Here is a 288,358-nt window from a genome sequence, read left to right on the forward strand (position 1 = left end):
TAATTTAGTAGAGTTTATTCAATTAACTTCATTAGCCATGAATGAACAATGATTGCTAGATCAAAGTAGCCAAGCAATGTAACTGTCTTCTGTCCATTCCTGACAATCCCCATAACCACATTCCTACCAAAAAGGTAAATTTATGGCTTATAAATCTATGCATTCTGATTAGTACAGACTAATCAAATGCATAATGACTGACTGAAATCCATTTCATGATTTAACTAAGTCATAAGAAACAGATTTTGATAACTTTTGTAACAATTTATTTTCAGATATCAAAGACATATTTTAGAATGCATATTAAAATCTCTGACTTTTAAGAACACTTTGAATTTCCAAATTTTGACATACCCATTGAAAATGCACAAAATGCTTTGCAGGAATATTTTATGTTAGGAAGACCCTTTCCTGAGTTAAAATAAATGAATTTCATAGCTTTATCTAAATAACTTTCTATCTGGTAAATCATTATGTGAAAGATTTCTTTTCATTCTAGTTACATAGAATATGATGAAAATAATTTGTATTTTATTCCTTTACATTTTATGATATTGGCAACACTTTTTTTTTAGAAACTATACATGTTTAATTTTTTTTGACCAAATATATAAATGATAAATCTTATGGGTATGGAAAATCAAATACGTTGAGTATGTAGTATGCCAATATTCATGATATATATTAAAATGTAAAAACTGTATATGAACTATTTTTACTTTTAGTCCTCAGAGTAAAAATCATAAATGATATTTGAATAAACTGGAATTCATTTTGATTCCCTACATCTGATAATTGACAATTTCAGACTCCAGGAGCTAAATATATATTTTTAAAAAATATACTCACACTTTCATTTTGTTGTCATTCATAAATAATTTGACCTAATTTTAAAAAGATTAATTTATTCAAGAGAGAGAGAGCATGTGCACGTATGAGGCAGGGGAGGGACAGAGGGAAAAATTGTCAAGCAGACTCCCTGCTGAGTGTGGAGCCTTATCAGGGCCCAGTCCACCACCCTGAGATCATGAACTTAAACCAAGATTTGAATGCTCAACTGAAGTGCTCATATACCCCTAATTTGACCTAATTACTTCAATTTGAGAAAGACTATAAAGAAAGCAGTATGAAAATTAATAAATCTTTTTACTGTTTCATCAATTTTCTTAGAGGTAAAATAAGATCAATATATACCAAAATATAGCCCATAGCATTATTTCGCTAGCTATGTTAGTTTGAGAAATTTGAATTAGACATAGAATGACAATTTATTTATCAAGGGACTAGAAACTTTTAATACACAAATGTGTTTGACAGGACCTAGGAGAGACAGGGTGTGTGTGGGGTCATTGTGGGAATGGGGATGGGTGGAGACAAAGTATGAAATCAACATCCATCCAATGGGGGGATCTGTAGTACATATGCAAAGTAATTGGAAATTTATACAAGTAATTAAAAATTTATAAAACCAGTAATACTGTTTTGAACCCAGTATATGTGTTATAAATTTGTATATTTCCAGCGTGTATAACAATGACAAGCACACAGTAAAGTGTTCAATATATACATTATTAAATGTTTGACTGAAAAAAATAATAATGCAAAATATATTTGGACAAAAATCTTATTCCAAGCAAATGTTAGGAACAATGTAGAATCTTTCACTCAAAAGTAACAAAAATTAATGTTGAGAACTGCAGCTAGGGGTGCGTGGGTGGCTCAGTCAGTTAAGTATCTGCCTTCAGCCCAGTTCATGGTCTCAGGGTCCTGTGATCGAGCCCCACAGCCAGCTCCCTGCTCAGCAGAGTCTGTTCCCGCTCCCTCTCCCTCTTCCCCTAACCCCGCTTGGTGCTTTCTTTCTCTCTCAAATAAATAAATAAAATCTTTAGAAAAAAAAAAAGAAAGAAAGAAAACTGGAGCTAATATGAATGTGAATAATACGAGAGACGAGAGAACTCACTCTGTTCCTATATTCCTGGGCAGGCATGTAATATGTAGCAACCATTTTCTTTTTTGAAATAAAAAAAATAGATAGCTTCTGCAATAGAGTCTCAAAATCTATAGTTTAATATAAAAAACAATCTTGTTTCACCTTCACAGTTAAGATGCTGATGCATTTTTCCTGGAGGAGACATTCTGCAGAAAACTTTGTTGCTGGCAAAGTTTATACCATTTGAAATAAGCAAACAGTCCATAAACTCTCTACTAGCAGGCAGCAGTAAACAATCAATCTCTGAACCATTCACTGGACCAGGAAAACTTCCTGAGATACCAAATAATTTCTCTAGAGCTTGTGGTCTACACATGTGCCTAGCAGAAATTAATTTAAAATTCTTAGCCCTGAGAATATGTAATATCTTATTAGAGCTAATATGTGATATCTTATTAGAGCTCAGGAGAGTCATTTCAGCAACATTTAGCTTTGGATATAATGTAGCAGTGTATGGCTTCAAAGCCTTTTGAAAACAAGTCAATCGAATTTGCCTTTACTTTAGCAGTATTTTCAGCAGTATTTTACAAGTACCTGATTTTGAAATCTTGTTGAATTTAGTTCAACTTAGTCCAATTAATTCTCATTTTAATGATGCTAGATCTTGCTATTCAATGGAAAATAGTGAAAAATATCAAAATTTAAGAACTATAAGGAGATCTACATTTACAAGTAATATTTTTAAAATTTAAAGTTCAAATAATGTAATTCTGCCTTTTTGGATTTCTCAATTGACTCTTTAAGTGATACCTGTATCCTATTAAGATTCTGAACTATTTTATTTAAAAGCAAATATATTTGCTTGGAGAGATTCACACATACTGACGTTTGACCTTAGATATATTCACTTTTGCTTAGCTTCAGTTCAAATATTTTTCCTCATTTAAATGATGAATCCACATCCTGAAGGCAGTTATGAAATAGCACATTCTGGCCAGTAAATAGTAAGCAGAAGACTTTAGGTAACTATTCTCAAAACTTATTTATTAACTTACTTTTTGATATGTTTTATAATATATGGGGCCATAGCAAACCTATTTTATTCTTGCTTTGCATATATTTCAGTGAACTACAAGAAACAAACAGAAGAATCCAAATCATGTACTCAGCTCAGTGATATTCCACAAAGTGAATACATTCATGTAACCAGCACCCAGATAGAAACAAACAGTATCATCAGCATACCTTCTTCTAGCCACTACACTTCACAATGAGAATAAATATTACTCTGACTTCTAACAATATAGAATAGTTATACTTGTGTCAAAACATTATATAAGTAAATTATACTGAATGAACTCTTCTGTTCATCTTTGGCTTTTTTGCCTCAACATGAGGTATGCAGGATTCACCTGTGTTTTTTCGTATAGTTATAGATCAATCACTCTTTTTGCCATATAGCAGCCCATTGTATGAATAGACCACAGTTTATTTATCTATTATTCTGTTGATAGGCATTTGGGTTTTTATTGTTTCAGGAATTAGAAGAAAAATATCTCTGTGAACATTCCTCTACAGGAATATGTGTACAGATTTCTTTTGCGTATTTTCCTAAGATTGTGTATCTGCCTATTGTATATACGTACAGGATATGTATATAGTTTTACTAGCTATTGTCAAAGAGTTACCTAACATGTCAAGTTTATGAGGTTCCCATTGCTCTACCTTCTTACCAACTAGATATCGTCTATTTGTTCTACTTTTATGTCATTTATAGAACTCTTTGATGTGTTGTAGAGCATTGTTTTTTAAGTTACAGTTCTCAAAACAGAAAAAATAGTTTATTTGCTATTTTAACAAAGTGTATTTTTTATATAAAATGCTCAAATGGAAAAGGCATACTTACAGAAATCTATAGAAAGATTAAAAAAAGAAAAGAAAGATAAGAAAAAGAAATCTGAATGATGAACAAAATGTACTATTTACAAAAGGATAGTTAATGAATAAAAAAATAGTTATAAAATAAATATGTCATAAGATGGAAAAACAACATAAAGAATATAGTCAATAATATTGAAGTAATATTGTATTGTGATAGATGGTGACTGCAGTTATCACAGTGAGTACTAAATAATCTGTGTTATGGAGTCACAGTGTTGTACACCTGAAATTAATGTAACATTATACGTCAGCTAAATGTCAATAAAAAAAGAAATTATAAACGATAGTTTTAAAAATTAGGGTTAAGAACTGCATCAAAATAGCATTGAATTGCCTGTGTATACCAGGGCATCTCCTTCTTTGCATGTGCTTATTAACTTAAAAGATAATTACTTCTGTGTTCACTCTTTAGTAGATCCCTTCACACAATTCCTTCAAGGAGTGGCCTTCAACTATATTATACTCCACTTTGAGAGACAAAGGACAATGTTTAAACAGCTAATTTCACTGGATATCAGTGAAATATACCTGGAAATTAAAAGCCACAAGTAATGGGGTTGCAATAGAAAAAAGTAAGATATATGTAAAAGAAAGAATCAAAAGCAGCTGACATTTATGTTTTTCTTTAATGTATTGGCATGGATATAGAGTGGGAATAAAACTAAAGTCATTCTATACTGATAAAACAGAAAAATAGTATGGCTTGTTCAGAAATCATAAGTCAAACTGTGCCTAGACACTAAGATATATGCAAGTTGTGATGGATGGCAAGGCTGGAAGGCATAGTGGAATAGCTCATAGCATCACCAAGAATTGACATTTCATCCTGGAATTTTAATTGAATGGCTTAAATGTAATTATTTAGAGGCATCTAGTATTTTTTGGGAAGATAATTCTAGTATGTTGGGGAGAAAATATTTTTAAAAATTGTACTAGAGGCCCTCTTTTAGTTCCATAATATCTTTGTGTTAATATTTAGTTTTTCTCTTTGTTTTTATGGTAAAAGTCTCTTACTATATCAAAATTAATCACATAATATCCATACGTATTAAATTCTCCAGAGTTATTTCTTTATGCAGGAGATGGAATGACAAGGAAATTCTTGTGTTGTAGATAATTTCCTATTTAGTTTGATTTCCCTGGCATATTTACTCATGCAAGAAGTAAAATTCAGTTCTGTTGAAATACTGCCATCCCAGGAGGGAAAGCACTTCTACTATCTCTTCTTAGAAATAAAGGGAAAAAAAAGTTAGAGACTTGAAATCTCAAATAAGAATTAAAAGACATTATGTGTAAAATTACCTGCTTATATGAACAACAAATCAGATGAATTAAATTTTTATTTTCTGTATCCATTATGTTTATTCTGAATAGATCATTTCCTGCCTATACTAAGTATATGAACATAGCCATTAGAGGTACAGCTAATGAACTAAAGAAATAATTTATAGCAGGATTCCTGGGTAGCTCAGTGGTTGAGCATCTGCCCTCCGCTCAGGGCGTGATCCTGGGTAACAACCATACTCCTAAATAAGTGAAACAGATGTCCACCAAAGCACCTCTGCATTGATATATACAGTAAATTTATTTATAATTATTAAAGCTGCAGAAAATTCAAATATCCATTGACTGGTGACTCAGTGTACAAACTAGGGTGCAACCATCCAATGGGGATACTATTCAACAGTAGAAAGAACATACACTGCAAAATTTAACCATGTAGATGAATCTCAAAAACAGAAAATTTGAACAAAACAGGTAGAAAAGGCTAAAACTGTAATACTGTTTAATTAAATTTCTATAAAAGACAAGCCATAGAGAAAAATTTCCCATCCCTGGTTCCCAGGGCCTTGGTGTGGGGAGAGAAAACTACCTACAAAGAACATGAAGAAACTTTTTAAGGTTTCAGAAATATCCTACCTCTTGATTGCAGTTGTGGTTATGTTACTGCATTCATTTGTTTAAACTCACTGGTTTGTACATTTAAAAAGAGTGGATTTCTCTGGATTTTAATATCTCAATCTATCTATATTAAAAAAGAGAGAAAAAAGAGAAAAAAGGAAAGAAAAGAAACCCACACAAACAAAACACGGAAGATTATCAAAAATAAAAATTCTAGGAAATATTATCCTAGCTTTTATTTATTTTTTTAAGATTTTATTTATTTATTCATGAGAAAGAAAGAGAGACAGAGAGAGAGACAGAGAGACGCAGAGACACAGGCAGAGGGAGAAGCAGGCTCCTTGCAGGGAGCCCAACGTGGGACTGGATCGCTGGTCTCCAGGATCACGCCCTGGACTGAAGGCGGCGCTAAACTCCTGAGCCACCGCGGCTGCCCTTATCCTACCTTTTAAATACAAGGACAAAACACATTAACTATACAGCTGTAAATTATCTTTTAGAGTTAGACTACAAACTTCCATAAAATAAAGCCAAATTAAAAAAAAAAAGCTTCATTTCATACATTCAAATAAGAGTAGCTTTTCTATGTATCAGATTTGTTAGTTTAATGTCATTAGATAAATAACCTCCTGCATCCCAGATTAATGTATTTTAAAAGTGATTATTTTCCTCGTTGTAGTAAAGGCCATCATGATTTTAGTAAAGTTGAATTATTTCCAAGATAGAATGACCTCACCTGTTAGTTTCCATTGCACTTTGAAAAAAAAAAGTGTTATATGTAGATTCTTCAATTTCCACATGTCTGCTCAACATAAGCTATCCTTGATTAATTTCAGCTGTAACAAAAATTAAGTTCAAGAAAAAACTTTTCTAAGGTTGAAAACTGGCACAAAAATAATGTGCTCATCTTTGGTATTAGCTCCATATCCAAGGTTTTAGTACAAAATTGTTGTATTTATTCAGTAATATCTCTTCAACAGCTAATCTGTAACTGGCATACAGTATTAACTGCTCTAGATATTACATGAACAATGACAACCAGAACCTCTCGTGGGGCTTATGTCCCAGCGGGAGGAGACAGAAGGTAAATTTATTGTTTTGCAAACAAGGTAGTTCAAAACTACAATTTGAATATGTTGTAAACAAGCAAGATAGGTTGATGGAGAGGACCCAGGAAAAGTGGTTTTCGCATTGATAGCAATTCACTCTGAAGAGTTAGGGCCTGAACTAAAGAATGGTTAGGAGTGAGTTAAATGAAGAATTGGAAGAAAGGTCTTACACAGAGACAAGCAAATGAAAAGGCCTAAAGCTTAGAAAAACAAACAAACCAATGACCAACGCAGGAGCATTTTCAAACAAGCGCAATGAAGTTCTATTTCTTGAAATACCACTGTGACAAAGGGAATGGGTTGGGGCGAAATCATGTAGAACCTGTTAAGTGTGGTTAAAAGTCTGGATTTTATTCTAAATTCATTGAGAAACAAGTGAAGGAGTTCAATATGGTAGAAGTGTGATCTCAAGTTATGTTTTGAATATCTACTCTGGTGTGTGTGGATCATTTGTAAGGTCCAGGAGGAAATTGCAGCTATCATTTTAGAGGCCAATGTCTAGGTTTGTTCTTGTTGGGAAGCCCACTGCTTGCACAAAGTTCCTTGCAGTGGAGATAGGGGGAAGTCGTTGAATAGGGGTGGATCATAGTTAACTTTACTGCCAACTGAAGTGTTGGATATGTTCCTTAAGATTTTGTGGGAGAGGGGATCCCTGGGTGGCACAGCGGTTTGGCGCCTGCCTTTGGCCCAGGGCGCGATCCTGGAGACCCGGGATCGAGTCCCACATCGGGCTCCCTGCATGGAGCCTGCTTCTCCCTCTGCCTATGTCTCTGCCTCTCTCTCTCTCTGTGTGACTATCATAAATAAATAAAATCTTTAAAAAAAAATAAAAAATAAATAAAAAAAAAAAGATTTTGTGGGAGAGTAACAGACATAGCTTTTGAAATATGGGTCATTGATATTTGGTTGTTATTTAAAACCATGGTGCTAATGAAAAGAATGCTCTTAATGATAGCAGATTGTGACAATGAAATTTAAAAGCCTCTGAATTATATAAAACAAGACTTATTCTTTTCAGGAGGCTCAAATGGATAAAGATTGTTAACTCATATTAGTACCTGTTATTGAGGACTGGTCGGGTGTAGGGTGGGGGTCAGGGATATTTTATATGTATATGTATATATGCCTGGACCATAGAGTAGTAAATAGTTTTTCATAATGAAATTTTATTTTGGAGTATTAGGCTTTAAATATTAGCATAACATTTTAGATATTCAATGTTAAAAAGAAATATTTCCATATCTGTAATTATCTTTAGAGATTTCCTATAAATAAGATCCTTGCTGTTATGTGACATAACCATTGTACTCTAGTTGATAAATTCATTTCTGATAGGAGTACAGGTGAGCAATTCTGTTCCTGCTATGCATGTATACTGATTGAACCATTAAAACGTGGATGTTGGTTGGAAACGGGTATCTGTCAGAGTTAGAGTTTACATGTAAAAAGAAAAAGAGATCTAGAATATGTGGTACTGCAAGACTTGAAGGCGTTGTATGAACTCATGTTTAGCTAGAGCTGTGTGTAGATATGTTTACATAGATATATTTATATATGCCTATTAATATGTGCATGTGTATATCCTTGCTCTGAGAGCTCAAAGGGTTTAGAAACAAGGAAATACAAGTAGCAACAAGCATATCTAGTACCCAGATCTTAGGTTTCAATACCATTCTCTAGTAAAAGAAGCCAAGGCTTCTTGGAGAAATGGCTGATTATAAAACTGAGGCAGAAAACATTTGAGATGAATCTGGAACATCTTATTGTGCCAGAAAGTAAAGAACCTCCCCTTCAACCCTCAAACAAACAAACAACAAACAAAAAACTTATATCAAAGAGGATATGACAAAGGAAATCAGAGCCAAATGAAATATGTCAAAGTGAGACAAACATGAGCAACAAAATAAATAATGGCATTGGATTATAATGCAAAGTACAAAAGGGTATCCATGAATCCATGGTGATATAAACACCATGACTGAGTACATAAAAAAAAAAAAAAAAAAAAAAAAAGTTGGAGAAGTGGTAAATTTTCCATGCAAAAAGAAAACTCCACATAATTTATGCAGACACTGTGCTCTAAAGGAGGGAGAGCATAATTTCCTACTCCTTCAATGTGGGCTATGCATAGTATGTGGGTTATGCATAGTAACTGCCTCTAAGGAGTACAGATCAAAAGGGAGAAGAATTACTTTACACAGGAAAACCCTGACAAACACCACCTAATCCAGGTGATCAAAGTCAACATCAATAATGAAAAATTATGTTGATATGCTGGTATTGTTGTCATACAATACATATGATCTGATAAAAATGGCACTTTACCTCTGTGGTATTTCTCTTTAAACCTATAACCCCAGTAAACCATGTAAAAAACACCATAACAATTCTAATAGGTAGGCACTCTACAAAATACCTGACCTCAAGACTATCAAAGTCTTCTAAAACAAAGAAGTTCTTTTTTGTTGTTTTTTTTTTAAAGAAGTTTGAGATACCATCTTAACCAAGAAAAACCTGTGAAGACCAAATGACTGAGTGGAATTTGATGTCCTAGGTGTGATAGAGAAAGTCAAAAGGCTGTTAGGCTGAGCTAAGGAAATTTGAATAAAGTATGGACCATAGTTAATATCAATATTAATTAATTATAATAAATATACCATGCAGACAAGATTTTAAAAAGGGGAATTTAGACACAGAGTATATGAAAACTCTCTATACTATCTTCTCAAAGTAAATATAAAACATTTTTTTAAAAAATATGAAAAATATCAGCAGAATTTTTTTAAAAATGGAGTCTTATTTTTTCGGGATATCTACTCTACAGCATTAGTGAAAAAAAAAGTCCTCCTCAAGCACATCCTCTTAATCTCTGTGCATCAGACATTCAATTTTTTAGCTTAAATTTTGCCACCTTTAAGATTTTATTGATCTGCTATATTAATTTGCTGTTGTTTCCTAAGAATCCACTCCAAACCTACTGACTTAAAATAGTAACCATTCATGATTACTGTGGATCTACGTTCCAGCTGTGTGGTTCTTTTGGTTATACCTGTGCTCCCTCATACATCCAGTAATAGTCCACTGGATGGCTCTGCTCTGGGAGTCAGCCTGTATTGGCTACTTTGATTCTCTTCCCTGTTATCTTATTTTTCGGAAGGTTAGCCTAGTCTTGCTCAATGGTTGTATGGCCTGGTTCTTCCAGAGAAAGCAGAAGCATGCAAGGCCTAGTCTTAAACTGGTACATCACTTCTATCACATTGTATTGGCTAAAGTAATCACTAAGCTAGTACGTATTTGAGGAGTAGAAAAATAAACTCTACTTGTTAATAGAAGAAGCTGCAAAATCACATTGTAAAAGGACATGGATAGAAGTAAAGAAATAGTTGTGGCTGTCTCACAAATAATCTACTACATCCCTCATGAGAAACTCATCCCCTTAGAGTTTGAATTTCTGAAACCCTTTGTCACTGAACTTGTATGACATTTTCTGCTAGATTTAATATCAAGGGACAGGTACAAAACTTACGTTATGTTATGGGACAGGCTATTTCTTTGTAAATTAGTAGTTCAGTAAATGTTAAGTTTTAAAAGTGCAGGATTAGGGTGTATTTTTCTAAGTTCCTTGAAATACTAAAAATGTGAAACACTTTTTACCAATTGTAGAACCTCAGCATAAAGAAGCTTCCAAACGACCCATTCATTCCTACATAAAGACATAAAATCCCTATCTCTTTGAGGCCCTAGTTTATTATCTTCAGTATGGTAATAGTGGTTATTGTAATAAGTCCAAAATCTATTATCTAAATAGGGAAAGTTCTACACATAATTTTGAATTAAAAAATAAATAAAGATCAGACCAATAAACTATTTAGGTGTGTCTACAATGATCGACTATCTGAATGATTATTCAACTTCCCAATTCCATTTATTAGCATGCAACAACATGTGATGACATTAGACAGAAAATCAAGTCTCAAAACATAACTAGAAAGATTAGGAATTTCACCTTGAACTATTTCAGTCATTTGACTATCATCCATAACAACATACACATCAATTATTCATGTTTCACCTTACAAATCAATTAGTTTAGCAATTTAGAAGTCATGGCCATGTGAGAAACTAAACTCCCAAAACATAAGAAGAATGTATGTTTTTAAGGATTTTTAAAGATTTTGTTCTGATTTTTCTAAGATTAAGACACCTTTTATCAGATGATATTCCTTTAATGCTCAGATCAGTATTAGTTTGCTTGTTCTGCTCCAAGTGATGATTAATTGAATAGATTATTAAACATGAGCAAATTCCAACTGTGTTAACTGTAATTATTCTACATCCAGTGAAGGGGTTGTTGGTTAAATATCAGAAAGGTTTATGATAAAAATGAATGCTTAATCTTGTGTCATATCTGTACCGATATTACTTCCTGGTTATACTAACTTCTTTTGCTGACCAAGCAAGCTAAGAAGCTGTCATTCATATTAAGTTAAAATGAACTGTTAGAATCTAAGAAAATGGAATTGTCTAATGAATAACATCCTGAATATCTTTTCAAGTGTTAAAAGTAATTATAGTAGGAGAATTTTCTAGCACATGGCAGCTTCTTGCAAAGTTAGTAATGATTAAATTTGTTTTGTCATGTAGGAAGATAAAATTGACACCACTTTTAGTTAACGTGAAAAGGTAGAGATGCTCCTTAGCATTATTTTAAAACATATTCTATTTCTCATGATGACAAGGAGAAAATAAAAGGAACTTAAGAAAATTTTATTTAAATTTAAAAGATAAAGGAAAACTTCTGTTTCAGTTTTTTTTTTCCCCATGTAATTAGAAATTTTCTAGAACCATGTGTCTGAACTTCTAATGCACAGAACACTTACAATTTAAATTTTCATTTTTGCACTCAGTTTTCCTTTGGTTTATTTGTCATGATAAATATCTTGGAATAAATTGCATAGTGTTGGAGTCAATATTTGCCTTGCCCAAGGTGTTAGAAAGCTGGAGACTAGTAACAGCTAACACAGACTAGTCGTAATTTTCTCTTTTGATAAGTAGTATTGATTTGATGATCATGAAGTTTGATAAAGGCAGTTTTGTTTAGTAGGAAAAAATGAGTTTTGAGAGAAATTTGTATTTAAGCCCTTGTACACTGCTTACCTGGTTGGATGGCCCTGAGCTAGTTATTTACTCTCTGATCCTCAGTATAAACAGCAGTAAAATGTGGATATTAAAAACATTTTGTTACCTAATATATTTTGGTAGAATTGAGTGAGAGGTTTGCTGTGGAAACTAAAAGAGATGGTATATATTAAAGTGTCTTCCAGAGTCAAAAGCTTTATTTTTTAAAAAAGATTATTTATTTATTTATTCATAAGAGACACAGAGAGAGAGAGAGAGAGGCGGAGACATAGGCAGAAGAAAAGCAGGCTCCTGGACTCCGGGATCATGCCCTAAGACAAAGGCAGATGTTCAACTGCTGAGCCACCCAGGTGTCCCTAGAATCAAAAGCTTTAAATGAATATTAGTTTTCCATTCTATAGGATTGCTTGTTATAATTTTTGCATACCTCATATTTTCTCTTATTTTTACCCAATCCTAAAACTTCTGAACTGATATTGTAGATGTTACTAATATAATTACTTTTATTTCAAAGAAATGAAATTAGACCCCACCTTTTTAGTTGCCAACAGTTGACTGATCTCTGTAGATCCCGCTTATGAACTCTCTCCATTTAAATTATGTGCTTAAGGCTATATTCAGAACTTTGAAAATTATTTCAGTATTGCTGTTGATATTCTTACCCTTGCTGAAGTCTAAAGTATACTTCACCATAAATACTAGTGTCTAAATTATTTATGAAAGTACATTTTCTCTCTTCCATATAGTGAAACGACATGTAAGTCGAGTATTACTTTTTAATTTTTTTCTAGGTAATTTGGTGGAGACAGGTGACTTGGGTACCCTACTCTTCCACCATCTTGCCCCTCCTCCTCTTTTTAATTTTTTTCAAGTGAATTTGATTCATAATGAACTTAATTTATTTCAAAAATGTTGACTTAATTTCTTCCCTTCCTTCTTAAAATAATAAAAATAAAGTTGATGATTTAAAATAATAAATAATAAATAAAATTGATGCTTTTTAAATCCTAGAAAAAAACTATAGGCTTTGTAAAGTAATTTGGCCAAATTTCTGTAACTTCATAGAAACGGTGGCTTTTTTTGTGTGTGTGTTTATTTAACTTGCTTACTAAATATTTTCTCAAGGAAGAAAAAATTATAAGAAAATATTTGTTGTATGTTTTATATTGTCATATTTGTCAGTTATGACTGTTTAGAAATTTGAAGGTTTTGTTTTGTTTAAAGATGAACATTGTTCTTAAAGAACATGACTTCTCATAATATTACTGATACATAATGACCAGGGACAGACCAATAGACAATTCTCCCTCTCTCTCTCTCCCTCTCCCTTCCTCCACCTGCCCTGCCCAGTTCTGTTTTATATACATAACATTTCCAATTTTAACTAATAGACATTTCTAGTGTACTCATCAATGAGTTGATTTTTATAAATAAAAAATACCAGACTTTTAAGACTACTCTGATCCTATTATAAGAGAAGCTTTGACAAATAAAATGTATTTTTAGTTATTTTTTTTCTATTTGGAGAAATGTAAAGATCTAAGTGTTTTATTTGCATAAGTATAGTTCCCATTCCTTTATTTTATTTTTATACTTCCCATGAGATTGAAAGGTAATGTTGTTTTAACCTACATTAAGAGAGTAGTAGAAGGTGTGACAAAATCTATAACAAATAACACAGCATCAGGATTTATTAGACTATTTAAAAAAAAAAAAGGTCTCCAAGTTTACTTTTAATCATCCTTACTTTTGAAAAATTTTCTATAAGTTGATTTTGTTTTTTCAATTCCACAATCCCAGAACAATTGAGCAATGGACTGTGAAGTTGTAACTACATTTCTTCATTTTCTAATACACCAATACACACAAGTTAGACAAGGTTCTTAACATTCCTTCTCCAATAAAATCTAAGTTGAACTACGGTGTGCAATATGCTACTATTATAAGAGGTCCTGCTCTCTGGAAGGCAGACAAGCATGAAACTAGATTTTTTTCAGCTTTCATTTATTACTTACTAAGAACAAATGTCTAGAGAGATAAAAAAGTTTCCCTGATATTCAAATTTCTATGAATCTATCTACCAACAATTTAGTTTCTAAATTGAGAACTGAAGGTTTTAATTTTATGTAGTTTAATTTGTTCTAAATATATAACATTTAATTATATATAAACATACATGTATATATTTATCTACTTTGTGTTCTAATTAATGTATTGTGTTAATATTTAATGCGAGTTACACAAAGGATTCTGTAGTAGCTTAATTTGCAATACTTTTGTAAGTAATCAGATACAGAGGAATATAAAACAATGAATGATGTCATCAATGCTTTTTTTCTGTATAAATACAGTAAGAATGTGTAACTTGACCAAAAGGGGAATGGGCATTAGCTTCAGCTCCTGAGAGGTAACCACTAATCTCTTGGGGTTTCCTATCTGATAAAAGAATCCTTGTTTATGTGGAAGAGTTTGGCAAATTGTTCAATAATTCCTAAGTTCTCTTTTTCCACAAACCTCTGCAGTTAAGTTTGGGTCATATGATGAACTTCTGTCCTAGAGAATGTGGCATATTTGGTCTATTTCAGATAGTCTGTGCTAATAATGTGATTTATGGTGGGTGGCCTTTGGTCACATGGTATCAGCTCAACTTCTAGAGGGAATGGAGTCTGGGTTCAGCCACAAAAGGAGTCAACCATGTCTATGTGACCCAGTTCCAATAAAATGCCAGATACCAAGGCTCAAGTGAATTCTGATTACTCAGAATACTCTGTGTGTATATTACTACATGTCACTGATGGGAAAACAAGTGCTGTCTGCAAGTGCCACTGGGAAAGAACAACTTGGAAGCTCTATGGTCCTGATGTCTCCGGACTGCCCTTTGTGCATCTTTCCTCTCTGATACCAACTTATCCTTTTGTTGTAATCAGTCATAACTATGAGTATAATGGCCTTTCTGAATCTGTACTTCTAGTGAATAATTAATCCTGTCTATGGTCTTGGGAATTCCCAAACTTGCAGCTGGCAGGAGAAGTGAGAATGGTTTGGGGGACCTCCAGAATTTCACAAAGGCAATCAAAGTAGGCATTAAAAATGTTTAGACAATTGAATAGTCTCATTTACATTGAAATATTTATGTCATCCTTATTTCTTTAAAATATTCAAAATTTTATTTAGGTATATTTATTAAGGAACTACTCTGTTTTAGTTACTAAATATACAAAGCCTTCAGGATAATGATATGATCAACTGGAAATCCTCCAAATTTTCATGAAACAGTGTGTATTGAGATGACGTCTGTGATTCAGGGTTATATCTGTTTTGTCTACTGCTGTATCACTAACACCTAATGCAATACTTGGCACTAAATCCTCCTATAGTGTTTTAGTCTGTTCAGGATGCTGTAGAAAAAATACCACAGAATGGGTGGCTTAAACAACCAAGATGTATTTCTCATAGGTTTCAAGGCGAGGAACTCCAGATTCAGCAGATTCAGTGTTTGGTGACAGCAGATTCAGCATTTGGTAAGAGTCTGCTTCCTAGCTCACAGATGGCCGTCTTCCAATTGGTGTCTCTCACATGGCAGATGGGGCTAGAGAACTCTGGAGACTTTAAAAAAAAATTAAGTATACTAATTCCATTCATGAGGTCCTTGCCTTCATGACCTAATCACCTCCCGAAAGCTCCAACTCCTAATACCATCACATTAGGGGTTAGAATCTCAACATATAAATTTGGGGGATAGGAATATTCAGTCATACTCTACAGATAAAACTGGAACTGAACTATGATAAATTAATTTTTTGGATATACTAAGAATAATCTATGCTACATCCATCAAATTTGTCCAGATGACAGTTGTATGGGTACTAAGATCAACATGGAAATAGAGGTTGCAAAACAAGTTGTGAGATACTTGAACACCCACACATTAAGGGAGAATGGATATGGATAAGGTTATCCTAGGAAAGCACACAGATGAAAAGGAAGATAGATAAAGTGCTAGGAATAGACATTGCCCTCCACTGTTTGTTGCTCTGTTTCTTTGGCATCTGAAAATCAAACTAAAAAAAAAAAAAAAAAAAAAAAGCTGCTAGGTCATATTTACTTTCATATACTACAGAAGTTCAAAGTACTCTGTTGAAGTCTTCACTCCTAGTTCTTAGTCAGAAGTAACATCACAACATATCTCTGAAACCAGGAGATCACCTATTTGGGTGGGGGGAAGGGAGAGGAGTATGGGAAACATTCTTCAATAATTCCTTTCCCAATTCTCTATGTCTCATACCTGGATGAATTGTTTTAATGTCTCGGAAATAATTGGCTGTAACAATAGACAGAATAACCCAATTGGCCCTTTAGTTCAGAGTTTTAATATTTAAGGCATTTAACACTTTGATATTACAATCTAGGACACAAGGCTGTTTTAATACCAGAGTCAATTCTACACATTTTATAAATGTAATGTCTAATGGACTCAGTACACCGTCATGTGTTCACGTCAATTATCACTTCAGTCAGATAGATTAACTCAATACTTAGAAATTGTGTTGATCAAAAAAAAAAAAAGGAATTGTGTTGATCATAATCAATAAAATGAATGAAATGAAGAAGAGAATGAAGCCGTATATACCAAGTATACCAGGATAATATACTCTTAAACTATGATGAAATATTTGGAGGAAGTATCATTTATTGAAGTTACTAAGATAAAATTCACATGACATAAAATTAACCATTTAATATGGAACAATTAGCACATTTCCAGTGTCTTATTATGACCACCTCTATCTAGTTCTAAAATATATCCATCATTCCAAAACAAAGCCCCCTAGCCATTAAGCAGTTTGTCTCCTTCCCCACTCACCCCAGCCCATAAAAACCATCAATGTGTATTTTATCTCTATTGATTTGTCTTTTTTGGATGTTTCGTGTAAATGTAATCATACACTAGATGGCATTTTGTGCCTGGCTTTTATTACTTAGAATAATGTTTTTGAGGTTAACCCACATTGTAGCATGTATCACTACTTCATTTCTTTTTAAAGATATTTTATTTTACTTTATTTTTATTAGAGAGAGGGGGGGAGAGGGAGAAGGAAAGGACAGAGAGAATCTGATGTGGGGCTTGATCTCATGACAGTGAGATTATGACCTGAGCTGAAATCAAGAGTCCATCGCTTAACTGACTAAGACATTCAGATGCCCCTGTACTTCATTTCTTTTTAATGGTGAATAATATTTCATTGTAATTATATACCACATTTTGTCTTTCCATTCACTCATTGATAGATATTTGGATAGTTTCTACCTTTTGGCTATTTTGAATAGTATTGCTATGAGCATGCATGTACATGTATTTGCTTATGTATCTATTTTAAATTTTTTGGGGGGAGGTATGCCTATTTAGTGATGGAACTGTGGAGGTCATAAGGTAATTTCGTTTGACTGTTTGATGAACCATCAAACTATGTCCACAGTGGCTATGGTAGCCATGTTGTATTCCCATTAGCAATATATTTCTTGATTATAACCATCATACTGGTTTTGAATTGCTTTTGAATTGCATGTCCCAGATGACTAATGATGTAGAACATTTTTTTCATATGCTTGTTGGGTATTGGTACATCTTCTTTGGAAAAAGTCTATTTAGTTATTTACCTGTTTTTTAATTGATTTGTCTTTTTGTTATTAAGTTGTGAGAGTTATTTATATATTTTGGAAAATGGATCTCTATCAGAAAAATAATATATTTCAAATATATTACCTCACATGAAAAGTTAAACTATGTTATAGCAGAAGAAAGGTCTTAAAATAAGGAAAGTTATTAAAATTTGGGCTTGTATTTATGAAAAATAAATGGGTTGAGTTAGACTTATCGAATAGGTCTCATCCATCCTAAACATCCTATGATTTCACTAAACAAACATTTTATCTAGGAAACTGACTTTTATTTTTTTTATTTTTATTTTTTTGAAAACTAACTTTTATTGTATGCACATTGATTACTCCAATATAAGTATTTTGCTTTTGTTTTTATTTTCCTGTTGATTCAGCCTTTTTAATTATTCTCCTTTTAATTTGTCTTCTTGCCACTGCACAAGTAAAAGAGCTTCTTATTTTCTCTGAGAACTGACGAGAAAGCAGTAAGTTTATTTTCAGGATCATGGATATCGCAAATCTCACCTAACAAAAAACTCATCCAACACAACAACCACAGTAAAGAAATAAGAGCAAATACCTGTTTCTCACTTTTTAAATAAGTTTTGTTATTATAGTAATATTAATAATAGAAACCGATGGTTTTATTGATGTTTTAATTAGAATTATATATTACATAAAGTTGTCCCTAAGGCGAGCTTGGGAAAAAATTTATCAAATAAAGCTATATTATACTATGAAAAATAAACAACTATAAAAATCATTTCAAAAGACACCACTTTTATGACTATCAAAAGACTGAAATATACCATAATGTGTATAAACAAATAATTTCTATGTGTGTTGGTTTTTTTTTTTAATTTATTCATGACAGACGCACAGAGAGAGGCAGAGACACAGGCAGAGAAAGAAGCAGGCTCCCTGCAGGGAGCCCAATGTGGGACTAGATCCCAGGACTCTGGGATCACACCCTGAGCCCAAGGCAGATGCTCAACCGCTGAGTCACCCAGGCGTCCCTATGTGTTGGTTTCAATTCCAAATATAACTGTACTAGAATTTCCATTTCAAAGGCATAAAAGAAAGAGAATATACACCTTATAAGTCAGCACTGTGATATGTGCTTTTGTGTTGTTCAGTTCAAGTGAAAGCTGGAAAACGGGACTCGTCCCAGGACTTGCAGTTCAGACCATCTTTAAACATTTTTTTAATACTTATTTTATTATTATTAAGTTTAAAGAATGTCAGACTGCCACATGCAGTGCCTCATTTGGATGTGTATGGAGTCTCAGAAGCTTGAGTATCCTACATTCTCCTATAAATGGACCTCAAGAGGTTGTTTGAAGGTTCTAGCAAGGGAGCATAGGTACTCATGTACCCTTGACCAAAGAATTGTCTTCCTCTAACACAGAAATGTCGTCCCCTTCACCTGAGCATGCAGCTTTGGGAAGGATGCACATGGAGTGGTGTGGGGGAGGGGACACCAGCCTAGCGTGCCAGATCAGCCAATATAACCCTGCAGATCCATGGGGTGACAGATATTGCAGCCCAATTACTTTTACATCTTTTTTTTTTAAGTTTTATACACCTTGATTTCTAAGGAAATAGCAATAATGATAGCCTTGAATGCTATTAAAAGCAATAACTAAATTGTAGTAAAGAATTTATAATGATGCTTCCACAGTATTTTATGAAATTGAATACTAAAATATACTTTTTGAGTTTTGGTGTCAATCAAAATTCTAACCTACAGAAGTCATCTCTATTAACATGGGAATTTACTATATTTATCATTATTCTCTGAACTAACAGAGTGTTAATAATTAGAAATAAGCATCTCTCAGTCCTTGTTATTTTGAAATTATTTTTCAAAATGCAGATATTTTGAAAACTGTGTACCACTAAACTTTCTAATTACTAATCCTCCCCAAAGCTATTTTTATTATACTGTTTTACAGATATACAAAGAAAGGTGCTGCTTTTATTCTATCACTGGTTCTATTTTTAATTAGTAACTTGCACTAATTAGATATGACATGATTTATTTCTGTTGCTTGTACTTTCACCTGTTTATTCTCCTTTCAGTCTTTATCTGCAATCTAGCAGAAAAAGTCAACCTACTTTATCTACCCCTTTTGTTTAAGTTTTATTGATTAAGAGATAGAATATAAATTCACCGTAACTAGCACCTCTATATTTCTAGAAAGAAATTTGGCAATTAGTTCTAAAAGATAAAGATAAAACTCACTTCCAGATGAAATCTGTTGTCCGTTTCAGACAGCTTCCTCATTAATCAACATCTAGACCCTTTCTCTCTTAAGCTCCTGTTTTATCCCCAAGACCTGTGTCACTGAGCTATTAATGGAGAATGAAAAATTTTCTATGTGGATTGTTGTAAAAGTCTTATTACTGGTATGAGATTTAACTACCCCTCAGCCTTCCTTCTCTCCCCCTGACTTACATAAGCATCAACAAAAGGGGGAGGGAAGCATATTTACTTTTTCTCAATATTATCTTGCTATGCTTTAGAAGTACATATTTCACTCACCTAATGAGATGCTAAGTACAGTTATAACAAAACTAAATTATCAGTTTCTATGTATACAAGGAAAATGAAGCTTCTTTGTTTAATTGGTTCATTGTGATGGGGCCATGACCCTTTAGGAAGTCATACAGCCCAGTCATCCACCAAGCTCTTTGGAAACATCTAGCTGGAGACTAAGTATTTGTTCAGCATGTCCTAATCTTTACATCTTTATTTGAATCCCTGATCCAGACAAGTGCACCCAGGGAGACTAACCATGCAGATTCTGCCAAAGCTTCCCAACCAGATCACCCACCTGTATAAAAACATAGCCACTTTTGCAATGGCTCAACTGTACTGCTCCTCTGTGTTAAGTAAATTAAAAAAAAAAAAAAAAAAAAGAGCTTCCTTCAAAAAATGCTATAAACTGAGAAAGAAAAGAGGCTATCGTGGCCCACTTGCGATTTTTTTTAGTTCATCTGCTCTTTCATACATAATAAATTTACTGTAGTTAAGTACTAACTATCCCAAAGTTCTCTTTTCAATATTTCCTCTGTCTTTAGCAGGATGGGACTTTCTTCCAATCTTTCTTTCTTTACTTCCTTCCTTAGATGGATATCTTAGCCTTCTAGCTCCTGAAGACCTGGTCAATACCAAATGTGGAAGAACAAATGTCACAGGTTCTGTAATCATGATGATGTTATGAAGGATGGGCACTGTCAGAATTAGCAAGAGAAGAGTGTGTAGGTCCTATAGACTTTAATTCTCTCACTCTGAAGTTGCATCATAACCAAACCTTTCTTTTATCCCATCTGGCTTTTCTTTCTCCTAAAGCCTACAGGATCTATACACAGGAAAAGCTATGTCTTCACTTTGCCCCTGAACTCCAATGACCAGATCCATGTAGCAAAGAATAACAACTGCCTAAAAGGTAGTGGGACCAAAAGATAAAAAGTGGCGATGATGAGGGTGAATCGAGAGAACTTAGAAATGGAAGAAGTTTAGGAGACTTGTATTTTTATGATCTCATTGGTTTTGTAAAGCAAGTGCATTTGGGATTTCTCAAGGAACAATCCAGTTCAAACTCATATGGCAATTCCAAAATCCGTGGCATCTTGGGATGCCTGAGTGGCTCAGCAGTTGAGCACTTGCCTTCAGCCCAGGGCGTGATCCTGGAGACCCCGGGATCGAGTCCCACATCGGGCTCCCTGCATGGAGCCTGCTTCTCCTTCTGCCTGAGTCTCTGCCTCTCTGTGTCTCTTATGAATAAATAAATAAAATCTTAAAGAAAATAAAATCTGCAGGACCTCATGAAAGCCTCAGTAATGATCCCTCTTATAAGTCATCTCATTAAATGAATATCTTCAAACTTGCAACTTTGTTTAGCACTATCATTGTAGAAGTCACTCTAGGTAATATTTTACTGCAGGTCCTAAAGTTCTGGGTGCTTAACCTTATTTACCAATGGAAACATCAAGGGGACTTGTTGCCTGGAAAGATGTGCCACTTTTTGGAGCCCTTGGGTTTGAAATGCACCTTAATAACTTTGATACCTGACCAACACCAGAGACTTCCCTCCATCTGTGCCAAATCCACCAGGTTCTCTTTGCCATCAAATGGCGGAGATAATGCCTCAGACCCAGACCAGAGCTGCCATCCTGCCCCAGCATGAAGAGCCTGTTATTACTGCACACCACAGTTCTGATTCCTTGACCTATTTGTGGGGCTGGATAGCAAAGGCACAATCCCCCCTCCTTACCCTGTTCACCCCCATCCCACACCTCAATATCTACTATCCACTTTTCTTTCCTTTCCTTTTTTTTTTTTTTTTCCTGAGGTTAGGGAGGCACCATGGGTGAAGCCCTCTGCCCCTCAAGGCGTCGTCCAGGTAGTGGGTCGAATGTAGGGTTTCAAGTTCTTAACATAGGATATGTGGCTTCAGGAGTGTGGGGAGAGTAAGTTTGGATCTTGATGGAGGAGCAGGGGAAGGATTGGCTAGGATGCACTCAGTAAGCCTCAGGAGTGGTTCACAGAACAGTGGGATCTGATGGGAAGCAATGCCATTCCTCTGGAAGACCATCTACACTTCCAAACAAGCACATTTCACAGGATCTCATGCATTCCACTGGTCAGGGCCAGGGAATCCTGGGGGAAGAGATCCAGGTGCCCTGAGACCCAGAGGCCCTAATTTCTGACTTGTCCACAGAAGTCTGGCTCCAGCCACCTCAGAAGCAAACCCCAGTTTTTGTGGAGGCCTTGCTACCCCCTCCGGTGCTTAGTCAGTGGTTCCTCTTCCCTGGGGCCCAGCCAGGTAAGGTCCAGGAAGAGGGTCTGGTGGAAAGGCAGTGGAGAAGAAATAAATGCTATTTAAACCCAACAATTAGCATATCAGTATTTGTGGATTGAATGGATTAATGAATGTAGCATCTTTTACTCTTCCATTGAGATTTTCTTGGATTAATTCATAATTCGGACAACATATTTCAACCTTACCAAAGAGGTAGACAGTTTTTAGAAGTAATTAATACGAGATTTTAGCTCAACAATTTTGGAGGAATAGTGAGACAACTAATAATTACTCTATTTCTAAAAATCTAAATATTTATATTGATATGACTTTTATTTTGTTTTTGCAAAAAAATGATTGCTATCATTCTAGTCTTAGCCTTCAGGTGAAAAAAATGGTATCAATACTTCAGATTGTCCTAGATGATATGAGTTGATGAAAAAACGCTAACCTCCTTCTACTCAATATTTTTTCCCTTTCAAGTGTATGTTCATTGCATAGAAAAATAGTTAATTGAAATAAGAGTCCTTCTACAACTGAGAAAAATTTTAAATGGGGTATTTTGAAATTTCATATTTCAGACAGACTTGCATTATGATGAAAATCTGCTGTGTATCCTGTTTACAAGGTGCTTAGGACAGACTGCTACTCATGTGATTTACTTAACTTTAATGCATGTGAATCCAAACACTAACAGTGTAGTTTTAAAGAGTAAAACACAGTACAAACCTGATACTATATTGATCTTATTTTTCTATTTATACATGATTATTTAGAGTATCATCTGTTTATTTTCTTTCTCCAACTAAGTTATTAGAAAGTGCCAGCTTATTAGTCAAAGGTTATCATAACATTTGATAAAGTGACTGGGTAAGGCTTATGAAGGATATGAGGATCAAGCTAGTCCTTGAAGAGGAGGTTTAATTAGGTAAATTATTTAGAATTGCAGGCAGAGGACAACAGTATATGCCACTGTGCAATTTTGTTTGAAAATCAGTTAAGTTTTTTCCCCTGTATTTTTAATGAATTCATTCATTTGCACATTCATCATTCAACAAGCATTCATAGAGTGCATACTATGTTCTAGGCACCATGCTAAGCCTTTGGGATACAAAATAAAATAATGCAGGGTTATCTACAGTTGTCTCCAAACAATTCCACTGTGGCCATGACATATGTGTAACAGATTTAATATACACCTGCATTATGCATTAAATCCTCACAATCTATAGGAGCTCATCCATAAAGCAGGCTATTGTTGAGCAGATGCTGTAAACAAATGATGTAAAGCTAAGTGAGGAAGCACTGACAACTCTTGTGACTTACTGAGCCATTTAAAATGAGCAATGAGCCAAAGCAGGAGTCCTACAGAGAAAGAATCAATAATGAATACATTATCATGTATATTTCCCTAAGACAAGGATAAAAATCATGTGGCATTCACTTCTGTTACTAAATAATTTTAAGGAGCCTTCCCTCCCTTCCCCATGGACTCTAGCATACCTATTTCTGGTACAAAATAGAGAGATCTCAACTGCTGTTAACACCATAATTTTGTTAGACTTCAGCTGCCAAGACATTTTTCAAAATCCATTGGCTCATTTAAACCTTCAGAGGGAAAATGGCAATTGAGCATGAGTTTTACATTAAAGTAATACAGCACTGACTAAACGCAATGTGGCATTCCACCATTTTATCCACTGTGCTGTAGCCTGAAAACTTAAGAAAGGATAAATAAGTATATTTCTTGTCTTCTCCCCTACCTTACTTTTCAATCCCATTTCAAACACTAACTTTGTTTTTGTTATATTACTAAAAGACTATTTTCATATCCCTTTAAATTACATCATTAAAAATATTAAGATGAATCTTTAATCTACTACCTACCTAGGTTTCTTATTGCTCACTATTGTCTTTTTCTGGCATTTTAAAAAATAAGCTATGATTAGATAGGAAAATTACATATATGTTCAGTAAGTGGTGATGTCATAAAATTCAAGGTTTCTTATTGCTCACTATTGTCTTTTTCTGGCATTTAAAAAATAAGCTATGATTAGATAGGAAAGTTACATATATTCAGTAAGTGGTGATGTCATAAAATTCAACTAGATTCACCAGGGGAAAAAAAGTTAAAAGAGAAACAAAACAATAATGCAGGTTATCCAGGACATCTTTTTACTCATAAGGGTTGAAATGAAAAACAAAAGCTGCTGTTCCCTCAACTAGATGAAACCAATACATTTCATAGATTGAGAATCCTATCCAGGCAGGAGTACATCTGTATGAATGTATTTTAGACTAACAGGATGTTGATAATTGCTGAAGTTGGATTATGGGTACATTGGCCTTCATTGTGTTATCTCCTGCATTATGGTGTATGATTGAAATTTTCCGTAATACAAATTAAAACTTAAAAATGCATGCACAATCCATGGTCCTCCAAAGAACAAATGATTATCGCAAACAAATCTGGGGAAAAACAAAACGTGGTTTTCATCCTACATGCTCTGTAATGTAATTCATCCATATCATTTAGTTGCTCCTTGGAAAAAATATAATTTATTCTGTTGTTGAAGGAAATAATAGTTGCATTGGTTAGGTTCATGTGTCACTTTGACTAGATTGTAATCTCCACTCATCTGTCAAATGCTAATCTAGGTGTGCTGTAAAGATATTTTGTAGAAGTGATTAATATCTATAATCAATTGGCTTAGTAACAGATTATAATAGGTAATCTGGGTAGGTGAGAGAATTGTTTCAGTCATTTGAAAGGTCCTAACAACAGTGCTGAGACTTCCTTGTAAAAGAAAGTCTACCTGTGTTCCTTCAGCTAATGTCACAGAATTCCAGCTGTACTTTTCAATGGCCTGCCATACAGATTTTGGTTTCCTAGGTATTGCTTACAATTATGCAAGCAAACTGCATAATTTTTAAGATTGCAAAGATGAAAAAGAATTATAAAGCTTTAGAGATTTTTATAAAATTCTTAAATTTTTGTTCTCAGATCATACAGAGTAGGCAGCTTTATAGATGCAATTAGGCTGAAAGGTCTGCATATGGGGCCAAAATAAAGCATTTCAAATCATTCAAAGTACACATGGTTTTGTATATACAAACGACTTCCATGGTCTAAGTGTATGCTAAAATTTGAGAATCATGAGGTAGGAAAATGATTTAAAAAAAGTCTATCGATTGAGGTCTGCATTTTCAAACCATTTTCCCTTTAGGACACTTTTATGAAATTCCCAAAAATGAGTAGTTGATGCAGGGAATTATAAACTTGAACCACAAAGTTCAAACAATTCTTTTTTAGTATTGTCTCTGTTACCTTAATACATATTAATATAGTATGATTTTATGAGGAGTAAACATAGATGTATCTTATTGGAGAGGAGGAGAGATTTTTTTTATATTACCAACTGAAGATAGAAAGTATTTAGGACTTGATTTCAAAACATCTCCTGATTTAGCTGATGATAAGAAATGAAATAGGACCTCATTTTACTTTGGCACTTTAATTCCTGAAGATGGAACTCACCACAATGCACTCCTCACTGCCCAGCTTCAAAGAGAAACGTCCCACATCCATCCAGATCTCTCTTCAGCATTAATAGGCATTACAATAAAATTTAAAAGAATAAACTGCTCCCTTATCACATTTGGCAATGGACATCGCTAAAAGCTTGTATAAACCAACACATTCTCTATTAACTTGGCACTTTGTTATTGTAAATTCAAGAAATAAATGTCATTATTTCCTCTTGGCCACTGATTTTACTCAATCTAGGCAATTTTCCATTCTCTCTCTTGGGACTGACTTCTCAGCGTGCCTCCAGATTCTGGACAAGATGAGGATAAGTCGCATTACCTTTTACACCTCATTAGCTTTAACAAATATGTAGCTGGCACTTACACAAACCGTATCTTACCTGCTGTTTTGTTCCTCACTATATTGCTTTCCTGCTGTTTTTACAGGTGGCATTTAGGCATGCTATTCTGAGAGATAGCATCTCACAGACTTGTGGTTGCAAATCTGGGGACAAAAGTTAATTTGGAAAAAAATACAATTAAAATATTGGATGTTCATATAGCACAGAATGGAAATATATATTTAAGCCCACTGACAACTGCCGAAATCATTGGAAAGAAACCATTATTGTCTTCTTTTTGCAGATTATTGTTTTAGTTTTAAGCCTTTTAATGAGAAAAGTAGGCATGTTTTTTAATTCAAAGAAATTCTCTTTTTTTTTTCTTTATAAGAGTAGAATATGCTATCATCATTGTTAAAATAGACAACACTTTCATCACCTTCACGTATCATTAGATACAGTGTGGATCTGCCACTGCTTAGTGTTAACCTGCAATGGTTCCCAGTAGCTGAAAACAATTTCTAAGGTGTGTCCTTTTAGGGTGATAGTGGAAGTGTGAAACCAGGTATTTAATTTGGAAAAAAACAAAAAAGATGAAGCTAGAGGCAAAGTTAAATGTAGATCAACCCTTTCTAAAACAAACAAGTAATAAAATAAACTCTTTCTCTTTCCTTTGATTGATTAACTCAATCATTCATTAATAAAAAATAACTCATTAAGTTAGTAAATAATTATTCTTACCATGTGCCAGGCTCTGGGGACACAGTATCTTATAAGGCAAATAAGACCCTTTCCACTAAAACCCATTCCCAGAAACAGTGGGTTGAAGATGTGAGAGTGGGATTTGTGAAGTTAGGGCAAGATTCGGTTGTTACGAGTAGGAAATAGTAAAAACAAGTACCATAGATTTTATTATCCTGATCTTTCCAGTAGGACAGCCATCATTTTCACAGGTAGCTTCAGACTTGGGTTTAGGTCTCACTATGGCCAGCAGTCTGACACAGAAATAGACAAGAGACTGAATAGATTTCTTAAAATAGAGTCTGAATAAATGTCTCCAGTGAACTTCCCTTTTTAGTATATACCCTCCCTCACTTTTTCTTTCTTTTCTCTCCTAAACCCATTCCTCTTGATTCTCTGTCCATTAGCACATTAGGAGGATTCTCTGGGGAAAATGCTGCATGGCCAGTCTCATCTTACCCTTGACGGAGGAGGGTCTCTGGACAGAGATCATGGAACCAAATTTAACATTAATATTAACATTAACATTTAGTTGCTCTAGTGTGTGAAACCCTTTTTCCTATCCAGTATTATGAGAAATTTAGATTATATCCCATGCGTCTGCCTTCTCTCTCAGCTTTTTTTTTCTGTACAATATGCCAAATATGATACTACTTACTTGCCCTCAATCAGGGAAAAACACCCATAATTTCTTTATTTTAAATAATTATTTGACAATGAAATAAGAAACAAACAAAAGGAATGAGGAAAAAAATGCCACAAACTTATCCTTGTTAAATTGGCCTAAAAAAAATCAATGTGATGCAACATGAGAACAGTTGTAGTCAGCGGCCATATTAGAAATTCCAGGTATTTTATTTCCATTGTTTCTAGGCAAGTTACATTCTAATTTGAAATAGCAAAAAAATAAATAATATAATAATAATAATAATAATAAAATAAAGAAAAAACAAAACAAGTAAAAACAGTGCTGCCACTGCTAGTTAATGGATAACAATCTACTTCTTTGAAAATTATTTTATACGTTAGCTGAAAGGAGTCTTTTGTGTTTGAATGTGTAAAAACAAAGCCCCCGAAATTTTACTGCTGTCTCTCTGCTACTTCGGATTAGGCAGTCTCATATTCAGTGTCAAATTCACCTCTATCCCCTACCCCATTATCTCCAAAAGGTCAAGCACATATTCTCTTCCTTTCTGGAAGGAAGGAACATCACATTTTCAGTGCCTGAGTTACTTTTTCCAGAGAACAATAAATTATGGATTAGGTGAGATTTCGTAAATAAAGCCAAATATAAGCAGGTGATTAATCATTCATTTCTGGTTCACCTTGAGAGAACAGTACAATGATAACAAAACCAAAACATTGACTGTGTTTCCTGTTCATTATGTGCAAGTTTAGTGGATACATGCTCTGTACAGTTCATAAGGATTCTTGTACTGTTGGTTGAGACATTTGCTGTGGAAAGTCACCTAAAAAGGGAAAAATGACATCTTGAGAGTACCTACTGTGTATCAGCAGTTTTATATACTTATATGGGTTACTGTGCCAAATGTCAATTTTTTCCTTCCTTTTTTTTTTTTTTTTTTTTTTTAAATAAGGCTTATATGACTGGTTCTGACTCTGTCTGCATTACTTACTTGCCATGCAATCTTAGGCAGGTTTTTTGACCTCTAGTGCCATTTCTTCATCTCCCAAATGGGGATAATACAGGAAATTATTTCACAAGGTGGTTATGAGAACACATAACACATATACCATATCACTCAGGGTTCAACCAGAGAAGCACAACCAATGGGAGATATAAACATACATATGTATAAATGCATTTGTTACAGGAAATTGATCTTCCTGTTGTCTCTGTCTGCCAGAGCTCAGAGTCCGCAGGGCAGTCAGGAAAGGAAGATGGATGCAAGATGGGGAAGATGAAGGTCAGGCTGGACCCCACAAGCTTGAGCTGGAGCGTCAGTGGGACCCCAGTCTGGTCTTACTGCCTTTGACCTTAGTGATAAGAGAATCCTGCATATGCTAGGGCCCTTTGTCCCAGAGGTAAGCATACACATCTGGTCCAGGAGTGAGAGAAACTGATGGTTGATCCTGAGAACGGAGAGAGCTATATGCCCAGCTTGCCCTTCACACTAGTGAGGTGAATCAGTTGATCAACAATAATATGGATGCTGCTTCCCTTCCACTTTCCAGATCTCCAAGAATTCTCCTTGTGTCCTCCCCTAACCAGAAATATGTAAGAAAGGTAATTCTAGGAAATACAATATAGTTCATCTTAGCCAAGTTGACACCTTATAACAGCATATCACACAACATGTGCACAGACACAACATATACAAATATATTCAGGTGTTAGGGTTTTCTTTGACTAATCCATAGTGCCTGTTGTGTTTTTTTACTTTATTTTCACCAAAAAATTTATAAAGAATCAGCACAGATTTTATGAGTAAATGTTGATGGAGAAGAGGGCTTGTCAAAACAATAAGGTAGTCAGACTTGTTTAAAACAATTATCAATTGATACAAATCTATAATTTGTATTGGATTAGTTATTTTATATGAACTTCATAATTACCAAAAATTAAAAGTAGAAATCTTTGATCTTTATAAATCTGAGGCTGATTTTACCTGTCTTAACAATTAAGATAAAAGGTACTTAAGAGGGCCACCTGGGTGGTTCAGTTGGTTAAGCATCGATTCTTGATTTTGGCTACGATTATGATGTTAGGGTCCTGGGATTGAGCCTTTCTTTGGGCTCTGTGCTCAATGGGGAGTTTGCTTCTCTCTTACCTCTCCCTCAGCTCTACTCCTCTCCACACTCTCTCATTCTCCTTCTCTCAACTTAAAAAAAAAAAATTACATACCCAAGAAATTCTACTTTGAGCTCTCTTCCATAGAAAGTTCAAGAATGTAACCCTAACCTCTACGCTTTTGTCAAACTTCTTTCAGGAGGATGGATTTTATTTTGAAATATACATTCATTTTGCACATGGATTCTGTGCAGACCTACTTTATTCTTGCTGAGGAGAAGATTCCTTTGTTGTAGGGGACAGAGTAAACATCATTAACAATGAAGTGTATCTTCATTTGAACAAATAAAATTCAGGTACTCTGACAATGTGTCAAACCATTTAACCTTTCGTGATTGTTAGTTTTATTCTTTAACAAAAAGTATTAACTTTCGTTCTTTAATATAGTGATTGTTTAGTCAGTCTTCTAATTTACTCTTAAAATAATATCTGTACATTTTGGTGCATTGTGCCTTGAGATCTCCAGGGATTTGAGGAAATTTTGCAGTCACAACCCTGAATGTTTAGAGCAGAATCTCAATATGTTCTATATGATATCAACTGAGATACCTTTTTTTTTTTTTAAATAAAGCAGTCACATCCAATAGAATAAGGTTTATTATAAGGTCTGTTATAAAATCCAGAATCTGAATTTTTAACAAACCAGTGGTCATTCTTGTGTGGGTTTTTTAACACTATACTTTGAGAACATTATTTTAGGAAATAGTATGATATCAAGTCACTGCTGGTTACAGAATGAGAGTGTATGGATGTAGGAAGAGAAGGGAATTCCTAAAGGGAGTGTGAGGAATGTTTCTCTATCGTAGATTTGTGCCTAAGAACATTTGACATCTGCTTGCTTAGTGCATTTTGAGTTCCAGAATCAACTAGTAGTAGATCATATTGATTTCTGGACTTTACTCTGGAGTAAACTCTGGGAGCTTACTAAGAAAGATAGCATGGACAATACTTGTTCCTGAGCAGTATTTGCTTCTAGCAATTTGTAGAAAATATATTCTCACAAAGGCCAGAACTGTTGAACTATTGTTTAAGAAATGAGTAATCATTATATTTAGGTAGTAAGGGTCAAAACTAGAAGTTGAGTTACTCAGGGGCTTCAGTAATGTTTACTTCTTGAATGTAGCAACTTACAGTGTAATTAGCAATCTTTGTATGCCTATCCAAACTTTTTCTTAAGGCCTATTGTTTCCTTAACTGTGAAGTTTAGATATAACTGCCATGTCTCATATTTAATTGTTAATCACTATTATGATTTCAGAAGAATTATGGCAGGAAAATAAAAAGCAAAACCATTGAAAATACAAACTCCTTTATTTTAGTGATTGTAGGGGAAAAGAAAACCAAACCAAAAAAAGCATGCAAGCAAATTTACATCAGACTGTAACATTGCTTAAAAAATTCACTAGCTATGCTGTTTAAGGTGCTGATTTTTATGTAACATATTATGACTCAGGATAGAAATGACAATTTCCTCTGAATAAGAACCAATGAACACAGATGAGAAGTTTCACTCTTACATAATGTCAATTATGCCCTTTCTTGTGAAGGTTTGTCTTTTGGACCTGGTCACATGCTTAAATGATAAAATAAGGATTAAGAAGTCATACTATCAGCACACCTGAGTGGCTCAGTGGTTGAGTGTCTGCTTTCAGCTCAGGGCATGACCCTGGAGTCCTGGGATCAAGTCCCATACAGGGTTCCCTGCGTGGAGCCTGCTTCTCCCTCTGTCTGTGTCTCTGCCTCTCTCTGTCTCTTATGAATAAATAAATAAAATCTTTTTTAAAAAGTCATACTATTTATGATTTGAGGCAAATTTTTTAAAAAGTTTAATTTAGCTGATTTTTACTGTTTAATGCCCTTTTATTATTCTATTTTTTACATATCCAGTATTTTCAAATGCTCATTATTTTATGCAATTGCTAAGTGCTTTATCTGCATTACTTAATCTAATCTTCACGGCACCTCAGAAACATATAAGGAAGTAGCTTTATCTGTAGCCAAGGTATAAATAAGAAATGATAAAATTAATTGAAATAAAATTGTTAAGTACCATTTAAACTTTCAGAGTTTTAAAAGTTCTCATCTTGATTGCTTAAAAGCTCTGGATAATCACTTAGTCAAGGTAATGAATATCTTTGCTCTTTTTTTCTTAATTCTTTTTTGTTTTCCTCTAATCTCTAATGCATAAAGTTGAATTAATCCTACTCCTCAAATCATGGCTTATTATTAACACTGATCTGCCATGTTCTTTTTTTATCTGTGCATTTTTCTCTTTGTCTCCTATCTCTATTTTTCTTCTGTTTCTTTAGGTAATTATTCTAAAATATTATCTTTCAGTTTGTATGCATTCTTTTAAATAGTGTCTTATGTCCTATTCACAGGCATTTATTCTGGCAAGTGATATTATATCTCTCTTTTTTTTTCATTTTTTCCCACTTAGTATTAGGTTAAAAAATACTGTTCACCTATATTGTTACCCATAAATCTAATCCATTTCTTCTGTCCCTAATACTCTGTATTATTTGTCCAGAGCACATTACCTTTCTGTTCTTACATTGTAACAATGAGCTTTTATAAGTCCCCAATCCTACGAATAATTATTCATTAAATATTGCCGAATATATTTGCGTTTGGGACATTTACTCAAAAGTTACAGGACCTCTTACAAAATAGTACCAGATGGCTCCTTAAATGGTCTGTCTATACCTCCTAACTGTAATCCATGCTAGTTTAAATATGCCCACTTTTCCCCAATAAATATTTTTCAGCCTTTAAATTTTTACAATATAAGAAATAAAGTGATTTCTCACTTTTGTTTTGGTTTGTTTTTTGATTACTAAAACGGTAAGCACCCCTTCATATTCTTGTAAGACTTTCAGATATCTTCCTCAGTAAATATCTTGATCATATCTTTCACATGATTTTCAGGCATGTTTTCTTGTATATTCATGTTGGTTTGAAGTACTTCCATGTATGGTCTAGATATAAATCCTTTGTTGATTTTATATTTGACACATTGTTCTCACCCATGCTCATTTAGCTTTATTAAGAAGTTTAGAATTTTCTGTTTGTAACCAAAATGCTAAAAGGTATATATTTAACTTTTCCTTTTCTTACCTAACAGAGATTTAGAAACCATTTAGCCTTAAGTCTTTAGATTTATCTGAATCTGGGAAATTTTTGTTCTATTATTATTATTACATTATTTCCTCCTTTTTATTTTAAAGTTTATTTAAAAGAAACAGTAGATCTAGGGGCTTCTGAGTGATATGGTCTATTAAGCATCTGACTCTTGGTTTCTGCTCAGGTGGTGATCTCAGGGTCATGATATTGAGCCCTGCATTGGGTGCCATACACAGTGCAGAGTCTGCTTGAGTTTCTTTGTCTCCTTCTTCCTCTGACCCTTCCACTCGTGTTGTCTGTCTGTCTAAAGTAAATAAATGAATCTTAAAAAATAAAATAAAAGAAAGATAAAGAAACAATAGACCTATACGGAGCCATGAGGTGTGCCTTGAATTCTTTCAACTACAAAAAGTAGAGTTGACAATGGGCCCCAGGTGAGGCACTCTGAAATCTGTTGTTCGTTTGCTTCCAGCCAGTGACCAGCATGGTTGGATACAAAGCAGATTCATTCTTAGGAGACATGGGACTCTCCTAGTGGGATACTTTGACCTAAGAACTCCCTGGTGGCCTAACTCAGCTTTTTTTAGACTCCACTACATTCTACAACACTAGTCAATCTTTTATCCATCTCTTCTGCACAGAGTGTCAGACTTTTGTTGACTGATGGTTTTCTAGACCCCAGCATCCTCTCAATTTTCTTTCACTCGTGGTATACTAATAAAATCTTTGTATACTTAATCCTATCTTAACATGTGCTTCTTAGAAGACCTGGACTAACACATAGAATAAAGCACAATAACCATGTGATCACCTTGTTAGATGAAAACAACAACTAAAGATCTTCAAAATTCAACATACATTAGTGAGAAAATTCTCAGCAAGCAAGGAATTTGAAGAAACTACTGCAAACTGATAAAGAATGCCCATGAAGGGCACCTGGGTGGCTCAGTGGTTGAGTGTCTGTCTTTGGCTCAGGTCGTGATCCCAGGGTCCTGGGATGCAGTCCTGGATCAGGCTCCCCAGAGGGAGCCTGCTTCTCCCTCTGTCACTGCCTCTCTGTCTCTCTCTCTCTGTGTTTCATGAATAAATAAATAAAATCTTTTTTTTTAATAAATAAAATCTTAAACAAAAAAAGAGTAGCTATGCTATAAGTTAGCACCCAATTTTTGAAAAATACTGAACACTTCTTATTTGGGAATAAGGTAAGGGATATATTCTATTATTGCTATTTAATATTGTAATAGAGATATTCGTTTTTTGTAATAAGGAAAGAAAGAGATTAACATCAAAAAGAATAAGCAACTCTCTATTTGTAAACAGTGTGATTATTTGCATATGATATCTTTAAGAATGTCTAAAACCAATACTAGTACTAATAGGTGAATTTTGGAAGTCAAAGGATAGAAAGCTAATGTAGAGATGTATCAGTTGTTTTTTACATACCAGCATCAAGCCCTTGGAAAGTATCATTTCAAAATATTCACAATTTTATCAAAACCCTAAAATAATTAGGAACATGTTTGAAAAAAACATTTTCAGGATCTTTATACTAAAAATCACAGAATAAAAAAAAAATTAAAAAAAATAAAATAAAATAAAAATCACAGAATAGTATTGAGATAAGTTGTAAAAGGCCTAAGGAAGTAATCAGAAAATGTGTGTGGAAATGCAAACAAAATAGAATAGCCAGATAAGTTTTCCAAAAAAAAAGTTGGAATATTTATTTTATCTAATTTTAGGGTATAGTAATCGATACGGTATACTACTAGTCAAAGAATAAGCATATAGAGTAATTAAACAAAGTGAATATTCCAGAAATAGATGGAAACATATGTGGTCAGATGATTCTTGACAAAATTATTAAGGCAATTCTGCAGGGAAGAAAAATCTTTTCAACTTGAGATGTTAAAATAATGAGATATTTATTATAGGGAAAAAGATGTTATTGCCCATTGTAGGCAGAATAATGGTCTCCCAAAAATGTCCACATGCATCTTCCTGGAGCCTGTGATTTTATTACTCTACATGTCAAGAGAATTAGTATGTGTGATCAAGGTTAAGGACTTTGAAATGGAGAAATAGTTCTGAGTATCCATGTGGCTGAATCTCATCACATGAAGCCTCAAAAGTGAAGAAGTTTTCCTGCCTGAGGCAGAAAGAGATGTGACATGAAAGGGATTCCAGGTGCTGTTGCTGGCATTGAAATTGGAGGAGAAGGCCACAGGGCAAGTGCTGTGAACATCCTCTAGAAGTCCTCAGCTGACAGCAAGCAGGAAACAGCAGTTTCAGTTCTACCAGAAAATGAAATTTGCCAAAAACACAAGTGAAGAAACAGATTCCCACCCAGAACCTCCAGTAAGGAATATAGCCCTGCCAAAACCTTGGTTTCTCCCCTGTGAGAGATCCAGAACTTTAAGATGATATATTTACATCAAGTCACAAAACGTGTGGTATTGTATTATGACAGCAATAAAAATTAATGCAATCATACATAAAATTAATTTGAAATATATCAGAAAACAAAATATAAAACAAACAAACAAAAGAAACATTGAACCTCTTAGAGGAAGGCTTAGAGAAAAATTTTGACATATTTTGATAGAATAGGCAAAGATCTTATAGAATACAATAAAAGCATGAAAATTGAAAGAACCAGCATATCAAAATTCAAATTTATCCAGATTTGAAATATTTTATTTTCAGTATTCAACATTAAGAAATCAATAAATCTTTGATTGGTAGAAAATATTTAGTACAAACATCTGACAAAGGATGTAAAAGATAAATACTCAACAATAATAAGTCAAAAGCCAATTAAAATAGTAAGTTGTTTAGTCAAAAGACATACAAGATGGCCAGTAAGTAGAGGATAATATGTTCAACTTCATGTAGCTTTCATAAAATTAAAACTTAAAACCACAAAGAGATACTTCTGCATATCTATTAAAATGGATAAAACTAAAGAGAGTCACCATGGCAAGTGTTGATGAGATAGATGTAGCAGAGCTGGACTGTAATGCACTGCTGGTGAAAACGTAAAATATACAACCACTTTAGAAAACCCTTTGTCCATTTCTTAAAAATTTAAATATACACCTACCACAGGACCTAGCCATTCCTCATTCTAGGTATCTCCTCAAGAGAAATAAAAACATGTATCCACTTGTACAGAAGTATGTACACAAACTTTATTCATAATACACAAAAATATGAAAATCTAAACATCCATCAGTAGTTGAATGGAAAAATAAGATAACACATCCATTCAACTGAATACTTCTCAGCAATAAAAAAGGAAACAGCTATAAGACACACAATAACATTAATGAATCTCAAAATCCTTATGCTGACTGAATGAAATCACAAACACATACCAAAGGATTCCATTTATATCAAACAAAAACTAAAATATAGTGGCAGGAATAGGTCAATGTTTCCTGCTGCCAGAGGTGAGGAGGGTATTATGCACTATATCGGACTCTGAGGAGTCTTTCAAGGAAGATGGAAGGGTCTATACCTTCATGGTATATAACTGTAGGAACTCCTCAAATTGTGTATTTAACTAGGTACAGTTTATGGTTTCCTGAATAAAGTTGATACGGAAAAAATAAGAAAAAAATAAGAGATTGGAAAAGACAGTTGTAGGCAACAGAATTTTCTGTATGGGAAAAGCATGAACATTAGAATCCAGTAGAGTCTGGGTAAAAAAATCTTGCCACTAAAACTTGCTGGCTTTGAAATATTAAGGAGTTATTTAGCTCTCTGATTTTCAGCCTAATCATCTCTAATAACATGGGAAATAATTTAATAGTGTCATTTTAAAATTTAAATAAGAACACGTTAAAATACCTAATGAAGGGGGCACTTGGGTGGCTCAATCAGTTAAGTGCCCAACTTTTGGTTTTGGCTCAGATCATGAACTCATGGTCATGGGATCAAACTCAGCATCAGCTCTGTACTCAGCATGGAGTCTGCTTGGGGGTCTCCCCATCTTCCTCTGCCCCTCCCCCCTGCTCACACACCCCTCTCATTCTCTCTCACCTAAATAAATAAATAAATAAATAAATAAATAAAATCTTTAAAATACCTAATGAAGAATCATATACATCAGGTACTTACATTTTTGTAAAACTTGCTTTCTTTCCTAGTGATTGACGCAAATTGTAAATGATGTCAGATATCAAGTTGCTTAATAATTTATAGCGTTACATAATTTAAGTCATTTAAAAATTAAAAGAGCAAATAATGCACTTCCATTATGAACCTGTAAACCCCACTAACATTTTATCTATGTTTAAATGAACTTGCAAATCATTCCTCATTTTCTAGTACTCTTATTCCTAATTTTCTCATATTCAGCTGCCAACTGCCAGGATCTTATTTGTTTCTAACAGAATGAAATCACCTTTCACTGCCATGATCATTGTCAGCCTAGCATTACTTTCTCATATATTGGAGTCTGTTAAGAGTTAGAATTACAAGATCATTTAAATATAAGAATGGGTTAGTTACTGTTAATAATCTGTTAAGCAACCATTGCATTTCTATTGAGCTGCTGTATTCAATAAACATATCTGTGCTTTCAGAATATGATTGTCCTATGAACTCAATTTATTCTCTCTATGTATATTATTAGCGGACACCAGGAGATTTGTACTTTTATTCTGTGATTCAGATCTCCTAAGGGCATTTGTTAAATTATTGTTCAAGGTCCAATTTAAATAACTTCCCTTGAAACTTCCTCTGGTCTTTTCTACAAAAAAAGAAGAAAAGCACTGTAATTTAAGTAATAAGACTTTAAGGATATCTGATCCATTCCCTTTACTTAGGAAACAGCTTTAGAGAAGCAAAATTACTTGTCCAAAGGAAAACAACCTTATCATGTCAAAGCTAGGACTGGGATATAAGCTCATTATGCTCAGTACAATTCAGTACAATATTTATTCACTATACTATATTGACATTTTTACATCTTCTGAAATAATGGAGCTATTTGCTTTTCCATTTATTTTTCTACTTAGCATTTACATTATTTAGAGTATATTGCTGTTATGAATAAAAAACACTCCAAATAGCGACTTAATAAGAGACCTATTTATTTCACTAATATTTAAAATCAGAGGTGAGCCCTCTGGGGCTGGTCGGCTAATGGCCCTGATCTCTCTCATGTGTGGTTTTCATTTTGGAGTCCAATGACTCTTCAGCCATTGTCATAGCCCAACGAATTTTTAAAGAGTGACAACGAAGTGGGATGACGAAGTGGCAGGCAAGCAATTTTCTTTAGAGTGATCATGCATAAGTAGCATACACCACTTTGTCCCATATTCTTTTGGTTTCATGTTCACAGCTAGTTACGTGAGAAGGGGCACGTAAAATCAGCAGCTGGGTGATTGATAAAATCAAGAATTATATCATGACAAGAAAGAAGTGCAAAATGCAAAGTCACAACAGCACTGTCAAACACAGACTGCTTTGTATCAGTGTCTTCAGTCTTTTTTTCCTGGCAAACCTTGAAAGAATTTTGAAAACAAAAAGTGCTTTTCTCACATTACTAAGTTACATAGCAAGCCATATTCTAAATATACACAATTGAAGAGATTATAAATTTCAGTGTGTTACAAATATTGATATTTTGTGTAATTTTTGATATTCAGTATCATCCATTTAAAAATACATGAAAAACTATTCCTTTAACATTTTGTATCTTTTTTCTTTGTGAATCTATATTTCTACTGTACGTTTCACATAGAATTGTATTCTAGTATATTTGTATTTTCGAGCCTTTTACCAATCACCAAAGACTATATATAAAACTTGAATTTTTTTCTGTGCTAATGTGGTTTAAAGCTCATTTTCTTCTTAGAGTATCCTAATCATTACTATAAGTATATAACTGATAAAAAATATTATACATTGCTATAGTTATAAAAAAGTTTTAAAAAATATCTCGGAGTTTTTCTTTTCAAAAATTATCTGTGGATTAATATCATATATTGCTCAATTGACACAAAGTTCAGGATCAATACAGTTCCTATACTGGCATTTTTGTATGTATAAATCATTATGAACCGTTTTAACAAGAATGCACATAAGAATGGGAAGAATGTTATTAAAAGGCATTGTCACTCAGTTCTTTAGAATCTGGAAATCATATTATATATATATATATGTATGTATAAAATATTTGCCATTACTATCATTCACTTTCTGACACTAAGTCAGAATTTTGAATCATCTCTTTTATTTCTGCCCTTGATGAATTCTATATAGTAGGGCAATTCACAATTGTGATACTATCTTTTGAAAAATGAATGAGGAAATCTGCTTAAGGGGAGAAGAGAAAGAAAAAAACACTGGCTTGTTCTCATGGATGCTAAGTTCATGAAAGCATATATATGATTGTTTTGTTCCCTCAGAAAATCTTCATGTGACCCTAGGTTACATATACCCTAATTTGAAGATTATTACTTCGTAGTATATTATATTTACCATTTTATAATGATATGTTTTTAAAGCTTTGCACACACACACCCTTCTATCCACAAAAGACTTACCATTTGACATATATATATATATATATATGTATATATCCAACCAGGATTTCCCACTAGCAGGTAAGCCATTACAACAAGGAAATGGCTATTTATCTCTGTCTTAAGAAACTGAAAGGAGACAGCTGAGTAGAAAGTAATGAGCAAGAACATAAAGTTTTTAAGATCCCTGGCTTTTCTCGGGGTGTCAGTTTGAGTTACTCATTATCTCTCTTTCTTCTGGCAACCCAAACAATGTTAAAATGGGAATAGCCAAACACTGGGCCTGTAGCCTGCAATTCTAACAAAAACAGACTTTATACTCTGTATTTATTAAAGTCATTATATCCTTTGACAAAAGAAAAGAAAGAAAAGAAAAGAAAAGAGAAAAAGAAAGGAAAAAAAGAAAGAAAGAAAGAAAGAGAAAGAAAGAAAGAAAGAAAGAAAGAGAAAGAGAGAGAGAGAGAAAGCGAAGAAAGAAAGAAAGAAAGAAAGGAAAGAAGAAAGAAAGAAAGAAAGAAAAGAAAGAAAGAAAGAAAGAAAGAAAGAAAAAGAAAGAAAGAAAAGAAAAGAAAAAGATGTTCAGGAGTCATTTTGAACAGGATAATTCAAACTCTTCAAGAACTGCAAAATTTACACGAGCCAGGACACTGTTGGAGTATTCAGGGTCAAGAGCTATAAGTATGTCATCTCACTATCAAATAACCAGCCTCTGAGATTCCTTCATGGCCACACTTCAAGGCCAGAAGCTAACTCTTTGATAAATGTGCAAGTGAGATAAGAGGGAGCTGCTCAGTCAGACCAGCTATCTATCAAGGCCACTGGTATCTTATCTCTGCTTTACCTATTGGTTATCTTGTAACATGTGTACTTTTAATTAAAAGTAATACATCTTCTCTTGTTTACTGACAAATATGTCTGCCCACAGGGAATAGAGGGCAAGGGAATAAGTGAACTATGAGAGAAGAACCTAATTTCTTAACAGAAAGTCCTCTATAGGCCATAAAAGGATATAAAACTTTATTTGCTCCAAAATATTTTTAAATACTTGAGGAAAAAAAATACTTTGTGCCTTTGGTTAGTTAGTTTTTGTTTGTAAATTATTACTTGTTGAACAAATACTCATTGACCCAAGCCTTATTAGAAGTTCAGAAAATAACACTAAACAAACCAGACAAAATCCCTGTCCCATGGTGCTTACAATGTAGTGGGAAATTCTCAAAGTGAGTTTACAAAGACAGGAGAGAACTAAAGGAGTGAATCTATGGATTCATAGATACATATCTATTAAAAGTCAAATTTCTTTATTATGAAGTTGCTTAATGATAAGGAGAGGATGGTTTCACAAGGACAAAAAGGAAGACTGTTAAATTAAGGTTTTCCAGACAGCCCTATTTTTAACATTTTTACCACTTCTATAAACATGTTTAAGATCCTGTAATTTATTTGAAAGATAATGGATACATATATGTGTGTGAATATACACATATATATATGAATACACTCATATATACATTTATATATATACACACTGTTATATATATATCAGGATCTTTGGAAGCATTGTGGTACTGTAGAGTACTGCATAACTGTAGTTAATATTATTGTGTTCACTTTTTTTTTGTACTTTGTCACCATAGTATTTTGGAGAATTCATCCATATTTCCTTTTGTATCAGTAGCCTATTTTTTTAATAACTTGAATATATAACAAATCTATATTTTCCTTTCTTCGACTTAGTGGTCATTTTCATTGTTTCAAATTTGCATCTATTATGGATAAAGCACATACATTTTTGTATAAGTCATTATATGGGCATATGATTTCTTTTCTCTTTTAATGAGCAGAAAAATTTTTTACTATCAAGTCACATATATCCTGTGTTTATGTGTTTTTTTGTTTTATCCATTAATTCTTAGCTCTTCCAAAATCCAGAACATATCTTCCTATAGCTTCTTTTAGAAGTTTTATGTGTTTAGCTTTTCTTTCTTTTTTTTTTTTTTTAGATTTTAAAATTTATTTATTTGAGAGAAATCACAGAGGGAGAGGAAGAGACAGAAACAGACTCCCCACTAAGCAGGGAGTCCAATTCAGGTGGTGCTCCAGTCCCAGAATCCTGAGATCATGACCTGAGCCAAAGAATGTGCTTAACTGAGTCAACTAGGTGCCCCTATGTTTAGCTTTTACATTTATATGTACAATTCATCTCAAATTAATGTCTGCATAAACTGAGATAGAAATTGAGGTTTATTTAATCAATAGGTGTTCATTTTTTCCAGCATCATTGTTAAAAAACAACCACCTTATATTCCCATTGAATTGATTCAGTTCTTTTCATTATGAAACAACTGATTCTGTACATGTAAGTCTATTTCTAAATCCTCTTGCTCTACCTATGTTTCTGATTATTATTGTAGGTTTATAACTAAGTCTTGAAATTAAGTAGTATAAGTTCCTCATTATTTTTTCTTTTCTAATATTGTATTGGCTATTACAAATCTTTTCATTTTCATATAAATTTTAGATTCTGAGAAATTTCTATGAAAAATCTACTGAGATTGTGTTGGTTTATTGTAAGTTTATCAACTGATATAGAGGGAATTGGTATTTCAAAAGTATTGAAACATTATTAGCCATTACTTTTCAAATAATCTTCTGCAAAATCTCTTTCTCTTGACTTCTGGAGTGTCATATAATCGATACATGTGACCATTGGATTTGATCCTACAGATCTCAGTTGTTTTTTGCTTTTTTAAAAAATTTTTTAATTTATTTTTTATTGGTGTTCAATTTACCAACATACAGAATAACCCCCCTGCCCGTCACCCATTCATTCCCACCCCCCGCCCTCCTCCCCTTCTACCACCCCTAGTTCGTTTCCCAGAGTTAGCAGTCTTTACGTTCTGTCTCCCTTTCTGATATTTCCCACACATTTCTTCTCCCTTCCCTTATATTCCCTTTCACTATTATTTATATTCCCCAAATGAATGAGAACATATAATGTTTGTCCTTCTCCAACTGACTTACTTCACTCAGCATAATACCCTCCAGTTCCATCCACGTCGAAGCAAATGGTGGGTATTTGTCATTTCTAATAGCTGAATAATATTCCCTTGTATGCATAAACCACATCTTCTTTATCCGTTCATCTTTCGATGGACACCGAGGCTCCTTCCACAGCTTGGCTATTGTGGCCATTTCTGCTATAAACATCGGGGTGCAGGTGTCCCTGCGTTTCATTGCATTTGTATCTTTGGGGTAAAATCCCCAACAGTGCAACTGCTGGGTCGTAGGGCAGGTCTATTTTTAACTCTTTGAGGAACCTCCACACAGTTTTCCAGAGTGGCTGTACCAGTTCACATTCCCACCAACAGTGTAAGAGGGCTCCCTTTTCTCCGTATCCTCTCCAACATTTGTGGGTTCCTGCCTTGTTAATTTACCCCATTCTCACCGGTGTGAGGTGGTATCTCATTGAGGTTTTGATTTGTATTTCCCTGATGGCAAGTGATGCAGAGCATTTTCTCATGTGCATGTTGGCCATGTCTATGTCTTCCTCTGTGAGATTTCTCTTCATGTCTTTTGCCCATTTCATGATTGGATTGTTGGTTTCTTTGCTGTTGAGTTTAATAAGTTCTTTATAGATCTTGGAAACTACCCCTTTATCTGATACATCATTTGCAAATATCTTCTCCCATGCTGTAGGTTGTCTTTTAGTTTTGTTGACTGTATCCTTTGCTGTGCAAAAGCTTCTTATCTTGATGAAGTCCCAATAGTTCATTTTTGCTTTTGTTTCTTTTGCCTTCGTGGATGTATCTTGCAAGAAGTTACTATGGCCGAGTTCAAAAAGGGTGTTGCCTGTGTTCTTCTCTAGGATTTTGATGGAATCTTGTCTCACATTTAGATCTTTCATCCATTTTGAGTTTATCTTTGTGTATGGTGAAAGAGAGTGGTCTAGTTTCATTCTTCTGCATGTGGATGTCCAATTTTCCCAGCACCATTATTGAAGAGACTGTCTTTTCTTCCAATGGATAGTCTTTCCTCCTTTATCGAATATTAGTTGACCATAAAGTTGAGGGTCCACTTCTGGGTTCTCTCTTCTGTTCCATTGATCTATGTGTCTGTTTTTGTGCCAGTACCACACTGTCTTGATGACCACAGCTTTGTAGTACAACCTGAAATCTGGCATTGTGATGCCCCCAGCTATGGTTTTCTTTTTAAAATTCCCCTGACAAAAAAAATAAATAAATAAAATAAAATAAAATAAAATTCCCCTGGCTATTCGGGATCTTGTCTGATTCCACACAAATCTTAAAATAATTTGTTCTAACTCTCTGAAGAAAGTTCGTGGTATTTTGATAGGGATTACATTAAACGTGTATATTGCCCTGGGTAACATTGACATTTTCACAATATTAATTCTGCCAATCCATGAGCATGGAATATTTTTCCATCTCTTTGTGTCTTCCTCAATTTCTTTCAGAAGTGTTCTATACTTTTGAGGGTATAGATCCTTTACATCTTTGGTTAGATTTATTCCTGGGGTATCTTATGCTTTTGGGTGCAATTGTAAATGAGATTGACTCCTTAATTTCTCTTTCTTCAGTCTCATTGTTAGTGTATAGAAATGCCACTGATTTCTGGGCATTGATTTTGTATCCTGCCACGCTACCAAATTGCTGTATGAGTTCTAGCAATCTTGGGGTGGAGACTTTTGGGTTTTCTATGTAGAGTATCATGTCATCGGTGAAGAGGGAGAGTTTGACTTCTTCTTTGCCAATTTGAATGCCTTTAATATCTTTTCGTTGTCTGATTGCTGAGGCTAGGACTTCCAGTACTATGTTGAATAGCAGTGGTGAGAGTGGACATCCCTGTCTTGTTCCTGATCTTAGGGGAAAGGCTCCCAGTGCTTTCCCATTGAGAATGATATTTGCTGTGTGGGCTTTTCATAGATGGCTTTTAAGATGTTGAGGAATGTTCCCTCTATCCCTACACTCTGAAGAGTTTTGATCAGGAATGGATGCTGTATTTTGTCAAATGCTTTCTCTGCATCTAATGAGAAGATCATATGGTTCTTGGTTTTTCTCTTGCTGATATGATGAATCACATTGATTGTTTTACGGGTGTTGAACCAGCCTTGTGTCCCAGGGATAAATCCTACTTGGTCATGGTGAATAATTTTTTTAATGTACTCTTGGATCCTATTGGCCAGTATCTTGTTGAGAATTTTTGCATCCATGTTCATCAGGGATATTGGTCTGTAATTCTCCTTTTTGGTGGGGTCTTTGTATGGTTTTGGAATTAAGGTGATGCTGGCCTCATAGAACGAATTTGGAAGTACTCCATCTCTTTCTAGCTTTCCAAACAGTTTTAGGAGAATAGGTACGGTTTCTTCTTTAAACGTTGGATAGAATTCCCCTGGGAAGCCATCTGGCCCTGGACTCTTGTGTCTTGGGAGGTTTTTGATGACTGCTTCAATTTCCTCCCTGGTTATTGGCCTGTTCAGGTTTTCTATTTCTTCCTGTTCCAGTTTTGGTAGTTTGTGGCTTTCCAGGAATGCGTCCATTTCTTCTAGATTGCCTAATTTATTGGCGTATAGCTGTTCATAATATGTTTTTAAAATTGTTTGTATTTCATTGGTGTTGGTAGTGATCTCTCCTTTCTCATTCATGATTAATTTGAGTCTTCTCTCTCTTTTTTTTAATAAGGCTGGCTAATGGTTTATCTATCTTATTAATTCTTTCAAAGAACCAACTCCTGGTTCTGTTGATCTGTTCCACAGTTCTTCTGGTCTCGATTTCGTTGAGTTCTGCTTGAATCTTTATTAACTCTCGTCTTCTCCTGGGTGTAGGATCTATCTACTGTCTTTTCTCTAGCTTCTTTATGTGTAAGGTTAGCTTTTGTATTTGAGTTCTTTCCAGTTTTTGAATGGATGCTTGTTTTGCGATGTATTTCCCCCTTAGGACTGCTTTTGCTGCATCCCAAAGATTTTGAACGGTTGTATCTTCATTCTCATTAGTTTCCATGAATCTTTTTAATTCTTCCTTAATTTCCTGGTTGACCCTTTCATCTTTTAGCAGGATGGTCCTTAACCTCCAAGTGTTTGAGGTCCTTCCAAAGTTCTTGTTGTGATTTAGTTCTCTTTTCAAGGCATTATGGTCTGAGAATATGCAGGGGACGATCCCAATCTTTTGGTATCGGTTCAGACCCGATTTGTGACCCTTTATGTGGTCTATTCTGGAGAAAGTTCCATGTGCACTTGAGAAGAATGTGTATTCAGTTGAGTTTGGATGTAAAGTTCTGTAGATATCTGTGAAATCCATCTGGTCCAGTGTATCATTTAAAGCTCTCGTTTCTTGGAGATGTTGTGCTTAGAAGACCTGTCAAGTATCGAAAGAGCTAGATTGAAGTCACCAAGTATAAGTGTATTATTATCTAAGTATTTCTTCACTTTGGTTAATAATTGATTGATATATTTGGCAGCTCCCACATTCGGGGCATATATATTGAGGATTGTTAAGTCCTCTTGTTGGATAGATCCTTTAAGTATGAGATAGTGTCCCTCTTCATCTCTCACTACAGTCTTTGGGGTAAATTTTAGTTTATCTGATATAAGGATGGCTACCCCTGCTTTCTTTTGAGGACCATTTGAATGGTAAATGGTTCTCCAACCTTTTATTTTCAGGCTGTAGGTGTTCTTCTGTCTAAAATGAGTCTCTTGTAGACAGCAAATAGATGGGTCCTGCTTTTTATCCAGTCTGAAACCCTGTGCCTTTTGGTGGGGTCATTAAGCCTGTTTACGTTCAGAGTTACTATTGACAGATAGGAGTTTAGTGTCATCATGATATCTATTCAGTCCTTGTTTTTGTGGATTGTTCCACTGAACTTCTTCTTAAAGGGGAATTTTAAGAGTCCCCCTTAAAATTTCTTGCAGAGCTGGTTTGGAGGTCACATATTCTTTCAGTTGCTGCCTGTCTTGGAAGCTCTTTATCTCTCCTTCCATTTTGAATGAGAGCCTTGCTGGATAAAGTATTCTTGGTTGCATGTTCTTCTCATTTAGGACCCTGAATATATCCTGCCAGCCCTTTCTGGCCTGCCAGGTCTCTGTGGAGAGGTCTGCTGTTACCCTAATACTCCTCCCCATAAAAGTCAGGGATTTCTTGTCTTTTGCTGCTTTAAGGATCTTCTCTTTATCTTTGGAATTTGCAAGCTTCACTATTAAATGTCGAGGTGTTGAACTGTTTTTATTGATTTTAGGGGGGGATCTCTCTATTTCCTGGATCTGAATGCCTGTTTCCCTTCCCAGATTAGGAAAGTTTTCAGCTAGAATTTGTTCAAATACATATTCTGGCCCTCTGTCCCTTTCGGCGCCCTCGGGAACACCAATTAAACGTAGGTTTTTCTTCCTCAGGCTGTCGTTTATTTCCCTTATCTATCTTCATGGTCTTTTAATTGTTTGTCTCTTTTTTCCTCAGTTTCCCTCTTTGCCATCAACTTGTCTTCTATGTCACTCACTCGTTCTTCCACCTCATTAACCCTCGTCGTTAGGACTTCTAGTTTGGATTGCATCTCATTCAATTGATTTTTAATTTCTGCCTGATTAGCTCTAAATTCTGCAGTCATGAAGTCTCTTGAGTCCTTTATGCTTTTTTCTAGAGCCACCATTAGCTGTAGAATAGTGCTTCTGAATTGGCTTTCTGACATTGAATTGTAATCCAGATTTTGTAACTCTGTGGGAGAGAGGACTGTTTCTGGTTTCTTTCTTTGAGGTGAGGTTTTCCTTCTAGTCATTTTGCTCAGTGCAGAGTGGCCAAAAAGCAAGTTGTATTGGGAAAAGGAGAAAAAGAGAGGAGAGAAGAAGGAAGAAAGAGAAAGAGAAAAAAAAACGGAAGAAAAAAGAAAAAAAAGAAAAAGATAAAGAAAAAGAAAGAAAGGGAAAAAATGGTGGGGGAAGCAAACAAATCAAAAAGCAAAACAAAACAAAACAAAAAAACAAAAACAAAAACAAAAACCCACGGGGGAGTATCTTCTGATTCTGTGTACTTTAAGTCCCTTGGCTTCCCCTGGAACTGTCCGTCTAGCTGGTGTTCTGGGGGAGGGGCCTGTTGTGCTGATTTTCAGGTGTTAGCACCTGGGGGAGCTGCTGTGCCCCTGCCTGGTGCAGGGCTCAGTGGGGGTTGTTTACCCCGTGAGGCCGCAGGAGGAACAGCCCCAGTGGCGGGGCAGCTCTGGAAACCTGGATTCAGCTCCAGCAGGAACTCCGTCTGCAGGGCCTGGAGGCTCCGGGCGGGGCCGCTGATCTGCTCAGCTGGGGCAGGAGCGTCCTCGCTGTCCTGGGCCCTCCCGGCCTCTGCCTGTCCCGGGGAGGCCGGATCCTGGGCTGTGTCCCGGCGCCCTGTGCTCCGGATCCTGCGCTGTTGGATTCGCGCTCCCGGGCCGCGCAGCCTCCTCCGCGGAGCCGCCGCCTGAGCCCCCCGAGCTGCTCCTGGAACCGCGCAGCCCCTCCACACGGAGCCTCTTCCTCTGCCCGAGCCCCTCCGAGCTGCTCCCGCCCGCAGCCCCCTCCGCGGAGCCGCCCCCGAGCCCCCCGAGCTGCTCCGGGTCCCGCCGGGTCCCCCGTGCGCGCTGCAGCCCTTAGGGAGCTCGGCGCACTCTCCCGGGGCGCAGGTGTCTGTTAGTGTCCCCGGGAGCCCGAGGGCATCCCCGCCCTCCTGGGTCCTGCTCCAACTCCCCGCGAGCCCCTTTCCCCCGGGAAGGTCGGTGCAGCTCCTGCTCCTCCGGGACGGGGCTCTCCTGTCCTGGGGACACTCGCCCCGGCCTCAGCCCGGCTCCTCGCGGGGCCCCTCCCCCTGGAGGCCTTTGTTCCTTTATTCTTTTTTCCCCGTCTTCCTACCTTGATAGATGCGCGAAACTCTTCTCACTGTAGCATTCCAGCTGTTCTCTCTTTAAATCTCAGGCCGAATTCATAGATTTTCAGGATAATTTGAAGGTTTTCTAGGTAATTTGTGGGGACAGGTGATTTGGGGACCCTACTCTTCCGCCATCTCGCCCCTCCCCCCCCTTTTTTTTGCACGGTCCCACGTAGGAGGAGGCCTTAAAATGTGTCCAGTGCCTCAGTTGTTTTTTGAATTTTTTTTTTGCTCTTTCATTTGTTGTATTTCCTTTTAATATAGGAACCTTTAATTGACTTATCTTCAAGTTCATTAATTAAATTTTTATTCTACTTTCTTCAGGCCTCTGTTGAATAGATTATTTGTGATAGCACATTGTTTTTTACTTTGTAAAATTTCTACATAGTCTTCAAAATTATTTCTATTCTTCTGTAATTCTCCATAATTATATTCAGAGTTTCTACCTTTTCTTTAACATACTTCTTTAACATATTTATCATAGTTATTTTAAATGTTTGTTAATTTCAACATATGGACCTACCTTGAGTCTGTTTCTGTGCTACTTACCAATTTATTGCATCTCAGCTCCCAATCCACTCCTTATTGAGCTGCTTATAATGTGGGAGCTAGAATTTGTAAATGTTTCTCTTTTGCCTGCTGACATGATGGTTGGGCAGCATATTGAACATCTAGTGGTGCTCACCTGCAGTGTGTTTCACTGCACTACTGCAAGCAGCTTCCCAGTAAGTTCTGCAGACATTGCAGTCATCTTCTCATTAGCTTAGCACAGCCTGTGGGCAACTTCCTGGAGAGTTTCATTGATGCCTCACCTCTGTAGGCAATTTTCTGTGTGCCTGCTTGGCCTGCACTACCATAGTGGCTACAGACACACACCACTTCCCATGAAATCAGAACCAGGGATATGTGTAGAGGAAATTTCAAACATTTTCCTTCCTGGAGTATTCTGCTTCAGCCATATTGATAGAACATTCCATGTTCTTTATTTGCATTTTACTACTTAATTTCTGTTACTGGTAATAAATGTTTATTATAAACTTTCCCTATTCAGATGTACTGTGTGGTTTTTGTTTCTTGACAGGGCCCTAACTAATGTAGAATCGGTAGTCATAATGGTTTCAGGAGATAGATCCACAGAGATGGGATTTGCAGATTGGTTTTGTATCATTTGGCTTTAACACAGTGTTAATTCCTTCCTAATTAAAAGTGAGATGCTAATATTCTAGGACATTCAGTGGCATCATAATTAATCAAGCGGTGGTCAGTGTTTGATTGTGGTGAAGTGCCAATTAAAACAAGTGCCTTGGGAGTCCAGTGACTTGTCCTGTTATGGCTGTAGTGATGACTATAACAACTGTGGTGTGAGATGGATTCTGTGTACACTGCAGGACTTGAAAGCAAATGACAAGTTCAAGTTCCTGACCTTTAATTTCAAGTCACAGTTTGAAAAAATAAAGCACTTCCTTGAGAGACTACAAGGAAAGACTACTGTTGCTGAAAAATCAAAGACAAAATGTAAAGGCAGAAATCAAAGACCAAAAATATAATTATGTGGCATATTGAGTTACACTATTAGTGGCATTCAATCTTACCATTTTTCTATGTTAAAGTTATGATATAGATTGGGAAACACTAAAACTTGAAATGGAAACATCTGGAGGATGTAGATGAAATGGAGATGAAAATCTTCATCTCCTATGTCACTTTTAGTGTCATTTGTTGGTAGAAGTAGATTGCCCTCCTGTGTATGAGGAGATTGGGATTTCTTTTCTTGTAAATTCTATATCCTTTTTTTTAAATATTTTTTTATTTATTTATGATAGTCATAGTCACAGAGAGAGAGAGAGAGGCAGAGACACAGGCGGAGGGAGAAGCAGGCTCCATGCACCGGGAGCCCGATGTGGGATTCGATCCCGGGTCTCCAGGATCGCGCCCTGGGCCAAAGGCAGGCGCCAAAACCGCTGCGCCACCCAGGGATCCCTAAATTCTATATCCTTAAGAGAGAATGGATGCCAGTTCTATTCAAGACATATCACAACACTCTTTAGTACTGTTAGATCCATAACTAGTGTCAAATCTCAAAATGTTGCAGGAGGAAAGATATAACTATGACCCAGAAAGAAATAGGTTAAACACCAAAAGAATTTCAAGACTTTGCTATTATGTCTGCAGAAACCCAGAGAATATATTAAATGAATTCAGGAGGACACAAATACTATTTATATAAGTGAATTTCTTAGAGATCCTGAATTTAATGCATTACCTTATGCACTGGAGGTGACTCAGGTGGCTTATTATTTGGTTGGCTTAAACTGAACTCAGTGTGGCCTGTGTTTAAAAGCTTTAGATGCTAGAGCTTACCTGGTAAGATGTGAATGAGAGAATCCACAGACTTAGGCCTATAAGAATGTGGGAATCAAGATGTATGACGTCCATACCCTCTATATTCTGTAAGAACATAAGATACTCCCTCCACCAAAGCTTTAAAAATTCATACATGAGGGAAGCACTTATGTTCTTGAAAAGCCTTGTAATTGGCATATATGCACACACACACACAGAAATATAATTCTGGTACTATTGCCTGTGGATATGTAAATCAAGATATTTCAAGTATTCCACATTTTCCCCCAAATTATTCTTCCTATCATACTTATGCTAGTTAAAAAATGCCCTAATCTGACTCTTTAAATATATCTATATTTTGTACTTCAAATTTTGAATGGATCTAGACATTTGATTTGATTCTCTGCTGGGAGCAAGTCAATAAATTTTTTCCGTAATAAAAGAGCATCTTTAAATCCTTTTATAAACATGAAAAGATAAAACCAAAACACATTTGGGAAAGTCACAGGTTGTGAATGAAACCATGGTTGATTTTGTTGCCCAGTATCATAATAAGAAACTGTAACAATAACCCCTTGTTCAATTAAACAGATAGTCACTGAGTATCTGTGATATAGTCAGTAGTAAGATGTCTGATATTTAGTGTATACAAACAGTAAAATCTATAAATTCTCTCCTCAAGGACTGCATATTTAGAAAGACCTTCAGTTTATTTCCTGTAATTAAGAGTCTCTTACGGTTTGTCTCCCTCTCTGATTTCATCTTGTTTTATTTTTAAATCACTTCACTACGGTATTTATAAGCTTAAGACCCTAACTCTGTCTCCTTGTTTGGTGTTTCACATTTATCATATAACATTTAAAATGTTTAATTAATTTTGTATTTATTTTTTCTTCCCAGATGTTATGTAATAGTGGAGTCTACATTTCATAAATGTTTTCCCATGGTAGTAACACTCTGCATAGTGACTTGCTTTAGGCATATTTGGTACATTTTCTTCATTTATTGTATATATTTATTTGGCAATGAAATAAGTACACTAACTTTTGGGATTTAAAACTGTACAATATTCTAGTTATTGAAATTAAGGAGCTCAATATTAAATGTAAATTATTAATTTAATGATAATATTACTATTATATTTCACAGTAAGAAATGAAAAAGCAAATCCAAATTTTTTTTTTATAGCCTGTCATCATGCTTTCTCTTTTTGGAAGTATTCTTATTAGAGGCCTTTATTTCTATTTGCAATTTTTAAGTAAAATTAAAGAATATGTGAATATCAACAATCTCATGTATCAATGACAATTATATATTAGCTTTATAGAAAGAAGTTGAGTCATTCTTAAACAGCATTGTGTGGTATTTGAAATGTTCCAGTTTTCTGGAAGCACTCATCAAGGCCTAAGGTTTTCTCTAAAGTAATTCAGTGAAGTGACCAAATACCCCTCATTTTAATGGACTGTATCAGCCTCCTAGGAATTTTCATTGGAACATTAACTTGTTCTTTTATAGCCCAATTCTCAAATAGCAGTTCTTGTCCTCTTTCAAAAAGTCAGCAATTGTGAAAGCATTTTCTTATTAGAGTTTTTCCCAGTTTTGTGGAGACGTTATTTTTAAAGTCATATTCATTCTTTTTGAGTAATTTGTTCAGGTAGGACAAAAATAGCTTTAGAGTTATTGCTATACATAACACTCCTATTAATAGATATTTAATAGCTTCTCAGATAGTTGCTTTCCTTTAATTAAAAAAATTATAAATATTTATTGAAGATCTGATATATCTCACAGTGTTAGATGCTGGCATTGTGTAAATAGATTAAAATAAAAGTCCTGGATATTCAAAGAAATGAAAATAGGACACACTGTGAATAAAGGAGTATAGAATATTTGCAGTCAAATCACAATAAAATGAATGAAAATTAACTGCCTAAGAATTAGGTAAAACACCATAAAGAGTTTAAGAAAAGATATGCTATATATGTCTTTAAACATGAGTGAGAATCATGAATTGCATCAAGAAAAAAAGAACCATATTCTGGGCCAAGGTCAATGTGTAAAGTATCAAAGAAGATTCAGATAAAGACAAGGGAGAAACCCAGGGCACAATTCAATAATAGTGTCATGTGGGAGATGAGAAACCAAGACACACAATTGAAAAAGGTTTTGTTTTATTAAGAGAAGATATTGTAATGCTCTTGGCTCTAAACTACAGAAAATCCCCATTCACACTTGCTCTAAAAACAGGACATTTATCATGTTACATAAATTCAGGTTCATAAGTAAAAGTATGTCTTCAATCATCAGTGTGTCATCATCAGGCAGTTTGGGGCATCACTTCCAGATTCAGTAACATGCAGAGATAGAAAAATACAGAATATTTGTTTTATTACTTCAGGGAAGATGGACTGTGGAAATAATAAAAATAATTTTAAAATGTGTATTTAAAAGATAAAACATATAACTAGAAGTATGTATAAGTGAAATTAGAGAGTATTTTAAAGTGAAATTAGAAATTTCCCACTATGTGAATGAATAAATAAAAGAGAGCAAGAATGTATAAAATCCACATGTATAAAATCCCCTTATATAACTGTTTACATGAAAACACAGTCACTTCCAGAGACAGAAGAGGACTTCTCTGCTTGGTCTTTTTCTTAGCAATCGACAGTCCTTCTCAAGGATTTCTTAGCAGGTTTTCCCATATTTGGATCACATGCCATTGGCAAATCCATTAGTGAGAAAAGAATGGGGCCACCATGACTGACTGATATTAATCAGAGAAGATACCTAGAATCTCGATGACAGTCATCTTCTCTGGGGGCGGGTAGCACATGAATGAATAGCTAAGCAAAGTTGTGTTTTTGTTTTGCTTTGCTTTTATTTAAGGAAGATAAAGAGAGGATTGGATAAGTGACCAATTTGTTCCTTACCGAGAACAAAGGAAAATATAGATGTTTAATGAGGCTGATAGTATTTATTGAATCAGTGAGACTCAGGTTTGTAGTATCAAATGAGCATAAAATGTGTGGACACTAAGTTCCAGAGTGGTGTCCTGAGTCAAACTTATATGGTTTACAAAAGATTGAATGAAAATATGGAAAGTCTCTCTATGTTCTTTGACGTTATATTATGGGTTTGGATTTAATAAATGAGAAGCCAGAAGAGGTTATCTGTAAGAGAGGGTGATGATTTTTTCTTTTAAGAAGATAATGGTAAAAAAGATGATGGATTATCTAAAAACCCTATAGGTTAGAAGCAATAAAACCATATTTAAAGCAATGGAATATATCAGGAAAATGTTATGTAGGGCTAAGTTATGAAAGCAGTAATGATACTGGAGAAGTGTGGAGGTTTGCTACACATGTATCTGGGGTTAATATTTATAAGACCGATGAACAATGAAGCATTGGAAAAGGGAGAGAGAAGCTTTAAGAATGATAGTCACGTTATATTAGGAGAGGCTTACATAACAGCAATAGCAGTGCATACGGCAAGACACTCACAGAAAAGACACTTTGATACACTATTTTGAAGATATTCATGAGATATCATACAGGCCTTCTTCAGTATGTAAATGGCAATATGCATCTGAAGCACAAGAAACATGAAGTCAAGAGCTGTTACCAAAGCAGTCACATTTGAAGATACGGGCTAGGGGCCCAGAATTTTTTATTTAGTAGACTTGTATGAAATGAATAATTTGCATTTATGACAGGTTCAAAGTTGGTGCAGATTTTGCTCGTCCATGGACCACAACTTTCCGAATCACTGCTGTGGAGAATAGGGCACTGAACTGAGAAAAAAAACGTAGCAGTATAACTGTACACTGTAGCACTGTTGAGTGCTAATTTGAAATTGTGATCATGAGTTTAAAGTGTTATCAATCTACTCTAATATTGAATATTTTTCTAACAGCCCTTGGCTGTTAAGGTGTTTGCCCACTGAAAGCATGTACCTTTTGGGTGCAGTCAGGGTTAGGGTGCAGTGAAAAGATAGAGGGAAAGATCTCCATGGATAGGTGAAAATATTAAAATGATAAGACTTTAAAATCTTAACAAGATTTTTTAAATTATTCTGTATTAATATAATAGGTAAGCACATGATTTATTTCTCTTAACATTTGTAAATTATCCATCATTTTCAGGACATAAAGCCATAAGTCAAGGATCACAGAGCAGACCACAAGGAGAGGGAAATTCCTAAAAGGCAGGAGGTTTTTTTTGTTTGTTTGTTTTTAAGATTTTATTTATTTACGATAGACAGAGAGAGAGAGAGAGAGAGGCAGAAACACAGGCAGAGGGAGAAGCAGGCTCCATGCCAGGAGGCAGGTTTTTGCAACACTTCATACTGGACTTACATTACCATTTGAGTCACTCTTTTTTTTTTTTTTTTTTCAGGAATTGCTTTCTGAAATGCTTTCAAGCCTGTTAGGAAGTTACAGTTTTTTATTTATTTGTTTTACTAACACATCCCATTCTTTTTTTTTTTTTTTTTTGACACGTCCCATTCTTAAGGAATTTTGTAACATTTAAGGCTATTTTGTAATCATTTTATCTTAAATTCATCAAAATACAAATAATAAAGTGAATAAACTTAAATTAAAAATGTTTGTAGCAATATTTAAAGAAAAAATAAAATAATATTTTAGATTTCCTTAGCCAAAGGGTCTCCTAAAGCCAAACTACTTTGGCTGTCTGAAAGTTGAATAAATTGTTACAGAAATAACTATAGTGCATTTATATGCACTATTCTATTTTATCTATTAGCAGAATTTAAAATTTATTTTCAACAGAAACACTTCATTTTCTTCTTAAGGGAGAATTCACCAGAGCCCATTCTTAGAAACAAGGTAGATCATTTTCTAAGAAATTCATCTGTACGCAGTAAAACAGGATCACCAGGATAGGCAAGAATATGTTGAGTTCTGACACAACTGTTCCCCCTTCATCTATTCAGTGGGTTCCACATAAAATTATTGTATATTACCTAAAATAGGTTTAGACAATTTAATCAAAGCTTGAAGAAGAGTGCCTGAGAGACAAACTTCCTTGTTACTGAAGAGTGATAATCGTAGGGTTTATCTGGTTGCTATACTAATGTGTTGAATTAATATTTATTTTAACATAGGGACTTGTACATAGTATGCTCACGGTATTAGCTTCAATAACTAGGGTTTATCTGGTTGCAATACTAATGTGTTGAATTAATATTTATTTTAACATAGGGACTTGTACATAGTATGCTCACGGTATTAGCTTCAATAACAACTATTTATATATAGAAAACTTCTTGAATGAGGCTTTTTTCAACAAATTGTTTCATTCAAAAGGGAGATCTACTTCTAGGTAGTAGTTCTTGCACTCAAATTGTTATTGTTCTCTGGCTGGAACATATTAATTTAGTATGAATAATATACTTTATATAATTGCATATAAGTGACAAAGCCATTACCTACTTACATATAGAAGATTTGTATTGCTGTTTTTTTTTTAAACATTTTATTTATTTATTCATGAGATACACAGAGAAAGAGGCAGAGACAGGCAGAGGGAGAAGCAGGCTCCTTGAGGGAGCCCGATGCAGGACTCGATCGCGGGTGAAGGCAGATGCTGAACCACTGAGCCACTTAAGCACCCCTAAAATTTAGGTAGAGATTGTTCACAGGGTCAGACCACTGGAGTCATGCCTTTTCTATAGCAAATATGTTTAAAGGAAAGAATCACTACTGTCAATGAATGGGTGTTTGTTTCTATCAAGTAAAAAAATATTTTCTTATATTATTTTGATCTAAATGAGTATTGTTAATAAGTATCAGTCACAATGTCTTACTGAAAGTTGCCAAATGTATAAGCCTAATATTTAACTATGTTTTTTTCTCAATATAAGAACTAATTTTAGAATTAACATCATCCAAAACTAGAAAAACTTAATCGTAAACATTATGCCATATTGTCAATATATTAGGCAATTTCACTGGACATGAGAGATGACATGTGAAATTTATTTTTATTCAAAAAATTTGTATGCATAACAATATTATGTGTTATAACAGCATAAATCATAGCATGACATACTTTCTAAAATGTCCTTTTTTTTTGGCAGAGCATGTTGTAAGCGTATCTTTATGTTTTTTGTTTGTGTGTGTATGCAGACATTATTTTATATAGATACATGCATACACACATATATAGAGAGAGAATTAAAGTAGGACCTTTTTGGAATATATAAAGACATAAAATGAAATATATTTACATATACATACATATATATTTTAAGATGTTCCTCTTTTATGCTGATAAATTTCTAGTTATTAAGAACAATGGAAAAGTAAGTAAAACAACAGATCATGTTTTCCAGATTTTAAGTAATCTGTTATCAATTTAGGGGGAATCATTAGTTCTTTTAAGTTACATGAATTTCTCTACTAAAGTGACTCTGTAAAGGCCAAAGAACAAATAAATCAAGTACTGCCACCCTTGTGCTCTGGAAGTTTCAAATATTTTCTCTGCTTCTCAGAAAGTGATACATGTCAGTGGAAGAGCTTATTTCAATAGGTTGTCAAATGCTCACACAGATGAGTTATCAGGGACAGTGATAAATACTTTTTCAGAATTTTAGCTAGAGAATAAAAGTCTAAAATAATATAAATTTCAGTGAGGAAGAATTACTATGTTCTTCATTATTTTTGACCTAGGGGCTTTCACATTCATTGTTTCATGTAATCTTTAAAATATTATATGAGAAAAGTTACATTACTTCTATTTTGGAAAACATAACTCAAATGTTCTATATCTCAACCAAGATCACATATTAATCAATATTAAGATCAGTATTTTACTGCTTTTTTTGGATTTTAGTACAGTGTTCCTCTAAATCTATATCACAATACCTTCCCTTTTTATTTTATCTCTACTGTATGGCCTAAGGAAAGAGCTGTAAGCCCTGGGAATGCAGCACACATCTAAATGTCAGCACACAGAATATGAACAGGAAATTGGGAAGATCATAACATGGACAGTCAACCTAGAATACAGTAATCATGGATAACTCTACCAGATGTGTATAGATATTTTGGATGCCTGGAGACTTTTCAGAGTAGTCTGTGATCCTGATTAACTAGCTAATTAGTAAAGAACTAATTTTTGTGCAAATCAAACTATTTTTTTAAGTTCCGATATTTTTCCCCATTCTTGTCCATACTTGTTTAGTAGAGCTCTGGACTATCATAGTCCAAGCCTCAGAGTATTTCTGCAATGCTAGAGACATAGAGCCATGATTATCTGTTGAAGGAGTAATTCTTTAATCTATAAGAAAACATTTCAGTTAATTGTCACCTGAATTAATTTTTAGAAATACTTACCACAAATAGGTCATTTTATTTTATTTTACAGAAACTCACAATTAAGCATATGTTAAGTGATTTTTAAAATTTTGGTAGGAATAAATAGGCAAAGATATAGCTACTTTTCTTTTCAGTGAAACTGTTTCACTAAATGAATGAGAAAGATTTCATAACATAAAATGGAAAAAATATATCAATAATGGCATATCACCAAATGGAGATCCTATCACAATGCATATACATATCAAATCATCACATTGCACACTTTAAATATCTTACAATTTTGTCATTTATAGCTCAGTAAAGCTGGAAGCAATGACTATGCATTGTCTACCTAGCATCACAGTCACTGGCAGGCATATATAGGAAGAACTTTATAGCATTTATTTAGCAATTAACTCCTTTTAATAAAAAAATACAAGAAGGAGCTTCAAAACACGGTTTTAAGACTTATAAAATGTTATATTAAATGTTAAAAATATGTTTGAAATTGATTAGAATCAGAAAAAATGTTTAAAATTCCAGTGGAGAGATGTCCCTTTCTTCTAAAAAAAGAATAATATTGTAATGTTAAAGATATAAATTATTTATTGGATTAAACTTTGAAATTAGAAATATAAATAAATATGAGTAGGAAGCTGGAGATTTGAATTCATTGCATGTATAATTAAGCAAGTAAAAATAATAATTGAAAGTTATGCTTTACTCCTGCTTATTTTTATTTTACTTGATTTTTCATTTTTAATATTTGAAATGATCCAGTTCAACTCAAATTCTTATATTTTTCTTTTTATATGTAACTATATATAAAACTATTTATTCCTATAAAACAGGTTTCCAGGTGTCATTGAGTGTGTAGTGATCATGGGAAGGAGTCAGCTGGCTTATTTGAGTGGCTTACCGAGTAGCCACATTAGCAGGGAATAGTGTTTTATTTTTAATCAAAAGATAGCATGGTACAGGTATCATCAGAAGCATACTTGTAGAGGGATAAATCAAAGATAAAACTATGGAGAAATAATATGTCAAGACCAAAACCATAAAACCAGTTTTAGGTATGTGGACCAATTCAAAATTGAGGATTATGCAAATTACAAAAGGATAAAAAAATTTGTCTAAGCCATGTAAGGAATATAGCTTAAGTTCAAATTTAAAAAAATCTTTGGTTGTTGTTTCTCAAAAATTTTAAGTATTCATAACAGTCTTACTATGATAGTTTATGTATAGTCCTATCTGGTAGGATAAAATGATCTCTCATGGATCTTGCCATTTCTCTAATTCAGTCTGAGTAGTCACATAAACTCGAAACAATCTATTCAGTGTCAATGATCTGTAAAAAGGACATGTAAAGAAAAAAAAAAAAAGTACTTGAACCAGATGGACTGGTTAACAATAGAACATTTTACAAATTACCAAGAAAATAAAAACAAGAGGTGGGAAGCCACAGCCTTGACAAGATCATTTTCCTAATCTGATAGAAGCAGAGATAACTATGATGCTACATTTCTAGCAAACATAATCATTGTGTTCACTGTAAGAACCAATTGTTCTTAGTCATGTGGAACCAAAATTAATTTCTAAATTATGAACCAACAGATTGCAGTATGCTTCCCTATCATTTAGGAGTAGAAGGACCCAGGTAATTGAGTTTATTGTTGCAGTGTTTAGGAAAAATGCTTAAGGAATATTAATTTTTCATATTTTAATGGTATGGCAGGTTTCGATGACAATGATTTTTCAAGAGTAAAGAAAAAACTGGAAGGTGATGCCAGCAAAGTCAGTGGTGGCAAAAGACATTCCTTGGTTGCCCCTGCTACTCTAGAACAACAAAAATTTAGCATCCATTCATGGACAAAAGTGCCTTTGAGGAAATCATATAGTGGGCTCTATATACCAAGGGACCCAGGAGGAGTTACACTCATCCGTGCTTTAGGTAATAGGCAGATGGATCTGTCCTGGCTGTGGAACCTGCAGTAGCCTATGAAACAGCTCCAGTTCTTCTCAACTAAACTTGTAGATATGATAAAATTTGAGGTCTCCCAAATACATCTGGATGATGTATTAATTAGTAAGTTTCTACATAAAACAGCATGTCTGTAAGATTACTCCAAGATATTGCCTATTAGTTCTCTGAGTATCCTGTATGGATTTACCACATTTTTTCTTTAATTTTTATCTTGAGAGACATATTTCTATTTTGTCCATTATTAATAAAACTTCTATGACTATTTTTGTGCACTCATTACTCTTAGGTATTAAATGAAAGAAACAGTCACAAAAGAGTACACACTTTTACAGCTGCTTATTTTATTTTATTTTTTTTTAAGATTTTATTTATGAAAGACACAGAGAGAGAGAGAGGCAGAGACACAGGCAGGGAGAAACAGGCTCCATGCAGGGAGCCCGATGTGGGACTCGATCCCTGGTCTCCAGGATCACACCCTGGGCTGAAGATGGTGCTAAACCACTGAGCCATCCGGGCTACCCATTACAGTTGTTTAAAGTGAAAATCATTAAAGGTGCAAGGGTTTCTTTTTTTAAGATTTATTTATTTATTTGATTGATAGAGAGAGAGAGCATGAGAGGGGCAGAGATAGAAGGAGAGAGAATCCCAAGCAGATTCTGTGCTGAGCATGGAGCCTGATGTGGGACTTTATCACATAACATTGAGATCAGGACCTGAACTGAAACTGAATTGGATGCTTAACTGACTGCACCACCCAGGCGCCCCAACATGCAGCAATATTAACAGAGAGTTGTGACTCTTCTAAATATTTCTAGACTTACATATCTTTCTGGCCTGAAAAGATGTTAGTCTCCTAAGATAATAGCTATATAATTTCAAGCAATTTAGGCTTGGTGAATACAATTGAGGTTGCCTAAAAATCCTTGCTGCTGCCAAGACTCTTTAGGTTATTCTTTTTTTTTTTTTTTTCTTTAGGTTATTCTTACTGTATAATTGAATCTTGTTTTTTCTTATTCCACATCAATGACTTTATAACTCAAACGAGATGGATCTGTAATCCAAAATTCTTATATTTAAGTTGTACTCATCCAATTCTTCATTCTCCAAATGAAATCTGTAATAACATAGTTTTCTATACTACATAATTAAATTTCCAAATCATTTGTTCCCCAGATATGTTAATGACTATCCTTGTTTAAATCTAGGGGTCTATGAATTTGAGAAAACCTTGCAGTTCCTTCATATGAGTACCATTTCTTAGGGTCACATGACTTTTATAAATAGTAGTATCATTTCTGATAACTCATCTCTCCCATTGTTTCCACTGTTTTTTGTTTGTTTGTTTACTACCACTCCTTGCGTCTATTTCCTCACATATATATTTCATTTTTAATTAAAATATATTTTATAATCTACTTCTGATAAAATAATAAATAAATAATAATTTTTCTCAAAGAATATATTTAGGTTCCTTTTAATAAAAATACATATTTTAACATATTTAAATAATGTATTTCTTATAAATGATAACACTAACTCATTACCATGCTGAAAATGAAAATACATAGTGCTAGTGTCTGTATTTTAAATTTAATTACTTTTAATTTCTTTACAAGATGGTCTTTGAATTACTGGCCTATCTCCAAAAACCTATGGTACAGGGTGTTATAAAGATTAAAGGAAATCATGTCTGTTATGAGTTTAGAACAATGATTAGTACCAGTAAGGGCTTTGTAAAATTAGCTGCTTTTATTTAAGATGCTATTTCTGAGGTCTTGAAAGACTGATTAACTTCCGGATTTTTTTTTCTTTTCTTTTATGTTTCAAAACTATAAGCTGAACTTCCCAAAGTAACTCAGTTTTGTTTTGTTTTGTAATCCTATTTATTTACAGTTCAGAAACAGGTAAATTATACAAACAAAACAAAGAGTGGGGCACCTGGGTGCTCAGTACGTTCAGTCAAGCAGCTGCCTGGGGCTCAAGTCATGATCTCAGGGTCCTAGGATCAAGCCCCACTTGGGCTCCCTGCTCAATGGGGAGTCTGCGGCTTTCTCTCCCTCTGCCCCTCCCCCCAGCTCATGCATACTCTCTTTCATATAAATAAAATCTTAAAAAAAAAAACAACAAGAAAACAAAGGGATATGATTAACAAATTCAGAATAACCCTTTTAAAAGGGCACATTCCTTCCAAGGAAGCATATTTTAAGAGTCCCCTCCTCTATGATTGGCTACACTTCCACACGGGTTTGTTGTTATTGTTTGCACTAGGATACCCAGATAGAAAAAAGGAAATCTCATGTAGAAAGAGCCTCAAATGTTCAATTAAAAGCATTTAACTTCTGATCATTTATATGAGATGAAAAATCCCTGAGGATGCTGGAAACTGGTAATGGCTTCATGGATATAGTTACCTATTATACAAGTCACATAATGGATATAAAAAGGTTTTAAAATTAATAAATGTCTATGCTGCAAGGCCTAAATGAGACAAACTACAAATGAACTATGCAATATCTTTTTCCTTCTTAATAATTTCAAAATTAATATTGTAATTTAATTTTACCATTAATATGAGCACATTGTAACATGCTTCTGGATTTAAAAAGTTAAAGTTAAAATTGGAGAGAATAATTTCACCAAAAAAGTGGTTTTCCAGGAAGCAACAGCAATTAGGTATGTGTAGTGAACTCTTCAAATTTTCCTATTGAAAGTGAATAATATAGAATACTAAAAATGCAAAACACAGCAATGATTATTGTGTTATAATTATTGGCATGCCCAAGGCTTGATTCTCAGAACCAATTTCTTATCTATTCCCAGTGAGATCTCTCCTCTGGACTAGATAGAGGCTTGTATATTCTAATGTGTATTCTATAATTGTACCTGGGAAGTGGTCTAACTAATATTCAGTGGTTGCTGCTATTTCTCTGGCATGTGTAATTAATTCTCAAAGTATTTCTTCTGATTGTAGTACTGAATTTTAAATCAACATAAACTAGCCATATGAGAGGGGATATAAATACATTCTAATTTTTTAAAATATTTTATTTATTTATTCATGAGAGACACGGAGAGAGAGAGGAGAGACACAGGCAGAGGGAGAAGCAGGCTCCATGCAGGGAGCCCAACGTGGGACTCGATCCCGGGTCTCCAGGATCACACCCTGGGCTGAAGGCAGTGCTAAACCGCTGAGCCACCCAGGGGTCCCCGCATTCTAAATTTTGTGATGATACATATCATGTAATAATATATTAAGAAATTTTAGTGATCTTGCCTTGGGTATTAACAAAATAAATATGACACTGGAAACGTCCTAACTCATTAATCTTGGTCCATTACATTAAGAAAGTGTAACAATAGGTTACAGTTGTCCTTTTTTTTTTTTGACATAATCCCTTCAAGATGGAAGTATTTCTAAATTATCCAATTTTCTTTGTTTTTAAGATTTTTATTTATTTATTCATGAGAGACACAGAGAGAGGCAGAGACATAGGCAGAGGGAGAAGCAGGATCTGATGGGAAGCCTGATGTGGGACTTGATCCCCAGGATCCCAAGATCATGACCTGAGCTGAAGACAAATGCTCAACCACAGAGCCACCCAGGTGCCCAAATATCCAAATTTTCTTAAATGACATTTATTTATAAGACAGGAATATAATTCTAAAACAAGTGTTCACTGAGGTTTGTTTCTTCATAGAAATACACAGTATACCTTTTTCTTAAATTTAGCTCTCTTAATGTTTACAAGGTTTTCTAATTCTAGTATGCCAAAATCCAATGAACAAATCTCTGTTAGTTATATCCATGTAAGATCTAATATATACAATAATTTCTCTAGAAACTTCTGTCATTAAGGTCCAATATAGTGGAAATAAGATGAATTGAAAAGATGGAGAGATTCCCTCATCTACAGGAAACATCTTAAAAGTCTGTTTATGATGGCTAATTATGGTTAAGAATAGTAACTTAAATTTAACAGAATTTTCTTTTTCCAGTTTTCCTGGTTTTATACGTGTATCACATTTATTATATATATTATAGCTTTAGTGAGAAGTAATTGACATATAACATTGTTTAAAGTATGCAGCATGTTGATTTGATACACTTACATACTGAAATATGATTACCACTGTACTGTCAGCTAACACCTCCATTTCATTACATAATTACCACTTCTTTTTCTAAGGTGAGAACATTTAAGATTTACTCTCTTGGCAACTTTCAAGTATATAATACAGTCTTATTAACTATAATCACCGTGATGTACATTAGGTCCCCAGAACTTACTATCATGAACCTGGAAGTTTATACAATTTGACCAATATCTTCCCATTTCCCTAACCCCACAGCCCCTAGTAACCACCCTTTTATAATCTCTGTTTCTAGGAGTTTAGTGTTTTTAGGTCCCACATATAAGTGAAGTCACGCAGCATTTGTCTTTCTCTCTCTGATTTATTTTTCTTAGCATAATACCCTCAGTGCCCACACATGTTGTTGCAAATGGCAAGATTTCCTTCTTTTTCATGCCTAAATAATACTCTAGAGTGTGTGGGTATCTCACATCTTTTTTACCCATTCATTTGTTGATGGGCACTTAGGTTGTTTTCAACTCTTAGCTAAGGTGAATACTGTTGCCATGAACATGGGGATGCAGATACCTCTTGGATGTCCTGCTTTCATTTCCTTTGAATACATAAACAAAATAGGTTTGATGGAACATATGGTAGTTCTAATTCTAATTTTTTTTGGAATCTACATTGTGTTCCATAGAAGTTGCACCAATTTACATTTCTACCAATAGTGCACAAGGATTCCTCTTGCAAATCCTAGGTAGCTTCTGTTATATCATGTCTTCTTGATAATAGACAACCGAACAGGTATGAGGTGATATTTCACTGTGGATTTGATTTGCATTTCCCTGAAGATTACTGAAGAACCTTTTTATATGCCTGTTAGTCATTTGTATGTCTTATTTGGTAAAATGTAATTTCAGTTTCTCTGCCCATTTTTTTTTAAATTGGATTTTGTATTTTTTTGCTATTGATTATATTTTTGATATTAAAATATATCAAAATATATTTTCAAATATATTTTGGATGTTTACCACTTATCAGATATGTGATTTGTATATTTTATCCCATTCTGTAGTTGACTTTTCACTTACTTGATGAAATTTTTTGCTGTGCAAAAACTTTTTAGTTTGATGTAGTCCTATCCATTAATTTTATTTTTAGTTGCTCATGCCTTTTGTGTCATATCCAAAAAAAACCTGCCAAGACCAATGTCCAAGGAGCTAATTTCCTATGTTTCCTTCTGGGACTTTTAAAGTTTCAGGTCTTAAGTCTTTAATCCATTTTTTAAGTCTATAATCCGTTTTGATTTAATTTACCTAAGATAGGAATATATTGGCATATAATTATTCTTAGTCATCTCTTATGATCCTTTGTATTACATTTGCATATGTTGTTCTTACTCATCTGTTATTCTTTGTATCACTGTCTCTTCCTTCATGTCTGGTTTTATTCGAATCTTCTTCCTTTTTTTCTTAGTCTAGCTGAAGGTTTGTCAATTTTGTTCATCTTTACACAAAACAATCTTTTTCTGATATCTGTGTATTTATGCTCTGATCTTTGTTATTTCCTTCTGCTAAGTTTGGGTTAACTTTTTCTTTTTTCTGGTCCCTTGAGCTATAAAGTTAGATTGTTTATTTGAGATCGTTCTTCTCAATATAGGCATTTTTTAAAAAAAAGTGTTGTTTATTTATTTGAGAGAAAGAGAGTGCACATAGGGAGAGAGGCAGAGGGAGATGGAGAGAGTCTTAAGCAAGCTCTGCACTGAACATGAAACATGACACGGGGCTCAATCTCATGACCATGAGATAACGGCCTGGGCCAAAATCAAGAGTCAGACACTTAAAAAAAAAAAAAAAAAAAAAGAGTCAGACACTTAACCAAATGTGCCACCCAGACACTCTTCAATATAGGCATTTCTTCCTATAAACTTATCTCCTAGAACTGCTTTACTAGGATCCCATAAGTTTTGGTATGTTATATTTTCATGTTATATCTTTTGATTTCCCTTTGGTTTTCTTAGTGACCTATTTGCTCTTCAAGAGTATGTTGCTTGGGCAGACCGGGTGGCTCAGAGGTTTAGCACCGCCTTGCCCGGGGTGTGATCCTGGAAACCCAGGGTCCAGTCCCAGGTGGGGCTCCCTGCATAGAGCCTGCTTCTACCTCTGCCTGTGTCTCTGCTGCACTCACTCTCTCTCTCTCTCTTTCTCTCTGTGTTTCTCATTAATAAATCAATCAATCTTTAAAAAAAAAAAGTATGTTGCTTGATTTCGATACATTGAAAAAATTTTTTCCAGCCTTCCACTGTTTTGATTTCTAGTTTCCTATCAGTATTGCTAAAAAAGATACTTGTTACGATTTCAATCTTTGTAAATTTGCTAAGACTTGTTTTGTGACCTAACCCATAATCTATCCTGGAGTATGTTCTGAGTGCACTTGAGAAGAATGTATATTGTGCTGTTGTTTGATGAAATTTTCAGTATGTGTCTGTTAGGTTCATTTGGTCTAAAGTGTAGTTCATTTCCAATGTTTCCTTATTGATTTTCTGCTTGGATAATCTATCCATTGTTGAAAGTAGGGTATTGAAGTCCCACACTATTATTCTAATGTTGTCATCCCTTCATTATTGTATTCTTTAGCTCCACAAATTGTTTGGTTCTATGTTTTGATTTCTATCTCTTTGTTAAACTGTTTGTTTGTATATTATTTTCCTAATTATATTTCTGTGTTTCCTTGGAGCTCATTGGGTTTCCTTAAACCAGCTTTTTTGACTTCTTCATTGGATGAATTGCAGATCTTTTCTTTTCTTTTTTTTCTTTTTTTCTTTTTTTTTGAATTGCAGATCTTAATGTCTTTGGGTTCAGGTACTAGAAAATTATTGTTATCCTTTGGTGTCATGTTTCCTTGATTTTCCATATGCCTTAAAGTTTTGTGACAGTCACCACATGTGAATTAGCAGTCATTTATTCCAATGTTCACTTACTGCCTTCAGCATCAGCCCTGCTAAACATTCTGAGACTAGCTCAGGTGTTCTATAGGTACACCTGTTCCATGCTTCTTGTTTCTTCTAGTGGCAGACTTCTTAAGCTTGTATGATTTCTCTGAATCATGCAAAATATTATGCCAAGTGCTGAGAGCATCTTTTATTTTTTGAAATGTGGTACTAAAATCCAAGTTTGTGGTTTCTCCCTGGCTCTCAGATTTGGACCAGCTTTATGTAGGTTCACAATGGCCACATGTCAAAGCTCACTGTCACTGCTGTAGTCTGGTGCATATATACAGAGAGCCAGCCAGAGGATAGGGGTGTGTTTAGATGATGCACATGGAGTGCTGGGGGTATGTGTGAGCCAATGTGAGGGATCTTCAGGTGAAGCATACTCAGTGGCTTGTGCACAGGCTTCCTGATGGGAATCTACAAGGCTAGAAAGCATCCACATCCATTTAATGCCCTAAGAGTCTCATCTACTGCTCTGCCAGCCTCTACTGCTCTGATCCCCAGTTATATAGCTTATGATTCAATACTCTTGATGGAGTAAAAGGGAAATGAGTCTCTTTGGCAATATCCAGTACAGCTGAAGAGGTTGGGTACTCACTCACATATTCATCCTTTTCTCATGGTTAAATCATAGGCTGATGAAGATTTGTCATGGCCCTAAGCTATGTTGCTTTGGGAAAAGGATAATGCAGGTAAAATTAAATTGTTTTTCTTACTCACTCCAGTGCATTGAAACTCATCTATCTATCTATCTATCTATCTATCTATCTATCAATCTTTTTTGCCTTTATTTGCTACTATGGGGTTCTGGAACTACCTTTGGAAACCTGGACGTCCACCCCAAACATTTCCTTCTCCATAAGTAGTTATATAAGATAGTTGTCCAGAGGTTCCTGGACCACAGCTTATAATACTTATCAGATTAAGGACATGAGGATTTTAATAGAGATAATAAAGAAAAATCAAATATTTTAAATGTGTAAAGATAGTTGAAAAATATGTGCAAGTTTGTGGATTTTATAATGACCTCAAACATTTGCAAAGGCTACCTAAAACATGAATGCTATATTTTATAGTCTTAATTACCTAGAGTGAGTTTTGTGCATCTAGATTTGTAACTTCAGTAAATTAGAAATTATGTAAACTGAAGTAAACCCCAAAAATCATTTCTCTGGGCAAAACTACCCTCCAGGGCATCAAAGAAACAAAACAAAACAAAAAACCCTCCTCTTACATGTAGCAGCAAGCAGTAAGCACAAATTTTAAGATAGAAAGAGATCACATCCCTTGGATTTTAAAAAGGTTTTGTAGGGGAGCACTTTGACCTGAAATATTCCTTAATGGTCTGTGGGTGCCAGTTCTTAGAGTTCTGCTTCTAACTTTTTGCACTTTTTTTTTTTTGCCTTTTGTAAAGGTGCTTATAAATGAACAGATAATTATGCTTCCTAGTTGGCATGAACTCTGTGTAGTTTAACAATTTTTGAACAACATATGGCTTGTAACCTCCTCTCTTATAGTTACATACTGAGATTACATTTTTAAAAATATACTTTTATCCCTTGCAATTGATTCCTCTCCTTTTCTATTTTTATATCTAATATAGTAAATAAACAAAGATATGAAGGAAATAATTATTACTACCTTTCATTTTTTTTTGCAAAAGCACATGTTGTACCATAATAATGGTAATAATTATATAATCTTAATTATCCACCTAGCAGCAGCCTGAAAAGTAGGTATAAAAAGGGAGAAAGTCTAAAAGATAAATTAATGATATTATCAATATATTTCTATATGTTTCTGCATACATCTCATCTCCAGCCTTTATAATTTCATAATACTTCATCACAAGTTTGAGTTTCTTTAGTCTCCTGACAAAAAGTTGCCTCTTAGTAATTAAAACAAGGTAAAAATTTTAAAAAAGAAGAAAAAGCTTTTAAATGGAATTGCTTTAACATTCCTAAGGCTCCCTGGATTTCTGTTAGCATATCTTATTTTCTGTATTTGTAGTAAAAGCACATTTCTCCCTTTTTATACATTTCTAAATTTTCATTAATTCCTTATAAACAATTAAATCACAGAGTAAGCAAAGCCAATTGAATGGTGGCTGAACAGCCATCACTACTACACAGTATTAAAAATTGAAAATGAGCACAATTTTAGTTTTACCAGCTAATTTAGTTAGGTATCACCCTAAGGCATCAACACCATTTATCACTATCGCTGCAGCCTGGCATGAAGGCACAATCACCAGTAGCTTTTACAAAGCACATTAAGAACTGTTAAAATTCTCTTTGCTTGGGGAAGGAAAACATTTAATACTCTTTATGTATAAATCCTTTGTGATAACTCCAGTGCCATGATTAGCCTTAACATTTGGAAATTCTAATACAGAAATTGCTGCCATGTGTAATTACTTATGATTTTCAATTCCTAAAAATTATTTTAAAAAATATGGTGTTCAAAGACCATGTTTATACTGAAAAATAAGTATGTTCAAAATAGGCAGAAGGGAAACTGTATTGTCATCCTTACTAATAAAAAATTACTTTTTCAGAAGTGTTCTATAGTTTTGAGGGTATAGATACTTTACATCTTTGGTGAGGTTTATTCCTAGGTATCTTATGCTTTTGGGTGCAATTGTAAATGGGATTGACTCCTTAATTTCTCTTTCTTCAGTCTCATTGTTAGTGTATAGAAATGCCACTGACTTCTGGGCATTGATTTTGTATCCTGCCACGCTACCGAATTGCTGTATGAGTTCTAGCAATCTTGGGGTGGAGACTTTTGGGTTTTCTATGTAGAGTATCATGTCATCGGCGAAGAGGGAGAGTTTGACTTCTTCTTTGCCAATTTGAATGCCTTTAATGTCTTTTTGTTGTCTGATTGCTGAGGCTAGGACTTCCAGTACTATGTTGAATAGCAGTGGTGAGAGTGGACATCCCTGTCTTGTTCCTGATCTTAGGGGAAAGGCTCCCAGTGCTTCCCCATTGAGAATGATATTTGCTGTGGGCTTTTCATAGATGGCTTTTAAGATGTCGAGGAATGTTCCCTCTATCCCTACACTCTGAAGAGTTTTGATCAGGAATGGATGCTGTATTTTGTCAAATGCTTTCTCTGCATCCAATGAGAGGATCATATGGTTCTTGGTTCTTCTCTTGCTGATATGATGATCACATTGATTGTTTTACTAGTGTTGAACCAGGCTTGTGTCCCAGGGATAAATCCTACTTGGTCATGGTGAATAATTTTCTTAATGTATTGTTGGATCCTATTGGCCAGTATCTTGTTGAGAATTTTTGCATCCATGTTCATCAGGGATATTGGTCTGTAATTCTCCTTTTTGGTGGGGTCTTTGTCTGGCTTTGGAATTAAGGTGATGCTGGCTTCATAGAACAAATTTGGAAGTACTCCATCTCTTTCTATCTTTCCAAACAGCTTTAGGAGAATAGGTATGATTTCTTCTTTAAACATTTGATAAAATTCTCCTGGGAAGCCATCTGGCCCTGGACTCGTGTCTTGGGAGGTTTTTGATGAGTGCTTCAATTTCCTCCCTGGTTATTGGCCTGTTCAGGTTTTCTATTTCTTCCTGTTCCAGTTTTGGTAGTTTGTGGCTTTCCAAGAATGCGTCCATTTCTTCTAGATTGCCTAATTTATTGGTGTATAGCTGTTCATAATATGTTTTTAAAATCGTTTGTATTTCCTTGGTGTTGGTAGTGATCTCTCCTTTCTCATTCATGATTTTATTAATTTGAGTCTTCTCTCTCTTCTTTTTAATAAGGCTGGCTAATGGTTTATCTATCTTATTAATTCTTTCAAAGAACCAACTCCTGGTTCTGTTGATCTGTTCCACAGTTCTTCTGGTCTCGATTTCGTTGAGTTCTGCTCGCATCTTTATTAACTCCCTTCTTCTCTTGGGTGTAGGATCTATTTGCTGTTTTTTCTCTAGCTCCTTTATGTGTAAGGTTAGCTTTTGTATTTGAGTTCTTTCCAGTTTTTGAATGGATGCTTGTATTGCGATGTATTTCCCCCTTAGGACTGCTTTTGCTGCATCCCAAAGATTTTGAACGGTTGTATCTACATTCTCATTAGTTTCCATGAATCTTTTTAATTCTTCCTTAATTTCCTGGTTGACCCTTTTATCTTTTAGCAGGATGGTCCTTAACCTCCCTGTGTTTGAGGTCCTTCCAAACTTCTTGTGATTTAGTTCTAATTTCAAGGCATTATGGTCCGAGAATATGCAGGGGACAATCCCAATCTTTTGGTATCGGTTCAGACCCGATTTGTGACCCAATATGTGGTCTATTCTGGAGAAAGTTCCATGTGCGCTTGAGAAGAATGTGTATTCAGTTGAGTTTGGATGTAAAGTTCTGTAGATATCTGTGAAATCCATCTGGTCCAGTGTATCATTTAAAGCTCTTGTTTCTTTGGAGATGTTTTGCTTAGAAGACCTATCGAGTATAGAAAGAGCTAGATTGAAGTCACCAAGTATAAGTGTATTATTATCTAAGTATTTCTTCACTTTGGTTAATAATTGATTTATATATTTGGCAGCTCCCACATTCGGAGCATATATATTGAGGAAAGAAATTGAGGAAGACACAAAGAGATGGAAAAATATTCCATGCTCATGGATTGGCAGAATTAATATTGTGAAAATGTCAATGTTACCCAGGGCAATATACACGTTTAACGCAATCCCTATCAAAATACCATGGACTTTCTTCAGAGAGTTAGAACAAATTATTTTAAGATTTGTGTGGAATCAGAAAAGACCCCGAATAGCCAGGGGAATTTTAAAAAAGAAAACCATATCTGGGGGCATCACAATGCCAGATTTCAGGTTGTACTACAAAGCTGTGGTCATCAAGACAGTGTGGTACTGGCACAAAAACAGACACATAGATCAGTGGAACAGAATAGAGAATCCAGAAGTGGACCCTGAACTTTATGGGCAACTAATATTCGATAAAGGAGGAAAGACTATCCATTGGAAGAAAGACAGTCTCTTCAATAAATGGTGCTGGGAAAATTGAACATCCACATGCAGAAGAATGAAACTAGACCACTCTCTTTCACCATACACAAAGATAAACTCAAAATGGATGAAAGATCTAAATGTGAGACAAGATTCCATCAAAATCCTAGAGAAGAACACAGGCAACACCCTTTTTGAACTCGGCCATAGTAACTTCTTGCCAGATACATCCACGAAGGCAAAAGAAACAAAAGCAAAAATGAACTATTGGGACTTCATCAAGATAAGAAGCTTTTGCACAGCAAAGGATACAGTCAACAAAACTCAAAGACAACCTACAGAATGGGAGAAGATATTTGCAAATGACATATCAGATAAAGGGCTAGTTTCCAAGATCTATAAAGAACTTATTAAACTCAACACCAAAGAAACAAACAATCCAATCATGAAATGGGCAAAAGACATGAACAGAAATCTCACAGAGGAAGACATAGACATGGCCAACATGCATATGAGAAAATGCTCTGCATCACTTGCCATCAGGGAAATACAAATCAAAACTACAATGAGATACCACCTGACACCAGTGAGAATGGGGAAAATTAACAAGGCAGGAAACAACAAATGTTGGAGAGGATGCGGAGAAAAGGGAACCCTCTTACACTGTTGGTGGGAATGTGAACTGGTGCAGCCACTCTGGAAAACTGTGTGGAGGTTCCTCAAACAGTTAAAAATATACCTGCCCTACGACCCAGCAATTGCACTGTTGGGGATTTACCCCAAAGATACAAATGCAATGAAACGCCGGGACACCTGCACCCCGATGTTTCTAGCAGCAATGGCCACGATAGCCAAACTGTGGAAGGAGCCTCGGTGTCCAACGAAAGATGAATGGATAAGGAAGATGTGGTTTATGTATACAATGGAATATTACTCAGCTATTAGAAATGACAAATACCCACCATTCGCTTCAACGTGGATGGAACTGGAGGGTATTATGCTGAGTGAAGTAAGTCAGTCGGAGATGGACAAACATTATATGTTCTCATTCATTTGGGGAATATAAATAATAGTGAAAGGGAAAATAAGGGAAGGGAGAAGAAATGTGTGGGAAATATCAGAAAGGGAGACAGAACGTAAAGACTGCTAACTCTGGGAAATGAACTAGGGGTGGTAGAAGGGGAGGAGGGCGGGGGGTGGGAGTGAATGGGTGACGGGCACTGGGTGTTATTCTGTATGTTAGTAAATTGAACACCAATAAAAAAAATAAAAAAAAAATTACTTTTTCTTATTACTTATCTTTTAAAAATGTTTATTTCTTATAAAATCATGTGTTGAATGCAGATTTTTTTTCTTTTTTCCAATATTCTGTTTTTTAGAGCAGTTTTGGATTCATAACAAAATTGAGAGGAAGATGCAATGATTTCCCTTATGCCCCCCTTCCTCTACTGATGCATAGCCTTTCTATTATCAAATTTCCACATCAAATTGGTACATTTGTTACAACTGATCAACCTACATTGACATACCATTATTTATAAAAAGCTACAGTCTTCATAGGATTCACTTTAATGTTCTATTGCGTGGGTTTGGATAAATGTGCAATGACATTTATTCACCACTATAGTAGAATACAACATAGTTTCATGTTTCACTGCCCTAAAATCCTCAATGCTTCACAACAGTTCTTTTTTTTTTTTTTTTTTTTTTTTTTTTTTAGTGCTGAATAATATTTTATTTTCTGGATGTACCACAGTTTACCTGTCCATTCACCTATTGAAGGAAGACATACTGTAGCATTATGGTAAGCTTGAAGTTGTCCACGTTAGTAGTCTTTTTTCTTCTTCATTATTAACTTTGCTATTCCAGGTCTTTCGCCTCTTCATATAATCTTTAGAATCAATTTGTTGATATTTCCATAGTAACCTGCTGGGCTTTTGATTGAGAGTTCATTGAATCTATAAATCAAATTAAGAAGAACTGAATCTTTGACAATATTGAGTCTTCTTACCCATGGACAGGGAATACTGTTTTGTTTTGTTTTTTTTTTAATTTCTTTGATCTCTTTCATCAGAATTTTATAGTTTTCTCATATTGATCTTGCATATATTTTGTTAGATTTATGCTTACGTATTTCACTTTTGGAGTACTAATATAAGTGATATGTTTTTAATTTCAGATTACTTTTGATTACTGTTAGTATACAGGAAAACAGCTGGCTTCTGTATATTAATCTTGTATACTGAATCCTTGCTAACATCACTTATTATTAGTTCCAGAAGTTTTTTTTGTAGATTGTTTCAGATTTTCTACAATGAAGAGAAATCATGCCATCTGTGGACTAAGACAATTTTATTTCTTCCTTCCTGATCTATTTACCTATGTTTTTTTTCTCTCTCTCTTTTTTTTTTTTTTTAATTACATTGGCTAGGACTTCCAGTATGATGTTGAAAAGCAATAGTAAGAGGGGATATCCTTGCTTTGTTCCTTATCTTAGTGGGAAAGGCTAGAGTTTTTCATTGAGTAGATGTTATCTTTAGGTTTTTTTGTTTGTTTGTTTGTTTGTTTTGTAGATACTCTTTGTGGAAGCTCCTTTCTATTCCTAGTTTACTAGTTTATTGTCATGAATGGGTGTTGGATTTTAGCAAGTATTTCTTCTGCATCTATTGATATGATTATGTGGTTTATTTTTCTTTTTCAGCCTGTCGATGTGATGTTTATTACATTATTTGATTTTTGAATATTGATCTAATCTGGCATTCTTGGGATAAGTCCCACTTGTTCACGGTGTAAAAACTTTTTTTATACATTACTGGATTTGAACTGCTAATATTTTGAGGATTTTTGCATCTATGTTCATGAGAGATATTGGTCTGTAGTTTTTTGTTTGTTTTTAGTATTAATGCAATGTCTGGTTTTATTATTACAGTAATGCTGGCATACAGAATAAGTTAGGAAGTAACCCCTCTGCTTCTTTATTCTGAAAAAGATTGTAGAGAGTTGATAGACTTTCTTCTTTAAATGTTTATAGAATTGACCTTAAATCCATATGGGCCTGGCACTTTCTGTTTTGGAAGGTTATTATTTGTTGATTCATTTTTAAAATAGATATAGCACTATTCATACTGTTTATTCTTGTGTGAGTGGTAGATTGTGTTTTTCAAGGAATTGGTCTATTTCAACTAGATGATTAAATTTGTGGGCATAGAGTTTTACATAGTATTCCTTTATTATCTTATTAATGTCCACGGGATAGGTAGTGATGCCCTTGTTTTATCTGTGATATCAGTAATTTGTTTACTCTTTATTTCTCAATTATACTGGCTAGAGGCTTATAAATTTTATTTCTCTGTATTAAGAATAAACTTGATTTTGTGATATTCTTGTTGATTTCTTGTATACCATTTCATAGATTTCTGCTTTTATTTTATTAGTATTTTCTTTTCTTTTGGTTACTTTGGATTTCTCCGATCTTTTAAAAAAAAAATGTCCCAAGGTGGAAATTTAGGTGATTGATTTTAGATTTTATTAATATATTAATTCACTGCTATATATTTTCTTTTAAGAACTACTTTCTAGGGATCTCTGGGTGGCTCAGTGATTTGGCACCTTGCCTTCAGCCCAGGGCATGATCCTGGAGTCCCAGGATCAAGTCCCACGTCCTGGTCGCTGCATGGAACCTGTTTCTGTCTCTGCCTCTCTTTCTCTCTCTCTCTCTCTCTCCTGTCTCTCTCTGTGTCTCATGAATAAATAAATAAAATCTTAAAAAAAAAAAAAAAGAACTACTTTCTCACATCCCATAAATTTAAGGTTTGTTTTCATTTATGTTTAGTTCAAAATATTTTCCAGGTTTCCTCGAGATTTCTTCTTTGTTGCATATATTATCTAAAAGTGTGTTGTTCATGTCTAAGTATTAGGAATTTTCCAGTTATCTTTCTGTTATCAGTTTCCAGTTTAATTCTACTGTGGTCTAAGAATAGAAATGAATGTCTCTTCTTTTAAAATTTTTAAAATAAAAAAAACTAAAAATAAAATTTTTAAGGTGTGTTTTATGGCCCAGAACGTGGTCTATCTTGGTAAATGTTCCTTATGATCTTGAGAAGTATGTGTATTCTCCTTTTGTTAGATGACATAGTCCCTAGTTGTCCATTATTATATCCAGTTTTTCTTGCTGAATTCATATTTGTCTTTAATGATCTTCCTCTTGCTGAATCTGTCCATTGCTGATAGACAGGAATTGAAGTGTCCAACTGTAATAGTGGATTTATCTATTTCTCCTTGCAGTTCTATCAGTTTTTGCCTCGTGTGTGCTGACACCCTATTGTTAGGGAGATACATATTAAAGATCGTTGTGTTTTTCTGACGAATTGACACCTTTATTATTATATAATAATACTTTACCCCTGAAAACTTCCCTGTCTCTGAAGTCTGCTATATCTGAAATTAATATAGTTATTCCTGCTTTCTTTTGATTAGTGTTATGGTATGTCTTTACCCATCCATTTAATTTTTAGTCCATATATGTCTTTATATTTAAAGGGAGCTTCTTGTAGACTACATATAGTCAGGTCTTGTTTTTTTTTGATGACTCTGATAATCTGTTTTCTTTTTTTTTAGATTTTATTTATTTATTCATGAGAGACACAGAGAGAAAGTCAGAGACATAGGCAGAGGGAGAAGCAGGTTCCCCACTAATCAGGGAGCCCCATGCAGGACTCAATCCTCGGACCCCAGGATCACACCCTGGGCCTATGGCACACGCTCAACCACTGAGCCACCCAGGCGTCCCATAATCTCTGCTTTCTTGGTGCAATTAAATCATTATGTGTAGAGATTATTGATAAAGTTGGAGCACTACAGTGTTTGTTACTATTTTCTATTTGTTGACCTATTTGTTTCTATTTTTGTCTTCTACTCTTTTTCTACCTTTTGTAGTTTTGAGTATTTTACATAATTCCACTTTCTCTTCTTTCTAACCATCTCAGTTTTACTTCAAGGCATGTGGCAACAGTTTCCCTTATCTTTAATTTTCTGAAAAAAAACTTTATATATCCATTATTTTTGAAAAATAATTTTTCAGATACAGAATTGCAGGTTGCTGGGTTTTGTTTTGTTTTTCTCTCAACACTTTAAATATTTCACTTCACTTTCTTCCTATTTTTAGGTTTCAAAGTAGAAGTTGGATGTAAGTCTTATTTTGGTCCTCTATATGTAAGATTTTTTTCTGCCCTCTGGCTTCTTTAAATTTTTTTATCTTTGTTTTTTTGTAGGTTGAAAATGATGTACTTCAGTTGAGTTTTTTTGGCATGTATCCTACTTGGTGTTTTCTGAGTTTCCTGGATAAGTGTGTTTGTATCTGTCATGAAATGGAGGAAATTGTTAGTTATTATTATTTTAAATATTTCCTTCCTTCCTTCCTCGTATCCTTTTGCTATTTCTATTATGTGTATGTTACACTTTTGGTAGTTGTTTCACAGTCCTTGGATATTTTGCTCTATTTATTTTTTTCTGTGCTTTTCAGTTTTAGAGGTTTCTGTCCAGATATCATAAAACTCAGAGATTCTATCCTTAGCTGCATCATCTATTAATAAGCCCATTAAAGGCATTTTTCATTTCTGTTCTCTTCTGTTAGAAGAGTATTTTTTTTCCTCTAGCATTTCTCTTTGTTTTTTTTTTCTTAGAATTTCCATCTCTCTTTATATTGCCCATTTGTTCTTGAGCTGTCTACTTTACCCATTAAAGCCCTTATCAAATTGATCATAGTTGTTCTAAATTCCAGGCTGATAATTTCAACATTCCAGCCATACCTGAGTCTGATTCTATTGATTATCTCTTCCAACTTTGTGTTTTCCCTTTTGTATATCTTTATATATATGTATATATATTTATATTTATATATAATTATTATATATATTAGCTGGGCATAATATATTGGACAAAAGGAACTGCTCTAAGTAGAACTTTAGTAATGTGGTGGCAAGGTGTTGGGGAGAAGGGATATTTTATAGTAATAAATATGTTTCAGTCTTTTAGTGAGTCTGTGACTTTGGACTGTGACGTGCACGTGATTATGAGTTCTCTTCTACTTCCACATTAGGTTGGATGGTATGTCTAAGTGAGCAGAGTTTGAGTATTTCCTTCTCCCAGATCAGTTAAATTCTGATAAAACCGACAGGTTAGGCTCTGGTTCAGTAGTTCCTCCTCAAGGCTGGCCTTATTAAAAAGAACAGAATGCTCAGGTTTATTTCTAAATGGTTCCTTTTCTTTTTCTCCTACTAGAAGCACGAGGGGATATTTCTTCAATATTCACTGTAAGAACCTGGTAAAGATTCAGGAGGTAAAACTCACAAATTATGAGGTACCCAGATGACTGGGTCTCCCTGCAGCTTTTAACCCTTAGAATTGTCCACACTAGTCTCCAGCCATTCATCAATTATAGTCTCAAGTTTCCTTCCCCCAGCCTGGTTCCTGCGAAGCTTGCACTTTACATTGTGATTCTCTGGGTACACCTGTCTCTCTCCGATTTTTGGAACAGCAATTTTCCCTGTGATCCTGCTTCTCTAACAGATATAAGATTGTTGATTTTCCAGTTTCTTTAGCTTTTTGTTGGTAAAATGGAATGATGACTTTCAAACTTCTTACATGCTGGACCATAATCCAGAAGTTCTCATTTATATTAGCATTTCTTTATCATAGTACATTTCAAGTTAGCAATACAAAACTCAATCATAGTGAATTCATCACTGCAGATTTGGAAATAGAAGTAGTTCTTGAACTTTTATAAACAATTTACAATAATCATGGAACTGAATGATTAAAGGCAAGTTTGGAAGATAAAATTGTGTAATTCAGTTTTTTTATTTTTTCAATGAGGAAAATGAAGGACAAAGGGATTAAGAGATTTGCCTGAAGTCTGTAACAAAATTTTTGTCTAACTCTGACATAATGTTCCTAATTTGATGTTCACCCTATTACAAAATGCATACTTTGTTAAGTTTTTTAAATAAAATCTCTTTTTTTGTAAAATAAAATCTTGACTATTTTTAAAACACTTTGACATTACCAGAGTCAGGAGTTGATCTGCCTTATAAATATAGAAGATAGAAAAACCCAAAGGCAAATATTAAGTTTACATATAAGCATTACCCCATTGCAGCTTTTAGTCAACCACCTTGAACTTTTCTATTGGCATCCTTAATATCCCCATGGATGTCAGGTTATATGGTCAACTGGCAGGTCAGTTTGTAGTACTAATTACAAGAATGTTGCTAATGAAAGGTAGATACATCCAACTATCATAGCCTATATTTTATGCACTTGACTTATCTAACTTTATGGTTCTGATTCGATGTTCGTTCAACATATTTTGCCTTGCTTTAGTTTTATCTGCAGGAGGGGATAAGAAGATTGTATAGGCATCCAGTCTTCTAGCACAGCTATTTTTTTTTCATTGTGACTGAATAAATTATTACTTTTCTGTGTAAAGATTCTTTCAGGTACTAATTTTTGGGAATATTTCGTTGCGTTTCCAGAGTTGGGTCATGCCCTGCATAAGCACACTGCACATTCTTTATCATAGCACCTCCTGTATTTTGGTATTTGTTTATTTACTTGTCACCTCCATTAAACTGTTTCTTGAAGACAAGAAATATCTATTTGTTATTTTATTACCTGTGTATAGTATATGGTGGTATTACTGGTTCTGGTTCAAAACCTAGCATGTAATAATTTCTCAATAGATATTTAAATGATGAATGACTTACTGGCTGACTTCTATGTTCTAGAAATATAAAGTTTCCAGAAAACTAGTATGACATAGTCAATATCTCATTTAAATTTTTTAAGCATAGCAATTGTTACATAGTAGCAATTGTAGATAACCAATTCGTGATGCATATCTTAAAGTTGTAAAGAGGAAAAGTTATTATTGCACTTTAGTAGGTAAAAATAATATTAGCCAGTTCAATGTTTATTTTCAAAGAGTATGCATTACATTTTAAATACTTTAATGTAATAAGATTAATTCTGTGGGCCATGTACTTCAATAATGGAAAGCTTTTCCCAGAAAAATGGAAACTGGATGTACTTTTCTTTGTCAGATCCTTGGTTATCTTTGATACGCAGGTATATGACCACTTTTTTTTTCTTTTTACCATAAAGGTATAGTAATTCAAAATATCAAGCCAACAAATCCTTGCTTGTTGGTCCAAAGTGGCATTACATTCTTCTACTGACAACAACCCATGAATCTATACTACCCTTTACAGATAATTTTTTAACCATATCCTCTTACTTCACTATCTGTACTGCACAGTATAAGCTAAGCATCACAAAATATAAAAATGAACAGAAATGCACACTTTCATATACTACAAAATCCAGTTTGTGTGCCCTATTTCTCCTATTTATTTTGTCTTCTGCTTAGAGAATTTAGTTTATTTCTGGATGACAACTTTTTTTTCTGTTTTATTCGACTCTATCTCTGTCATCATAAAGGACCTTCTTTTCACTGAGTTTAAATTCCTCCATTATAGACATTTATGAACTTATGAATGTACAAGAACTGCTACTGCTTAGTGAGAACTATTCATGATAATACATAAATAATGACTACTAACAGCAGGAGAATAAGACGAAGAATATCTAATCAATGTATCAGGAACCTTGTCAGTATATATTCTGTGTCAATAACTAAACACCTAATGCCTGATTAGAAAATGAAGCAGATCACTTGGCATGGTTGACATTGTGATTATCATCATCAAAAAATTTGGCAGCTTTTTCTTGTTCTAAGCTAGTCCCTGAATACTATATTAATCCATAAAGCCTATCAGAGCCCTATTCAGTAAGAAATTGCTTCACTGTACTAATATTTGTCCTGTGGCCTGAATTCTGGTATGAATCTATACAATATACACTGGCTAGTGCTTCTGAGTTCATGCTGCTCTTCAGGAGCTCAGATGCAGAATATGATTATATGGGTCAGCTATTTGAGATTGATTTGTTGTTCATGATGTCCATGTGATCCAGTATCTTATTAACATTATTACTGAATGTTCAATAAACAAGACATTTACTGATGGATCCTAAAACTCATGATGCCTCAGAACACACACTTCACTAATTCTAATAATGAATCTAATGACTAAAATAGCAAAAATTTCTATTGCTAGCTTCTAAAATGGAATAATCTTGGCTTTCCTAAAGTTTCAGGGCCTAAATTACACTCTCTACCACTTCTGTGATAACTGTGTAGAATAATAAGAAACACTATGAAATGAAATATTTTACCCACAATAGAATCCTTTCTTCTACTAAATAACTCATTAGCTCATCATTGCTTTAGCAGCTTGTTTCTCTAGGAAAGCATGCTGCCTTTGTATGAAGAACATAGTCTGAGAAAACATGTAACTATTACATTATTATTTGATTGCAAGTTCTACAATAGGTTCTCACTCATTTTCTAAATACCTTGCTGCTCTATACCTAAAACATACATAAAAATTTAGATGTGTCTATTAATCCAGAGACCTAATAAAAACATCTGTGAGCTCATAAATTCTAAGGTTTGAACTTTGCCGGTTCTTTAGATATATTTGTGAGGAGGAAAAATATATCACACAAGCAATTTATTGCAATGTCTGCCAATTTAAAAATAGCTATCACTTATATTTAGTATATAATATTTTCTATCTCAAATAAGAGTAATATATGTCACTTATTTTATTATATGTATATTTCTTTTTTTATTTCTCCATTTTATTATTCAGGATAGCTAATATTCTACAGTTTCCACAATCACTCAATAGTCAATAGGAAATTATTCCTCCTAGGGGAAATATAGGGTTAAGTTCCTGAGAGACTGCTCACATTTTCATCAACCAGCTTTGTTTTATATGTGTTTCTGCTTAAAGACACCTTATTTAATATACCCTACAACAATATTGCATGGTCTTGAGCCAATGATTTGGAGGTCATTTGTATTATGTAGGTTCATTTGCCAATACCTTCATAAAACAAGCCAGTCTTTTCAAGAATTGAAAACATTCAGAAGTTTTGCCCCTGTGCACATGCATGTGAATGACTGAAAGTACTCGCAGTACTAATTTGGGAATTATAAATAATTTTTTGTGAGTTGGCAAATTCACATACATGGAATCCATGAATAATGAATTATTTCATTTTTCATAAATAATGAATTCTGGTTTGAATTTCACTGTGAATAATTTTACTGGTTTTAACTTTGATACCTATTTCTTAACTTCAGTTTGTCCTGGTCAACTTCTGAGAGTCCAAGACAAATGAATTCCCTTTCCTTCCCTTCCCTTTCCTCTTCAATGTTTACCCAACATGGTTCCCCTCTACGAAAATATCCCTTTCCAGTGTTTTCAGTTAGAGTTCAGTATGACAAACAGAAGAATTATTGTTGGCTCTCTCAGACTTTGGATTTCAGATTTTATGTTGGAACTTGAAAGCTGGAGTGCAGACAGAAAAGAAAAATAGACAAGGAAGGAAAGATGAATAAAAAAGAAAGCAAAGATAAACTGGGAATCATTTAAAGACTGGAACCCACAAAGGTTAACTGGAACCTATTTTAGTTATCATTTCTTCTGACTATGGTGAGATTGTTGTCCTACATGAGAAGCTACTATCCCTCTTCATGGAGGTAAACACACATCTGACCCAGGATTCATAGAAGCCGAAAGAGGAGCCAGGGGAATGTATATCAGCTGCACATATGTTGTTGCCTCATTCCCACTTCCTGGCTATACAAATTTAGCCAGCAGAAAGCAACATGTGTGAGCTCACAAGTGCCCAATGACCTTACTGTACCTTTTGCACATAAAGATTAATAGACTTGATGCTTCATTTCTTTCCTCCAAATCTTTGCAAAAATGTGTCTTATGGACTGCTTTTGTCAAAAAGCATACAGGTAAGGCTGTTCCAGGAAAAGTAGTTCAGCTTTGCTATATTAACATATTATAAAGTCCATACAGTCCACATTTTATCACTTAGTACCCATACATATCTCTTTAAACACACTAATTTCAAATAAAAAGAATAAATAAAGTGATACTTCTCCCTAATATGATACAACTTTTCCAATGACTTTAATCATAGGACTTAAGGGTATCAGGAGACCTCTCAGGGAATTACCTGTCTTCTAGACATATTATTCTGAGTCCTCACTGTGTACTAGCAACTCACTATTCCCTTGATTGTTAGAGGTCTTGGGTGGAAGCATTGCAGACAGGGACATTCCATGCCTAGGGTAAATGTCTACCTAGTGAGAACAAAATATTGCCTCTTTTCACCAGTTGATTTGGCTGCTAATCCCAGGGAATGGTGCCATAACAGGGGCTAAGTATTGGGTTCTGCTATGGGTATACTGGTATTGAGCAGTGGCTATAACCTGTTCTGCTCTGATGAGTGGAAATCCTATATTCTGTTTCCATTATAACTTCTACTATGCTGCCATGGTCACTTTTTAATGAATCAATTAGGCAATTACAGGATTGGCTGGGAGCAGGATGACTAACTTTCAGAGTAATGGTCACCTATTTTCCTCCATAAAACCTACAACTACTTGACATACCATATTTATTTGTCTATTGGTATTTATTGGCTCTTTCCCCACATTAGAACTGCATCGGAGGTACAGGGTTTATTCACTATTTTGTTCACTGACGTATTCCCAGGACATGAAAAAAATCTGAAATACTATATAAACTAAAAAGAAAAAATTATAAGATGAAGTAATACTTAAACTTTATAAAGACATTGGGGTGATCAAATCATTACCATCCTGTGATTAACATGTCTAATAGAAGACAAGACTAATTTTGTCTGAAGACAGTAAATTATAAAAAGAATCAACTGGAAATTCTGTTTCTTACCAATGCAATAACTGAAGTTAGGAAATCAATATATAGTATTAATTAAGTTGTAGAGACAAGAGGATTTATGGACTAAAAGATCATTAGAAAACACCCAAGCTAAATCATACAGATAAAAGCATGGCAAATGCAGAAGAGAACAGGATAGAATGAAATCAGCACAAAAACAATATCAAAGTGTTAATGACGGGATCCCTGGGTGGCGCAGTGGTTTAGCGCCTGCCTTTGGCCCGGGGCGCGATCCTGGAGACCCGGGATTGAATCCTGGAGCCTGCTTCTCCCTCTGCCTGTGTCTCTGCCTCTCTCTCTCTCTCTCTGTGTGTGTGACTATCATAAATAAATAAAAATTAAAAAAAAAAAACAAAGTGTTAATGACTAAGAATTTCCTTTTACTGACAAAAGCACATCAATATACATATTCAGAAAGCATTATGGAACCCAAGCAGGATAAATATATGGAAAAGCACATCTACACAAATTGTGAGAAAAGTGCTGAAAACCAAAGAAAGAGGAAAAAATAATCACAAGTAGCCAGATAAAAAAGACAACTTTGAAAGGAGCAACAATAATATGGACAGCAGATTTCTTAGCAGAAACTGTTGGGCCCCAAAGAGAAATAAAGCTGGATGCATACTGATGGATACTTTGTAAAGCTATGGTAACAGTCTGTAAAGATGCAGTAGTAGGTAAGCATACCGAAGGAACAGATAAGTTATACCCATACATATACAATTCCTTGATTTATGAGAAAGGTGTCATTACTGTGCACTTGGGGAGAATAATCTTTCCAATAAACGATAGAGTCAATTAGATGTCCATATGGAAACTTAAAAGAATAAAAAAAATTATAGATGAATTTTACATCAAAATGTGAAACATGAAGCTAATAAAGCTTTTAGAATAGATGTGGGAAAATGTCTTCATGAATTGGGATAGTAAAACATTTCTTTAAAAGATACAGGAAATGTAAAAAAATTGGTAATAGTACTATTATTAATAACTTTTGGGTTGTCAAATGATACTGCTATGAGTAAAAAGCAAGTCTCTGAGTTAGAGAAGTTAATTGCAATATATGTATCCCAAATAAATTATAATTTATTTCATAATTAAGTCTAGAGAAGCAATAGACCAAAAGAAAAAGGAAAAAGAGTAAGTACTTCACATACACTTATACACACAAGGATATATATACCTTTGTTTCTCTCTCTCTCATATATATATATTATATATATATATATAATATATATATATAATCTGTGTGTCTTTGTTAGGGAAGTGCAAGGTAAAATTATGATGAAATGCTGTTATTCACACAAAAAGTGGCTGCCGTGCTTTGAATGTTTGTCCCTCCATCCATCTACTCAATTTCACATAGTGAAATCCAAACCTTCGAAAGTGAGGGTATTGGTAGGTAAGGACTTTGAGAGTGGTTAGATCCTGAAGGTGGAACTCTTGTAAATGGGATTTATACTCTTACAGAAAAGATCCCAGGGAGCAACCTAGCCAGTTCTACTAAGTGAATGCATGAGAAGAGCGCTCTATGAATCAGGAAAATGGGTTCACCAGATCATGTTGGTGCCTTGATCTTACACAATTAAACATTCCAGTCTCTGGAACTGTAAGCAGTAAATTTTTGGGTTTTGTAACCTACTTAGTCTATGGTATTTTGTTCTAGCAGCCCAAATGAAATATGACAGTGGCTAAAATGAGAGAAACTAGGATTTAGAGAAACTGATTCTCTTCTACACTGATTTAGGAAAGTTAAATTGATATTTTAGTAAATAATTGCCAATATCAATCAAAGATGGATGAGCTCATATCTTATGACCTAGCAAATCAACTTGTAGGCATATACCTAATATATGTTCAGTGAAAGCCATACATATCATTATTGATAGTAGCATTATTCATTGTAACCCCAAAGTTAATATAACCAAAATATCTATCGATGCCAGGGTAGATAAATCATGGAAGATTCTTTCAGTGAAAACCATACAGTACTGAAAATGAACTTTGCATTCTGTACATCATAACAAAAATAGACCTCCCAAACATGATTATAAGTGTAAGAAACCAAACATAAGAGAGTGAATTCTCTATATTCCATAATTATAAATTTCAAAAATTTCCACAACTGATCTATGGTTATTGAGATTAGGATGGTAGTTACTTTTGATGAAGCACAGTGAGCAGTAGTAGGCACAAGGGAGGCTTCTGGTAATGTTCTATCCTACCAGGTCCTGGCATAATCACTGTTAATTTTGTAAAAAAATCTTTGATTAGTACATTTATTATCTTTGCATGTATTTTATGCATTAAATACATCAACATCTTTCTTTTTTTTTTTAACATTTAAGTCTTTTAAACTAAAAATGCCATCCTGTGCCATAAGAAACTCAGATATACAGTTTAGAGAGGTATTTTTAAATTATGTATTAACAAGCATTGTTGACAATAGACCATGAGAACAAGTTGAGAAAGCAAAGCCTATTTCAATGATTAGTGTAAAGTAGATTTTCTAAAGTTAATTATGCCTGGGAGTTTAAAATATTGGAAGAACAAAAGATGCTTTATTTTCTTAAAATTAAAAAGATTGTCAACTACTGTTACTTCTTAAATTAATACAATGCCTGGGAAAGTTCCTACACATGTACTGTAAGGGTGATAACTAATTAAAAATAAGAACCTTAATTCTCCTTCCTGGAAATAAGAGAAGAGATGACTCCCAGCTCCCTTTGCTTTCTCTCTTTTCTTACTTAAGAAAACCTGTAACTTCTTTTCCTGTTTCTTTGAAATGTATGTAAATTTTAAAAGCAAAATAAGACTTATTATGTCTGTGTTGCAACTCAAGAATGCCTTTCTCCAGGGTCTGGAAATCACCTCATTAAAATGTAATCATTAAGAAAGTACTCTTATTACCCAGTTTTCATAGGAGGATAGAAGCTTAGTAACTTCAATAAGCTACTGGTTCCAAATCTACCTACCTGCTGTCATAAAGATGTGAGAAGTTTATTTATTTTTATTTTTTATTTTTGGATAAAGGCAATTAGCAAACATAGATGATCACCCCAGTGAATTTAAGATTGACAAATGGTGTTGTCAAGTTCTCTTTACTTGAGGACTAGTTTTGTTTATCTTGAGAACATGTATGTAATGAGCTGTATCTGCTTGGCTATATAAAAGTGTAAAATTTGTTTCTGCCTTTGCAGTCTTTTAGCAGATTGTCTGTGATGCACATCACACTCTGGTTTAATTCTAATTCGATAACAAAAGTGGTTTCTTAATCTTATGCTTTTGTGGAGAAATTATCTGGGTTGGTAGAAGATTTTGTTTTTAATTATATCTCTCCAACAATGCACACATATGGTATAACTATATATGAGTATGATCTATATATGGATATGAACATATATCCATATATATTTGAGATAACTTCTATCTAAAAGAGTCTTTCAAACTTCAGCCTTTTTTAACAGCCTTTACATCATAGTCACTGTAATGTCATTTTTTAACTTTCTTCATTAAATATTGTTTTAAATTTTTTATTTTTATGAAATATATCATTTTAAAAAGGAATGCAAACAATTTTGAGTGCAATAGAGTTCCTTATGAGAAAAATATCCATAGTGTAATTTCATTTGTTAACTTTAATTATGGACTTTGTGGCGTCAGAAAAATTACCACATAACAAATGAATGAAAAGAGGTAGAATATATTTTAATGAATTTCGAAAATAATAAAAAGATTAGTTTAAGAATATTGGAGTTAACTTTGACACCTGAGAGGACAAAATGAGCCAAGGTTGTTTCAAGGGATGGTAATGACATGTGTTTTACTATAAATCTGTTCATGCCAGATTTCTGGTATGGCGATCCAGACATTCCTAAGCATCATTTCAACACATTCATCCCTGATTACTAAAGAAGTTGAGAATAAATAGGAGGAATCATTGTAAGTTCATTAAACCTTTTGTCAGTGTGGTATATACCACTAATATATATATATATATATATATATATATATATATATATATATATATATATTTTTTTTTTTGGCCATATAACATTGTAGAGAAGGTAGATATCCAAAATACTTGGTGAGTGGTACTAATGACCACAGTAATTACTAAATTTCATCTTTCTAAAGAAGAGATGAACCAATGATTATTGGATTTTTAATGGAGAGTACAAAATCCCTTGAATGAGCTTATAATAGAAGCAGTTTTAAAAAGCAGTCTTATTGGGCACCTGGGTAGCTCAGTTAGTTAAGCATCTGTCAGGTAGTGATCTCATTGGTTGTTGGATAAAAACCTGCCTCAGGATCCTCACTCAGTAGGGAATCTGCTTAAAACATTCTCTCCCTTTCCCCTCCCTCTGATCTCTCTCTCTCTCTCTCTCTCTCAAAATAAATAATCTTTAAAACTTAAAAAAAAATAAAAGCAGTCTTATTTTCACATTTTAAAGTGAAATCTAAATCTAATGTTAGTTTTAATCTCATTAAATTCAAAATATTAGCTTTTCCTCTTTCTGCACAACCTGACCTCCATGAACCCCAGCCAGTGCTCTCATTGCTACCTCAGTGTAATGTACCTCAGTGTAAGTGGATGCATGATCTATTTTTCATTCCCCTCTTACAACCTTCATTACCAGAACCCTCATCTAATGATTTTAGCTCCTCCAAGATCAAACTGAGTCAAGAGATTTCAGAATCAGCATAGAGATCTATTAATTTAGCTTTTAAAAAAAGTTTATATGTGACAGAGAGAAAGAGAGTGAGCATGAGTAGGGGGAGAGGCAGAGAAAGAGAAAGAGAGAGAAACAGACTTCCTATTGAGGAGGGACCCGGACTTGGAGCTCAATCCCATTGTGACCTGAGTTGAAGGCAGATGCTTAACTGACTGAGCCACCCTGGTGTCCCTGACTTAGCCTTTTTAAATTTGTATTTCTCTCTTGGCTAAGTCACATACATTTTTAAAATGCTAGCTCTTTTAAGAGTATATAGATTCTTTCAAGGTCAATTAATGGAGAGTCTTCTGACCTTTTTTTCTTTTTCTCTCTCTCTTTCTTTTTTATTTTTCCTCCCCTGGACTTTCTAACCACTTTCTAACATAGCTATTATATTCTCCAACTGACTTTTGTCATACTCCCTCAGCTTTGATACAGTAGTGATTTTCTTACCAATGCTAATACCACAAGATGGTTCTCTTGGGTAATATCTGATCATGAAAACTGAAACTCAGTTGCCTTTCATTGAATAAAGTGTGGAAACTCAACCCCTTGCCCACTACCTCAGAAAGCAACTGGTCCTCTTTATAATTTTATTGTCACTTAGAGATATTCAAGTCAGTATCTGCTGAAGGTGTCAATCTCTACGACTCTCCTCCAAACGTCAGAGGGTTCTTGTTAATTCTCTCAAGAATCTCTCAACTTCCTATTCCAATAGTTACATGGCCTAGACATCTGTCATGAATTCAAGTAGACTGTGAGATGTTTATTTTTCTTCTTATAACCATCAAAATTTGTATTACTGCTTCTTTAGACTCCCTTTCAATTGGCTTGAATTATGGGAGATAGTCTTTTTCTTTCCTCCATAATTTAGAGAGAGAAGAAAAACCACTAGAGTGGTTATGGGTTTTGGAATTCTTTTTAAAGAAACTCTTCCTCTACTAAATCACTAGTATTCTCTCATATAGGCTATTGAGGTTGATGATCACTGGAACCATTTAGCTACCTGTTAGTAAGTCCTTTGAGTATGTGGCTCTGTTTCTTAGAAAGTGGGAACATAAATCATTAATCATGTCTTGCTTTGAACCTTTAATTGAAATTCTTAGAGAATAGGAAAAGCCCCTTTTATACTCCATTCCATTTGAAAGACATATAACACAGTCAAGAAGTGTCAATTACACCAGGCACATCTATCTTCTCGAAGAAGACTAGGTCATGAAAATGTGCTATCTTGCATCAGGAAGTCGTATATAGGAGAAAGTGGACCTTGATGCTACTGTGTCACTTACTTTTGTGATTGTGTGTGTGTGTGATTGTTAGATAATCTCTTAAAGGGCTGGTAACTTAGGCATCAAAACTCTATTCATTAATAACACATAAGTTTTTTGCCTCTCAAACAATATTGACCAGTTTTCAAGAACCCTTATTCTAAACAGTGCTAGAAGTAAAATGAAAATATTTGTAACTCCTCACTTCACATTAAGCTGCTGAGTTTAAGAAGAGTTAGATAAGTTCTTATTAAAAAAATTACTCATTTTCTTTGCCCCTTATAGTAGTATTGATGAAGAACATAACTCTGATGTGGCCTGTCCATCATGAAATGATTGTCATTTCAATTTTTTATGTGTCTATTCTCAGAGGATTGTCATGATCTCACAAAAATGAGCATTAGCGGTGTTATAAATCCAAATGGAAATTGGTTTCAGTTTTATATAGAAGATGATAATCAGATTATAAATTCTGACCTCAACCTTAACCATGTGATAACTCAGTCCCTTTGACCTTGGTTCCCTTTGTGCTATTTCAACTAAGAATTCAGACTGCATATGTCTTCATGATTAAAAAACTGAAGAATGCTATAGCAATGAGAGATTTGTATATGTGAGATAAAAAATTTATTTTATCATATTATGTTTTTAAAAGTAGCTTTTTTTTCTCATGGGGTGATCATACATTTTATATATTTTTGTAATCATAGTGTGGTTAATACTGCTCCTAACTCACTGACTGAAGTTTCCAAATGTTTTATACGCAGTAGCCAAAAATCGAAGTTTAGCCCAGTCTATGAAAATATTTCTATTTTTCCTGTTACCTTAAAAAATGTCTTTTTAGGGCAGTCCGGGTGACTCAGCAGTTTAGCGCCGGCCTTCAGCCGAGGGCCTGATCCTGGAGACCTGAGATCAAGTCCGATGTCGGGTTCCCTACATGCAGCCTGCTTCTCCCTCTGCCTGTGTATCTGCCTCTCTCTCTCTCTCTGTGTCTCTCATGAATAAATACATAAAATCTTAAAAAAATGTCTTTCTAAAAAATTATTTTTCCCCCTTTGCTACTAATATATAGTTGATGTATCAGTGACTTCTGTTGACTGAGGAGTAAGGATCAGTGGCCTGTAATTAGTAGATTAATAGTGGAAAGGAGAGAATTGCTTGGATTTAATTTGAATTTAATCTAATTTTTTTATGTATATAAGTATATAGGTTACGTTTCTAATTTCTATAATAGTAAAATCTCATACAACTATCCAAATGATTGATATGGATGAAATATAATAGAAAATCAGATACAGCAGCTTCACCTTTTTAAAGGAATTCTTTACTTTTCCCCACATTTTCGTTTTTTTAATAGCATGCACTTAAGCACCTATTAGCATTTCTATTATCCACACTTGTTTCAGTACATTCGTATTACATCGACTTTGCTAAATTTCATTTCACACTAAGCTTGAGTTTTTCATATAGAAATTTAGTTCACAACTATCATATTTCAGTTTGGTTACAGTAAACCCTAAATGTTAAAAAGAATTGCTGAGTTTTTATTTTATGGTTCCATGCTCCCAATTTGTGCTCTTAGAACTTCTGAGCTGCTTAGATTTCACAGGTCGTTAGCATCATCATGAAAGCTCCTGCCACTGGCTATATCAAAGAGACATTTAATTAGTCAGAGATATTGAGGCTTTAAAACTTTGTCGTGCACATGTCTATGACTACTTGGAATAATTTTTTTATAGGAAGCACCTCTTCTGTAGAGGAATAGAACAAATATGGACGCAAAATTCATTGTTCAAATGGAGAAAATGCCATAGAAAAGAATTCATTATTGTTTTTATAGAAATCCAGTATTATATGTCACAATGAGTTTTTTTTTAATATTGTGAAGTTTATACTTGCTAGTTGGAAGATTATCAATTTTAACAATTCATCCTTTGTACCTTTTGAAATAATCTCATCATTTCCGTGTGTACTAGATTCATTTTAGAGTATTTTCTCAATCTGCACTTTCCTAACTTTCAACAAAACTCTGCTCTATGAATTGCACTCTGGCAATTAAGTTTGTGCTATGAGATTTGCCCCCTGTCACAGTCGATTTGCCCAGATATCTGGTTGAAGTCAGGCCAATCCTAAACTTCTTATCTTGAATTTGGAATTGGTTCAGAGAAATTTCAGTTAGTCTCTGTGATGCCCTTAAACTGGTAAGTGTAACAAAACTTGGTTGAGATGACTTATTTGGCCCGCGGGCATGCTAATCTTATCTATGTACCCAGGGAAAAGAGTGAAGCACGTATGTTGTAACATACAGGCCAAAGAGACCATGTAGCTCAGAATTAAAGAGAGCCATCTCATTTTCTCATTTAAGAGCTCCTCATTCCTGTCACTAGTGAGATATAACTCTGCTTCCTGTATTGGCTTTCACATGGATAACCCAAAATGCTGACAATAAATTTTTTCCTCTCCACCCACTCTTTCTTTAATTGGAGTAAGTTTCTAATGTTTTCATTCAAAGGAGCTTTGACTACACCCTCATGGCTCAGTATAGAATGGTCAGTTTATTAATCAGGGTCTCTTATATGAGAACAATACTTGTAATGACAAGGACAGAGTTTACTTAGAAATAGACAATATTAGAGCTGAAAGGGACTCAGAGATCAACTAATGAAACTATCTTTTTTTCATCCCTCACACACAAGCAAGAAATTAAATCACAGAGGTACTAAATTAACTTTTTTTCTTTCTTCGTGCAATTATTTTTATCTCACCTTGGCTATAGACTAGTATTTAATAATTTTCATAGAATAAGATAAAATATTTATCTTCTTTGAGAACTAATAGAAATAACCTTTTTCATCTTGATTACATAGCTAATTTACAGTTTGATTTTACATGTTATTTACCTCTTTTGAATAACCATGGCCTTGATTATAAAATAAAAATATTAGTACCATTTCACAAATGGGGCGGGGCTGTGGTGAAGACAATGTGAATTGCTTATCAAAAGATAATATATAGTATGGTTACACAGTTATGACCAATGGAGTGATGGAAGGCAGGCAGAATTGAAAATTAATTAATCTTACAGCAATCCAAGAAAGGAAAGCAAAGGACAATAAAACTCTTTGGACCTCAGTTAGATCAGATCAAAATTGACAAATAAATGTGAATATACTACATGTACCAGGAGGACAATATCAGTCTAGCAAAATCTGTAGAGATTTAAATATATAAAAATATGTATTTATATATATATATATATATATATATATATATATATATATATAAATTTAATTTTCCCACATGCTACCTTGAATCTCTGAAACCTGACACTTGTTGAATTCATCAGAGGTCATGGCAAAATTTGCTGTTTTTCTTAAATGAGAATGAAGAAATATAATGAAGGTTAGAACCACATGAAATAAAAAGCAAAACAGAATTTAAATGAAGGAAAGAAAAAGAGCTGCTATTGATATTTCTCTTTTGTCCCCCATAAGGGAAAAGGAAGAGATATAAAAGAGAATAAGATGACCCACACCCGACATTCCTCATATGCCATTTCAAATCTTTAGTATGTTACTGCATACTCCAGCCGGTTTGATGTTTACTTTGACTAGATTCACATAGGTGCGATCTGATATAGTTCTTGTTTACTGCCTTTGAGCCTCTCTGAGATCTTAGCATGGAATGTGTAAGGAACCATTTCTTCCTCAGGCATGAGCAATCCAGCCAGGGTGTTAATGCTACCTATGAAAAGACTACTCTTGACAAAGGCAGGATAAGAGTAAAAGATTTCTTTTTGTTCCCATGATAACTAGTTCTGATAACCACCGCATTAGGCTGTTAAACAAGATCCCAGGGGATTGAGCCCTGGTGGTAGATAGAAATGGCCACTTTAATAATGTACTCTATTATTGGCTTTTCCTCCCTTCCTCCTTTCTGTATTGCTGCCTTTATGCCTCACTTGAGCATATGGGATAACTTCCAAATAAAGTATTTTCAATAAGCTGTAGTTTCAGGCTCAACTTTCAGGGAAACCTAGACTGAGAAAGTTAGTACCTAAGAATAGGCCTAGGAAGCAGACAGTCCCATTGTAATTGTGGGACTGAATCATTTGTCCATTAGAGGAAAACTATGACCCCGTTGCTACCTGTAATAAAGATAAAGACAGTCCCTAGTAAACACTATCACAGTTACAGAGACTCTCATCTAGTGGGTTGAGGTAATATACATAGAAACTGAAGTATAGGTTATGAAGGTAGTTATAACACTTGAACAGTGAGAAGAAATACTAATTATAAGAATTGGTTAATTAGAAGGCTTTGTTAACTGCTTAATAAGTTTTGGAAAAGAAAAGAAGTTTGGATCAGCCAACTATCAACCCAAGGCATGCTGTGAAACTCATGGGGCCTTTATGAATGCATTTAAGAGACCAGCAGGGATAATCAGGGCAAGAGTCTAATTGTAAAAGCAGGAAGATGTGAAAAGTGCTGGAATTACAGCTTTGGCAGGTCACTTATATTAGACTTAGGATTCTTATATTTAAAAAATGGGACATTACAGACTGGAATGAGACAGAGAGGTTGGTGGACATCTACATTTTCACCACCTACCACTAAGAAAGAGAGCATATTGTGGGATGCCTAGAGCTGGAAGGAAACATATCCCACATTTGAGAATACTACTCTGATCCATTTTAGAGGCCTCCACAGGCTGCAAATATTGATTGGAACTATTATGAGAAATTTGGGGAAAAAAAAAAACAAACAAACAGGTTATGGTACAAGTGTCTTGACAACTCAGCCATAAGATCCAGCAAAGCTGAAACAGCTAAAGTAAAAGTGGCAAATAAGTATATAGTGTGGAGTCTCTGGTAGCCCAGGAGGAAATTCTCAGCAAAATTTCCTAAGGTTTTGGAGTAGGACCATCATGCTGCCAAAAAAACTTTTTTCTACTTATTTATTTATTTATTTTTACTTTTTTCTATTTTTAAAAAAATAGCTCCTGACATGTTGTTGAGTGAACATAGAACTGTTCATCAGGTATAATCAGGTCTATTTAGTCATAAGGTCCAACAGGCACAACAGCTAACCATTCCATAGTAGAAGTGAATGTTAAAGTACAGGCAAGAACACGATCACAAGGCACATATATATTACCTAAAATTATAGCACTTTCATGGCACCGTCTTCTATGGTACACTGTCTTTCATGAATATCAGATCCACGTGTAATATAAGGGATCTTTCACAAGAGAAACCATAAAATACCCTAAATACAGGCTCAGACACATTTATTTTGCTCTAAAAAATTCACTTCTGAGTTCTAGATCATGGAAAAAATATCAAATATGAAAAATCATCTCAGTGTTATTTGAAATCATGGGACATTTAAATTTTGACATATGTATGCTATAAGGCGATTTAATCAATTTAAAATTTCATGATTAAAAATGTATTTAAGAATATATATATAATTAGGGCAGCCCGGGTGGCTCAGCGGTTTAGTGCTGCCTTCAGCACAGGGCCTGATCCTGGAGACCTGGGATCAAGTCCCATGTCAGTCTCCTTGTATGGAGTCCGCTTTTCCCTCTGCCTGTGTCTCTGCCTCTCTCTCTCTCTTTTTTCTCTGCGTGTGTCTCTCATGAATAAATAAATAAAATGTTTAAAAAAGAATATGTATAATTAAAGAATCATAAAATTAAAAACAAATTAAAAATAACCTATGCTAAGAAAATTCGGAAACTCATGTTCTAAAATATTGATTGTGATTGTGCAAGAGAGATATACCTGAGTTGTATTTTTCATATTTCTAGTTTTTGTTTTATGCAAATTGTTTGGACATCATATTTATGATAAAAAACAAGTGCTCAAAAAATACAGTTAATAATATCTGTCACTAGAAAGGGAGAAATAGGCATAATCAGTCCAATCTTTTTAAATTACTATTTGTTTAAGCCCTATCTGACTGTTAGTAGGAACAGATCCATAATATTAAGCCCTAGTCCATGAGTGGCCAGCCTTTCTTTTCTGGAATAACTATAAAAAGCTGTTAAATTTATTCCTTTAAGAATTTATTTTTATAAAGAATTCTGCTGAATTGCCATCTGAGTTTATAAGAGAAGCCCTGAACTGCTTGCATAACAATTAATCTGGTTTGTATGATAATTCTGAGAGGCAAAAGTAGTAGGCCATCAGTATTGAAGTTGCAAAAGAAACTATAACATTAATATGAGCACAAAACAAGAGATTTAAGAAATACAAAACAAGTTCATAACTTAAAACAATTAAGCACTAAAGCACCATCAAAGAGAAAGAAAGACTGGGATTCTGGGCACCATAAATGAATTAAGGAAATAATACAACAAATTAATTAAGTATATGGCTCTTGTATAAAATGACCTGGGTTCAGCTCTGACACTTCATGTGTTTAAATAGGAAAGTTCCTATTTAAACACTAACTGTTCTGAGCCTTGGTCTTTTTATTTGCAAAATTATGGTTAAGTGTAGTACTTGGCTCAAGAAACTATTTTCAACTATTTTCAAGATTAAACAAAAGAAAAAATTTGTGCCACTGCCTGGTATAGTTAATGATCAATAAATTTTAGCTGCTTTTAAAGATTTGTTTGGGTAGTATATCCAACTAAGATAAATCCTGCTACCTGAAGGCCTCTCTTCAGGCCTGAGTATGAATTACCCTTGATGGTTGGAGGTACAAGGCTCAAGACTATATTACTTCCCTCTTAGGTCAGAATCTCAGAAATTTTGATTGAGTACTAATTCTCAGAAAACAAAGTTTAATCTGTACGCACACGTCTTTCATATGTCCTTATAATGAATTAAACTGTATGTTGGGAAACATTCTTACAAAAATAGCTAATACAATTCTATAAATAAAGAATGAGTATAAAGCAAAGGTAAGGTTTCAATTATGTTGTTAAATTTCAGTTTCAGTAATAAGGTCTTAGAAAAAAAAGAGTGGGTATTCAATGTTTGATAAATTAATGGGTAGGTGAATAAATGAATGAATGAGTGAATGATTAAATGAATTAAGTAAGTGATCGGGGGGGGGAAAACAGTGCAGTGTGAATGCATCCTAAGTTTTATTCAACTGAGCAAAGAGTAGTGATTAATCTGTTGTTACAAATATATGGTTTATGAGCTCTTATTAAAAGATAAAGTACTAACCATGGCAATAGCCATAATACTTATGAATTCGTCTCAGAAAAATCCATTTCTCAGTGCAAAATACAACAAATGTATATAGACTCTGTGCTACTACAAGAAGTCTACAGAACTTCAAAAGCTTCCTGCCCCAAAAGCAACAAAAGGTTTCCTCACACAAAGCAAATATGTCCAGCTTGATAATAAGGTCATGAGCCTAACCCACTGAGCCACAAAATCTGAAGAAGAAATTCCTTAACAGTATCAGTATCCTTTTGAGTCAATGGCTGATATAACAAGATATGATGTAAAATGTCACATTGTTGAGATCATCTACTTAGTCACCTCTCAAATATTAGTTGACTTGTGGTCACACTGGATTAACCCAGATGAGAAGAAAGTGTGTTTTCCCCTTTTCTTTAAAGAATATTATAGCATTGATAATAAAATGGATAATCCTGTAGCAGTTTTTAACAAGAAATTCTCATATGGAATTTCTTGCAGCCACTTTTCAAAGGCAACTGTACATTTCCTACTCTTTTTTCTACTGGGAAAGGAAAAGTGTGATGCTACAAATATTTTCTTCTATCAGATTTACATGCTTCCTCTGAAATAAAATTTTAATAGGATGTTACACTTAGTATATTTTCTAACCACTGTCTGAGACAAGTGTTATAAGTATCTGACTAATTTGCATATTGCCAATTTAAAGACTAAGACAGTCTCTTCTGGGTCAAAAAATGTTGTTTTTTTTTTTTTTCTTTGTCCTTTTGTTACTCGCACAGCCTCAGGCCCTTATGTCCCTGGCAAAACCAGACATTTCTCCCTATGGCCCAGATTTATCTGATTCAGCATTAGGGTAAACTCAGACTAAGACTTTTGTCCTTGGCAAAGAGGAATAGGGACTAGATATGTTCTTCTACCTAAGGTAAGACACTTGACAAAATATACAAGACAATGGACATCACACGATAAGTGTAAGTGGTCTCTGAGAATTATGGAACAAAATATATAAGCCCAACTATTTGTTACAGCTTCCTACCTGGAGGGAGTTTGCAGGATGTAGTACAAGAATGAGGAAACTTGAAAGGGCCTGACAAATACTCTGAGTTGAAGAGACAGAGCTGAGGATCTGGGAAGACTAAACTAGAGTTCTTAGAGTATCAGAAAGGAGAGAGCTACATGGAGAGAGAATTCCAGAGATCTGCAGTGAGGCTGTTGAGTCTTCATATGGGTCTAGACTAGTACATCTATTTAAGGAAAACTACTTGAGGCCAGAGAAAGAATTATCTGAAAGGATTAGAACTGGCAGGAAAGGGATTTTTACACCAAACTTGAAATAATTATGATCTAACTAATGAGAGTAGAAAATCCCACAATTCACAAGACACACAGCATAACTTAGTAGTGAGACAAAACTCACCCTAGATCAAATGTTCAAATGTTATCCTGATCCTATATAACAAAGCTTAAAAGCAAGAACCAAACAATCCAACTGTTTGAAAATGAATACTTCCCAAAATAAAATTGACGAATATGCATAGTAATAAAAACTATCTAGCATGCAAAAGTACAATTTGCAATGTTTGTCATCAAATTAAAAAAAAAAAAACTATCAGCTTCCATAGGAACAGGAAACATAATGAGGAGAAAAATCAGTCAACCAAAACTGATTCAAATAACACAAATGATAGAATTAATTAACTAGGACATTAAAACAGCTCTAAGTATTGTACATTGCAAAAAGGGGAAACAATAAAGTAGAGACATGGAAAATATTTAAAATTATGTAGATCAAATTCTTGGAAACTGTAGTATCTGAGATGATAAATACCATAGATGGCATTAACAGCAGATTAGACAATACGGAAGAAAGGAATAGTAAAAATGAACATATGAAAATGGAAATTGGAAAAAAAAAAAAAGAAAATGGAAATTGGGAGTGGAAATAGGAGGCAGATGAAGAGAGGATTGTGTCTCAAAATTGAGAGGATATATTTTAAGGGTTGATGGAGTAACTTCTACTAAAACTTAAATAATATGTGGAAAAAGAGGTGGCTAATGGCTCTGGCTCCAAAGATTGCCAAAGACCATGTGTTAAGAAGATTCTAGAGTGAATGGGCACTGAGGAAGTACATCAGTTGTAGAGCTTGTTCATAGTTTTCCCAAGGATATTAAATATATATAAATTACTTATACATACAGATCTATAGACAGATTAGGAGCTTGTGGAACACTGGATCTTGGAAGGATTTTGATTTTGTTTTTCTTTTAAATTGCAGGTGTTTCTATAATATGTTTATATTCCTAATGAGTACAATCTAGGAAAGAGGGAGATACTGGTGATGCAAAAGGGAAAGGGTGAAGAACTATAAGAGCTAAATCTAAAAAGTCACAATGGAGTAAGATTCCAACTGTGGGTTATAGGTTTGACTTTTGATTGACTAGGGAACAAAGAATATGGGTAGTGATGCAGGTAGTTTGTAAATGTCAGCAACTCATGAACCTATACATTTAAAGGGTCTAGGTGACAAAATGAGAAGCACAATAGTTTATTTTTTTTTTATTTTTTTTTTATTTTCTTTTTTTATTGGTGTTCAATTTACTAACATACAGAATAACACCCAGTGCCCGTCACCCATTCACTCCCACCCCCCGCCCTCCTCCCCTTCTACCACCCCTAGTTCGTTTCCCAGAGTTTATATATATTTTAGTGTTATATACAATAATGACTCCGAAAACAATGAACAATACTCTACCCCTTCTTTCATGAAAAGTAGCATCTATTTATTTGCTCACTTTTCGTTTTACATTACATTTACCATATCTGTTCTAGTATATATTAGGTTGGTGCAACTATTGCTTTGTTGATTTTTACCAAGTTTCACAGTGATTATTTCTGTTATTAGGGAACGTCCATTAAAAAAATAAATAAATACCTATTTGAAAGTTTATGAACACATCCACATTATACATAGTTAATATCTCCAACAAGAGAAAAAAAAGCCTTAATGTTTCTACTTTGGGGCATAATTTAAAAGAGGGAGCAGAAAAAAAAGAATGGGACTGAGGCTAATAAATACTATGAGTAAACTGTTGCATTTATTTTGTGGAGGATGCATAGAATGTGTCTTTAGCTAGTAAATTGTTCTTAAGAGATAAAGGTGTTTTTTTATTTTAAAAAAGTAATAATCATCAAATTTCTGAAAATCCCCTATATACCCCATACTTACTTAAAATATGTTATTTATCAAATACTTTTGTGTGAAGTGTTTTTTCCCTTTCTTCCGAGTTTCTCTTGTAAAAAATAACAGTGGATTTCTGCTAATAAATTGAACAGAGCTTCATTATTTTATATACCTTTTGAACTGTGTGACTCAATATTTTAATACTTGATACTTTTAATATGTAATTGTTGCAGTAAAGATGAATATTAATGTTAGTAGAGTCATATACTTACAGTGTCTGGGAATATGTGGTTATAGTTTTATGGAAGAAATTCTTTATCACTGTCTGCCAGCTCATAATAACTTAGTGTGAAAATTTAAAAATGTATAGAAATAATGAAGAGCCAAAAAACGCCCCTGCAAAATAGCAGAATTGAATTTGGGAATTGATAAATAAATTATTTTATATATGTATATATATAATATATATATATATATATATGAAACACTATACTTCAGGAAGAATGAAATAAATACTGATGCAACACCCCCCCCTGCCAAATTAATGATTCTCACAAGCAAAATGCTAAGCAAGCAACCAATAACATAGAAAAAAGCATACATATCATTCCAGGTGTGTCAGGTTCAAAAACAAGCAAAAATTTTAAAGCTTATATAACTAGTAATTGAGGAATAGAATTTCCTTACTTCAGTTATGATCACACACACACACACACACACACACACACACACACCTCTCACATACGCATACACACATTCATGCACGTATACATTCATGTATATACGACATATTACATTGGCCTGAGAGATAACTTTGATACTTGGAGAATATTTTTATTTCATTTAGCAGTGTTTATTTATTTATTTTTTTTTTAGCAGTGTTTAATGATTAAACCATAATGATTAAAATATAAATCTTTAAAATAATTTCTACTTTCAAATAAAGAAATTTAATGTCTTCAGACATAAAAAGTCAGATAACTACATTGACCTTGATTTTCCAATATCTTCAACCTCAGAAATATATTCAAAATAATAAAACATTATTATAGCCTGTTTTATGCAAGTCTTAATGTTCACTATTTTATATCCAGGGAAAAAAGTTACAAAGGATTTATATTCTTTTTCTGTAAAAGCTCTAAGAATTATGTACTAAGTGATGAGAAATAAATTTACAAGGAATTAAAATGAGTAACAGATTTGTTTTATTGAAATATAGTTGTTTAGATTGTTGATATTGTTTGATGTGCAGCGTATTTCCCAAATACTGGGAGTGTGCACACTTGTGTATATAGGGTTTGATTTATGTGGGGATATGTGAGGGTATGGTAAATAGAACCCAGTGTGATAGTTAATATGATAACTTTATAGTTTTTGTAAAGTTTGACATAAGCTTTTTATTAAAACTAACAGACTGTATAAATATCTTGAAAATAATTTTAAACTATCATCGAGAATATACATCTTAGGGGTGCCTGGGTAGTTCAGTCAGTTAAGCATCTGCCTTCGGCTCAGATCATGATCCTGGGGTCTTTGGATGATTGAGTCCCAAGTCAGGCTCCTTGCTCAGCATGGAGTCAGCTTTTCCCTCTCCTTCTGTCCCTCGTCTCCCTCCACATTCGTGCATGCTCTCTCTTTCTCTCTCTCTCTCTCTTTTTCAAATAAGTAAATAAAATCTTTTTTAAAAGAAGAATACATATCTTACAACTAATTTTGATATCTGATTCTAAAGTGTTAGAATTATCTGATAGAATAATATATTTGTACATAGAAAGAAAAACAATTTTGAAAGAATTGATAACTATAAAATGATTCTTTTTCTTTTAAATATTTTAATAACATGTAACCTAGCTATAGAAAATCTATAGGTATTTTTGCATGAATTTTCACAAAGTGAACAGTCTTGTGAAACCAGTTCTTAAATAAAGATAAAGAACAGAATAAATAAAAACAGAACCTCAGAAGCTTCCCTCATGATCCGTCCTTCTCTATTCATCTAAGAAGGCGCACCTGATTTCTAATAAGATAGAAACAACTTTGTGAACTTGTTGGCAAGTTGTTATAAAATGGAATCTTATCTTTCAAGGCTAGCTTTATTTGTGTCTTATTATGTTTGTGAGAGTCATCGAAGGTTTTATGTGTAGGAAGAATTGATTCAATCTTGTTAATAGTTTTTGTTGAAATGTATCACAATTACTATATGACAAATTGTCAATTCGATGATTCATAAATATCTTGATGTTGGGTAATATGGTTATTGCCTTTTTATCTGTTAGGAACACGTACATTTCTTTTGGTGGACATTAGTATACATTTCCATTGGATATATAACTAGGATTGTAGTATATTTAGCAATAATGTAAACTGGCAAGAGAGTCTTCTGAAAGTTTGTTCCATTTTACAATTGAAAAGTGTATTAAGTTCCAGATGCTTCATATCCTTACTAGAACTTGGTATTGTTTTATTCACTTTATCCATTTCATGGATCTGTAGCAGTATAATATTTTGATTTTAACTGGAATTTCCCTGCCAGGCACCTCTTAGACATTTGGATAGCCATTTTTTTGGTGAAGTGCTGCCAAAGTTTTGCTTTTTAAAAAAATTCTCTGGAGAGTTTGTGCGATCTCATTGTCATTTTTTAAAGTTTTTTGTTGTTGTTGTTAGTTTTCTCCCTCTCTTAAATATTTGGAGAATATGCTTTTTGAAGCCAATTAGTCCTGCTTTGTAGGATGTTAATAGTAACTAACTTTAGTTAAGATATATAAAAGTATTCAGGTTTTCCATTTGACTTTGTATTAGTGTTCTCTATTTTATAATATAAATGAAACAGGGACACCTGGGTGGCTCAGCGGTTTAAGTGTCTGCCTTCACCCAGGGCCTGATCCTGGAGACCTGGGATGGAGTCCCACATTGGACTCCCTCTATGGAGCCTGCTTCTCCCTCTGCCTGTGCCTCTGCCTCTCTCTGTGTGTCCCCTAAGAATAAATAAATAAAATCTTAAAAAAAGAAATTATCCCAATATTGCTTTATTATTGCCATGTATTTAAATGAAAAAAGAGACCACAGTCAAAATATATTTTTATTTTCACATTGTTCTTCATTTCTGTCTGGATTCTCATTCTTTTATTTATGATCTTTTTTTCTTTTATCTGTAGTTCTATTGGCAGCTGTATCTCTAGTTTTTATCTGATTTTGATTTTAATTTCATTCGCAGTTTTAAAAATTTTTGTATTAGAATTATAGCTATTATTCTTTCATTTATTAGCAGCCAGCATGTTTGTTACTTGATTTTTCATTATTTCTTTTAAGAAATCCGTCTTATAGCTCTTCCTTGGAAGATAATATGCCTTTTCTTCTCTGTTTGCTTTTAAGATTTTTCTCTGTGACTTTATATCTATCATTATTTTTGGAAATTTCTCAGACTTTTTTTTCTTTTGAAATTTGCTGTTTTATACAAATATGATGTAATTTAAATATAGTGAATTGCAAAAGCTTTATATTCACATTTGGATCAGTTTTATAAACTTTTTAAACTATGATATTTCAGTCAAAGTATAGAATATTTTTATCAATTCAAGCAGCTTCCTTATGTTCCTTTCCAGTTCAATCATCCATCCAAAAAGCAACTACTATTCTTTCTGTGCTTATTTCTGCAACCACAGAATAGTTTTACCTGGATGTGAATACTAGCGACATATATATATCTGTCAATATGTTAACTTTTTGTCTGACTTTTTTTTTTCATTTATCATGTTACTGAGATACTTGCATTATTGCTGTGTCAGTAGCCCATTCATTTTATTGAACTGTGCTGTTCAACTACATGAATATAACATTTGATTTTTATTAATTTGATTAGTATTTGGGTTTGCTTTTGGTGATTTGCTAATATGAATAAGTCTATACATAAATTTTAGAGATATGATTTCATTTCTCTCAGTTAAAGTTTACTGACTTTTGGTCTTAAGAATAGTTGGATGTTTAGGTATGTAGTAAATGAAAGTAGTTATTCCATTCTCATATAGACAAAACTATGGTTAAGGAGAATAAATCAGTGGTTACTAGGGTTATGGATGGAGAGAGGGTGCTGTTCCTCCCATAGAGTGAATAGCACAAGGGAGTTTGGGGAGTGATGGAATGAGCAATTGTTCATTTATCACAATTAGTTATATCCTAATTGTGAAAGTGGTAGAATGAATCTATTTATATATTAAAATTCATAAAACTATACACTAAAATTGCCAATTTTAGAGTACGTTATTTTAAAGAGTAAAATAAAAAATGAAAAATTTAGGGATAGAAATATGAATGTTTCTTTATTTTTGCTTGAGTAAATATAACTCCATAAATCTGTAAGAACGTAAATGTGAAAGAAAAAGAAGAGTGGAGGGGACAGATAGAAGCTGAACTTCTTTGTAAATATCTTGCTTTGTAGATTTTATGTTGTAACATGTGAACATTTTACATAAAATAAAGTAAATAAAATCAAAATGGAAAACAAAATTCCCAAGAGTAAACTAGAAAGAAAAAAAATTGAAGTTAACTATACTATTTTTTTATTGCTGCCGTAATAAATTACCACTAATTTAGTGGCTTAAAACAACACAAATTTATTATCTTACAGTTCTGCAGGTTAGAAATCCAGTATGTATGTCAATGGACTAAAAACTAAGTTGCCTAAGAATCTATTTTCTTGTTCACTGAGCTTTATGGCAAAATTTAGTTCCTTCTGGTTGTAAGTTTGAGATCTGTTTTCTTGCAAACTGTAAACTGAGATTTGTTCATATATTCTAGGGGCTGCTGCATGTCCTGGCTCATGCTCCCCTTCCTCTATCTTCAGAGAGGACAGTAGTGGATCTCATTCTTGTCGTGTGTTATTTCTCTGTCTTCTTTCTCAGAGATCAGACACAACTGAAAATATTGTTCCTCTCTTAAGGAGCCATGTGGGCCATCTGAATGATCCAGAACACTCTCTATACCCTTAACCACATCTGCAATATCTCTTGTGTAATGGAAGGTAACTTGGTCACAGGTTTTACAGAACAGAGCACAGACATCTTTGGGGTCCATTATTCTGTATGCCTATTAACTTTTAACATAACTTGACACACACACACACACACACACACACAAAGTATTACAGGTGATTTTATATTAGTGTTGATGATATCCAACATTATCAGCATAACAAAAACCCTGAATTTAAATGAAATAACTGAAATATAGATTTGTTTTGGAAACATAAGTATGAGCCCATAATGTATTTTCTCTTTCTGTCTAATCATTCCTGATTCTATTCAAAGAATAGGCCTAGAAACATGGACTAAAGCCTTTACTATGAGTACTTGTAACATCAGATATAATCTATAACTAGAAGGAAACAGGGATCTTTGAGAGGTGAAAGACATGAGCCAAAGACAGGATACTTGAACATCAATAAAAATAATAACTTCAGTGTTTGAAGTGTATCAAATATGTCAGAATTCATTAATTTTTCCTCTTTGTAAAATGCTAGGGAAGATGGAAAATGGTGATGTTTTCAGTCTTGTGAAAAGCTGAAGGCTAAAGAAAACTAGACTGGAATTGAGGACTCTTAAGGCAGCAAGAATTTGAGAGCTTACCATCTTATTATTCTGAAAAGTAGTAAACAACAAAGATACTCTTTTTTTTTTTAACCCAGTTCCTGCATGAACAGCATCTCATGAAAACCAAATAATTGATGAAGGGAAGTTTAAGTTTCTTTAAAGAGATGTTTCAACTAAAAGTGAAGGATAAATGATTCTGAATATCATTATTTTTCCAACATCTAGTAGAATAATGAATCTAGGCAATGTTTATCAGTCCATCAATATATAAAAAGGAAGATATGTAGATGTTATGTGCCACCTTGTGGAAATGCATGACTCTACTAATGAAATACTCTTGTTTAAATGGACCCTGAGAAATATCAAGATGCTAGTTGATTCCCAGATGGCCAATAAACAGATGAAAAATTTCTCAATCTTAAGAGCCATGGATACATTTTAAATAATTCCTAATGAGATAGCGGTAGAGACACTCAAGGCTGGGTCAAAGTAAAAAGTCCGATAATCTAGTAATATCTTCTTTAGGCAAGAATGAGAATTAATAAGAATTCTCAATAAACTAGTATTGTGAATAAAAATTGTATAACTACTTTGAAAAATATCTGGAGATAGCTGTTAAAGTTGAAGATGCAGATAGTCTATGACCTAGCACTTTTGCTCCTGGGATTACATCCAACATATGGAAATGTTGGGAACAAAAGATATACTGATTTATTTTCTTAGCGGAAATATTTATAATAGCCAAATCTTGGAAACAACAAAAGGTCTGTCAATATTAGACTAATAGAGAAATAGGTAAATTACAATTTTTTTAGTGGTATACTATTTAGAAAAGAGACTAAATTAAAACTGCACATCAAAATGCATAAATCACATAAGCCTGGTTTTGGGTGAAATAAATCAGATGCCAAACAATATATATTGTGCAATGCCATGAAGATACATTTAAAATTAAAATACAGGGAGTGCACATCCACAGCATTAGAAGTCAGGAAGGTGGTTACCTTTGGGGAGGAGAAGAGCTGTCACTAAGATGCTCTGAGGCATCTTCTAGGGATGAGAGAATGTCTTTCTTGATCAGAATAGATCTGCTCATAGATGTGTTTAATTTGTAAAAAGTAACCAATCTATTCTCTTCTGTCTTGTATGTTTTCCTGAATTAATTTTATACTATAATAACAAAATTTATTTCGAAAAGTACTTCAAATCAGCCCAAGTCTTAATGGAATCCTTAGAGTTTTCAAGACAGTTTCTCGGGGATGTAGAGTCAAATATAAAATAAGTAATAAGGCTTTGATTCAGTGTTTATTTCTTATTTTGACTCTGATTCAAATAAGAATTGTTTCATTGAAAGTTAAGAAATTTTCAATTTTGTATGCGTGATACAATGATAATTGTCCTATGGTATACATTGATAAATGATTTCTTATGCTTTAGACATTTACTTATATTGACATACAAATGAATAATCTGATATCATGCATGGAGCTTGCTTCAAAAAAATCCACTGTGTATGGGTAGTACAGATGAGGGGAAAGCTATGTTTATAGGTGAAGCAAGCTTGGCTATGAGCTGATAATTGTTGAATCTGTGGGATCATAATAGTAATAATGGCATGTTTTAAAATATAATTGAGTACAGCTATAATTTTAATTAAAAGCTTTTTTAAAAACTTGTAAAATGTTAAGACATAATTGAAAATATTAAATAAAATTCATAAAAATAGCCTTTAAAATCTGAATATAGTAGCCATAAATAATATAATTTCTTTATTTAAAATAGACCAGTTGGGACCCCTGAGTGACTCAGCGGTTGAGTATCTGCCTTTGGCTCAGGTCATGATCCCGGAGTCCCAGGATCGAGTCCCGCATCAGGCTCCCTGCATGGAGCCTGCTTCTCCCTCTGCCTCTGACTTTGCCTCTCTCCCTGTGTCTCTCATGAATAAATAAATAAATAAAATCTTAAAAAAATAAAAATAAAATAGACCACTTTAAGCTATTGACTTTTTTTCGAATGTACCTGTATTTTTTCCAGAAGACAGAGACTTCCAAATAATTTATTTTTAGATGTTATGCACTATTTCTAACTTTAGATGTTCAAAAATATTGAAGATTTTAGAACACTAACAACATCCTGTAGCTTTAGGACACATTAGTTACTTGAAGCAGGCTTTTTAGTTTATGTTAACTCCTAATACATATGTACCTCCCTGCATGTCCTTATATATTAGCTAAGAAATACCAGCATTCTAATGAGTAAAACCTTTATGAGGCTTTTAATTTAATGTTACTGAAAGCTCAGTAGTTCCACTGGTCATGCATTGAAGTAAAATAGAAAGATATCACTAACCTTTCAATGACAGCTTCATGGAAGGGTGTGAAGACAGCTGTAGGTTATTTTCCTACATAAAAGAGCCTCCTCATTTAATATGAATTCATAAAGGAATATCAGCAAAATTTCAATGAAATATTTAGTGTCAAACTTTTTAGAGTAACATATTTTACCAGTGTTTTATAACTTTTCATTGTATTTTGCCACCAAAGTTCTTGAAGCTCTCTTCAACTTTTTGTAAAGTAACCTACAGTCATTTATGTTAAGATTAACACACTTATAATCATTCTATTAAATTATTTTACAAGTGAAGCAAAGCTATAAAACGTGCTCCAAAAGACAGAAGATTGTCAGAAGACAGTAATGTGACATTTAACAACCACATTTTCTAGTCATCAACTTCTTATTTGATAGACTCTGTAGCATAGTTTTAAATTTCCCATCAGTTCAAATACCACTTAAAAGTTGGAGGGGAAAAAAAATACACAGTTCCAAAGAAGTGTTTTCTCTTTTTCACTGTGAATAATTCTCTGAAAGATATAAGTCAATAGTAGCACCATTTTAAGTTAAATTTGGATATGTATATGAATTATCCAAGCATTTGTTTTCTAGTCAATTAACTTGAGATCCAATATACTTTCTTTTGTTATTTTTTTTCTGGAAAATTACTTGGTTTTGTCTTATCTAAAGTTAGAGTAAACATATATGTTGATTATATGGATAGATCCTCTTGATAATGAAGTAAAATTGCCTATTTTATTATAAACATTCAAACAGTAGTTATGCTATATTGCTATTACAGTGAGACTCAAATACATGATAATTTTAAAACCATGTAAATTCAATTATCTTATATTTATGTTTGAAAGAGATCAGAAAAGTTAGCAGTACATCCCTGCTTGTTGTTATTTGTAAACCCAGTACACTAGGATTTTTCTGCTGATCCCAACAGGAATAAAGGAGTTGAAGATCATACAGAGAGATGCCAAAAGTATTAAGTACCAGGCGTGAAATTTGTTGACGTTAAATTTGTTATTAATGGTTACATTCCACTCATAAAGACACAGTCATATATGACTGCAAGGGAGGCTAAGAAACGTAGCCCGGCTGGGTAGCACTGTGGGCAGCTATATATCTCTTAGTGTGATAAAGAGTACAGAGTTTTGTTTTTGTTTTGTTTTTTGAGAGCTCCATTAAATTTAATAACTAGAAACAAAGGTTCAGTCTGTATGGTTAAGTGAAATGGTGAAGTAGGAGAAAGTAGAAAAAGAAACAGTCACCTATGGTTGCCTGATAGACTGGGGAGATCTGGGGCCCTGAGGACTTGACCTGGCCCATCTAAAGAAAATTGCAGGTGGCTCTTGGTCTCCTCAGAAGAAAGAATTCACGGAAGACGAGACAGAGAGGATGAGTGGTACAAGCAGAAAAGTTTATTTAAGCCAAAGTACACTCTTAGAGGAAGAGCAGGCAGGCTGGAGGGAGAAACAGCCCCAAATTTCTTGTGTCTACAAGTTTTTATTTTTTGAGTGATTAGGGGAGGAGTATTCATTAGGGCATGCCCTTTCTAGGAATCCAGGTGCCACCCCTTTCCTTTTATTATTTGGATTAATGGGAACAGTTATGATGACTTTAGGGGTAGACATCTTGCCAAACCGTAATGTAAATGATATTATAATGATGGAAAGATCAGGGGAGGACACAGAATGACATTGGTTGTTAGCCCTTGGCCCCAGAGATTTCCCAACTGCACCAGTTTGCCTCACTCCCCTTTGATACCTAATAGATGTCTTTCTCTTCCATCCATGATCATTACTGTCTACTTTAACACTATGAGAATATCTTTTTACATACATAGGAGTTTTAGTTTAGTTCCTGGCACTAATAAATGAATGGTGTTGAGTAAGTCACTTTTTTGGATCCTACTTCTTGTATATCTAAAATAAGTTGTTTGAGTTACCCATTACTTCTCAAACTTTAGTAACCAAAAGGACAAAAAAAGGTGTGTGTGTGTGTGTGTGTGTGTGTATGTGAATGAATCTGGGAACCTGGAAATTTTAATGGACTTAGTTAAGTGGGTAGGAGAATCTGAGAATGCGTATTTTACAATCTCCCTAAATGCTTCCAATGCATGTAAACTGTGAGTGATACTTGGAAAAACTGTAAATTTAATGTTCTCGAAAATCCCATTGCTCCAAATTTTGAATGCAAATATCAATGAAACTGAAAAATGTGATATATGAAACCCATAAAAGATGGACTTTGGAAATCATGAAGAATGTAAAGAACAAGCATATTGGAGTTAGGCAAATACTATGCCAATACCTGAAAATGGGAGAAAGATGGTTTCCAGAAGCAACTAATGACTATAAAGGATAAATTGTTAAATTTGTCCATAGTAAAATTATAAACTTCCCCTTATTAAAAAACAGCAAAAATAAGGCATAGATATCCAGCATATATAACACACATATAATCAGAAAGGACTAATGTTCTAGATTGATAGATCATTAGATAGATAGGTGACCAAAATTTTAAAAAGGAAAAAGATGTATATTCAAATTGAAAAATGAATAAAAAATTACATACCGCCTCCTTGAAAGGAAATATTTTACAAGCAGTAGTTATTAAATAATTTCTCATTACTGGAAGCCACTTTGCCTGGCACTAGCATGCTAGTGTCCTTTCACTCTATGATTTCCGAATGGCCAATTAATCTATGAAAAGGACTCAACACTATAAAAAAATTAATGAAATACAGTATACATATCACATATCCACCAGATTGGCAAAGATTTAAAGTCTGACAACACCTAATGTTGACAAAGATAGAAACCAATACAATGCTTTACACAAAACTGTTAGTCTAATATTTGATAAAGTTTGAGATTATCTAGGAAAGGTGGAGTTTTGCATTACATATGACTTAGTGATACACCCTACAGAAATACTTGCACATTTACACAGAATGGCAAGTACAAATGCTTATAATGATAATGTACTAAATAGTTAAAAATTGGTAGCTTTGCAAAATTTTATAAAATACCCTATATCTTCCAAAAACCTTAAATACATCAGCTGTCCTTATAATTTTGGCTGGCACAGTACTAAAAAATAAAAGAATAATTGAGAGTTAAAAAATTAATTTTCTATTATGACTTGAATGATTTGAAATCATGAAAACATTGATTAAAAAGAAGAAAAGTGAAATATAAAATACCACATTTAGATGAAAAATCTATTACATAGTCCTACCATGGTCTTCTGTGTACATACCTAATATGAAAAAAATCCTAAATTTTGGCGGACTACAAGTGTAATGTATGCCAATAATTACTATAATTTCAAATAAGACCTGACTAATAAAATTTCAAACTAATAAAATTTTCAGACAAGGAAAAATTTCCAGATCAGGGAAGATAATAGTCCTGGTTTTCTCTCCGTTGATAAATTCATAGTTGGAATAAGAGCTTCAGTTAAAAGAACATAATTAATGTTGGATTGACCTGGAGATTGAGGACTCTGGAAATATCTGAAAGTAAAGAGAATTTAGCTAAGGTTAGATACTCCAATGTCTTCAGATGCTAGAGAAGTAAATCTATGTTCTTTAGATAGACCAGATAAGTGAGATAAATACATGAAATGACTAAACTTAAATGTTCTTGGGCACCTGGGTGGCTCAGTGGTTGAGCGTCTGCCTTTGGCTCAGGTCTTGATTCTGGGATCCTGGAATGGAGTCCTGTATCCAGCTCCCCACAGGGAGCCTGCTTCTCCCTCTGCCTGTGTCTCTGCCTCTTTCTCTGTGTCTCTCATGAGTAAATAAATAAATAAAACCTTAATGTTTTATCTCAAGAAAGAATTTTCTTTTTCTAAGAGAGATTGACAGTAAGAATATGCCACCTAAAAAAGCAGAGTGTTTTTTTCACCGCTAGAAATGTTCAAATAAGGATGAGGTGATTAACTCTGATGCAGGTTTCAGCACTAGTCAAAGGTTTGATTGAATTTTACATGAATTGTCTTTGCCTATGAAGCTATATCATTTGATCTTCCAAGAAACAAAGCTTTATTTTATTTTTTTTAATTTATTTTTTATTGGTGTTCAATTTACTAACATACAGAATAACCCCCAGTGCCTGTCACCCATTCACTCCCACCCCCCGCCCTCCTCCCCTTCTACCACCCCTAGTTCGTTTCCCAGAGTTAGCAGTCTTTACGTTCTGTCTCCCTTTCTGATATTTCCCACACATTTCTTCTCCCTTCCCTTATATTCCCTTTCACTATTATTTATATTTCCCAAATGAATGAGAACATATAATGTTTGTCCTTCTCCGACTGACTTACTTCACTCAGCATAATACCCTCCAGTTCCATCCACGTTGAAGCAAATGGTGGGTATTTGTCATTTCTAATAGCTGAGTAATATTCCATTGTATACATAAACCACATCTTCTTTATCCATTCATCTTTCGTTGGACACCGAGGCTCCTTCCACAGTTTGGCTATCGTGGACATTGCTGCTATAAACATCGGGGTGCAGGTGTCCTGGCGTTTCATTGCATTTGTATCTTTGGGGTAAATCCCCAACAGTGCAATTGCTGGGTCGTAGGGCAGGTCTATTTTTAACTGTTTGAGGAACCTCCACACAGTTTTCCAGAGTGGCTGCACCAGTTCACATTCCCACCAACAGTGTAAGAGGGTTCCCTTTTCTCCGCATCCTCTCCAACATTTGTTGTTTCCTGCCTGAAACAAAGCTTTATAAAACTCACCTTTTTAGGTATAATATTAACTTTTATAAAAAGTATATGATTATTATATTCAAAAGGAATGGCATTTTTAAAAAGAAAAATAATTTTATTTCCAAATATTAATTAGCATTATAGTTCCCATAGTAGACAGATGAACAATTGATGTTGTTAAGCTCTTAAATTGGTTCCAAGCTTCCAGATAAAATGTCTACACATGGGGCAGCCCCATTGGCCCAGGGGTTTAGCGCCACCTTCAGCCCAGAGTGTGATCCTGGAGACCCGGATAGAGTCCCATGTCCGGCTCCCTGCAAGGAGCCTGCTTCTCCCTCTGTCTGTGTCTCTGCCTCTCTATGTGTCTGTCATGAATAAATAAATAAAATCTTAGAAAAATCTCTACACATGTATATTCATTTCTTGTCTACACTATGGATATAAGAACATAATTTATTCTGCATGTGTTTAAGTGGAAAGTACAAAAGTATTCATCTAAATTTTGATTTTTAGAACTCAGATGCTATTTTGCCAGTGGTTAAGCCAGTTGCTAATGCTTTATCTCAAGTGACTCAAATTGTACGCTAGTGATAATTGTGCCTAAGTGCTCTTAATTTGATTTAAGTGTAATCTTTAGATGCTTTCCTTGTATACCAAATATAATTTTAGTTTAATGTTATTGAATTGAAATTTAGGATCATGGCCCTAAGGATGTTGTTGTGGTCATTTCATTTCTATATTTTGAAGTACTGATTTTAATTTATGTATAAAGTTGGTTGTTGTTTTTTTTCCGTAATGGAGATGTGGACTTTATGTCATTCATAAATAGAAACAATTGTGTGAGAGAAAAATAGCACAGTACATAATCACATAGACTTTTTTGACCCTCAACTCACGTTTCCTATTTAATCTAAAAAGTCATAATATTTTTTAATATAAAATAATTCAGTGGGCAGGTACAAGTTGCCAGGCATGCATCTAAGAAGTTTACATTCATTACTTCAGCTAAACCTTCAAAAAAAAAACATGAAAAGAATATATACATTTTTGTATTTTAGGACTTTATTTCATCAAGCTTTGTTTGGATTACAGATCCAGGTTTGTTTGTTTATTTATTCTGGTGATGAAAGCCAATGTCAAGTTTCAAATTTCTGGTTGAGTTGGACAATATTATATAATGTGAGGACACCATAAAAGCTTCTCAATTAATGGCCTATATGGAAGGGTGGATGTAGTAGGATATAAAGAGTGCATTTACCATTGTTGAAGTGCTCAAGCCTGATGCATGCTATGGGGCTATACTCCCTTGGAGGGCCACATGATTGTGGAAGAAACACTTAGGCACATTGCAGCTTTATAAAGGGGGGAGTCTCTTGTTGTTACTGTAGTGTCTTGGATATTCTAGGTACACATATGTAAACATGCTATAAAGAGATTGCCCTTCATTATAGGGCAGTTTCATACCCTAAAGAGAAGGTGAATAAATTCAGGACTGCAGAGGTGAGTAGAGGGCAAGAAAGCAGGAAAATTTAGAGATTTAAGGGCCTGAATAATGTCCAAGAATGCAACTGCAAGTAAATTAATTTACACATTTGTCAAAATAAGAGTGAAAGGTCAGCCTACAGTCCCAGTTTTTCTGTAAAACAGAAAGTTGGATGAATTCTAAGAAAACATTCTAACTTAAGGAAGTTTCCTTTCAGAGTTGTTTTTAGTAAATCCTGAGGCCTATTAAGTAGAGATTTACAGTTACTCTCTGAAGGGGAATTTGTACTGCCACACATTAACAGCAGGTGGAGAGTAAAACATGGTCAGAGTCTTAACTTCTTGCCTTTATGGTATTGAAACTCTGTTAAAGCCATTTTAAATTTGCTTCATTTAATCCTCCTGTTAATTTAAAAGAACATAAAACCCAATAGTTTTATTGTCATACTTTATTTTGCCCTCTGGGGACCTCCATTTTAATTCAGCTCATGATAGTTTTAGGCAGGCAAACCTGGCCTCGTCCTGCTGCACCTCAATGATCCTACCAATCAATGTGTCACTAGCTAACATAGTGATACCTTACCTTACGTTACATGTGCTCTCTTTTCTTTAAATGCATAATGAATGCCCTAAAAAAAAAATGCCTTTTCAAGATGAATTACAAAATGCAGTTTGTCAGAGTTTTTCTCTTTTAGGCATATTGTGAATGATCTATGCCTGCTACTAGTGGGAAGGGTTGGATTTTGGGAGAGGATTGGTAGAGGAAAGGACAAGTCATACAGTTCTTAATTGATTCTCCATGTTCCAAGCAGGAGGTAGCTATAGGAGATTCACAGTTAACTTCCAAAGAGACTTTTCTTGCTAATAAATGAGTGGCTTCTACGGAATCCTGGCCATTTGTAAGCAGTATCCTGAGTGCTTTTAGTCATCCCCTAAGGATGTGATACTCTTTGGAATTCATTCTTTATTGAAGGATTCTGATCACTGAGAATCAATCTGATACAATTGGTTATTTCCTTTTCTAAAAATGTTCCTTAAAAGTTAAATTGTAAAAGTACTTGTACTCATACAATAAAGGTACTATTATTCCATTTTACAAAATAGGAAATTAGCATGGGAATTTTCGGCTCTCAGAGATTTTCCTAGCAACATGCAATCTAGCCTACCAATAAACTCAAGACTACACTATTACCTGCTCCAACAGTGACCTTACAGAGGAGGCTACCCCTGAGTCAAACTGTTTGTAGCTGCCTTTTACTCATAGGATGTAATTTCTAATCTTCTGAAATTCTGTCTGCAATACTTTTCACAGACAGCATTATACCTAATGATAAAATATAATGAAATGTTTTAATATAGTTTACCACAGATAAAGCTCCTTAATTATGCTGATTCATTTCTGTGCTTGGATCATCCTACAATTTACACATAGATAAATGGACTCATCTGCAGAAGTAATCAGGTCATAAACGTATTTAAACAAAAACATAATTAATTCCAAATGAATAACAGTTAATACATGGTAACACTGTTTTTTTTTTTCTTTTACATTGTTTGTCTTTTTAAAATATTTAAAACATTTCACCCTTATTAGCTTATTTTGAATTTTTCATTTCTAGGTAACATGCTACGGATCTTTAAAGAAATGTACTTTTTTGGGACATCTGGGTGACTCAGTCAGTTGAGCATCAGACTCTTGATTTTAGCTCAGGTCATAATCTCAGGATCTTGAGATCCAGCCCTGCCACAGGCTCAGTACTCAGCTGAGAGTCTGCTTGAGATTCTCTCCCTCTGTCCCTCCACCTGTTTTGTACATACATACTTTCTCTTTCTCAAAAATAAATAAATAAACCTTTAAAGAAATGTACTGCTGGGGCAGCCTGGGTGGCTCAGTGGTTTAGCACCTGCCTTCAGCCCAGGGTGTGATCCTGGGGACCTGGGATCAAGTCCCGTGTCGGGCTCCCTGCATGGAGCCTGCTTCTCCCTCTGCCTGTGTCTCTGCCTCTCTCTCTCTCTCTCTCTCTCTCTCTCTCTCTCTGTTTCTCATGAATAAATAAATAAAATCTTAAAAAAAAAGAAGTGTACTTCTGGAAATTTAAAGTTAGGGGCTATATTCAACATATAGAATATAATCAGTACTCAAAATGAATGTATGTCCAGTAATAGGCTATGATATGGCTAAATGTGCAATAAGTGAAAGCTTAAATCTGAAAGATTACATGCAACATTATACACATTTTATAAATTAAAAGAACAATTATATACTTTTTAGGAGATAAATTGATATAAAAACAGGTTAAGACATTAGGTTCAGGGTGTTGGTTGCTTCAAGGGCAAAAAGATGAGGGTACAAGATGGGGTTAGACTACACAAAGAGATTTTTGTTACCTTAGAGTCTGTTTTTATTGGGTTACTGTGTTCTTATATTACGATCCATACAAATTGATTATATATAAATTTATACTTATGTAAAATAAATAAAAAGTTTTATATAGACCAAGGACTATTGTGCATGAGGTGAAAAATATGATTAACTTAATTATTTGTACCTGACAGCCTAACAGAAAATAAACATATAAATATAGATATGTGATTAATTTCTAGCTCAGCCACTTGCTAGCTGGGTCTTCATGGTGAGTTACTTAATACTTCTGTTGCTAATTTATTTCATAAATATTTGTGTTGAGTAATAATAGTTATGTCTCCAGGTGAGGATAAAATGATGCAATTATCCTACTTCCTGGTTAGAGTGTAAAGGTTATTTTCCTTTTAAAGAATTTAACTCACTCAAGTCTGAACTAAAATTATGTAAGAAATATATGTGCCTAAATTTCAGAAGTGTTAGAAATTCTCCCATATTATTTTTATCTACTGTATTTCTATGCATTGTTTGTATAGTGGATTTTCTGCATAAATACATATTATAAAGGTAGAATATAAAAGTAATTTATCACATAAAATAATACATGAAAAATTCTAATTCACTATTAGTCTGAGACTGTACAAAGAAGTTAAAAGAAATCACTTGCATTCTTTTTTTGGGGAAACTTAGTCCTCTTAAATATCTTTTTTGCTATCCTCATAACTAATTAGCTCAATTACAGAATTCCAGATATGCCTAGTTTTCCTGGGAAGATTTCCATATTCTAGAAATATCATTTTTATTTAATATTTTTTGAAGATTTCTAAAGGGAAGCCATTGACCTTGGTACTTGAATTTCCTTGTAACAAAGATTCAACATAGTCCCTGACCTTAGGGGTGTACTATATAGCTTTGGAGAGGAAATTTATATGTCAAATATATAATATCTAATATCCAAGTATAATAGAACTTATTGATCATCTGGTTCAAGCCTTTTTCTACTCTGTTTTACAGAGTATCACATGTAATGCTTTAAAATCTATTAAATAGTTACATTATTTTCATTCTCATGCTATAAATAATGTAGCTAAGGCTATAAACTCTCTAGGAGTTTAAATCATTTGCCAAGGTCAAAAATTTTGACAGCAGCTGGGATTTGAACCCAGCTGCTAACTCCAATCCTTTGATCTTGACCACTGTGCTGTTTATTTATTTCTGTTTTTCCAGTGCCTCACAGTGTAATGTGATACATGAAAGTAATAAATGAGTACTTCTGATAGAGCTCTAAAATTCCACTGGATGGAGGTGACACTCCTATTGACCATTTAAGATATGACTGTACTGAGAAGGTTGGATTTGAAGCAAAAGTAGGATATGAATATACCTTGCCAGAGTAGTAATAATGTGATACAATTACTCATAAGAAAGTAGTGAAGAGTAACCAGCTACCCATTCGTTTACATTTTTATTTATTCATTTAAAAAAGCATTAGTGGATACTTATCATATACAAAGCACTATATGGTGCTAAAGCTACAAAAAAATTAATATAAAACCAGTGGTCCAAATAAGTTAATATGTAGTAGAAAAAGCTGTATGAAGCATAAATTATACACCTTACAATTGGCAGAAGTTATCCAACCTCTAACAGACATGATGGCTCATAAAATAAAGATTGGATGTGAGAAAAACATTATCAGTAAGACATTACCAATATTTCACCAGGACTTACTTTTCTTCTCCTTCCTGGGTACAGGAATGACAATTTTTCCAGTACCCTTGTAGTTAGATGGGGTCAGAAGATTAATTGTATCTTATAGGATTATAATCAGAAGTGATGCATAAGAATCTACACCAAAGCATAGCACGGTAGGTGTAAGCTCTCAATGTTCCTTCTCTCCCTGCTATGGTTATAGACACTCACATTGAGATTGTAGAGCCCATTACACCAAAGGAGGCTTGAGAACAGTCGGAGAGCAGCCAACCAAGTGGGTTACCCAAACACATCATGATTGTTGCATGAGGATAAATTTACTGTATTAAATCACTGGATTTGTCTTTGATGGTTGTTTTAGACTGCAGCATAGTTTATTAAACCAGATTAACATAAATTATTACCTTTGTCTTGAAAAATTATTCCGGAGTAGAAGTAGAGTGTTGTGAAAAGACCGTAGGACTGAGCACAAGAAGTTAAGTTTCCTAGTCTTCACTTCGCAGTAATGATTCACATGTCTGTGGATACATCTTTTTGACTCAAGTACTCATCTCTAAAATTAGAAAATTTTATTAAATATTTAAGGTCTTTCAGTTATAAGAGTTCATGACTATATAAGATATAATCTTTGAAAATTATACAATGGTAGCTCTATGAGAAATGCTTTTGAGAGAATGGACATGACCTTTTCTCTTCAAGATAGTAAAGGACATAAAAGAGAATGGTCTGACTTTGATAGCTATGTGCTTTGACAAAGAGAGATAGGTTAAAGTCTTCTTGTGTGTTCCTACTCCTTAGCTCAAATGCAATATTAATGTTTGGTTGAAGTATAAATATTTTTTCTTAAACCTGTCGAGACTGTTTTCCCCTTAAGATAAATTAAATATACTAAATTACTTGCTATTTGAGGTATTTAGTAATAGTTTACATTCACTTACTAAATGTATGCATAATAGCTTATCATGATCTTCCAGTCAAGCCTTCTTACAACATTCTTTATAATTCACTTCATAATTTATTAAGATGAATAGCTACATTCATTAAATTTTCTTACATTATGAATAGAATTTTATGGATGATACTATATAATGAGTCACCAAAATATTTTACATATTTTAATTCACAGAGTTCTGTTCAATAACAACTATTATCTATTTCATAAGTGTGATGAATACAGTTACTGTCAATTAAAATATTTATCCTTAAATGAATTAGCCAAGCTCATTTCCCTCCTAGGAAAAGAAAAGACGTTTTTACTAGTTAAGGAAAAGACACAATAGTCTGTCTTCTCTTTCCTTTGCTTCAAAAGATATGAGGGTAATGACCACAGAGGCATAGACTTGGTTGACATGAAGGACTAAAGAAAGTGGACACAGAGAAAGGAAAGTGTTCCAAACTAGGATCATTCCAGCTGCTGGCAACAATCAGTGCAAAGCCCTCATCCCCATTTACTTTCCTTCTGCATGAAATGTCTCCAGATCACATCTGTAAAGAAATAAATACACTGCAAAGCTTATTAGAAGCTTTCTTTATTGTTTGATGTAACAGAAAGTATTGTTAGCCATTTCCATATGTAGCCTTGAAGCAATTTAGCTCCTTTTCAAAGACACCAAGGTTAGCCAGGAATTTTGCTGTCAAATCTATAAATGAGTCCCCTGATGTTTGTAATATTTTTCAAAGGCTTATAATAGGAAAGGAAATATTTTGTTTATTACTTAGAAATGTCAGCAAATATTATTTCCAAATCACATTTTAAAAAATTTTACCTTTGACTATAAATGGCAAATAGTAAGAGCAACATTGCTATGTTCTCAGTATGAAATTGTTAAAGTTCATAAAAAAGAAATGCTACAGGTGATGAGAAATTCTCCATCTCTGTCTCTCTTCATTGAAACAGGCATCTGTCTTCATTCCTGTGAAGCTGAGTCATTGCACATAGTGATGGTGGTGGTGGTGATAGTGGTGGTGGTGGTGTGTGTGTGTGTGTGTGTGTGTGTGTGTGTTGGAATTGGACTTACACAAATGTAGCTAAATTATTTTTCTATGTTGCTTTCAGACAAGGAAAGGAACTGATACTCCACTCATTTTACATTTCCAGAGGTATAAGCCTTAGAAAAGACAGCAGCCATAACATTTGTCACCGTCCATTCTCACAAAACTGAGTGGCAAACCCTTCATAAAACTAGCTTAATAACAACAGATTAATACATGTCATATCAGTCTAACCAATAAATGTAGGTTTAGGTTGCAAACAAATTTAAGCCAAAGTGCCTTTGCTCCTCTTTTGATTTAGAAAGCTTGCTTAAGAGAAGCCCCATAAGTAGTATTTGAATAACTGAATGCTGTTGCTCTAAATGATATGAATTTGTCAGTACAATAGATTGAGAGACTTACTTAAAACAATACATTTTAAAAATAAATAAAGGCCTAAAGTGAAAGCCAAAGGTTTGAATGTATTCAGCAAGTTTAAGGATTATTGTTAAGCATCTACATGACTAGCTATTTTTGTAGACCTTACCATAGTTGCTAGGGAAGTTGTAAGGAAAGCTAATGAAGTCACGACAGTTGATGCTTTATGAGATGTTATGTTTATGTTATGAGATGTTAGCTGTTTTATTTTGTTAACATTTTCCTAGTTTTATTTTGTTAACATTTTCCTAGTAATATTTAGGTTCAGTTTCTGTATTTGAGGTATATGAAAATAATAAATATTATATCATCATGATGGATTTAAAAATGTTAAAATAGGGATTCTTGGGTGGCTCAGCGGTTGAGTTTCAGCCTTCAGCCCAAGGTGTGATCTGGAGTCCCGGGATCAAGTCCCATGTCGGGCCTCTGCATGGAGCCTGTTTCTCCCTCTGCCTGTGTCTCTGCCTCTCTCTCTCTCTCTCTCTCTCTCTGTGTGTCTCTCATGAATAAACAAATTAAATGTTTAAAAAATTGTTAAAATATTATTGTTACCCCATCTTATTAAAATTTAATTTAGATTTAGAAAGACCAAATCTAAACAACAAAATTATTAATGCCTTTATTGTTACTGTTTATCAAGCTGGCAACATTTTCATTATAACCAAATTGTGTGTTTTGAATTGCTATATACCTTCAAGAAAATTGACAGAGATGTTGGTTCCTAAATATTTTATAAATGATTTATTCATATTCTAATTTCCTTATCTGCAAACTGGTGGTCACTTATATATTTGATTGAGATGAACATCTGTTGCAAGCAGAGAATTAATGAGGATTGAGGAAAAAGTATGTAGGTGATGATTCAGTATCTTGGGGTTCGTATAAATTCGAGGTAAAATTGGGCAGTGTACTACATGCATGAAATAAAGGAAGGTCAAAGTCTTCACATTATTGTAGTCTCCAGGCCAGATAAGTTAAATTGTCTTTTTCATTTAACACAAATTAGCATATTTTAAAGAGAAAAACATGTTGCTTTGCCTTATTTTCTTGCCTTTCCTTATTAAATGTATTAAATTTTTAATCAAGATTGGCCAAAAGGTATTGCCACAGGGATTGATTGCTTGTCCCCACAGCATGGTGGTAGGAATGATGTGTTTGGTCCCTCTAGCTGAAAGGATACCTCAAGTTATACCTGACACTGAAGGACACAAAGAGAAGGCTCCCGAAGCTCAAGAGAGGGTGGTGCACCAAGTACTTGAAAGTACTGCTCAGAAAAGATTGCCAGCAGGTAGTAAAAGGTAGAAAAGCAAGGGATTTTAAAAGTTTGTTTTGAAAATATTTTTTTAATCTTTTATTTTTCCCCTATAGCACTTAGTACAGATCTCCTGTACTAGAGAACATTAATTGATAAAATTTGGTCTACAGTTTGAAGCAGCTATTGAGCCAGTGCTATAGCTCATTTCTATAGTCCTATTGAAATAAGTTGCAAATTTAGAGAAAGAGTAGGCGATACATTTGTTCAGAATACTGTTACATAATTTGACCTTTAATATGACTTCATTTTCAGAAATATGCCAATTTGAGGAATTAAAGTTATGTATGTTATGGATTTTCCCCTTTTTTAAGCAAAAGTCATTCTAGTTTAGACCAAGGATTAATTATATTTCTCAATATATATATCTCAATCTCTCTCTCTCTCTATATACACACACACACACACACACACATATATATATATATATACACATATTATATACATATTTGGATGGATGGCCAAGAACTTTCTATTGATATAGATATATGAGATATATATGAGATATATATTTCTATGATATAATATATGATATATTTATGTATATTTATCAATATGTGTATATATATATATTTATTTGATGATGGCCAAGAACTTTCCACATGATTAAAGAACCCTCCTAAAAGACATCTATCACTGCTTTATCCAAAAGACATGCATGTTTAGCTGGGTCCTTGGCTTAGGGTCTTACTAGACTGATTGAAGTATCTGTAGCTGGAGCTAAGTTTCTTATATGCTGCTCAGAGTCTTCTCTCAAGATCACTGATTTTTGGGAGAATATATCTTCTTTCCCAGCCTTTAATTAAAGCTTTACTCTTTTCTGATAATTAAGCCTACCCTTACCAGCATGCAAATCAGCAGATCTGAGTTCCTCTCTGTTGTATAAATAGAACACATGCTCTAATATTTCATTCAGTCTGTTTCACAACATCCTTACTCCAAAACTTTACTTACACTTGCCTAGAAGATGGAGTCAAGAAACAAAAATGTCCAGATCTTTATTTTCTTTGTTTTTCCTCTTAAATTGTACATTCTGTGATTCTTTCATTACTCCATAGACTCTTTGATTACTGTTTTTTTTTTTTTTTTTTTTGTTTTTTTTTTACCTATTCAACACTCTTCTATTTTATTTTATTATAATAGTAAGCAAATCAGAAAATGTGTTATTTGCCACGGTTAATCTGCAAAGCAATGGTAGTTTAAATGAGATAAAAATTTATTTATTTTTTCCTCCTACAGAGAAGCGAAGTCTAGAGATTGGTTATTCCACACTGAGATGTGGCTCTCTACACCTTAAGGACCCAGACTTCTTTTACTTTTTTCCTTTGTTATTCCTAGACCTCACTTGGTTATCTGCAAGTCATAAAAATAAACATAGATTCCAAGAGAGTTCCTATACAACTGCATAGCAAGTCCTCCACACTCCTTTGAGAATGAACACTGCATGAATGAATGAACAGAAAGATAAAAAAAGTAATAGTTTTCTTGAAGTATTTAACTAAAATTAGCATTAGATGTCATTGGAACTGGCAGGTATCTGATTTGAAAAATAAATTAGCCTTAATATATTAATAAATATATTTAAAGTATGAAACTATTGATTTGCAGACTAAAAAAGAAAATACTAGTCTTTTTTGTTCAATTTGTAGTTCTCATTCTAAGATAATGATTATTCTCTGAATTTGCATTCTCTTTCAAGACTCTGATGAATATATCAGTATCAGATAAAGATATTCTCATTAAAAGTAGATGAGAGGATATAAATTATTCATGCCATATTTTAGCTATTGTCTTTTGTGGCCCTAATTTATACTTAAACACCATTATTTATGATACCAATGATATATATGTAAGTAAAATAGTTAAAGCTAGTGTACATTGATTTCTAAATTGTTCTTGTATTTTTTAGTTTGGATTTTACATTAGTATCTTTTTTTTAAAAGATTTATTTATTTATTTATTCATGATAGATCTAGAGAAAGAAAGAGAGAGGCAGAGACACAGAAGGAGGGAGAAGGAGGCTCCATGCCGGGAGCCCGACGTGGGATCGATCCTGGGACTCCAGGACCGCGCCCTGGGCCAAAGGCCGACGCCAAACCGCTGAGCCACCCAGGGATCCCCTACATTAGCATCTTATGTTTTATAAACCAAAGACTAATCATCTTGATTATTGAATGGTTTTAGTTTAATATAATCATTTTAAGAAAATTAAGAAAAAATACTGTCAGCTCAGATATCTTTTATATCAATTTAAATTATGTATATCTGTACAGTTCATAATGATCTTTTGATTTTTTCAAGATAATATATTAAACCTCCTACAGTTTCCTTTTTTTTTTCTTTTTTTTTAAACTCCTACAGTTTCATCTGGAATTGCATAATAGTAACAAAATGAAAAAAAAATCAGGCCTGAATATTTTGCATTTCAAGCTATAATACATTTTGGAAAATATCTGTACAAAAGGTTTTAAAAATCCTAAATTTTTTCTAGAAATCATGTAACTTCTGTAAGGTACCAATAAACATGGCAGTAGAGATTTGTTTGTTACTCCCATGTAACACTGTTCATTCAGTGTTTTGCTGCACCATGTATACCTTGATAATCTATGCCTGGAATGTTTATATTTATACCTCTTCCTTTCTCATCTGAGAATCAAAAATAAAACAATTGGGGAAAAACAACAAGAGAGAAAAAGACAAGAGACATACTGTTTGATGAAATAATTATTTTTTCCATGAAAAGGTAGGAGTATACATAATATGCCTATTTTCTAGATCCTTTATATAAAAACTTTCCTAGCCTTATAAAGAATTTGCATGATTTGAAACATTTCTTTATTCCAACTGAAGAACTCAACTCATTAAAAATGAGACTTTCCTTTACTTTACTAATAAATGTATTTTCTTTTATTACTCCTCCCCAGTATACCTATAAGGGTACACAAGAACTCAGCAATTACAAGTATAATGCATCACTAGTCTATGGGTACAATTTGAGAGAAATTTTGATAAGTTGAAATGTGAAAAAAGATACTAAAACTAAATTCATTGTGTATGTTAAATTTTTAAAAAGATAGATTCTTCTAAATTTTCAAAATTATCTGATACGAAAAGATAGAGATAACTTTTGTTTTAGAACATACTCAGGCATGTTTCATAAAATAAAACATTGTCTCAAATTTACAGAAAACTAAAATAAATTGTAAGAAACTAAGTCTCAAGAAGATATCAATTTTTAAATAGAAAATTTTTGGATACAGGCAAGCATGTTAAAGTGCTAAAAAGTAATTGAAATTACCATAGCTACATACTAAGAATGACATGAGAAACTTGTGTTTATGTCAAATAAAGCCCTCATGGGGCTTATTTTCTGCAATCTGCTTCGTATTCTTTGGCTGCCAAAATTTTATTTCAACAGCCAATTGGTTCTAATTGAAAGATGTCCTTAGCATTCCATTCTAGTCTATGGGTTAATTTAGTTTGTGATAAATCTATACAGAGCTGTTCTATTCATGATCCTTTATATTCAGAACTTTGATTTCTGATTTGACTTAGAATCTGAAATGGGAAAGGCTTCCACACAAATTCAGCTGTAGGAACAGCTCAGTCAAGTACTAGCACTTGCGCTTGTCATCAAAATGCCAGTTATTTGAACCAATACACAGCAAGCAGAGACAGGAAAAATATTCATATGAGAAGCAAGTCTGATGAATGTCAATTTACAAAATACGTCAATAAAATATCTGTAATAGACCTTTATACAAAATCCTCAATAGATTAATATATTCTATAGTTCACACAAACATGAATTTTTAAGCATTCAGAGATCCCTTTGACAACAAAACTAATCAAGCCTTTTGAAGGTTTATATTCTCTTCTTTGATTTTAAAACTCTTTCTTGCCATTTTCATTTTCAGCATGTACTCTTTTATAAGATTACCTTTCTGAATGTTTCTTAGAATATTCACTTCCTCTTTTTCATTTCCATCTCTTGCCATGTACCACATTTCTGCACACCTTTCTTCCTGTATTTGCTTATATGCACCACAGTGCAAAGCACACAAAAGTTTAACAAATAATTATAAAGAAAATGAATGTCCTTTTAGCACTATAAAATTTTGGTCAGAAGCTATTTTTTGTTGTTGTTGCAAGACACCTCTAATACCTTTAATAACTTTTATTTTCCAGCCAAACATATTCTCATCTCTCTGTCTCATAGAGATTTCATAATCAATGAAAATTTCAGATTGGTTTAGTAATAAAGAATATTTTTGTAGTTCCATCCCCACTGAAGAATTCATTGGAACTCTGTCATCCATTTGAAGCCCCACTATCCCTCATCCCCAGATATTTCAGGGATTTACCAGGAACTGTCTAACCGGTATTGTGAGCAGTTTCTCTTAATTACCATTGACTCAGCAGTTTCCTTTTCTGCCTAGCTGTGGGTGTTTGGTAGTCACAGGAGGTACCTCACACTAGTGACTGACCAAACAAAGGCAACATCATCTCCCTTTGCCTTCCAAGCCATTGGTATTGTCTGTCACTTTTGGTATCAATTTATGCCAGATTTCAGCTAAAACCCCTTAAATCAAAAGGCACTCACTGAAACTGCCATTACTACCAAAGTGTACTAGCTGAAACTGCAGGCATCAGGTGTGCCAAATTATCATAGTTTGTGGCCGCTGCTTTTAGGACCAATGTGGACATTAACACCACTAGCTGTCTCTAGCTTTTATTGATTCAAAGTAAATTGTAGTGTGCTCTACCAGGCAACACTTCATCCTGTTTGATGAAGAAAGAGCAATCCTTAAATTTCACCTATGTTTTATAGTCTTGTAGCAATTAGGATTCATATTTGGAATTACTGAGGGAGGACTAACTGGATGATTAAGCAGAAAAGGAACTTAAAAGGATATGGAGGCAACTCAGAGATTTTTTTGAGAGGCTTGGAGAAGAAGGCTCAAGATACGATTCCAAAAAAAATTCCAAAGCAGCATTAAAACTTGATCTTTGAAAAAATACTGCATCTGGTGCTTAATAGAACTAGATGCTAGAGGTTTCCATTGCTTCCACTTATATAAAAGCAGCCAAACTTTGCAGCTACTAGGGCTACAGAGAGAGAACAAGAGATAGATATTTCCATCTCCATCCCATGTCAGCATGTTAGTCTGATGTTATGTGTCTGATTAACTGAACTGAGGTCATGTGCCTCTGCCTTAGGTGCAAAGGAAGCTGAATTCACAGCGTTTCTTTTAGCTTCTAGGTGTGAAAGTGTTTATTGTTCCCACCAAGACTCACCGACATGGACTTTCCCAAACCTAAACAGCATTCCATAGCTATATGGTCAAAGAAATAATAAATAATATATACAAATATACATGAAACATCTTCTCTTTTCATCTCCCTGTGTTTCAGTGCTTCATAAGACCATATGTGAAAAGAGGTATTTCTACCAAGACTTGAGCAAGGCGACTGTTCATAGGAGGAGAGGATAATCTGAGTTATAGGTTCAATATTCTGCTCAAAATTACTCATTCCAGAATGGTAAGTCATTCTTTTTAGACCCAGCCCAGTGCCCCATACTTTAATTATAGTGAGTTCTTTCTCCATGTACTATAGATTTTTTAATCCAGTTTTCTGGTATATTCCTGGCTCACTAGGAATATATATATATATATATATATATATATATATATATATATATGGCTAATAGGACGAGTGAACCTGAGTTCATGTGTGCTCTGATATGATATCATAGTTTGATGATTAATTATTCTTCATCCTTGAAATGTGCATTACTTTGGTTGCATGGTAATTTATTGATTTATAATTTTGTGGAGCTTTTTTCATTATTTATATTCTGTCACTCCTTCCAGGAAGGAGAAGAACACATGTATGTGGTGTGTGTGTGTGTGTGTTTGTGTGTGTATGTGTGTGTGTGTAGAAAACTGTCACAGACAATTTTAATTTTACCTTATCTTAAGCAGGTACTGAAATGCAAGAAATCTCAACTGTTCTCACTCCCAACCCCTCCCCCCATGAAGTATCTTTGAAGATATAGAGATAATACTCACAAATTTAGTTATTAACAACCAACTCATCAGTTATATTCTATGAAATTTAGGAGTTGCTGTGGTGAAACAACTTGACATTCCAGAGTACTTATCTTCTTAATACTGAAAATGAGAAAGCATGAGATGGGAATCTGCAACTTAGGATAAATAAAAGTATAGTCACTACATTTAATCTTACTGAGCACCTTTCCCCAACCAGACTCTTCAGTTAACAAGGATCTTCACTTAGCTCACTTAGTTGCAAACATCCCTTGTCTATCTTAGTCTTACGCTACAAAGAACAATTTTTTAAACACGATTTTAAAAGAGTTCATGATACCATGTCCTCTTTTTCTTTGACATTTCTTGCATATCCCAAATTTTAATCAAAGTGCATTTTTTTTCTCTCAAAATGGGACCTATTTCAACAACTGCTAAGCTTTTGCTTATCATCACAGGTTAGGGGTAGAATAGCAAGATCAAGTGTATAGTAAAATAAAAATAGGGAAGACTTAAATCTAAAATAGTCCCTCTTACATGTGAGAAGATGCTTATTGAAGGAGTTAGAATCCCAAAGTAAAATTATAGAAAACACAAGCATGAAGAAATTTTTCAGAGTGTCACTTAAGAATGCAGGTCAGCAGAACTTCTCTACATTCTTCTAAGAACTAGCTTACTGCTCCTGAGGAGTGCATTTATACTTACTGATCCATCCATTAGGAAGTCCCAGTACAATGAAGTGTGTCCTATGAGAGGTTAGAAATCTTATGCCTTAAGGCATAAGAGGGATCCCTGGATGGCTCAGAGGTTTAGCACCTGCCTTCAGCCCAGGGCGTGATCCTGGGGTCCAGGTATCAAGTCCCACATCAGGTTTCCTGCATGGAGCCTGCTTCTCCCTCTGCCTGTGTCTCTGCCTCTATGTGTGTGTCTCTCATGAATAAATAAATAAACTCTTAAAAAAATAATTCCAGCTTCTGTATGTACATCTCCTTCAAGGAACATCCAGATGAATAGTCAACTTTTTTCTTCAGATGCCTAGATTATCCGGGATATCTACAGGTCTGAATTTCATGGAGTACTTAAAGCAAGTATATGAATGGAAGTTCATAAGCCATAAGCCTAAATATTTAAAAGTCATAAACCAAACTAATAAAATGTCAATATATTTTATCTCCTACTTTGAAAAAAATGTAATTCCATAAAGATCTATAAATCCAAATTATAATTTGAAACTCTTGGACTGTGGGCACTTCCACAGCAGACATTAGGGACAGCCTATATTTCTGATTTTTCCCACTCCTGACTCTATCCTGCTCTCACTATAGATGTGTCTGTCCACTCAGGCAAGTCCCTGTTTCATCAGGGAATGCTGGATTCCCAGATACCTGGAGCATGAAAGTGGAGACTTCCAAATTTGAAGCCCAGAACAGGGACTTCTCTTCCTGAGTATAAGGACCACATTATTGAACATGAGAGTACTCTCAGCTAGACATGATGAAGATACAACTTAAGTGAAGGAAGATCACTATTTGGTGATCTGAAGATCATGAGAACATAATATCTATGAAGCTAGAACAGAAAGAAAAAGAGGTAAAGTGAGATTAAAACATATCATTCTGTGATAACATGACTGCTAAATGAGAGATTGTAACAGAAGCACCAAACAGCATATTGATATTACAGAAAAAAAGCATTAGAGAAATTATACTAGAAATTTGAAGAAAGAAAAAAAAGAAGAAAGAAAATATGAGACAAATGGGACACTAAGAAATATTTAAGAATATTAAATATATATAAATATGAAGAAATATGTAAAGTTATCCAAATAATCAGTATTTTACCTTTTCTGAAGCATTGGATAATGGCACTGAGATCATCATTTCTTTCAACAAGGTTTTATTTTAATTATATGTAATTATATCTACTTCACAAATCTTCATTTATGATATAAGCCAGTAATGTTAGAGATACAATTGCAGCACATACTTTAGAAAAAGGTCAGGATGATGCCTTCAGCAATATTTTTACATTCTATATCTAAAGTATATCAGCATTGTCTTTTTGAGACAACCTAGACACTGAACTTAGATTTAAAAAAAAAAAAGTTTGATAGTCATATAAGAATAGAAATACCCAGCATATAGAAAAAACCTCTTAGAAACTATTCATTTCCTCTTAGAATATCCCACCCGTCAATTCTTTTCTTTTTTTTTTTTCTTTTTTTTTTTTCTTTTACTTAATGGAGACAACTATCTACGGCCATTTTAATATGTACTCAGAGTATAAAAATATTTCAAATTTGCTAAACCAAACATAATTTAGTTGGCAACATTAAAGCAGAAATTTTTGTTTTCTCAAAAGCATATTTTTTGCTTTTCTATGCCGTTTGTATTTATGCCATTGTTTTTACTTCATAGGCACTTCTTTTTGAGAATTAAAAATGTTAGGGATCCCTGGGTGGCGCAGCGGTTTGGCGCCTGCCTTTGACCCAGGGCGCGATCCTGGAGACCCAGGATGGAATCCCACGTCAGGCTCCCGGTGCATGGAGCCTGCTTCTCCCTCTGCCTATGTCTCTGCCTCTCTCTCTCTCACTGTGTGCCTATCATAAATAAATAAAATTTAAAAAAAAAAAAGAGAATTAAAAATGTTGTAGGTATATCAACAAACCAATAAGCAAAATTCCCTAGTTGAGTCACAAAGAGCAAATAATTGTATGTTATCATCATGAATAGAAAACAACACCGAGAAAGAATTACAAATGTCTAAAAGCAGGAAAGATATTTTTTTATATTCGAGCACTTGATAGTGAAGTCCTAGAAATAGAAAATAGAAATAAAATACATATCTAGATGTAGATTTAATAATATATAGATTATATATAGAAGGATAAACTATAATAAAGGAGGTCAATAATTGAAATGATAAGGTACAATTTTTATTTTATGTAAAATAAATATTAAATTATTCTTTTTAATGTCAACTTTCTTTGAATCTAGGAATTTTCAAAGTCACCTAGTTTATTATATTTTTCCAACTTATTAGAGTAGCAAATATTCATATAACCACCATCCTTTAATCTCTGATGCTATTTTCACATTTTCAAAATATAAGTTTCAATAAAGTGAAAGTAATTTTGTGTTTTAAAAAAACTGAAAAAATTGATATCTCAGAGAAAAGTGAATACCTAATGTGAAAGAAACCAAAAACAGTATCAATGATGTTGCATTAGTATTTGTATACAGAGTATGTGTTTTTGAGTGACATTCTTGGACAGGAGAGAACTTTTATGATCAACAACAAATAAGAGGAACGGCTGAGTGGCTCGCAATTTAGTGCCTGCCTTCGGCCCAGGGCATCATCCTGGAGTCCCAGGATGGAGTCCTATGTTGTGCTCCATGCATGCAGCCTGCTTCTCCCTCTGCCTGTGTCTCTGCCTCTCTCTCTCCTGTGTCTCTCATAAATAAATAAATAAATAAATAATCTTAAAAAAATAAGAAAAAATTAAAATGTTAAATTTCTTTTAAAATATAAGTTATGTAAATACAATTCTCTTACTTGTTGGGAGAAGAAAATTATTTTGGCAGATCCTAAAACTAGTCTTTCTGAATATATAATCCCTTCCTTTTCTAACTCTACATGCATTGTACTGTCACTTTACAGTCATTTTCCTAGACAAGATATTAGTTTAACATTACTCTGCCACAGCTGCATATTCTGGAAGCTTCGTAGAGCCATTAAAACAGTATCCCAGGGTTCCTGAGTTATATATTTGACAGTATATGAGCTAGATGGTAGTCAAAATCTATATAAATATATAAAGTTATATATATTTTATATATAAAATATATAAAAAGTTGTTCACTGTTTAATTATAAGAACCCATTCTCAGTAGGACATTGTGTTTCTTTATATGTGTGTGTGTGTGTGTGTGTGTGTGTGTGTGTGCTGGATGGGTGTCACCATTATTCAGCATGTTTAAAGAACATAATAGATCTTTATTACAAATTTGCATTTAATTTTTTACACATCCATTACATTTGAAAAAGTACCAATGTTGCAAAAGCAATAAATATTTTATTTCCTGAATTTTAGAGTCTTCAGATATTTAATAAAGATCATATTTTGAACTTTTCTTTTCAGTATCTTACTCATTTTCCACCATAAAATGCAAATAACATCAACCTGTATCCTGTCAATAGCCATGAGTATTAATCAGCTTTAATCAACTGAATTATAAGCAATAAGGAATGACAACTAATAATTCCTACTATTACAAAATTCCACACATTTCCAGCGCCAGCTAGGGATATCAAGATATCCAAAAGGAACCTTGTCCCACTCTCACAGTGAAAAATTACTTTTTAAAAATCCTTTTGATTGCTGAAGTTGCAGCGCAATCTACTGACCAAAAATGTAGAGTAATGGTACTGGAAGACAGAAAGATGTGAGAAGTGCTTCTTTTTGGATAGACTCAACTAGCTAGCAGTAAGAAAAGTTCAACTAGAAAAATTGACAAATGGTCCAAGACCAAGTATGAGTTAGGAGGATATTATCAAATATTGAGGAGTCTCATAAGCTGTGGGAGTCCATATCATCTTGGAGAGAACTCACAGGGAAGATTTAAAAGAACCTTAAGAAATAAGTATTGTGATGCAGATCTAAGCAAGAGGAATAGAAATCTTCTAGAAGGCACAAGTTCTACTCAATCTTATCTTTACTTTCAAACAAGAGCCTTAAACTTTGGACAAAAGGACAAGATCCCTGTTCTCCTTAAAGCATTTGTAAAAATTTATTGTGTTTGAGTAAAGGGAAAGGGAGAGAAAAAATAAATAAAACTTACTCCTGGGGAATTATAAGATAGTATGTCTGGCCCCAAATTATAGTTGGGGAAGGGGGAGGAAAAAACCAAAAGGCCAGACTCCTAAGACCCAGAGACATGTATATACCTAAGATTGAGGATTAATCAAAGCAATAGAAAGGATCCTCCACTCCACCACTGATTGCCAAGATAACATGTTTTGAATAACAAGTAACAGTGGAAAACTGCTGGGAGAGGGAGAGGGGAAGAACAAGAACCATCAAAGAGACTATTTTTGAGGCACTATACAAAAATCAGAAGCAAACACTCTTTGCTCTGAGAAACCAAATCTCACCCTAAAACAAAAGATATCTGTAAACAATGGCAACAACAAATTTAAACTCAGACCAATCCCTAAGTAGATTGACTTAAACATTTCCCTCAGCAGTTTAGCGGGACCTTTGGCCCAGGGTGTGATCCTGGAGAGGCAGGATCGAGTCCCACATTGGGCTCCCTGCATGGAGCCTCTTTCTCCCTCTGCCTGTGTCTCTGTCCCGCCCCCCCGCCTGCCGCCGGTCTCTCAGAAATAAATAAATAAAATATTTTTAAAAATTGTTTTTAAAAAGTGAATCACTCAATCAGAATGTGGTTCAATCCTTAACCCAAGAGCAGACCTTTGAATAAGACATTCAATAAAACCTCAAAGAAAGCAAAGCTAAGTTCCTTCATAAAGACTATCAAAATAGTCTAGCTTTACCCTCTTAAATATGTTATAGAAAATGACTTAGGTATACAACTTTCCTTCAAATTATAGCTTAGATATGGAGACAAATAAGTGCAAAGAAAGTCAGGCATCGTATAAGAGTAAATGGATGGTTTGCATTTTACTGTCCATATGGAACTGTCCATATTAAACATGAGTGAAGCATAAAGAAAACAAGGTAGAGCAAATATATCATCACAAAAAAAGAGAAAAAAAAAGGAAACAAAGGAAAGAAAAGAAGAAAAAAAAGACCCAAAAAGACAAACTACATGATCAAATAAATTGATAGCTAATAAAAAACAGACACAGTTGCAGCCATCTCAAGTAGCTAATTGCATTCCAGAAGATGAAAACATATCAGTCCCATGTTCAGTCATCCCAAGTTGTCTACTATAGGGAGAAGTGTCCTCAAAGGGAGTTCAACATGTTTTAGATTGCTCTTCCTGGTATATTACAATTAAATTGTATTATTATGAAGTCATAGTTCATTTAGCTCATTATAATGAATAATAACATTGTGCCTGTACAAGTTAATGCAATAACAGAAAGAGTAGTTGTTTTAAACTGTCTAGATTATATTTATTTAAAAATCTGCAAGGCAACATCTAGACACTTTTTTTGGTAATTTTTTTTGATCAATGATTATCTCTGAGATAATCAGTGAAACAATCATTATGTCAATTTGTTTTAAACAATAAAGTCAATGATTAAATTATTCTAGCAAAAGGCAAACAAATGCCCTAATCCTTTTGCCAAATACAGCTTTAACATAGATTGCTGAAACTAAACATTATTTTAGCAAAAATTACACGGTAGAAAAGAAAATGCTTATATTTTATACAACAGATTTTTCACTGATAATTAGGATTTGTTTGGGATGGCTTCACAAAATAACTGTTATTAACCATTTAATAAATTATTAAACTCCTGAAGCTACCTTCCTTTGCTCATTAATTCCATCAACAGATTGCTTTATGGGTCTATATAATGTGAAACATATTATTCTAATTAAATGATATTTTGTGTTTTAGGATCTTGACAGAAATTACCAGTTACATTAATCTGTTTACGCATCAATAGAAAAATTTATATCTTATGTTTACAAAGTATATAAAATCATATCCCATTTTATTTAATGGATCTATAAACTGGGTGAATATTACCCAAAACAAGACCATCAAATTTGTACCACACATTAGACATTCTAAAATAACCCACAAAATAATAAAAATATATAATATATATTGACAGAAATAATGTAACAATATGAATTTTCACATAAACCATAACTCAGTGGAATTCAATAAATTTCTACTAGTATTCTCTAAGGAATTTGACAAATAGATTTAAAATTAACTTTGAAAATAGATACATAAATTCATAATGAAATTTTAAAATAACAGCAATGACTATGTTTGATAGAGAAAAATTTAATTTACCAAATATTTAGGTATAGTTCAAAACCATGGCCATAAAAAAACTTAGAAAATAAACCAAAGTTTCATATAGGAATATGATAAAAAATTAATGTGATACCACATAAAAGATTGATCCTGTGACATTAATGGAAAAGCTGGCATATATATTATGTATCTAATATATATACATATATAAAATTACAGTTGGATACCTATTCAATGCAGTGTACAAAGGTGAATTCCATGTGGTTAAAGATCTAAAAATTTATAATAGGGTTGAAATTAATAGAAGAAAAAATAGAATATCTTTTCAATAATGATATTTAAAGGGGGATTTTTTATATTTAAAAACACAAAGATCTAGTTCTATAACTAGAACTTGTACAAATTAAACAAAAAACTACAGAAAATTCTTTATAGAAAAATAGAGGACTCAGATGAATGAATTTCTATAAGAAGATATACTTAAACCTCTAGTGATAAAAGGTATTAATTAAAACCTTGAGATACCATTTTATATCTATCATATTTGCACATTTTGCATTTTGCATTTCTGTAATGCAATCATTTTTTTTCCTGTGGCATTGTGAGAGAATTCTCTACACTTCCTAGGAACTGATTCCTAGGAAGTGTAGAGAAGGAAAGTACATAAATTAACACTTCTGTATACTATCACATACCATGTTTCTGAAATATTTCCTTTCTTCTCTCACATTTAGTTGTGGATAGAGGAATATATATATATATATATATATATATATATATATATTTAATTTATATATTTATTTATTGTGGATAGAGGAATAAATATATATATATATATATATATATATATATATATATATATATATATAATTTGTAGATGAGGCCTTTAGGAGGTGGTTAATAAACTGTCAAAGGAGCCACAGTGTTCTTGACAGATGAATGGATAAAGAAGATGTGGTCTATATACACAATGGAATATTACTCAGCCATCAGAAAGGACAAATACCCACCATTTGCTTTGACAAGGATTGAACTGGAGATTATTATGCTAAGTGAAGTAAGTCAATTGGAGAAGGACAATCATATGGTTTCACTCATGCATGGAATGTAAGAAATAGTGAAAGGTATTATAAGGGAAAGGAGGGGAACTGACTGGGAAAAATTAGAGAGGGAGACAAACCATGAGAGACTCCTAACTCTGGGAAACAAAGGGTTGCTGAAGCGGATGTGGGTGGGGAGATGGGGTAACTGGGTGATGGGCGCTAAGGAGGGCACTTGATGGGTGAGCATTGGGTGTTATACTAAATGTTGACAAATCAAAATTAAATAGAAACAAATGTAAAAAAAAAAAAGAGGTGGTTAAATTAAAATGAAAACCTCAAGGTGGATCTTAATCCAGTTTTAGTGGTGTCCTGGTAAAAGGATATTTGGATATACAGGAAAGAGACACCAAGAATGTCCAAGCAAAGAAAAAACATGTGAGGGCATAGTGAGAAGGCAGCTACCTGTATGCCAAAGAGAGAGGCCTCAGAAGAAACCAAACCTGCTGACACTTTGACATTGGACTTTTAGCCTCCAGAACTCTAAGAAAATAAATTTCTATGGTTTAAAACATCCAGTCTGTGGTTATTTTGTTTTTATAGTCCTATAAAACTAACATACTTGCCCGAAATCAGTTTATCAAAGAGCATTTCATAAAAAGAAAATTCACCAAGCAACTCATTAAAAAACAACCACATCACTGAAACATTTTGCCAAAAATCTCTATTTCCAATTATTATTTCTCAAATGGATAAATTTGGCAACAGTTCCTTAAGACAGTTTCAGAAACCAAGGCTTCAAATTATTAAGTATTTTAACTAAAGTCATAGAACTAATTAATAAGATTTCCAAATTTGAGACTAAGCTTTTAAATTCTGAATCCCAAGCACTTTACAACCATTATAACACCTTCATGGTGAATGCCATAAAATGGTACCAAGCTTTCTAAAACTTCAGAGAGAGCAGTGCCTTTTCTGGGGTTATTATGGTAGATTTACTGAAAAACAAGCTATATCTTGAAATATGCAGACGAATGTGACTTACACAAAAAAGGCAGTAACTTTACATTTTGTTAAGATAAAAATAGAGGAAAAGCATCATGAACTTTGGGAAATTGCAGTCCAACCATTTTATGTGAAATGTATCCCAGAAATGAGCTTCTGGGATAATTACCGAGGAGAGATTAGAACCTGATTGTGATAGGTGTTTCTTACATGTCTAAAATTTGCAACAAATTTATTAGGCAGTGGGAAGTCAATGAAGTTGGTGTTACTTAGGATTATTTTAGTTATAAAACAATGTACAAATTCTGCTTGGGTTGGGTGAAGGAAGAAGAGAAACTGGGCACAAGATCCAGTAAGAAGATCAAAACTGGGTACATTATGATGCTATTCACCAAAATATAGAAGTGAGAATAAGCTGATCTTTTAGGGAAAGGTAAAGTGACTCCTATGTCACATACACCTTTTACATCAAATTGTTAACCTCGGGGATAAGATTATCTGTTTGTAACACTTGGAAAACTGAGTCCACTAAATGAGAAATCAAACTATATTATTCTGGTTGTGTCAAATAGTCCATTTTCCAAGAGCCTATTTATTTATTTGTTTGTTTGTTTGTTTATTTATTTATTTATCTTATTCCAAAAAAAAAAAATGTGAGAAAGATGTTGAGAGTAAGACAAAGAGATGAAGGCAGAGAAAGACACATTTAAGCGGGAGGGATTACTATTTCTCATAATTGATTTTGGTTTTTACTACACTGTCATACTTAAACCACTCATATAAGTTTTGAAGATTAATTAAACCTGTTATCAGTGAAAGCACTAAGTTTTTTGTTCTGTTTGTTTATTTTTTACCTAATAGCAAGTTTAACATCAGGTGTAAGTATATAGTTTAACCAAGTAAGAAGTTCATGTCAGCAACATAGAAACTTTCCCAGATCACTAACAAACATTTATTTCTAGTTTCAACCTAAGAATATTAAGCACCAGTAACCAAAATATATATTCCCATAAGGAAAAAGTCGGTAAGGCAGTATTTATGGAATTTATAATGATACGAAAGCATCTTAGGAATAACTTAACACTTGCATTTTGATATGTAAAACAATATAAATCATACTGTCACAAATCAAATAATTTTATTACTTTCTTTTTTGCATAATATCTTTTTCTGATATCTGTTAGAATAGCATTGCTTTGCAGATTTTTTTTCCTGATCTCTTAGTCTAAAATAATATTCCTCCTTCCTAACTATCCCTTACTCTCATTTTTCTTCTCAATACCATCTTTATGTGGCGTTATATATATTTCCCCCCCCGTTGTTGTTTGAGGTCAGTTCCCCCTGCTAGAAGAAGGTAAGCTCCTTGTGAAGTGGAATTTTCTCAGGAAACTAGAGATAGAGTTTAGGAGGTATTTTCCCCCATGTTTTCTCTGATCTTTCTCATGATCTGTGTAGCACCATTTAGCACCTAGAAGGGCCTCGCCACTTAATTTCTGAATGAATGAATGAATGAATGAATGAATGAAGCAGCTTTTGCCAAACAGTTCTGGATACTAGAGTGCCAAACACTTGTTAACATATCAAACAGGGGGTGGCCCGGGTGGCTCAATAGTTTAGTGCTGCCTTGGGCCTGGGGTATGATCCTGGAGTCCCGGGACCGAGTCCCACATCAGGCTCCCTGCGTGGAGGCCTGCTTCTCCTTCTGCCTTTGTCTCTGCTTATCTCTCTCTTTCTCTGTCTCTCATGAATAAATAAATAAAATCTTTAAAATATATATATCAAACAGTTTTGAATGAGGTCCTTTTACCTTTACCTTCCAATTTATGAATTTATGTGATTCCTGCCACATTTTGTTAGTCATCCATTCTTATGATTCCCGTTTTAATCTTCTTCTTTAAGTTGTGTATTCTTTCTATCACTAATATCCACTAACTTTTTTTTCTTATTGCAACATGTCAATGTCTCTTCAGTCTTACCTTTGTCATGCTAGGTAAAATCCTGTTTACTCCATACCTATATTACAAAACTAACCTCCTAATAAACGTTGCACAGAAATAATTATACCATTCCTCTATCCTTCTTAATATATAATGGTTGCCAAGCTTTCTGTTCTCATACAAGAAACTAGCACTGAATTGTTTTTTTCTGTGCCATTCCCCCAGCTACTCCCAACTACCCTTTATTGTCACTTTAACTATTAACCTTGGTGTATTTCTCCTTTACAGATTTAGATTCTTTTTACTGTGCATAACCTTTTTTTCCCCTCTTTCATCTGTCGTTCTTCCAGTATTCAATTCATAATGTACTTCCACTTATGTTTTCCCTATTCACTCCATTTTCCAATGTTCTCTCTTGAAGCACAGTATTTTATATCTGATAATATCTTGCTACTGTAGGTGACAGTAAAACATACACTTATTGATTTATGAGTACTCTATCCTCCCTCTGAACTGTTACCCTTATTCCTTAGAAATACAAATGCATGCAGAGAAATTTATTCTAAAGTCTGCTGTTTTAAAAGTTAGTAATTTGATTTTCCCACATTGCTCTGAAGATAGGACTTGACTTTTATTGAAACATGCAGATTTCTGAGAGTTGACAATGAAATATTCGTCCTGAAATATAATTTTCTGACATGGTGCAAATGTGGTGTTAGACTGGTCATACCCTTTACTGTGTGAGAGGAGAGGTTAAAAATGAGCAAAATAGAGAATATGAGTAAGGAAGAGACTCATCAAATAGAGAAACGGGTATGTCTATATATTGTAAATACTTGAGTTCTAAGCACTTTAAAAGATAACTACAAAAAAGAATAGAATAAACTCAAAGTTTATGTGATTAATGTTTCTCTCCGAATGCTTATCTGGCTGGAACAGATACTCAGTTTATATCTGCATAAGGTCATTGCTGTCAAGTTGTACTCAAACTTGTTCAACACCAGATGTTATTAGGTTACCTCTAAAGCATTCTGTAATAATTGCATTTCTGTATAATATAAAATTCTAGTGAGTAATGTTTGCTTAAACAGACTAAACAAATTGATTAAAAAGGGACATAAAATTGGAATAAAGATGGTAAACAGGCAAAGTAAAATTTAGAGGGGGAAGTAGAATCTCTGCCTGATATTGGTTGTTGTTTTTAATGTGAGATATATAAATCTAGGTCATAATTATCAACTTAAAATCAGTTTATTTCTTGGGGACACTGAATGAATATAATTGAAATCATGAAATGAATAATAAAAGTGAGCATGGAATGCAATGCTGCCATGCCATATAACAAAACAGAGTTTTCATCACAATAATAGGTATTACATATCATTTTAAAAGTTAGAATTTAGTATTCTAAAAGTGGAAATGGAAAAGTTCGAAAAAGGAAGATGACTAAAATTTTAAATTATGTGATGGATCCTATAGTATTACTTATACTTTATTTTTTAAAAATATTTTATTTGAGAGAGCGAAAATGAGAGAGCATGAGGAGAGGGGGAGGGTCAGAGGGAGAGAAAGAAGCAGCCTTCCAGATGAGCAGGGAGCCACATGCAGGCTTGATCCCAGGATACTGAGGTCATGACCTGAGTTGAAGGCAGGCGCTTAACCAATGGAGCCACCCAGGTGCCCCTTATATTTTCTTTAAAAAAGATTAGACAACCATGATAGCTAAAACCAGTGAAATACCAGAACAAATTAAAGTTATGTAGTATTTAAAAAAAAAAAAAAAGACCAAGGGTGCTACATAGTGATGTTTTCTTTGCATCTATTCAGGTATATAGGCATGAATGTTTAACATTTTCCAAAGAAATTGACTTAACTGTTAAAACTATACTTTTTCTTCCCTTTGAGATGGGTTTTCACTTTTTAATTTCAAAAATAACTGAGTTATTCAGAAAAAAGTGTGGCTTTTGACATTTGTTGACTGAAATGAGGAGTGATTGCTTTTTTGTTTTTTGGGTGTTTTTTTTTTTTTTCTTCTTGTCCTTGTAGAACAACTACAACATCTGGTTAGTTTCTGATATACTCTGAGTATAGATAACAGATTGTACTGTTTTGACCTTTTCAATATTCTGCACTTTAATTGGCTGCCCATTCTCTCTCTTCCCTACAGGTTAGCGGGACAGCAAGCAAGGGGAAAATGCAGTGAGCAGCCAATGGAATCACAGAACACTGAAAAGGTCAAAGCTGTATAGTAGAATCCTGTAATTGACAGAACGTATGAGACATTAAAATTCTACCACATTTTTCTTATGACAAAGACTATAATGAAACAGAAAATGGCACTGCATAAATCTATTCATATGACAATCATTGTTCTGAGAATTGAGAACATAATTTAACACATTCCAATTATGGTTTTAAAAATTGCATTATTTTGGTATCCCACAGATTTTGTAGTGGAGTTAAATTACACATAGTCAGCAGAACTGTTTATCTAACAGTGGATATTCAATCCAACACAGAATGACATATCAATCTTAAATTTAAATAGGTCTATATTTATCAGAATCCAAAGAGACATCATTAGCATAAAGAATACTTTTCTCTCATGCAGAAGTCACTAAACTTACTTGAAGAACTTAAAACTTTTTTTAAAGAGACATGAAAGTAATAAGAGAGTTTTCCCCATTTTCACAGAAGCTATCTTCATTTATAATAAAAACCAGACTCCGAATCCCCTAAGATAAAGCTGTAGAACCTGAAGCTGGAAATATATTCCATATCTGGTTCATAGATTATAATCAGGGAAGACAGTTTTAGTCAGAGCATTGACCTAGAAGCCACATTTTAAGTGTGTCTCTTAGAATTTTTATTCCCTTGACCACACACATCTAGTGGAGATCAACTGGAAAAAAGAGAGAGATAGTGAAACAACACTCCAGAATTTCATCAAATGATATTGTGATGAATATATACATAATTCTGAAGAAATAAATGCAGAGATTGCAATGAATTGTTATGGAACGTGAGATTTGATACCCTGAGCATGCTTATCACACAGTCAGTAATAACTAATATATAGATGCATAAGGATGAGGTTAGTGTGTTTATAATTTACTTTCAACTGCTATTTTATTTGTTAGCAACGTTGGTTGGAAGAGAGTATAAAAGAGAAATGAAAAACTACATATGGACATTTTATGAGAATGTCTTCTTATTTGAACCTATAGATTTATAAATAAGTCTAGAAATTGTTTCCCTTTTTTCTGGAAAATAGTATAGTTTCTTCCAAGCTTTCAGTCCCTCAAGAATTATATCAGACATTTGGTTTACTTACATTGTGGAAATAATATAAATAATAAGGAATAATTTTCTTTGTGGAAAATGAATGTATGAGTTTAGGAAGCTTAGGTGTCAACTAATTACTTAACGTTAAATTCTAGGCATTAAATATGTTTAGTTTTAGACATATCAAATCAGACTTATTTTCTAATAGTACTAATTGAATATTTCTGGGTTTTATTATTTTGTCAGTCACGAAGTTGCATCACCATGAGGTCTTGCATTTTATTTCTCCATAATTGAAATTCACTTGGCTTTTAAAATACTATTACCAATGATTTGGAGTTCTGGGAAAGGTAGTTAATTTCTCTTTGTTTTAGGATTACCAATCATTGTTTTAGGATTGCATCCATTTCCCGTTGTATTCACATACTTTAAGGTACCACTACAGCAGTGGCAGTCACAAATTGTTCTGCCTTCAAGGAAGTAGAATCTTATCTAGTATCATCCTCTGCCCTCCTGTGCTTCCTTGCAGCACATCTTGTTCAAATAATATTTTGAGTTAAGTTTATCAACTTTTGTGACAGATATCAGTGAACACCTGTCATGGCCCCTCTTCATAGAGTCTAAATAACTTGCTTATTTCTTATCTTAATCCTGTGCTTTTTGGATACAACCTCATTCTTTTAGTTGCTTTGACTAAATGTGTGCTGGGAAAGTCGAGGTCAATTTTTGGAGAATCTTCTTTAATACAATGACAGTCCCTATAAATCTTTTCTGCTGCTTATTAATCCCAGCATTTTCTTCAAACCCATGACCAAGGCACAATGTTTTTATGAACTACCTAATAGGTTTATGGCTTTTCTGGTCCAAATCCTGGGCATTAATATACAGATAAGTTCTTAGTTCTCTTAAAAAAGATAAGACTTATATTAGGGTTTTCTCTTTCCTGAATTCCAATTTATTACCTCAACCAAGTTCTTGTGTGACTGTTTACTCTCTTCTATGTCATTGTTCAGCATAAAAACTTCTTGTTTCCATTCTCCAGAACTTGCTTTTTTTTTTTTTTTTTTTTTTTTTTTTTTTTCCCGCGGCTGGCGCCGCCCTCCGTCCCTCCCCTCCCCCTCCCCCCTTGGGGCGCCGACGCCCAGAACTTGCTTTTGATTTAAAAAGCCAGACATCAAAATTACTGATTTTGGATGGCTTTTGGAAGCCTGGTTTTACAGCTTAAGAGCATTTTGATGTTCAGATTGTCTCCCATATTTGATAGTTATCTTTCAAAACTGAAATGATTCCCCTAATTTATTCAACAGCCACATTAAATATGATATATGCAAAATGGGAGGAATTAATAATGGAAAGATTAAAAGTGACTTAAAAGACTTACCATCAAATTAATACGAGTTTGATCTTGTTAGATTCTGATTCAAATAAAGCAACTACAGAAAAATTATTGAGACAATTCAGCAAATGTCAAAACACCCTAACAAAGACTAAAAACAAGCATTTAGTGAACTAAGGCAATCCACTTATAAAATGACTGTCTGCCTGGTCAAATTTCAACATTCTTGCAACAATGGCCAGTATACAAAAATAACGTTAATAGAAATAAAAGTGAAATGGAAAATGTGATTAATAATGAAAAGATAAAACTATTAACAGAGGCAGAGCCATAGATAACCGAGATGTTGGAATTAGTAGATAATGTCTATACAGAAACTGTAATGAATTTGCTAAAGATTTTCTGGAATTGTATATAACAGATTTTTCTGGAATTGTATATAACAGATAAAGATATGGTAAATTTCTGGAAATGTAAAAACTCTAAGAAAACGAAATTCTAGAAATAAAAATGCAATTTCTGAAATAAAGCATTCATTACACAGCACTTATAACCAAAGGACAATGCAGAAGGAAGGATAAGTGAACTTTAAAAAGACAAGTGAGGGGCTCCTGGGTGGCTCAGTCTGTCTTTGGCTCAGGTCATGATTCCTGGATACTGGGATCAAGTCCAGCTTTGGGCTCCCATGCTCAGAGAGGAGTCTGCTTAATTTTCTCCCTCACCCTCCCCTGTTTGTGCTCTCTCTCTCTCTCTTAAATAAATAAAAAAAACCTTTAAAAATAAATAATAGACAATAGAAATGATGTAAACTAAAATATCAAGAAAAAATCAGAATAAGAATAGAGGTTCATAACCTCAGTGAGAAATAGGGCAATATCGAGCATTGTAACTGTATAATTCAGCACCATACAGAAAGAATGGAAAGAATATGGAAAGATGTTTAAAGTACATGTTAAAGATGTTGGAACATTTGTCAATTTTGGCTAAAATACCAACTCATGGATTCAGGAAGATTAGTAATCCTCAATCATGCTAAATATTAAGGAAGCAAAATTTAGACATCTTAGAGGCAAACTAAGAAAACCAACAAAATGTTAAGTGTTAAGTAGCCATGAATAAAGAGATATTATAGGGGAAAAACAATAAAAATGCTGGCTAATTTTTCATTAAATAAACTTAGAGGCAATGAAGGATACAAAAATGTCTGGCTAGGATATTTGATAACTCATAAAACTGTTCTTCAAAATAAGGCAAAAATTGAAACATTTTTAAACACTAGCTTAGAGAATTATTCTTCAGCAGACACAGCCATAGAGATGCTAAAAGAAACGCATCAGGCTATAGAGCAATAATGTCAAGAGGAAATATGGCTTTAAAACCTCAAAACACTGGAATTTGATAAGTATGTATATTTATATGCATCTGTGTGTGCGTGTGTCTTACAAAAGTAAAATAAAAGGGAAGGAGGAATCGATCAGAAAAGATGTGAAAAAAGAAAACAGGCTAAAGACCTAAACCTTACATATCGATAATTGTGTTAAATATAATCAATTAAGCTGTTTCATTATAAGGAAGTGTTTGGCAAACTAGATAAAAAAGTAAACTTCACTCTATGGTATTTATATGGGAGACACTTTAAAAACATTACTGAGTAAATTTGGTATATAGCATTTTATTAGTTTCAGGTATCCAACATATAAACTTGATTTGTGTATACACTACAAAGCAATCTCTACTATCCATCACCAATTTGTGTCTTTACCCATTTCATGCATGACTTCTTTTATAAGTGGAAATTTGTAGCTCGTGACCCTCTTAGCTCTTTCACCACTTTTCAGCCCTCTTCTTTTTGGATCACCCTCAGCCTGCTTTCTCTCCCTCTGATACTAGTTTTATTTTGTTTGTTCATCTGTTTTGTTTTTGTAGATCACACATATAAGTGAAACTATATTGTCTTTCTGTATCTGACTTATTTTACTTAGCATAATACCCTCAAATTCCATTCATGTTGTGATGAATTACTTTTTTTATGGCTGAGTAGTGTTCCATTTTGTGTGTGTATGTGTATATACACATTTTCTTTACCTATTCATCCATCAGTGGACACCTCGGTCATTTTTATATTTTAACTATTATAAATAATGCTACAGTGAATATAGAGGTGCATACATCTCTTCAAGAGAGTGTTTTGCTTTTTTTCATATAATACTTAGAAATGGAAAAATGGAATAGCTGGATTACATAGTAGTTTTCTTTCTCTCTTTCTCTCTCTTTTATTTTTTTGAGGAAACACCATAGTATTTTTTTCTTCTTCCTTTTTAAGGCTTTATTTATTTATTTGAGAGATTGCAGAGTGAGAAAGAGAATGAGAGATAGAGCAAGCATGAGCAGGGGTGAGGGGTTGAGGGAGAGGGAGAAGCAGACTCCCCACTGAGCAGGGAGCCTGATGCAGGGCTCAATCCCAGGACTCTAAGATCATGACTTGAGCTGAAAGCAAATGCTTAACCAACTAAGCTGCCCAGGTGCTTGCCATACTGTTTTCTATAGTGGCCACACCAATTAATATTCCCACCCATAACATAGTGCATAGGATTTCCCTGTTCTTCACATCCTACCCAACACCTATCATTTCTTGTCTTTTTGAGAATAGCTGTTCTAATCTACAGTTAGTGCAATCCTTATCAAATTCCCAGTGGTATTTTTCACAGAACCAAAACAAATAATTTTATAACTTATATGGAACCACAAAATGCACTGAATAGTCAAAGCAGTCATGAGAAAGAATAAAGTTGGAGGTATCATGCTCTGACTTTAAACTATACTACAAAGCTATAGTTTAAAAATTTAGTAATCAAAACAATATGTTATTGGCATAAAAATACATATAGATCAATGAAACAGAATAAAGAGCCCAGAAATAAATTCACACATGCAGAGTCAATTAATTTATGACAGAGGAGCCAAGAATATAGTGAGGAAAGGACAGACTGTTCAATAAAGAGTGATGGGAAAATTGAACAGCCACATGCAAAAGAATGAATTGGACTGTCTTACACCATACATAAGAGTTAACTCAAAAGGGATTAAAGACTTGAATATAAGACCTGAAATCATAAAACTTCTAGAAGAAAACATAGGTGGGAAGCTCCTTGACGTGTATGTTGGTATCAAAATTCTGGATCTGATTCCAAAAGCAAAGAAAACAAACAAACAAAAATAAACAAATGGCACTATATCAAACTAGAAAGCTTCTGCATAGCATAAGAAACTGTCACCAAACTGAAAAGGCAACCTACCGAGTGGGAGAAAATTTTTATAAATCATATATCCAATAAGGGGTTAATATCCAAAATATATAAAGAGAAAATAGCAAAAAAAAAAAAAAAAAAAAGAAGAAGCAACTCTGATGAAAACAGTGGGCAGAGAATCTGCATAGACATTTCTCCAAAGAAAATGACATACAGATGGCAACAGGCACCTTAAAAGATGTTCAATATCACTAATTACCAGGGAAATGCAAATCAAATAAGAATGAGATAGCACCTCAAGCCTGTTAAAATGATTATCAAAAAGACAGAAAACAAATGTTGGAGAGGATATGGAAAAGCAGTTTAATTATGAAGGCCTGAGTTGAAAATAAAAGGATACGAGTATAAAAACAAAAGAAATGTAACTGGATTATTTCAGATAAAACTGACTTGAAACAAGGTATATAGCTAAAATTTTAGAGCAGAGTTGGGGGCCATAGTACAGTAACAAAGGAGACTTCGAAACTTAACAAACTCAGAGCTGGGTATCTCCTTGATGAAAGCCAGTGGGATCCTAGACAAGCTTACATTAACCAGAATTTACACCCCATAATCATTATGACACATAAGTTTCCCTGTGTCCAGAACCATCTATGACAGCAAAAGAAGAGGAGTTAGAAACTTGAATTGGTTCAAGTAACCTGAAAGAAACTAAATTATTATTAAGAAGGCTGTAACTTAATGTAAAAGGTTAATGTTAACCTCACATCAATGGAAATAAGATCTTATAAATAAGTGGAAATCACTAATAGAAAAACAAGGTTTCATTTCCTCTGAATTCTAGAATGTAATTTTTATATAGACCAAATATGCATACTTTTTTAAATAACATTTTTATGTTAAACACATTTTGATTTTCAGAAAATTGCAAAGATAGTTACAAAGAGTTCCCAAATATCATGTACCCAGTTTCCCTTATTATTAAGATCTATTTTAGAGAGAGGGGAGCAGGCTCCCTGTGGGGAGCCTCTGCTTGTGTCTCTACCTCTCTCTGTGTGTCTCTCATGAATAAATAAATAAAATCTTTAAAGAAAAGTGTTTGCCTTCTGCTCAGGTAGTGATCTCAGTCCTGGGATCCAGATGGCAACAGGCTCCCTGCTCAGTGGGGGAGTCTTCTTATCCTTCTCCCTCTGCCTTTGCTCTTGCTTTCCCCACCCCTCACTCAAGTCCCACCATGCTTGTGCTCCACCCAGCCCCCCACCCCCCGCCAGTGCTCTCTGTCTCTCTCTTTCATCCTGGCAACTCACTTTTCTTTCATATTCACATACGATCTTTTTTCTTTTATCCTAAAGATTTTATTTATTTATTTGAGAGATAGATACATAGGCTTTTAAGCTATAAAAACTGATTGGAAGTAAATCTTATGGAAGGATTAAATCAAGGCCTTCTTACCAATTATCAAAAACTTGAATAGACTAATGTATTTCAGAGGAAAGGTCCAACTCATTTTGTGGCACCTTTTAGTTATATAAAATCTTTAAAGTAAAGAGAGTAAGTGTGTATCATCAAAACCTGATATGCTGAACTAAAATTACATTAAGAAAGAGAACACGAGAGAGAAAGAGAGAATATAACACATCAATGGCACATCACCCAGAAACTGTGGATTTCACCTGATAGTGTGATTGAACACTACAAAAGCAGATTGTGGTAGTTGTGGGGCTGTTCAGAAATAATCTTGATACATGATAAGATTGCATATCCATGTTTCCCTTTGAAAGAAAATGTGGCCATCTGACTAGATTTGATCTATATAATACGTGTGGAACTGATGAATAATACTTCCAGGTAGAAGCTTAAAGAGCCAGTATACAATGCACATTTTCCCTTTCTCTGCTTTGGTGATTCTGAATCATGTATTGAGATTGAACATCTGTCATCTTGGGTCTCTGAGTGACAATGATCTGAGGTTTACAGAAATTTTAAGTAAAATACCCTAGGCCACACAATCTGTTACAATACAGAGATGGGAATGAAACATTTGCCTGTCATCATAGTAAAAGTGTATGTTCCTAACCACAGTATTGCAACAGAAAAATCGACAGCAAAGGAAAAGCAATTCACAGAAGAATAAATACAATTGGTCCAAAAGATATGAAAATATTCACTTCAGAAAAAAACAAGTAGGAAAAATAACATATTGTCTTAATATACGTACACACACAATCACACAAAAAGTGTAATATCAGAGATTAAGGCAATGAAATAGGAACGGTCATGCATTGAGCATGGTATTATGTTAGTATGTCCTTTATGGAGAGTAATTTGACAATATTTACTAAATGCCTTGATAATATACATTCCTTCAGATCTAGCAATGACAGTTCAAGGAAAGTATCATAAACAGATAATTTTACTAGCACACAAATCTTAATATGTATGGATATATAAAGTGCTTTGTCACTTCCAATAATATTTTATAGGCCAATAAAAGTTATATGATCATGTCTAAATTCCACACACAGAATGCAATGTTATCAAATATGTGGAAGAAGGATAATTAGAATGATCCCTAATGTTGGGTTTACCATATATTATATATTCAATATATATTTCTCCTTGTGAGAAGTATTCTGACCTAATCCCAGACAGTATCAGACTAAAGTCTTACTCAGTCATGGCATTGAACTTAAAGGTAAGGATACACTTTTGTTCCAGGTTCCAGTTCTGCACGTAAGGAATTTAGAAGTCATTGCTCTGTCCTAACAAAAGGTACAAAGCTGAACAAACTGAAAACTCTACAACTCTTTTGAGGAGGACACAAGGCAAACTGCTGCTCTCAAGATTAGAGCAACAGAGGAGTGAATTCAAGGAGTCATGGCTCACTGGAGCAGATACTCAGAGCTGAAGCCACTGCAGGAACCAGTGTCCACATAGAAAAACCTGAACTATGATTGACAAATAGATGGAGACTCAATGTGGACAAGCCTGAGAATTAAAAACTCTAGGGATACCCAGTCATAGGAGGAGGTCTCATAATATTAGAGATTTGCCTCCAGAAACCCCAGGAACTCAGCCAACTTTCCACAGCAGGTATCTTAAAAAATCCCCTGGTGCTTTCAGTGGGAGGAGGGGTAAGGTAGCAATTTTGAAGTATACCAGAGCATTTTGTTCTTCTTAACAAGGTGTGAACTCAGGAGAAATTAGTCAACTTAGAGCCGAAATTGCTGGGGGTGGAGGGGCTATTTAATTGACATGGCCATATTTAACTTAAAGAGGTAAGAGAAATACAATCCTATAATGTTCCCCAACTCCCCCCAAAAGAACTAAAATATCAGTGGATAGTTGACTTGTAAAGTCAGTTACACCATTATTTTGGGGCTGATAAGCCTATATATTTTATCTTTTATGCTCTGTGCAGGCCACTATTTAGCTCTTATCTTACTCTTTTGCTAATTATGATTAGTATCCCCAATTAGGTTGTAAACTTATTAAGTCATAGCCTATAGGGTTTTTTGTTTGTTTGTTCTTGTGGGTGTTTTGTTTTTCCTCTGGTATGAATCAGAATGCAAGTCTTGATTCTAAGTATGTGCTCAAGAAATGCTATTTAAATGATTACCTGCCTGATTCCTTTCCCCAGCCATTGTATGTATATACCATGTTACTGAGTTGGAACATATAATCACTATAATTACCTGCCTTCCAAAATATCACTGTGCAAATCAATTTAATTGTATTAAATATTTTGCAGTGAATGAAAAAAATATATAGCATGAATTACCATCTTTCAGTTTCCAAGAATAGTTTTCTCATTGCTTGCTGCCTAATTGCTTCACCAATATGACTTATTATATAACTGTTGAAAAATATCAGGCAGGTTTTTATAAATATGTGGAAATTTATAACCTGAATCATAGTCCATATTTTCATGGCCTCTTTTCTTCTCCCAATGACTTAGTTCAATGGGAAGTATAAGGGGATCTGGTCTGCATCCTCAAGATGTAGCACCATGAATTATCCTTTTATTATAGAGTATGCATAAACATCCTTTCTTTTGTTTTATCTGAAGTAATTTCAGTAGGAAATGGAGTTTGGGGGACATGAAAATGAGTTGCTGTCTGAGTGTATGCAACAGAAACGAAGAGAAGGGAAGCAAAAATATTGCAATTGCAAAAATAACTGAAAATGAAGAATGCCCACATACATGGTATCAGAGGTGATTAGGTGAAGTGTCAGCTCCTTCATCTCACTCCCTTCTAACCCTCCCCAATATTAGAATGAGAGCCCAAACTACTTTTACCTGAATTCTAAAGAATGAGACACCCCCCCCCCCCGCCTTATCTGGTTTAACATCCATCCTGAAAAGCCTGAATTTTAGAATAAGTTGTTTGGAAGTAGGGATAGCATATACGTATTTGTAGATGCAAAAACCATAGTGCTACTGTGACTTTAAATATTATGCCTTCGCCATTTTTCCATTTGATCATGTAAGCTGACCATATTTCCTCAGCTAATTAATTGAGAGGACGGGATATTGAATATTGGAATTATCATTTAATTGTATTGACTTTAAGGTCCTTGCAGGAAGATTACGTGTTTTAAATTTCCCTTGTATCTACATAATGCTGAGTACATAAACATCGCTCAGTACATGCTTATTGACTATGTAAATGAAATATTTATATTTAACATTCTGGAGATAGTAGGATAACCCCAATTGAAATATTTTAGGTCCTAAAATAGGCCCGGCCCTTGGGGACAGGGCCTATTTTATGGTTCCAGGGAGAACTGCCATTCCCATCTTTGCATCAAGTCCTCTTTGTATAGTGAATTACATGAATTTCATCTGGTGTCCCTTCCCCCACATAATTTAATTGCTCAAAGATGAGGCTTGATAAAAAGGAATATATCCTAAATTTTATGATAAAATAGAAAATGAAGATCTTATTTTACAATAACTCTAGAATTAGTCCTCAGTAAAATCTGATATTCCCTTGACTTCTTCTTCTTCTTTTTTTTTTTTTTTTTTTAGAAATCTGGGGTAAATTTTGGTAATTTCAGTCATTCCTTGGTTTGAGAAATTGGGAACACAGATTTAAATCACACTGATTGTAAAGGATGGTTATTTCTCTTTCTGTATATAGGAAAACTCTTTAAGTAAGTCAGTCCCTTGTATAATAATGAGGTGGAACAGATCACTTTAAGTTCTGAATGAATATCTGTTACAGTTAAGAAAATAGTTACCTTATAAGCATGTTTAAATTATCTTACTTCTAAAGAGAAGTTAATTTTCAGTGAAAACCAATACAATTCCAAAAAGGTGTTTTTTAACAGTAAACTACATGCATTGTTTTTAAAAACTTTTCAAAGCAAGTACTGATTTTTTCAAATGTCTGTGTTAAAGGAATAACTAACACTGAAATGTTGTCCTCTATTGCCAAATATATGTCTATTTGCTATTTATGAGGATATTTGATTTATTTAAATAAAATTCTTTGGGATAAAGATGGATAGTTTAGAAAGTATGACAAGGTGACAGACTAGGCTTATTTGTGTTTTTTTTTTTTTCCTATAAAGAATCTTAGACTTTTAAAATTCAAAATATATTTCTAGTATATTTATGTAATTTAAAAAATGAGCATATACACTAAATTGGATTTTCCCAAGTAGTTATTTTATTGTATTTACTTATTATTTATTTTTTAAAAAGATTTTTATTTATTTATTCGTGAGAGACACACAGAGAGAGAGAGAGAGAAAGAGAGACAGACAGAGAGGCAAAGACACCGGCAGGGGGAGAAGCAGGCTCCATGCAGGGACCCCGAGGTGGGACTCGATTCCAGGTGTCCAGGATCAGGCCCTGGGCGGAAGGCGGCGCTAAACCACTGAGCCACCCAGGCTGCCCCAAGTAGTTATTTTAAAGATTGCTCCTGTCAATTCTTTTTTTTTTTTTTTTTGCTCCTGTCAATTCTTAAGGATAAAAACCAGCATATATATGAGAATCTTAGATTCTATTAAAGAACAATAAATCATGCTTTCTTGTGGTGTCATAAATTTTTCCCTAAATGCTGAATTACTTCAAATGTGATATATATGCTTGTATTTCATTTTTACATAATTTAGTAACATTACTTTATCCTATTATTATTATTATTATTAATTATTGACTTGTTTCAGGTCCCAGAAAGATGAGTCTAACAAGATTTAAAGAAAATTTGATTCTGAGATGAGTTTTAAAAGCCTGCTACTTTGACTTTCTGAAAGCTTGTCAAAGATTTACCATTTTGTCTATGCCCTTTTCCATGTACTAAACAGTAATCCTTTCAAGTGGTTGCTGCATCAGGAGAGATAAACCTGATTAACAACCACATGGGGTTTTATTACAGTTTCTCTTCGTTGTGTTGTGTTTTGTTTTGTAAAGCTCCAAGCTCTTCTCCATGATTGCCCACTACTCCATGAATGCTCTACTCCTCAAGCTATTTCATTGTGTTTGTTTGTTTTATTGTTGCTAACATAGGATTGCTATTTTATTTTATTTTATTTTATTTTATTTTATTTTATTTTATTTTAGTTATCTTATTTTATTTTATTTATTTATTCATGAGAGACACACAGAGAGAGAGGTAGAGACACAGGCAGAGGGAGAAGCAGGCTCCCCCTGGGGAGCCCAATGTGGAACTGATCCTGGAACTCCCCGGTCATGCCCTGAGCGAAAGGCAGACGCTCAACAGCTGAGCCACCCAGGCTTCCCGGATTGCTATTTTCTTTTAGTCACTATTTTGGCTTAAAGATTCTATCTCACATTTACTTCCCTATTTCCTATTTGCTAATTATTTTAGAAATCTGAATAATCTCATTATCTTTTCTTTAGTTATATGATGCCATGTCTTAACAAAAATTTACAAAATTACCATTGGAAATATATACCTATTAGCCATCATCTACATGGTGTGACTTTCCATGTTCCAGAGATAGTCTCATTATTCTCCTAAATGTGTAGAATTTGAGAGATGACTGTATGACTTTTGATATGAGATAGAGCAAGACAATTTCATTTCCAGTGCATTGATAGTAAAGAGACTCCAAAAAGGGAAATTGGTGGTGAAGAGTAGCTCTGGTTGGAAACTTTTGCCATTTTCCATGGATACTGGGAATGGGATGTGCATAATAGGCTCTATCAGGCCAGTAGCAGCTTAGGTTCCAACAAACCACTGTCTCCTTCCCACCTACCCTCTCTCTCTTTCATGCTGCCTGGCATTTCCTTCATTGTAATCATCTTTCAGTGTGAGCTATTGCTTTCTGAAATCCCTAATTAAAATGTAATTGTTCTTTCCATAAGTATGCATCAGCTATCCATGTGGTAGGGCCTACTATAATAACTCTGTGTATGGAGAGCTCACAAAAGGACAAATAGTAGACAAAAATTAATTGGAAAAGAGAAAAAAACAAATACAAAATATAATTGGGAGATAAGTAAATCCACCTACAAGAAGTTTAATATTTATAAGGATTAAAACGCACAGATGCTATATGTAACTTGACAATTTTTACAAATACACTCATGTGTACACTGAGGTATGACTCTACGAAGTTATGAACTGTTTCTGTCTTTCCAGGTTCTCGTGCTTCCTCCTTGTCAACCCTGGTCACTCACCAGAGGAAACCACTGTTCTGATTTCAAACATAAACGATTAGTTTGCCTGTAGTTGCAGAAATTCCTGAGAATGTAAGAATAGACTCATAAATGCATACTCTTTTGAGACTGGCATCTAGCAAAATATTTTTGAAGTTTATCTATATTTTTTTTAAATCTATTTTTTTTTAATTTTTATTTATTTATGATAGTCACAGAGAGAGAGAGAGAGAGGCGCAGAGACATAGGCAGAGGGAGAAGCAGGCCCCATGCACCAGAAGCCCGACATGGGATTCGATCCCGGGTCTCCAGGATCGCGCCCCGGGCCAAAGGCAGGCGCCAAACCACTGCGCCACCCAGGGATCCCTATCCATATTTTTGAAGGTATTTTTAGTTCATTCTTTTCTACTGGCATTGTATAATATTTATTTTTCATTTTTATAGTATCTACCTCTTGACTAGAGATGCTTGATTTGTTTTCAGCTTTGGCTATTATGAATATTAGCCTTAATAAGCCTTTGTATTCGAATACATTTGTTGACATACATTTAAATTAACCTGGGTTAATTAGGAACAGAGTTACTGAGTTACAGCCGAGGTGAATATGAAACTTTATTAGATATTGCCAGGATAGCCGTCATGGTTTTTGTACCAATTTGTACTCCCATTGGTTATTCCACATACCTGCCTACATCTGGTGATGGTGGTCTTTAATTGTCCATTCTGGTAGACCTGTAATGGTATCTTATTGTAATTTTAACTTGCATTTTCTTGACGACTAATGATATTGAATGATTTTTAAGATGCTCATTGAATGTCCATCTTTCTTTTTTTTTTCATCTTTCTATTATCCTTTGTAAAGTGTTTCTTAAGCTCATTTAACTGTTTTTATTGAATATTTTGTCATTTTTAGTATTGAGTTGTAGGAGTTTTATATATATTCTGTACACATGGCTTCTTTTTGTCAAATATATGTGCTGTGAATATTTTCTCTATATAGCTTATTTATTCATCTTCTTAAAAGTTCTTTTGATGAGAGAAGTGTCTGTAGTTGTTGAAATACAATTTAGCATTTTTCTTTTATAGATTGCTTTCTGTTTTCCTTTTTAAAGAAATGTTGCAAGCTCCAATTATGATGATATTTTGTTTCTTTCTACAAGCTTTAAAATTTTTGCTTAAAATGTAAAATAAAATAAAATTTTTGCTTTAGTATTTATATTTGTGAACCATCTGAAATTTTTTTTTATATATGTTTGAAGGTAACTGCAATTTATCCTTTTCCATGCAGAATTGTTATAGCACCATTTGTGGGATAAAACTTCCTTACACCATTGATTTTCAATGCCTTCCTTAAAATCACTTGACAGTATGAGTCTATTTCTGGTCTTTCTTTTCTGTTCCGTAGGTCCATTTGCCTATGCTTATTACCAAGCCTGTTAATTTCCATAGCTTATTCTAAACTGAAATTAGTTGGTATAATACTTCCAATATTATCCTTCTTCAAGATTGTTTTGCAGAGGGGTGCCTGGGTGGCTCAGTTCATTAAGCATCTGCCTTTGGGTCAGGTTACGATCCCAGAGTCTGAGATCAAGAGTTCTGCATTGGGCTCCCTGATCATCAGGGAGTTTGCTTCTCCCTCTACCCCTCCCCACAGCTCCAAATCTCTCTCTCTCTCTCTTTCTTTCACATGCTTTCTCTATCTCAAGTAAATAAATAAAATCTTTTTTAAAAAAGATTAATTTGCAGATAAAGACTTCACATATTCCATTTCTTGTGTTAGTTTTGCAATATTGGGGGGAAATTTTCCATTTTATCCACAATGCCCTGTTTTGAAATAAATGTGTTTGTTATAATCACTTGTTATGTTTGTAATAATTGGAAGTGACATCCTCTCTTTCATTTTCTTTATTGGTAATTTTTTTTCTCTCTTATCTTAATAACTATTAATGGTTCTTTAATTGCTTTAATCTTATCTAACAGACTTTCTATTTTCTTCTGTTTGTTCATTTTCTTTTTTGTAAAAAGATTTTATTTATTTATTCATGAAAGACCCAGAGAGAGAAAGGCAGAGACGTAGGCAGAGGGAGAAGCAGGCTCCAGGCAGGGAGCTGGATGTGGGACTCGATCCTGAGATCCCGGCGTTAAACCCCTGAGACCCCCAAGGATCCCTGAATTATTGTCTTTCATTCCTTTCTTTTTCCACTTTTTTCACATTGCATAATTTCATTTGCTGTATTTTTTAATCCATAGATTTTTTAATCTTCAATATCCAATTTACTGTTAAGCTTATGTAATGAAATTTTAGATATTTTATTTTTTTAGTTCTAGAATTTTAATTTAATCCCTTTAATAGTTTCTGTTTCTTTTGTGAGGTTGCCCATTTATTCACACATGATTTTAACCTTTATTGCTTTAGTGCTAATTCCAATACATGACCTGCCTCTAGGTTTTGTTCCATTGATGGCTTTTTGTCTCATTTTTCTGTTTTTTCACATGCTTTATAAATTCGTATTTGAAATATCCTGATCTTTTGGATGACTACCTTTTTGAGATTCTAGATTTTATTTCTCTACCGATTGTAGATTTTTATTCTTGCAGGCATATTTATGATTGGATCAGATTGCTCTGTCATGGTTTATTTGGGAACTAGTTGGGACAGATCCAGAATAGCCCTTTCAGGAGGGCTAGGGTAGTTCTGATTCAAGACATGGTCCGCAGCAGACAATTTCTTCCAGGTCATGCCAAGTCTTAACCCTGCTGATATATAGCTTATAATTTGGCCAGAGACACAAGAGTACTACATGCAGATTTTTAAGCTGTTTTTCTGTATAATTCTCTCCTCTTCTGTATTCTGAACCTCAAATTTCAGCCTGTGCAGGAGCCCTGAACTTGATTTCTTTTTTCCTCTACCCAGTGAGATTATTTTATGGAATACATAGTTCAGTTTCTTGGAGAAATATTTCTCAAACTAGTATTGGTGGAATGCTGGGGATGCTTAGAAGGATTCTTTTAAGTTTGAAACTTCTTTGATGTTTGCACTTAAATTTGGAAATTTTGAATTAAATATTACATAAAGTTAATAAAACTCAAGCAGTTTTGAGGTACTCCTGAAGTTCTAGGGTGGTTATGAAATGAAGCCAAAATTGCAAAATTGCATATTTTTTTTCTCATTATGTCTGATCAGCATAGGAAAGGAAGGAAATAAAAGTGGTTTGGCATGATTTTTATGTTAGCAGTACAGAGTTCTCAAAACATTACAGAAGTCAGAGAAGATAAAATGCTCAATTAAAAAGCTGGCACTTCCCAAAAGATTCATAAAATCAGATAGGCTTAAGGATCATATTTCTTTTACACAAAGGTAATAGGTACATCTCAAGCACCTCCAAAGAGAGTATTTCAATCCCAAAATTTGATCAAAGTATTGAGTTCATACATTCATCTAACATCAGACTCTCTACTTGAAAATGTCTTAAAATTGTGATATTTGTAAAACTCCACTTTAATTATTTATATATCTCAACTTCTACAAAGCTAACTACCATCTCCACTCTCTCTGAAACCATGCCAAACATATATTTTCTGTAAGTGGAACACTTTAGGGTACAAGAGTGTAAATTAGGATTGTCTCAGAAAAACAGAAGTGTGTTCACTCCATGTTTGTAATGGTACCATAATCCACTCAACTATTAATGGTAGAACTATGTTTTTTTTTTTTAATGGTAGAAACTGTTAATACATCTTTATTCTATGTTTTCTTTCTTCACCTTCACATCTAATCTATAAAAATTTGTTGATTGTATTATCTACAAAATATTCCTAATATATGTCAATGTATTTTAATTTCTACTACCACCATCTTGACGGAGAAGATAAAAATTTCTCATGTTGACCACTCCAAAGCTTTTCTACTTCTACTCTTTGTCTCCTCAATTACACACTCCACAGACCAACAAAAGTGCCATTAAATGTACATTTAATCATGATAAATGTGCCATTAAATGTACATTTAATCATGATAATATCTCCATTAAAATCCCTTTAACATCTATTCAATGCAATTTTTTTTATTAAAGACTTTAAATTTTTAGAGGAGTTTTAGGTTCACAGCAAAACGGAGAGGAGAGTACAGAGATTTCCCATACACACTCTGCCGTTGTGCATATATAGCCTCCCCTGCATCAACATCCTGCACTAGTATGTATAGTTGTTACAATTGATGAACCCACATTGACACATCATAGTTACCCAAAGTTTATAGTTTAAATTAGTGATTACATTTGGTAGTGTACTTTCTGTGGATTTGGACAAATGTATAATGACACGAAGCCTTTGTTATAACCATAACATATAACATAGAGTGTATTTTCACTGCCTTAAAAATCCTCTGTGCTTATCCCTCCACCTTTCCTCCATCTTCACCCAAGCTCCTGATAACACTAATCTTTTTACTGTCTCCATAGTTTTCCCTTTTCCAGAATGTCATATAGTTGGAATCATACATTATGTAGACTTTTCTGAATGGCTTCTTTCACTTAGTAAAACATATTTAAGATTCATGTCTTTTCATGGCTAGATAGCTAGTTTCTTTTTAGCACTAAATATTTCCTTCCCTAATGTACCACAAATTATTTATCCATTCAACTAATGAACATCTTGGTTATTTCCAAGTTTTCATGATTTTGAATGAAGCCTCTATAGTTGAGTGTGTGGAGGTTTTTGTGTGGACATAAGTTTTCATTTTCATTGGTTAAATACTAAGGAGTATGATATCTGGATCTTATGTTAAGAGTATGTTTTCTAAGAAACCTCCAAAATGTCTTCCAAAGTGGCTGCACTGTTTTACATTGCCACCAGCAATGAATAAATGTTCCTGTTGCTCCACATCTTTGTCAGCACTTATGTAAGTATTCTGGGTTTCTCCATCTTTTAATTTTATTACAAATACTATAATTGCAAATACCTAATTTTACTTTGTAACTTTTTCCCTCACTAGAATAACAAACCAGTGATAATGGCATCCAAATCTATTGTATTTCCATGATATTCTGATACCACGCAATTTCAAGTAAATAGTGGGACCTTAAATATTATTGAATGCTGAGTAAAATCACTTGTTATAAAGTACATTGATTTATTTCCATTCACCTCTCATGAAATAGACGGAATTTATTTTGGGGAGAAATCTTAAAGGTCATTTAGTTAAATAGCTGACTTCACTGAGATTCCCATTGACAGATATTTATACAGATTTAGTTTGAATGCTTCACCCTGAGAAGATCAGCAGTGACATTTTCCTGAACATCTATACAGCCTGAAGAAAAGCAGAAAAAAAAAATCTCTCTAAGAATAAACACTTTTTTCAAAGCTAAATAATAAGGTCCAAAGGAAATCTAGAGTTTGTTCTTTTCAGTGGATTGCCTGTATTTTCTGCATTGCTAGTGTCTTTCAAATGTCCTGGGCATAAGAAAATCGCATGGGTAATTCAAAATGCTAATAAGTGAAGCAGTTTCAATCTTTACCAAGGACAATGGCAGCTTACTGACACACTTAGTTCCTACTTATTTTCTAGTAATATTTGTTGAATATTATATATATATATATATATATATATATATATATATATATATATAATATAGTGTGTGTGTGTGTGCATGTGCACGTAACCATGCATGTTTACTTTGTTTTGTTCTGCCAGGACAGAAGTTCTATTTCAAGTTATAGAAAATCTTATCTCTCCAACTTGGACCATGCTACTGTGAATCCTAACTTCAGTTTCCTAATGTTTGACTTCCTTTTTCATCTCTTTTGCAGATTTCCCTTAGCTCTGCAGTATACCGGTTTGTGGCTACTTTGCTTGGTGTGTTTACTGTTGGAAATTGATACCATTTACTTATAGTTTTCTGTTAATGTATTACTGACAGTATCATATAGCATTGACTTTTTCCTTAAACAATTGTATGTGTCAATAACAATACTCTAAAACCAATGAAACTTTTATTTTAATAAGTGTGAGGATAAGCTTTCCTAACATACCTCCTAAGATATTTGCTGTATGAAGAATATGCTATCATAATATGCAAAACTAGAAAAGAATACTCTGAGGCCTTTTTCTATTAATTTTACTAGAAATAGGTGATAATCTTCTTAGATTCTATAAGTCTTCATTCTTCAGTTATTAATTACTCTTGACACTCAAATCTCTAAGTATTAGAAAATGATGAATTTGTATGTTTCCATTTTTAAGTCATTCTCTAATATTAGAAATTCTTCTAAAATATTTCTTAGAAGGTCTGATTATAAATTTATTCAAATATAATACTGAAATGTTATTTTAGATTAGGATGTCCTTATACATAGTCCTCACTCTACCATGAATGGAAGTTTAATTTTCCATGAAAGTTGGTAATTAGTGGGTATTTGGATCAGATCCTAAAAAATAAATGTTTAGAGCTACCATTAAATTGCTTCAGGTGCTTTAAATAAAGATCCTCACAAATTAGTAATGTTTATCTGTTGTGATCACTATGCTAAACTAATACCACAACATCAATCAATTTAGTAAATATTAAAAATCAAATTTGAGAATTCTTTCAACTGAGCAGAGGAAAAATGACTAATTGAATGATCATGATACAGGAAAATTTAAATTTGAATATATATGAACATGTGTGTTTGTGTTTCTTTGCATGTGTGTGTTGTGAAGGGAAAGAATGGATATCAGAAGATGAAAACAGTTCATGGTATCACTGATATTTTGTTCTGTTTTATGTTGTGCATTTTTAGATTTTGAAGTGAGACAGAAATATTGCACGTCATGATGAGTACTGGGTGTTTTATGTAAATGATGAATCACTAAACTCTCCACTGAAACTAATGTTGCCATGTGTGTTAACTAACTGGAATTAAAATAAGAACATGCAACTAAAGAAGAAAAAAAAAGAGAAATATTACGCCTCTGCTAAAGTAAAAGATTCATCTTTTACATTTTCTTTCATTTTGGGGCGTATGTAATTAGGGCTGTGTATATTACATCAAAACTGAAACCAAACAAAAACCTCTACTTCCACAAACTTCTGCAGTTCTATTACCTAGAAAAAATATTTTCTAAACAGTTTCAATGTATCTGAGCTAAGTATTTTATACTATGGTGGTTTTTTGGAATATTTATAGAATAAGTATATTTAATTACAACATAATATATGTTGACTTTTAGAGTAATAGCAAGAGGGATTTTAAATAAACCATGTTTAAAATTAAAATTTTTCTATAAAAGTATGTCCAAATATATGGCTTGTATTTTAATTTTTCTCAATAAATATAACAGAACATTATCACAGAACTATCAACAAAGATGACATTTGTAAGGTATTTTAATTGAAAAATAAAATCTGTCCTTGGAAAGCAATATAAATATGTTCCAGGCTCTTTTATCCCAGCTTTTGTATTTGTTTTGTGGAAGGTATTACTATAAGGATCTTATCAATTAACTGAATATGTGAGAGAGGTGGGGCAAGATGGCAGAGGAGTAGGGTCCCCAAGCCACCTGTTCCCATCAACTTACCTAGGTAACTTTCAAATAATCCTGAAAACCTACAAATTCAACCTGAGATTTAAAGAGAGAATACCTGGAACACTACAGAGAGAAGAGATTGTGCTTCTAACAAGTGCAACTCGATTCTAGCCACTCTGCACTGAGCAAAATGACTAGAAAGAAGAACTCACCACAAAAGAAAGAATCAGAAACAGTACTCTTTGTCCCACAGAGAGAATTACAGAATTTGGATTACAATTCAATGTCAGAAAGCCAATTCAGAAGCACAATTATAAAGCTACTGGTGTCTCTGGAAAAAAAGCATAAAGGATTCAAGAGAATTCATGACTACAGAATTTAGATCTAAATAGGCTGAAATTAAAAATCATTAAATGAGATGCAATCCAAACTTGAAGTCCTAACGACGAGGGCTAATGAGGTAGAAGAAAGAGTGAGTGACATAGAAGACAAGTTGATGGCAAAGAAGGAAGCTGAGGAAAAAAAGAGAAAAACAATTAAAAGGCGAAGAGGAAAGGTTAAGGGAAATAAATGACAGCCTTAGAAGGAAAAATCTACGTTTAATTGGAGTTCCAGAGGGCGCCGAGAAGGGCACAGGGCCAGAAAGCATATTTAAACAAATCATAGCTGAGAACTTCCCTAACTTGGGGAAGGAAGCAGGCATTCAGATCCAGGAGATAGAGAGAGCAACCCCTTAAATCAATAAAAATGGTTCAACACCCTGACATTTAATAGTGAAACTTGCAAATTCCAAAGATAAAGAGAAAATCCTGAAAGCAGCAAGAGACAAGGTATTTCTAACTTATATGGGGAGAAATATTAGATTAACAGAAGCCCTCTCCACAGAGACCTGGCAGGCCAGAAAGGGCTGGCAGGATATATTCAGGGTCCTAAATGAGAAGAACATGCAGCCAAGAATACTCTATCCAGCAAGGCTCTCATTCAAAATAGAAGGAGAGATAAAGAGCTTCCAAGATGGCAGAAACTGAAAGAATATGTGACCACCAAACCAGCTCTGCAAAAAATATTAGGGGAGACCCTGTAAAAGAAAGAGGAAGCCCAAAGAAATAATACACAAAAACAGTGACTGAATACGTATTATGAAGACACTAAATTAGTATCTTTCAATAGTAACTCTGAACTTGAATGGGCTTAATGATCCCATCAGAAGAAGCAAGGTTTCAGACTGGATAAAAAAGCAAGATCAATCTATTTGCTGTCTACAAGAAACTCATTTTATTTATTTATTTTTTAATTTTTATTTATTTATTTATTTTTTTAAGAAACTCATTTTAGACCTAAAAACACCTACAGCCTGAAAGGTTGTAGAACCTTTTACCATTCAAATGGATCTCAAAAGAAAGCTGGGGTAGCAATCCTCATATCAGATAAATTAAAGTTTATCTCAAAGACTGTAGTAAGAGAGCAAGAGGGACACTATATCATACTTAAAGGATCTATCCAACAAGAAGACCTAACAATAATGAATATTTATGCCCCTAATGTGGGAGCTGCCAAGTATATCAATCAATTAATAACCAAAGTAAAGACATAGTTAGATAATAATACAATAATACTGGGAGATTTCAACACAGTCCTTCCTGCAAATGACAAATATTCTAAGCACATCTCCAAAGAGACAAGAGCTTTAAATGATACACTGGACCAGATGGATTTCACAGATATTTACAGAACTTTGCATCTGAACACAACTGAATACACATTCTTCTCAAGTGCACATGGAACTTTCTCCAGAGCAGAGCACATACTGGGTCATAAATAAGGTCTTAACTGATACCAAAAGACTGAGATTGTCCCCTGCATATTTTCAGACCATAATGCTTTGAAATTTGAACTCAATCACAAGAAGAAATTTGGAAGAAACTCAAGCACGTGGAGGTTAAAGAGCATTCTGCTAAAAGATGAAAGGGTCAACCAGAATATTAGGGAAGAATTAAAATGATTCATGGACACTAATGAGAATGAAGATACAACGGTTCAAAATCATTGGGACACAGCAAAAGCAGTCCTAAGAGGGAAATACATCACAATACAAACATTCCTCAAAAAATTGGAAAAAACTCAAATAGACATGCTAAACTTGCACCTAAAGGAACTGAAGAAAGAACAGCAAATAAAACCTACACCAAAAAGAAGAGAGTTAATAAAGATTCGAGCAGAACTCAATGAAATAGAGACCAGAAGAACTGTAGAACAGATAAAACCAGTAGTTGGTTCTTTGAAAGAATTAATAAGATAGATAAACCATTAGCCAGCCTTATTAAAAACAAAAGAGAAAAGACTCTAATTAATAAAATCATGAATGAAAAAGGAGAGATCACAACAAATACCAAGGAAATACAAACGATTTTGAGAACATATAATGAGCAGCTATGTGCCAATTAATTAGGCAATCTGGAAGAAATGGACGCATTTCTGGAAAACCATAAACTACCAAAAATGGAATAGGAAGAAATAGAAAACCTGGACAGGCTGATAACCAGGGAGGAAATTGAAGCCGTCATCAAAAACTTCCCAAGACACAAAGTCTAGGGCCACATGGCTCCCCAGGGGAATTCTATCAAACCTTTAAGGAAGAAACAATACCTATTCTGCTAAAGCTGTTCTGAGAGATAGAAAGGGATGGAACACTTCCAAACCCGTTGTATGAGGCCAGCATCACCTTAATTCCAAAACCAAAGACCCCAACAAGAGGAAGAATTGTAGACCAAAATCCCTGATGAACATGAACACAGATGCAAAAATTCTCACCAAAATACTAACCAATAGGATCCAACAGTACATTAAGAAGATTATTCACCTTGACCAAGAGTGATTTATCCCTGAGGTGCAAGAGTGGATCAACGCTCATAAAGCAATCAACATGATAGATCATATCAACAAGAGAAAAAACAAGAACCATAGGGTCCTCTCAATAGATGTGGAGAAAGCATTTGACAAAATACAGCATCCATTCCTGATCAAAACTCTTCAGAGTGTAGGGATAGAGGGAACATTCCTCAGCATTTTAAAGGCCATTTATGAAAAGCCCACAGCAAATATCATTCTCAATGGGGAATCACAGGGAGTCTTTCCCCTAAGATCAGGAACACAATAGGTATGTCCACTCTCACCACTGTTATTCAACATAGTACTAGAAGTCTTAGCCTCAGCAAACAGACAACAACAACAACAACAAAATAAAAGGCATGCAAATTAGGCAAAGAAAAAGTCAAACTCTCCCTCTTCACAGATGACATGATACTGTACATAGAAAACCCAAAAAACTCCACCCCAAGATTCCTAGAACTCATACAACAATTCGGCAATGTGGCAGGATACAAAATCAATGCCCAGAAGTCAGTGGCATTTCTATACACAAACAATGAGACTGAAGAAAGAGAAATTAAGGAGTCAATCCCATTGACAATTGTACCCAAAAGCATAAGATACCTAGGAATAAACTTAACCAAAAAAGTAAAGGGTATATATCCTAAAAACTACTGAACACTTCTTTTTTTTTTTTTTAAAGATTTTATTTATTTATTCATGAGAGTCACAGAGAGAGAGAGAGAGAGGCAGAGACACAGGCAGAGGGAGAAGCAGGCTCCATGCAGGGAGCCCGATGTGGGATTCCATCCCGGGTCTCCAGGATCGCGCCCTGGGCCAAAGGCAGGCGCCAAACCTCTGCGCCACCCAGGGATCCCCTACTGAACACTTCTGAAAGAAATTGAGGAAGACACAAAGAGATGGAAAAATATTCCATGCTCATGGATTGGAAGAATTAATATTGTGAAAATGTCAATGCTACCCAGGGCAATTTACACGCTCAATGCAATCCTTATCAAAATACCATAGACTTTCTTCAGAGAGTTGGAACAAATAATTTTAAGATTTGTGTGGAAGCAGAAAAGACCCCGAATAGCCAGGGGAATACTGAAAAAGAAAACCAGAGCCGGGGGCATCACAATGCTGGATTTCAAGTTGTACTACAAAGCAGTGATCCTCAAGACAGTGTGGTACTGGCACAAAAACAGACACATAGATCAATGGAACAGAACAGAGAATCCAGAAATGGGCCCTCAACTCTATGGTCAACTAATATTTGACAAAGCAGGAAAGACTATCCACTGGAAAAAGGGCAGTCTCTTCAATAAATGGTGCTGCGAAAATTGGACAGCCACGTGCAGAAGAATGAAATTAGACTGTTCTCGTACACCACACACAAAGATACACTCAAAATGGATGAAAGATCTAAATGTGAGGCAAGAATCCATCAAAATCTTAGAGGAGAACACAGGGAACACCCTTTTTGAACTTGGCCACAGCAACTTCTTGCAAGACACATCCATGAAGGCAAGGGAAACAAAAGCAAAAATGAACTATTGGGACTGGATCAAGATCAAAAGCTTCTGCACAACAAAAGAAACAGTCAACAAAACTAAAAGACAACCTACAGAATGGGAGAAGAGATTTGCAAATGACGTATCAGATAAAGGGCTAGTATCCAAGATCTAGAAAGAACTTATTAAACTCAACAGCAAAGAAACAAACAAACCAATCATGAAATGGGAAAAGACATGAACAGAAATTTCACCAAAAAAGGCATAGACATGGTCAACAAGCACATGAGAAAATGCTCTGCAACACTTGCCATCAGATAAATACAAATCCAAACCCCAATGAGATACCACCTCGCCCCAGTGAGAATGATGAAAATTTATAAGACAGAAAACAACAAATGTTGGAGAGGATGCAGAGAAAAGGGAACCCTCTTACACTGTTGGTGGGAATGTGAACTGGTGCAGCCACTCTGGAAAACTGTGTGGAGGTTCCTCAAAGGTTTAAAAATAGATCTGCCCTACGACCCAGCAATTGCACTGCTGGGGATTTACCCCAAAGATGCAGATGCAATGAAACGCCGGGACACCTGCAGCCCAATGTTTATAGCAGCAATGTCCACAATAAGAAACTATGGAAGGAGCCTCGGTGTCCATCGGAAGACGAATGGACAAAGAAGACGTGGTCTATGTATACAATGAAATATTAGTCATCCATCAGAAAGGATAAATACCCACCATTTGCTTCGAGGTGGATGGAACTGGAGGGTATTATGCTGAGTGAAGTAAGTCAATCAATCAGTGAAGAACACACATTATATGGTCTCATTCATTTGGGGAATATAAAAAATAGTGAAAGGGAATAAAGGGGAAAGGAGAGAAAATGAGTGGGAAATATCAGAGAGGGTGACGGAATGTGAAAGACTCCTAACTCTGGGAAACGAAGAAGGGGTAGTGGAAGGGGAAGTGGGTGGGGGGATGGGGTGACTGGGTGATGGGCCCTGAGGGGACCACTGGACAGGATGAGGACCTGGTGTTTTGGTATATGTTGGCAAATCAAACTCCAATAAAAAATATACAAAAAAAAATAACTGAATGTTAATCAGTTTAGATAAACTGAATGTTTATCAGTATGTTAATACTGATAAATCAGTTCCCTGTTTCCCATAATTGATGATGATCTGTGGTTATACTAAAAAGTTTAAATGAGATGTTTCTGATGTCTGTCATATTAAGAACATAGAAAATTGCTGTGGATAATTCTCCTAGAGGTTTTGTTGGTTAAATGCTACTGCTTAAAAATAAAAACATCTCTAATAGCAAGGACTGCATTTTTGTTTTGATGTGTTTTTTTCCAAGGGTTGAGGTACTTCAGTGCTCAGAAGCAAATACGATTTGCCAAGTTTTGCCTTCTTTGAGATACCACTTTTTTTTTAAATAGGAAAAAAATGAAGGAAGAGTAAAATAAATGCTTATTTGTCTATTCATTGATTTCTTTCAAATTGCCACATAGGCAATGAGTAGGAGTTCTTTGGAGTTTATATACTTCCCAATGCTCTAGTACTAGAATTTTCTCATGCCTTTCATAATAGTGGTTGAGCACGGTTGTGAAAGAAAAGCTGAGTCACTGTTTTAAGTGATACCTCACTTCTACAGAAAGTGCTAAAGATACCAGCTTTGTCATATGGAAGTTTGCCTGGCTTTAGTATTTGACATACAGTATACCTGATTCATACTAGTCTCATTGGTTTTGTTAAGGAAGCAGGCAGCATTCAATAGCATGTAACTTAACACTTTAAAACATGGTGATTTGGGGGGCACCTTGGTGGCTCAGTCAGTGAAGCATCTGACTCTTAATTTCAGCTCTGATCATGGATTTGGGGTTTTGAGATTGAGCCCCACAATGGGCTCCACACTCAGTGGGAAGTCTGCTTGAGATTCTCTCCCTCTCCATCTGCTCTTCCTCCAACTTGTGCACTCTGTCTCTAAAATAAATAAATAAATCCTTCTAAAAAACTTGGTAATTTGAGACTTTAACAGGTAAAGAAACTCTAGAAATAGAATTTTTAAAAATTAGATGCATGTTTCTTAGCCCACCTGTTACTATTTGTAAGTCAAAGCCACACAAAAGAGAAAAAACATCTCTTGAAAAAATGGAGATAACATTTCTAATATCTGTCTGAATACTGTTTCTTGAATTATAATGAAGTTATGACATATAAAGTGGAGGAGTAGACATTAGTGTTTACAATAATGTGTAGTTTAAAATGCATCTCATGATGTATTAGAAAAAGTGAAAGGCTTAAAATGAACTAAATCTTTTATTTCAAGACAATAATAAAATAACACTAAGTTCATTTCATTTTTTTCAGTAAGTTCATTTCAAAGAAAGTAGAAATAAATAATAAAGGTAGTCCCAAAATTAAAGAATACTGAAAAAGTTATAAAAGAGAAAAAAATTGACAAAAATCAAAAGTTACTTCTTTGAAAAGATTAGTAAGATATTAGTAAAAATTATCAGGAAGTTATGAATAAAAATTTACCAATATTAGAAATGGAAAAGGAGATATTAATATACTTCCCTCAGATATCAAAAAAAGAAAAAGATATTTTCATAAACAGTTTCAGGGAATAGAAAAGAGAGAACACTCAGCAGTATAATTTCAATTTTAATACCTAGCAACCTCAGTATGAGAATGGAAGGTTACAGAGCAAAACAACAACAAAACAAATTTGAAACTATTACATAGGTAAATGTGGTAATCTGTTGATTGTTAACCTCTAATGACCCTCTCATTATCCATGCTCTTGTGGCGTTCCATTTCTTCAGTCTGGCCAAACCTATAAAGTGATTTTGCCAATGAAATGTGGTAAAGTGATGCAGTGCAAGTTTTCGAAGTGAGTTTAACAAAGGTCCTGTGTTTTGCATTATTGGGAACTTTAGGCAACATGTGAGAAATATATTTATCCCTCTGGAGACTACATGAACTGGCTACAGGGACAGAATTTCTTTAACTACATGCAGCTACTAGGCATACTGTTCCATTATTCCAGGTAACGTCATCCTCAACCTACATGAGGAAGCAACACTAAGATAAAACCCACCCAGCTGTGTTCAGTCCAGACTTCAGAATCATAAGCAAACAAAATGGTTTTTGTTTAAAACTCTGAAGTGATTTGTCATGCAACGTGGATAAGTAAAGTAACAGAATATCTTATATCTGATTAGTTCTAATCTTAGATATACAACAAAAATGGATCTGTGGTTCATGAAAATACATGTGTTGGGATATTTCTGGCACCATTATTTATGTTAGACAAAAGGTAGAAAACACACATGAATCAGCAATAGGAAGGATAAAAATTTTGATGTGGTTGGAACACTATACTGCAATGTAAAATGAACAGCTACCTTCAACTATTTGAAATGAATTTCACAAATATAGTGCTCTGCAACTGAAGTCAGACACAAGAGTTCTGAATGATTCCATTTATATAACGGAAAAATGCGAACAAATCTAAGCTATACGGTTAGAACCCAGAGCAATGATGATCCTGGGCAAGAGAGTAGTGTTCTGTAGACAGAAGTAAGACAGGGTGTTCTGAGGTATTGGTACTATTTTCATTCTTGTTCTTATTCTGAGTGATAAGAGGAGGGTGTTTCAGTTGAGAAAATTTGTTGAGCTTTAGACTTACGTGCATTTTACTTCAGCGAAAAGTTGAAAAAACTACTAAGATGTGAAGTGACAAGTGTAACAAAGACATTCTTCAAAAGTGAGAATACTGACTCTATCAAATATAATGACTTATTATACAGCTCTAATAATTAGGAAAAGTGTATTGTTAGTGAAGCAAAGACAAACAAGCAAACAGGAGAGAAATCAGTAAGTAGATCATACATGTACATTGATTTATGACCAACATCATATTATATTACTGTGGGACAAGGCATGGCCACCTCAATATGGTGCTGTTTCCATTAGCTATCTATTGGAAAAAATCTTTTTAAAAAATTATTTAAAGATTTTATTTATTTATTCATGAGACACAGAGAGAAAGAGGCAGAGACACAGGAAGACGGAGAAGCAGGCTCCATGCAAGGAGCCCAATGTGGGACTCAATCCCAGGTCTCCAGGATCACGCCCTGACCCGAAGGCAGATACTCAACCACTGAGCCACCCAGGGGTCCCTTTTATTTATTTTCTTATTTTTTTTTAAAAAAATTATTTATTTATTCATGGGGGACACAGAAAAACAGAGGCAGAGACATAGGCAGAGGGAACCTGACTCTTTATAACCTTATATTACATCATTTTAAAATTGATTAAAGATCAAAATGTGAAAGTCTAGATAACAAAATATACTGAGAACATCTTTTTGATTTGGGGACCAGGGGTATTTTAAATAAGACACAAAATGGAATAAACAAAAAAAAATGCTATTTAACAAATTGAACTGCATTGAAATTAAGAACATCTGTTTATCAAAAGAAGGCATTAAGGAAAGAAAAGGAAAGTCACAAAACGGGAGAAGATATTTGCAGTATATATTGCAGTATATATAATTGATAAATGGATTATATCTAGGATGTAATAAAAACAAATAAACTTCTATAAATCCATCAAAAAATAAAGTGAAGCATATATGTGAAGAGACATGCTATTCAACTTGTAAGGTGGTTGGTGAAAGAGGGCTTTATCTCATCAGCTGTCAGAGAATACAACATACATTGCTATATACCTGCTAGAATAACTAAGATTAAAAAGACTGATAACACTTAAAATTAGTCAGGATATTAAGCAATGAAAACTCTTAGATCCTGCTGTTACTTTGGAAAACAGTTTGGTAGTAGCTAAAGAACTTAAACATGTATATCCCAAGATTCAGTTATGCCATATTAAGTTAAATAACTGGAATTTAAATACAAACTTGAAAAAAATTACTGCTTCCAAAAAAAAAGAAATGTATTCATATGTGCATTGAAAAACTTGTAGAATGTTCATTATAGCATTTATTATCACCTCAAATTAGAAACAACTCAAATTTCCATCACCAGGATAAATAAATCTATTTTTATTTATATTATTTACATTAAATATATGTATTTGTGTATAATAATATACCATAATAAAAATTAATAGCTATAACTATGAGCTATAACATGATGACTATTTCAAAAATCATATTGAAAGAAAGAAAATGCAGAAAATTCAAAGGTACACATAGTGCAAGAGTCAATTTATTTAAAGTTCAAAAATAGGTATGACCTATAGATAGTGTTTAGAAATCAAAACATGAAAAAAAGAAATCAGATCATTGGTTTTTCTCTGGAGAGAATGGTAGGTGTACTGGAATGCAAAAGGAGTGCTTCTCAATAGCTTTGAATCTTCATAACATAAAATAATCCATTAAACTGAATTTATACTTCACCTCTATCTATCATCTATGTATATGTTACTTATTCAGAAGGTTAAGAAAAATATGTATTAGAATCAACATTTTGAATTTTGTTACAAAACAAGTCTTTTATCAGGATATAATTTAATAAAATATGTCAGGAGTATGTCCCTCTAGATACAATAAAAATAACATGTTTTCACAGTAACCAAGAGAGAAACCTAACTGATACCTGCATTAAACAAAACAATTTTAAAAGGAATAAAATAGGTGAAGAAGATCAAGAGTACACTTATCCTGATGAGCACTGAGTAATGATGTATAGGCTTGTTGAATCACTACATTGCACACTTGAAATTAAAGTAACATTCTATGTTAACTATACTGGAATTAAAATTAAAAAATAATAAAAAATAAAAAATAAAACAAATAGCCCCTATTTTAAACAAGTGAGCTAGTATAAGATCAAAAAAGCAGATGTGCAATTGTTCAATGCTGTATAATTCCACTTATGTTGCAGTTTTCATACATTGTTAATTTTTTTAAAAGAACTTCTTATGACAAATATAATAACTATGGGAGGTACTCACTACACATCCTAAGCATAAGAATTACCATGTCTTATGTAAAATCTTTTTTAAAGACACTGAATTGGGAATTCTAAGATAATTGTTTCTCTATTACAGCAGCGTATTGGTTATGTATTTAATACAGATATATTCATGATGCTTTGGAATAAATAGAATTGCAAGGATTTACACATTAAGTATTAAGATTATAAAACAGTTAAAATGAAAATAAAAATGCTACATCTGAGTAAAAAGACTATGAAAAAACCTCTACAGCACATCAGTATTGTCATTGGTATTTCAGTCTTTCTTTTTCACTGGTGTATTTCAGTCTCCAGTATCTACAGTGGCTGTACCGGGTTATGGTGAAGTATTACGTTAATTAAATTAATGGTTCTGGTGATAGAGATAGAGGCATGCACAAAGTGGGGCAACAACTATGGCATCTGCATTCTCCTCTTTGAGCTGCAACACTACATACACATTGATCAATAATCAGAGGGAATCTTGTCCTTTCAGCTTCTACTTTCCACAAAATGAACAAGTGCATGCAAGAAAGAGGAATGGATTAGGTTCAAAATCACTACAATTCAGCTCTGTATTCTGTGTGTTTTACCTATGTTTGTTTTCTCTCCATCCCTCCTCCTCTCTCCTCCTCTCTCTCCTTGCTTGGCTTTAGTAATACACTTTTAGAAAAAATTATTAATCACAACATGCATGTGGGTGGGCACATACCTGTGGCATAATAGGCACTGTTTTATATTTTACCTTTTCTATGTTATTTGCTGAGGAAACATTCATAAATGTGGAAAAAAAACAGTTAAAACTAAAAATGGAAAACAAGCTAATTTGAATGGGAGTGGAAAGAGAATTAAAAAAATAAGTTACAAATAAGGTGGGTCATTTGGAAAGTTCATGTGTTTATTTTTATAAAGAAAAGGAAATTAAGCATGTATTTTACTTAGATTTTTAAGAGAAAAAATTTTAAGAGGTCTGACTATTTATTCAAGTTTTAAGGATCTTGGGATCATCTGTTAATGAATTATAGAGGCTTCATTCATTTTGCAGTCAGCCAGAGAGCCATTTAGTTTTATGGTTTTCTCCCTCAAAAGCTCACAGGGCATCTTATAATTCAATTATATTATAAGTACCCCTAAGAATTTTAATTACATAAGGCAGATGACTTTAATTCTTGAATTTGTATGAGATATACTTGAATAAATATGCATTGAAGTTTTGAATCCTACTTTCCCTTTGAACAAACAAAAAAAAAAAAACATATAAATGACACTGTCTTAGTTATAAGGAAAATAAACTGTTTTATTCTCCCTCCAGGTTATCTGAAGGAACTTTCTCTAAACTGGCCCCACCAAAGAAAATCTGGCCATCCCATTAGACACAGTATCACCTATAAAATGCTAAGAAAGGAAAGAGACTGAGAAGTCCTCAAGAAATTTTCCATGACGTCTGTAACTTTTCCCTTCCTTATCCCGTCCATAAGGAAGACTATATGCACTGACTGGCTCTGCAAAATCCAAGAAAGAATATTAGCAAAATAAATAGGTGACAAAAAGTCTAATGTTACTAGATGTTATTAGGAGAATTCTGTTCTCCTGTATTCTGTTCCTTTTTATACAAAAACTGAATCCCCCATGCAGGTTGAATTCAAACCAAACCAATAAATAAATAAATAAGCAAATACAAGTTTAAATTCCTTTTTTTTTGTTCGCTTGATAGAGCACTAGTCTTAACTGATGCTATAGAGTAAAGCCTAAATAAATTTAAGAAAAACTCTGTCCTATACATATATATTTCAAGGTCTCAAAATAAAAATTACGGTGTTAAGAGTTCTGAGAAGTACTGCAATGAACAAATCTATTTAGCTCTTTAACACATTCTCTCTCAAAACTATTGGCCAGAGCTCTATTCTCCAAGTACTTGCTATCTGCTTGTACCAATATTTTCCAGAATATACCTTGAGAAACTCTTCTTTGATATAATATGATAAATATGTTTGGGAAAATTTTATGCTGTGCTATTTTTTTTAATGTAACTACTGTTCTAGATGAAATTGTAAAGACTATAGTTTTAATAATCTCTAAATATATGCTTCATAACTTTAGCTTTTGGCCTATAGTTTTCTTGTACCAGAGAACACATTTACTATGAAATATTTATCAACAACTGAATTTAATAACTTTACATCTCTTCTTTCAACCAGATATTTGTAGTTATTTGTCAAGTGCATTTTAGGAATGTTGTAAATTAGTTCCTTTGCTGGCTTTAGTTGACTTAGTTATTCAGTACATATAGTTGGCCACTGTGACAGGCATGGAAATGAAATAATACTAAATATAATAAAAATTTGTAATGAACAGTAATTTAGTACTTTCTATTTAGTTCATATGTGTTATCCCAATTCATCTTGAATAGTGCCTTATAAGATGGAACTATTGTTCACATTTTCTAATATTAAAAAAATAATAAAACTATTACAATGACTGAGGAATTTGCTCAATATCACATCACTATTAAAATGCCTTCGTAAGATTTGACCCTTGGCAGTCTGGTTCCAGATTCTGTGCTCTGTGTCATGTAACTAATTGTACTCTGCAATAGAATGAGTAATACAGAGATGAACGAGATAGGATTTCCTTTGGAAGTTTAAAGTCTATTAAAAGAGCCATGCCTAAAAACAGATATGGGAAAACAAGAGGACATGACAATAAAAGGGAAATGGGAGAAATATAAAGAAATGAACATATATGAGTCAGAGGAAAAGGTGAGAAGCTCAGTGTTAGATTTGTCTACCAACAGTGTCAGGGGTCATCTGGTTGAAGATAATAAAGAGAGAATTGGTAATCCTCACATGAGTTCCAGAAAGAAGTTAGCATGAAAATATAACTACGAAATTGTTAGAGGACGGGCTTGGGTGGCTCAGTCGGTTAAACATCCAACTCATGATTTCAATTCATATCTTGATACCATACCATGGGTAGTGGGATTGAGTTGCATTGGGTCCTGCGCTCACCACAGTCTGCTCAATAGGATTCTCTCTCTCCAGCTATTCTCCTCTGACTTGTGTGCAAGCTCTCTCTCTCTCTCTCTCTGTCCCTCTCTAATAAATAAACAAACCTTTAAAATAAAGAATGAAGCTGTCAGGAATATAATTGAAATCAAAGGAATCAAGTAAGCAAGAAGATAATGTGGACCAGGATAAATCCTGGTTAATATTAGCAATTAACCCGTGATATTAAGTAGTGGATATATTATTTTTTGTTAATGTTCTCAACGAACAGGAAACATTAATCCATTCAAACTGCTCTTTTAATAATATGGCTAAATTATATGGGGAGCAATATAAATAATAAAATAAGTATATATTTTAAAATTCTATATTGAATCCTGCATGCATTTTTATTTAATTCCATTCACTTTGACAAATGTAACTTGTAAAAAAAAAGTAGTAGAATTTCTTATCAATGTAGGACTATTTATAATTTGGTCCTCTTTGTTAAGAATCAGCTTAGACACAATGCAGTTGCCATCGTTGCGTGGTCAGGGAGTAACTACAAGAGTGAGGACAATTACATTATCAGGACTCAAAACACTAATACAATTTCTGTATAAAAGTTTTTATTGAGGCACAGGGTAGTTTCGCAAGCATTGTTGATGAAAGTCACATTTTACCTTACAATGCAATATTAATTCAAACATTAAAAAAATTTCTTATTAACTTCACAAAAATAAAATTTAAAAAATTATCAAGCATTTGAAGATAAAAATATGCTTTGAAAGTTATTTTACCATCATCAAGTTTTGAGTTAAACTTTTTCTCTACTCTTACTAGCAACTCCATATACAAACTGTTTTTTTTATGTCTGGGTGTGATTATGTGTTGTGCGGCAGGCTATGCACATGTAACACCAATCTGGAAACTTTGTGAAATCATAGCCTCCTTGATCTACAGTTTTATTTTATGTCTTTCAGTAAGTGATCTTTCCATTTCCTGAAATATAATATTGCCTATTCAATTCCAGTTCTTCAGATTTTCTCTAAATTGTGTAATTCCTACACTGAAAAAATGTTAATGTACACATTTATGGAAAGCTATGTCTGTTATTAATTGGGCAAAAACAATACTTCTGGTGTGTTTTTTAAAAATTGTTTCAGGGGTAACTCTACCCTCTTCCACAGACCCAATTGAATTATTACATGATGAATTGCCCTACCTTTCATGGGTATTGTTTTGTTTCCAATACTTAGAGAGTATTGCTCAATTGTTGAATTTTAAAATAACATTTTAGTTTTTCTTTTTTCTGTATTGCTGACTTTAAGGATCTATTTTGCACTGCCCCTATCTTATTGGCCATTGTGTTACTACCTGCAGCATCTATTTATAGAATGCTATGCTTTGTTCAGATTTGAACCTTTTTCCAACTTAACCAAATACAAATAAGATCCAGTGGACTTTACTAAATAGTAGTGATACAAAAAGAATGTTCTAAAGCAAGTTATTTAATAGTAGTTCTTTGGACAACTATGTGAAAAGATAAGTGTGGGGTGTGTGACTCTAAATTCATGTAGTGGGTAAGGATATAGAATTCTTTTTAGGTAGTGTCTCAGACAGCTGTGAGCTTCTGTGACCATAAAGAAATTTAAAAAAAAATACTTTGATGGGGAAAAAAAAAAGAGAGAACTACAATAGCAATATGGGTTCAGTCTATTTTACCATTTCCTCTAACACATTGAAAATTAGTATTTGGAAAAGAAAACAAGCAGCAGATAGATAACAAAAGGTAAATTGTCACTGGAGGTATTTTCAATGACTATATATCTTCTTAACACTTCTAGAGCGGAAAAAGGAAAATAGGATTACTCCACATGGAAGTAGAGTATTAGTAGAAGATATATACTCAGTTGTTTGTGATTACCAAATTGCTAATGTCTATAAACAATGTTTCCCAGTAAATTAGGTTTTGGCAGGTATACCAACTCTTTTAGTTTGTAGGAAACCAGAGAGAAAATACTAAATGACTCAGGTTAAAAACTTCTATTTTAGAATCAAACAATCTTTTAGGGAGCTAGCCAGTTAGCTTGTTCAACTATGTAATTGTATTAGTGAAAAAACGGAGGCCCAGGGAGATAAATGGATAGATCAGTGCTATATGACAATAGCAAGTTTCAAAACTCTGAGATCAGGAAAGGTTTTGGTATGCCATGCTTTTGCCTGTTTGTTTTTCTGGGGGCCTGGGCCTCCATAACACAACAAATATGTTTTTAAGACAGATAAACTGAAGAGTAGATTCCACTGGATTGGAGAATTCATCATTCCACTAAAGTGATGGAAAAGAAAGATTTCCTTTTCCCCAGCATGTGGTAGATGGATTGGAGAGGATAGGGAGGAAAGGAAGAGCTCTTTTAGCATCAGACTGGATACATTCTCCACTGAAGACTTAAAACACACAGGGAATTTGCTGCAGTGGATTCTGCACAAAATTTGGTCAAGAAGAACCCTGCTGGACCCTAATTTTTTTTTAAATCTTTTAGACATCAGCATGACTTCTGCTTCATAGAATCTGTAGATATTGAGCAGCTTTTTGAAAGGATGTGTTTTTTTTTTAATTTTTTTAAAGATCATGATATTATAAACCTGTGCAGGACTGTATTTCTCAAAAGGTGGGTCTCTTACTGTGCAAAGAAAGACATCTTGCTGTGTGAGCCTCCTTAAAGCAGCATTTCAATTTTGAAGCAATCTGTGTGCTGTGTTATTGTAGGATTTCCTTATTTCTCACAAATTACCTAATTTAAACCAGTCAGTAACTCAGAATAATTCACTTGGCATAGAAGAATAAAATATAAATATATATTTTTATGCATGGTAGAAAGTAGTCATGTTTATTTTCAATGAGATTACAGATAATATCTTGTGTGAATGATTGCTAAAGTCTGAGAAACCTACAGTGACAGACCTTTATTTATTTTTGGAATAAAACTTGTCAAGCTTTAACAGTCTTCTATGAACTGAATTAATTTTTTATACCGTAGTACCATTTTTTGCCAAAGCATTTGCTTGACATTACAAAGACTTGTTTATTTACAGAAATGGTTTTGTATGGGAAAATGAGATTATCCTATCTTTTATGAGAATATGTGAGGTTTCTGCATTTTTTAAACAATATCCACCATAGCTTGGGAATTTGATATGATTATAGCTAAAACTCTTTTAATAATCAACAAATGCACTTTAGCAGTAGAAATGACTCCTCATTTCATTGCATAGACATGGAATAAGAACATAATCTGCAACTTGGAATTTAAGGACAAAAGTAATAGTACTTGCTTTAGGCAAGTACTGTTGAATACTGAAGGAACTGATGGTCATTCTTCCTAAGAGGAATGAAATCACATGTATACATTGATTAATACTAAAATAAAAATATTCCTGTGATTTTTTTAATAACCCACTAGACTAGAGATAAAGCAATAAATTATACAATTTATCTTTTTAGTTATTTGTATTTATACAGTGTAATTTGTTTTCTTAAGGTTTTTTTTTTTTTTTTTTTGTGAGAGTAAGTGAGCAAGCAAGAGAGAGTATGAGAGAATATGAGCGGGGGCTGGGGGGATGAGGTAGAGGGAGAAGCCAACTGCCCACTGAGCAGGAAGCTCAGGGGCTCCATCCGAGGACACTGAGATCATGACCTGAGCCAAATACAAACTGACTGATCCACCCAGGGATCAAATTACAGTGTAATTTGTTTTAGACCTTTCAAAGCAAACAACTCTATAGAATTGTGGTCAGTGGAGGGCCCTAATCAAAGTTCCATTTCTGTTTAAATGCATTGTTTAGAGAACTCAAAGACCAATTCCAGTCCATTTCTTTTGCCAAGAGTCTGTTTATTTTCCAGTCTCTTCCTCAAGATTCTCAGAGGTACCTGGATTCTTAAGGAGGAGATGGGTAGGAAATAGATGTCCATATGTTCTAGAAGACTTGTTCACCAGATAATTGTCAATGACTATAATTAGGCCTGTCCACAAAGGAAAGGATTCCATACAGTGGACAGTGCTTTAAAAATTTTAAAATGTTGACTCAACAGCTTAAGCTGACCTGGGTCTCCTGATTGTATGTAGAGAGAATGACCCATCTGGTGAGTTTCTGCTCATTGGTACATATGATGGTGGTTGTCCACAGAATGGTGCTGCTTTTCTCTGGGCCCTGCACATTGACAGTTTATAGTTTACACTGGGGAAATTGAGGAGAATCACATGCCTTAGGGAATATTAAGTAATAAGTCAGCTTGATTCTATAAGTATAGTGTGCTGGCCCCCAAGCCTATTTATTTATTTTAAAAATGTAAATTTAAAAATTATACAAAAAGATAATGTAAAAGGCGAACCATTCCTACTCCACCATAGAAACAGTTCCACTATGATAACTCTTAAGACCCAAATCACAGTACATGGACCATAGTAGTACAAAGATTATTGGTATTTGTGAAAAGAAATTTAAACTAATTAACTGTGATCCCTCTTTACTAGCTTTAAAATTTTTTTTTGTTCTACTTGAATAGGTTCTAATTTTATACAAACTTTATTTGCTTAGTTAATTACTTTTGCTTCTAAAGTTATTTCTCTAAAGAAATTACTAGCAGTTTAGAAAGCATGCTGTTCAGAATTGTTTTGACATATGTGGGTAGAAAAAAAACGATGCTGAAATATCAAACAAATGCCTTTGGTTTGGAACATTCATCCTTAAACATCTGTTAATACAATTGGTATTGCAACAGAATGCAAGCAAATTTCTCACTTTTGAACCACACAAGGTCTGAAACATATAAGATTTACAAGTTATATGATCCTTGCTTTCAATTCCAAAGAATGTTTTGCCTAGGCTCACCAATAACCCACTTGAAACAAAAAGACCTCACTTCTCAAAACCGCATACCGGATTTATAATTTCAAAAGCTTGCTATTTGTCTTATACTTTAATTCAGCATTACAGTCTTGCATTCTGACCACCTCAAATGACAGCTTTGAAAAATCATAAGTACTGTTATTCCTTACACATTCCTAAAGAAACATTATCTCAGTGGAGCTCTTGGGAAAAGAACTATAATATATGTACTGACTTCTAATATAAGTTGTATTTTTGTCTTCCTTTAGTTGCAAACTAAATGTTCTCTTTTGCTTTATATTTCTTCACTTCTTACACACGGTTTTGGAGATGCACTTTCCTTTTGCTGAAAAAATATACAGAGCAAATTTCCATCCAAGTTGTTTTTTTTTCTTGTTTTTGTTTTTGTTTTGTTTTGTTTTTTAATCTTCTCTGAAGCTATACCAAAACTAGGACCGTGAGCTTTGGATTCGTCCATGACCCCAGCATTCTCAGCAGGTATGTCCAGGTCCTGTGGTGCGGTGAAACTAGTAGGCAGGATGGGAATGACAATACCTCTCCTGTTGTAGTCACAGGGCAGCTGCCAGGAATGCCATATTTAAGTGAGTTGAGTTAGCCTCTGACAGACCCTAAAGTGCTACCAGTTCAGAAAGTTTCTTGAAGCGTTTTATTGTATAATTTCATTATATTTCCAAAAGCAGAAAGCATATACTATGATTTAAGTAGTGATAATAGATGTCCTTGATTTTCATTAAAAGACTATCATAACATATTAATAGAGCATTATACCCATAAGAGCACTTCTGTCAAATTCCCAGCTAATATACATGTCTAGAAAATTTAAAGAGAGTTTGCTTTATTAGTAATGTCACAAGGCTGCCAATGATAATTAAATAAAAAAATGTTCAATAATCTACCATACTATTTATAATTTCAACATTTAGATATAATCAATGTTTCAGTTTTTTAATTGTGAATTTAATTAAGCAGTTCTTTTAAAGTAATCAATAAACACTAAAGTCATTCAAATAACAAAAAATAAATGTCATTCAAATTGCATGAAATTCAGTATCATCTATCATATTCAATATTATATACTTGTAATTTCTGAGACATTCTACATTGTTTTGCTTTTAGACTTTATACTATATTAGTGCATGAACACATAGCTTCACAGTGACATGTCTAATAACAATTTAGAATGCATAGTTAGAATTTGTCACAGTACTGCTATCTCATATTTTGTGTTTATTTGTTTATATATTTGCTCTTTTGAAAGTAAAGTCAATGAAAGCAGGTATGCGGTTATTCATTGTTGCATTCAGTGTAATTTCCAAGCTTGGAAGTGTATCTGAAATGTAATGTAACCAACAGATGTTCAATAAAAATCTTAATAAATATAATATTCATCATACTGCTATGCTATGCTATGTTATGAGACACTTAGGTAATTTATATACAGGAATTTGGCTGCTTCTAAATTGTTTTATAAATATTGTTTTCATAGTATATATTGAATTATACAGAATATAAATATTTAAAGTTTCTTATATATTGACATTTTTCAGTAAAATTAAGCATTTTTGTATCTAACAAAATATACTTTTATTATCAGAAATCTCTAAACATTACGTTAAGTTCATCCATTTAATCTTTGTAATTTTACTAATTTTAGGAGTCCTTCCTTAAATTGCTCAATTTTAAGTTTCTCTTAATTTCTGAACAAAAAAATGTATTGTTTCATTTAGTGTTATTCATGTATAGAGTATGCATAGGTGTGTGTGTGTGTGTGTGTGTGTGTGTATATATATATATTTGGGTAATTTGCTTCCTATATTTGATGGATTTATATTAAATATCTGTCTTAACTTGTTTATTATTGTGCATAAATTATCATACTGACCATTTTAACATGACATTTTTTCATTCAATTTACTTAGTTAATCTGTGGATATATAATATTCTTTAAAAAATACCAATATTTATAATTTATGTAGGAATAAAAGTATAAACAAAATAAAGGTATAAATGAACTTTGCCTGCAGAAACAAATAAATTTGAATTGCAATATTGAGTTGTATTATTTGTAAATGTGATAAAGTTCATGCTCAGTGTTATAGAATATTATTTTCATTGCTTTTACTAAGACTATTCAAAAATCCACGCTGTTCTGGTCCTCTATTTATACTTTTACCTCCCGCATAGCCACTATATAACTTTCTGGTTTTCTCAAAAACATTAGATTGGAAAGATGGTTACTTGTCTTATCAGAAGAATTTCGTTCACAAGAACATACAGCAACAATAGTATGTGTGGAAAGCACATAATTTCCTAAAAGTTAATTATGAGAAATTAAAAATATATTGGGATTTTTATTTTTGCTAATTGACTAGAAATACAAATATTTGGGATGCCTTGATGGCTCAGTCATTTAAGCGTCTGCCTTTGGCTCAGGTCATGGTCTCAGGATCCTGGGATCTAGTGCTGTGTTGGGATCTCTGCTCAGGAGGGAGTCTGCTCATCTCTCCCCCTCTGCCTCCCCACCCCCACCCTGCTGGTGATCTCTCTCTCTCTTTCTCTCTCAAATAAATAAGTGTATCTATCCATTAGTTGTGTAATCAGTTACTTTTTTTGTAGAAATTTAATTTCAAGTTTATATTAGTACAAAGCTGTAACAATCCCATTATTTTTAAGATCCAGTAACTGCCTATCTACAAAACAAATCTTGATTTATGCATTACATTCTATATCATCTCTTCAATTCGTTGATTTTCCAGTCCTTATTAGTTGAGTGCCCAATAACCAAATATATTATTTGATGTTTCTCACCCCAGTGTGGTGACCCATTGAAATGATAGAAATAATTCTTCATCAAATTATCAATAATCAAAGTACATAAATGATTTTATACATTACAATATTCCATTAAAATTACTAATTCTCATTTCCACTTTTGGTCTCCTTGTTCATTTTAGAAGAGGAGGATAACATCAAGTTCCTTCATTCATTGAAAATATGTAGGAAATACTTGTTTCATATATTCCAAATGAGTGTGTTACCTGTTATATATCATAGGGAAAAATATTTTAATGCCTTGAACTATTGATATAGGCAATCTGACTGATCATGTATCATTAAAGCGCAAAAAGAGTTGTCTTAATGTGGCTCAAGGACATTTTGTGGACTCAATGATGTTATCAGCTAACTATTTTAATTGCCGCTTGGGCACCTGGCTTATAAAATGTCTTGTTTTATTCAACCCAGTCGTAAAGGAGAGAACTATAGGCTTGACATAGCCTTTTATAACCCCATAAAGCCTTAGGATTTGGGGAGAAATATTTGGTTGCCATTTTATATCATGTTTACATATAGAGTGCTGGAGCTGAAGAGTGTAATTGGAGTAGGGAAGATAAAATTTGGCATAGAATAAGGTCTGATATATAGAAAGACTGAAATATAGGGTTGTGGGGGAGGAGAACTGGAGAGTTATGGTTGATTGCATTTAAGCAGGGGCAGGATAGGCAAGAATCACAGGAACCCCAGAGATTAAAGATTTTCCTTGATGGGCCAGGGAGATGCGGTAGGAGGATGGGGAAGGAGTTATGATTTCAGTGCTTATGAAAAGGAACATCACCAACACATTTAAGATGGAGAACGAAATGTGGAAAACATCTGGATATTGATGATGTAAAGAAGCTGAAATAACTAATGCTGAAAGCTCATTACTTCTGAGATTATTTTATATCAAATGACAGATTTCTTTCTTATTTAAATCACTTTTAATTGCATTTTCTGCAGACTCAATGGAATGTGCAGACTCAAAGCAATGAATTGCAAGAAGTTTAGGTCTTACCTTTGTAAAGTAATAGGCACTTTTAGGAAGAACATCAAAGTGATTAAGTCTGTCTTAATTATTCTTTGAAAGAGATAAGGCTCTTTTACAGGAAAAAGAAGTATGGAGTATTTCAGCATTTTTATGTGTATATAGGCACACAAAAATATCATGTACTCAGAAAGATAAAACTTAAAATATTGAGCAGCCAATAAAAAATTATCAGGCCGTGCAAAAAAGCAGTAATATATAACCCGTAATAATGAAAAAAATCAAACAAAATTGACCCACAGATATAATAGATTATTGAATTAATAAGAAAGGTTATTAAAACATGTATTATAAGTGTAGCCCATATATTAAAGAAAATGGAGGAAAGAATGGATATGTGGGGTAGAGACATAAAAGATATAAAAACTATCTGAACTGAACTAGAGACAGAAACTGTAATGACTGAAACGAAAAATACACTGGATGCAGATTAACATATTAGACATTGCAGAATGAAAGATTAGTTAACTTGGAGACAAAGTAATAGTTGTACAAAATAAAACACACAGGAAAATAAAACAAGAAAAAAATGAAGTATTAGTGAACTGGGGGATAAAGTCAGATGCCACTGGAATCCTGAAGGAAAAATGAAAGGGGGAGGTGGATAGATAAAAAGTTGAAGAGATAGGAGGTTTTTTGTTTTTTTGTTTTCCTATCTGATGAACATTGTGAATGCACATGCTCAAGACGCTAAACACATCCAAGTACAAGGAGCATAAAGAAAACTACACCAAAGCACATCACAATAAGATTGCTCAACAACAGCAAAAAGTAGGAAATTGTAAATGCATCCAGAGGAAATGGCATGTTATATACAGAAAAACAAAGATAATAATGAGAGCAGATCACACATTAGAAACAATACAAGCAAAAACATAGCGGAAAATAATTTTGAAGTAATAATAAGGAAAAAAAACCTGTCTGCCTAGAAGTCTTTATCCAGAAAAAATATATTTCAAAAATGAAAGTGAAATAAAGACCTTTTTCAGACACATAGAGCTAAAAGAATATATCAGCCCAGCAGAACTGCACTACAATGAAAGCTAAAATAAGTTCTTCAAGTAGGAGGAACATGGTACAAGATGGAAATCTGGTTCAAAACAAAGGAATAATGAACACCAGAAACAGTAACTCTATGGATAAATGCAATGTCTTTTTAAGTTATCATTTAAACCTCTTTAAATGATAACTGTCTAAAGCAGAAATGATGAAACTGTACCAGGGGGATTATGCAGACATAAAATGTGTGACAACAATAGCACACAGGCTAGAAACTAAGAAATCCAAAATACACCATTTAATACTCTTTCTTGAAATTATATATTATTTCTTGATAAATTGTGATAAATGAAAACTACACACTATCAATCCTAAATTAAACCTGTAAATACCAAAACAGATTTAAAATCAATGTATTGGTTTCACTTGCTGCATAAACAAATTACCACAAACCTAGCATCTTTAAATAATATGTACCTATAATCTCACTCTATTATCAATCTTCCTTGGGTTAAGAGTCCAGGCATGTTTTTGTTGGGTCCTCTACACAAGGTTCCACAAGGTTGCATTCAGGGTGTTATCCAGGACTGTGTTCTCATCTAAGGCCCAAGGTCTTCTTGATCATGTGGTGGTTATAATTACCACCATTGCAACTACAGAACTCATGGCAGGGTAGCTTTTTGAAAGCTAGTAGGAGAGCTTTTCTCTGACCTCTAGACCAACTTTTAGAAGAGTCCATTCAATTAGGTCAGGCCTATCCAGGATTTCCCTTTGATTAACTCAAAGTCTTCTGTTTAGCAGAACTTTAACTACAAATGTAGAGTTCTTTCACATGTTCCTTATAATGTATTGTAATCATAGGAGTAATATATTCACAAGTCTGGTGTATACTAAAGGGGTGGGAAGAGAGGCAGTGTCATATAAAGGCAGAGTTTATTGGATGTCATCTAAGATTTATGCCTATCACAGATAATAAGGCAATAAAAGAAATAAAATAGAAGCATAAAAATAATTAATATAAAAGAATGCAAAAGTATGATGAGAAAAAAGGGACAAATGAAAAACAAGACAGTAAATTTAAAGCCAATCATACAGGTAATAACGTAAGTGTAAATTATCTAATAATGTAAATTAAAAGCAGTGATTATCGGATTGTATATAAAAGCAAGACCCAACTATATGCTACCTATAATAAAAAACACTTTAAATACAAAAATACAAATAAAATAGGGATAAAAACAAAGAAAAATATACCATGCTGATGCTAATGGCAAGTGAGTAGGAATGGTTATATTATATCAGGCAAAATAATTTTCGTAGTAAAGAATACCATCTCAGATAGAATAAATTTTAATCATAAATATGTCATCACGATAACAGAAAAATACTAAACAGTTTTGCATATCATAGCACATTTACAATATCCTAATATATAGATATATATTTTATAAACTTGTAAAGAGAAATAGACAAATTATATCTGAGCCAGGGATTTCAACACATCTCTCAATAATGATAGAAGGAATTGACAGAAAATTAGTAAAGTTTTTTTTTTTTAAGATTTTATTTATATATTCATGAGAGACCCAGAGAGAGAGGCAGAGACATAGGTAGAGGCAGAAGCAGGCTCCTCACAGGGAGCCTGATGTGGGACTCGACCCTAGGATCCCAGGATCATGCCCTGAGCCAAAGGCAGATGCTCAACCGCTGAGCCACCCAGACATCTCCAAATTAATGAAGTTATAGAAGACTTGAATAAAACTAATACTTTGGCTTAACTGACATTTATACAGCAGTACCCAATAACAACAGAATATATATTCTCCACAAAGCACATAGAACATTTTTCTATAGGTAACAATTTAAGAAAATTCAAGTCATTCACACATAGTGTAACCTGACTGCAATGGAGTTAAATTGGAAATCAAAAATACAAAAATATCTGGAAAATGCAAGAATATTTGAAAAGTAGAAACACTCCAAATATTAAATTAAAAGAAAAAATGGAAAAAAAGAAAAAAACTGAAAACATCTAAAAACAAAATATTTTAAAAATTGTGGACTCCAGCTAAAGGCATACTTAATTTTAAATATATAAGACCAAACATATAATAGAAAGAAATATTTCAAATAAATGACTTGAACTTTGGGGCCTTCTTTAAGAGACTAATTAAGGGGCAGGTTTTCCAGTTTACCATGTAGTTGCTTCTTACAAGTAAAATGCTAACGAAATCGAAAAGTGAACAAATCTTAGATTCTTAAGAGAAATTATGTCGCAGGGAAGGCCCTTCTCCCCTAGGCTTGAGAAACAGATGAGTGGATACATAGAATCACAACATTCTGGAGCAGGAACATCTGCAGGAGTTAGTGACCAGTGGGAAACCTGAACTGTAATCAACAAATTGCTGGAGGCTTTGTGCAGACAACTCTTGACAATTAAACAACTCCAAGGGGACCCAATAATAGAGGGGCCCCATGCTTTGTGTATTTTACCTCCCAAGAACACAGCTGGTTTCCCACAATAAAGACTGGCATACCTCACAGATATTGCTCTGAAGTTCAGCTCAAGACCACTAGAAAGAAGTAAATAATACAAAAAAGCAAGTCAAATGAGGTTTTTGGTTCCCCAATGTATATAAAATGTATGTTTATGCTGTACTATAGTCTATTAAGCATGCAATAGCTTTGTAACTAAAAAAGCACATCTTAATTTAAAAATGTTTTATTGTTAATAATGTCATTTGAGCTTTTAGCAAATTGTAATCACTAATTGCAAATAACCATAACAAATATAATAATAAAGAAAAAGCTTGATATGTTGTGAGAATTACCAAATTGTGACACAACGACACAAAGTAAGTAAGTAAGTAAGTAAGTAAATGCTGCTGGAAAAAAATGTCACTGATAGGCTTTCTTGACACAGGATTACCATTAATCTTCAATTTGGAAAAAAATGCAGGGTCTGTGAAGCACAATAAAGTGTAGTGTAGTAACACAAGTTATAACTATGTTGGGGAAAAATAGCTTCCTGTTTACATTAGATGGAAGGGAACAGGAATCATTCTGAAATAAGCCAGAGCACCCTGCTCTTATTAACAATAAATTCCCTAAGGGGTAACTAGTTGGCCAGATACTAATCTCCTAGAGTTTTATCAGAGCCAAATTCATCTAGAAGAAGGGAAACATCTAAGTCCAATCCACTCTAGCAATTCAGTTTCACCTAAGCAGAAGTGGAGGTGGAGTGGTGTGGAGAGACTGAGAAACGCTTGTAAAGCTCATAGTCCAGAGACATAGTCTAACTAAAAGACTGAAACCTAATTATAGGATTATGACATACTACTCTTCCCCCTACACCTTTCATCACATTACTAAAGTCCTATTTGTACCAGTTTCTTTTAACCAGTACCTCATGTCGTGCTATCATTTAAAAAAAATTACAAGGTATACTAACAGGCAAAACAAACAAACAAAAATGAAAAGTTTAAGGAGACAGCATAAGAATCAAAACTAGACATGGCAGGGATGCTGGAATTATCAGACAAGGATTTTAAAACAACTATGATTAATATGTTGAGAGCTCTAATAAAGTAGATGAGAATGAAAAAATTGCCAACCCAGAATTATGCACTCCGTGAAATTATGCTTCAAAAGTGAAAAGATGGCAAGACTTTCTCAGATTAAAATTTGAAGGAATTTGTTGCTAGTGGACTTGCTTTGCAAGAAACGTTAAAAGAAGTTATTTAGAGAGAAGGAACTTAATATAGATTAGATTTGAATTGACATAAAGAAAGGAAGAGCACTGAAGAAAGAATAAGTGAAAATAAAATAAAAATTAAGTGACCTAACTGGTGAGAGTTTGGTCAAAATAATAATAACAGTATATTTTATTATTTATACTTATATATTTATGCATATGGATGATTATATATAAATGAAATGAATATCAGAAAAAAAGAGGTATGAAGAAAGAATTGGAGTTATTTGGTTATTTTAAGGCACTCACACTCCATGAAGTGGTATAGTGTTATCTGAAACATGACTTGGATTCATTGTAAATGCATATGGTAAACTAGAGCAACTACTAAAACAAGTAAAAAAATGTATAACTGATATATGCTAAGAGGAAAGAGGAAATAGAATCTTATAAACTGCTTAGTTAAAAACCACAAAAAGCAGAAAAGTGATGTGAGACAAAAATAGGAACAAAGAATGTGAGCAACAAATAGAAGGCAGTAGCTAGATATTACTCCAAATATACAAAAATCAATTTGAATATCATTGATCTAAATACACCAAGACACCAAGTAAAAAGCAAAGACTGTCAGAATGAATCAAAAAACAACACCCAACTCTATCTTGTCTATTCAAAACCCACTTGAAGTATAAAAATACATATAGATTTAAAGTAAATGAATGTAGAAAGATATAGAAACATATACCATGTTAACACTAATCAAAAGAGCAACTATATGGATTTTATTTTTTAAGATTTTATTTTTAAGTAATTTCTACATCTAATGTGGGACTTAAAATGCTGAGATCAGGGATCCCTGGGTGGCGCAGCGGTTTGGCGCCTGCCTTTGGCCAGGGGCGCGATCCTGGAGACCCGGGATCGAGTCCCACGTCGGGCTCCCGGTGCATGGAGCCTGCTTCTCCCTCTGCCTGTGTCTCTGCCTCTCTCTCTCACTGTGTGCCTATCATAAAAATAAATAATAAAAAAAAATTTTAAAAAAAATGCTGAGATCAATTGTCACAAGCAGATGAATTTTAAACAGAACAAATTTCAAAGCAGAGAAAGTTATCAGATATAGAGAGGTGTATTATATAAAAGAATGAATACTTAAGTTCACAGAAACATACACCAAGATAGACCACATTCTGGCACATACAATGTCTGCTTTCAGATCCAGTGCAACTAAACTAACAATAGGAAATAGATTATTCAAAAAATCCCCACTACATGGAGATTAGATGACAAACTCCTAAATAACAAAGGGTAAATGAAGAAATCTCAAGAGAAATTGAAAACTACATTGAATTACTGAAAATGAAAGCACACCTTGCCAAAATGTGTGGAATACAGTGAAACTAGTGCTTAGATGGAAATTTATAGCATTGTATGCAGATATTAAAGAAAAAAGATTAAAAAATTAATTATCTAATATTTTACCTTAGGAAATTAGAAACAGAAGAGTGAATTAAATTCAAATAAAAGAAATAATAAGAGAGCAGAAACCAATAAAATTGAAAACTGAAAATCAGTAGAGAAAATCAACAAAACCAGAAGTTGGCTATTTGAAAAAAATTAAAATTGGTAAGCTACTATGTAGGCTAAGAAAAAAGAATACAAATAACTAATAACAGAAATGAAAGAGAGGACATCATTATAGAGCCCATGAATGTGAAAAGCATAATAAAAGAATACTATCCACAACTCTATTCACAGTATTTGATAACCGAGATGAATTGGACCAATTCCCTGAAATACACATTCTATCAGACTCACACAAGAAGACATAGATGATCTAAATAGTCTCTCTCTATGTAATAAATTGAATTAATAATGAATGCCCTTCCAAATCAGAAAGGACCAGACCCAGAGGGAGTCACTGGTGAATTCTACCAAATATTTAAGGAAGAATTTATATGTTCTCTGCAATCTTTTTCAAAGGGTATAAAGAGAAGGAATACTCCCTAACTCAATGTATGAGGCCAGCATTAGTCTAATACCAAAATCAGACAAAATATTATAAGAAAACTATAGACATATATCTCTTGAGAACAGATGAAAAAATCCTTAACCACAATGAATCCAATAATTAATGAAAAAATCATACACCATGACTAAGGAGAATTCATTCCAGATATATGAAGCTGATTCAGCATTTGAAAATTAATTAATGTAGTCCATCACATCAATGGACTAAATAAAAAGGAAAAATCATATGATCATATCAATAAATGCAGAAAAAGTAGTTTATAAAATCCAATATCCATTTATCTTAAAAACCCTCGGTAAGCTAGAAATAGAATGGAACTTTCTCAATTTGATAAAGATTATCTACAAAAAACTATAGCTAACATACATAATGGTGGGAAACTCACAACTTTCCTACCAAGCACGTACAAGGCACGGATGTCCTCTCTTAACACTTTTTATGCAAAATACTTGCTAATGCAATAAGGCAAGACAAGGAAATAAAACGGGTTGGGAAGGAAGCAATAAAAATATCTTTGTTTGCAGAAGACATGATAGCCTATCTCAAAAATCTGAAATAATAAATGTAAGAAAACCTCATGGAACTAATAAGCAAGGTCACAGGATAGAAGGTTGATAAACAAAAAATTAACTTGCTTTTTAATATATTAGCAATGTGCAAGTATAATTTGAAATAAAAACACAATTCCATTTATATGAGCATCCCCAAAAGAGAAATACTGCATAAATTTGAAAAATATATACCTGACATATCTGAGAAGAATTACAAAGCTCAGTCAAAAAATCAAGGAAGGGGATCCCTGGGTGGCTCAGTGGTTTGGCGCCTGCCTTTGGCCCAGGGTGCGATCCTGGAGTCCCGGGATCAAGTCCCATGTCAGGCTCCCGGCATGGAGCCTGCTTCTCCCTCCTCCTGTGTCTTTGTGCCTCTCTCTCTCTCTCTGTGTGATATGTCTATCATAAATAAATAAATAAATCTTTAAAAAAAAATCAAGGAAGAACTAAGTAAATGGAGACATACATAATCCATGTTCATTGATAGGAAGAACCAATATTTTTAAGATGTAAGTTCTTTCCAAATTGATGTATAGATTCAATGCAATCCCAATTAGAATCCCAGGAAATTGCTATGTAGATATTGACAAATTGATACTAAAGTTTATGGGGAGAGGTAAAGACAGAATATCCAATACAATATTGAAGGAGAAGAACAAAGTGGGTGACTGACACTATCCAACTGCGGGATTTGTTATAAAGCTACACTAATAAAAAATGGTGTGGTGTTGGTGAAAAAATAGGCAGCTCAATGGAACAGGATAGAGAGCTCACAAATTAACTTCTACAAATATAGTCTACTGATCTTTGAACAAGTTGCAAAGGCAAGATAATGAAGCAGATAGTCTTTTCCACAAATGATGATGGAAAAACTGAACATAAATATGTTTTTTAAAAAAGAATCTAAACAAAGCCCTCACACACTTCACAAAAATTAAGTCAAAATGGATCATGGACCTACAGTGCCTGTCTGGCTTGGTCAGTGGAACACGTAACTCTTGATCACGGGGTTGTGGGCCTCAGCCTCATGTTGGATGTAGAGATTACTTAAAAATAAAATCTTAAAAATATGGGTCACAGACAAATGTAGAACACAAAAATATGAAACTCATAGAAATTATGTAGAAAACTTAGATGACGTTGGGTTAGATAATGAATTTTTATATAGGACTCCAAAGGCACAACACATGAAAGAAAGAATTGATAAGCCGGACTTGAATAAAATTAAAATTTCTGTTCTGCCAATGAGAATATCAAGAGAATAAAGGCAACCTACAAACTGAAAGAAAATATTTGCAAAAGATCTATCTGATACAGAATTGTTAGTCAAGATATACAAAGAACTCTTGAAATTCAACAACAGGAAAACAAACAGCCTGGTTATAAAATGGACCAAAGCCCTTAAGAGACACCTCACCAAAGAAGATATACAGGTGACAGATAAACACATAAAAAGATGTTCCACATCATAAATCTTCAGGGAAGTACAAATTTGAACAACAGTGAGGTACCACTACATACCCATTAGAATGGCCAAAATAGAAAACTCACAACGTTAAATGCTGCCAACAATATTGAGCAACAGAGTTCTCATTCATGGCTCAGGAGAATGCAGAATGGCATAGCTAATTTTGAAGTTGGTGGCCTCTTACAAAATGAAACATACTCTTACCATATAATTGAACAGTTGTGCTTCTTTGTATTTACTCAAGAGAGTTGAAAATTTATGTCCACATGGAAAGCTGCACACAAGTGTTTATAGCACCTTTATTCATAACTGCAAAAACTTGGAAGCAACTAAGAAGTTCTACAATAGGTGAATGGATTATTACATTGTGGTTCATCCAAACAATAGAATATTATTCAGCAATAAAAACAATTATCAAACCATGCAAAGACAGAGGAAACTTAAGTGCATATTATTTAGTGAAAAAGGGCAATCTTGGAAAGGCAGCATATTGTATGACTATATGACATTCTGGAAAAGTAAAAATATGGAGACAGTAAGAAGATCAGTGGTTGCCAAGTGTTGGGGGGAAAAGGGATTAATAGCAAAATAGAGGACTTTTAGGACAATGAAACTACTCTGTATGATACCATATAGTGGATACATGTTATACATTTGTCCAAATCCATAGAATGTACAACACCAAGAGTAAATTCTTATACAAACTATGGACTTTGATTGATTATGATGTGTCAATTGTGAATTCACCAGTTGTAACAGATGTACAGGTGTGGTGGAGGCTGCTAATACTTGGGAAGGCTATGAATCTATATATGGGAAATCTCTGTACTATTCTCTCAATTTTGTTTTGAACTCAAAGTTGCTTTGTGTGTACTATTTTTTAAAAAGCTAAATCTAAAAAATTATAATGAAAGTTGAAAAAATAAAAATAGCATAAATCCATGAAAAGAGAAAATAAGGAAAATTAGTGAAGATAATAGTTGTATCTTTGAGAAGATTATTACAAACATCTATACACACTTATCAGGAAAAAGAAAGAACACAACCAGTATCAGAAATGAAAACAGTGGACTCAATATCAAAGTTAGAAAAAAACACACAACAAAACATAAAGAAGAAGAGACATGTACAATCATAGTTCCAAATTATAGAAATTATTTTAATAGGTAAAACATGCATAAAGTAAGTAGCTATATAGAATGTTCAGAACAATTAGTAAGAAAAAGATGATTTCAACATTAAAAACAAATTCCTTTTTTAAAAAAGGTTTTATTTAAATTCCAAATAGTTAGCATACAGTGTAATATTAGTTTCAAATGTACAATATAGTGATTCAACACTTCTATACAACACCTGGTGCTCATCGCAAGTGCCCTAATTGATATTTTTAGAACACATCACCCAACGACAGCAAAATGTACATTTTTATGGCAAACGTGGGATTTTCAGCAAAAATAACCATAAGATAGGCCATAAAATTAGACTCATTAAATATCAAAAAACTGCAATATTACAGAGTATGTATTTACTGACAAAATAGAGGAAAATTAGTAATTATTAACAATAAGTAAGATATTCATGTATTTGAAAATTAAACCACACACATCTAAATATTCCCTAGATTAAGACAGATATCACAAGGTATGGTATTTTCAACTAAATGATAATGATGATATAATATATTACATTTTGTGGGAGGTAGTGAAAACAATTTTCAGGGGAAATTTTTTGATGTGTTTCTATTCAAAATAAATAAGAATTAAATTAGTGTCCTAAATTTCTGATTTAAAAAGCAAAATAGAGTATAAAAGACAAACAGAATGAGTTAAGTTATAAATGAATTTGTATTATAAGTATGTGTTAATAATATCCAAGTGGAAACAACCCAAACATCCATCAACTAAGGGATGGGAAGATACATTTTTCTAGATTTACATGATGGGATCCTACTCAGTTTCAAAGAAACCTACCAAAATATGCAAGAACAATACGAATTTCAAAAATCTTAAGTTCAGAAGAGAAATTAGGCACATATTAGTATGCAATATATGATTTCATTTACATTAAATTTTAAAAGAAATCTTAAAACTGATTTCTGGTGATTGGAAATCATAACACTGATTTCCTTAGGGGAATTGGGAGCTAAGTGAAGTGAACATGAAGGAGTTCTCTGGAGTGATGGAAATGTTCTTCATCTTAATTAGGTTGCTGATGATATGTGTAGGTATTTATTAAATCTCAGTGAATTATAGAGATAAAATATGTGTATGCCACTGTCTCTATATTTCACGTACATAAACATATATAGGTTACTTTCATTAATAATATAAATGAGTGGGGGTGACTTACCTCTTACAGAGATTTTTGTATGCTTGGCATGGCAACATGAGTATTGCCCTTCTTTTCAAACTGTTCTATAAAACATGGTGTCAGCAAAGTAGAACAAATCTTTACTCAGGAAGCAACTTTTAACTAGCTATTATATGGATAAGAACAGACCTTTTCTTTCTTAATAATGTGTCTGTAAAGAGTAGAGAATATATATATACAATATTTGAAACTGAAATATAAGACATTAGAGTTATATATAATTATGTTTCAAGTAACTCCTTTACAGTGTAGCAAGTGTCACTTCTCAGGAGTCTTTTTTTTTAAAATGTATTTCTAGAAATTTTCTGTTGCTTATTTCTAAAGCAATACCAAAGTTTATTTGGACTAATGCACCAGCAGACATAATATCACCCTATATATTTTTTGAATGAAGCTTTTCCTGTGTGTCAATGCTGTTGTATCCTTTTATTTGCTTGGTCTGAATAATTTCCATATATATTCATAGATTAACTGAAAGAAAACAAGAAGAAACAACAGTACCTCCAGAAGAAATTCTGTGTTTTCTGTAAGTTCTCCATCAAACACATTTATTATTTACAAATCCAGCTTTCAATACATATGGAGTATATAAATATACTGTGTGTGCCGTTGGTATAATTAGCACATATGTATTATGTATCTATATAATGTGTATATGGATAGTTAGCATAAGTAGCAACTAAAATATCTCCTTAAACAATACATTTAAAACACAATCTTTTTAAAGGAAAAAACATGAAGGAATGGTGTTTTGTCATGTTTTGAAAATGAGAGATCTGTAAAGAATGGAGTTTGGAACTTAATATTAGGAAATCAGGCTCTCTTGGCAAGGTAGTTATTTCCTCATTATGAGTCTACTTGGTACAGTTGCAATATACAAATCATAATTAAAAGGGCATAAGTTTTACACATAAAAAACAGTATTGAGGATGTAACAGAATGTTTAAAATCAGTTAGTTAATTCATCCTAAATTTTACCTAGAGAAGGTATTTGTCACCAAGAATTTTATTTACCAATGTGTTTTATATTAAATGATAAATAATAGGGATAAATCAGTACTGTGATACATAATATCAAAATTGTTTCAAATTTTCCCTTAAACTTATGGTGCTGCAGATGGCAACATGGAGTACACTGAAAATTGCTGCTTGTGATTCTTTAACTTTAAAATGGAATAAATTGGTGTGTTTATAACATCCTTTTAAGTCATCCAGACATCTTTTGATAAAATTGGATATACCAAGTAGGGAATTTGTATTTCTCTTAAAAGAAGTATTTTAGTAATGATCCTGCCATTTTGACTAGGTTTATAAGAAATAAAGGAAATATTTTATAATTGCCCAGGAGTTTCAATACATTTGTTTTGGAGCTAAATTACCCAATTTGACAGGATACCAATAAAGCTTACCACATATTTAGTGTTTCAAATTCACTCCATGTAATGTAAATATAGCTAAAGTGTATAAAGTATAAAATGTGCTGCTACTACTGACTAACCACAATTCACTTTGCATAGGTGATCTAAATGTGACTAGAATGTGGGTTATAGGATTAAACATTAGGTTCACCAATGTTATCTCCCTGGATTCCAGTATTTTTTATCATCTGTAACTTAGCAACATCCTGTATTTCTCTGTATCAGTTACTATAATTGTTCCTTAAATATTTTGAGGGGTATTATTTATACAATGCCTATACACCATTTAAAATATTAAACTCCCTAAATATAAGGATTGCATATACCTTGTTGCCAGTGTATTTCCAACATCTGACAGAGTTCCCAGCACTGAATAAGCATCAATATAAAGTATCAAATGATGGGTTGTTAACTTAATTAGCTGATTTCTATTTATGGAACTCTATCCTATTAGATTGGGAGAGATGGGTTAGCATGGCTAACTTAGCCTTCTCTGCCGCTGCCATCACAGAGAGGACATGGAGGCAGTTAAAAAAGATGGGGTGTAGGAAAATCACAAACTCACCTCCTCCCACAGACACACCAAATCTGTAGGTACATATGGAACAGCTACCTCTGCCCACAGATGGCATCTCCCCGCCTACATTCCCTGAAAGCACATTAGAAGCCTCTAGATGTGTGGCAAACATGAAGCATACCCCTCAGGCTGAAGCTCCAGGACAAATACATGGGCCTTTTGCACAGGAAGACTGGAGTACATTTCAGTCTGCTACCTATGCAGTGCCTTGTGGGTGGTATCCTGACAAGGACTGTCTGGTTGTTTCAGTTCCTTGGGGCCCAGAAATGCAAGCCCTGTCCCTTGCAACAAAAGTCAGGTGAAAAGGGGCATCCCCTGTGTAGACTGTGTGTGCCCACCAGCTTTAGTGAAGAAGAGGAAGAAGAGCTTTAGCAAGGCAGTGGGAGAATGGTGTGGCTGCACGCACTTGCCGGGCACTAGCAAGGTAGAGGCGGGTAGAGGAGGGGGTGCAGAGAGGGCACCTGCTAGTACCTCATGGAAGAGAGAGTCCCAACAGGCCCCTGCCCTTCTAGGAGATGCTTTAATACCAGCAAACTAATCTCTTTCATGTAGAGTGTAGGTGCATTTCAAACTACTGCTAAACTAAAGCTCGTCAGCACTACCTAGGAAGGAATTGAGCCCCAATTTTTGCACCTGTTACATAGAGGACATCTGCCGATTGGCTGGTCTGGAGGCAAGTAGTGAGTATGACTACAGTTCCACAGGAATATATATGTATATAAACATATTTCCATACTTTGAAAGCTGGTAAGGTTTTTTTTTAACTGTTTTTTTCCCCAAAACAGAAACAAAACTAAACAAAAAATTAGGAAGGGTCTGGCTTCCAATTAGCCTGAAACTAGGCTAGGATTCCTCCCTGACACTGACAGGTCTTGGCACACCCTCAACAACTGGGATCTATCAAGAATAAATTGACCTGCTTAAGCAATCACAAAGGTTCAAGGCACGTTGGTTGATTTGTGGATGTTGAACCATCCTTGCTCATGGACCTGGGGAATTAATATTGTTAAATATGTCCATAGTACCCAAAGCAATACAGAATCAAAGCAATCTCTCTCAAATTCCAATGGCATTTTTCACTGAAATATAAAAAACAATCCTACTGCTCACTTTTTTCATTGGATTGGTTTTTTTCTCTTGATTTTAGTAAGTTCCATATATATTTTGAATATTAGCCCCTTGTTAGATATACAGTTTACAAATATTTTCTTTCATTTGGCACAATGCCTTTTCATTTTGTTGATGGTTTCCTTTGTTGTGCGGAAGCATTTGTTTGAGATACTCTCAGTTGTATATTTTTGCTTTTGTTGCCTCTGCTTTTAGAGTCCCATCCAAAAAAAAAAAAAAAATTGCCAAGAGCAAAGTCAAGGAACTACTGCCTATCTTTTTTTCTAGAAGTTTTATGGTTTCAGGTCTTATGCTCAAGTCGTTAATCCATTTTGAGTTACCTTTTTTGTATGATTTAGGACATACACAGAATGAGGCAGCCCGGGTGGCTCAGCAGTTTAGCGTCTGCCTTCAGCCCAGGGCATGATCCTGAAGACCTGGGATCGAGTCCCACATCAGGTTCCCTGCATGGAGCCTGCTTCTCCCTCTGCCTCTCTCTCTCCCTCTGTCCCTCATGAATAAATAAATAAAATCTTAAAGAATATATTTATAAAAAAAGACATACACAAAATGTTCTAGTATTTTTGTGTACGATTTTAGACAACACATATGTTCTAGCTTCTTTCTTTTTTTTTTTGTTTTTTTTTTTTGTTTTTTTTTTTTTAGCTTCTTTCTTTTGCAAAGCAAAGTGATGTTAGAGATGAGCAGATATTACTCCATTTCTTGTGCTAGCTCTTGAGGTCCCTACTCCTTATATAAGATAATCTAATACAACCCTTACCATATAAGTTGCCTAAATCCCTTGCACTATTCTCTGTTCTCATTTTCCTCTTACTGTATGCAGCTGTCTCTAGAAACTATGGTTTACAGTGAAACAAAGTCCTTCATTCCACTTTGACCTCCTGGTTCTGGTTCTGAAGACCAATGGTCTTCTAATAACTATCTGAAGATGAGTTGGATCACTTCAGTCTCTCATTCTATTGGCCACATTTGTTTAGATTATCTTATAGTTAGCTGCCTCCCACAGACATTAACAACTGGGTTTTCAAAAGTATCCTGTATGTAGGTCTGAAAACTTTCACGTTCTGGCTGTCACACTCAGTCTTGCCCCTCACACTCAGTCTTGCCTACTTTCTACTCTCAACTCATCATTTTGAATCCCGCTTTTATTTAGATTGCATACATTTTATATATTAAAAAAAGATACATGTTTTAGTCTTCTTTCAAATGCTCATATTCATATACCGCATGATACATTTATCTTACCTCAACAGTTTCATTTTAGTAATTGAGGTACTTTTTATTTTTCCTGTCAATTCCAAAAATATTTAGGTGTCCATGTGGAATGTTATCTATGTCTTATGTCTCTTAGCTTTGAGTCTGGACATGACAATAGTCACTGAATCCTGCAGTGTTTTGCTCTGTGTTATTGAGGATTTCTTCAAATGTTACATATTTGTTTTTATTTTCTCTTCATTCTTCCATTATATGGGAGAAAGCGGCTACCATTGTAGTTATGAATCTCCAATGTTTAGTTCAGTCAGTCCACTAAATTTAAAGATTCAGAAACTATAGCCAAAATGTACTGCCATAGTTACATTAACTATGATTCATAATTGTCCAAATTAACTTCAAATTGCATTAATCTAAACATATATAAAAATGATTACTGTTTCTAGAATAAAATGAATTATTCATAATGGAGCTTTTCATGACAAGCTTTTTTGCCATCAGTGTATTTTAATAATCTATTGATATTTATCTTTTATTAATAATTTAATACTATATATCTATTAAAATCCAAAAGAAAACAAATGAAAAATCCATGAATTATTTTTTTTTAATTCAGCAGATCTAGCAGCTACTTTCTTTTATAGTCTATGTTTATTAAAAATCTGATTTTTCTTATTGTTGTTAAAGTAGTTGTGCGTCCCAAAATTCTAACAAACTTGCTTATGAAGAGCCTCTGCACCTGGGTTTAAATTGTCAAGGAAATAAGTTATGTTAAGGGAAGACTGGTTTAAGATCATTGGCCAGGCTATAGCCAGGTAGTTTAGATGATCAAAATTACTCCTATATAAGCATGTACACACACACACATACATATGTTTGTTTATATATTTACCTGTTCATGTACATTTGAGATGTTTTTAGTTTCTGGATATTGAGGATAAAGAACATTTTGGTTGGAATTACTGGGTTGTATATGTAAATTTATAAGAAACTGACAAATTGTTTTCCAAAGGCTTGTAATTATTGTCATCCCCACCAAGAATATGTAAGAATTCCAGTTACTCTTCCATCTTTGTCATCATTTGATAGTATCAGTCATTTTAACATTTTTTAAAAAGTCATAGTATGTTTGTAGTAGTATCAAATTGTGATTTTAACCTGCATTCCCTTCATGACTGATGATGCTGAGTATCTTTTTATATGCTTGATAGGTAGTTTATATCATTGAGTTAATTATTCTCTACAATCTTTGGTCAATGTCAAGTCTATATTTTTATATTATCTGATATTACGCTTCATTTATAATCTACATTCCCTTTTTCCTCCTATAAATAAAATGTCTATATGTAAATACACAATTTTTGTGTATCCAAAGTGCATCTCTTTCCTTTCATTTATTTATTCCATTCCTTTACCTTCTTGGGCTTGTTATAGTCTCCAGAACAGTATTAAAGGAAGTTGTTAGTGGATATCTTTGTCTTTTTCTCAATATCACAGGGAAAGCATGTACTCTTTCACCATTAAGGATGGTATTAACTGTAGTTTTTGTTTATTTTTATTTTTTTCAAAATGCTCTTTATCATATTGAAGATGTTTTTCTCTCTTCCTCCTGTTCTTTTGCTTTTTAAATAATGAGTAGGTACTGCATTTTATTTAATATGTTTCTTCTGAAGGAATTAAGATGACTACAATGATTTTATCCTCTATGAATCTGCAAAACAGATGAACATAGGGGAAGTGAAGGAAAAATAAAATAAGGTAAAAACAGAGAGTGAGGCAAACTATAAGAGACTCTTAACTATAGGATACAAACTGAAGGTTGCTGGAGGGCAGATGAGTGTGGGAATGGGGTCACTAGCTGATGGGCATTAAGGAGGGCATTTGATGTAATGCACACTGGGTGTTTTATGCAACTGATGAATCACTAAATTCTACCCCTGAAATTAATAATACACTATGTATTAACTAAATTGAATTTAAATAAAAAGTTAAAAATAAAATAAAAGTTCAATAAACAAATTTTTCGGATGTTAATGTTACTGCTTTCCCAACAAAGACATAATATAATAGTATAATTGTTCATATCAAACTAGATAGAATGTAATGACAATTCAGTGTAACAAAAACTTACCAAAAAATAGATCTTAAAAATAATCAAAGAGAAAGAAGAAATTATATATGGAGAAAGAAAAAATTGTGTGTGAGGAATTCACACATAGGACATGTAAAGAGAACAGAATGGAATAATGGCTCCAAAATACTTAGAGAAAATTATTGATGTGGAGAACAAAGGCAAAAGATTCAGAAAAAAAATTAAATTTCCTTACAAGTTACAGCCCATTGACAAGTCCTTGAGACAGGCAGCGTGATCTTCCTCTAGGAGCTCAATTCAATATTAATACTTTTCTAAGGGCAAAAGGCAACCTTAGTTTTATACTAGCTTGGCCTCCAGGATCATGTAAGTCTCCTTTAACATATAAAAATTCCTTTGGGGCAGCCCGGGTGGCTCAGAGGTTTGGCGCCGCCTTCAGCCCAGGGTCTGTTCCTGGAGACCTGGGATCGAGTCCCACGTTGGGCCCCCTGCATGGAGCCTGCTTCTACCCCTGCCTGTGTCTCTGTCTCTGTCTCTCTCTGTGTGTCTCTCATGAGTAATAATAAATTTTTAAAAATTAAAAATTCCTTCGGAAAATTCCTTTATTTTTACTGTCCCAAGATATATGTTAATAACAATCATCCTCCAAGCACATGGCCCATTGATATACATCTGAAGCATCTCATGACTAAGGTTTTATTGGACAGTAGTGAATGACCTTTTCTTAAAAACTCCTTTCAAGGTCCTGGAAATCTTGTTTCCAAATTCCTTAAAGACTTACACTCTCCCTAGTCTTTTCCCAATTTGAAAGTATATAATGGGCCACTCCTCACACCCACAGTGCAATTCTTTCTGTCCACAGATCCTGTCCTCATGTTTAATAAAGCCACCTTTTTTGCACTGAAGAAGTCTCAAGAATTCTTTCTTGACTGCTCACTCCTGAACCCCAACGTTTTCACATCAAAAAAAAATCAGTGCAAATTTATCCTTTATAGACAAGAAAGTATTATTTATAGTCAAGAGTAAAATGCAAACTAATAACTAAAAAAAAAAAAAATTCCACAGCTTGTTCTCAGGGAAGAGGAAAATGCAAAGTGATACCTAAAATAATCCAAGTTGCAAGATAAATGGTAAGAAAAAACTGTAAACATGGATTAATGTTAACAACTGTAAAACACTATCAAAATTATGTCTAACTTTGAAGTAAAAGAGCCAACAAGATGAACCTAACACAGGATAAGAATAAGCATAGTTCACAGGACCATTTATGATTATTACATTTTTCAGTAGGTGGGAAATGATAGTAATTATCCTTGAAACTAGTTGAATATGCATTTTAAAATTTCAACAACACAATTGATAGAAATAGGGTATAGAATTTTCAAGTTAGTATAGGAAAAAGTGGAAGAATAAATCAATCAATTCAAAATATACAGAAAAGGAGAAAAAAGTAAAAGCATAGAAAAAGTTTAGAAAAAATCTTACAAAGAAAATAAAATAAAAAGTATAAATTAAATGACATTAATAAATCTACGTTTGCATTAATTATTTTGATGATTAAAAATACAAGGAATTTATTAAAATTAGCCATATTTTAAGAGAGGGACCATAAAAATGACATCTACAGACAGCAAAATAAAGTTATAGAAAATACCAGTCAAATATATCAAAGCAATTCATCCTATTTAGGGTGAAAATGAAGAAATGAAAAGAACAAGAAAAAACAAATAGACAAAAATAGGGTTTCTACGAGAGGGTAAAGAATAGATTTAACACATTCAATATATATTCTATTTGCTGTGTGATGCTTTTAACTCTTGCCTAGATAGTATTACATAGAATATATCCACAGAATCTTACTTATTTTTTCCCCTAAAAATAATAGATATCTAGATTTTCCTATATGTAATTTCTACCCCCATGAAAATGAGCATATCCATGTTCCTTCATACACCAATGAGAGAGATTCTCTAGTGGCAAATGCCCAGTAATGGATTTCTGGAACATTAATGTATGATCCCTAACTTCACTAAGTTCTGCAACATTTTTCCTTTTAGAATATAGACAATTTACAATTCTGCAATGAACCAATGAGGTTTCCCAGATCTCTGACCTTGGTTATTATCTTCTATATTTTCCCAACCAAGTAATCTGAAATGCTGCCTCATTAGTGTATTAGTCTTAATTTCCATTAGTGTGAATTTATTACTTTAGTTTGATATAATCTGAATTTTCTAGTTTAACTTCTCAGCATATTCATATACTTTGCTTAATCACCTGTTGTTTTTCTTGTCTCCTTAGTTGTTTTGCAAAACTTCCTCCTAAATTCCTGTTGCTCATCCCTTGTCAGTTGTAGAGGTTGTAAAATCAGTCTAGGCTGACACCCCATCTGTTAACTTTATTTATGTGCTTCATTGAAGAGAAATCTATGAAAATTAATATTTATATTGTATATATTAATTTGAAAATTTTAGAATATTTTATCCACTCTGAAGTTACAAATTTATCATCATAATAAAGAGAAAAAGTAGATTTCCTTTCACTCCATCCCTCAGTCAGCATCCATAGTTTTGTTTTGTTTTTTTTGTTTTTTTTTTTGTTTTTTTTTTAATTTTTTTTAGCATCCATAGCTTTGTAAAGGCAACATTTTCCCACCTTTAATTGCTGCAGGTATTGTTTTCATACAAATAACTCAACAAATCCCATAATCAAGTGCCACCCCAAAGCTCAGAAGGCCTTGCACTATGCTGTGATTTTACTGTTTAATCCCAGGAAAAATATTAACTTGGATAAATTGGGCTGCTGCTAAAGGACTGTCCAATGGAAATGTATCTTTTGTGGCTAAGTGGAGTTTATCTGTAAAAGTAGTGTACACATAAATCAATATGTTGTACACCTGGAACTAATATAATATTGTATTTATTACACTAAAACAAAGAATATGGTCCACCTTGTGATAGTGTAATGTAGCTCACACTTAGTTTTGTTTTGACAATTCCTTACACAGTAGTGTAGTCACCATTTGTCACCATACAACATTATGGCAATATTATTTACTATATTCCCTATGCTTTACTTTTGTTTTTCTGGCTTGTTACATGACTGGGAGTTTTTACCTCTTAATCCCTTTTATCTATTTTGCCCATTCCCTTATCTGCCTTTACTCTGGCAAGCACAAGTTTGGTCCTTGTAATTAAGAGTCCAGTCTTTATTTGTTCATTTGTTTGTTTTTTAGATTCCACATATAGTTGAAATTATATAGTATTTGCCTTTCAGTTTCTGACTAATTTCACTTACCATGATATCTTCTACATCCATCTGTGTTGTCACAAATGGCAATATCTCATTCTTTTTTTAATGGCTGAGTAGTATTCCACATTTTCTTTATCTATTCATATATTGATAGGCTCTTAGGTTGCCTCCATAGCTTGGCTATCGCAAACAATGCTGCAACAAACATAGGGGTGCATATATCCTTTTCAAATTAGTGTTTGTTTTCTTTGTGGAGGCATAGAAACGGGAATAGAAAAAGGGAATAGAAAACTAGCCTGTTTTTTTCATCTGCTTCTTTTCATGTCTTTCATTAGAATAATTTTGTTGTTCTAACTGCATTTAGACTTTTAATTGACTTTACAAACATGCATAATTTTCTTCACAACACATTTGGAGATGGGAAGCTTATCCATAACTTTCTAACTTAAGATGAGCAGTAGTTTGAGCAACTGAATCTTGATCTTCATCTTTAGATTATTTTGTTGTTTAGGCACAAACATATAAATACGTACATGTACAAATATTAAGTTAGCCAAGAGAAAGTGAAACAATAAAGCCATCAAAAGAAACGAGTAGTGTAGCAGCTATGGTGAACAGCTGAGGGCAAAGAGACATAGATTTGACTCTTGGTGAAATCATAAAGATTTTTCTTCTACAGCTTACAGAAATATAGCAAAAAAATTAAAAGGAGTCTTGCTAAACATAGCTTGTAAATCTAGTACTATTAGTAGCCCCATTTATGAATATTCAGAATGGGAACAAAACAAAACAAAACAAAAAAACCCTGAAGTTTTAACTTTTAACTTAGTATAAGATTCAGGCATAGGGGGTGGGGAGTGGAGTTGGAGAGGTGTTTGTATCTCTAAATGTGACTCTCTGTTCTTATCCTTTCAATTCTATCCTTGTAATCAGTAAATCGCTGCACTTGGTGATAATGCATGCATATGGAAAAGGACTAATTTATTTTCATGAAGACTATTAATAGGTTGCAAGAGAGAAAAAGTAATTAACTATAACTTCCAGCTTTATAATAACCATAAACTTATTAAACCTCTCCACAGTAATATTTAGAGAATACTGATGCAGTATGTCTTTGAAGATCAAGTTGTGCTGGACTTGCATGCAAATATTTAAGAAGTTAATTAAAATATAAATTATTTTTGAACTCTGATTCTGGTTATATTGTAAGAGTACATTCTAATTATTAATGAAGCATCCAAATTTTCTTCTTTTTTCCTAATTAGAATTTCTGGTTATGTTTGTTTGGGGCCATCAAAATTCAGTGCTAGTACTAGACACATTGGTATGAATTACTAAGTCGAGAAAAAGTTGTTTTAGTACCTTCCTCTTTTTTCCAATAATAAAACTAACAAATTTAACCTTTATTCTGAGTGTTCTATTTTTATGTTCTAAATAAAATCTGGTATTTTTAAAATCAGATAAAGGTGCTTCCATGTTTTTATGCATTTTCAGGATATTAAAAATTAGATGGACCTGAAGCCTACAACAAGAGGATACAAGAGAATAATTAGTGATTCTAGTTATTTCATTTCATTACCTTACTGGTCATTATATTAAATCTTTGTATGTTAGTATCTGTATCAATACTGGAATTAAATTAGGCATTTTACAGATCATCCTGAGATATCAGTACAAATAATGCACAGATAAGGTAAAATATTTTGCTTCTTTGATGTATATAACACTTCAAGTATGATGATAGGATGCAAGATACTTTTCTTCATATTGCTAGTCCAGATTTGAGAAGTAATATGTACTAACAAATATTTGTAGAGGTCAATAATTAGCATCTAACAAATATTTGTAGAGGTCAATAATTAGCATCTAAAGTATTTATATTTTTATTTATGTAGTGATTTCATTACTAATGCTTATTTTCATCATAGTTAAATATTAGCAAATTAATTAGCCATGTAACAGTATTTGTATTTATGTCTAAATATAGGCAAGTAATGTAACAGCAAATTCATATCTTTTGTAAACATTTTTCAATGCAGTTATTTGTTGTATATTTATACAAAATGAAATATTATCAAAAGAAAATAAAAATTAATAGAACGGGTTATATGTTAGTAGTCTTAAGCTAGAACAATATCTTTTACTGCTTAGCTTGTTGTAAACTTTTAGTAAACATCCAGAATTGAATTAACACTTGGGAACAAAAGTTATCACTAAAAGAGGCCAGAAGATAACTACTGAGTAAGAAATGCCTGAATTCTCCAACATTAGTGACTGTCGGTGTCAGTTTGATCAACCAACATCATTTAAGAACTCTCCATGAGCCATTATTATGCTTAATTTTGAAGATTTAAAAATAAATGAAATGTTCACTGCCCTTGAGACATCTTTCCTAGCCACGAAAGAAGGAATGAGGGAAGATAGGAAGAGCTTCATCATTTCTAATATGGTGTAAATTGCTAGATTTTTCTTTTTTGTAAGGACAAAATTCACATTATTGTCAAGCTCATAATAGTTAGCCAACCATTTTATTTCACACATGAGAAAATTGATCCTCAGAAGCAAAATATCTTTTTTTAAGTTCATATAGCTTGCTATTTGTAGGTCCAGAATGAAATGCTTGTGTTTTCTATAGATTCCTAAGAATCTCAAGCAAATGTATAGTTATAGATGCTAGGAAAAGATACCTAGATATGGAAAGATAACTTGTCCCTTTCTCAGCTGCTTTGACTTTTGAGTCTGCCATTAGTGTCCTAATGTGCTCTACTTCAGCCCTTTCATCTTTTGTTAGTTAAATATACTATGACTAGATTCAACTCTGTTGTAAACAACCATAATTTCTTCCTTCTCTCTTTAAAAAAGATTTATTTATTTATTTATTTATTTATTTATTTATTTATTTATGGAGTGTGTGAGCAGGGGGAGGGGCAGAGGGAGAAAATCCCTCCTCACAGAGCTTGGAGCCTGACATAGGAGTCCATCTCAGGACCCTGAGATCCCCACCTGAGCTGAATCCAAGGGTTGGACTGAGCCACCCAAGCACGCCTTCCTTTATCTTTTATTGGGATGGATTTTTTTAAAGCAGTGCTTCTCAAACTTTAATGAGCATATAAATTACTTGGGGTATTAGTAAAATTAGGATTCAAATTTAGTAGGTCCAGAAAGTGACTTGAATTTTTTTTTTATTTTGATAAATTCTTAAATTATATTGATGCTGGTCATCTGAACATTATTGTTTACTGAGTAACAAGGCTTTGAAAAAGCAGAATGATAGTTATTGCTCTACCCTAAAGGCTGACTGGTCTTTTCACTCCTTGCAGACATTTTAGATTTTGAAAAATCCACCTGGAGGGAGGCTGACTCCGTAGATAATAAAGGCTTATGCATACTTCAATAAAGAGCCTTATGTGTATATAGCACAAACTGAGAACAAAATCAGCCGTTGGACTTCCATGATTCTCTGCTCAGTGACTGTTAGGTTTTTGGCATCTAAGATTACATAGCCAAAATATATATATTTTTTTTTTTTTCCAAGCATCATTTCTGTGTTCTGGATTGATTTTACATGAATAAACCCTAGGATTATGCCTTTGACTAGTTATGCAGCAACCCCTAGGATTTATTCAGTCAATAAGCATTCATTAAGCTCAACTACATCAGATGCATTGCCCTTATTGCTGCATAAGCCCAAAGAAACAAACAGTGGTATTACTATAAGCCACAATGCAAAATACTCTGTTGATTTGACAGTGACCTAGGAATATTGTGTTTATCTCCATATTTGGTAGCAAGATAATGTTATTTACATATTTTCTGAATTATTATAATGATAATATATGACTAAAGTAATGGTAGTGGTGTGTATATATCTTGCAACATGCCCTTCCCACCCATCCAAAAAAAGGGAAGAAAAATAATAAGAATAAAACTGTAAATATCCATGCTCTTAGGATAAATATGAGGACATCTTCAAATTTCCTGTAAGTGAAAAAATACATAAAACATTCCACAAAGCTATTGGCTGTGGCTCCATCACATGTATTTATGGAGAGCGAGAAACTTGAGAAAGAGATCAGCAGTTTCAGAATACTCAAATGTAAGTGTGAACAAAGAATTTCATAAACAGCAAGCCTGTTTCTATCCAGATTAAGTGAAGGAATTAAACATATAAGAGCCCCAAAAAATATGCAGGAGCTCAAGGAATTGTGTGCCCAAGAGCCCTTCCTGATGAATCTATTAGAAGATGAACTTCATCCAACTATAACAATAAAAGGAGTGACAATAGACATTTTATATACTTAGTTCTAGATTGAGGACGAAAAGGAATGTATGGACGAGGGTGGAATAAAAAGCATTATATAATATATGTCATATGTTTCTGATGATATACAACAACAAAAAATAAAAGGAAATAGGGGAAGAAAAAAATTAGCATATGTTTATTGATGTTGGTACTAGCATTAGATATATCACTTAGGCATACATTATAGAGCTCACTTCAGCAGCATATATACTAAAATTGAAATGATACAGAGAAGATTAGCATGTCCTCTGTGCAAAGATGACATGCAAATTCATGAAATGTTCCATATTAAAAAATGTATACCATTAAAAATCAACAAGTTAGCAAAAGATTAAGAAAATAGAGACATAACGTTTTCATACAAAGGTAAGCAGTAGAACAAAAGTGTAAACTTGCCTAAGCATGGAGGCATATTTAGTGAAGAAAAAAGAAAAGAAATACATTATATATGTAATTATCAAATAAAATGAAATGCATATAATAGCTGTTATCAAACTAATGTAATAATTGAGACAAATATATAACACCAATAAATGTGAATAGGTCTAAATCATCTTTTAAACATTTTTAAAATTTGATTCACAAAACAAGTAATGACTATATATCTTATAAGATCTACACTTAATTTTTTTCCCAAAAGCTAAAAATGAAGGTAAGTGGTAACCATAATAAATCAAATGTAGTTATATGGATATCAAAGTGAATACAATGCTAAAACCATTAAACATGAAAATAAGGACATGATTTCCAGGTACAAGCCTAAATTTATAATGAAATATAAAAATTATAAATAGTAGTGAATCAAATAATGCAATAGCAATCTTTATAAACTTAGAAACAATGCCAGAGGGATGCCTGGGTGGCTCAACGGTTGAGCATCTGTCTTTGGCTCAGGGCATGACCCTGGGTTCCTGGAATCCAGTCCCACATCGGGCTCCCTGCAGGGAGCCTGCTTCTCCATCTGCCTGTGTCTCTGCCTCTCTTTCTGTGTCTCTCATGAATAAATAAATAAAATCTTAAAAAAAAAGAAACAATGCAGAAAAACATAGACAGAAAGTCACTAATAACTGGAGAACCAAAGCACTTTTAATAGAATAAACAAATTGATGCTAAAATACATATGGAAAAATAAACATACAAAAATGGACATAAAATCAATTTTAAATAAGGAAATCTTTGGAAAAGAATAAACCTAAATTATATTAAAATATAGACCCTTCATAATCAACAGAGCATGGTTTTGTTGCAGAAGTAGACAAACTAATCAGGGAAACACGTCCAGAGTTACTTTTAAAAAAAATATGAGTTTGATTTGAGATGAAAATAGCATCTCATATCTTTTGGGAAGCAAAAGACTTTTTAAGTAACATTATTGGAATAATTGGCTAACCATTGATAAAGGATAAAATTAGATCCAAATCTCATACCATTATTACACAAGAATAACATCAAAGAGTTCAGGGCTCTAAACATAAAACCATATACACTTTAGAAGAAAACAAAGGTCAAGTCCTTCTTAGTCTAGCTGTGTGGAAATGCTTTCTAACTATGAGTAAAAATGTAGATGCATAAAAGAAAAGTTTGACAAATTTTACTTAGTAGAAATAAAACCCATACCAAAAATGCTATAAAAAAGTAAAAGAAAATAGATATTAAGAGAATGAAAAAAAGAAAAACAAGCTGCAAATTAGAAGGAAATATTTGCAGATAACATATCTGAAAAAGTTTTTTTATCCAGAATATATAAAGAACTCTCAAAAATCAATAGTAAGAAAACAAATGACCCAATTAAAAAGAGTCAAAGACTTGAGATATTTCATCACATAAGATATACAGAAAGCAATTAGGCTTATGAAACAAGTTCAATAATATTCTGAGCTATTAGGGAAACAAAAATTAAAACCATAATGAGATACTATTCCACATTTATTAGAATGGTTATAATGAAAAATGCTAATAATACCAAGTGTGGGTGAGGATGCAGAACAAATGGGACTTGCATCAATTATTGGTTGGTATACAAAATGGTAGAGCTACACTGGACAGTGTTGTGCAATTTTTTATATAGCTAAACTTACACAAATCATATTTCTCAGAAACTGTACTCCCATATATCTGCTGTAGAAAAATGAAAACCTGTGTTTACACAAACGCCTATGCACAAATGTTCATAGCTGCTCTTTTCTTAATCACCAAAACCTGCAAATAACACAGATGTTCTTCAGGGGGTGAATGTATCAATAAAGCATAGCACATCCATATAACAGAATGTCAGAAATAAAAATGAATAAATGTGATATATGTAAATAATTTTGATAAATTGTAAAGATATTACACAGGGCTATAGAAGCTAGTTTCAAATTGTTAAAAACTATATTTGCATTGATATGACATCATCACAAAGACAAAAGTATACTTAGGGAGAAGCGATCAGTGGTTGTCAGGTTTAGAGAGGGAAGAGGCTGTGACTAAAAGGGTAGCACAAGGGAAATTTGGGGCTAATTTGTATTACAATGCTGGTTACACAAATATATAAATATATGTATTAAAATAAAATATTGTACATGAAAAATATTAATTTTACAGTGTGTTAATATAAAAAAGTAGAAAAATATTTGAAAAACTTGAAAAAATAAGATCTTTATAAAATGAATTCCGAGGGATATATTGTTCAGTGAAAAAGGCAAAGTGTAAAAGAATATCTTCAATACAGCACCCTTTATAGAAAAAGAGAATTAAATATACATATATATTTAAAGATATATATAATTTATTTCTGTAAGAAGAAACACTGGAAGGATAAACCAGAAACTAAGGAGATCTTTTTCTCTCCATGGGATGAACAATGAGATGTATTGGAATGATGCTTTTTGTAGTTTGGCCATTTGGAATTTTGTTACTATTCATGTCCCCATAAAGTGCCTAACTAAAATCGACAAGAATGGTAAAAGTTTTTAATGGCATATAGAACACTGTAAGTGTAGAAAAAAAATAGTACATCAGAGAAATAGTAAGATATGTTCTCTACTGCTTTAGTGAGCTCCTTTTTTTTCCCAATAACTATTACAGGTGATTGCTTTCAAATCTGTGGAGGGGAAAACCTGTAATATTCTATATACTTCCAATAACAGCCCTTATCTATACCAATCAAATAGCAATCTTAGAACTCTCCACTCAGCTCTTAAATATTAATATAGTACCCTGAAAATTGCTGGGCTAAGTGGTGACTGCAAGAGGAAAGAATATCAAACACTATAATTTATTTGGTTTAATACAGATTTTATAGCCACATTTCCCACAATGTATCAGATATCATGCTTTGTAAAATAAAGATATTATGTAACTTTTTGCTATACACTGAAGCATTTACAAAAGGACATAAAAAGAAATAAAATTTGATGCGATGCCTTGAAACTCAGAAAAAATAACAATTAAAAAACCTCTGGTAGTTCTAGGGGTGCCTGGGTGACTCAGTCAAGTGTCTGACTCTTTGCTTCTGCTCCGGTCATGATCTCAAGGTTCTCACATCGAGTCCTGCACTGGGCTCCATGCTCAGTGTAGAGTCTGCTTGTCCCACTCCTACCACTCACCCTGTTCTCTCTCTGTCTCTGTCTCTGTCTCTCTCTGAAATAAATAATATCTTAAAAAAAAAAAAACTGCTTTTTTCTTAGATATGACTATTAATGATGTTAATTGAATTATTTATACCATTTTTCTATGTGAAGGTTTATTTTTATTTTTTAAATAATCTACTCTGTGGATAAACCTTACTCTCTAGTTCTTGCTCATTTTTATTCTTATTAAAAGATATCTAGTTATTAAAGGATAATACATTATTCATTGCATCATCCAATGGAAATAAATGCTAAATTATGGAGATACTTTATTCAAACTTCTGAAGATTAGGCAAGCAATTATGTTAAACATAAAATTTATTCCCTTTCATGCCCCCTTTCTAAATATAAGCATTTCATTAAATTCTGAGGAATTTTCTCTGTCCTTACAGCTAAAGACCTAGAAGATAAGCAAACACAAAACAAAACAAAAAAACCTCCTCAGCTATTGTTTTATTAAATTCTAATGAAAAACTAGGTCCAAGGCTCTGAGTTTTAAAAGCTCTGTAGAGAGAGAAATAAATAATTACCGAATTGACTTAAATACAATTCTGGCACTAAATAGCCAGAACAAGAATAAAAATAAAATTTAGATAGATGTTTGACCCTTAGGACATGTTTAAGGGCTTTTAGTCATTAATTTAAAAATAAATGCTAAAAAATTAAATTAAAATAAAAATAAATGCTAGCAATGAAAAAAAAGCTAATATTACTTAGCATCAAAAAGTTAGGAAGAGCTTTAACTGAAGAAATGTTAAATTGGGTTTTTAAGACATCAAAGATTTGTGGGAATTTTTTTCACTCATCTTTCATATCTAATCTGAAAATGTATATCCAACACGAATTACATTTATCAGAAGTCATTTCTGTGTGAATATTAATGAGTGTTGTTAAGTCATTAGCTTCTCTGGAGCTCTGGACCCAACAGGATCTTCTAGATTAGATATTAGATATTATGATATCTTCTAGATTAGAATGCCTCCGATTGTTCCAGACTTCTTAAACATTGACTGCTGTGCAAAAGTAATTCTAATACTTTCTTATCCAAATTTCATGTATGTTTGCAACCTTGAATGGCATCGTTAATGAAGGAAAGTCTTCTTCACCCCTATCATTTAACCCTGAGCTTTTTCTGGTTTGTTGATTTTCCTTCCATTCAGTCACAGTGCAGTATTTTATTCCCATTATAAAATCTCATTGTTTCTGACGTGAGATTTGTCTTTCTGATCTTTTTCATATCTGCTTTTAATATTGGCCCTTCTTTGTTGCACATTTAGTTGATGTTCCCCTGCGTTATATCTTTTCTACAGTTTATTTTTAAAATACATTGAATACTTTATTTGCTCTCTTCTGAACTCCCTTCAGTTTCAAAAGAGAATTAATCAGTTTCAAGTAGAAGACACTAATTACTTTGCTTGTCTAACGTGTGCAGGTTCTATGTACACAAATATAGGATTCAATTAATTACCATAATATTTTATTGAATGCTATTCAGTTTATGTTATAATTGTAGTTATACGATAGCTAATCCTTCTCCTGTATTTTTCAGAGTGGCATATTAGTGTGACAAAATACATCTGAATTTATTTATTTATTTATTTATGAAGATTTTATTTATTTATTCATGAGAGACAGAAAGAGGCTCCCCACAAGCAGCCTGATGCAGGACTTGATCCTGGACCCGGGATCATGCCCTGAGTCAAAGGCAGACACTCAGCTGCTGAGCCAACTAGGCGTCCCTGAATGTATTTATTTTATCAACAAAAATTCATTTTGTCAAAATACCTGTTCAATAATTTATTCAATGGACACTTCCCAGGTGAAATTAACAGTTTAGGCATTTGTGCCAGACCCAAACTTACCACACTAGAAGAGACATCTCCTATTTTCATCTTTTTAGCATTCTCTTTTTTTCTGAGAGAAAAAAAAAACAAACATGTGATCGGATGGTCTGTACGTTTTCCTATCTTGTCCACATAAGAGATGCACCCACAACTCACCCCTGTTTAACCAGGACCATTATGTCTGTCTTGTCTCAGGAATTGTTAACTCAGAGATGGAGTGTAACCCAAATCTAGACAATCAGATTCCTCTCCAGGAATGTAATGAGATCATGGTGAAAAATGTACTTGAACCCTTTTCTGTTATTAAATATTAAGAAAGTATAAACCAAGAATTGCAGTTAAGCCACATTTGACAACATGTAGAAAGACACTGCTTGAAAATTAAATTATCTGGGCAGCCCAGGTGGCTCAGCGGTTTAGCGCCGCCTTCAGCCCAGGGCGTGATCCTGGAGACCCAGGATCGAGGCCCACGTCGGGCTCCCTGCATGGAGCCTGCTTCTCCCTCTGCCTGTGACTCTCTCTCTCTCTCTCTCTCATGAGTAAATAAATAAAATCTTAAAAAAAATCAAATTATTAAAGAGAGGAAAAATAAGCTAAGAGACAAAAGGAGCATTCAGATCCATTGTTTAAGATATTAAATCTAGCCATTTCTAATGCCACAGGGTGTTATGTGGACTTCCTATTGTGTCAAACAATAAGTTCCCAGGTGAGATTAAACTAGTTTAGGTTAAACTTCTGTTATTTGCAACAGAAATGTTTCATATACTTATCTAAGGTAGTGTTTTCTGATTACAACATGAGTCAAACTTATAAAAAAATCAGACAATGCAATCTCGTATAACAAAAAAAATGGATCCTCAAAATAATCAATGGTGTGTGTATGTGTGTATGTAAAAGAAAGGGTGGGGGCAGGGAGAGAGAGAAGTTTGGTATAAATAAACAAACAAACAAATAAATAAATAAATAAATAAATAAATAAATATTCTTTAATAATGAATTCACTCAGAATAGTTTTGATTTTAAATAAAATACCATAATTACAGAATGTTATCTATATATATATAAAAACATATATACCATTGTAAATAACATAGAATATACCATTGTAAATAACATAGAATATGATGGATAATGTACGTAATGGATATATAGCAATAAAATGCAACCATGATTAAATTCAAGAATACCAAAGATTTAATGAAGTTTTCTTTCGAGCTTCAGTGTCTTACTTTGGATCTGAATTCTTTACTAATATAGCATAATGTTAATGTCGAACATTGAAATTAAAATGCCTCCAAAATAACTGCTTTATTTTTGGAAACATACAGGGAAAATATGCATTTCCTCAGGAGAGCTGTTTATTTTATATTGAAAAAAAAAGATGAAAGGACTTTCATAAATGTTTGCTTTGAGGTCAATAATTTAGACTTACAACATGACAGAAGGTAATGTGTTTACTAATCATAACACTGCAAGAATATTAATCAAATGTGAAGAAATAAAAAAATTTAGTGACGACCATATGGTACATTAAGAACGTTTTCCAACTATTGGGGGGAGAGGGAAATTGCCTCTAAGAGACAACATAATTAAAAGTGAGAAGAATATCCTACTACAAAAAGCAAATCTAATAACGAAAAGCATCCAGTATAATTGCAGGAAAGAATTATAAAATAATTAAGGATCAATGTACTCTGCACAGAGATATGGAGAAAATATAGCATTTTAGTAAATGTCACTTAGAAAGCAGATATGGAGAACCATTAAACAGAGTGAATAAATGTTAGCAATTGAGAAAAAAAAATCACAAGAGTCTTATGTAGTCAGTAGAAACAGCACAAAATACTAGAAAGAAAACCTAAACCACTCAGATAAGGTATAACTGAAACTGCCATGTAATTATTTTTTTTAATCTTTGAAAAATAAACAAAAGAAATCTACCCATTGTATTTAATAGACAATTTTAAATGCAGGAAAATTTGGATCATTTTCAATATTAAATGCTGAATAAAAATTCATTTGATATATCTCACAAAACTGAGAAACTTGCCTCCTTTCCATGGTCCAATTTTTATGTGGAGTGAAATATAACAAAGATAACATTATATTTCAGTGTAAATATTCTATACTTTGTATATCTTTTTCCATATTAATATTGCTAATTCTCTAAAATATCTTGGAATATGACCTTTATATTATGTGAAAATTACTATATGACAGTTTGAAAGAGAATCTACATAATAGAATGATAGGTATGCTCTGGTATTTGGTGGGTAGAGACCAGGAATGCTGGTAAATATCATACAATGCACAGAAGAGCCCCTTATAATAAAAAAAAAAAACTGGTCCAAAATGCCAAGGTTTATAAATGTTATTGTAAATGAAGAAACAGACATTGAAAACTTATTTGCCTAAGGTCACCAATAAGTAATAGCAAACTAATAGTTTGTGGGAAAAGATTTGACCTGTGAATTTGAATCGTGAAAAATTTATTTATTTATTTATTTGTTTGCTTGAGACCGAGAGAGAGAGAGAGAGAGAGAGAGAGAGGCAGAGACACAGGCAGGGAGAAGCAGGCTCCATGCAGGGAGCCTGATGTGGGACTCGATCCCGGGTCTCCAGGATAACGCCCTGGGCTAAAGGCAGGTGCTAAATTGCTGAGCCACCTGGGCTGCCCTGAATTGTGAAAAAATACTTTAAGATGGCTAGCGTAATATTTATCCTTCTTTTTTCCTCTAACCCCTTTCGTTTCTCTCTGAAATCTTAGGTCAGTAAATAGTATTCAACTATACCTGAAAAATTAATTCACTCACTTCTTTTCTGAATCAAACTGCATAAATTATTTACATTTTGGTAATAGCAAATATTTGAAGACTCTTCCTACAAGTACTGCTTAAGCACAGCATGTGTTTTTAATTATGTTTCATGTGGCATTACTGTCATTTTCCTGAGCTGAGAGTACATCATTTTTAGAAATAATTTAAATTAGACCTATTATTTTTCTTACCTATATACTATCTTATTAACTCATATTTTGATAACTTCTTGGCTACTATTGTTTTCTTGATTTAATAAGCCAGTGTATGATCACATTTCACATAATTTGTGTTCTTGAATCTTTTTCCTCCCACAGTAAACCAATAGGATATTAAGGGCATGAGCCATCTGTTAACCCTTACATTTATTTCAAGTTTGTTAAATTCTGCAGATTTTCTATATTTATTTTTAATTAGTAATTGTTCATTATTTAGAATACATGCCAGTATGTAGGATCTAGATGAACCTCAATAGTTGGAGATGGATATTTAGTTCATGGCACTTGACTCAGAGCTGACTTTTGTCTGGAGGATTCAACACTAAGGGACAGACACAAATCATTCTCCACTATAATACAGTGTGAAATATTGGGTATACAATGAAAGGGTCTGTCTACACTTGTCAGATATTCCTACAAAATATTGGGACTTATAAAGAAATGTTCAAGTTGATATACTTTGAAATGGCATATTTAGTCAGGTAGTAAGCCTGTGATTTAGTGCAGGAAAAATATTATCTTTTAAAGGAAACAGGACAGATTGCTTTCAGGGTGCTGCCAGAAAGAACTATTCCAACATATTAGGTAGAGATGAATAAAATTGTATACCCGTGCAAGGGATCTTAAACTGCTAAATCAAAGTTTTATTGCTTCTGTTTAATTTCAAAAATTAGCCCCTTATTTTTTCTTATTTTTTGTTAGGATTGTGTGAATAAGGAAGTTCATTATACAATAAATTAAAATGATTAGATTTGTTTATATATTTCTATCAAACATTTATTTATTTACTTGCAAAAATGGAGGGCAAATTGAATACATTAGTTTAATCCTCATAATTCATTTACAATTGTATAGGAAAGTACTTTTGTTCACTCATTATTTTACAAAATATATTTCAATGGTTACATAAAACTCTGTAAGTTATATTAATGTACTATATTTAAACTCTTCTTCATTATTAGGTATTTATATTACTTCTAGTTATTTTCTCCTAAAGTTCAGCAAATATTTTTATTCCAAAGAATTTTTTTTTCCTTTTTTAAATTTATGGAGGTTGGAATTACGGGGTAAATATTTTTAAACTACTTTTCACATATTTTGCCACCATGAGAATTTAATTAGTTTTGCCTTTGATTTGTTAGGTTTTTCATACAGTTAGATGTCATATTCATCTGAAAATCATTTTAATACTGGATATAAATTCAAAGTATGACATTTAATATATAATTGATATTCTCAGAAACAATATTAAATAAATAATTATTTGTCCACTGATCCAAATGAGATGTACAAAAGTCTAATAAATTCATGTCATTATAATGCTGTTTAATTAATACAATTTTTTTTAATTAATACAATTTTTAAAAATCAAGTTTTTATATCTTATAATACTCCTCTTTTATTACCATTATTGTTCAAAAATTTCTTCAAAATTCTGTCAAATGACAGATTGTTATCATTATCAGGTTCTTCCATAAATAGAAATTAGGTTTTAATTGGGTTTGCATTAATCTATACTTTAATTGAGGGAAATGTTTATCTTCACAATGTTTTTCCAGGTTGGGAATATTTATTCAATAAATTATTCCTAATGCACCATGGTAAACCTTTATATGATCCTTTACATACATCTTGCATTTCTTATAATTAATTACTAGATAATATTATTATAAATTTACTTTATACTAGTCCTCATTCTTAAATGCAACACATTTAATCATCACTATAGCTTCTTGGTGCCTATTATTATTGCTATCTCATTTTACCACCGTGGAAACAGAAACAGTGAGAGATTTTTTAAATCATCTGAAGTCATGGAAATGAGTTGTGATGGAGAACTATGATATATATATATATATATATTTAATACGAGTACATTCAAGTATGTGTTCTATATTATCTGTGATACCTATTTATATATTTATTATATGTAAATGTGTGTATAAATATGTTCTGATGTTTTAGTTATTTGGAATTTAATATGAGGAAATACATACACACAACAAACACAGACCCATTCACACACAAATATGTTTTCATTTGGTTGGTATTGGTGTGTAAGAACAACTGTGTTGTTATCTTGTATACCACTGTTAGAGCTTAAATTGTGTTCTCAAAAAAGGTTGAAATTCTAATGCCCAGAACCTGTGAATGTGAACTTATTTGGAAATAAGATATTTGCAGATGTATGAAGTTAAGATGATTCCATACTAGCTTAGGGATCCCAATATATTATGACTGGTGTCCTTATAAGAGGAAGCAGACATAGGGAAGAGATTGCCACACGAAGCAGATGGAAGACAGGCGTGTGAAGACAGAGATAGATAGATTGGATTGGCCAAAAGCCAAGGAACCCCTCAAGCTACCAGAGCTTCAAAAGGCAAGGCAGGATCCTCCCCTAGAGACTTCAAAGGAAGCACAGGCTACCCAGAACTTTGTTTTGAACTTCCAGTCTCTAGGACCTTGAGATGACACACCTCCCTTGATTTAAGCCACCTAGTTTATAATATTTTGTTATAACAGCCCTGGGAAATCCATACAGCCATAGAATTATCATATTAGTACTAATAATTTCATTTGATTTTAGTATAAACAACTCTTTTCTGTGAAACAACTGAAATTTATTCTCTAACTTTTAATATATGTATCTGAGTTTATTAACTAGCACTTCAACCACAAATTTTGTTCATTACAGTGATATTATACTTCCTTAGTCTTCATTATAATGAGACTCATTTAAGGTTGCATAAGTTGCTCATTTGCTTTATCATTGTTTTTAGGACTTGTTAAGAGAGAATGGTCATGGGACACCTGTGTGGCTCAGCTGTTGAGTGTCTGCCCTCATGCTCAGGACATGATCCCAGGGTCCAGGGATCGAGTCCCAGACTGGGCTCCCTGTGAAAAATCTGCTTCTCCCTCTGCCTACGTCTTTGTTTCTCTCTCTGTGTGTCTGTCATGAATAAATAAATGAAATCTTAAAAAAAATAGAATAGTCATATTACTAGACCATCTAAATTCTGGTAATATTTTAAATTTGATTAATGATTTTATAGCATATATTGCAATAATAATAAATTTTCCCCTTTATATTAGATATGTTTATGTTTATAATATCAATGTATTTTTATTGGCCAGCTGTTATAATGCATCATTTTATTTACTAGATTTTATATATAATTGCCACAATACTCTCTCCAATAATTGCCTTTTTTAAAAAATAGATTTGATTGTTAAGAACTATGTTAGGGTTATAATAAACTAAATAGATAGTAGACCATATAGTTACCATATACCCTAAACTCATTTGTTCTACTGTTAACATGTTAGTATAGTGCATTTGTTAAAGTTAATGAGCCAGTATTGATACATAATTATTAAAATCCATATTTTATTCAGATTTCCTTTGTTTTGACCTAACATCATTTTATTTTCTAATATTTCAATTAAGATACCAGTTTGCATTTAGTTGTGCCTTCTTAAGCTCAACTTGGCTGCGACAATTTCTTAGTTTCCATATTTTTGATGATTATGACAATTTTGAGGAGTCAGATACATTATTTAATGCCCATTCTTTGTACTGTGTCTCTTTTTCTCATGATGAGACTGAGGTTATGAGTTTTTGAAAGAAAGACCATAGAGATAAAGTTCCATTCCCATTGCATTATTTCAAGGGTTCAAGTTACTACATGACTTACTACTGTCAATGAGAACCTTGATCATCGGATGGTAATCTTTATCAGATTTCTGTACAATGAATTTACTCTGTTTTCCTGCCTTTCCATCCCACACTCTTTGGAAGGAAGGCAAAATGTGCAGTATGATTCACTGTTTGTGATGTAATGTTCTAAGAGTTTTGAGAAATACCTAGTGTCATATATCCACCATTAAAGTGTCAAACAGAAAAATTTCACTACACTAAAGAATTATTTTGCACTTTACCAATTGAATTCTTCAGTCTCCTCCCTGAGCCATTGGCAATCACTGACCTTTGTTCATTTTCATAGTATAATTTGACATATTGAAGAATGCCGTGTAACTGAAATCATACAGAATGCAGGCTCTTTGGAGTAGCTTCTTTTGCATAGCAATATGTATTTAGGATTTATCCATATCTTCTTATGGATTGATAACATTTCATTTTGTAATTGAATAAGGTCCTTCACCTGGTAATTTTTGATTTCTACTAGCAACAAATAAAGAGTTCCTCTTGTTCAGAATCCTCACCTGCAATTTATATTGTCAGATTTTTGGATTTTAGCCATTCTAATAGGTGTGAAGTGGTATCTCTTTGTTGAGTTCATTTGCAATTCCCTAATTACAAATGACATTAAATGTTTTTCATATGTATATTTGTCATCTGTATATCCTATATGGCAAAGTATCCATTAAAATTTTTACCAACTTTTTAATGTGATTGTTTACCTATTTTTGAGTATAAGACTTTTTTTGTACATTTTGAATGCAAGACCATTGTCAAATATATCTTTTCCCAGTCTCTTTTTTTTTTCATGCTTTTAACAGGGTCTTTTGCAGAGCCAGAAGTTTTCAATTTCAATAAACTCTAAGTTATCAATGCTTTCTTTCAAAAATTACATTTTTTGGTGTTATATCTTAAAACTACAGGTCATGAAGATTTTTTCCTATTATCTTCTAGAAATGTTATTGTTTTGTGTTTTTCATTTGGGTATATGATATATTTTTAGTTAATTTTTGTGAGGAGAATAAGGTCTGTATCTAGATTTTTTTGTTTTATGTAGATGTGCAGTTGTTCCAGCACCATTTGTTGAAAAGACTATCTTCTGTGCCTTGATTTGTTTTTGTTTCTTTGTCGAACAAACAAAACCCAAAAAACAAGTTGACTGAATTTGTGTGGGTCTATTTTTGAGCTCACTATTGTGTTTCATTGATTTATGTGTCTATTTTTTCCTCAATATCATGCTATCTTGATTGCTATGGCTTTGTAATAGTGAATATAGAAAGTGAGTAATTGAGTTCCCCAACTTTGTTGTTCTTTATCAGTAATGTGTTGTTGTTTTTTTTTTGTCTTTTCACATAAAGTTTATAATCTATTGACATCTAAAAAATTACTTCTCGGGATTTTGATTATAATTTAGATGAATCTACAGATTAATTTAAAAACCATTAACATCGGGACACCTGGGTGGCTCAGCGGTTTAGCGCTGCCTTTGGCCCAGGGTGTGGTCCTGGGGGCCCCAGATCGAGTCCCACGTCAGGCTGCATGGAGCCTGCTTCTCCCTCTGCCTGTGTCTCTGCCTCTCTCTCTCTGTGTCTCTCATGAATGAATAAATAAATTCTAAAAAAAAACAACAACAACAACAAAAAAAAATTAACATCTTTACAATATTGAATTTTCCAGTCCATGAAAACTAAATATCTCTCCATTTGTTTAAATCTGCTTTTATTTTATTCATCAGGATTTTGCTATGTTCTTCATATAGATCTTGTACATATTTCATTACATTTATATTTAAGAACTTCATTTTTTGTGATACTGTAAATTGTGGCTTTAAAATTCAAATTGCAGTTGATGATTGCTCACATATAGGAAAGAATTCAACTTTTTAATATTAAACTTGTATTCTGTGACCTTGAAATAGCTGTTAATTAGTTGCAGAAAATTTTTCTAGGTTCTTTGGGATTTTCTATATAGATAATTTTATCATCTTTGAACAAAGACAGTTTTGACTCTTCCTTTCCAATCATATATCTTCTATTTCTTCCTAATGCACTAGCTGGGACTTCCAGTATGATGTTGAATTGGAATGTTGAAGGGGTGATCCTTGCCGTGTTTCTGATCTTAAGTGTTTTGATATGATCGTGTTTTTTTTTCTTTATCCTGTTAATGCGGTGGTTTACATTAATTGGATTTCAAATATACAGCTAACCTGCATACTTGGAATAATTCTTACTTGGTTATGGCTAATAATTCTGTTTATACATTGTTAGGTTCCATTTGCTAAAGTTTTGTTGAGCATTTTTGCATCTATATTTATGAGAGATATTGGTCTATAGTTTTCCCTTTTTTGTAATGGTTTTATATGGTTTGCTTAAGGTGATGCTGGCCTCTAGAATTAGTTAGGAAGCATTTCTTCTGCTTCTGTTTTCTAAAAGTGATTGTGGAGCGGGTACTATTTCTTTTTAAATAGTATAATTCTCCAGTAGAATCATCTGGACCTGAAGCTTTATTTTTTAGAAGATTAATTGTAGATGCAGTTTATTTAATATATGCTGTCCAATTCAAATGATTTTTATTTACTTACTGCATAATTTTTGATAGTTTGTGCCTTTGAATGACTTGGTCCATATCATGTAAGTTATCAAATTTGTGGGCATAAAGTTGTCCTTAGTATTCATTTTTTACCATTTTAATTGATATATTTAAACCATTACCATTTAAAATGATTATTGGTATTGTTATATCTATCATTTACAATAGATTTTTTATTTATTGCACTTATTTTTATATTCTTTTTTCTTTCTCTATTTTCTTGCCTTTTGATTAATCAAGGGTGTTACAGGATTCCATTTTCTCTCATCTCTTAGCATATTGATTATGCTTTCAAAAAATTAGTGCCCTACAGCTTATAATATACATTTATGATTAATTTAAAGTCACCTTAAAACAACACTATAATGTTTGGTCCAGGTCATGATCTCAGGATTGTGAGATCGAGCCCAATATCAGGCTCCACACTCATCATGGAATCTGCTGGATATTCTCACTCTCTGTCTTCCTCTGCCTCTCCTCCTGGTCTCTCTCTCTCTAATTAATAAATAAATCTTTAGAATTCCCTGTGTGATAATTCCATATTATTATAATTCTAATGCTTGCTTTATCTCTTCAAGCTGTAATTTTTCTTGTTTTATAATATGTCTTCTCATCTTTTTGTTGAAAGCTGAACATTATATGTCAGAAAACAGAAACTGAGGTAAATAAACCTTTAGTGAAAGAGTTTATGTTAATTTACTTAGGGTGCAGATAATGTGTAATGTTTTCTATAGGTGTAGGGATCAGAAACTTCAAATAGTGTGCTTATTTTGCTCCTTTATTGTGTTTAGATTTCACTAAGAACTCCCCCTTAAATACTCGGTGTGACTTAGGGCCTTTTCAGCAGAAATATTCTGTTATTTTACTGGAAACAAACTGATGTGAGTAAGGTGTATAGAATGATAAGCATATACTCATAATAATAAAATTTCAATCTCTTGATGTGCCTGTTTCTGGGTATCACTTTGACAATGTTTCTTGGTTTCTTTTCCTCCCGTTAAATGAGACCAGAAGACCAGAGTGACTGAATTTATAAAAATAGTCTTCTTCTTAGGTGTAAAAAAGTTATATTCTTTTCCACTGGAGAGTAAATCTTTTCTATGGAGAATACCTTGGTTGTATTTTAAAGTGGTGATTTTTCCTTCCCCTTGCCAGAGCTATCGGGGGACTTTTCTCTGATCTTCAACTTGAGAACATTATAGTGTTCCTAGAAGTGAAACCCATGAATGTATGGGGCCCTCCTAAGACTGGGCTCCTAGAAGTTTTTCACTCTCACACTAGTTGACATTCAATCACCAGCAGTTTGTCAAAATTAGCATTTGAGTGTTCCTACCAATTTATGGCTCCAATGGTTTCTGTTCCATGGAAACTTATTTCATTTGTGATTCTCTGAAGTTTGTCTCTCTAGATTTGGGGATGGCAGTTTCCTATGCGACTTCATTTATCTGATCTATACAAGAAAGGTGTTGGCAAGATTAATGGACAGGAGTGATGACTTCAAAACTATTACATGTCAAAGCTGAAAACCACCTCCTCGTAATTGCCTTTTAGTATCTTGTTTTGTATTCTCTGACGGGTGTTTCTACCCCACCCAGAGAAATCTACATTTTTATTTCATGAAAAGTTTTTCTCTCTTGTATAATATTAATTTTAGTTTTGATTGTACCAGAGGGTGAGCCTGAGAAAGCATTTGTGTGCAGTTTATTTGGGAGATGACTTCAGAAACCCTGGTAATGGAGAAGGAAATTGAGATAGGTAAGGGAGAAAAAAAACAATAAATCATGCACTCATGACTAGGTTAACCACGTGGGCAATTGGAATTCAACCCCACCATAAGCAGCCATATAATACCTTTATGAATTTTCCCACCATTTATCCACTATTCGGGTCCTTTATTGGCTTAGAATCCTCCTAGGGCCTTAAGAGCCTTGCTTTTTGACCTGTTCTATTAGTTAAAATATTTCAACAGCTATAGAACATCTTCAGGAAGAAAGGCAACATTGTTATAATGTTTATTTGAAATAATAGGCAGGTATAAAGTCAATACTAGAATTCAGTTACAGATATTTTCACTAGCATTTCAAAATTGTCCCTTTATAACTTAGAGTGTAGTTAATGTGGAATTAAGGGGATCTGAGTCTTTTTTTAAGATTTTATTTATTTATTCATGAGAGATACAAAGAAAGAGGCAGAGACACAGTCAGAGGGAGAAGCAGGATCCCAGCAGAGATCCGATGTGGGACGCGATTCCAGGACCTCAGAATCATGACCTGAGCCAAAGGCAGGTGCTCAACCCCTGAGCCACCCAGGCATCTGGGGGATCTGAGTCTTAAAAGGGTTTGGCTGTAAATGGCACTTTTGTTGCCTCACTTAGTCTCACCACCATGCTCTGTCATAGTCATACTCAATTTAAAAATAGTATTATATTTACTAAAGCATACAGGTAAGTTCCAGGAATGCTCAATTTATAGACATTTTTCCTTTATTGTTTGAAATTTCCATTATGCCACTCACTGTCTAATACTATGTCTTTGGCAGAAAATTAATATCAAAATATGTCAAAAATAAAATATCAGAATATAATTAGTACGTGAGATTGGCAATCATTTTCATTCTTCCATTTATTAAACAAACATTATTAATAAGCCCATATTAATAAGCACAATAACATATAAAACAGGTATTATTTTTTAAATTGAAGAAGTAAAATCGAACAATAATAAATAATAGCCATTGTGAAGCTTATGTTCTAATGATGCTACATTTGTCCTTTTAGAGTTCTAAAACTTCATCATTATCATTCTTCACTCATTCATCATTCTAGACTTTTTTTTTTTTGAGAACTTGGCTATTTTTCAACAAAAAGATTTCTTTTTTCTTTTTTTTTAAATATTTTATTTATCTATTCATGAGAGACAGAGAGAGAGAGAGGCAGAGACACAGGCAGAGGGAGAAGCAGGCTCCATGCAGGGAGCCAGACGTGGGACTTGATCCTGGGTCTCCAGGATCAGGCCCTGGGCTGAAGGCAGACGCTTAATCGCTGAGCCACCCAGGGATCCCCAACAAAAAGATTTCCGTATTTTTCTTATGTAAGTACATCTATTACTATTTCAGTTTTTTTCTTTCATATGTTTCTCTTTTATATTCTGTGTTCTTTTATATCCTGTGAATGTTAATCTACATCATCCTGTTTACTATTTTAACTTTTTAAGTCCAAGAAAACATCTGAGACAATGTCTCAGACATCAGACAGATGTCTTTTCCTACTTTCCTTAAAAATGTAGTGGAGGCCACACAACATTATAAATATATTTAATGCCAGGGCACCTGGGTGGCCTAATCAGTTGAGCTTCTGACTCTTGAATTTGGCTCAGATCATGATCTCAGGGTCATGAGATTAAGCCCCCCAGCAGGTTCCAAGTTCAGTGTGGAGTCGGCTTGGGATTCTATCTCTCCCTCTTCCTCTGTCCCTCCTCCTGCTCATGCATGCTCTCTCTTTCTCTTTCTCAGATAAATAAAATCTTTTAAAAATGTATTTAATGAATTGCACTTATTAGTGGTTAAAATAATAAAATTTAACTTATGTATATTTTACTACAATAGAAAGTGAAAAGAGTTGTCATCGTGCACACATTATTCTACAACTCGCATAACCTGCCAGAGCTATATCTTGTATTTGCTATGAATGGGTAGCTAGAGGGATGAAAGTGGCATCTTTATTCCATTATTCCATATTATGAGTGCAGTATAACTCAGTCAGCCATTATCTGTTGATAGAGATTCAGACCACTTCAGTATTTAAAAAGACAGTAAATTTTTTTTGTAATTTTTGGGGTACCTTGTGGCTCAGCCAGTTTAGTGTCTGCCTTCAGCCCAGGTAATGATCTCAGGGTCCTGGGATTGAGCCCCACACCTGGCTCTCTCTCTCTCCCTCAAATGAATAGGTAAAATTAAAAAAAAAAAAGTTTGGTAACTTTTATTTCTGGGTTTACATTCCTTAAAGTGTGCAAATGAGATACTGATCATTCATGTAATGTAAGCCATTAGGTCTCACTTGCATATTTTATACAGACTTGGAGCAGGTATATTAGGTCAAAATATTAGAGCTCTCAATTAGGTGTTATCTAAGTTAAAAGTAAAATCATTAAGGATGAGGTTAAATCCTTAGAGCAGGTTATTATGTTTAAATTTGCAGAAGGAATTTATAGTACTTATAATATGGCTAAAAAATCTAGGATAAGCAGAGACTTATGAAAAACTAAGAACAGTATCTAAGGTCTTCTTAAATGGAACAGGATTTCTTACAATGTGATGAATTCCTTATCTGTGGAAGTATTCAATCAAAGTTTAACTGGACACCTGTCAAGAGTATTTTAGGATTGTTACATTATATTAGAGACTAAAATATCTGTCCTCCAAGATCCCATTCATTCCTAAGATTCTGAAGTGTAACAATTACTGTTAAATTGGGAACACCTGTTAGTCATTACAAATTGTATTCGATTTATGCTCCTGTAGTTAGACAGTTAGATTACATTTTTTTAACCTATGACTTTAACTTTTTTTTTTTTTTTTTTTTTTTAGAGAGAGAGAGAGAGAATGACAGAGAGCATGCACGCATGAGTCAGGGAAGGGGCAAAGGGCGAAGGAGACAGAGTATCTTAAGCAGGCTCCACATTCAGTGCACAGCCTACTGGTGGGGTCAATCTCATGACTGTGAGATCATGACCTGAGTCAAAATCAAGAGTCGGACCTTAGCCAGCTGAATCACTGAAGTCCCTCTAACATATGGCTACCATATTATAGTTCTATAAATTTAGCAAGGCCTCATGTCCATAAAGTTTTCAAGAATTACCTGCTGAATTGTAAACTTTTTTCAATGAACTTCATGATTTCTGCTAGGAGAAAACAAATTACACAGAACTAACTCATATATATGCAACTCACATATGGACAAGTGTGACATCAGGCAGGAATTATGAGCTGAGACATGAAGCAATTTCCCATATTACATCTTTGGCAGAAAGAATCAATAATCAAAGTATATTAAAGGATCAAATATCACAGTAAAACTGATATGTGAGATTGGCACTCATTCTTATATTCATTATTAAACAAACATTAATAAGAGCCCATATATAAAACAGATAATCTTCTAATTAAATTCTGTAATATAGTCTACCACTAATACTTGTGAGATCTTGGACAGAAATTTAACTTATCTATACCTCAGATCCTTTGTTGAGCATAAGTAAAAATATCTACTTTATCACTTTTTTTCTTGGGAGGAAAAAAATTGTTTTCTATAACTCGCTTAACAGAGTGCAATGATTATATATTATAAGTAGCAGCTGATATTTTTGTTACATTAATTTGATGTCAGGTGATGACTTCTGCACAATAAAAAAATCTCATATTTCTGAAAATCAAAGAACAAATTGAAATATGTAAGATACATTCTGTAAAGAAAGAATAAGATGTTAAGTAAAAAAAATAAAATCCATGGAGAGAGCCAAATAGACTCTCTCTATATATATATATCCCACATTTTTAAGGTGATACATTTTATTTTAAAGATTTATTTATTTATTTAGAGAGACAGATCAGAGGCATGAGGGGCAGAAGGAGAAGAAGAGAGAATCCCAAGCAGAGGGCTTGATCTCATGACCCTGAGATCAGGATCTGACCTGGGACCAGGAGTCAGGTACTTAATTAACTACCCAGGCATGCCAAGCTGATAAAATCCACTTAAGAATCTTCTTAGGACCTCCCAGTTATTTTAGCTATTGTCTTTTTAAAGTAAATCTCTTTCTTATACCATATTGTGTACAAAGTGGGCAAAAAAAAAAAAAAAAAAAAAAAACATAATTTGAAAGGACTCGTGACTTGGCTGCCCCAATAACTTTAGAATAAGGAATGTGAAGGGAAATTTATCAGTTTTAAAAAAGACAATATATCTAAGTATCCTATGGTTTGGGGCAATCATCATTTCTTTTAAGAACACTGCTGCAATAGTCTGCCTTTTTTTTTTTCATTCACATCTCTGAGATTTTCCAGTCATATGTCTTTTGTTTATTGTTGCTTATACATGTTTCATCATCCTCTTTAATAAAAGCTGCTTTCAGAAGCATAATTAAAAGATTTGAGCTTTTAAAAAAATGTGTTGTGAATAACATTTTATAGTAATCTGTTGGGAACGTCAAGTGGGAAACATTTTTTTCCTGACAAAAGAATTACCAATATTTGGGTGCCAATTCATTCTGATAAAGAGATGGGAAAGTGTCTGATAATACTGATAATAATCATAGAATAATCATAGAATAATCATAGAAATAGTTTTAATAATATTATCTTTTTTTGACTCATTTTTAATTATCAAAAACTATATTGAGAATTATATGTATAATTCCAATAAAAATCCTCTAAACTATAGGTACTGTACACTTTATAAATGAGACACATTAGAGTGTAGCAAATGTAAATTGCCTAGCCTTGTCTACACAACTAGTAAGAACAATAGCTGTAGTATAGACCTAGGTTTGTCTGGCTAGAAAAGTCATGATTTTAAGAAATTTCAAGAGTAATTGAACTATATGATGAAGTGATAATCTTAGGGATTATATGGGATAAAACAGAAATAAAATAATATAAAGGCACTCTTTGAATCACATACCCAAAACCTTGTGCTAAATCAAGTTTATTCTATTTCTTATCAAAATTGTATTCAGAGATTAATCTGTAGGATTTATTTAAAATTTTACAAGAAAATTATCACTCAGGTTCCTAATTACCTAGTCTTTTGTTTGAAGAATCCTAGTCTGAGTTTAAATTCAGTAACTTAGTTTGAGTTCAAACTGAGTTTGAATTTTGAATTCAGAATTATAATTAAATATTATAATACTTGCATATTGATGTGTTATTATCGTGAGGTATAAACTAAGAAGTTTGTTAAGCAATACATAATTTTGATATTAGTACATATTATTTTATATTTTCACAAATTATGGATTATTTTATATACTATTTTAACTTATAGCCCTTTTTTCTGAGTTTTACTCTATTTTTATCCTTACATAGGAATGGAGGATCGAGTTAGAACTCAAAAAAGAACGTGCACATAACCATCAAACTAAGTAGAAATTGATAATTATTTGAAGAAAGCAAGAAAAAGTTTATGACTATGTTTAGTTATTTTCTTTTTAAAATTTTTTTCTTTGATTAAAAGTTATATAAGATTTCAAAAAAAGTCATGTAATATTTCTTATTTGCATTCCAAAATCCTACATAACCAATTATTAGAGTTCTATTACTTTAATTCAACTAGCAACTGTGAAATTTGGTAATTTATTCAATGTTTCTCAAATTTTAGCCATATTTACATAATAGGAGTTCCTTTAACATGCATTTTCTTTTCTTTTATTTTTTTAAAGATTTTATTTATTTATTTATGACAGAGAGAAAGACAGAGAGACAGAGAGGCAGAGACATGGGCAGAGGGGAGAAGCGGGCTCCATGCAGGAAGCCCGACGTGGGACTCCATCCTAGGTCTCCAGGATCAGGCCCTGGGCTGATGGTGGTGCTAAACCGCTGAGCCACCCGGGCTGCCCTAAATCCTTGTTTAGATTTTTTTTTTTTACCCTACTCATTGGGCACACTGTGATAGGATAATTTATGGAGTTAAAAATGTTGAGTTTAGAGTGACCTGTTTCACATTCCAATTGTTGCTTATCTATGAAATCATATGATACACTTCTGAAGGAAGATAATTATTCAAAGTTACATGTCACAAAAGAAGTTACACATTCAAAAGCAGTGCTCTTAAATTGCAGAGTTTTAAAACTGAGTTAAAATTATTCAGTTTCCAACTATCGTGATAGGTAAAGCCCATTAATTTTTGATGAAAATTTTATTCATCTGCAAGTTAGAAGTAAAAGTAACCCATTTGCCTATAATGCTTCATGTACCAAAGGCTTGTGATTTATTGTGTTTCCTGATCCCTCAAGGAAAGAAGAGGTTTTAATAGAAGCAATGTTAAGTTTGAGCCATTAATGTCATATGTTATTTAGCTCCAACTATCATAATGGTATCTATGAACTTTCTTTGCTCATTATTTTTATGCTTGCTTTAACATAGCAAGCAGCTTGTCCTCTTAGACTGTCAGATCCACAGAGCTATGCACTGTTGGTCTGAATGAGTACTTGACAAAGAGCTGTCAAGACTCCTGAGACCCTTTTGCTGATTCATGGGCTGGCAGGCTCTAACAGAAGTTCTTCTCAGGAACACACAGACTATTCCTGATTCCTGAGCAAAAGGGAAGATCAGTTATGTTGTAATACCTTCTGGCCTCAAAATAGTCAAGTGCAAGTGGTGTGCCATTGAGTTAGAACACTTTTCATTGTGCTATGCTGGTTCCCGGCAGCTACGTTTAATAGAGATAAAAATAAATACGGCAGTCAGTTTCATACTTCTTTTCCCCAGAAGGTGAATACAATTATGAAACAGGTAAAATTAAGAATAAAAAGCATGTTCTTCCAAAGGGATACAGTTATATCTCACTCAGGAATTTGCCACAGAGTAGAGGTGAAAATAGTCAAGTAAGGAATGAGCATTTTGAATTTGTAGTTGAACTAGCTGTATGATCATGTGCTAATGCCAAGCTCGCTGAAACTTTGCTTCACTTGTAAGCATGGGTTTGAAAGTGATAAATAACTTATATGAACATTGGAAAGATAAAGCAAAAATAAACATGGATTGAACATGGGAGTACACTTTCCCAAAGTCATCACTTGGGAAAACTAGAGGGGCTGATTTTTGTGAGTTCCTGCAACCAGCAGACCTTAAAGAGGAGTTTGGCTGGAATAGAGCCCTGAGGCCACTGCCCTACTTCTGGAGAAAAAGTAGGCAAACAACCTGGGAGTGGGGGATGGGGGTGGGTGGGGTGGAAACAGAGATCTGAGCAATGCCTGGGGCACACAGGAAAAGATAATTCATTCTTCTTAGAGTGCAGTCATTGAGAGGTAGGGGTTCAAAAGGCACCTCTCTTGGGACAAGGGAGGCAGTGAGTGCCATTTCTACCAGCCACCCCTCTGCATAAACATGGAGCCACCTGCTATAAGCAAAGCAGTGCCAAGACTGGCTTGCCTAATCTATTTACACCATGTCCCACATCCCTGCATTCTGTTGGTACTGTCCTTCTTGGTCAAGTTTGCCTCTGTCCCAGTTGGGCTCCTTCCCCAGAACATCAGCAGAAACCCTTGCCCACACCATGTCTACCGACCAGAGAATTCTGCAGGGCTTCAGTCATAGTGGAAATAGTATCAGGTCTCATTTAACTATCAGACCAGAGCACACCTAGTAAAAACTTGCCACATTGTGGTCGAGGACCAAATACTGCCCGCTGCAGGCAAGCAGATCTCTGGCAGATGACTGACCTAAGGAATAGAGCAGCCAAAACACAACAGCAGAGCACACACAGCACACACCAGACACACTCCCTAAAGCACCAGATCCTGGACATCATATGATCTCTCCATAAAGCCACTATTCTCAGGAGTAGGAAACAGAACAGGCTTTCTAACACACAAAAGAAGACAGAAACTTAGATAAAATGCCAAGATAGAGGAATTCATCCCAAATGAAACAACAGGATAAGTTTACAGCCAGAGATCTAAGTGAAAGAGATTTAAGTAATATGCTTGATGGAGAATTTAAAGCAACAATCATAAGGTTACTTGCTGGGCTTGAGAAAAGAGTGGGAGATTTCAGAGAGACCGTTACTGCAGAGATAAAAGAGTTAAAAAAAACAGAAATGAAAAATACAACAAATGAGATTTGAAACAAGATGAAACCTCACAAGAATGGAAGAAGCAGATACATGAAAAAGTGACAAGGAAGATAAAATAATGGGCAATAATGAAGCTGAACAAAGAGAGAAAGAACATAAACATAGACTTAGGGAATTCAGTTACTCTATACACATGTAATAACATTTGTATTATGAGTAGAAGAAGAAGGAGAAAGAAAAGGAGGAGAAGAAGAGAAAAAAGATGGTAGGAAATTTGTATGAGGAAATAATACTATAATTAAATTGGCAAAATATTGTGATAAAGAAAAATCCTAAAACCAACAGGACAAAAGATATCCCTAATTTACAAGGGAAGACCCGTAAATCTAGCTACATATCTCTCAAAAGAAACTTAGCAGGCCAGAAAGGAGTGGCATGATATATTCAATATACTGAATAGGAAAAATCTGTAGCCAAGAATACTCTGTGCATCAAGGCTATCATTCAGAATAGAAGGAGAGATAAAGAGTTTCCCAAATAAGCCTAAAGAAGTTCATGACCACTAAACTAGCCCTGCAAGAAATGTTAAAGGGGACTCTAAATGGAAAAGAAAGACCAAAAGTGACAAAGATTAAAAAAATCAGAGAAAATCTCTATAAACAATGACAAGAAAGTAAAATTCAATAAGTACATATTGATCAATAATTACCCTATAAGCACGTGGACAAAATGCTTCAGTTAAAAGACATGGGGTATCAGAATGAATAAAAAAACCAAGACCCACCTATATGCTGCCTACAGGAGACTCATTTTAGACATTAAGACACCTACAGATTGAAAGTGAGGGGATGGAGGATCATTTATCATGTGAACAAACATCAAAAGAAAGCCAAAATAGTAATATTTGTCAGACAAGCTAGATTTTAAACCAGAAACTACAACAAGAGTTGCAGAAGGATACTATATCATCATAAAGGGGGCAATCCACCGAGAAGATAACAATTATAAATACTCGTGCACCCAACATGAAAGCACCCAAATATATAAAACAATTAATAACAAACATAGAAGAACTCATTGATAATAATAAAATAATAGGGGACTTTAACACCCCACTAAGATCAATGGACAGATAATCCTAACAGAAAATCAACAAAGTATCAAATGGATTTGAAACATACACTGCACCAGATGTACTTCACTGATATATTCAGAACATTCTATCCTAAAGAAGCAGAATACATATTCTTTTCATGTGCACATGGGACTTCTCCAGAATAGATCACAAATCAGGTGTCAACAAGTACGAAAAGACTGATATTACACCATGCATGTTTTCTGACCATAAGGCTATAAAACTTGAAATTAACACGAGAAAAAATTGGGGAAGACCACAACAAATACATGCAGTCTAAACAACAGGCTACTAAACAGTGAACGGTCAACCAGGAAATAAAAAAAAGAAATTAAAAAAAAAAAAAAGAAACATAGAAACAAATGAAAGTGAAAACATGATGGTCCAAACAAGTATAAGTGGTCCTAGAGGGATATATCCATATATATAGATAGATAGAGATAGATAGATAGATGATAGATAGATAGATAGATAGATAGATAGATAGATAGATAGATATCCCAGTCTCCAGGATCACACCCCGGGCTGAAGGTGGCATAAAACTGCTGAGCCAGCTAGGGTGCTCAATCTGTTGGGAATTTTTTGTATATATATATATATGAAGTAGGCCTGTATTACTATATATATAGTAATATATATAATAATATATTATATATAATAATAATAGTAATAATAGTAATAGTAATAATAGTAATAGTATATAGTAATACAGGCCTACTTCAAGAAGCAAGAAAAATTTCAAATACACAACCTAACTTACACCTAAAGGAACTAGAAAAAGAACAACAAATAAAGCCTAAAGCCAACAGAAGGAAGAAAATAATAAAAATTAGAGCAGAAATAAATTATTATAGGAACAAAAACAACCCAAGTAGAACAGATCAATTAAACCAGGAGCTGATTCTTTGAAAAAATTAATAAAAATGATAAACCCCTACCCAGACTTATCAAAAAGAAAGAGGATCCAAATCAATAAAATCACAAATGAGAGAGGATAAATAACAACCAACACCACAGAAATATAAAAAAGTATAAGAGAATATTATGAAAAACTATATGCCAACAAATTGAACAACCTGGAAGAAAAGGAAAAAATACTACACATATATAAACTACCAAAAGTGAAACAGGAAGAAATGGAAAACTTGAACTGACCAATAACCATCAAAGAAATTGAATCAGTAATCAAAAAATTTCCCAACAGATTGGGCACCCCAGATGGCTCAGCAGTTTAGCACCGCCTTTAGCTCAAGGTGTGATCTTGGAGTCCCAGGATCGAGTCCCACATGGGGTTCCCTGAATGGACTGCTTCTCCCTCTACCTGTGTCTCTGTCTCTCTGTCTCTCTGCCTCTGTCTCTGTGTGTGTGTGTCTCACATGAATAAATAAATAAAATCTTTAAAAAAGGGGGGATCCCTGGGTGGCTCAGCAGTTCAGCGCCTCCCTTTGGCCCAGGGTGTGATCCCGGAGTACCGGGATCTAGTACATCAGGCTCCCTGCATGGAGCTTGCTTCTCCCTCTGCCTGTGTTTCTGCCTCTCTCACTGTGTCTCTCAGAAATAAAAAAATAAAATCTTTAAAAAAAAAATTCCCAACAGATAAAAGTCCAAGACCAGATGACTTCCCAGGTGAATTCTACCAAACATTTGAAGAAGAGTTAATGCTTGACCCCTGAGTGGTCAGTTGATTAGGCATCTGCCTTCAGCTCTGGTCATGACCTCATGGCCCTGGGATCAAGACCTGTGTCAGGCTCCCTGCCTAGGAGGGAGTCTACCCCTTCCACAGTTCATGCTTTAATTTTCTGTCTTAAAAAAATAAATAAAATCTTAAAACATTTTTTATAAAGAAGAATTAATACCTATTCTTCTCAAGCTATGCCCAAAAGTAGAAATGAGAAGAAAACTTCCAAATCCATTCTGTGAGACCAGCATTACCCTAAGACCAAAATCAGACAAGGACTCCACTAAAAATAACTACAGGCCAATAACCCTGATGAACATGGATTCAAAAATTCTCAACAAAATACTAGCAAATTGAATCCAATAGTACATTAAAAGAATCATTCACTATGATCAAGTGGGATTTACTCTTGGGCTGCAAGGGTAGCTCAGTATTTGCAAATCAATAACCGTGATACACCACATTAATAAAAGAAAGAATAAGAACCATGTGATCCTTTCAATCGATGCAGAAAAAACCTTTGACAGAGTAAAACTCCCACTCATGATAAAAACCCTCAACAAAGGGAACATACTTCATCATAACAAAAGCTATATATGAAAAACACACAGCTGATATCATCCTCATTGGGGAAAAACTGAGAACTTTTCTTCTATGATCAGGAACAAGACAGGGGTGTCCACTCTCACTACTTTTATCCAACACAGTACTGGAAGTCCTAGCCACAGCAATCAGGTAACAGAAAGAAATTAAAAAGCATCAGAATCAGCAAGGAAGGGACACCTTGGTGGCTCAGCGGTTGAACATCTGCCTTTGGCTCAGGGAGTGATCTGGAGTCCTGGGATCGAGTCTCACATTGGGCTCCCCCTAAGGAGCCTACTTCTCCCTCTGCCTGTGTCTCTGCCTCTCTCTCTCTCACTCTGTGTCTCTCGTGAATAAATAAAATCTTTAAAAAAATAAGCAAGGAAGAAGTAAAACTTCCACTATTTGTAGATGACATGATATTCTATATATAGAAAACCCAAAAGATTCCACCAAACAATTCCTGGAACTGATACACAAATTCAGTAAAGTCTCAGGATGCAAAATCAATGTACAGAAATCTGTTGCATTTTTATACACCAATAATGAAGCAGCAGAAAGAGAAATCAATGAATCAATCCCACTTATGATTGGACCAAAAATAATGAGATACCTAGGAATAAATCCAACCAAAGAGATAAAAAATCTGTACTCTGAAAACTATACCACACTGATGAAAGAAGCTGAAGAGAGAATAAAGAAATGAAAAAACATTCCATGCTCATGGGTTGGAAGAACAAATATTGTTAAAATATCTATGTTACTCAAAGCAATCTATGCATTTAATGCAATCCCTATAAAAATACCAACAGCACTTTTCACAGAGCTAGGACAAAAAATCCAGAAATGTTTATGGAACCACAAAAGACTGAGCAGCCAAAGCAATCTTGAAAAGCAAATCTGGAGACGTCACAGTTCTGGATGTTGAGTATATTACAAAGCTGTAGTGATCAAGGGAGTATGGTATCGGCACAAAAAGCAGACACATAAATGAATGGAACAGAATAGAAAAACCCAGAAATGAACCCTCAACTATATGGTCAGTTAATCTTTGACAAAGCAGGAATGAATATCCAATGGGGGAGGGGGGAAAGAAAGCATGTCTCTTCAACAAATGGTATTGGGAAATCTGGACAGTGACATGCAGAAGAATGAAATTCGACCACTTTCTTACACCATATACAAAAATAAATTCAAAATGGATTAAAGACCTAAATGTGAGAAAGGAAACCATCAAAATCTTAAGGGAAAAAAAAAAAATCTTAAGGGAGAACATGGGAAGTAACTTCTTTGACCCTGGCCATAGCAATTTCTTACTAGATATGTCTTTGTAAGCAAGGGAAACAAAAACAAACTATTGGGACTTCATCAAAATAAAAAGCTTCTGCACAATGAAGGAAACAATCAACAAAACTAAAAGGCAATGGGAGAAGAGGCCTGAAAATGTCATATTTGATAAAGGGTTAGTATCCAAAGTATATAAAAAATTTATAAAACTCAACACCCATAACACATATAATCCAGTTAGGAAATGGGCAGAAGACATGTATAGACATTTTTCCAAAGAACACATACAGATAGCTGGTCAACAGACACATGAAAAGATGCTCAACGTCACTCATCATCAGGGAAATACAAATCAAAACTACAGTGAGGTATCACCTCACACCAGTAAGAATGGTTAAAATTAACAATACAGGAAACAACAAATGTTGGGGAAGATGTGAAGAAAGGAGAAACCTCTTACACTGTTGGGAATGCAAACTGGTGCAGCCACTTGGGAAAACAGTATGGAGGTTCCTCAGAAAGTTAAAAATAGAGCTACCCTATGATCCAACAATTGCACTAGTAGGTATTTACCCAAAAGTATAAAAATACAAATTCAAAGGGATACTTGCACCCTGATGTTTATAGCAGCATTATCAAAAATAGTCAAATTATGGAAAGAACCCAATGTTCAGTGAATTGTGAATGGATAAAGAAGACATGGTATATATACAATGGAATATTGCTCAGCTATAAAAAAGAATGAAATCTTGCTATTTGCACCAACATGAATGGAGCTAGAGAGTTTATGCTAAGCAAAATTAGTCAGAAAAAGAGAAATACTGTATGATTTCACTCATATGTGGAATTTTAGAAACAAAACAAAGAACATGTGGGAAAAAAGAGAAAAACCAAGAAACAGACTGTTAACTGTAGGGAATAAACTTACATTAACCAGAGGGAAGGTTCATAAAGCGATGGGATTACATAGTTGCTGGGGATTAAGGAGGGCATTTATGATGAGCAATAGGTGTTGTTTGTATATAAGTGTTGAATCACTAAATTCTACACCTGAAATGAGAGAGAGAGAGGGAGAGAGAGAGAGAAACTCAGCAAACCCCTCTTGACAGATAGTATGATGATTATGTAAAGCTATTTGTTTCTTTGTTTAAATCCAAAGAAAAAAAAAGAGAATGAAGCAACAATTTTGTCAAATTTTTGTTTTGAAAAGATCTTTTGGCTGCATGTGAAGAGCAGAATTGTAGGAGCTAAGATGTTAAAAGACCAATTTGCGAATTTGTTAGAATAGTCCAAATAAGAAGTATTGTTTGTATGGATATGTTTTTGGCAAACATTGCGGGGGAAACGTATGCAGGTTTGAGAAATATTTAGTAGATAACAGTAACCAATGCAATTGAAAATGGGAGACACTTAAAGGAGGAAATGAAAGAATGACACTAGATTTGTGTAAATCTGTAAGATGATGGTGCTGTTCTCTCAGGTGAGCAGCACTCATAGTCTGTAGTCAGATTTGTTTACGTTCATCAGGTGGGGTTAGAAGATGTACTGAGACATAAAAACTATCAAGTAGCATGATTGATTATGGTCTGGTACTGAAGAATTCTGATTACTGCGTTTTGTTCTATTGACTGTAATGCTTCACTTTGGTTAGAAGTTCTTCACTGATGGACAGTTAAACTCTATTCAAGTTTTCATTAAAATAGATAATGCTATGATGGACATCTTTGTGCCATTAGCTTGTTCCTTGCTTAGGATTATTCATTAGAGCAAATATACTGGAAATATAAGTCCTGGGTCAGCTAGTACTAAAACTATTTTTATACTTATCACTAAGTATATTCACTGCCAACTAATTTTCAAAAATATTGTAATTATTTATACTTCCACTAGTAAAAACATAGATGTACAAGCTTAATTTCACTCTTGTACTCATGACAATTTCAATAAACCACATATCTATTCCATCATGAAGTCTCTGTTAAGGAAGAAAATAAATCTCTCCACATCCCATATGAGACCAGTCTTCTGAGATTTCTAAGTGATTTTCTCAGATTAACGGAGAGTAATAATGTCTCTGCTGCCAGAGTAAACTCTTCAGGCAGGATGGCCTCATTCTCTAGCCCCTATAAAGCAATGACACTAAAGCAAACAGACGAGGTTGGGGCGTTCAGTGGTATGGCTGTAGAGGATACTAAAGCAAACAGGCACAAAAATAACAACTTAAGTTTATGTCACCATTTTACTTAATTATTAATTTTATTTAAAACAATATTTCCCCTTTAAAAATGATGCTTGATGAAATTAAACATCTAAACCAGAATATTTATAAAGAATAAGACATATGTAGTATATGTGTATAAAATTGTATGTATCATATATGTGTGCTAATAAGATTCTATGTATTAGAAAACATCGACTTTTTTTTCTTTTGACATATCATATAGTTCCACTCTCTAAAGGCAATAGTGTTAACTAACCTTTTTTTTTTACCCTTCCAGATATTATTTATTTATTTGTTTTTGATTATACAAGTCTATTAACACAAAGAAATCATACTACATCTACCATTTGGTAACCTGTTTTCTTAAAAATTTCAAATAATATTTAGTACAGGATATTTGCATATCATTATACATAGAAATTCCTTATTCTTTTAAATGAATGCATACTTTTCCCTTCATTTAGATTTCCATAGTATTTTATGTCATTTTCTATCACTGGACATTTAGAGTGTTTCCATTTGTTTTGCTTTTTTAAAAAGACATACCGTGACCACTGTTTTTTCATAGACATTTACTTAAAATGTTTAAAACACTTTAAAAATAAACTTATAAAAGTGAAATTGCTGAGTCAATAGGTACACATTAAAAATTTGGTTATAGATTTATATATAGCACTCTTGGGAAGTTGTATCAATTCAATTCTCATTTTATTTATTTATTTACAACTGATAATTTATTTAAAAAGATTGATTTAAGCACATGCAATGGTGACTTCATCTCTAGTCTTGGCTCAATACTCATGGAAATAATCTGTTTAATGATCTCAAAAGCACTGCACACATCAGTGAGTCACTTATGGATCCTCTTTTCAGAATGATCCTATCTTAGAACCTTTACCACAAGGAGTTTATCTTGTGGTAACCCTGAGTCTTGATAGGCATCTGAACCATCCTTTCACTTTGAGATTCTTTTCCTTTGTGCCTCTGATCAAGTAAGCACATACCTTCTCCACAGATTTTATATTGCATTTGGGTTGGAGTAATTCTAATTCAGGAAATCATTACCTTTGGTTACACCAGAATCTTTCCAGAATCTTTAAAATACTTGGTTGTGGTGACTTCCTCACCAACTTGTTCCTAGAGGAGGGTGAAGAGCCAGCCTTGAGTCAGGAAGGAGTGGGGCATCCAGAGCTCTGTTGTAGCTGAGACTGCATCGTCCTCAAACAGTTAAATTCTCATTTTAAAGTGTGAGTATAGAAGCACTGAGGTGGCTCAGTGGTTGAGCATCTGCCTTTGGCTCAGGTCATGGTCCTGGGGTCCTGGGATCAAGTTCGGCATCAGGCTTCTCTCAGGGAGCCTGCCTCTCCCTCTGCCTATGTCTCTAAGTCTCTCATAAATAAATAAATAAATAAATAAATAAATAAATAAATAAATAGTGTGTATACATAGTGGTATGCTGATAAATGCTTAACAACTGGCTCTCTGGCTTAAACAACAAACAAAAGACTTTCTTTCTCGATAGTGATTGACAAAATCCCTGGTAAAAGTCCTCTAGCCAGCGCCAATTTCAAATAACCTACATGATGTTATTGTAGTCAGAGTTGTGCAAAACTGAGCAAAACTTCTCACAAACTGGGAAATCTGCCTCTAGTATATGCCACTGATTGTGTTCCCTCACAATCCCTTTACTGTGAGTGGTATCCAACATTTAAACATTTTGCATTTTATAGATTTGCTGAGGTATTTCTTTTTATTTTTATTTGCATTTATTTAATGATAAATAATTTTTTGTAAGCTTATACAAAACTGTGATACAAAACCTGATAGCTGTGTGTTCATGTTCTATCCTTCATTTCCATAGGATTGTTCATCTCTCTATAATTGACTCAAACCACTTCTTTCTGTAGAAAGTAAAACATTCTTTTTTTATAAGTTGTCAATACTTGTCTTATTTGTCATTTATCTTTTATGATGATTTTGTATTTGTGTGCAGCAAAGTCTTTATTTTTATGACGTCAAATGTACTGTGTTTTCTTCTAGGCATTCAGATTTGTAATAATTAGAAACAAATACATGGATAAATTAATGAATGTCTTTGGATGTCAGTTTTATTACATCTTAAGTAGGAGTTGGTGGCTATATTTCTTTCGTAGCTCATATAATATAATCCTTTAAAACATTTCTAATTTGGTTTCTTTAACTTGGGTTATTTCTCTGAGAATCAAGTCTTAGAGAGAAAAACTTCACTCAGCAAAATAATTCACCATTCACTAGCAATTTACTTGAGAACAAACCTTCAGTTGTATCCTGTTCCTATTTCTCACCAAACGTGTGGAAAATTTCCCAACCAAATGACTAGGTTCTTTCTTAAAGAGAGCAGTGCCCATGTTATAGTTCTAATGAGTGTCAGGGATGTCTTCCAGTGGAGGATAAGTTCTTCTTCATGGATATGTTTTCTCATGTCCAGCAAGAATTCCCCCTTAAGAAATCTCACCACATAATCCTTCCATAGTGTATTCTCTAACTTTTTCCCTATAACTTTTCTGCACTTTTTTTCATAGAGCTAAAGACAGGGAGAGATATAAATATAAGCAACTTCCAAACTGTGATTTCTTATCAGTTGTAGATGAGACTTTTAAGTAATATAGATATAAGAGCAGTGATCATTTCTTTATCTTCAAATTCATGCTCCATTTTTCTACCAGGATATCAGGATCAGAGGACCTCAGATACAAGATACTGGACTAGATTATACAACATAAATAAGATATAGCTGGAATCGAAAAATGTGTGTGTGTATGTGTGTGTAATTTAGCTGCATTCTGTTTTCAACTTTGAAACTGGTTGTATTTAAAAATGCTGCTCATAACTTTGGGATTAAAATATATTTAGTATTTTAAAAATATGGTCATTGGGATCCCAGACAAGTTTGTAAGTTTCCATTTAACAGATTAAGTATCTATAAGAAAAAAATGTCAAAAGAAATGGTAGGGAACAGGATGTGGATCCTAGAAAATTAGGAAGAGGTGATTGGAAGAGGTTTTTCCCTCTTCTCTCCTCTATTGTTATTCTGAGTGTTGCTACTCAAGGTTACCAAGGGCTGCAATTAGAGAAAATATAGAGAGATTTTTATTAACAGTAAGAAGAAATGGAGAAATACAAGCCAAATCCTTTCCAAATTCATTTTACCTAAAAGCTATCAGTTTGTAACAGACAGATACAGTATCCCAAAATAGTTACCTATTTCTCTTTTTTTCCCTTCTTTCTTCCTCAATTCTCTTCACTACTTCTCTGCTCATGTCTTAGCACATCAGATCCACATTCTAATTAACTGGCATTATAGCAGAATAGGAAGGAAAAACCAGACTAGTGTATATGTGATGGATGTAAGGTGAGAAACTGCATCTGACAGGGAGAGGAACTGTAGCAATTAGGAGAAAGCTGAAGGATAAATGGAGATTCTGAAAAACCGAGGGGAGACAAAAGAAAGAGCTCTTCCTCGGCAGTATATGAAAGCAAGCGTTTCCAAAGGCTTATTTTAACTTTATTTTTTTACAACAATTTCAGATTTACATTAAAACTGAAAGGAAGGTACAGAGAATTTCCATATGCCTCATGCCCATACACGTGTGTATCTTCCCTCATTATCAATATCCCTAGTCAGAATGATACATTTAATACAAATGATGAACCAACATTGACCCATCATAATCATGGGAAGTCCAAAGTTTACCTTAGGGTTCTCTCCTGCTATTGCACATTCTACAGGTTTGGACAAATGTATAACGACATGTGTCGATCACTATAGTAGCATACAGAGTATTTTCACTGCCCTAAAAATCTTGTATGCTTTGATTATTCCTCCTTCCCACCCCCAGTCTCTGGAAACCACTGATCTTGTTACTGTTTCCATAGTTTTGCCTTTTTCCTCCATGTCTTTGCATGGGTTCATAGCTCATTTCTTTTTAGTGCTAAATAAAATTTCACTTACTAATACACCACAGTCTGTTTATCCATTCACCTTTTGAAAGACATTTCAGTTGCTTCCAGGTTTTGGCAGTTATGAATAAAGATGCTGTAACCATGCATGCAGGGGTTTGTGTGGACATAAGTTTCCAACTCCTTTGGTTAAATTCCAAGGAGTATAATTGCTTGACCATTTGGTAAAAGCATATTTAGTTTTGTAAGAAACCATCAAACTGCCCTCCTAAGTGTCTGCACTGTTTTGTATTCCTAACAGCCATGAATGAGAGTTCCTGTTGCTCCACATCCTGGTCAGCTTTCAGTGTTGTCACTTTTCTGGATTTTGGCCATTGTAATTGCTATGCAGCCAAAGACTTTTACGTGTTCTAAAAATATGACTAACACTTTTAAATAGAATTGATTAACCAATAATAGCATTGACTATTATTTATTTATTTTAGAGAGAGAACGTGCACACATATACACGGGGAGGGGGATGGAGCGGCAGATTGAAAGAAAGAAGCAGAGGGAGAGAATCTCAGGCACACTCTGCACTGACCAAGGACCTGACTCAGGGCTTGATCTTATGATCCTGAAATCATGACCTGAGCTGAAACCAAGAGTCAGACACATAACCGACTGAGCCACCCAGAGCCCCAGCAATAGTAGTATTGGTAAATTAAGTGTATATTTTTAATTTAAATCAGACTCCCTTTGTTTTTTGTTTTGTTTTGGTTTTTGTTTTTTTGGGCTTTGGGGGCTTTTTGGTTCTCAATAGTGGCATGTTACTGAATGGAGTAACTTTATAGAACTTAGAATTTTAAAAGCTTTAAATTCAAATTATATAGGTTCTTACCAAATTCAGGAATCTCCTCTAAAATATTCTTAAAAGTCAGTTGTTTAGATACGGATTGCCTAATTTTATCCATGAGATACCCTTTCTGTAGGGGGTCAATCTCTGAGTAGCAGCAAGGGAAACAGTAAAGCAAGTGTTTGGGCCTATCGGCTCTAGATAGCTTGTTTGTTCCTACTGACAGGATCTTAGGCAAGACATCAGACAAACTTTCTATATCAGACTCCTCACCCCAAAAATGGACGAAATAATATTTTAAGTATTGAACCAGAAAATGCATATTAAGTGATTAGGAAATACTGGTATCTACAGAAGTCTTGGTAAATTTTAGTTCTTATTATTAACTATGTATAGGAAAATGAGATTTACTGAGCTAAAATGTTTCTGCTTGAAGTCAAATTAATTCCTCCAGCTTTGTTACAAAGGATGGAAAGGAGATCTGTGTAGTAGCTCATGATTATATCGCTGCCTTTCTCTCTTATTCCTGTCCCAAACTTAAATTATAAAGTTTTCACCTTCAGGGTTCATAACCAATGAGCTACATCTTTGATTTATATGTAAATATTTTCAAAGTAGAAGGTGCCTCCAACCTATTCCCCAGTACTGGAATATCTTGAGGGTCATTGGTGATATATAATGAATACAGAGCACAGTACAATAGATATCATGCCCAAAGTTAAATCCACAGTGCAAAATCAACTCCCTCCTAGTCCTTGCTTCCTAGTTCATTGTCTTCCCATCATTTTAACAACTTCCACTTAAAATAATGGGGGAGGGGATTTAATGGTTCTAAGTAATCTAAGAAAAATAATGAGGAATAAAATATTCATGCTTTTCAAGACAGGGCAATCTCATTTTATTGATTCTTAGTTTCTCTTAGGTTTCTCATGGTTTCTTATTCTGTGATCTACAATGGTAGTTCATACCAGTTGATCAAGCAGGATTTAAAATGTCACCAGTGGCTCAGCACTCTACACAGTTAGTACCAGGGGCAGTGTTGGGAAGTAAAGACAGAATTACATACAGAAATCAACATCAATACATAAAATTTATGGTGATTGGGATATTGGTCAACCATAAATAGCAAGTATGGAGAAGAAAAATAACTCTAATGCTAACTGTACCAGCTATCTCTGGGCATCTTCACTGTGATATGAAGAACCCAGAAAAAAGCAAGCATTTGCAAATCCCTTTGATCTTTTCTAGTAGGAACACCAGCTTCTCTTTGTCACTGATACAATTCATGACTACATTTGGCAAGAATATAATCATATGTCTTCTGAATATCATTATGACCATTTTCTCACTGGCCACATCTTACTAACTGTATATCTCTTAGCTTTCCTTGGAAATTCTACACATAAACTAACAGAGGAAATGTATAGAAAAATCCTTGAAGTGTATTCACTTGTCATTAGCCCCCTAAATTTTAATTTAAATGACAAATTACAACCAAAAATTGCAGCTTTCAGTTTTAAAAAGTGAGCAGACTTCAAGTTCTCTCTAGTGACACTTAAGACCTCTAAGAGTAAACAACCGCTGTTTCTAGGTGATATTTTGTAAGAATCTGACATGGTATATAGTTGAAAGACTTGACATGTTTTCTTAGGAATTATGAGAGACACACATTTATTGGACTTTTGTGCTATATGTATTGTATTTTGTATTATACATACTGTATTTTGTACTACATAGGCTGTGTTCTTATCCCCCTTTCATTGCAGCAGAATTTAAGGTCTCAACTTTGTGTCATTGCTTCTTTAAAGGAGATACCTTTCACTCTGTGCTTTGAATTCCATCTTCCAGAAGCTGCTGTGGCTTGTGATGATGATTGTCCAAACCGTTCCTTGGTTGCCCTCAATGATAGGCATAAAGAATCTATTCATTTTAAGCCCCTTACTGGTATTTTTTTTTCCTGTGGAAAGCTAATGGGATGTTCTAATAAACAACAGTAAAAATATAAACATCACAAATAACACTGTACAAATAATGAGACAAGGTTTCCACATAACCGCTCACTTGAGAGCAAGTTTAGGTATAATTTCCTATTTTCTTCTTTAAGTGAGGGATTTGAATCTGAGTTCTGTGGCTGCCATAAAAATGGTCTCTCAGATCTTTGACATCAAAGAGTGTAATCGACTGAAGCCCAGAGTACTGGATTTCATCTATCTACATCCTTGAGCTGAGATACTGCTGATGACTAAACATGCCATGGACACAGTAAGGCAGCTCATTTCTGGGAGGTACAGGACTCCGCTGATAGGCAATGTTGCCTTGAATATCCCCCAACAGCCTTGCTGAAAATGCTGTAACTGTTCTACAATCTAAGCCTCCCCCATAAGTTTCTTTGCTTCCCTCCCTTTCACCAGGGTCAGTGCTACTTGTAGCGGCACAGCTTTCCCAGCACCACCTCCCCTCTTGCCCTTTTATTTCGCTTTCACGGGCATTTTTCCTAATAAATCTTTTGAGTGCTTTCTTTCTTTTTCTTTTTTTTTTTCATGTTGAAATCTGCTACTCAGAAGACCTGAACTTGCATAAACCCTCTTGAGATTTTATCTCATTCCATCACACACACAATGCTCCTTTGGGTAAAACAAATGTGCGTGTGGGGAAAAAAGCTAACAGGATATTTTAGTGGGAAAAAAATATATATTTAACCTGAAATATTGTAGGAAATAGAGATACTGGTTACAAATTGGTATTACATATTCTAGTGAATGTCTGTATTTGTGGGACATCATGCATATATTGGCAAGCTATCATTTGAAAAGGTTTATTAACATGTAGTTGATAATTTCATAGCAATCTTTATAAAATCTGAAGGCACATAAAACAATTTGTCCTTGTCTTTGGAAAATGTGCACAAAGTTCCTAAAGTTAAAAGGAGAAGATTAAAAGTGCCCCTAAAAATTGCAGGCTCCACTATCACAGGTTCTATCTTTGTTTTGTCACTCCTGCTACCTTAACTAATCCACGCTGTTTTTCCAAATAGACTTTGGTTTCTTATCTGAGCCATGAACTGTTTGGAAACAGGAAGAGAAGCAAAAATTGACAAACCACAGTAAAGTGATATCCTATCAGGAAGGTTTAAAACCACTCTACCTTCTGTTTCAATTACCAGTGGCAAGCTGGGCATAAAACATGTCATAGGAAATGTCACTTGCTGGATTAATTTGTCTCACCTCTATTGGAAAACAACAGTCCATTTCAGAATTCTGATATTTTTTGCTTAGACAAAATGCAAACCAAGTTTTTCTCATCCAAGCATATTCATAATCCCGCCCTCCCCCAAAAAAAACGTTAGTTAATGGGGAGAAATTAGGGCAACTTCCATGAAGTTAAAAAGAAAAGAAAAGGAACAATTTGTGTAGTGATCCAATCACTTATGATTGTGATAAAGGACAGTGTTATTCTATGATACAATTAAATTCTGGACTTCTAAAAAAAAGTATAGGAATTCCCCTCAGGTTATAGAAAAATATGGCAATGATGGCTTAAAGAGTAGTTTCAAGCAGAACTATAATGAAGAAATGAAAAATCTAGAATTTGAGACATATGTCTGAAGGACCAAGTAAATTTAGTCGGACTGGAGTGACAGTTCATGAAGAGTATTTTTTAGAAATAATATTGAAAATGTAGCTAAGTACAGCTCAGAGATATTGACTGTCACAATAAAGACTGTATTTCCTATTGTTTAGACCAGTGTTTCCCAATCAGGAGTAGGTATATACTGAAGATGCCCCCTCCCAAAAAGAGGACAGTTTCAAGGTGTTCACTCTTATTGAACATTTCTGAGAAGTCAAGAGAAAAAAAAAAAGAGATTGGATTTACTGAATAACAATGCAATTTATTATTTACCCATATCAATAATGGTAGTAAGGAATTTACCTTCTTTCAATTCATTTATTTATCATAGTAACCATATGAGCTAAATACTGTCAATAACATTTTGCTTGTAAAGAGCAGTGGCTTAGTGGAATTAAGTAACATTTTAGTCCTTTGTTAAGTAGCAGAATTTGGATTCTTAGACAGATCTATACAAATACAAAGACCATTTCTTAACCACTACAGTGTTCCACAGAATTTGTGACTTTTCACATAATCTGCATAAGTTAATTAGGGAGTTAAGAAGTGGATAAGTAGTCAAAAAATAAAGCAACTAGAAAAGAACTTTTGAGAGGCTTTGGGATTAATAAGGAAAAACACGAACGCTTGAAAGAGTTTGTTTAGTTGTTGTTTGCAGAGTGGTGTGTGTCTCTTATGCCTGCGGCCTTGATATTTTTACACACTTTGCCCATTCAGGTGTGATCCCTAACCCCTTGCCAATGCACCTTTACTCTTCTCTGTTTTTCTTCCGTTTTCTGTCAGTACTCAGACTGTGCTCATTTCAAATAGCGTGAAATTTAATACGAGTCATTACCTTCCCCTTGACTCTGTTACATTATTTTAGTTAACAGTTAATAACATCTTTGTACCTTCAACAGGGCATGCTCATCATTTACCAGAAACGGAGGGACAGGGTTATATATTTTCATTATTCTACAATATCCAGTAATGCAATTTTGGGCAAGATGCATCGGTTTTCTTCCTTTAAAAGGGTATCACCGTGAACTAGGGATGCTGTTTTTTGGTGCATGTTGCTTTTGAATAAAAGCCCAAGTTCTAATGTCAAATGCAGATTTTCAGAATTAAGAAGCAATAAAACTTGAAAGGAAACATCTTCTGAAGCAGACTCCTGAAAAGGAGACAGAACTTGAGGAAGAAACTGAGGATTACAGGGGAGAATGTCCTTGGATTTGACATTAGATCTGCCTTAACATCCAGGAGCTAAAATCCATAATCTGTCATGGTTTCCTGTAGTAAGTTCTTATCCCAAGCCAGGTTTATAGGCACAAAACAGGGAAATTGACAGCATTGATGCATTTGGGGGTACCTAGCTCATCTAGCTCTCCTAAAGTCCAGCAGAGAGAACCTCCAACAACCAGAAAAGGGAGATTCCTCTTCAGGAAGGATTGAGGCCTTGATTGCTTTCATCTATGCCTCTGCTTCTCTGCTGAAAAAATCTGAAATATAGAGCAAGGAAACATGTTCTGAAGAATGACCTGATTTTTTAAAAACTGAATTGGGTAGAAAAGAGATGCAATAGTTAAGGAAATATGATGTTTTAAAAAATTCAATTGTTTACCACCTGAAAACTATTTTTACTGAACAATCCAGTGTGCTTGCTCAAGATAGGAGATTCTCGCTTCCCAGTGATGACTGAGAGACCTCGCTGTTGTTTGTGTCTTTGCCACCTTTAATAGTTGGCTTTCAAGGTTGTCATGCTCCTCTGCATGAACTACAAAATGGAAAAGCATGGATAATCATGCACCAAAGATTGTTGTGGGTATGGTCTAGAAGTGGTGTTTCTTCACTCTTCCAGTCTTTTGGCTAAATGCCACACCTAAATGCAAAGGAGGCTGGTAAGCATGGCCAAAAAAAGGGAATAGATTTGGTGAGCGGTTGCCAGTCTCTACCACAAAGAGAGGGAAAAAATCCACAATATTTTAAAGCTGTCATCAGTAGTTTTTAATTTTTTTTTTTTTTTTTTAGCAAAAACTGTTTTTGGAATTAATGAAAAACATTAATGAGCATTTCGTTTTTGCAAAAGAAAAAAACAAATTCCAAGCTGTCATGGAGTAATTCAAGCCAAACTGCTCTGCACAATATAATTTCAAAGTTTATATTTATTGTGGATTATTTGCATTTCTAAAGTTTATCAAGATTTAATTAGAGGTGAGCAAGAGCGGGAGAGTAGAAAATAACATTTTGCTCTATCATTGCAGCAGTCTAGAGAAGATGAAGGTAGAATCAGGTTCAAACATCACCACTGAGGGAGATAAACTGGCCCTTGCCATCTGACAGCTGGAGAATGGACAATAAGGCAACAGAGAGCCAGAAAGACTCACCCTGTAAAATCTCATCTTTTGTGGTATCCAGGAGAATTTATGGCCCCTGTCTGGTGCTAACATTTTCTTTTCTGAGCTGTAATTTCTTCCTGCTATCTCCAAGCTTTCACTAAAGTTTGGTTTAGAGTTACAGCTTGAACTAAGCAGAGTTTTGCAGAATTAAGGGAGAAATCTACTCCTGTATTTGGAGTGAAGAATTATGGGCAGACTGATTGAGCAAATAACCAGGGGATCTGTGGGGGCTGGAGAACAAACCGTAGCCCTCTTGCTCATGACTAGACACTAGAACCCAATAAAAACCCTGTCTATAGTCACACAGCATAGACATTCTTAAAAAATATCTTCTTTGTTTATAAAAAAGAAAAGGTGATTCTTTGGTGGTAGACTATCTAGGGTACATCAGATTCAATATGTCCTAGAATGTAAAAATGTGATACCACTATAATTAGAGTTATTTTTTCCTGTAGGAGTAAACAACACACTTCATGGTTCTAATTCTACTAATTTAAAATAATAATGCTTAATTCATACTTTTTTCTGGTAATACAGGTATATAAATATTCTTTGGGAACTCTAATGTACTCTATAGGTATAAGAGATAAGCATTCATGTTGAAAATCACAAATACTCCTATATGTTAATAGTTTATGTCTAATAAAAAGGTCAGTTTTCTTTTTGATATTCTTCTGTGCATTCACTTAGACAGTTTCTCTATCCCTGCATCATGGAAATCAATAATAAAGTTTCCATATTGAATGAAAGGATGCGTGGCCTGGAAATATTTGATTTTTTTCTCAATTGGTTCAGATAAGAATAAGTTTGCTTACCACTGCTATAGGGGACAGAGTCCATCTTTGCTAAATCACCAGGCTAAGCAGTGGAGATGTTAATCAGAATTGTACTCAGGCCTTTTTAAAGGTTAAAGTTTGCTCAAAGCCATGAAAATAATTTAAATTAAAAAATAGAACTTGCTCTTGCTATGTTGCTCTGTGTACTTTTAAGTCAAAAGCAAGAAATGTTTATTTAAAAACATTATTGAGTTATCAAAATGCAATGCAAAAAATATGATATTTAGGTAGAAAAGGTCATATTAAAATACATAGGATCTCAAAAACTTGAAATGTCAAGATTCTGGGGAAAACTACAAAATAATTTTCAAGCTTGCTATTTGATTGAAACTCTTTCTTGTGAAGTATAAGGGAAATGCAATGTAGCACAGTGATACATCTCTTCATAAGAGGTGTGAGTGATAATTTCTCTCTAGGGAGTGATATTTGCAGGTCTGCAAGGTGGAGGGCATGTTTAAAGGTATGACTTTAAATAATAAATGCTACTGCTTTGGTTAATGTTGAATTTTTTTTAAGTAATCTGGCATCTGTGGAATTTTAAATACAAGGATAACTCTATTAACATGTATGAAAATACACCTATAACATCTTAGTGTCTTTCTTTCTCCTTTTAAACCTTAAATGAGTTGCAGGAAGGATTAGTTCAGCAACACAAAGATGTGTTTTTAAGATGAAACAAGCAAAATCCAAAAGAATAGCCTTGCAAAAACCAAGCATTTATCTCAGTTTTAGCACATTTTATTAGCAAATTAGGCTATTCACTCCTGGTGGTACCAATGAATAGACTTTATTTCCAAAACTTTGTAGTTTTTATAAACTGTGAGGTTCTCTGTTCCACTTTTAGATGATGCTTCTTTGGCCCTTTTGCAACTTACAATCTACTTCTATGCAGATTACAGGGTCCTCAGGATTCAATATTTTGATTTATTTAGGGATTCTGGATAGCAACAAAGTGAAAAAGGAGGCAGCAAATGAGAACAAAATTATGATAAAAGGTTTTGTGGCTCTTTTATTGGAAGGGGGTCCTTTTCCCTCTAAGATTTCTGGGAAGGGGTAAAATTATTGGTGGGAAAGGAACATATTTTCCCCCAGGAGAGGGCTCTATCCCTTCCCACTTCCTTGATATGATCTATAGAACATCACATTAGCCAAAAATGCTGCCTGAAATTTTACAAAACTTCTTTCTTTGTATTAAAACAAGGAAAGGCTTTAATATGCAATTTGTCAATAATTGATATCTCGGGTTTAGTGCATAATCTGTATCACTTCCCAAAAGCAGAGACTTCGATCCTGTATAGGAGCTGAGGAACATTTGATGGCCCATGGGAAAATTGAGGAGAGAAAAATAAAATAGGAAGAAAATTCTATCTAGAGGACATAAAGTTGTTTTGTTTTCTCCTGCTTCACGGTTTCTTCTAGAGCTATCAGTGAACAAAGTTACCTTAAACTAAGAACTGACATTTCTGGGCTCAGGAAACTTACTTTACATAAAGTAAATACAAGGGATACATAAAGGGATACAAAGCAAACAAAAATCCAAAAATATTTGTTAAAGTGGACCACTGTCTTCCTGACTGACAGTACTGCAGACAGAGTTCACATATGAAGTAAAATCATTGTCTCACCTCTTTTGAGAATATCACCATGTTTAAAATAGTAAGACTCTAGAGTTGCAGATACAGAAGTCTCATACTGGGCAACCTTTTGTTTAGAAATAGGGATTCAGTTTGCTTGAGTAATGGAAATAGGAGGGATCTTCCCTCCTCCTTTTCTTCCTTTCTTCCATCTTCTTTCCCTCCTTTTTGGAAAGTAAAAAGAGATGTTTTCCTTCGTGGGGAGTATTTTCTCACCACTTGAAACAGTGTCCCTTCCCACCCTTGTTCACCAGCGCCACCATTCTCACTCTTCTGATAAATGCTCTCCTTGATTTTTCAAAATCCTTCTATTTCAATCCTCTCCTTTAGGAAGGTTTCCTTAGCTTTCTCTTCCACAGCCTGAAGAGATTTTTCCTGAGTCTTCTCAAGTTTCCCAGGGGACTACAAGCTCTGTAAGGGTAACCACTGTATTTTTAAATTATATAGGCTCAGTACCAGAAATTGTGGCCAGAATGCTAAATGTCTGAGCAAGATTGGATATATACATATAAGAATAAATGAATATGCTTTTGACTTTTTTTCCCTTCACAAATTCCTTTTATTCTTCAAGACCTAGTTTTAATTTCCTTCATAGTCAACTTACCTCCTATGGCACTTTACGCATCTCTACCTTTTCTGTTCCATCTCAAGATGGTGTGACTTGACTAAATTCCCACTAAATTAGACATCCTCATATTCCCCCATAGGTGCCTAATAATAGCACATAGTAGGCATTCCACATGTGCTTAAAAGAATGAGGCTGGGTAGCACAAATGAAAATTGTGCACCCAACACTCGTTTTTCAATTGATGCCTTATATATACTTTGCTTGGAAATAGGAATTCACAGGTAATAAGCTTAGGAGGATGTTGTATACGAAAAGAAACTTTGCTTTGGGTGTGTTAAAATTTGGCGTGATGGTGGTTAACTAATTCTATTTGTAGTTTTCTTAATTTTGTGTTATATATTTCAAAGTTATGGGATTAGGTGTACACCAAATTGGAATCATTACTCACTTCTGGTGAAAAACAAACAAACAAATATGCGTCATCGTATGGTGATCCCTAGAAGTCAAAGTCTAGTCAGGAAACTAGAAACTATAAGAAGTGGTTCAAACAGAGGGAATCTAAAACCAAGAATTAGCCTCCACAGGAGAGTTGAGGGGCCAACAGGAGGTGTTGAGACAGCTTAGGAATTAGCAACTTAAGTCTCTACCCTACTCAGACTGGGCTGGAGGGGGAGAGGCAGGGGCTGGAGGTACCTGAGTCGAGGAGTCAGGGTAGATCTCTCCAGCCAGGGCTTCAGCTACAGGGAAAAGAGGGCCACTCGGGGACACTCAGTCTAACGCACAGGGAGAGGAGTTTGAACACTGACTTCCCTCTCGGCCCACCTCTTCCATTCCTGCGAATGCCACCCTCTGACCAGGTGACATGAAGCCTGCAAGAGCCAGAACCCTGTATCAATGGGCACAGCCAGGGAAAGTGAGGAGTGGATCCAAGGGAAAATAGGCCAGATCCAAGCATGTCCTCCTTATTTCTAGTGAAAAATGTAAAGCATACTTTATCAGTATTAAATCTTCCTTTGGTAAGTTTTTGTTTGGCGTAACTTTTTCTACCATTTCACTTTTAATATTTTTGTTCTTTTTTAATATAGGTTTTTGTAAACTATGCACCCCTGGAATTGTATATTTTATTCTTGCTCTCAAAAAAAATATTATAACTAGAATGTTTTTATGTTTTATGTTTTTACATTTGGATTTATTTATGTCATCAACTTTTATGTGCTTCCTATATACTCTGCCTTTCTGTGCATTTATTTTCTCTATTCCTGCCTTCTTTTACACTGGATAATTTTAACATCCTACAGTTTTCCTCAACTACATTGGGAGTTATATATTCTATTCATTTATTGGTGACCATAGAACATTTTAAATGCTCGAAATTTAAATATTAATATACCATTTAATCTTTGCCCCTCTTGTAATGTTCCAAATCTAAAGTCATGTCATTTGTCCTTTAATCCTCACCCCTGAGATATAAGGAACTTAATTTCAGTTGCAATCCCTTTTGATGTATATACTAGTTATTACATTTGTGAGTTTTGCATTATATTTAATCCTACATGGTATTATTTTTGTTTAATTTAGTGTTTGTTTAGATATATCTCATACTAACCAGTGCCTTTCTGCTCCTCATTGCTCTATAAATCTCAGACCAAGTTTCATTCTTTCTGAACGTCCTATACAGTTTTTTTGATGGCAAGCCTGGAGAGTTAAAAATCTACATTTAATTCAGATTTCTACACTTATTCATAAATGTTCTTTTCCTCAGGCGACCCCGCTCCCCCATTTCCTACAATCATTTATAGTTGAACAGAACCTAAAGCTATGATTGCTGTCATATTTTGCAAAATGCAGCTCATAAATCATCTTTTTTAAAAAAACTTACATGCTTTCCATTGATGACTGGTTTGTATTAAGCTTTATTTTCCCTCTATGTGGGAGGTAAATAGGACCATTAAGAAAAAGGAACTTAATAGCCCTTACAATTTCAAATCACCAGGAGGAAAAAGTGGTCCATCTCTATCATTCTAGTGGAAGTATCGATTTGAGCCTTAGCTGGTGTGACATCACAGAAGAGAATATTTCACTTAAACATAGGATCTGCTGGGATTTTTACATGACAACCCCCGGGACAGAATTGGGAGTCCATCTGAATGAGCAGTTAAATACAGGTAATCTTTCTAGGTAATTGCAGTTGTGGCTGTGCCTGTGTCTCAGAATAGGTAATAAGACCTAATTTGGGGATTATGTGTTTTGTCATTTTATATTCTTGTATTATAGTCTACCACTAACTGAATTATGTTTCACAGTTGTGCCTTTTATCTATTCAGAGGACAGACAACAACAAAGTCTGGAGAGGCAAGGCTACAAGATATTTTAAGGAATCTAATTTGGTGGATTTTATTTGGGAGATGATATCCATCTAAAAAAACCACAAATGAAAATGTACCCATTACCCTTTATTCTCCATCACCCATTTAGTATTTACAAAAAGGCAGGGATATTTTGGTGAAAAGTGTACTTTTCATCTTCAGGTAGTTTAGCCTGAGGTGCACAAAATCCTTACAAGAACATTTTTAAAAAGTCAAATTATACTCTGACATTAGGAGTTTAAAAACAAAGTGTTTACAAGGCAATATATTTGGTTCTTAAAAGAATGGTGAAGGCAATCTGAGTATAAATTAGTACTTATTCACATATATTTTCAATGATACTGAATTAGTATACATTTATATTTTATATATACTGTAACTTATTTAATTGACTTGTCAAAATGTACTAAGATAAAAAATGTGTACTAGTTATATATTTTACATTTTTTACATGGCAAATATATGCCTTAGAGATTTTTTGTCTTTATATTTTGTGGTTTATCCAGTACTTCAATAAATTATATGATCAAAAAGATACATCTGGAAGAAAAGAATAAATTATGGACTGCATAGACGGCAGCTATAATCTTCCCTTATCATGCTCTGACACGTGGCAGAAAGGATTAGACATCTGATATGTTTAATAAAGAAATGCATGTATCTTCATACCTATAATCTGACATTTCTGTCTCCTTCGACCTTCATTTTCCATCAATGTCAAAGTTAGTTTTAGGGTATCTGATAATAGAATGCCCTATAATTTACCGCCCCCTCAATTGTTTATCTGTACTTTTCTTTCTTTTAGTACCTAACTAGGGTCAGTCTATCAGGGTCCATGCGTCCATGCAGTGATCTGAAATGCTCTTTGAAGTTTAAAGATGTGACTGGTGATACCACATTAGACAACAGTAAGAGTTTTACTGTCTGTTGGGTCATATTTTAGTTAGATTGAAAATGGGGATTTGCCCTGTGGCAATATCCTATATCAGCCCTGTCAGGACTTATTTTGTTATGATTTTAACTTCAATGTAGAAGCCACTTACCACTTAACACCTTTGAGTCATAGCTTCAAGTTCATTGCTATTATAACTTTGAAAAAAATTAAGTGATATCTTGCTATTTGATCTATGGTACATCGTAATATTTTCTCCAAACCCCTAAATAGCTTTATATTTTTCAAAATTATATTTTCATACATATATTTCAATATCAGCACAAATATTGAAGTTAGGAAAACATAAAATGCCAAAAATATATAATTTAACTTTCTTTCTCAATTTATATAACAATAATGTGTTTTTCCTATCCTTCCTATTAGTTTCAAAGTTGACCTATCAGTAAATAACAGTTTTGAAACTTGGATATCCACTATATCAACTAAAAGCTAAATTCATCACTCATAATTTATACAGGGTGGGTACTTTTTTTTACAATCCAGCAAGTATGCACTTTTGGTGAAATATGCAGAAATCCTTTTAAGAATTTTTAAAATGCTAATTGAAACTAAAAAATATTCCTTTTTACTTCTCCATGTTAATTTTTCAATAATTCTACTTCATTTGTATATGAATAAGTATCTTTTCTTTAACACTTATTATTTTACATTTGTGACAACTGTTCATAATAGGCTCCGGTATACTTTTCTCTCAAAGATTAACTGAGTTTAGAGGATCAAGATTTATCAGAATATTTGGGTTCTGCAAAATTTATAGCCTCTAATTAGTGCTTTCATCATCATTCATAAATTGCAGTAAATTCCAAACTGAGCTCCCACCTTTCTTAGAAATCTACTGCTTTTGGCACATTCAAAAAAATAATAATCCCAATTCATTTAAATGTTATTCTTCAGGATATAATGTGATCTATTTGTCTCTTAGGCAAAATCTCACTCACTGTTTTCTCTACATAATGACTGTTCAGACATATGGTAGTTCTGTTAAGTGACTACTATGTTAAATTTCAGCTTTTTGTCATTTACATATATATTTGTTGAGTTTGTGCAACCACATTTAAGTTTGTCAGAAAAAATGAATGTAAATGAAGTTTACATAAGATTCTAGGAGCAAGGGATGCATAAGAATTTTTTTTTTATCTACATTTTCATTGCAGTAAGCTATCACTAACATGTGAGAAGCAGTGTTTAATTTACTTCCTTATTGGTTCCTTTTTACATTTTCCTATACCTCTTTGTGTTCCTCCTTTAATGATCTTTACCTCTGTTGAAATTTCTTTGTTAAGGTGAAAAGAACACCTTGTAATCTTTGTTTTGGGTGGCTAGTTTGCATTGTTTGAGATGACCAACAATCTTGAAGCAATTTCAGAGAGTACGTGTTGTGGCATTCCTTTTTCAATCAGTCAGAAATGACATTAAGATCAGGATTGTAAAAGCATCTCAGAGAATAGCCATCTATCACTTGATAATATTAACCAATTTTCTAGAATATTCCTAAGTCTAAAAGGAAGTTAAACTTTTTGACATATAAAGGAATGAATAAAAAAAAAAAATAAAGGAATGAATATCTTAATTTTGTCTAAGTTATGTGGCAGTGCAAATAAACTTATCCAGCATCTCAGTGGTTTACAAGAACCAAAGTTTACTTCTCCCTGGAGCGATCTGCCCATCATGTGTCATCTCTGGCCCTGCTCCATGACTTCATGTCTTCACTCTGTCACTTTGACTTGAGAGGAAGTCCTGCCACCAGTCTTGTGGCAGAGGGAAAACATGATGTGAAGCATGTGTCAGCTCTTTGAGCTTCCACCCTGAAGTGGCACCCATCATTCCCTCTCAAATTTTCTCACCAAAGCAAACCACAGAGAATATTCTTTTCTATATGGTTGTTACAATTGTGAAATAGTTTTATTTCGGTCCTTTATATGAAGTGATCAGAAAATTTTTAATAAAACTTAATTACTAGTTTCAGCAGAAAAACAGTAATGTGAGTTCAAACCCAAATGGTCTAAGCAGAGAAATCTTAGATTGTTTGAAGATCAATCAATAAATGTATGATGAATGAATGAGTGCATAAATAACAAGCCATTTACATTTCTTCAGAAAATCATATGCAAAAATGAAGAAATTCTGGTGGTTGTGCTTCCTGCCTCCTTCCCTCTTGTTCCCAATCTCACACGCATGTCCTGTTAGACATAAAGTGTAAATAGGCATGGATTCATAATAAATAGAGGAGTGCTAATGAATATACAAAAATAAGTATTCCAAATAAACCAAGAGTATAAACTATATACCTACTCTTTTTGATTTGTCTATCGAAGGTATTTCGAGGCAATCTTGTTTTAGAAAGTGTCATATTTCAAAATGAATGCATACACTCATGACGATTCATTGAATCTAAGTATTTAAAAACAATTATAGTATATTTCTCCTTGCCTATCCCAAGATCTTTCCAGGTGTTGGCTCTTCAGGTTTCAAACCCCTCAACCTGTTCCCTTGTCTCTCTAGAACTTCCTTCTGTAATACCTCATCAAGACTAGGTGGCTCTCTTCAGCTAATAATTTATTGTGCTCCACAATTTTTCTAATTTCATTTTTTTCTTCTTTCAAATTGCTGTCATAGAATATTTATGAAATAATTCATAGTCCTATATTAAAGACTGATAGATTAATAATCTACCATAAAGTATGATATGTGGATTATGAGATAGAAAACTTGTAACTGTATGTGGACTTTAAGATTTAAAGGCTTTTTTTAAGACAAAAGCCTGTTGGGTTAAGGCTCAGCAGCAGTACCAGGGATTTGTTACAGAATATTTTGTAGTTGAATGGCACAGATGGAAATGACGAAGAGCCATTCATAGATTTTAATCATAGGTAATCATTAATGAGCATTAAACATGTTATATTCCAAAACAAATGAGTATTCCCAAATCTATCATATTACACAGGAATTTCTTTTTCTCTTCAGAAACTGAAACTATGTCAGTAAAATGACGGAATCTCATTTGCCATCTTAAATATTGAAATTTTATTATAAAAATAGTATTTTATGAAATAGATCTTTTTAATTTAATATTTTGTTATCTCAAGATGAGGAATTTAGGAATGACTAGTCATTGAGCTATTAGCCCACTGTGTTAAGGGAAAATTGGCCATAAACTTTATCTATTTGTAGTCACGTGATATACACGTGATGTTCAGAGAGCCAGGGGACCTGAGAAGTAAGCTTTCATTTTCTTTATTGGCCACAATAAAAGCTACTCATGTTTCAAAGTTTGGCCTGTAAGTCTGGGACACCAATGCCTCACTCACCTATTCTAAGTCCTGGGCAATGAGAACACCAAAACAAAACAAGCAAAATCCCCATATAATCAAGATAAATGTGTTAATGTGTTTCAAAAAATCAAATTTAATGAAAAGACATCCATAATTGATAGGGTATCAAAATTTTAAACAAACACAGGATTAGTAGGGTAGGTCATAGGGAAGAGCTTTCAAACTGGGCTCTATAAGGTGAGATTTAGGCACCTGCAGACTAAATTTTATGAAAATGTAGTATAAATGTACATATCTGTGTGTAATATTCACATATTTGTCCTACAAAATAGTGTGTGGGTTACCTCACATTTCCAGGATACCCTCTTGTCCTGAAAAGTGTAAAAATTTTCAATCCTCATGCAGTTATTTATAGGAACATCAAATATGAAAGTGAGTCAGGGCAAAAAGTATAAAAATTGGAGTACAATTCTTGCCCAAGATCTAAAATTTACCAGCAACATTACTAAGTGTTTGGTAATGAAACTGTAGACATGAAACATAAGCTATAAAGCAGTACGGTATGGATTTTCATCTTGAACTTACCACTAACTAGCTCTGTGATCTTGGGAAAGTTATGTAATCCTTCTGTGCCTCAATTTCTTCAATTGTAAAATGAGTGTAATCATAGTGCCTATATCATAAGGTTGCTGTGAGGATTACATAAGAGAATCTATATAAAGCTTGCAAAGTGCCTGACATACTATTTACATTATTTGTGTGTTTTATTTGTGATTGCTATCGTTACTATTTGAGGAAAGAAGTACACCATGCAATTTAAAGATTTTCCCAAATGCTATGAAAAATTACTATGCCCACTGCTTGAAGAACAAAATATTTTAAGTCTTCATAATGGCTTAGCAACATTACTAGAGTTTGAAAATATTTTCATTTACTCTTGTGTCAGTAGGTCCAGTGATTGACATTGAAGTACAGAACAATAATGAAACTACCTCCTTTTAAAAATATTTTAACTAAGATTTAATTCATTTGTCTGGACTTGAGCCTAACTATTTCAAATTTTAAGTCTGTGTTTTTTTTAAGAAATTCATGGTGTATGAATATAATTCACATCTATATTGTTTTTCATTAACCAGGACAAAGTATATAATTGGAAAAGTTCTTTCAAGTTGTTCAAACACATATAGTTTTCTCCATTGTGAAATCACTGGTCTAGCAATTGAAGTAAAGTATATATTGAGAACATTTTCTTTTCACATGGTTAAGAGTGGAAAAGTTACCTAACAAGGGATGACGACTTGCTATTACTGACTAATTTTAGTATATGAACTGAAATGCATTAATGCTAACCTTTGAACTGTGAAATCACTGTCTATTCTCTATGACCTGAAGTTATCCTGTCTTAAATCCATTAAATAGAATTATGTGACACTAAGCTTAATTAATCACACCCACCCAGCAGAAGAAATCAGACATATAAACGGAATATTGATCTTCAAGAGGGCTTTTGCCTTTCTACTGTAATGGAATTAGCCACAAGTATATTTTGCAAGCAATGGTGGGATAGTTATCAGTAATAAACCTAAGGCTTGTAGTTAATTAAATTCGTTACAGAAGAGTGTGTCACTAAAATGTTACCATGCACTTAAAACCTATTTTAAAAGAACAAATCATGATCTGCTTTATTTGCCTATGTGTGACCAAATAAGTGGATAAAGACATTGGCAACTAATAAGATCTTTATTTTAATGACCGCTATCTTAGATTTTTTTTCCCATCTCACTATAGCCATGCTGACGTCAGTAACTGATTATAAAGCATCAATGAGGGACACCTGAACGGCCCAGTTGTTAAGCATCTGCCTTCAGCTCAGGTCATGATCTCAGGGTTGTGGGATCGAGCCCCACGTCCGGCTGCCTGCTCAGCGAGGAGCCTGCTTCTCCCTTTCTCTATAGCTCCCCGTGCTTGTGCTCTCTCTCACTCTCTCTCTCTCTCTCTCTCACTCTCTCTCTCTTTCTCGCTTACTCTCTTGCTCACCCTCTCAAATAAAAGTAAATAAAAATCTTTAAAAACATGAAGCATCAGTGATCTTTGCTGAAGATATTTTTGTTATTTCACATGATTTGTTTTCTAAGCCAAACCTAAAGGGATATTACTTTTTCTTTTCCCTGATCCTTCATTTCCAACATAAACATTTCCACTAACTAAACATCATTTGTCTTAATCATAATTTATTTTTCTTGGAATTAATATCTACTTGAAAGTGACAAGGATCTTAGAAAAACACATTTAATTGATTAATTTATTTACTCTGTAGAATGTGCACATATGTTGCTTACCTTTTAGTTTCTAAGGCTAAACCACAGTTACTGCAGTTCATTAATATCTGCTCTGCCAGTACTGATCACTTTCTAATAACTTTTTAAAAAATTAAACACTGAAAAGGCTATTTAGTAAGAGAGTAACTTACTTACTTTTAAAAGCTATTCTCCCATTAGCACTGAACCACATGAATTGACGAGGATTTCCTTTGCATGTTTTCTCAGAGTAGCTTTGAGTTTCCTGACCACTTTCCAAAATAATACATGTATGATTTTTTAAATAATATTCAATGACTTGTTATTTCACTTTGGCGCTCAGCAGTTCCCACAGTAGGGATGTTTGTCTCTAATGCTCTCAATTTAGCAGTTACAAATATGGACATACTATGTGCCATGCCCCTCCTGGAATATGTAATGCCCAGGATGTGTTGCCGCGTATAATTGTGCTAATTCTGTATTGGGCAATTCCGGAAGAGGGCACTAGCTATTTCATATTTTGAATGGTAGTGAGATGTTCAGACACAGCAACCTCCAGTTACTTATTTTTTAATTCCTACAGGTTAGCTCTATAATCTGAAACAGTCATTCCTCAATCTTTGTGGATTCATTTGCATATTCGCCCACTCTGTATTTTTATTGTGTACGTTTAAGATGTATAACCTACTGACTTGATATATGTATACACTGTGAAAGAATCACCACAGTCAAGGTAATTAACATTCCCATCACCTCACATAGTTACTTTTTGTGTATGTCTATGTGGTGAGATCACTTACAATTTACCATCTTAAGAAATTTCTAGTATACTCCACAATATTGTTACCTGTAGTCACTATGTTATACATTAGATCTTTGGAACTTATTCTTGCATAACTAAAACTTTGTATCCCTTAACCAACATCTTCCCATCGTCCCCCTTACCCTAGGCCCTGATAATCAACATTTTTATCTTTTTAAAATTGTTCTTAACCTCAAAATCAATACTCACAGTTCTTGATCATTTGCAGACATGCACAGAGTAACAAAGGCTTTGAGTTCTTGAATGCATGTTCCCAGCTAAGGTTGAACAAGGTGACATTCGCCTTCTTGTTTGAGCTCTCATAGTCCAGTGTCCTTTTCATGGTCTATTTAATGCCATATGTTTTTTGTTGTTGTTTTTGTTTGTTTATTTTTGTTTCCTTTTACATTTCTGTATTTTTGCTAGTGGTTTTATTATTTAAATTGCCCCCAAGTGTAGTGTGCTGAAGTACTATCTAGTGTTCCTAAGCACAAGGATGTCATAATATATATGCCTTAGAGAGAAAGTGTGTTGTATTAGAGTAAGCTTGGTTTAGGCATGAGTTACAGTGCTAGTGACCATGAGTTCAGTGGCAATCAACAATATGATACATTCGAAAAATTAGAAGAGAAAATGTTGCTAATCTGTATGTGAAGCTGCTTTGGGAAGTAGCATCTGTAGTTACATGTACATCTGTAGTTACATTCTACTGTGTCTGATGAAGTTTTGAAAAACAATGAAAAAGTAGCTATAGTTGTAGATTCCTGAAATGATGACTAAATAGAAAGTATAGTAGATGGCATTGTTCTGCAGCTAAAAGACGAAGAAATTTATGGCTGTGTTACCCTGCATCGGGAAATCATTAAATCCTTCTAAGCTAGTATTTTATGATAAAGTAATCCTTTATATAATTAACTATTTTAAAGAATTACTTGTATTTAAATAGGAACACACATAAAACAAGCTTATGTATTGATCACTACTGAAATGTGACCAGAAGCTCATAGAAGCCTAACCTTATATTTCCTCCAGAGGCATTGGTTCAGTATTTGCTAATTTAGAGCACAGGGTGATCTTATAGAACATAGCTATCAGGAATAATAACACTTGGCTATAATGATAGATTCCCAGGAAGTTACAATGATACTACAGAGAAAGCCCTCACCCAGTTTACCCCCAGTGGTTACATCTTACATCTTACTTATATCTTAACTAGAATACAGTATTAAAACCAAGAGGTTGACAGTGGGAAATTGTATATAGTTCTATGTCATTTTTTGTCACATATAAAGAGAAGAATGTTGAAGTCTTCCACTTTAATTGTGGATTTCTCTAATTCTCATTTAAATTATATCATTTTTCACTGGGTGTTGTATGCAAGTGATGAATCACTAAAGTCTATATCTGTAACTAATACACTGTATGTTAATTGACTAGAATTTCTTCTGCTTTTTTTTTTCTTTTAAGTATACACACATTTAGGATTGTCATATATTCTTGGTGGATTAACCCTTTAATAAATATGTAATAGCCTTCTTTCCATAGTTTTGGAAAAACTTTTGTATGAAGTCTATTTTACCTGATATTAATGTAGCCACTTTTTCTTTTTTTGATCGTTGTTGCATATTATATCTTTTTTTCATCATTTTCTTTCAATCTACAAATCTCATTATATTTCAACTGAGTTTCTATAGAGAACATATGTTTTAGTCAGGGTTTTTTTTTATTCACTCTGCCAACCACGGTCTTTTAAGTTATGTGTATATATAGATATGATATTTTTAAAGATTATTAGATATATATGATATTTTTAAATATTTTATTTATTTATTTGGCAGAGACAGAGAGAGCACAGGCAAGGGAGCATCAGGCAGAGAGAGACAGAAGCAAGCTCCCAGACAAGCAAGGGAGCCTGATGCTGGGCTCAAGCATGAGACCCTGGGATCATGACCTGAGCCAAAGGCAGATGCTTAACCAACTGAGCAACCCAGGCATCCCTATTTTTATAGTCTTTATACATAATGTAATTGTTGATATAAGGCTTACATTTGTCTTTTTTTAACTGTTGTTATCTTTCTTTTTAAAAATTCCACTGCTTTCTTTTTTCTGCATTAATGTAGGTTACTTAAACTTTTTTTTTTTTTAAGAATTCATTTTCATATATCTGCAATGTTTTTGAATATCTCTTTGTAGAGCTTTTCAAGTGGCCAGTCCAGGACTAACATTGTATATTTATAACTTATAAAAGCCTGCTAATGTCAGCACTCTACCAGATTAATTGAAGTTGAAAGAAAAAAAAACTCTTTACATCTATTTACTTCCCACCTCCACTTTTAGTATAATTGTCTAAAATATTGTGTCTGCATACAGTGAGAAACAAATAAGATAGAATTATAATTTTTCTTCAATTTCAAACATAATTTAGAAAGCTGTAGACAAAGAAAGTCTATTCTGTTCTATTTATTAATATTTTCTTCTCTGTTCATGGTAGTTCTTTCCTTCTGGGATGTTCATATTTTTCTTCTGTTATCATTTTATTTCTGTTTAGAGAACTGTGTTTAGCCATTATTTTATGATACATGAACTTGTGAGAAATTTTTAGAGTTTTTTCTACATCTTAGAATGTCTTGATTTCTTAATTTGTGTAGGATATAAGAATTCCAGTTTCAGAGTTCTTATCTTTCATCACTTGAAAAGTATTGTGCACTTCTTGGAAAGACGTGTTCCTTCTGAGAAATTCATCATTGGAAGTTTTGTCTTCTATAAGAAATGTGTCATTCTTCTCCGGCTGTTTCTAAGATTTTTTTCTTTGTTTTTAGTTTTCATAAGTTTGACTGTGTCTTGGTATAAATTTTCCTGGGTAATTATTTTATTTGAGATTTATTTACCTTCCTAAGTTTCTAATTTTAGTTTAACCACCAAATTTGATACTTTTTTCTATCATTATTTGCACAAATGCCTTTTCAAACCATTTTCTCTTTCTTCTTAAAAAGAGGAACTACAATGGCATGATTGCCAGACTTTTTGTTATAGTCCCGCATGTCCTGGAGACTCTTCATTTTCCCCATTTTCATTTTCTTGTCATTGTTCACATTGGGTAGTATCCATTGTTCAATTTTTAAATTCACTGAGACTTATGTTCTCCACTCTGCTGTTGAACCCATCCATTGGTTTTCCCATTGTATTATACATTTCTAAGTTTCATTTGGCTGTTTGTAATTTTTTTTCTTTGCTGAGACTGTTACTTTACTGAGAATTTCTATTTTTTTATTTTTTTCAGTGTAGCCCATAAATGTTTGTTGAAGCATTTTTATGATTTATACCTTAAGATGATTGTCAGGTAATTCCAACATCTCTGCCATCTTGATTCTGGCATCTATTGATTATCTTTTCTCATCCAATTTGAGATCTCCTTCATTGTAAATATGAGAAGTTTTTTCTTTAATTGAAATTTGGACATAAGACTCAAGATCTTATTTAAATTTTGTTTTAGTAGGCACTTACCAAGAGTAAAGGAGAACATATCAATCTATCAATCTGTCTACCTGTCTAGCTATGTCTACTGTCTAGCTAGTTAGCTATGGTAAAACACTTCTTCATGTAGTGATGAAGTATGAATATTTTATCATGCAATCAAATGCTCTTCTATTACTTTTTTTAAGAAGTCGACATGTTATTCTATCAAACAAATGTATCAATACTCATTTATGTAAATACTACCATTTAAGAATTTGAGTATTTGCATTTCTGGTTATAAAAGCAGTATTTTGGTGTATACCTTTGGTTGTGATTCTGGCTAAGATGGTATAATTCCACTCCACTCCATCTCTTTCATAGATTCTGTGCAAAATATAGGGCACCTAGTTAGGTTTTAACTTCAGATAAATAACAGGTTTTTTTTTTTTAATTAAAAGTGTGTTTCTTACAGTATTTTGGACACTCTTTTCATAACAAAATAGTTGTAGTTTCTTTGAAATTAAAATTTAACTTGGCACCCTTTGTTTTTCTTTTTTTAATTCTAACAATTATGACTATCAAACCCAAAATGGAATATATAGAGCAACTGCCTGAAGGTTCTGAAAAATAAGAGCAGAAGGTAAATCAGGAAAGGAAACCAGAACACAAACAGAACAACGGTGCATTTTATATATGTTTTTTCTCCTTTGTATCTTCCATTCCAGACTCAAAAGTAGCCCCTGAAGATTTCCTCACAAAACCAAACTCCCTGGCATGGGTTTTCCAAATTATGATGTGTATCTTAAATGTAAATGGCTTCTGGACATGTTATTCTCTGCCTGATGACTCTGACCACTATTTAAACAATATTTAATCACTTTTAATCAACATTCTCCTTAATATTTCTAAGAATTATGTTAGAAGCAACAGGGGATAGCCCCATTTCTTGCTCCTCCCACTCAAAATGCCTTTCAGCACTTTCAGATGTCCCCCTGATCCCCACTCTCATAATTGTCACTCTGTCATTGAGTGAGCAAATGTTCCATAGCTTCTGGGGTAGTTAAACAAGATAGATAGATGCTTTCAGGCAGTCTCTCAAAAAAAAAATAAAAACAAAAAATAAAAACACTAGACTCAACTATTTGAATTTAATATAACCCATAACCAGGACTAGCTCTAGCACCTGCATGGACCTGAAAATAAATAACTCCTTACATTTTGCACCCCAGTCACCCCACTTGTCTTACCATAGTCCCAGTTCTGCTGGAATATTTTGACTTATGAGCCCATTAAGAGTAACTTTAAACCTATGACCCCTAATGATACAGATCTCAACACTTGTAAAACAAACACACAAACAAACAAAATATCACAATTTCTTCCTTGAGTATAATGTCATCATGTTTCCTCAAGATTGTACTCTAGGAGCCTGATGTTAATTTGCCTTCCCCTCCAAAACAAGATGACATACACTTTAGAGGTTTTCATAAGAGGCTTCCTGATTCTTAAGGAAACAGTAACAGAAGACTCTGGATATCTCTCCAAAATGATACTTAAGGAAGCTCCCAGAGGGATAACTGAATCATATATATCCACCCCCTGAGCAGTTTTCCCTCAAGAGGAGTGTTCAAGTTGATAAGGTGGCATGAAATATGTGTTTATCAATGGCTTCAGCTGTGTTTATCAATGGCATTACCTCAATACTGAAAGTCATTCATATCAGCCTCAACTCACTGATCAGCGTTGTTACGAATGATAGAGTTTACCTTGTTTTCCTCTTTATGGATTTAAACAGTCTATGCAATAGCTCATACATTCTTCTGTACCTAAATTGATGCATAAGACCAAGTAAAAAGGTCAATACAGAAATTTAAGAAAATTGTGGTGGTTTATGGGATCTGTTTACCTGGTTGGCTCAAGACTCTGAGAAGCATGATTGAGGTCAGTACTAAAGACTGATATCAACCTGCTTCTTGGAGTCCTCTTGATAGTAGCCTTAATTAAATACTGTATAAGGCCAATTAAATTAACCTCTGTACGCCGCATTAATCAGAGTGACCAAGAGAGGGATGTATCATGAGACAACTTGTCAGAAGCTGAGATAGAATTGAAATGAGGGATGGCTATTGTTGAATACAATTATCTGTGGGTCTTTTGTGTTTTTATATTTTGTGAGCAGAGAGTTTGTTTCAGAATATCTCTTCAAGAATGCTTGTATACTGAACAGCCTTTGAAGACAGATACAGTGTATCTATCCAGAGCAGAAGGCAGGTTTATTTATTCCAGTATGATAAAATAATGTCTCCATCCTGGGCAGTATGCTTGTGGCTAATATAAAAATGTGAGTTCCCTATCTTTAAGTTTTCAGCAACAGTTCAAACCCAGTGTGTATACAGCATCCATCTGGGCTCTTCATGAAGCCTCTATGGGGTTTGAGAGGAAAGGGGAACAGATGTGAATATGAAGTTCATGCTGCTTGCTGTGTCATGAGACAAAATCTTGGACACTTCATCATCCTTGACATTGTGAAGAGTTTAGAATGTATATTGTAATCTCTAAAGCAACCAATAAAAAAAAAAAACAAACTATTCATAGACTCAATAGATAAAATAAAATAGAATATTATAAAATATTTAAATAATCAAAATGAAAGCTGGAAAGAAGAAACAGAACAACAAAAAAGAGGACAAACAAAAAATAAGTGATGAATGACTGGTTAGATCTAAATTCAAACATATTTAAAAAAATAAATTCAAACATATTAATAATTAAATTAAGCATAATGGTCTGTACAAACCAATTAAAAGACGAGAACTATTTATTAGAGAAATGAAAGAGAGCCAACTCTAAGCTATATATAAGAACCCTACTTTACATATAATGATATAAATAGGTTAAATTGAAAAGGATAGAAAAATATATACCATGCAAATATTAAGCAAAAGAAATGTAGGGGTGATATTTATATTAAGCAATGCAGACTTCATAATAGTAGACTTTCCTAGGCATTGCACAATAATAGTGAAAAACTATTTCACTAAGAAGATACAATAATTTTATTATATATAAACCTCACAATAAAGTTACAAAATACAGGAAGTAAAAAGTAGTAAGCTAAAGAAGAAAAGAGCAAATCCACAACTGTAGCAAGAAACTACAGTACTTTATTAAAAGCAATAGATTAGAAAAGGAGATAGACAATCAGTAAGGATAGAGATTTGAGAAATATTATCAGTTCATTTGAACTCATTGATATTTATATAACCCTATTATATCAAACAGAATACAGAGTATTTAGAAGTGCATAATATTTGTGAAACAAACCTTAACAAATTATGCTCCCTGACCATACTGAAATTAAGCTAGAAATGAATATCAGGAAAATATATGGGAAGTCTCACAATTAGTTGAAAGATCAACAAGATATATAAATATGACATTGCTAAAAGGAAAGTCTTAAGGAAAATTAGAAATAGTTCAAAGAGAACAAAATAAGGATACATATACCAAGATGTATGAGATTCAGCTAAAAGGATCTTGAGGGGACATTTATAATATATGCTTATAGTATAAAATAAGAAAGGTCTCATATCAGTAATATAAACTCTGCCTTGAGACACTAGAATGAGAAGAGCAAAACAAACCCAAAGCAAACAGGGAGAAGAGAAATAATAGAAAATCACAAACAATGGAGAAAATCAATAAACCTCTAAACGGATTCATTGAAAAAGATTAATGAAATTGATAAACTCTAGCCAAGTTGAAAAACAATTGCCAACAAGAGACAAAGAACATAAACTAATAATTACGAGAATGAAAGAAAGGTATCTATACAGATCCCTCAGATATGAAAAGCAATATTACATAGAGGAATATAAAGTAGTAGAAGACTATGAACAACTTCAGGTGCATACATTCAACAACTTCAACGTAATGGACCATAAATTTCTTGAAAGCCAGTAACTCTCAAAACTCACTCAAGAAGAACCAGATAACCTGAATAGTGTCATATCTATATGGAAATTTATTTCATAATTAAATACTTTCTGAAAAAAATCTGATGCCCAGATGGCAAATTCTATCAAATATTTCTTAAGTCCATAGCAATTGCATGTAACACTTTCAGAAAATAAATGAGAAATTCTTCGCAGATCCTTTAATGAAGCCAGCATTACCCTGATACCAAAGTCATCCAAAGTCATTAAGGAAAGAGAATTACTGACTAATATCCTTTATGAGCATAGGATCTAAATCCTTAACAACATATTAACAAATTGAATCCAGCAATACATGAAGTCAATTTTCATCAAATAGATATTATCTAGAATATTAAGCCGGTTTCCAATTTCAAAAATCAATCAATGTAATTCACAGCTTTAATAAACTAAAAATAATTTTTAAAAACATGACCCTATCAACTGATGCAGAGGTATTTAACAAAAATCAACATCTAAGATAAAACATCTGGCAACCTAGGAAGAGAAAGAAATTTCTGAACTTGATGAAGGGCATTAGCAAAAACTACAGATAGCATCCTAGGGTGAATAACTAAATCTTTTACTGTAGGATCATGAGCAAGGTATAGATTTACACTCATCATTATTACTCAATATATTTCTTAAACTCCTGGTCAGTGTAAGAAGGGGGAAATTACAGTTTATAAAGGAAGAAATAAAACTCTTTCGATTTGCAGATGCAATTTTCTAAATTGGAATTTCAAAATATCTACCAAAGAGCTCTAAAACTAATAAGTTTTTAGTACCTAAAATTAATGAGTGAGTTTAGTTAGGACAAGCTACCACGTACAATCATATTTCTATATGCTATTAATCAATGATTAGAAGTAGCTTTTAAAAGTATTTTTAATTGATCCAACAAAATGAAGTTTGTAGATATAAATCTAACAAATATACACATGATTTGTATGCTGGTAAGTACAAAATCCTGAAAAAGAAATGAAGGAAGGCCTAAGTAAATTAAAAAGGCAGGTATCATGAACTAGACGTCTCAACATTCTTAAGCTGTTGGTTTTCCCTAAATTGATACACACATTAAATGCAATTCCTGAAAAAAAAAAATCCCAGCAAGCTGTTTATGGACATTAAAAAAAATTTAAGGTCTTATTTATTTATTCATGAGAGACCCAGAGAGAGAGAGAGAGAGAGGCAGAGACACAGGCAGAGAAGCAGGCTCCTTGCAGGGAGTCGAATGTGGTACTCGATCTTGGGACTCCAGGATCATGCCATAGGCCAAAGGCAGGCGCTAAACTGCTGAGCCACCCAGGGATCCCCGAAATTTTTAAAATTTATATGAAAAAGGAAAAGACATAAAATAGCCAAATCAATTTTGGAAAAGAAGATTGTCTTCTGATTTTAAGATTTAGAATAAGGCTGATGTACTAAAGAAAATGTGGCGCTGGCACAAAGACAGCCATAAAGATGTAGAATGGATTCTAGAAATAGACCTAAAGAAATATGGACAGTTGATTTCTAACAAAACTATAAAGGCAATCAATGAAAAAAAAATAGTTTCTTTAAGCAAATGGACACATTTAGAGATTTGTATATTTCTTTTTAAGTGAATGTTGATCTATACAACACATTCTACTCAAAATGATCATGTATTGAATTATAAAATATAAAACTAGAAAACTTTAGTGAGAAAAACATGAGAATATTTGCCTAATTGTGGGTTAGGTAGGCAAAGAGTTTTTAGAAATTATACCAAATGTGTGATTATAAATGAATAAAATGGTAATTAGGACTTCATCAAAATTAAAAATGTTTGCTATGCCAAAAGCATCCTTAAGAAAATCTCAAGACAAACAGACTAGGAGGAAATATTTGCCAGTAAGATATCAAACAGAGTAAGTCTATCTAGAATATGTAAAGAATTCTGAAAACTCTACAGGAAACAACTATTTCAAAATGAGAAAAATATCTATAAAGATACTGCAACAAAGCAGATACACAGGATGGCAAATAAGCGCACAAAAATGCTCAACATGAGATGTCAGTGGGGAAATGAAAAATGGTGACATCAACGAGCTACCACAGCACACCTCTTTGAATGGCAACACACAAACAGAGGTGGGCGTGTGCGCACACACAGACTTAGCATTCTGACAGGATGTAGAGCACCAGCAATATACATCACTGTTGATACAAGTGAAACAAAGTTAACATTTAGGCAATTTCTTATAAAACTTGGCATATAGTTGCCTTACTATATAGCAATTCTTATTTTTAAGAAGCAATTTTTAGTTTTTTATCTTAAGGAAGTAAAAATTTATGCACACATACAAACTTGTCTACAAATGTTTATTTATACAGTTTTATCCATAATAACCAAAGATCAGAATCAGCCAATATGTCCTTTCAGTGGGACATACACTCTTATGCATCCATATGGTGAAATGCTACACCTTAATAAAGGAGAACAAACTACTATAGGTAAACCCTACATGGATGAATCACTTATGCTAAGTGAAAAAGTTGTCTCAAATAGTTATATAATGTATTGGCCCATTGGTATTACATCCCAGAAAAGACAAAACTATAAGGAAAGAGAACAGATCTGTGGTTTCCAGGTGTTAGTGGAGGTGAGAGGGTTTGACTACAGAGGAACAGCATGGGGTTTTCTAGGGATGAAAGAACCATTTCAAATCCTGTAAACATCTGTGGTGCTTACACAAATTTATAGATGAGCTAAAGTTCAGACTGCATCAAAAGATAAAAGTTAATTTTAGTGTACATTAGTTTATTTTCTTAAAAAAGGATAGATTTAAAAAAAAAGGAATAGCAGAATGTTAAAATATAATGACATCTCAAGTGAGTTATTTTTTACATGTTTCTTTGGAATAAACCTCTGTACTGGGTCCATTATGTCAAAAGATATTCCTCAACATTTGCCTTGTTCCTCCAATTCTTCCTTCTTCTTTTCTCTCTTTCTTCAATCCTTTCTTTAGTCTTCGTTTTCTTTCCGTTTCAACTAACACTATTAGCACTGTTTTTATACCATAGCCCTCGTGGTCCTGAGAAAGATTTTAAAAATTAGATGACAAATACTCACGTGACTTATTGTTGTTGGAGAGGCAAGACAAGCATTAACATAAATGTTAATAAAGTTAATAAAATAATATTAGTAAATATGAATTCTAAGGTTAATAAAAATAATTTTTATTAAGTAAAAATTAAGATGATAAAGTAAGGAAATATAGTTACAAACTATATATAAAATAATAAAATTTTGCCTCCACTGTTCTTTTTATTTAAAAAAAACTGCATGCTGCATTTAAATAAAATTTTCTAAAGTGCCTACTATGTGTCAGAAAATATTAAAAGCACTAGATTATAATAAACCAATCAGTTCTTGCAATTTGGGCCAATAGAGTCTCATGAAAGAGAAGACAGAAAATGAGTAACAAACACAAATAACACAGCTGATTTTAAATTGTGATTTGTTTTATTTTATTTTTTAAAAGATTTATTTATTTAATCATAATAGACACACAGAGAGAGAGGCAGAGACATAGGCAGAGGGAGAAGCAGGCTCCCAATAGGAAGCCTGATGCAAGATTCAATCCAGGATCCTAGGATCAAGCCCTGAGCCAAAGGCAGGTGCTCAACCGCTGAGCCACCCAGGCGTCCCTGTGATTTGTTTTAGAGAAAACAATCTAAAATAATATAATAAGGAGTTGTGGGGAGGGTATAAATCAAGTAAAGTATAAATGAGATGGTGGGGAAAGCCTATCTATCAAGAAAGAGACAATATGTAGGGATAGGGAAAGAGCATTTCAGTCAGAGACAACAGAAGAGCAGGATTTAAGTATGAAGAATTCAAAATATTAGCTAATAAAAATATTAATGGAAAAGTTGCTTCAAGAAATTTGCTTTAGAAAAAACAGACCAGCAGCTTATTAGAAAGAGAAAATAATGTGTTAAATATATTTAGTGACATGAGTAAGATTTGGTAATTTTTGTATTTCAAATTATAAAATCAGTAATCCTGCAAGCATGAAAAGAAGGATTTGTTTGGATGTTGATGGTGTGTTTTGATAGCTAGGCAGCATTCCTGTCATTCTCTTTTTCTATAAGTTTTTTCCTTGGCTAAGGAAGATTTGGAAAGTTCTCCGGGCTTCTCTGTCTTCTTTGGCCTTTTCTAAGAAAGCCTTGATCACTTTTGATGTAATATTAGTTATGATCATTTATTTTCTTATCTGCAGGAAGTCTTTATTGTTCAGCTTTCCCACTATTTAAAATTGTATATTTAAGATCTTAGGAAAAACAAATATCCATGGCTCAGCTTGCACAGACCTATAAAATTATTTTTTAATGACTTGGCACTGCCGAAATTGAATGACTGAGCATTTAAAAAGCTACACTGTGTGATATTTTCTTTAATAGAATTTCATTTTAGGACTAATGATCTGAGTTTTATCATTTATATTGATCCTAACAGGTGTCGGTAAGAAAATTAAGGCAAGACTGTACACACTACACTGAGCCCAACCTGGTTCATTTTTCTGGTTTTCATTTTTTAAGCCTTTTCCATTTTTATGTTTCATCTGTCGTTTTTTCACTTAGACTTGGAGACATCTGGAAAACTGCTTTGCAGACAGAGCAACTGGATTTTAATTTGCAGGAAAACAGGAGGAGAGGAGGGGAAAGACAATAGTAGGACTCTTAGCTAAGTCCTGGAACTTTTATCATGGTATTATCAAGGCTGATATTCCTTGATACATTAGAAAGCATAAAGAATCTTTTAACAGTTTTCAGATACTCTTTTAGTGAAACTGAATGAGCTAGAAATAAATTCTATAAAGAAAGGAGTAAATTATACACAGGAAATAACAAAGAATTGCATAGTCAAAATCATATAATCATGGGTGTATTGTTCATTCTCCAAACCACATTTTCATACTACCAAAAATTCAGATTTTATGCAGTTTTAAATGTACTTAATAAGAAAAGAAAAATATAAAGGTTAAGTTAATGAGAAAATGTTGCTCTGAATATCTTATTATTTCTCATCTACCAAGTTTTGCATACTAAATGTATAACTCTGGATTTGCATAAAAGTATTCCATTTTGGTTACTTACAGCAAAATAAATAAAACAACCAACAAGCAAGCCATTCCCTAAAACAGGATAATATATGCTCTCCTAAATATCATTAGTTTTTGTTTTTCTTTTTAAGTTGAAGCTTTATTAGCTGGTAATCACAAATCAATGATAATTATTATTTAGAATGGCAAAAATCCTAACATATTTTAGAATATGTTTAAATAATATACTTTTAAATAAAATTGTGTTAGGATCCCTAGGTGGCTTGGCGGTTGAGCATCTGCCTTTGTCTCAGGGTGTGATCCTGGAGTCCCAGGATCGAGTCCCACATCGGGCTCCCTGCATGGAGCCTGCTTCTCCCTCTGCCTCTATCTCTGCCTCTCTCTCTCTCTCTCTCTCTCTGTGTGTGTGTCTTTCATGAATAAATAAATAAAATCTTAGAAAAAAATAAAATTGTGTTGTATAATTTTGAGAAAAAATAGAATTACTGAAAATAATGTTTCATTGGATAGTCTCAATATTTCTTGCTTTTTCCTTTTATTGTCACTTTCTTTTACTTAAAAATATTTCATTTAAATAACCTATTGAATAGTTTATCTAATAATTGCCTAAGAGTAGTCCAACCTAGTATAATGCTAACTTTCAAAATTTCAATAATTTCTGTGGTCTTAAAGTTTTTTAAGTATCCAGTTGTGAATTCCAATGCCTTCTGAGAAAACCAATAAACTATATCACAAAAGAAATGACATATCATTAGTCAACAACCATTTGCTCAAAGGCTTACCAGTGGAAAAAATACACATATTTGCATGCAGTATTTTGGAAAGAATAAAAAGTGAGAAAATCAATGGCTGCAAATCTTTTTTTTTAAGTTTTTTGTTGTTGTTTGTTTTTTAAGATTTTTATTTATTTATTCATGAGAGAGAGAGAGAGAGAGAGGCAGAGACACAAGCAGAGGGAGAAGCAGTCCCCATGCAGGGAGCCCGATGTGGGACTCAATCCCAGGTCTCCAGAATTACGCCCTGGGCCGAAGGCAGGAGCTCAACTGCTGGGCCACCTGGGGATCCCCCAATTTATTCATGTTTTGAAGCTACTTTAATTCTTATTTTTCTTTATTACCTGAAAAGACAGTAACTTTGAAATATAATTTATTTCATATTGCTTATTAGAAATAATCTTTAAAATAAGATTTTCTATATATTGCAAACAAAGCAAGCAAAGTATTCTTATTGCATTCACCTTGGAACTCCAAATCTCCAGCAACTTGAGGACCTGTGGATATAATAGTCAACAAAATAGACAGGATTCATACTGTCATGGAGCATATGGTTTAGTGTTTGAGATTATGGTAAACAAGGCATAATTACAAAAGTGTCGTGACGAACTATGATAAAGGCTCTGTAGGAAAAAGTGGGGAGAGCTTTGGGAAAATAAGTAGAAAAATCTAATTTAGACTAGGAAGATGTTGCATAAGATATTTGGAAAGTAACATTTATGGTTCAATGGGGACATTGAGTAGAATTTAACCTTTATCAAGGTAGAAGCAAGAAGGTAGAAAGGAGGAGAATACCCTGAGCAGAGAAGACAGCATCTGGAAGGGCCTTGAGTCACAAAAGTGCTTAAAGCATTAGAGGCCGGAAAGCAGACCAGATGGATGGAAAGATTTGAGTGAGGAAGAGAATTGGACAAGATGAAGCCATAGAGGTAGGCAGAGGCCAGGACCACATTTATAGATCACATTAAGGTTAGTGAATGGACAAGATTTGGTGATGGTTTCTTTATATTTGATAAGATAGAAGATTTAAACTAATACATCAGACTTGAAAAGAAACTTAGAAAGATAGAAGTATCATTAGTGAGAGAAGAAATCACTCCAGTGTGGGGAAAAGCAATAAATTTTGAACAGAATACATTATATTAATTATCTATATTATATTATAGATGTTTCTAAGAAGGGGTGTTTAGAGACATCTGATTTGGAACTCAGATGACTCTGAATGAGTTATATTACATTTACCGCTTATAAATATTTGAAGTCTTGGAAATGAGTGAAAAGGCCTAGGGCAGGAGTGTTGGGTAACTAGAATTGAGAATCTTAATATTTAGAGGCAGAATGTAGATGAAAAAGACTTCAAAGAAAATTGAAAAAGAGAGGTTAGAGGGATGGGAGAAACTTGTGATACAATGAACCTCAAAGGAAATGAATATTTCTTGAACTTGTTCTCGTTTTTATTCAACAGCTATAGCAATCAATTAATTTTACTTAGAAAATGGCCATTCTCAATGCATCTCAGCCCAGATGCCTCTTTTCTATCTGTTAGGAGCTGTACTCATTAGAGGACTCTGGAGGCCTGGCAGGAGGATCTGGGCCTCAGCGGCAGACAGCAGGAGACTCGGCAAAAAACAGGGCCCTCTGCCAAACAGGGCAGGTCCCCCTCCCCTTCCCCTGCTTCTAGACTATTGCACCTACTTTCAACAGCTCCCAGGAAAATGCAGTCACTTAATCTAAGCAGTGAACAGAATACTAAGCCAGCATATGTTGTGAGGAGCTGAGACAGGCGGGATTTCCCTCCATCTTCAGTAGAGTGCAGTTTTTTCATCATTAGATCAAAAGCTGCACCTCAAAAGGTAGGCAGATTCTTGCTCAGATGCATCCACTTCATAATTCCCTTACCTCCACCATTGTCCAAATGTCATTTTATGAAATAGACTATCAAAATAGACTCAGAACTGGTCCCCATCGCCTTCCATTTCTGGCCCATTCCCATCCATTCTCAGACAGGATCAAGAGTTATCCGTATAAAATATAAATCAGAATATATAACTCAAAAAAAAAAAGAATATATAACTCCCCTACTAACAACCTATCAGTAGCTTCTGTTCCTGCTATTTGCCCCAGCATGTCAGGCTCCTGTCTTTCTCCCCAGCACATCTCAGACTATGTTCTGTCCTTCTCCCTCTACAGCCTCATTCTGGTCCCCTGTCAGTCCTAGAACACACGGAGCTCTTCCCACCTGGGAGCCTTGAGCATAATATTCCCTGAAATAGATTTCTCACCACTTCTTTTCTGGTAGATTCTTTCTTATCTTTACTTCCCTTCAAAATGTCAGTTTCTCTGAAAAGCCTTTTACAGATAAGCCATTGATTTCTAAAGCAGTATCATATTTACTTCTTTCATTTAATGCTTTACCTGTTTATGGCCTGTCTCACTTACTAAAATGTAAGTTCTGTAAGAATGAGGAGCCAGTCTATCTTTTTCAAAATATATCCTCAGCAGGTAGACTAATCATAGGAAGAAGGTGATTGGATGAATAAATGAATGAATGAAATAAGCTAAGGATTAAGTATTTTATTTGATTCCCTGGTACTTGTAAACCCACAATTATAAGTTTAGCACTAAGTATTTTATTTGATTCCCTGGGACATGTAAACCCATAGTTATGAATTTAGCACACAAAATGATTAAAATAATGTCATGAAATATGTTATGATTAAACCTGCAGAAAAATCATAAGCAGCTTCTTAAAAAAATCATAGTGATGTATATCCTCCAACGCTAGGTGTTTTGTTTTGTTTTGTTTGGGGCCTGATGTGGGATTCGATCCCAGGTCTCCAGGATCACCCTGGGCCAAAGGCAGGTGCCAAACCATGGCGCCACCCAGGGGTCCCACTAGGTGGTTTTTATATGCATAAAACACGTTTTGACTGAATGAATACTTTTTCATCAAAAATGGTCAATATTTTTAGAAGTTTTTTTTCTTCCTGGCTAATCAAGTTTACCAAAATATTAAAGCAAGTTTATATTAGAAAAACAAGGGCAGATCCCTGGGTGGCTCAGCAGTTTAGCATCTGTCTTTGGCCCAGGGCATGATCCTGGAGACCTGGGATCAAGTTCCACATCGGCCTTCCTGCATGGAGCCTGCTACTCCCTCTGCCTGTATCTCTGCCTCTCTCTCTCTCTCTCTCTGTCTCTCATGAATAAACAAATAAAATGTTAAAAAATACATAAAAAAATAAAAACAAGGGCAATTTGAGTTTTGAGTTACTTAATAAATATTTTTAAATGTGCTACAGACTATTTGGATTTTAATTCAAGTTCCAATGTTAACTATTCATGTAACATTTTTCTAGCTATGTAGTATCTGTATAAAATAAATGACTTTGCACATTGTAGGTATTCAGTGATTTACCTGGAATTTTTTACATATATACTTAGACAAGGTAGATTCAATTTTTTTAAAAAATTTTATTTATTTATGATAGTCACAGAGAGAGAGAGAGAGAGAGAGAGGCAGAGACACAGGCAGAGGGAGAAGCAGGCTCCATGAACCGAGAGCCCGATGTGGGATTCCATCCTGGGTCTCCAGGATCGCTCCCTGGGCCAAAGGCAGGCGCCAAACTGCTGCGCCACCCAGGGATCCCTAGATTCAATATTTTTAAGAAAATAATTAATGCAAGCCAATATTTGTTAGGTATGAAACATAGGAAAATTATTGAACATAATTACAGCTTAGTTTCCACTTGTGTAAGATGAATCTAATAATAATATCCACCCAACAAGGTGATCATGATGATTAAATAAAATATCATATATAAATACTTAAACTGGGGGCAGAGGGCTTTGTACATGTCTGTGGGTATTATTGTTTTCATCATTCAAAAGAAAATCAAGTGAAGCTTCAGTGGGAATCTTCCAGACCCAATATCTGATGGCAAATAAATGCTTTTTTGTACATTCAATGTTGGTTCAATGTTAACAACTAAGTTTAATACAAAAATACAAAGATAAATTAAAGCTGAGACTGTCTTATAATTTTTAACATTGATGTATGAAAAACTCTATATAGTAGGAAAACTTTGTAAAAGAAAAACATTTCTACATGTTAAAAAATTATATAGCTTGGTGTAATAATAGCATTACTTCTAATAATATAAGTTATCACATTTAGAAAGTTTATTTTTGTTTTCTCAACCACTGATTTAATAAAGTACTTTTTGATTAATGTATTCATGCCAATTAGATTTAAAATCTCTATATTTTCTTTAAATACTGCTTCATGAGTGGAAAGATTTACTTGAAGCAAAAATGTGTTTAGAGACATCTGGCTGACTAAATTAATAGAGCATGTGACTCTTGATCTCAGGGTTTAGGTTCAAGCCCCGTGATTACTTAAAAATAAAATATTTTTATAAAAGAATGTGTTTGAATACTGTCTTTCAAGAGTGAAATTTTAACCCAAAATACTGACAAAATAATCTATTTTTGTTTATCTCAAATGTATCATTTATGACTTTTGAAAAAAAATGTTTCTTACATTTCCAGGAACACTTTATATAAAAAACACAAAGCTATTGTGTAAAAATTGTGTACAATCTTGAATCCTATTAATAATTATGGAGACATAACTAATGTATATGAATATATATACATATGTGTATATAATCATCATAAGAGTGATTTAGTTAACTCTTCCTTATTATAAAAATGGATATTTAGCAACATTTTTTGAGTTTCTTGAGTTTTGAAATACTGTCAGGACTTACACAGAACAAGATATCTTGGAACAGAAATTAACTAACTGCAATTTTAAAATCTTTTAATAATATATGGAGCATAGCTATATGATGTGAATGCCAAACACTACAAAAGAAATGTCTTCATGTAGTCATTAAGGCATATAAAATATGCATTTACAACTTTTTAAATATTTATTTTGAATGTAATATATGTCTTGTTGATTCCTGCTGCCATTTTACAAAGGATTATATTGAAAGAATAAAAAGTTTTTATGGAGAATTCACATGAAATTCTTGGATACAAAAGTAATCTTGGCCCAATTTTCAAAGTAAAACTTAAATCTTATTTTAATTATGTTAATTGTGCTCAGGTATGCACAGTACAAAACTTACTATTGTAAAAGAAAAATTATGCTTCTCATTAATGGCATTGTTTCCTCAGGAGTTTTGAATGTCTTTATGAAGCAACAGTAATCAAAGTAGGAACACTCATTGCCCACTATAGGAAGGAAACAAAATCAATTGCTGGGCAATTCTAAGCACTTTCCATTAAAGAAATTGTCAGTTACATTGAATGGAGGTCATATCACATACAGCTACACTCTGTAATCTCTATCAGATGATATTAGGTACTGTGAGGAATAGAGTGGCAAAGGATGTTATTTGTTAAAAAACTTTTGCTGCTGTTGTTGTTAGCAAATGTTTTAAACAGACCAATACTATTAGTGTAAATGTGTTTGAATATATTTTATTTGTGTGTATGGATATCCAATGATGTGACATCCCTTAGGGGTGCTGCTGTAGAGGTAGTTAGGTGTAGTTTCACTGAATGTATCAAACAAAATTGATAAAGGTAACTTTCCATCTACTGATAGATGAAATTATACTCTAGTTTGTATGTTTTCATTCTCTAAATACATTGTTTGGAATTCTCTTTTTTGTTAGAAGTATTGAGGCTACTGGAGTTGTAGCAAATATGAAGTAACTAACATTTAACTCATTCAAATAAGTTCTAAAAATCCCTTCATTATAAAAATGGTAATGTGTTAATTGAATTTAATTCAAGTCAAAACTACAAAATCCATACTTTATGATTCATTCACATAGTTTCTTTGCATTTCAGCTGAGGCATAAGTTACTCTGTAAAAAGTATACTTAGAAACTAGGGTCATTCTGTGATTATTTTTGAAAGGCTCACTTTATAGTGGAAACATGTATTTACAAAATTGGATTTTAATGAAATTCATTCTAATCAGTTTTGGTCATTACATGGTCATTACATGTATCATATATCATATAATGGATATTCAAAAAATAATAATCATAAACGTAAGTGGCTAGCATGTATGTTTTGTTGGTAATATCTCGATCTGTATTTCTTTATAAAAAGAGTAATACAAGTGTCTTACCATGAAGTATTCTATTTTTTTGCCAAAATATTTATAACATTGTGAGGTGCTATATAATTGACTTAGTCATAATTTGTATTGCTTATTATCCATCCCTTCTCCACTAGAAGGAAAATTCCATGAGGTCAGAGATTTTTATATGCATTATTCATTGGCATATCCTAAGTATCTAGAACAGAGTATACAATATAATAGATATGCAATCAATATGAATTCTTGAATGAAATAATGTAAGTGGCTTTATTCTAACAAAATTATCAGATTTTCATGAAATAAATGAACTTTTAGAAATGCTATATTTTAATACTTGATATAAATTGATAAACAGAACATACCAATATTATTGTAGAAAATTAAAATGTTTTTATTATCTTCCTTTAAAAAACAGTACTAGAAGAATATGGTAACATATTTATTTCAAATTGTACCAAAATCTTTATTTAACTGACAGAAAATGAGTGATAATCATAATAATAGCAATAATAATCATAGCAGTAATAGTAGTAATAAAATATGAACTCATATAAATAAAGAAAACAGGAGAAAAATAGCAGATAGGGATGGCTACTTTTCTGGAGATAACAATTGTGGATGAGAAAGTAGGGAAGCTGAGTACTAAGTGCCTAGAGCACAGACATGTCATGCAGTTTCCCCTAAAGGAAGTGCCTTGGAAAGGTGAGGAAAATAGAAAGGTGGCTGAAGAAACTAGAATCTTCTATACATATTCTTGGTTTTATACTGCCAGGTAACTAAACTCCTAACATCTGATGACTGGAGGTTTTTATACTGGAAAACAACTCCTGTCCTAGAAGAAGTGATCTCCAAGAAACTAGGCCATGCTGAGTAATATACAGAAATCAGAGAAATTAAGAGAAGAGATTCTGTGTACTAGTTAAAGAGGCCCTGCTATTTATCTATTGCCACTTGGTTCCCATGAAGATGACAATAGTCTTATAGCCCTCAGAAAGAAATTGGAAAATTGTTCTATGAGTAGACTGAGACATTCAAGAGAAAAGACTTGTAGATAAGGACATTTATGAACTATCCCTCAAAGTGAATGGATCAACCTACAGTTAATATTTACAATTCCTTCAGAAGTTAAAAAGTATAAAGCAGGTATGCGGGATCCCTGGGTTGCGCAGCGGTTTGGCGCCTGCCTTTGGCCCAGGGCGCGATCCTGGAGACCCGGGATCGAATCCCACGTCAGCCTCCCGGTGCATGGAGCCTGCTTCTCCCTCTGCCTGTGTCTCTGCCTCTCTGTCTCTCTCTCTCTCTGTGTGTGTGTGACTATCATAAATAAATAAAGAAAAAAAATTAAAAAAATTGTTTCTTTAAAAAAAAAAAAGCAGGTATGCATGCTGGATGGATAAGATGGATAAATTTTTGTATTTGGATGGATAAATGTTGTATCTATTATGCTGAAATAAAAAATTTCTACTTTCTGAATAAGTTTACCAGGAACCTAAAATTCATCAAAAAATAGTCTATTAAAAAACATACCTTGGAGATAATTTTTTGTTATTTTCAAAATTTAATATAAATATTTTGAAAATTACCTGTATAATAAAAATAAATTAATACCCCTAAGTTATAACTTTACATCCTTAATTCCTTTCATGGACTCTCCCAAACCCCCAGTATCTCAGCCTTCCCGCTCATTTCCTCTCTCCCTTCTTCCATCCATCCTTTCCCTTCTTTTTTTTTTCTTCTTCTGTCTCAACCTCTCACTTCTTACTGATCTTAAACTTCTTCATGTTGTAAATAGAGGCATATTAAGAATACATGAAGTATTGAAGGCATACTATACTAATTTCTGGAGGAATTAGGTCAGTAGAGCACAATGTCTCAATAGTCACAAGGCCAGGCCTCAAGAAGGATTGGGCTTTAGTTCAGGAAATCATAGCAGAAAAAAACAAAAACAAAAACAAAAACAAAAACAAAACAGGGATCTGGTTTTGGTGATCATCAATCAGGTGATTCACCTTCTTTCTGTCTCCATCTATTCCTATAAGCATTACAGCCTGCTGTCTCTCCCTTTTTTGATTTGTACTTAAACCAACTGGAGTAAAGTCCTTTTGTATTTTTTAATCACTCAAAATAAAGCATGTCATTGACACCACTTCTGAACTCCTGCGCTAGCATACTTAAGGCGTAAAAGCTGCACCAAATAGTATATTTTATTGGCCAACTAGCTAACTATGCAAACACTCTTCCTCAAATAACCCTGATTCTATCTAGATCTAGATTCCATGAAATTCATGTAGTTTACTACTCCTTTTCAACTATCTGCTAAATGACTTATATATCCATCTGAGACTTTTTCTAGTTCTAAATTATGAGAGGAGATTGTGTTATATGTGGGGTACTTTGAGATTATGTGGTAATGGTGCCAAAGGCCATATGCAGAATGTACCCTGAAATTATTTAGTTATTTGAAATTCTATCTGAAAAACAGAAATAGAAAAAAATTACTATGATTTAAAATTGTACTCTGTCATATATTTCCTTTTAAGTTGTCCTTATCAGGCAGCTACTAATCATTTTGTATTAGTACTTTGGTTTTCAATCAATTAATTTATTGACATTTATATCTGTGTGTGTGCAGTGTGTGTATTTGTATATGTGTGTGTATGTGTGAAATAACACACCCAAATATTGAACTTGATTACTTACATTGCAAAACCCTGAGAAAGAATGATGGCTTCTTTGTGTCGTGTACTGCACCATTGTGCACACTTAGTACTCACAAATTAAAAAATAATAGTAATAAAAAATTTATGTAATAAAAATGGTCACAGAGGGGAGACTGGCAGTAGGATAATAGAGCCCAGTAATAATAATTGATGTAATCTAGTCTCCGGATGAACATGTCATTTTCTGTCTCTTTTGCCCTCAAGAGCCTCTTAAAATTATTCAGGTGAAGTCTGACTCACATAACTCCAAAGATATGTAAATGTGAAGATTTATAGTCTAAGTTTGCTGTAAGTAATGGGTCAGTGCACATCTGGGAGAAAAGCACAAAAGAAATGAGGCCAAGGTGCGTTATTTTTCATTTAATGTCATTTATTTGCCCATTTATTAAATCTGCATTGGGTGGCTATATCACACTGAGGATAGAAGTCTCCAGGCTCCCAGGGGAGCATCCGTCCCAGAGAGGGGATGTCCTGAGGGTTTACTTGGGGGAGAGTGAGAAGGAGATGAAAAAGCTCAAAAACTTAACAAGGTTGTCCAGATCTTGCTCTGTACATTTGTATAACATCCCTGGATTGGGAATTCTTCCTGCAACTCAGTGCTGTTTTCTTTCAAGCTGAGTGTAATTTTAGATTTCTATGAGCACACGCTATATATGTACATATTCAGGATACTGTCTCAGTTCAAATCAGGGTGCTCAATGCAAGATAGTTAAATACCAGCTTAAATACTTTTTGGCCAAACTGGAAAAAAGAAAGAAGGAAAGAGAAAGAAGAAAGAAAGAAAAAAAAAGAAAGAGAGGGAGGCAAGGAAAGAGAAGGAAAAAGAAGGAAAGAAAGAAAAAAAAGGACATTGTTATAGTAGAGATTTTAAAATAGATGTGGAAGACATAGTGAGACAGGGATTGGATTTTACTTAAGCCAGTTTGGGAGCTGGTAAGGGAAGCAGGAGACTTCACAGTTTTCCTGGGTAGTTATAGGAACCTAAGAAGTAAAAGAGAGGAAGGGCATACCTAATAGTAGCCTTGAATAAAGACATGTACGTAAATGTGTGTGCTGTGTAAACTGCAAATGAATCAGGGGGTTAGAATACTGGATAGATCCAGAGGAACAGTTGCAAAGAAGTTTGAAAAAATAGTTTCAAGTAATATTGTAAAAAGCCCTAAAAGCCAGGCTCAAGAGTTTATAATAAATGGAGTGTCCTTGATAAAATTTAAGTGGAAGATCATTTCAATCATATGTGAATTTTGAAAGTTTATTTCTGACAATATGTAGAAGACAAATGGGGAGCCGAAGAGACAGAGATTAAAGTTGTATGAGCTGAGTAGGCCTGAGTGTGCTCTGGAAGTGAAGATAGAGGTGAAAGGGTGAAAACTACAGGACTTAAAAGGATTGAGTTGGAAGATAAGGGAGGATAAAGAGCAGAGATGAGTTCAGTTTTCTAGCAACTGTGTGTGAAATCAGTCACTGAAATGGATAACATAGATTTAGAGATGGAGGGAGGAAAATAAGGAGTTTATTTATTAGACTTTGTCAGATTGCAATACTGTAATACTCAGAAAACCTCAGATAATAGGCAACCTTGAAAAAATAATGAATAGAAATCATATCATCAGGACCCACAGAGAAAAGGCAATTGATGATCAGGTCATAAGAAGTCAAATGGTCTGCTTGATTCACTACAGTATG

General features: G+C 33.7%; 1 long non-coding RNA gene and 1 other non-coding gene across 4 annotated transcripts; one reads left to right on the forward strand and one right to left on the reverse strand.

Moving 5' to 3' along the window:
- Positions 1-23,756: 23,756 nt before the first annotated feature.
- LOC102154965 lies at positions 23,757-221,876 on the reverse strand. 3 transcript variants are annotated; one of them, XR_005356780.1, is made up of 7 exons: positions 221,746-221,876; positions 215,035-215,086; positions 128,407-128,508; positions 119,016-119,164; positions 27,258-27,351; positions 26,417-26,520; positions 23,757-23,852 (listed from the first exon to the last, which is right to left on the reverse strand). It is a non-coding gene; the product is annotated as an uncharacterized LOC102154965 (long non-coding RNA). The 3 variants fall into 3 exon arrangements; XR_005356781.1 differs by lacking the exons at positions 23,757-23,852; positions 26,417-26,520; positions 27,258-27,351 and adding exons at positions 111,682-111,850; positions 188,005-188,040; XR_005356779.1 differs by lacking the exons at positions 23,757-23,852; positions 26,417-26,520; positions 27,258-27,351 and adding an exon at positions 111,682-111,850.
- LOC119871399 lies at positions 209,745-209,851 on the forward strand. Its single transcript, XR_005357496.1, has one exon. It is a non-coding gene; the product is annotated as a U6 spliceosomal RNA (small nuclear RNA).
- Positions 221,877-288,358: the final 66,482 nt, after the last annotated feature.

The sequence above is a fragment of the Canis lupus genome, chromosome 3, assembly GCF_011100685.1.
Source record: "Canis lupus familiaris isolate Mischka breed German Shepherd chromosome 3, alternate assembly UU_Cfam_GSD_1.0, whole genome shotgun sequence".
In the NCBI taxonomy this organism is placed as follows: Eukaryota; Metazoa; Chordata; class Mammalia; order Carnivora; family Canidae; genus Canis; species Canis lupus.